The 257,940-nt window shown below is 32.6% G+C and overlaps 18 protein-coding genes and 3 long non-coding RNA genes across 35 annotated transcripts; 11 read left to right on the top strand and 10 right to left on the bottom strand.

Annotated features, from left to right (window-relative positions):
- Positions 1-1,840: 1,840 nt before the first annotated feature.
- LOC149909615 (putative maleylacetoacetate isomerase 1) lies at positions 1,841-11,299 on the bottom strand. Its single transcript, XM_090117873.1, has 5 exons — positions 11,162-11,299; positions 9,841-10,027; positions 4,243-4,361; positions 3,541-3,758; positions 1,841-1,990 (listed from the first exon to the last, which is right to left on the bottom strand). The coding sequence occupies exons 1-5, from the start codon at positions 11,165-11,167 to the stop codon at positions 1,879-1,881; spliced, it is 642 nt and encodes a 213-aa protein (XP_089973999.1). The 5' UTR covers positions 11,168-11,299; the 3' UTR covers positions 1,841-1,878.
- A 738-nt stretch (positions 11,300-12,037) lies between these two features.
- Positions 12,038-40,916, bottom strand: LOC149909614 (uncharacterized). Its single transcript, XM_090117856.1, has 3 exons — positions 40,760-40,916; positions 12,854-13,559; positions 12,038-12,500 (listed from the first exon to the last, which is right to left on the bottom strand). The coding sequence occupies exons 1-3, from the start codon at positions 40,763-40,765 to the stop codon at positions 12,277-12,279; spliced, it is 936 nt and encodes a 311-aa protein (XP_089973982.1). The 5' UTR covers positions 40,766-40,916; the 3' UTR covers positions 12,038-12,276.
- A 6,566-nt stretch (positions 40,917-47,482) lies between these two features.
- On the bottom strand, positions 47,483-69,076 carry KFase (kynurenine formamidase). 9 transcript variants are annotated; one of them, XM_090119654.1, is made up of 6 exons: positions 64,582-64,705; positions 56,509-56,650; positions 55,821-55,962; positions 53,603-53,704; positions 48,607-48,820; positions 47,483-48,098 (listed from the first exon to the last, which is right to left on the bottom strand). In XM_090119654.1, exons 2-6 carry the CDS (start codon positions 56,602-56,604, stop codon positions 47,639-47,641), a joined length of 1,014 nt encoding a protein of 337 aa, XP_089975780.1. In that variant the 5' UTR covers positions 56,605-56,650; positions 64,582-64,705; the 3' UTR covers positions 47,483-47,638. The 9 variants fall into 9 exon arrangements, with proteins under 9 accessions (XP_089975780.1, XP_089975782.1, XP_089975785.1 ...); XM_090119656.1 differs by having other exon boundaries at positions 56,509-56,664; positions 64,582-64,679; XM_090119659.1 differs by having other exon boundaries at positions 56,509-56,639; positions 64,584-64,663.
- Positions 69,077-73,563: 4,487 nt separating this feature from the next.
- Positions 73,564-74,955, top strand: LOC149909612 (uncharacterized). The gene is made up of 3 exons (XR_016458626.1): positions 73,564-73,630; positions 74,423-74,526; positions 74,828-74,955. It is a non-coding gene; the product is annotated as an uncharacterized LOC149909612 (long non-coding RNA).
- A 3,715-nt stretch (positions 74,956-78,670) lies between these two features.
- Positions 78,671-80,041, bottom strand: LOC149909611 (uncharacterized). Of its 5 annotated transcripts, none has more exons than XR_016458588.1 (4): positions 79,229-80,041; positions 79,036-79,145; positions 78,889-78,958; positions 78,671-78,805 (listed from the first exon to the last, which is right to left on the bottom strand). It is a non-coding gene; the product is annotated as an uncharacterized LOC149909611 (long non-coding RNA). The 5 variants fall into 5 exon arrangements; XR_016458586.1 differs by having other exon boundaries at positions 79,036-79,298; positions 79,376-80,041; XR_016458587.1 differs by having other exon boundaries at positions 78,735-78,958; positions 79,229-79,298; positions 79,376-80,041.
- A 346-nt stretch (positions 80,042-80,387) lies between these two features.
- LOC149909609 (carbohydrate sulfotransferase 3-like) lies at positions 80,388-93,431 on the bottom strand. Its single transcript, XM_090119653.1, has 5 exons — positions 92,371-93,431; positions 91,813-91,992; positions 89,319-89,535; positions 85,075-85,252; positions 80,388-84,244 (listed from the first exon to the last, which is right to left on the bottom strand). Exons 1-4 carry the CDS (start codon positions 93,066-93,068, stop codon positions 85,142-85,144), a joined length of 1,206 nt encoding a protein of 401 aa, XP_089975779.1. The 5' UTR covers positions 93,069-93,431; the 3' UTR covers positions 80,388-84,244; positions 85,075-85,141.
- LOC149909610 (uncharacterized) lies at positions 86,169-87,209 on the top strand. Its single transcript, XR_016458347.1, has 3 exons — positions 86,169-86,264; positions 86,391-86,452; positions 86,527-87,209. It is a non-coding gene; the product is annotated as an uncharacterized LOC149909610 (long non-coding RNA).
- Positions 93,432-95,200: 1,769 nt separating the features above from the next.
- LOC149909608 (ATP synthase F(0) complex subunit g, mitochondrial-like) lies at positions 95,201-98,149 on the bottom strand. The gene is made up of 3 exons (XM_090119491.1): positions 98,104-98,149; positions 95,983-96,182; positions 95,201-95,371 (listed from the first exon to the last, which is right to left on the bottom strand). The coding sequence occupies exons 1-3, from the start codon at positions 98,147-98,149 to the stop codon at positions 95,201-95,203; spliced, it is 417 nt and encodes a 138-aa protein (XP_089975617.1).
- Positions 98,150-98,834: 685 nt separating this feature from the next.
- LOC149909607 (uncharacterized) lies at positions 98,835-110,462 on the bottom strand. The gene is made up of 2 exons (XM_090119651.1): positions 110,230-110,462; positions 98,835-99,472 (listed from the first exon to the last, which is right to left on the bottom strand). Exon 2 carries the CDS (start codon positions 99,411-99,413, stop codon positions 98,961-98,963), a length of 453 nt encoding a protein of 150 aa, XP_089975777.1. The 5' UTR covers positions 99,414-99,472; positions 110,230-110,462; the 3' UTR covers positions 98,835-98,960.
- Positions 108,643-149,142, top strand: LOC149909606 (beta-1,4-glucuronyltransferase 1). The gene is made up of 7 exons (XM_090119650.1): positions 108,643-108,886; positions 128,364-129,147; positions 144,038-144,197; positions 145,176-145,481; positions 145,727-145,859; positions 147,068-147,201; positions 147,292-149,142. The coding sequence occupies exons 2-7, from the start codon at positions 128,546-128,548 to the stop codon at positions 147,487-147,489; spliced, it is 1,533 nt and encodes a 510-aa protein (XP_089975776.1). The 5' UTR covers positions 108,643-108,886; positions 128,364-128,545; the 3' UTR covers positions 147,490-149,142.
- Positions 149,143-153,412: 4,270 nt separating this feature from the next.
- LOC149909605 (uncharacterized) lies at positions 153,413-158,974 on the top strand. Its single transcript, XM_090119648.1, has 6 exons — positions 153,413-153,538; positions 154,959-155,578; positions 156,264-156,384; positions 156,880-157,074; positions 157,336-157,411; positions 158,439-158,974. Exons 1-6 carry the CDS (start codon positions 153,499-153,501, stop codon positions 158,800-158,802), a joined length of 1,416 nt encoding a protein of 471 aa, XP_089975774.1. The 5' UTR covers positions 153,413-153,498; the 3' UTR covers positions 158,803-158,974.
- A 116-nt stretch (positions 158,975-159,090) lies between these two features.
- LOC149909604 (protein obstructor-E-like) lies at positions 159,091-160,656 on the top strand. The gene is made up of 6 exons (XM_090119649.1): positions 159,091-159,231; positions 159,305-159,420; positions 159,503-159,617; positions 159,706-159,906; positions 160,029-160,098; positions 160,439-160,656. The coding sequence occupies exons 1-6, from the start codon at positions 159,189-159,191 to the stop codon at positions 160,596-160,598; spliced, it is 705 nt and encodes a 234-aa protein (XP_089975775.1). The 5' UTR covers positions 159,091-159,188; the 3' UTR covers positions 160,599-160,656.
- A 12,800-nt stretch (positions 160,657-173,456) lies between these two features.
- On the top strand, positions 173,457-175,254 carry LOC149909603 (protein obstructor-E-like). Its single transcript, XM_090120185.1, has 6 exons — positions 173,457-173,499; positions 173,572-173,690; positions 173,836-173,956; positions 174,066-174,266; positions 174,394-174,463; positions 175,074-175,254. The coding sequence occupies exons 1-6, from the start codon at positions 173,457-173,459 to the stop codon at positions 175,252-175,254; spliced, it is 735 nt and encodes a 244-aa protein (XP_089976311.1).
- A 2,462-nt stretch (positions 175,255-177,716) lies between these two features.
- On the top strand, positions 177,717-179,360 carry LOC149909602 (protein obstructor-E-like). Its single transcript, XM_090117837.1, has 6 exons — positions 177,717-177,860; positions 177,937-178,046; positions 178,213-178,333; positions 178,631-178,831; positions 179,049-179,118; positions 179,204-179,360. Exons 1-6 carry the CDS (start codon positions 177,818-177,820, stop codon positions 179,358-179,360), a joined length of 702 nt encoding a protein of 233 aa, XP_089973963.1. The 5' UTR covers positions 177,717-177,817.
- A 4,680-nt stretch (positions 179,361-184,040) lies between these two features.
- LOC149909601 (uncharacterized) lies at positions 184,041-186,654 on the top strand. Its single transcript, XM_090117825.1, has 6 exons — positions 184,041-184,089; positions 184,167-185,575; positions 185,846-185,966; positions 186,048-186,239; positions 186,340-186,415; positions 186,519-186,654. The coding sequence occupies exons 1-6, from the start codon at positions 184,041-184,043 to the stop codon at positions 186,652-186,654; spliced, it is 1,983 nt and encodes a 660-aa protein (XP_089973951.1).
- A 3,342-nt stretch (positions 186,655-189,996) lies between these two features.
- LOC149909600 (uncharacterized) lies at positions 189,997-192,808 on the top strand. The gene is made up of 2 exons (XM_090119646.1): positions 189,997-190,552; positions 190,639-192,808. Exons 1-2 carry the CDS (start codon positions 190,400-190,402, stop codon positions 192,190-192,192), a joined length of 1,707 nt encoding a protein of 568 aa, XP_089975772.1. The 5' UTR covers positions 189,997-190,399; the 3' UTR covers positions 192,193-192,808.
- A 41-nt stretch (positions 192,809-192,849) lies between these two features.
- On the bottom strand, positions 192,850-193,867 carry LOC149909599 (peptidyl-prolyl cis-trans isomerase-like 3). Its single transcript, XM_090119647.1, has 4 exons — positions 193,650-193,867; positions 193,466-193,564; positions 193,262-193,380; positions 192,850-192,991 (listed from the first exon to the last, which is right to left on the bottom strand). Exons 1-4 carry the CDS (start codon positions 193,788-193,790, stop codon positions 192,865-192,867), a joined length of 486 nt encoding a protein of 161 aa, XP_089975773.1. The 5' UTR covers positions 193,791-193,867; the 3' UTR covers positions 192,850-192,864.
- A 1,627-nt stretch (positions 193,868-195,494) lies between these two features.
- Positions 195,495-201,327, bottom strand: Sardh (Sarcosine dehydrogenase). The gene is made up of 16 exons (XM_090119645.1): positions 201,111-201,327; positions 200,688-200,798; positions 200,403-200,545; positions 200,057-200,269; positions 199,801-199,924; positions 199,424-199,632; positions 198,948-199,131; positions 198,745-198,835; positions 198,297-198,549; positions 197,771-197,890; positions 197,494-197,636; positions 197,234-197,339; positions 196,863-197,011; positions 196,441-196,715; positions 196,141-196,307; positions 195,495-195,922 (listed from the first exon to the last, which is right to left on the bottom strand). The coding sequence occupies exons 1-16, from the start codon at positions 201,232-201,234 to the stop codon at positions 195,596-195,598; spliced, it is 2,739 nt and encodes a 912-aa protein (XP_089975771.1). The 5' UTR covers positions 201,235-201,327; the 3' UTR covers positions 195,495-195,595.
- Positions 201,328-202,258: 931 nt separating this feature from the next.
- mtm (phosphatidylinositol-3-phosphate phosphatase) lies at positions 202,259-211,921 on the bottom strand. The gene is made up of 13 exons (XM_090119643.1): positions 211,671-211,921; positions 211,187-211,375; positions 210,849-210,923; positions 210,312-210,497; positions 209,395-209,610; positions 208,118-208,254; positions 207,463-207,588; positions 207,067-207,148; positions 206,230-206,400; positions 205,489-205,696; positions 204,682-204,899; positions 204,000-204,151; positions 202,259-203,626 (listed from the first exon to the last, which is right to left on the bottom strand). The coding sequence occupies exons 1-12, from the start codon at positions 211,794-211,796 to the stop codon at positions 204,005-204,007; spliced, it is 1,881 nt and encodes a 626-aa protein (XP_089975769.1). The 5' UTR covers positions 211,797-211,921; the 3' UTR covers positions 202,259-203,626; positions 204,000-204,004.
- Positions 211,922-212,448: 527 nt separating this feature from the next.
- On the top strand, positions 212,449-215,966 carry LOC149909596 (uncharacterized). The gene is made up of 11 exons (XM_090117813.1): positions 212,449-212,628; positions 212,704-212,954; positions 213,027-213,204; positions 213,481-213,658; positions 213,760-213,947; positions 214,100-214,247; positions 214,316-214,493; positions 214,613-214,826; positions 215,281-215,414; positions 215,498-215,590; positions 215,831-215,966. Exons 1-11 carry the CDS (start codon positions 212,463-212,465, stop codon positions 215,942-215,944), a joined length of 1,842 nt encoding a protein of 613 aa, XP_089973939.1. The 5' UTR covers positions 212,449-212,462; the 3' UTR covers positions 215,945-215,966.
- Positions 215,967-216,231: 265 nt separating this feature from the next.
- Positions 216,232-257,615, top strand: Cip4 (formin-binding protein 1-like Cip4). 3 transcript variants are annotated; one of them, XM_090119641.1, is made up of 15 exons: positions 216,232-216,479; positions 237,417-237,532; positions 238,325-238,375; positions 238,549-238,693; positions 240,304-240,455; positions 242,457-242,613; positions 242,978-243,115; positions 244,887-245,090; positions 246,820-246,849; positions 247,559-247,657; positions 248,065-248,158; positions 248,336-248,489; positions 250,523-250,818; positions 251,159-251,340; positions 256,860-257,615. In XM_090119641.1, the coding sequence occupies exons 1-14, from the start codon at positions 216,456-216,458 to the stop codon at positions 251,335-251,337; spliced, it is 1,839 nt and encodes a 612-aa protein (XP_089975767.1). In that variant the 5' UTR covers positions 216,232-216,455; the 3' UTR covers positions 251,338-251,340; positions 256,860-257,615. The 3 variants fall into 3 exon arrangements, with proteins under 3 accessions (XP_089975767.1, XP_089975766.1, XP_089975768.1); XM_090119640.1 differs by having other exon boundaries at positions 256,856-257,615; XM_090119642.1 differs by lacking the exon at positions 246,820-246,849 and having other exon boundaries at positions 216,234-216,479; positions 256,856-257,615.
- The last annotated feature ends 325 nt before the right edge of the window (positions 257,616-257,940 follow it).

Genomic DNA, 257,940 nt, shown 5'->3' with positions numbered 1-257,940 from the left:
CATTAGTATCGTGAAATTCTCAGGTGAAATTTATTCTTGTCGTTTCCTTATTGTTTGACTTCAAATAGGTACGCTACGAATGTTGGTATACCTACTGGTTCATAATAATTTAACGAAAGTGGTTTTTAATTTCGCAATAATCTCTAACACATAATTTTGATGGGAATGGTTGGTTCATGGTTGGTTAGTTTTTTAAATATTATTGAGAGTTTATATGCTACGTCTCAGTAATTTGTCAGTAGATAATCCGTAATAGGTATATTACGTAGGTATATAACGAAATGAATACTTATTGGTAATTATTTTTTAATAAAATGATTGCATTATAAATAAATTCTAAGAATAAATTAACAAAATGAAGGTCTAACAGATTGTTCTTAATGGCTCGAGCAGATATTTAAGCGATGTGAACTACTCTAGTTTGCGATCAATTGAACAATAACCAATTAGCAATAGCTTTCGGATCACTCTATCTTTGAATTGGATTGGCATTTAAATGTCATTACAGTGAAATAGTACCATTTCCATTTTTTTGTAATTTACCCACTGTGGAATTTATTTTTGTGATTTATTTACGGGTGCAAATAATGTTGGTATAGTTAACCACAATAGTGAACAATATTATTAGATTTTCTGTGTAAAAATACCTATTAATAAAAAAATAGCGGAGCCAATAAGACAAGGCTTTTACCTTATTTGTAAAAAAAAATAACTATACTTCTACTCTACTTCTTATGGTCATAGTTATGTTTATTGTATGTATAGCCTTTAATATCGATGAAAATCCTCTGTTCAAAAATTCCCTTACTCTATGTCGATTGTCGCATTCAATTAAATTCAGCTTTATAAGTTAAGTACATAAGTAAAGGAACTTTTATAATATTAGTGTATATCATAAACCATTTAGCGGGGGCAGATAACCAAGCTTTCGTCGTTGAGTATAAAATATTATAGTTTTAGTTTGCGATAAGATATAATGTTTTGTGAATGTGCAAACTTAAGACATTTATGCCTATCGCGTTCAGATTTAATTGCGACTTCCCAGATTTTGACGTGAATGGAGTAGAGTAAATGTAGGTCAGCTGTAAGTCTAGGGTTGCAAACACTTTTCAAATACATAATTTTGTAGCATTTATTGAGCTATACCTACAAGTAAGAAAAAGCCTTTACTGTATTTACTTAAAAACGTTGTTCTTAAAGTATTTAGTATTCTATAATCGTTTGTCATCTAAGTATGTTTTGGGCGGCATGATAAAACTTTGACTAATAACGTGGTAACCCTTACCTGAACTTGCAAGTTCTGATAGGTACCGCCGTATTCTATTTGAATAAGCAGTATAATTAATTAGGTTGCTGTGAATTGTTTACTATCAAAGTTTCCGTCGTTAAAATACGTCGTATAACTTTAGTTGTGAAGTTATAGGGATTATTGTTTGTTTACCTTATCTATATATGTTATACAGGGTGTCCCACTGTTGGTATACTAAGCTCAAAGGAGGTTATAGTTTTGCATACGCTGAGTACGTAAAAAATACTTATAAAGTGGGGCACCCTGTATAGGTATGTAGGTAGATTATCATTAACATTAAACGAGGTATATCTACTACATCCACTAAAACTATATAAATAAAGAAGAATGAAGTGATATTGATGTCATTTTTTGAACTCTTGCAACCTTCTTCCTAGTGTTAGGACTTAATTCGAATTATCAAAGATTTTAGATTTATATTATTGCTTACTCGATATAGGTATTATCATAATTTATTGATGATTATTGTCACACATAATTTTAGTAAGAGCCACAATACTTAGTAAAATATGACATGCGAAATAAAAGACGTTATCCAATCAAAAAGTTTATTAAAGCCAAGTAAGTATTTATTTTCGGCCCCTAACATTGTTAGGGTGCGTTTCCTCGAAAGTTTCTTCTTTTAATAGTTTTTCATATAATTTAGAAAGTATCGGATATTCGCCGAGTTCCAACTCGTGTCTGGAAGAAAAGTTGTTAACTATATTTCTCTCATTTCTACTATTAAACATAATTCTATAGTCTACTCTTTATTGTTTTATGTCAAAAATATATTTTTTATGTTTTTCTATTATAATGTTCCAAAGATTCCAATATTTTTTCACTCAAGGAATAACATTATGTTTTAATAATTTATCCTTGTTTTATTATTTTGTATAACTCGTAACCAATTCTCGTTAGAAATGCCAAATGTCTTCAACCACTTAACATACCTACATATACAATTGGTCATACAATTGGGCGAAGTATTTTTTATCGTCATGAAGATGGTTTGGAAAAATTGAATATAACACAGTTTCATTAAATGATATATTATATAAACATAGTTACATCCAAAGGAAATCTATCAATATTAGCATTTTCATATTATATTTATATTTTGCCATGACTTGAGCTAGAAATAATAGAAAGAGTTAAAAATTCACATTCAGACTATCAGCACACAGAATTATTTAAATATACTTAGCCAAAGTAAAGAGAGCAGTGGTGGCTCAGTGGTGAGACCTCGGACTTCGAATCGATAAGTCCGGGGTTCGAGACCAGGCGAGCGCGCAGGAAATAAATTGATTTTTCAATTTATCTGCGCATGTTGTAACATCACCACTGCTCGAACGGTGAAGGAAAACATCGTGAGGAAACCGACATGTCGAAGAATTAATAAGTTCGACAACATGTGTCATCCGCCAATACGCACTTGGCCAGCGTGGTGGATTATGGCCTGTACCCTCATAGGAGGCCGGTGTCCCAGCAGTGGGAACGTATATGGGCTGATGAAGATGAGAGAAGATGAGAGAGCCAAAGTAAATCGTTTCTAATAAGCAATAATGATATATCTTCAAAATTTCCCCAGAGGGAACACGAAACAATCCTATTAATATTTATTAAATATCAATTTCTTTAGCGTATTGTGAAAATTGATTCGCAGTAATCTAGGTGCCATTGTGACTCACAAGATATTTCAATAACTAATATAAAACCAGTTTTATGATTTATCATTAACGGTCTTAATGGGTTTTATTTTACCACTAGCTAAATAAGGATTCTTACGAGTTACTTTTGCCAACCAGGCAAAGAGGGTACCTATATTGCATATACCTTTATACAATAATATATTTATTAACCTACATGACACGTCATTTCTAAACGAATTAATTCGATTTTGACAGGTTTCAGTGCATTTACATCAAACGAGCTAATGCTCATTCTAACCCCATTATGTCCAATTATTTTAGTGTGAACAGGCATTCTGTCGTTGTTCATTACTGCGTAGGTATATGTTCATACGGAACAACACTGAATACAAGTTTTCGTTTGTACACTAAAAGATCGCGAAAGAATCGCTCCTGCTCTAGCTCTAGCTCTCTGTTCGTTTGATATAAACGCACCGTTAGGTAATGTTATTCATATTCAACGAGAATAAGACAGGATTTTTATCCACTAAACCCAAAAATATCAAGAGTTGCTTGTGTTTAACTTTTCATTATCACTTTTAATCCAAAAATTAGTGATACCTGGTGACTGCATTAAAGACTTGAGGTACCAGGCACAAATCAGCTTTCGTCAGTTGGTCGCCAATGCAAAAGCTTCCTGCAGAATTTTGGAGAAGTTTTTCGAGGCTCTGAAGTCCGCGTTTCGTCCAGTGTTTAGTAAACGCTTTGTATTTATCTTCCGAATCAAAATAACTCTTTAAGCCAATATTTTGCAGCGGTTGAATGCCGGAAACCACGGTCTGTATAAATTGTAAAACTTTAACTATATTTTTGTTAGGCTTAAAATGTATTTCCTATGCCACTTAGCTCTGTGCAAACAATATGTAACGGAGATTGATTTAATACTTTTCTGATTCTCATTATCAAAAATTAAAAAAATGTTTACCTCGCAATAACTGAAAATAAACTGAACGAAATTTTAGACAAAAGCAATAGAAATTTGAAGAAGCTTGTCAAGTGGGATTCGAACTTTCGAGACTTTGTTCCATTGATGTTTTTTATATAATAATTTTTATTTGAATTAATCCGAATTTTATTACTAACTTTATTGCGTAAAAGGTAAACAAATGGAACTCGCAATCCTGACAGATTAATATATTACATAAAAAGTCAGTGCAAAGTAGGAAACTTCGTGAAGGGACATGTCAAATTTCTATTAACTTCTGAACGAGCTCGCTTGAGTTCTTACAAATTTATGCATAGAATTGTTCAGAATTTACTTACCTCGCAAATTTCTTGCATGCGGGCCTTCAATAACGGAGTAGGCGGTGTCAAAGTTGGTGTAGGTCGAGTATCTTCCAGATAATTAATTATAGCCATTGACTCCACGATAGTATCATCATCTGGTAAATTATAGATATTCTCTCTTAGTGAACCTAATTTACTACAGGTTTTCTGCGTATTAATGCTACGTATAAAATAATTTGGAAAATCCAAAAGTGCACGCCTCATAATTTTTTCTTAATAAATATTTATTAATTATTATTTTTGTTTATTTAATAACAATTAAACCACATCGAATCAGACCCTGAAAAATGAAAGGGTTCTATTCCTGAGCATACTCAAGCGTAAGAGAAAAAAAAAGACTCGATTAGTAAAGTATTTCGGTCGCTATCGTGTTAACAAGAAAAAGGATCCGCACATACAGACACACGGACGTCCAAGACAGAACTTTTTTAAACTGTTTTTTAACTAGTTTAAATAACAAAAATGACATCAAAAATATCATGAACGTTAAAAATAGTGTTTTTTCTTAATATGTGTGTGTATGTATTATCTTACAAGTGCAATGTATGATACATAAAGACATTTTAAGTTTGAAAAATCAGATGTTTTGCGCGAAGTGACAGTAGTACCCACCTCAACGCTTCGCTTATGAGGCGTGCAATAACTGGCTGAAGGGCTATTACAGATAGGTACATATATATAGGTGACGATCCTATAATTAATAGGTTGAGGAGTGACTACAAAATTATTCATATATATACTATCTTAAAATATATTGTTTAAAGTTGAAATTGGATGATCTGATATATGTTTATGTCGTATTTAATACTCCTTAATAAGAACTTATATAAAAGTACAATTAAAGAAAATAAATAAGCTTTTTTCCATCAGTTACTTATATTAATCAAAATTAAATAAGCTTTAAGTATTTAATCCTGTTTGCTTCCATTATTTCAATGTACACAATATGTAAACATAGCATAAAAGTCATTCATAATCTGAATAAGAATCTCTTAAATTTATGTATTTATGGTGGATAATAAAGCAACAATGAACAACGAAGTCTGAAAGCATTTCATATGCATATGTTGTAATGTTTCCAGTCAATAGACTGACCCAAATAGGTGGTAATTTATTAAGAGGTTTTTGTATACGACGTATCTGAAGGAGTTATTGACCTGTCTGTTACGATGTTAACGCAGATATATGTTCATCACCCTCATTTATTTGAATAAGATTTATTTAACTATTTTATTTATAATAAAGATTAGGTAGGTATCTTATGAAAAATAGCCGAATCTATGTAAGCACAGCACTGAAATACCTAAATTTGCTAAAATAAGTATGACATAAAAATTAAAAATTAAAACGGTACTTAGTCATTTTTCTCGGTGTATCTCATGATTCCTTGAAACTCACTCAATTCACCATGCCTATACGATAATACGACTACATAAGTAGGTGTCGGATAAGCTAGCTGTTATTATATTTGGTAGGTCTAGAAAAGAAATCTGTATAAAAATAAATCGTAAAGTAATAAAACTATTTCAAATACATACTTACAAAAATTCTGACTAGTGACTTGAATAATATATGTACTTAAAGGGAACATTCTGATGATTTCGAATTATTAATTAATTACGATTTACTTATTATATCTAAAACTATATTAAAAACTAGCTGTGCCCGCGACTTCGTCCGCGTGGAATAGTGACTGCATAGTAGTTACTACTTAACACACAATTATTGAGTAAACACGTCTTGAAACACGTACTATCATATACAACTAAATTATAAGTACTTACACATTATTATAAAGTTAAGAAATAAAATAAATAATAACACAAAAGAACTGTTAGTAAAATTTATTACTAAACTGAGCTAGGTATAAAACTTAGGTACAGAAGAGTTCAAAATTTCCAGGATGTGGTTATTCTCCCGCTCCCATATTCCTTCTACTTTCACAGACTTTCAACTTTTCCCTTTCACCCCTAGTAAATGGCAGAACCGATTTTGATCTAAACCATGTCTATTGTCTAATCATACCTATATATTATGTACATGTCATATCCTTTCGTTTGGTACTCCATTTGGATTATTTATCCCCACTATCACCCCTAAGGTGCCCTATATGTAATAAACAGATTAACCAATTTTGATAAAACATGACTAATTGTAATTCACACGTCATTTGATATGCCGCTTGATTATATTATTTGACCACATTCGATTATTCATTCCCACTTTTACCGCTATAAATCAATAAATGGATGAACCGATTTTGATTAAATATGCCTCATTATACTTCTCACGTCAAGTCATGCCCTTTCATTTGATATGCCACTTGGGTATATTCGACAACTTTTATTCCCACTTTTATACCTACATATTATATCCAATAAATGGATGAACCAATTTTGATAAAATATTATGTCTTATTGTACTTTACACGTCATATCTTTCATTAGATACGTCACTTGAGTATATTTGATAAAATTTATTTATTTATTCCCACTTTAACCCCTATATCAAATAAATTGATGAACCGATTTTGATATAATTTGACTTGTTGTTACTGACAGGTCGTCTTTTTTCATTTGATATATCACTTGGGTATAACAGACAACATTCGTTTTTTTCATTCCCACTTTTACCCCTCTACTATACAGGGTGTCCCACTTTCGGTATACTAAGCGCAAAGGGACTTGTAGTTTTGCATACGCTGAGTACGTAAAAAATACTTATAAAATTCCAGACGCATTTTTTATTTCAAATAGAGGAGTTCTTAAAATTCCATGTGTACACCTCTAAAAAGCAACCCGCCCAACATGGCCACCCGCACGTGAGCTATCGTTTAAGATTATGTTTTCATAGACAAAATGCTCACATTAGCAAAGCGATATATGCCGGCTGCGCGAAGCTAGAGAAGAATACATGGATTTTAAGGAAAAATTTAGCAAAAAATTTTTCACGTAATTTTGTTATTTGAGTATTTTTTACGTGATCAGTGTATGCAAAACTACAAGTCCCTTCGCGCTTAGTATACCGAAAGTGTGACACCCTGTATAATAAATGGATGAACCGATTTTGATTAAATACCTATGCCTCATTATACTTCTCACGTCAGGTCATGCCCTTTCATTTGATATGCCACTTAGGTATATTTGACAACTTTTATTGCCACTTTTATCTAATAAATGGATGAACCAATTTTGATAAAATATGTCTTATTGTACTTTACACGTCATGTCTTTTATTAGATACGTCACTTGAGTATATTTGATAAAATTCATTTATTTATTCCCACTTTTACCCCTATATCAAATAAATGGATGAACCGATTTTGATAAAATTTGACTAATTGTTTCTGACATGTCGTCTATTTTCATTTGATATATCACTTGGGTATAACCTACAACCTACATTAACAACTAACATTCGTTTTTTTCATTCCCACTTACCCCTAAATAATATAATAAACAACTAATGTAACAAAAAAACGCATTTAATTCGTATTACCCGTTAGCGAGCTACGGTGGCACAGACAGACACGCAATACACACATAGCGGACATAACACCCCTCTTTTTGCGTCGGGGGTTAAAAATATAATACCTACGACATAATTTCAAAGACCTTTTATATAGAAAATTTACCTAGAAGTAACCATAATGCTATTCGTGCAGGTTTTAGACTTATGAGCAAAAATCTAAATAAAGTTCCTTTGACCCCCCCTACTACCCCCTCAGCATAACCACCCCCCCCCCCACGCTTGGGGACTTTCGATATGATCATCTGGACATGTCAAGGAATAACTTTAGCGTATAATTTACGTAATAAAGTAATTAATGTATAGAATGCCTTAGCAAATGCTCGCTGTGATTACTTAAATGGTCATAACTTTTTTATTTATGAACCGATTGACATGAAATAAACACTAAATGTTAAATGAAGCTTACCACAATATATTAGTGAAAACCGCATTTAAATCGGATAAGCCGTTTCTGAGATTAGCGTGTTCAAACATACAGACAAACAGACAAACCGACAAACAGACAAACAGACAAACAGACAAAAATTTTTTTAACGACAGTTTTGGGTTTGGGATCGATTTAGTAATAACCCCTGCTAATTTTTTTTTACATATTTTCATTGTACAGACACCACTTTTCTAGAATTTTATTATATGTATTGATGATAAGAATACAGTGCAGTGGGATGATCTCAAAGAAAAATTTCAGGTTCTTGCACTATAGCTATACTTTGTAGTTGTCCTTTGGAAAGATGCACCCATTGGAGACATACCTACACTTGTTAATTCAGTGCGCAATACAGTCACCACTATGGTAATTAGAATCGTGTGAAGTACATATGTGAAGTGTCAGTACTCGGGGGTATAGAGCGTTCGGAGCTAGCACTACAGCGCGGTGACATCAGCAGTTATTGAACTGTGCTCCAGTTAATAACCTCAATCATCACACTATTGTTTATTTTTATTGAACCGCGCTGGTTTTGGGGACACGGTTTTATTTGCTACACGGACGGTGCAAATTAGAAATCTGTTCGAGCTACGTCGAGTGTATGGTCGTTGAGTTGAAATCGTGAGGCTGAATAAGATGAGGAAATGTGTTTTCTTTTAACGTTTCAAATCGAGATGGTATAAATAATAAAATATTTGGAATTAAATATTGTGTGGGCAATATTTTAAATTTTAATTGCAGATTATTGCCGCTATAATGATTTATGTTAAATCTATTTAATTAGTAATAATAGAATATAAACAATTATACCACCTATGTCCAACCCATGTTCCCAACTAAACAAATTAATATTTAAGTTTTAAAAATCTGTACTCTCAAGACAAAATTTTAAGTGGCTCTTTATACGAGATTGACGAATAAAATGAGATCATGGTGAGAATCTGAAATCAAAGCTTTTCGTTTAGGTGGAATCGTGCGGATATTGAAAAGTATTAGAACCTTTTATCGTCGTGTGAACATATAGATGTGTTATAACAACCAATATCATACCGTTTGCTGGCAATTTGTATGTGAAAATTTGAAAGGAATATCTGAAATTCCTTTTCGCGTGCTGCCAACATATAATCAGGTTTCGTCACAAAATATTTTCTGCAAGAAGGAAGTTATTATTCGTAATGCCTGAGGGAATTGCCTTTTGGCCGTACCCGTTTTGTGACGTGCCTATATATTCGTGACAAAAGTTGTACCCACGTCTTTCATGTAAGGACACTTCAGGGGTTGCGTTGAGTAATAATTTATAATGATGTTTGATGAATAGGGTTCTGCAGCGCTTTGAATTTTTTTCATTTTGTTCTAAAATTTGTTTGAACACGACGTGTCTGTTGTCTATAGCTTTGTAATTATTTTTTATTTTATTTTATAAAATTAATGTTAGTATAAAATTGTAAAGTAAGCATCCGAAGAAGTAAAGATATTCACATGGTCATTAAAGCGTAATACAGGTAAATTCTTTCTTAGTAATGAGATGCATCTAGATCTACCTATAAACATACGAGGATATAGGACTTCACTTCATTCTTGCATACCATATTAGTTATTTTTATTCAAATTCTTACCAATAATCAACGCAGGGACCTTTTGAGACGGGTGGATGGCTCGAAATTGTTCCGATAAGTGTGCTTGTTTCTGCACAATGTCTACAGAGCGCTCCTCATAAGGAATTTTCTTTAAATGTAGGGCAGCACGGACTCGCCAAGTGCATGAAGATAGCCAAAATCCATATAAAATTGTTGGTGTTTTACCCTTTAAAAACGATAACTTTAGTACTTTCTTATGTTTGATTTTACGTGAGTATTATACATTTCGAAATTAAAGACTTTTACGTGTCTCCCGTTGTTCATGCTCGCTGCAAAAGTGTGCGAAATTTCGCGGTCGGGATAATAGATAATACATATAATGAACAAATCTACTAATTAACTACGTTATCTACGTTTTCATTCAGCTGTAGAAAATGTAGATAACGTTTTCAACATGAGTTCATAATTATTGCCAATAAGGAAATCAACGGAGTCAGCAGTGGTTCATTTACCAAGAAACGGATAAGGCCACAAGTCAATAACTGCGTTAAAAACAACCGACTTCAAACTTGCACTTGCAACATTTACAAATACAGACAAAAATGGTCATAAAATAAAAACTACTGGGCCTATCCGAATAAAATTTTTATGGGACCAATTCGACACCATCCCGCATCGAACAAAAAAAGAATCACGTAAATCGGTTCAGAAACCACGGAGAAATCGGTGTACATACATAAAAAAAAAAAAAAAAAACATACCGGCCGAATTGATAACCTCCTCCTTTTTTTTGAAGTCGGTTAAAAATCTTCTATAATCAGTATACAATATTCAAATCTGGCGCGATATCTTGAGCAATGATTGCTTAAGGAACCTTACGAACCTTACGGATATTTTCGGAACTAATTTTGACATACAGCCTTACAGGTACCTAATACAATTTTGAGTCTTGTGGTGTTCTTTCGTTTTATAGACTTTAGATATATAAGTATTATATTAATTGTAATCTTTCTAAAACATTAATGTAATAATTTTGTTTGTAAATTGTTTTGATAAGATACAGACTTATATTAAAGAAAAAAATGTTAGACATTCGAAAATATATTTATTTTATTAAATGTAGCAACATCATTGTAGCTGCCAAAAGTAAATTCTATTATTTTCAAAATAAACAAAAACATCTTTCGCTTATCGCGCAAGTAGTAGATTTCACGTTTACTTAAGATAGTTTCTAAAAACAAATTATTCTGTTTACATAGAATTCTCTTGAATTGTTGATGGGAACAATTATATTTCGTAAGATAAAATAGTACATATTTATACTATTATGATGATCAAGTAGATATGATGATCTACTTACCGCCATCCTGCATCAATTTTTTATTCACAAATTAAGTTAATTGTATTTATTCTAATTAATATTAAACCATATAAGTTTTATAACGATATCAGGTGATATGAATATGTACCTTATCTAAAAGGTTATGTTTCTGACATATCACTATTGAGCTGTGTGATGTGTCCATTTTGTATTGATCCGTAGATCATCAATAGATGGCGTTATAACTAATCAAAAGGATAAATTTCAATAAAACTCAAGAAGAGTATGCTTTGTTTTATTTACACATATTATAGAATCATAGTTGACAGTATAGATATATTTATCGATATTATTATAAGATGATTATTTGTGTTTATCTAGATATGAGTAAGTATAATTATTTAATAGGAAACCTTTATAATATAGGTATAGAATATCAGAATATCTTCTAATATAAATCTGTTAAAACTTAATCAATTTTCATGGAAGCTATTAACATTTACAACTTATTTGAGCCAACTTATAAAATAAGGAAATTAACTAATTGATGTGTAATTATAAGACAATAAAAACATATTCAAGTCTATTATAATAGTTCGGATTTACTTCCTGTAAAATATTTACAATTAGGTAATAAACTTAACAGTTAACTAAATATAAAAGTTATTAACTTATATGGAAAAACATACGAAATATTTATTTCGTCATTTAAATTGCTTGGAACATTGGTCTTAATATTTATCTTATACTAGCGGTCCGCCCCGGCTTCGCCCGTGGTACATATTTACGTTTTCTCTACGTAAGAACCATCCTCGTACTTCAAGGAATATAATAAAAAAAGAATTAACGAAATCGGTTCAGCCGTTCTCAAGTTATGCGCTTACCAACACATTTTGGGATTCATTTTTATATTATAGATTAAGCGATACATAAAAATATACAAGGGCCTTATAATCTACATTTGAAAATGTTCATACAAAATTCAAAACCTTGAGGAATAATATAACAGTTGGTACATACTGTCAATATTCGGGGTAAAACCTTCTTCAAATTATTGTACTATTCAGCTTGTTACGCCTACTCCGTGTACCGTCCAATATATGGATACTTATGTTAAAATATAATGAGGTTCTATTGGTCTGGGAACTCATTAATTAACCCCATCTTAAGGGTGAACCGGGTGGTCGCAGGAAGGTCGCTCGTGTCTCGGCTGTGAGGGCGCCACCGTCGCCGCCGCCGCCGCCGTCGTCGGGAAGGCCGTAGAATGCGTGTAAATGCCTGCGATGGTGCAACTCGTGTCCCCTGTGGAGACCTTGTAATCTGCTCCAGAGCGAAAATATCCTCTTCTTTATTTTTTTGTTCTTGTCCGTATCCGTTTCTGGAATTAAGTAATTTGTTTCATTAATAATTTGATAAAAATACAGTGTGAAGTGATTCAGTTTTATTTTATTTTATATTAAAATGAAATAACACTTCACAAAATACAAGTCGTAAGACACAACAAATTAAATGGCGTAAGTATATATTTTTTATTAAACAATAAAAAAATATGTACTTAACTAATTTTTAGGTACTTACTTTTGTTTTTTGTTTATTTATATAAGTAATTTAGATGTGGCTTTTAATCTATCTGATCAATAATATTATCAAGAACGATAATGATTCTTAAATCTATGAAATATTCTATAATAGAGTTACATAATGTCACATCTTTAATTTAAATTAACTTACCCGCTTCATTGGTGTTATCAGCTTCTTCCCTTTTAACTTTTACAGCTGAGTCGAGGTCATTTTGCAGTATTTTATCGTATGCCCCGTCTTCTTTATTTTTATCTTCTGAATGAAGCGGTACTAGTTGCGTATATGTATAATCTTTTGGAAGCTTAGGCTTAATATCATTGGCTAAATATGATAAACGTATTTTTAAGATCAATAATGGGCTAGCTGGTGCAAATTTTTGTTCATCCTCAAAAAAATTTAAACGATTATCAAGAATTTTCTCAAAATCTCTCTCCTCATGTTGTTTATCTAATTCATTTTGATTAGATGTTCTACTCGTCTCCGGATTTCTATCAAATTGCGCAGGTATACTATTTGTCTGCTTCGGATATTCTCTCCGTAGTTCTTGAGTTAAATAATCGTCCAAATTGTATTCTTTATTATTGCGATCGTGTAAAATGTGGCTGTCTCCATTATCTTCCTCGTATTCAAAAATCAGATTTGTAATTTCAGGTTTTAATAGTGGAAGCCGGTTGAGTAATTGCTTAAAAAATATTTTTTTAGTATCTCTATTTTGTAATCTGTTATTTAATGTATTGTCGTTGTCTTGATTTCCAAAGAAATTTTCTAACTCGAGACGATTCATCATTGGAATTTCATTTGTTGAACAAACTGTTACTATGGCGAGTAATAATAATGGAAGCAAGGAGTGTTGCATCTGTAAAGAAAATCACCTTAGTTAATATTTGTACCACTTCAATTTCATCGAAGTATTACTTTAAAAATATATCTATTCTTCAACACAAGAGGGTTTGCATTACGATATCATATCTATGGTAGTTATAAGCCAGGGTATTTAAAACTACTAATAATGACCTAATTCAGAAAACTCTTATTCTTAAAAGAAGTACTCTTTGTACTTCTTGTAAATTTTTTTTTTATCAATTTATTTTCCATGATATAAGCAATCCTTCTTAAATTCGGTAGACTATGTATATTGGGTCCTTCTATGACAAAATAATAGGTAAGTGGGCTTTTTCAAACGGATTCTTTACAAAAAACGTTTTTCGTTTCGTTTCATTAGGTATGCTTGTTGTAATATTGTAACGCCCTTCTATAAAAATGTTCTTGGTTTTGAATTTATGAAATATTCCAAAATACTTCAAAGGCCTATTGTTGATGTCAAGTTTAGATAATGTAAATATTTTTTGAATTTTTGGCAAAATGAACTTGGCTCTGAATAAAAGGACGCCAAATGAAGCATTCCTCTGACACGTTACGAGAGTAATTTGTGAAAACATTTTCATCTCGACGAGGAACGTAATGTGAATTAAGGTTTTAAATTATTTGAATGTTTACACTGTGAGGGCGGATTCTTCAGAAAAAATACGGGCGTGACCTTCATTCGGGCGACGATGTTTTGAATAGAGGAGATATAAAACGGTTTCACCACGTTTTCATTATAACTTATGAAAGTCAATATCTGTAGACACGTGGATATTTTCCCAGAGGCGGTACCTAAGAAGTTAAGTATCTCTTTACCTATCTCTATATTACCAAGATATGAGGTGTTGATTGCATTTTATCATATGTTAATATACATATTACAAAAATATGAGCAAAATTATTTTTAAGATCTTGGCCAGATGATTTAAATATATGGGGATATACTCGCATCAGAGAGTAAGTTCAAATACATAGAGCAGGCATATTATCTACAGTATAATGGCAAAATTTGTTCAGTGAGTGTACAAATTTTGTACCTATATTGAGTGTCGTATCCACAGGTCGTATCAGATGACCAAAAGTCTGTGTTTCTAAACAGACTTTTTTCTAAATTAGATTTTCCCGCACAATTTAAAGATGCGAGATGTTTATGATTGGCTTTGGGTGATATTTTTTTTCTAGATTAATAAAAAAAACATGTATTTAAATGCAGATGTATCAATTATTCTTGGATTTTTTGAATAAAATCTTTCCAAATGATAAAGCAATTATGTAATGTTTAGAACGTATCATCGCATTACTTCACTCCCACAGTGCATTGAGAACGTTTTCATTACTAATAGTAGGTATATAATACTTCACATATAATACTACTACATATAATACTTCTCACATCTACAATCTAATAAATCTAATAGATTGTAAGACACAAAGCTCTGAAAACGTCCAATAGAAGATAGCATTAAGGTACTATCGGTTACGTATGAATCTGTCCATACGGGACGCTAAATCCTTAACAAGCATTAGTTAGTGTCTAGACAAATGCAATAAAATTATCTCTTAGAATCACAGTCAGCAACATGGCTCCTATGCTTTTAAGATAAAAGGACGAAGCGACTCCGCTCTAAATTTCCTTTAACGATGGAGACTATGTAGCGCATATGTAGTATTTCGTCACAAATTTAATTATCTTTAGACTTTTTTGTATAAGATAAGATAGAAGACTTAGATATATTATTTTATGATAATTGAAACTTCACTCTTTGTTCACTATATCGATTCTTGGAATGTTATTAGGTCAAATAACTTGAAACTGAATCAGTCATTGTGTAGGAAGTAAGGGTCTAATAAATTATTTATTATTGTTTTGTTGATACCTATAGCACCTAGGTATAGGAAACTATGTTTATACCAAGCATATAAAAGAGGAAAATTCCTTATATTTTTGTTACCGAATAATTTCACTTAACACATTATTTATAGGTAAACGATTTTACTGCCTATAAAATATATATATACATAATATAAGTATTAGTCGTAGTATCCAAATAAATAATTTATATTGGGGATTGTGTTTCATTAAGTAGTTCAATAATGTAAAAATAATGAACTCTTGAAAATCACGTAAATTACGTAAATATTTGATAAACAATAGTTTCTGATTATCGCTCCTGCTCATAAAGAAGAGGGTAGATCTTACTCGAAATCCTTGAATCTAAAGGCTATAAATACCCAGCAATGGTTTATAACTATGAGCATTATATTTTGGTCTTGTATCCCCGTTTGATGAAGAACAACTTTTTATAATTTCATACCGACATATTTTAGTGTAAACTGAATTAGAGTTACTTACTCTTAGTAACTCTAGATTTATCTACTTACTATCTGATACATTTTTATAGCTTTAACCTATAAAAGTTTCAAAGATGTCGTTAAAGAAACTAAATTGCATTTGAAAACAGCTTCTGATTAACGACCACTGACAACAGAACCTAATTGCTTTTCACTGCTTATATTTACAAGGTTTCTTCGTAACAGCTAGGAAAAATAATTGTTTAAAATGATAAATGGGTTATTCACTCTTTTAGTTTTGTACTTGTTAGGCGGTTGCTTAACAACCTTCCAATTATATACATTTCAACAGTATTATTAATGTAATGTTTGATATATCTATCGGTACTTACTCAAGGAAGTTTAAGTAGCTATACGAGTATACTGCCCAGTTATATCATACAATATATTATACGCGACGTTATATTATACGACACCGTGGTATCACACATGTGGACCCATAAAAGTATAGTTCTGACGCTCGATAACATTGAACATTTACTGAAGGAAACTTGAGATACGAGTCGTTTAAGCCAGCGGGCTGAAAGCGTGGAACTGTGTCACATACTTTTACTGTGGAATGTGGATAGTCATATAGGGGTACTTTCAGGCTACTAAATGGAAACAACTGTAAAAGTTGAACGTTTATTATACAGGGTGACTGGTAAGACGTCAGACGCATTTTGACAGGAGCTTCTTCTCAAGAAACTGAACAACTTTTGTTCTACAACTTTGCTGAATTCGTAGAAAAAAATTTGGACTTTGTATGGAAATCGGTCAGCTGATTAGCGAAGTTTCCTTACTATTTACAGACGTAGCGATTATAATCACAGTTAATATTATTTATGAAGTAGGTACCTTGAATTTTGTAATTTTATAACGCATACAGTTAACGTGAAATCAATAAATGTCTTATGACTTATTTTTTGGACTTGAACAGTACCGTTTTCCAAACGCTATGAAATTATTATGTAGGTATCTACCTATCTGCTGTATTTTAATCAATACTCGACAAACACTGAAGGCTGCTTCAGTAGGTAGTAATTAATTAAATACATAGTTGAGTACCATTATATTTTAGCCATCAAGTAGAACTCTTGGTATAATCGAAATTGTCGCCGTTACAAGAGTACCTACTGTTAAAATTTGTCGACATCGATAAGCCTAGAGATAAATTGATTTGACTTTAATTAATGGCTATTCATCTGACGAACTTAAGTTAAATTGATTACTTAATACGTAATCTCGGTTTCATCGTATATTGAAAGCCTAAAAGATATTCTTATTATATTCTTTAAAAATCTCTATACAAAATTTATTTCACTCTATTATAATATCCTTTATTGGCTACGTTAGATACCTACCTATACAACGTATTTAATATGTTGATAATATTTTTCAAATTAATTTATGTCGGATTTAAAAATATTCTTGTTAAATTTAAGCTCAAGGATCACTAATTTTGCTATACTTACGATAAATTAACTGAATGTCAAGCCCGAAATCTCTAGTAAAAATTAAACTACAAAAATAATTTGAGAGAGTGAAATCCGTGGAAAATTCAATACCAACGTCTTTCTTTTTGCCTTGACCGACTTGTAGTTTACGGCCGGAAAATATGAAGGTAGCCGGGTCATCCGTACATGAAATATGTGGTAGCAATATAACAATGGAACGCGATCAAAATTGACACATTAATAGCACCATAAAGCTCGCCGACTCATAGATCCTAGAAATACTTTAATATACGATTTTTAAGTTTAGGTATATATAAGTGCATTTTGTACGAAATTAACAATAGCTTAGTTTTTCAACTTCCAGGAATAAACGTAGAATGGGCAGGGGCAACGGACACCGAAGCTTAGGTCAAAATTCTATAGGAATATTGGTGACATTCATTTGTAGTTTCAATTTTGATACATCGGTAATAAAAAATTTATTATGTTCTGCAATAAGAATATGCTAACTGGAATAACACATTCCAGATAAACATAAAGTGAATAATAAAAAGAAAGACGACTCCAAATCTTATATGACAAACCGTACGGCGTCACATGTGTACCTACAAGGGTTCGTTGTAAATTATTACTATGGAACGGTCAGGCAGTTATTGTGGTTATGAAAATCTTCTGAATTTTTAAATTTAAATTTTTACTAGCCTATAAGAAATAGACTGGTATATATACAATTAAATTATATTTTCATAAAGTATTTTTTTTAAAATAAAGTCTCGTGTTTCATCAAAAAATAATACAACATCCAGGATAAAAAAAATGTTTTCATTGCTGTTAAATGACAGATTTGCTGAAGCTTGATAAGAAGATGCGTGTTAGCTAGCTTGTGTTAGCATAAGAATTATATATCAAGCTTACCTACTTATACCTAAGTATTATTAATAATAGACCGGGAGATACTGACACAAAATTTCGAGTCATTTGTAACAGGATGGCGGTTCTACAGGGTTCTTAGTACGCAATGACAAAAAGAAAAATGATGGTGTGAACGCTGGTACCGGCGGCTTAGTCGCGTGGGCGTTAGTCGAACTCGTCGGAAAATAGCGAAAGTCAAACGATTTCGCTATTTTCCGACGACGAACGATTTTTCTTTTTGTCATTGCGTACTAAGACCCCTGTAGAACCGCCATCCTGTTACAAATGACTCGAAATTTTGTGTCAGTATCTCCCGGTCTATAACTATAAGGAGCTCCGTACGCGGTGTTAATCATGAAACAATTAGGACGAAATCAGTTTGATGTAGTTCTAATGAACGTTACAAAGTTTGTGCTCACACCTAGCAAGTTTTATCTAATTACTGTTATCCAGATCTGTATAGTTCGGTTTCCTGTTTATTTAAGAGTACTTTGATGCTGAACGAAACTCACATTAAATTAGATTATGGTAAGTAATATACAAACCACATTAACATTGGTTTCCTACTAGTTAGAGATGTCAACTTAAATGAAACAGTAGGTCGAGACAAACGGCACTAACGATAGTAGAATATCTTAAACTTCATGAATCGAAACCGTAGCCAAATGGTGCAAATGGCAGGTTATGACAAAGGAATTAGATGGTAAGTGTACGAAACTAAACAAATATCAAGGCACTCGATAATAAAAATTTGAACGACATTTCTCTGTAAATTTCATGTTTTAAGTAAGTATTATATTTCTTTCATTTTTTAAAATATGGGCGGCGCATAATGAGGAAGTGTGGCTTAGGCAGAAGCGCAGAAATTTTTTTAGGCAGAATTTAGAAAGCATTTTTTAAATTCCAGATACAATATTTACAAAAAGATACCGCTTAGATAAACTTATTTTTATAAAGCTATGCGATGATTTGCGCACACAATCCGCATTTTACGAGGGGGTAAAATGATGGCACCACCACTATGAAAACATCACAAGAAAAATCATGAATACGACAAGAGTAAGTAACATTAATTAAGATGCATTATATAGGTATATAGACTTACAAATCTTACTTTTCTCCCCTTAATTTTTCTAGATTTCAAAGAAAATTTAATTTTCCTGATGACTTGACTGCATGCATGTAGCCAATCAAGGCAGATATCAACGAACATCATTATTTTAATAGGAAAGGAATACCACTCCTTGAATGTTTAAATGGTATGCCTTGCAACGGCTGAATTATACTTTATTCTGATATGAGAAAATTAATTGACAACAGAAGTAAAATATTAGATCTTAGTAAATAAATTGAGTAAGTTAGGTAGGTATATAAAACTAGATGGTTAAATAATTTTCAGATCTGTGACCATAATTTCAAAATTTTGAATGTAAATTCAAAATATTGTGGAGCTTCACACGATGCTTTCATATTCTCGTCCAGTAAAGTAGAAAACTACATGCGTGCACTTAATCAGCATGGGGAACAGTCTTGGTTATTAGGTAAATAACTAATATAATAATTAAAAAAAATTGGCACAGACAGCTTGCGTTACGAATTAATTAAATTTTAGGTGATTCTGGATAGCCCAAAAGGCGCTGGCTAAAATGACGCCAGTATTGAATGCTGCACCTGGGTCGAGAGACGAAGACTCACTACTCGTCATGTGCAAGCACGGAACTGCATCGAGCGTTGCTTCGGTTTACTGAAACACGTTGGAAGTGTTTGCCCAAACATAGAACCCTCCATTATCAACCTCACATTGCCAGCAAGTTTTTTCGTGTTTTTGTGTATTGGAATATTATAAAAGTAGTTTTCCGCTTTTATACATGTTCAACTACGTTACATATTTTAAATATGCCTAATTGTGAAAGAAGTGGATTTTTAAACTTCTTTGCTGTTAATCCACACAAAATAAAAAGGTAAAGCAAATTTTGACATCTCTAAAAATCTTTTCCCTTTTTTTCAATGCTATCGTGTGACGTGTCAACGACTAAGTGTATCTACAGACGCTCCGATTTGGTTGGTGCCAACCATATTGGAACCGACATGGCAACCATTCCAACATTGCTACAGATTGTCCGACGGTTGGCCTTCCAACTGTCAGTTGACCATAGAGTAATATGTCAGTTGACCATAGTACGAAGAGAATGGGCTAAATTCTACTATAGAAATAGAGAAAATTACAGTCATATGCGGCTCTTATAACTTATTTTTTAAGGTTTTTAATGTAGCCGCACTGTCAATTTTTTTTAATACTTCTAACATAATAAAATACGCTTGATTTCTGGCATCTCTATTTGCGTAATCTTTGTTACTTAAGTCCCACAAACAGGGAAAGTCTTTATATAGTTCCAGTAATTTTATTAATATGTCACGTTCGGTGACCGTAACTCCCTCGGCGTTCATGTTGACGTCCTACACCGGCGACGTTGCGAATGTGAATGAGCCAATTACCTATATTACTCTATGGAATGAGCCGATTTGGTCGGAACAAAGCTTACAAACGTTCCAATTTGGTTGGATCGGATAGGAAGTTGGTTTGGTCGGTATTGCTGGCGCATCCGACCACGTCAAACCAATATTAATAATAATTATGTCGGACCGACCGCTCTCTACACTTTCCGATTTGGTCGTGGTCGGATGGTTGGCACCAACCAAATCGGAGCGTCTGTAGATGCTATAAGCGATCTTTATCAAAAACCATTCAATCAATTAGACATTGCAAATAAAGTAATACAATCTAGTCTGAAAATAGTCAAGAGTAAGCTGCCTAAACTCTTATTACGTTTCAAACCGTTGTGATAGTAATCTCCAAATTTGTAGGGATGGAACAAGCTTAGTCGGTAGGAAAAGTTTCGTCTTATTGCCGTTGATTTCAAATTGCTTTTATTCACCAACGAAGGTTTTGTAACTATTTATTTACCTTGCGTATACGATTGTTTATTCACGACTCGTGATTTATTTTCATAGTACTTAGGTATAGGTGTAGGTGTAAGTTCGGAGCCAACTCTCCTATTCCAAGACTGTGCAAGATGGTAAATATATATGGTGATATCATCGATATTAATAATAATACATCTCTCCGAACTGTTCGTAAATTGTTTGTATGTAAGCTTAATGGATAGCATGTAGTCCTAGTTATTAAAAATTATTATTTTTATTTTGTGTAATTTATATTTGCATGTCGTGAATACCTATAATAATTGTTTGTTACATTTAGAAGAATATAAGTCTGTAATTAATAATTAATGAAACAATGTAAACAAACGTTGGTATTTCTACTAAATAAATAAATAAATATATAGGGTAGTAATGTAATATTGCTGTAATAAATTATGTCCGGCCGAAAAAGTTGTTTTTATTCTTCCGCACCCTTTCTCCTGATCCCTGAACTACCGACAGAGGAGTCTGTGACGTCTGAGACAGTAACATACCTATTTATCAATACCTACATACATGTAACTTTTTTAAACTCTTCAATATATACTCCAAATAGAGCCTTAAAAGCGACATGCAATATTGTATGAATTTTTCACTCCATTACCTTTCTGACATTTCTCGCTTAGACATAAAACATAATTTAAAGGTTGAGGTTCGGCGTGTAAAATATGATACTATATTTAGAAGGAGGAGTATTTCTTGTGATTTTCATATGCTTGGAAATGATTGACATCAATCATAGCAAATTCGACCACACGGATAAATGTGAGGCATTATATTATAGAGTGGACGCTATTTTATTTTCTTTGCTATTATTATAGATACTTTTTAAATACTGACTAACTTTTATTAAATGTAGTTGTTTATTTGTTGTTTATAATATAAAATTGAATGTCAAAAATCATTAATACTTATTAGTATAAATGAGCAAAGAATTGCTCGATCCACTTTGAAGCAATCAAACAACATTTCCGGAAATCTATTCAAAAGACCTTTGCTCAAAAACGGTATGCAAAGAATCGACTAGAACAATATGACAAACAATTTATCAAGTATTTGTGATGCAGATTTAGGTATTTAGATTTGAATAACAGTCGCGATGAAGCGATAGTAATGCAAATTATCTTAACTAGAAGGTCAAAGATGTAAGGTGATTTGAATCCATATAATGTAACCTCTTCTCTATAATTCTTTGCTTCTTTTGTCATTCATCGATTCGGGTCTCAAATGTGTTCCCTCAATCTCGAGTCAGATAAAAATCGCATTTCGAGATGAAATTCACGAAGATTGGGTGCCAAAATTGGGATATCTATGGGTAACGAGTAACTTACAAAAGTAGGTAAGTGTAGTATTATAGGTACACTATTTAATATTATACTCGTGTACTAGCTGCTCCGCGCAGTTTCACCCTCATGGCTCCACTCCTGTTGGTCGTAGCGTGATGATATATAGCCTTCCTCGATAAATGGGCTATCTAACACCGAAAGAATTTTTCAAATCGGACCAGTAATTCCCGAGATTATCGCGTTCAAACAAACAAACAAACTCTTCAGCTTTATAATATTAGTATAGATAATAATATACGAGTATAATAATTAAAATTATTGTAATGGAATTTTGTGGAAGTTAGGATTCAATTTGAACACTAAAACATAAGAAATCATAAGAGATTTCTTTAAAAAAGAAAAAATGTGTTTATAATTCCATTTGACTACACCCCAAAACAAAGATATATTATTAAATGCCTTTATGGATATTGATATTGAAGATTCCTATGAATTATCACCACATTATGATTACGACGGTCGCTTCAGTTGACCTGCCGCTTAAAAGCTCGGGTCCTTAGGGTAACTCAGTATAGGTAAATTTGATTTAACCCAACATTACTCAATAAAGCGTACACTTCGGTGATAATATAAGTCTTTTGATTCCATTTAAGGTCAATTTCGATACGATATTCACGCCAGTTTCCGAGTTTGATAAATAAACGTTTTCAACCATTCCATGCGATCATCATGTTAAAATTGATGGAATACAATAAATAAATAAGAATAAAATAATAATAATAAATATTTCAGGACAATTTTTCACGTACGGCACGATCTGATCCCATACTAAGCTTTCGCTTGTGTTATGGAAACTAGATAGCTGATAAACATACTTATATAATTTTAAATAAATACTTATATACATAATTAATTAACACCCAGACACAGAGCAAACATCTATGTTCATCACACAAATATTTGCCCCGGGTGGGAATCGAACCCACGACCTCTGGCTTGGAAGGCAGGGCCACTACCAACCAAGTCAACCGGTCTGTCAAAATAAATTATTATTTTAATTGTGATAGATGAGTTTATATATTTTTTTGCATAGACGAAAATAGATTCAACAAGAAATAAACTTAACGATATGATGAGGATGAGATGGTTACGATATAAAGCTATTCAGAAACTATTCTGAATCTCAGACCAATCACTCAAAAACACGCATAAACTCTGGCACTCCAGTAGGTTAAAATACTAGATTTATACATTGCAATGTTTTTACATTATTTACTTCATATACATTGGTTTACGATTACAATAAGAAAAGCTTTGAAAATGTGCTTTAAACTATTCGCCTAATTTCCATACATATATTTCTACACATTTCCACGTAGCAGTAATAGTCGACGTAGGCTAAATACGCATGTTCGAATCAAAATACCATTAGGTAAAGTACTGTATTTACCAAATAATCAAGTTGTAATGATTCACTCATTATGGTAACAATTTTATGTACTATCAGTTTGTTACTCAAGACGGAAAAGGGACTTCTTATGCCGTGATCTACCTTCAGTACTGATGTTGTTTTGTAGTAATATACGTGTCAGATAATGTCATTCTAAAATTTATAGAATTTAACAAACGGCGACATTGGTATGACGTAGTTAAAAAAAATATAGACGGCGTTTTTCGATTTTTTGGCAAAAACGAGATATAATTATTCGATGATAAGGCACGTCTTCACTCTATGTCTTCATTGAAGTATTCAGATAAGCGGCTCTCTAAACATGGAGATGTATATCATAAAATATAGGTACATATAGAGCTAGCTGCTTTGAAGGGGTTTGACGCATTTGGTGCACTTCTCAACTTGTACACTATGCTCAAATGGTGAACTTAGCAACTGGTGCACTTCTCAATTGGTGCACTTCGCAAAATGTGCACTTTTTATGATGAGTGGAAATTTGGAAAAATTGTTTAAAAATGAAAGAATCTTTTGTTTTGCGTAGGTTATTTTCTTCAAAATTATTATCAACCTTTTAAGTAGGTACACTCTTACTTAAATAATTTTCAATGATCATATAAAAGTCACCCGAAAGTTATAAATGAAATTGTGAGAAAGATTTACCTACTGCAAAATTGTTATAATAAAATATAAATAATTTTAATTAAACTGCATATAAACACTACAAAATTTTTATTTTTTACAAATATAAAAAAACCGGCCAAGTGCGAGTCGGACTCGCGCACCGAGGGTTCCGTACAATTTAAGGTTTTCGGAATTTTTCCTTTATGTGTGCTATAAAACGTTGCTTCATGCCAAATTTCAAGATTCTAGGTCGACTGGCCCTTTAGGTTTTGATTCCCTTGCGAGTACTTGCGAGTTTCAAAATATGCAGCTTAAATTGCTGTTTCTTTTGATTGCGTTGACATAGAAGTTTGATTTTGTTACAGCTTAAAGGTATTATAGACTTGAGTATTTGGTATGAATTTCAATTTAATACCTCTACGCGTTTATGAGGAAATGGGTAGTAAGTTTAAAATTATTAAAAATAAATATATTGTCTGATGTAACTAAAAATTTATGGTTTTCGTAATTTTTCCTTTATCTATGCTATAAGACGTTGTTTCGTACCAAATTTCAAGATTCTGAGTTCACGGGAAGCACCCTGTAGGTTTTGATTCCCTTGCAAGTGTCGAAAATTTGCGGCATAAACGGCTGTATCTTTTGATTGCGTTGGCTTAGAAGTTTGATTTTTTCACAGTTTCAAGGGACAGTAGACCTGAGTAATTGATATAAATTTCAGCTTCATACCTCCACGCGTTCCTGAGAAAAAGGGTCTTGACAGACGGACGGACGGACGGACAGACGGACAACAAAGTGATCCTATAAGGGTTCTGTTTTTTCCTTTTGAGGTACGGAACCCTAAAAAGTCCCTAGAAATCATATTCATTATCATTAAATAAGAAAAAAAGACGGGTTGCACTCCGGGAGTGTCGGCAGAAGTGAAAACTTGATTATTAACGTTGAGCATGTTTGATATTTTGGAATGGTATCCGTATTACGCTTTTTCGATCAGGTCACGTGTCCTGACGCGAGTTTAAGATTTTATACCCATTACAGAAAAAGTGCTCAACGCCGCTAAAGAAGTTTTCACTTAAAAAAAAAAATTTTTAGCAAAAAGTTCATAATAAAGATATGATTTGTTTCTTTATATTGTAATCTTTCTTACAATTTTTTTTTAACTTTCGTGTGAATTTTTATAAGATCATCGAAAATTGTTTAAGTAATAGTGTACCTACTTAAAAGGTTGATTGTATTTTTTAAGAAAATAACCTACACAAAACAAAAGATTATTTCATTTTTAAACAATTTTTCCAAATTTGCACTCATCATAAAAAGTGCACATTTTGCGAAGTGCACCAATTGAGAAGTGCACCAGTTGCGAAGTGTAGGTACCATTTGAGAAGTGCACCAGTTGCTAAGTTCACCATTTGAGCATGGTGTACAAATTGAGAAGTGCACCAAATGCGTCAAACCCCTTTGAAGATATAGACAGATATGTTATATTGTCTTTTTTGATTTCTTTCTTGATTCAAAGTCCAACGACTAGATAAACTTGAGGGCTGTCGAAATCTCTCTATTCGTATTGTATTTGTTCTTCGTAAATACGTCCACATTGTTTCTGTTTTTCATACGAAGCTCAAGTGTGTGTCGATGTATATTGTTTTACTCGTATAATTTATTGCTTTTCTATTTGCAGTTTACACAGACAATATTATAATAATATTAGAAGGATTTGTTAGTCTTTGTAGCTATTTTAATTCTCGTTTAAAATGATTACTTTTTCGGTTTTCCTTGTTGAGGAGCATTATTGAATGGATATGATTTGTACCTATGACCTGTGTACTGTCTGATGTATCAATATATCAACATACAGCATAGGGATTGAAGATTCAAAACGTATTCGCTTCATATTCCATTTAATTCAATCAATTTTTTTCCTATAACACATGGGTAAATATGTCGAATATATCGAAAAGACCTCTCGAAATGAGCACTTATGTCCTATATAATAAGGTTATTCTACTTGTTTAGGAGAATTGAATACTTACATAACAAAATATGTGCTTGTAAAAAATAAGAACATTTCATTACACGAGATTTATTTGACTGAGTAAGTAATCGCGCTAGATAGTCATTTTTCAGTGTCTACTTTCAGATAGCAAATCTTGTACGTCATGTAGGTACTTTCATAATAATACGGTAAATATTATGCTCATAAGCTCTGACGAAATAAACAATAGTAACATTCAGCTACGTCCTGAGAGTATTTATTATTTGTGCAAGATTTTTATGATACGCTTTCTTAATCTCGTTTTATGAAAACTCCTTCATTGTGTGAATAAAAATGTCACTATATAGTCGTTGGATGCGAAATTCTATGATTTTTTAAAGAATGAAACAGTTTTCTTTTTACCCAAGTATTTTTGTTAACAGATGACCCAATTTCTTGTAAAGACAAGGGGTAAGTTCTTGTAGGGACAAAAATCTAGCGGCACAGTAAACTAGTTTACTGTGCCGCTAGATTTTTTGTATGACTCTGAGATGTGGATAAAAGATTCACATTAAGATATTAAAGGTAATACACTTGTCATACATATTACGATGAACATGTGATATTTTTCTGTTAAAGTATTCTCTCAAAATCAACCACTAAATATAACCTATTTGCATGTCTGCTCTCTGATTGGATGGAAATGTAATAAAATATAATTATTACACCTAACGCGTGAATGTCATATTCAGATCAGGTACACAATATATGTTTCATCAATAATATGTAATGAACTAATGATCCAATATTTGATATCAAACACTGGCGTTGTTTAATTATTATTATTAATCTCTCTCAAATTACTAATGATACAGTTTCTGTAGTGTTTATTATTGGCAAACGGGTTCAGAGACAAAACGAGTTCATGAAATCATGAATAACCTACCCACTGAAGAGGTCATTGATTCCAACAATAAATGAAGTAGGTATCTACATATCCTTCTTATTTGTTAGGTGTTATTTTATAATGTACTAGCGGTCCGCCCCGGCTTCGCCCGTGGTACATATTTACGTTTTCTCTACATAAAAACCATCATCGTACTTCAAGGAATATAATAAAAAAAGAATTATCGAAATCGGTTCAGCCGTTCTCGAGTTATGCGCTTACCAACACATTTTGGGATTCATTTTTATATATAAGATTTAGTAAACTATAGTTGATTCTAAAAATGTTAAACTAATTTTGGCGAAAAATATCACACTTTAAAGTCTGAAATAACATCTAAAAATATTTTCACCAATGTAAAATCTAATATCTACACGTAACTGACATGGTACTTACCACAAGCTGACATTTTTCGGAGATAGGGTAGATTCTATGTAACCACACATTATCTGTATTTTATACGTATGAACACCTTACGATAATAATTGAAGCCAAATTTAAAGAATACGATTACATACCATGCTTATTACTATAACAAGAAATTTCTATAGACATTTATTACTCAGTGAGCAAAGAAAAGATTCATAAATTAAACGTAATAAAACAAGTCCTCAGAAAATAGATGAAGTAATAAATTTCTATAAAGATACTTTAAAATCCATTTAGTCAGCTTGTGCACCAAGTGGCAGGCCAAATTACAAGCTATAAATTCGTTTCCGGGTATAATTGAAGAGATGTTACTCGGACGTTTCTGGTATTCAACTTTTTTTAATAGCTTTTGCTAACTCATATAATTCATCTTAATTTTCTGGCCAGGGTACAAAATGCAATGCACGCATAATCTTATATATATAAAATTCTCGTGTCACAATGTTAGTCTGCATACTCCTCCGAAACGGGTGGACAGATTCTCATGAAATTTTCTGTGCATATCGGGTAAGTCTGAGAATCGGCCAACATCTATTTTTCATATGTACCACGGGCGAAGCCGGGGCGGACCGCTAGTTAAATTATAATATTATGTAGGTATGTATTTCAATGTATGGTTATTGAAAAACGAGGTTTTATGTATGGCTAAGAAAAATTTTTATATACCTACCTGATGGAAATTCTCTTTCCAATTCCATTATCATGTAAAGTTTTTGTGGTAGGTGGGTAATTAGTAATTACTTTTAATCATATATTAATTAATATATCTACTGTTATGTTCAGATTTTGCTAATCATTTATCTCGAAGAATGTATGAACTCTACACTCTACATTCCACAGTCATGAGGTATTTTGATTAAAATTATAATTCTGAGTGAAATGAGACCGAGAGCTTATAATAAAGTAAATTATCTATTAAGTTTCTAATATGTACATGTCCATTGTCCATGTTATTTTAAATTCTGATTTCGTTGTTTTACCTTTTTTGTAAACTTTTATTGCACTTTTATTGTAAGTATGATGGATAATTATAGAAATTCCAAGAGCTGTATCATAACGCCTGGCCTACAGTCTTTGATGTTATATATTTTACTTAACGAAGTGTTAACGAGACCATCGAGCTTAAAATATTTCAATGGTTCGCGACTGTGAACTGTCCCTTCCTTTGCTTAATGAAATACGCTTTTTAAAAAACAATTAACGTGGATAAATGTTTTATTGTTCATGAAGTATACGCAATTAGAAATGTTATCTAAAGTTAATGTACAACAGCTAGTAGACATTCCAGTAACTAATTATCCAATATTTTTCTATTTAGATGCACTTATAATAGGATTCCCTTGTAAAATTGAAACGTTTTAAAAGACATTCAAAGCCAATTCGTTACGTATGTTCAATTTAGTTGGGTGATACTAGTAGAGGGTTAGCCGTTCAATAAATACAATAAGAAAGTAAATATTTGAGGAAAATCATTAAATGTCGAATCAATATGACGTAGTCGAAGTGGCTGACCATTCAATGGACTGTAAAAATTTAATGCGCTGCTACACTATCGATTTATATCGCCCTCATGGGTATTTTACTCTGTCAAAGAAACGTCCACGTGTAGGTACAAATTGCTAACCTTTAGTCAAAATGTTAGAAAAGAATGTTGTACTTACCTACTAAAATTTTGATTTGATAATTCTTGGTGCCTCTTGTCCTAACTCATATATTGTCAGTGTTAAAAGCAATTTTGAAAAGAATAGAGTTTTTTTGACTGATTTAATGAAATTAAAAAAAGTAGGTTGTGAGGTACACAAATGACCTAAACTACAACTCTTGCCATGTTATCAAAGAAAAACATAATCGCACATCTATCGATCAAACACAGAGCTACCAGCCTATAAGAAATAAGATTTATAAAAATAGGTAGATAATGATCACATTTTTATGTGTAAATTGGTGTGTTAATTGGTATGGACAAATTCCATTAAATTATTAGGTCTATTTAAACAGGCATAGCAAACATATATGGTGAAGTACCATAGACCCGTCGTAATTATAACTGAAAAGCCCTTACGAGTCACTTTCACGTTGGTGATACGTCGAAGCATAATTAAAAAGATTTGTGTGTATTTTTATTTTTTATATAAGAATTTCTCATTATTTTCTTGTTGATGTTTAAATTAATAGAGATCGATAACGAACAATAATTTTGCGCATTTTTTGATGAATGAAACATATTATTTAAATGTTTATATACGGAAATACAAGCACAAAATGTTTTTCATGTCATGATATTTCACATTTAATCAGTAATTCAGTACATAACATAATAATTATTATTGGCCTTTATTTGTAAGTATGCTGAATGTGTAAATGTCTCAAGTTTCTAATTCGCGTTGGGTCGTGGTGGAATGTATCTAAGTGTTTAATCAAGCACAAAATTGCTCTACGTTTGAAGTTTCTCTATAAAGTGTATGTGTTTGCGTTCCTAATTCACACAAAAGCAGGTTGTGTTTGATTAGATGCGTTTAACATTTAAACAATGTGACAAGATAAAAGGAAAACATAACAAACAGGTGTTGTGGATTTTGATAATTCGAGTTATGTGCTCAAATAAATGTAGTAAGCGGTATAATTTACCGCTTACTTTATTGTAAAATTTTATAATTTCGCTAGACCGCTTAAGTTTTTAACAAATATCTACCTTTAGATATAGATTTAAAACGTAGGCGTTAAACTGATTTAGTGCAAATTGAATAATGTAATATTTAAATCGTGTTTCTTTATAATAGAAAGTCCCTCGATTGTATTATACCGTTTGTCTTATACACATAAAACTTGTTTAAGCTAGTTTATATCGAGTGAGAAACAGCACTTATCCCGACCCTCGGCAATTTCTGCAAAGTGCACAAGGGTCGACGGAAGTACTAACCAAGAACATCAAAAAATCTTTACCCTTTTTATAAACCTTGTAATCGGGACAGAGCCATAAAGAGACACGCGACATAACCACCGCTTAACCCAGTAAATAAATAGGGGTTTCGGCTTTTATATGTATTGAGAATGGCGTAAACAAATTTTGGAATTATAGTAGTGGCGTAGTGGAGACCCGTGATATTATAGGCATAAAATAGCTTGTTTACATAGTTTGTACTTTCTATCCATTTTTATGTGGGTAAGGTCGGATATTTTTTTGACGCATAAACAATTTTACGAGATTTTCTTCAGTTTTTGTTTAGAAAATAAAATTGAAATGAGATTGTATTTTATTAGGACACTTAAGTTTTGTTATGACAAACTTTGTGCAAGCGGCCTATCTTAGTTTCTGTAAAAAACGCTTTGTTTCAAAATTTTCCACTCGAATACTAAATAAAGTGAGCAAGAAATTTTTAAATGAACATGGCATAGCAAACAGACGGTCGGGTGGCTCATTTCTAGCTCAAATGCACTTAAGTGCAATCTCTACTAAATCAGTCGTCGGCAAATCTCATCGGACAATCTAGCTTATTTGTGTACCCGCAGCTTGACGTCCACTGGAGGCTTTTAAGGCAAATATTTAACTTTGTTAAAGGTACACTATTGGATTCCGATCAGAATGAGTTTTGTAAGAAATAAAATCAGCTGATTGGTTTTCAGATCAATAGTCAATTGTTGGCTGCACATTTTATGTAGAATTTGGTTGAGTGGTTTCTTGATATTACTTCGGCATGTATATTGAATGATCTATAAATGATAGGAACTTCTTATAATACCTACTAACTTGTTTGTACGCATAGAGATAGATCTAGAGAGATGCCAATCGCTTGCGCTGAGTACGAAACCGTGTCTCATTACAAATTTACGCACACAACTGCAGTAAACAAAATCAAAACAATACTTCGCGTTGTGTGCGTGTCATCACACAAAAATATGAGAGCGACTATTCGTTCGCACACTAGATTGTAAGTGACGTACGTATACAGCGCCAATACAGCTTGTTCTTTTTTTGGGCATATTGCTGCGACACCGGCCCCGCCACCATATCTCCCTTTAGTTTCTGTGATCTGTGTTTGTACGCATAATAGCGAAAAAAAAAACAGAAATTTAGGATTTTTTTGAACTCGAGAGAGCATATCCAAAGTATCATGGAAAGTTATAGTGTTTGGAAAATATATATTTATAGTTAATCATACAATAATTTGCAGATTGCAACTAAACCGGACCATTAAAAATTATCTCCTAGCTGTGAAGAGAAGTCTTAACTCTTAAATACTTACGGAGCAAAGTGCACGAGGTGTAAACGATAAGGAAAAGTGAACGGTTAATGAATATTATAAGGTTAATGAAATGAATAGCACGGACTTTCATGAAGTTAATTTTGCTCACGAATAATAAGTTTTATAAATGAAATATTGTGTTCCACTAAAAGCATTGGTAGCTTTTAAATTGAGATGATCTAATTAATTCAACAAATTATGATTTATTTCAGTTGAATATGGGAATTTGGTTAAAATGCTAAGATTTATGCTATTTACTCTATGATTCTATGTAGGTTTTGGCAGGTGAGTATATTTTTCAAACATTTTGTTGTGTACATAAATTAATACAAAACTTTTCTTTTAAGAAAAATAATACCAATGTGGACTGATGATAGATTAGAATGTACATTTAATTAGCTGAAATAATAATAGACTACAGGCCCATGTTGAAAAAATTATGGGTCATTTGACCCACCACCTGACCTATCTAGAATGATATAAGAGCATAAAATAATAAGATTCAGCACTATATGACGTCACTCGTAAGCTGTCCACCTGAGTGCAGATGAGAATTCGAAAGTTCAGGTAGAGATTTTCTCCCCTTGTCTCCATGATTTTTGTACGGCGTTGCGGATTAATGACTTAAAAGCAGTATAGAAATAGTATGACACAGATGCCGCACAAAAATGGTGGTCCACAAAGTCGGAATTTATTTTTATTTTTCGACAGTTGCCGGGGTAAATTTGGTCATTTGATTTTGTACGGCACCTGTGTCATACTATTTCTATACTACTTTTAATCAATTATTCTGCAACGCCGTACAAAAATCATGGAGACAAGGGGAGAAAATTTCTACCTGAACCTTCGAATTCTCATCTGCACTCAGGTGGACAGCTTACAAGTGACGTCATAGTGCTGAATCTTATTATTTTATGCTCTTATATCGTTCTAGATAGGTCACCTGGTGGGTCAAATGACCCATAATTTTTTCAACACGGGCCTGTAGTCTATAAGTCAATTTTCGATTATTATTATTTACTTTCATATAAATTTTTAAGTTTTGTGAACACGGAAAGTTCAAGTTTGTTTGTTATTTTCAATTGCCTGAGTATTTTCGTACTACTAGGACTTGAGTATTTCAAAAGTATTAGGTATATTTACGTTAAAAAGGGGTCATTCAAGCATGTTGTTACATAATATTTAGGGATGTAACGATACCGATACCGATACCGATATATCGGCCGATATATCGGCAAGCCGATATATCGGTATCGCCGATAATAAATCAACCAATACCGATATTTTTTTATTAAATTCTTTCTTTTCTTTTATGTTTTTGCATTGTATTCATTCATATTGTTTTATTTCTGTTTCTGTAATAGTGTTAAGGAAGAGCGGAACCTCCTGAAACAAGCATTTTATTTGCTTACTAGGAGTGTTCCAATCACAAATTTGTTTATGTAAAGGAAAGAAATAAATAATTTTGATTTTTTTTAATTTTTAACGTGATAACGTTTTTAAAATCGTTTTAGTCGGGTGACATGTTCATAAACTTGTGTCACACCAAAACCTCACGAGCGCGATCGCAGGTATAACGAGAGAGAGACGGACCGATCTCCCGTTTCATCTCGAGCGCTGCCACTGCATTATGTTATCACGTAAACATCTCGATCGTAAACCTACTTTACAAACAACCAATTTTTTTGATATCAAATAATTCAAAAACCCGCGCCCAATGAACGATGCGGGAGGCCGCCCGCGCGTGCGCACTTTGTTTTCTGAAAAAACTCTACCAATAGTAAACTTTTATTAGGTACTGATTGTATGTGTATTACTTAAAGTTTAACTGACTTCGTAAAATAATAATACTAAAATAAATGGTTTTGTTGTTTTTTGATTTGGCATTTTTATTTAAAAGAATACGATTAACAGTTGTCTCTATTAAAATGTTGGTAACTTTTTATGCATAATTCACTATTTATTTTTCTACCAAGCCATCGATATCGGTATCGGTATCGGTATCGCCGATACATTACTACAAATATCGGTATCGGTATCGTATCGGCAAAATCATGTATCGTTACATCCCTAATAATATTATATCGGCAACGTACTGACGCGTAAATATGGCGCTACGTATCCGCTATGGATTATTACGGAAGTTATTTTTTACTAGCTGCTCCGCGCGGTTTCACCCCCGTGGCTCCCCTCCTGTTGGCCGTAGCGTGATGATATATAGCCTATAACCTTCCTCGATACCACCAACCAACCACCACTAAACACCTAAAGAATTTTTCAAATCGGACCAGTACCGTAGTTGCCGAGATTTGCGCGTTCAAACAAACAAACAAACAAACTCTTCAGCTTTATAATATTAGTATAGATAAGTCTTTTTCTCGTCTGGAGATATAGGTATACGTTTAGGTTGAAATTCGTTAATCAGGGAAATTATGTACCTACATAGGGGTGATTGGTTACAACTCCCAATAAACTTTTTTCGTGATTGCAAAACGTTTTTAAAAATACTTTTTGATCTAATCGGTTATAAAAAATATTGGCAGTTGGAAATAAGAGTTATTTACATTATTAAAAGTTTATTGAGAGTTGCTTCCAATCATCCCTGTTTACAATTATTTTGATTGACTAAGGAACTTTGGGAGTATAAAAATAACGTTTTTTTATATAAGTATTTTTATTTATACATCTTGAAGTCTATTTGTACTAACTATAGATATGTGTAAGGCCACTTCAGAAATAAGCCGAGTTACATATTTCAAAATCAAAATCGTTTAATATTTTTACTTTATGCGTAGTCACGACTACATAATTCGAATGCATGAATTAAATTTGTCTCAAATTCTACGTAGGTGCCTATATTCCACATCAAAAAGCTCTTGCAATTAGTATATTGGTCTTGAAGTTTTGTTATTAATTACCTAATGATATTTTTTGAAGAATTACAAAGTAAAATTGTAAGTAACACTGAAGTCAATTTATCTATTGAAAGATTTTAGAGGTATACCTACACGTAATAATAGGGAATTATCATTCCGTGAAACATGATTATGATGGAAATCACGACGCTGAGTAATATACTTAACACGCCAATCATGTCCTAATTAATTCAAATTTACATAATCTCTCCATCTAGCTGTCCAACTAAAGTTCTTTGATTTCATTTTTCAAAATTATGCATTTTATAAAAATAACCAATTGTAAAACATTGTGTACATTCACAAGCTACAAATCTTATGGTGTTAAATTGTCGTATTCGCAGCCATAACCAAGCCATAACAAATGTATCCTGAACAATGTTACAAAAATATAATGCTCAAAAGAAATAAAAGCTTTGACAATAATGTCAGTTAATGGTTTCATAAAGACCGACACCATTTGGCTTGCGGAAAATGGATGTATTGTCTTTTATGGGCTTAGCTTGCAGTGCTTTATTTGTTCCGACAATACCTTGAGGTTTTGTTATAAAGTGATTACAGCAGGCGACATAACCCGTAAAATTTGATGGGTGAGCTGGGAATTGTTCAATACGCAACACTTAAAGTTTATGTCTCAAATGCTGGGGATTGTGGATTGTATTGCCACTTAACGTTTTTAATGTTTTACGGAATGTGGAACCGATAAAACATTTTCAGCTCAGTTTTCATGTTGAATGAACGAATACCGCTACGCTTTTGCTACGGTTATTCTCTCGTAATCACGGAAAGTAAAGTTTTAGGTTTAAGTAGGATATGTTTGATAGTATTTATGTTCTTAATGCAATTAGGATACCCCATTTTAATCCTATTAATTTTTGTAACACATCCACATATTTTGATGAATTTATATTATCGATACTTTATAATTTGGTTTTCAGTGAAACTATACATTTGCAAACATGCAATATTAATACAATTGAGGATATAGATTTGATAGTGTTTAGTTTTCAAATAGTACGATGCTAAACAAGAGATCAAAATGATAAACTAGTTCCCCACTCTTCATCTAATCTGTGACTCTACTGTGGATAGTTATATTATTTTATTATTTTGTAGGTATCTAGCTGAAAATCGATATGTGTATGTAATGCGTTTTAATTTAATGGCACAATAAAAAGGACTAATAACAGTGATCCATAATTAAAACTATGCATGCTTTCATTTGATAAAATTGCACTGAATCGATAATATCATACTTTGAATGGAATATTTTGTTAGTATGATTCATTAGTTATTCTAATTTTGTTTTTATTTTGTTCTTGGTTCTTAGTTCTTACCCGTAAATCATAGTAGGGATTATATTGTGTTTATGAAAATTTCTATTCAACTAATTTAATTTAAATTATTTTTGAATGAATGTAAGCCGACTGCATTCGAAATAGAGCTTTTATTTGTGGTAAAAATTGCGAGCATTTCATTGTTAGTAGGTACCTAATTGAATAAAGTGCACATGTATGTAAACAATACGTAAACAATATGCACTATAGGCATACTTCATTGCACTATAGGTACCTAATACCTATATTTAGTACCACTAGGTACCTAATAATTAAACCATGTTTCGACTAGATTATTACAACTGAACTGTAACCACTATTAAATAATTCTGGATAGGATCGAAAATGTTATACACGATGTCTGAGTTTCTTTTTCAGTGGCTATGCCTATAAATAATTGCCAAAGTGTTAATTAATCAAATTTCAGACATTCCTTTTAATAATTTATAGCAGCCATTAAAGCGTACTAATTGCTGATCGTAAAATGAATAGCGAACAGACAAAATAGCTGGCTTTTTAAGAATTCTTCATAGCACCCCATTGATACCCGCGCGAATTAGCTACGCTTAGATGCAATATAAATATAATTGACAATTCTTTATAAATATTTTAATATTATAAGATCATTATACAAATCAGGATTTAAATACACATTTATTATAAGTGACTACAAAATAAATATTAATTACGAATTGGCCGTGTTCTCTGGGTACTTTATCATCAAGAGAATAAATCTCGATATTTGTGTTTTTAAGTAATTTACGAATCTACAATATTATTTCTATTAAAATCTCGTTTCGTAGGCGGGACTGCAATATCCTTTTTAACTTGAGTTAAATAGGTATCTGCAACGTCTAATCGAGCAGAATTGAATGTGGGAAGATTAGTTCGTTATCATGTTAGTAAAGTACGGTATGGATGTAAAGACAGCAATTCTAGTTTATTAGATGATTATGAAGAGAATGGTAGCGTGTATTAATGTTTCTCAGCACCTATACCTACTACAACTCTTATAAATGACTGATAGGAATTGAAAGAATCTTTATTATTTTAAGTATTGAAAGTATCTAGTAGACGAAATTCGAAGGTATAAGACTAGGATTTGTAAATGGTAGGTAGGTACATGTGTGGAATTTTAAGAACCAAGGAGTAATTATATCTACTAAATAAAACACAACTCTACATAATAAGACTACGAATTCGAAGTATTATTAAGAAGATACTATTATTGTATGTTTATTAATTATACCCCTTGAATATATATTATAAACTCAAGAAGGACTTGACCGCATAAAATTCTAATGAAATTTGAAATTATTCAGTTAATTTAGTTGTATTCAAAATTAACCACAAATTCAACTTCGTATATTAAAACACAATCGTGTTATAATTAAGCATTGAATGGTATTAACTAGTGCGAAAATGAAACAATCAAAATTGAAGACAGTAATACCAGGCGCGATTTCCAGAAAAACCGCACGTATTAGAAAGTTAAATTGCAGTGCTTCTGAACGATTAATTACTTAACCTGTATCACAGATAATATAATACTATAGCCTGTAGGCTGTATCAATGTATATTATGACACACAAATAATAATTTTAAAGTATCCGAAAACTCATAATTGCTAATAGTAGAAATAAGATACTATCGATCTAATATTGATTTTTTAATTTATATTTTTTTAGTTATAGGTACTTATTAATTAAACTTAACAGAAGATACATATTTTTAAATATTTTCTGTTAAGTTACCTACCAATATAACTAATTTTTTTTATATATCTATACTTTTTGAGTCATGATATATATAGGTAGATATACTCATTAAAAATTAAAATACTTACTAATAGTTTTACATACAGTAAAGCTGATAGCTGCTTATAGTAATATTTTACGTACCTAATAATTTCTAATATGAGAAGTACCTATATTTATAACGAAGAAGGTACATAATTATTTAGTATTATAAAATGTCAGAAACTAAAATAGATATCGATCGATTTACTTTATTTACTTTATTTTGGTATTTGGTATAAGTAATTTATTATTTGACGAAATAATTATCTTGATAGATTTTACTGAAGTATTGGTAAAAACAAATATTTGAAAGTTAAACATAAAACTAACTAAAGGCACTAACATTTTATTAGAATACTGTATTTACTTTCAAAATTATTTGAAATTATTTTCAAAGCAGCATTTCTTCATTTCTGTTTTTGAATTCGATATCTTTGACTTCGAACAACTTCTTCTTCTTTCTTGACAAATTGTATATGTAATTAAAATGTAATGCTGTAGTTTTCTATAAGTAGGTAATTAAAGGTAGAGCGTGTGTTTTACTTCGGTATAAATGTTTTCTATATTATTTTCCAGAGTTTTTTTTTAATAAATGAGTAAATATTACAATATATAAAAGGAGAACATATTTTTTATCAGAAAGGTTTTTAAATAGGGCGTAGTATTAAAATTTACAGAACGAGCTTTTTGGCGTTACCATTGTTTTTATGTAAACTTAACTATCATAAGCTGGAACATAAGTTCTTCATAAGTCAGAACTGAACTATACTAGTATAAAAAAATAAAACAGGATATAAAAATTGAATAACCTACACTGATTGTATTATACACTTTTTTGCATCAATCGACGCGTATACATAACAGCCAGCTATTTCCCACCTTTCATACAAATTCTATGTAGGTAAATCATATTCCAATACACATAGGGGAATATGTCATCTCATATTTCACTCCCTTCATTCTATTTATAAATTATTAAAATACATATAAATCCGATCAGCGTATCAAGCGTGATATCACAATTCACAACGTAGACATAGATTAGACAATTTCCTATTTTTATAAGTTAAATATACTTCATATAAAGCATTGGAATATCTCTGATATAGGGAAACTATTTAATTACTTGAGTATTCATCTAATAAATAATTAATCCAGTTAGGCAAGTCATTGACCAAAAAAAATTATTATTTTCTTCCTATTGTTCATCGTCAAGCAAGAAAATAATTATTTTTGTAATATTTTAACGAACATACCTACATACCGTAGAGAACTAGAACGTGTTACGTGTCGAATAATATAAACCTTAGGATAAAAACTATATTAAATTGATACCACGACCGGAATTAAATCAGTAATTATTAAAAAAAATTGTGATGAACAGAATTTATCTGCCTTTGATAAATTCTATGCTATATAATGATATCTAATGAGAAGTTTGAATGAGCGTTTTATTTTATTTTGCGAGCGAAACGGAAACTATTGAATGTAAAGATTTTAATGTACTTAATTACCTTAAGTTTATTATTACTACTTAATTACCTTTACTTTATTATTACAGTCACCGTGGCTGTGAAAAGAAAAAGCCTATTCAAAAGTTAATATTAAAGTTAGGAAAGCTCTCTCTTTATTTGTTCAGTGTACGTTATGACGTGGCAAATGCTAAACAGAAAATGTTAGTATATTCTCGTTAAAAGCTTGGTAAATCTGTAGGTTAAATCTGCATTGAGATTTGAGAAGGGTTTAGGAAGTTTATCAACCCCTCACTCAACTTTTGGAAAGGCCAAATCAGTAGGTAAATAACCCTCTGGACGTTTGAACTTGAAGTGATTAAAAAAATAAATCGTCAAAAATAATAGTGATAAACCTTAGATTGATAAACTAATCAAAGATCGTTAAAATTTAAAATAAATTAAATTTCATGATCACCTTAACCAATTGTACCGTCCTTAAATAAATATAAACAGTCTGTATAGTGTATATATTTTTATTTTCTTCAAAATTTCTAACAATATATTCAGAAAGTTAAACAAAATGTCATGTCCGCATAACTTATATGAATAATAAAAAAAAAATACTTTCTGTACAACATTCACACACGATTAAAATGCCTTTTTCTATATTTGACAATTTTGTTTTCTGCGTAACGTATCGATTCTAATGCGTCGTAATTTATTAACATCAAAATATTGTTATTTTTCCTTCATACTAGCGTTCAAAGTTATAGACTATACGAATAACGTCATATTAAATTTTCCTCGTTATCATTTATATTTAGTTACTAGATAAACTTTACAAATTAGTAATTATCACTTTAATCATTTAATGACTATTATTTCAAATAATTAATTATCAAGGTTTTGACTTTTGACGTATTGTCTATTTTTTTAAAGACAAATTCTTTATACCACTGATACCTACTTTACCTAATTTACGAAGAAAAAAAATAATTAAAAATTTATATAGGTATAACAATGACGCACTTAAAAATACAAATAAAAAAGTTCTTACCTTCATATTTTCCTAAAACACAGGAACTACTTGAAACTATTTGGAGAACTAACACTAGGGTTATATTGCTTTAGAGCCTCTAATGTCGAGGTAAAAGTTGAAAGTTACGTAGCGTGTCGGAAAGCCTCACATGGTGGATAGGTGCTACCGAGGCGACAGCGCGATACGCTATGCGCCTCCGTGAGCCCGCCCGCCCTAACTTGCAACCAACTTTTTCAGCTTAAGAGTTTTCTGTATACGCTTTTGGTCTATTAATTACATGCCAGCGAAAGTGGTTCTGTCAATTTATCGTGTTGAATTATGATAAATTTTGTGCAATGGCAAATTAATGTTTTATTTCATCAAACGGGATTTTTATTGAATGGATCGTAATCAACAAATTGAGATTAGTACAAATTTCAATCTAAGTAATAATATTAGTCAATCTTTCTTGTAAAAATGATCATGTTTGTTTGCGTGCCATATAGCTTATAGCTTTTTGAAATTTCATTACTATTTGTATGATGATGTGATGATAAAGATTTTTAGCGGCGATCTCTAGTTCCAGTTGAGTGAATTAGATATGCAAGCACTAGGTAGTGCGGTACTGCTTCTTTTTTGTAATAAAATTTGCCTGCTTGTTTTAAAATATGTGTACTCAAAAATTTTAATATTAACATAGCTATAAGGTCCTTTCATGCATATATAATCTGAATTAAAATAAATAAATATACGAGCTTATTTGCGAATAGAGTTGTTAGATATAACGCAAAATAAGAGTAAATTTTGAATGGAACGCATCAATGTCGACAACTATCAGCTTAATAATTATTTATCAACTTAAAAGGTGACAGACCCGAAAGCTCTCGTTGAAATGTAAATAATGTCCTTATTTAAATAATGCTTCTTAATCTCGATAAGAATTTATTAATTAAAAGAAACAAACAAACATTAAAGCAATTTGAATCAAAAAACAATAGGCTTTCGAAGAGATTTTTGAATAAGACTTCAATTGTTTGATCTATATCTTGGCAAAGTGTTAAGAGACATTTAAGATTATTTCACCTCTGTCCTCTACATTGTTGTAGGTATTATAATTATCTGGGATCGTGGAGATCGTGATTATAAGATATAGACTACAAGCCCGCATAGGACAAAAATATGGGTCAAATGAACCACCAGGGGACATATCTAGAACGATAGCCGAGCAAAAAATTATAAGATTCATAACTATGCCGTCACTTGTAAGCTGTCCAACTGAGTGCAGATGAGAATTGAAAAGTACAGGTAGACTCGGTAAATTTTGGTCATATATTTTTGTACGGCATTCTTAACCATCGATAGATCCATTAAAAATAATAAGAAACCGCTCAGTGCCGTACAAAAATGTTGGTCCACCAAGTCGGAATTTTTATTTAATTTCCGAGAGTTACCGGGGGTAAATTTGGTCATTTGACCATGTACGGCATCTGTGTCATACTATTGCTATACTGCTTTTAATCCATTATTCCGCAACGCCGTACAAAAATCATGGGGACAAGGGGAAAAAATCGAGAGTTGCAATCCCCTCTCTTTCCCCACTCCAGGGGGTCATTTGACTAAGTACGGCTTCGGTTCCAAAACATTATCTAGCACTCAAAAGTACTATTAAAAGCAATGCCGTCAAAAAATAATTGTTCTTTTAAATGTATACCAATAATCATCTTAATTTCATCGAATTCTTGATATAAAGAGCTGTAAGGTCATTTGACCCTGTACGGGAACTTTTTTTTAACATGATATTGTAAAATTCAATTGTTGTATAGTATTGCCGTTCAAAAGAAACCGTTCTAAAAAAAGTTATAGAGAAATGCAAAACCAGAAATTTTGTTAAAGTTTAAACATCGTAGATTAATGAAATATAATAGTTTTCTACACTTTATTCGTTGTTTTAAATAGTATTAACATAGATAAATTAGGAAAAAACGATGCCGTACATTTTTGTGCAGACCACATCTTTTAGGCTGATGAAAGCGACGAAAGCTACAATTTTAAGGGTGCTTTATGGCCATTTGATACAGTACGGCATTAACATATTTTTACCCAACTACGGCAAAGCAAAAGGAGGGTTATGGTTGTTTACAGGTCATGTATGTATGTTCATCTATTCCCTCGTAACTTCTAAACTACTTATCAGAATTCGACAAATGACATATCATTAGAAGCGTCTGAATTGTTCACTGGATAACCAGCGACCAGCTAGCTAAAGGCTATATGGGGTTTCACAAAATCTAATGTGGCGCCCTCTAGCGGACAAAACATACAGAGTAAAAAAATAAAGTTAAGATAAATATGCAGTGTTTGGTATCATTTGAAAGCGCTTTACTTGTATATTTTGAATATGTATATATTACTAGCATTTGCTTGTGACTTTACCTGTATTCATGGACTGATTGCATATAATTCACATCTTTTCGTTCATAGCTTTTTTATTAGTTCATCAATTTAACGGAGTCCATTCCACCTGACTCCGACTTTCCAAGGTGATAATTAACCACCTCGAGCTTCTTAATATTAATGTATATTTATATTTTATTATAAAAATATAAAGCAAACATTTCGTTATATGGATTTTTTTCTTTTTCAGATTTTTCCCCTTTGAACCAACGAATATGTACGGCACATGAAAAAATATTATCTATGCATAAAATACTTTAAAAATAAATTTATTTCGTGTTGTGTCAAATGACCCCCTGGAGTGGGGAAAGAGAGGGGATTACAACTCTCGATTTTTTCCCCTTGTCCCCATGATTTTTGTACGGCGTTGCGGAATAATGGATTAAAAGCAGTATAGCAATAGTATGACACAGATGCCGTACATGGTCAAATGACCAAATTTACCCCCGGTAACTCTCGGAAATTAAATAAAAATTCCGACTTGGTGGACCACCATTTTTGTACGGCACTGAGCGGTTTCTTATTATTTTTAATGGATCTATCGATGGTTAAGAATGCCGTACAAAAATATATGACCAAAATTTACCGAGTCTACCTGTACTTTTCAATTCTCATCTACACTCAGTTGGACAGCTTACAAGTGACGGCATAGTTATGAATCTTATTATTTTTTGCTCTGCTATCGTTCTAGATATGTCCCCTGGTGGTTCATTTGACCCATATTTTTGTCCTATGCGGGCTTGTAGTCTAATATCCATTTTTATTTATAACTAGCTTCAGCCCACGACTTTTACGTGCATCCCCGTTTTTCCCCGTTCCCACAAGAATTTCGGGAAATCCTTTCTTAGCGGATGCCTACGTCCTAACATCTACCTGCATGCCAAATTTCAGCCCGATACGTCCAGTGGTTTGGGCTGTGCATTGATAGATCACTATATCAGTCACCTTTGAGTTTTATATATATAGATATACATCTACACTAATATTATAAAGAGGAAAACTTTGTTTGTTTGTTTGTTTGATTGATTGTAATGAATAGGCTCATAAACTACTGGACCGATTTTAAAAATTCTTTCACCATTCGAAAGCTACATTATCCACGAGTAACATAGGCTAGGTTTTATCCCGGAAATCCCACGGGAACGGGAACTATGCTGGTTTTTCTTTGAAAACGCGGGCGAAGCCGCAGGCGGAAAGCTAGTATTCTATATATATAGATTATTGTAGGTATCATTGCTAAAGCATACAGTAAGTGAATTCCATCAGTTTGTTAGAGATAGAGCTAGAATTTCATATTTATTATGTACATAAATAATGAACAATGTTACAGACATTGATAAAGGTTTCGATTGCATGAAAATAATATATCTATATAGGAATCGAAATAAGAGTAGGTGCAATATCTAGTGTATAATTTACCACTTACCTATTGAAACAATTAATTGTAACTTAATTTACTCTATTTATACAAAATTTTCGTGTCACAATGTTAGTTACCATACTACTCCGAAACGGCTTGATCAATTCTCATGACATTTTGTGTATCTATTAAGTAGATCTGAGAATCAGTCAACATCTATTTTTCATACCCCTAAGTGATAAGAGTAAAGGTAGAACAACGTTTGCCGAGACAGGTACTATCTATATTTATCAATTGGATGTACACACGGACAATGGGTGTAAATTTATTTCTGTTCATACCCATTCAATATAAGTAATATTGACAGCGGTGTCCGTGTCCAAGCATAAATTCATACAGGAATCATTTCAAGTTCCATTAAAAGAAGTTGTTTTTATTTCAAACACCGGCTAGTTACTTCATTGTATTTCAATTGAAATGGTGGAAAATAAACACTAAAATATAGAGATAGGAAAAAAATATCCATTAAACGAATTTCCTATATCTTCTAGGTGATAATTCGATAGAAAGAGACTTTTTATTAAATTTAGATTATTTATGTAATGTAGGTATATGCTTTTTATTGTATTCTTATCAGATCCTATTTTTTAAGTATGAATGTTTTTCTGTGTACATATAGTTTATAGTAATAAATATAGTATAAAATACACGTATATAATAGTAGTATATGTCTGTCTTACCGCGTAGGTTATTAATTTGATTGATAAATAAAATTATATAAATAAAAAATTACTTAGTTACCTATCCTACATTTTATAGAATCTGAACATGAAAATGATAACTTTTTAAATTAAATTATATTGGATTAATATTAAAATAAAGTAAAAGAAAATGTATTACAAAATAATTGATTAAGGTGCATAAACAAGCTTTAGAAATATAGAATATTTAAATTACTTTTCTTGAGCATTGTGAAGTAATAAGAACTAGTCATTGAGCTTATATTTCTCGTGGGTTTTGCATCATTTGCAGCACAAATTATTACCTGTGGTACGATGTGTTAATTAAATAATTAAATTAATTAAATCCATTGCATACTAAAAATAAACACATAAGTATTTATTTTTATAATTTTATGAAGTTTTACTTATTTTTAAAGGAGTAATAGGTGTGGGCGACCAATCTTTTTCACGACACAGCTTCTTTTATCAAAAAGTTACATACAGACTTACTTAAATTAAAAGCAAATGCAATCATATTAAAAGATAATTACATTAGCTGTACGTTCCAATATTCACATTCACCGCCTTTCAAATAGACAAAATATTCTGCTTGAATGACTATCAAAATCCTTTCAGCACAAAAACTTTGATGGTTCACTCGTCCGGATATTAAATGCAAAAACTTTGTGATGTCCCTTTTGATCGAGGGTCGAAATCTTGAAAGGTAATTAAGTAAAAAACCATCCCCAGACTGGCCAGACAATGCGGCTTTTGTTGTTTGAAAGCGAGTAAGCGGAGGAGTGTGAAGATTCTGGTCTCATTAGCCTTAATGCTTCAATTACGTAGGTATCTATAACAGCGCTATGTTTGCCCTTATTTGTGGAAAATATTTGTGTGTAGGTATAGATACTCTCTCTTCTATTTATAACCTAATATTTTTTTAGAAATTACAGAGGTTTTTGCCGATTTTAAACAGGCGTTATTGTTATGTATTAACTGACGCAACGTTTGGAATATGTAGGTAATTTAACAACGAATACGGCCACGCTCGCTGTTACATGTAAAATCAAACAAGAAAATACTATAATATGTCTAATTTATCTATAAGTAGGTAACTACCTACCTAGTAACGTGTATTTTTACGTCTGAATTATTTATATTAACAGATAGGATACAGAATCATAGAGCATTTATGAGGAAAGACTTATGCGTGATTGTGTTCGAAACCTCGTGGGAGATTAAAGAAAAAATCTTATAGCTATATTTTTCGGTTTTGAATTAGATTAACACCTACTTATGATTTTATGAAAAAAAAAAAAAAAAAAAACTCTTACGTTCCTATACAAATATGTGGGAAGACAAAGTGGGAGACAAGTTGGCAAATCTTTGTATTGTGTTAGTTTTTTGCCTGTTGTAGCTTTCAGACGTCAATACCTTCAATGTCTGAAAAATACCTTTACGTAAAAATATAGGTACTTTGTCACTAAAAATACATCTACATATTATATTCGGTAACATTTTGTTTATGCTATGTCACTATGAACATTATTTGTAAAATGTAACCATATAGGTATAGTAATGTGGACTTAAAAACTATGAAATAGTTTTTAATTTTTTTTGGTACATAAAGCATAGACATTTTTTTGGATACCTAACTGTTTTTTTGTTGATTTTGTTTTTATTTTGAGTCTGTGTAAAAATATTGATGATATAAAGGAAGGTCTGTTGGTATAAACTGCTTCAGTAGGGTAAATAAAAACATGCTTACAGTTATAGAATATTATTTTATTCTTAATGTTTATCAATAAAATATAATATTTATTCTATAGGTAATAGTTATTGTCTATCATAAACATATTAGGTATTCATAAACTAAATATTAAAATACCTACACATGTATTCATCATATAAACATTTACATATACCTACGTAAAATATATAATATCTACATAATGATTGACTTTACAATATGAATACTAATTAGGAACAATAACAATATTAACATTTAAATATCAAAGTTCAAAAATATGATGACAATATGACGTATATAAATATAAATTTATAACAATATAATTGTATAGTTTTAGGAAAGTACTTTACTGTACTTACGAAACTCTTAACGTCTTATAATATTATTCCACTTATATTTACTTTTAGATATAATATGTAGATATCATACATTTTATAATATTAAATACAACTGAACCACTCCTAGTAATTTTGTACCATTCGAGCTTTATTCGAATTTCACGGCAGTAAGATGTATCAGTATAAAATGAATAACTCGATTGTAGCATAACTTCAGCTCTTGTATAAAAACAGACTATAAAATAAAGCACTTAGAATAAATGTACAACGAAGTAATAACAAGCGACAAACACTTTATAAATGTTTACGAACGTCGTGCACCATCAGATTCTTGAGATAATTGTCGTCGTTAGCGAAACACTCGACAATGTCGAAATGGTCCAAGTCATCTTTTATCTCTAAATACATATTTTGCATCAGACAACTGTTGTGTAGCAGTTCGAAGAACTCTCTCGATTGTTTTTTGAACGTGGGACTGTCGTTCTGGCCCGCTAATATGTATACTCTAGTTTTTCGGACTTGCAAGTGTGTGTAACAGTCAAATTGAGGGGATAGTGGTGCTGCCCATTCCCTGGGCAGTTGAACAGCCTCGTTGACAGAAGTGTGAACTAGCTCTCTTAAATCGTATACGCCGGAAACGAGGAAAGCTGCTTGCAAGCGCTGCGTTCCTGGTGTGTTGTCCAAGAAGTCAGCATTTGATAACAACTTGGCGACGAGGTGAGCACCGGCAGAATGACCAGCGAAGTATATTCCCCTGGAATGGAAATTATATCACTATTATAATGCTTGCTAATAGGCGTTCAAAAGAAACTGGTTAACATAATCAGATACATTTTTTATTTATTTCACTACTTTATTTTACTACCATCATCATTGGGTACACCATAAAATCGTATGCTTTTATAGATTATTCATTTATTGGGAAAAGATCGAATTAATCTCATTTATTATATTGGAGATATAATTTTGCATGATTTTATAATCATCTACCTACCGACCTTGTAGGTAGATGATTATATCTTAAAAATATACTTAATGCTAATGGGATTTCAAATACCCAAGATTATACTGGTGGAAACGTCGTACGGACGTGTCGACCATAATATGAGGAGAATATCACATTTGTCAGGAGATTTGCTACTTAATAACAAAAAATATATAATAGAACCACTGTTTATGACGGGACTCATATGGGACAGTATGTATACGTAGTCTTAAGCTGAAGGTGATGAAAGCTAGTGTAATGAGTATGTAAGAATTACCTGGAACCCATTTTCTCAGCGTATTCAAATACAAATTTGGCCGCCTTTTCTATTTGATTAACGATTTCTGGCAGAGTGGCTGCAGGACAGAGATCATAGCCGACCACGATTGTCTTGATTCTGGAGCGATACAGTGGCAGGGCTGGGTACCGGGACACTTCCCGGGAGAGTTCTTGCCAATAACCACCGTGGACAAATACCAAGATTGGAGCATCTGAAAGGAAACAAAGTTTTGTTTACCTGGGGTATGTTATTCGATTGTAGGTACTTAGGCATGTGTAGCTGATTAAATTTACGCCCAAAAATTGCCTCATACATAAAAGGAAATAGCTCTAATAAATGAGGAAGACATGACTTAAATGAATAAAGCATTTAATTTGGTTAAAATAAAATGAAATCATTTAAATTGGTGTAGTCTGGACAGACTACACCAATTTAAATGATTTCATATTCAGAAAGAGATATACATACTAGATACTCTCCATTGGTCAGTCTATATTATTTGTTTACGTTTTTACGATACAATTGAATTCTGAGCAATCCTACTATCCTATCCTATGCTACTATAATATTATAAATGCGAAACTTTGTGAGGATGGATGTGTATGTGTGTGTTTGTTACTCTTTCAAGCAAATACTACTGAACCTATTACAATGAAATTCAGCACACATATAGAGGGACACACATAATTTGGATTAACACATTGGATAGATTTTATCCCAGAAATCCCACGGGAACGGGAACTATGCAGGTTTTTCTTTGAAAACGCGGGCGAAGCCGCGGGCGGAAAGCTAGTAAATATATTTTATAGATACGCTACTTTAGATGGCTTCGAACTTTTACAGAATTTCGCCACCTTACATCTCGTGGGAGGTGCGTCTATCATCGTTTACAATTCCAATCTTCGGGTTGCGAAGACAATCCCGAGGCGTATACCCAGGACACATGACGTACAACTACTTTGAAACAGTTGCTGTTTCAAGCTGACTTTAATATAATTTATTTGTTTTATTTTAAAAACTTTATTGTGCTGCCAACATAACAGAAGTAGGTACAATAAAAACTAGGGCATACAACACAGAAGACGGCTTTATTTCTAACAAGTAATCTCTTCCAGGCAAGCAACAGATTGTGTGAAAACAATATTACTAAAAAGGAGCAGGTAACATAGATAATGTAACATAGCCGTAGTTTTTGTATAGTTACTGAACTGTTTATAATTTTAGCGCTGTGAATTTACCAATGTTATTAACATATTGATGAATTTCATAATTTATATGTCGAAAGTAAATAAATTTTATCATTTTGTGGTCATCTTTCACGTTCCAATTACTGGCTTTGTTTGTTTTTCTCCATAATATTGTTTTGACGTTTGAACAGACTGATTAAAATATGATTAGCAGTATGTTTTATTTAAAACAATACAGTAGTATTGTAATGAAGCCAAACAATATGCACAACGCACATAATACGATAGATTCAATGATTAATTAATTTTCCTGATTTTGATTAAGATTAAAAAAACAAAACAATAAGAACAAAAGATTATAAAAGCGTACTATAACTCGTAGTACTATAACTGAAACGCAACAATACTATATTCTCATATATTATACCGATCTGTTCAATTGTATGAAATGTCTCATAAATAATGCCTCATGCTTAGGTCTCATGTATTTTATGTGCTGTGTTTTACGTCAAACAAACTTCAGTATTTAGATATATTAATAAACACAAATATATTTCAAGTTTTATTTCTATCATATTTTATTGTGTTTTAAGAAAGAGATGACATTTTTTTATCAAGCAGTCGCAGACTATATATATATGAATGGTAGGTATGCATATTGCACATGCTTCGTTTTAAGTAACATTTGTGTGTTTAAGTTATTTAAATTAATACCTGATAAATAATTCCGTTTATCCATATACTGAAACTCGTTCAACAACTTTAAATAATTAGATACTTATGCGGTGTACAGTAGGTATCTATGTAATTGATCAAGTGATTTATGTAACTATGTATGTCCAATTATTGATACATAGTTACTTTTTAGGCGTAAATTACGCAAAATCGGTTATAATCGCCACTTGTATTTAAGTCCAATGCATTGATTATTCATAAATTCTATCTATATTCATATGTTTTCGTAATGTTAAATGTTTTTAATATATTGTGCTCATTTAAGGTGGTCTGCGAGTCACGAACGATCTAAAAATACCCAACAACTTATGCGTATACCTACTCTTCTTTTTAAATGTAGGTAAGCAATGACATTTAAAATGCATAAAAAAAATAAGAACAATTTCGACAACTGAAGTATAAATTATATTGGGTATGGCGAAACGAAGCGTCTAAAAATTCGAGGAAAACATTTCTTCACAAATAGACATGTGCATATTAATATTATATGTATATTATTATGTAATATAAAAACTTTGTTTATTTATTGTAAAAGCAGAGATCATGTTAGTTAAATTCAATTTTAAAGGCTAGAAAGCAATATCCAACCTACCGTTTATTATAACTTTAAGTACCTATCATCATCACTATCACTATCACTACATAGTATAAAACAAAGTCGCTTTCTCTGTCCCTATGTCCCTTTGTACGCTTAAATCTTTGAAACTACGCAACGGATTTTGATGCAGTTTTTTTCAGTAGATAGAGTGATTCAAGAGGAAGGTTTATATGTATAATAACATCCATTAAATAGTGGAGAAGTACTGTTATTTTTGAGGTTTCTAATGTGATGTCGTAAAAAATTACATCTTTTCCGCTTACATTGCAAACGCAGGCTGAACCCTACGAGTTTTATCAAAATAATGTAAGTTAAGTACACATTGAAAAGGTCTACAGAAAAGTCCGCGATGGTATATGTCTATTGTCTATCTCTTATGGATAACCCACAATAACTTATTTTTGTCATTTACTTTTTACGACAAATAATGGCTAATTTTCGAAGCGATTTTAACCAATACAGCATTAATCCTTAACCAATTAAATACCTTGAATACATTGTTCATTTAATATAGATCTATATGGTCCTTTACACCGTATGATTTAAGTGAATATTTTCGAAGATATTACAGATTTAAAAATTGCGGGACGTAGCGTTTGCGGCGGTACCGGCCGGCCGCCCGGCTATATATATTTTATACCCGTGCGAAGCCGGAGCGGGCCGCTATGTTTTTATATTGTACAACGTTCACAGTTTTTCTGTAGTGTATTTAGTATCAGCATTGCACCCGTGCGAAGCCGGGGCGGGTCGCTAGTTATTAATAAGTTAATATAATAATTTCAACACAGAAACTTAAGAATATACAAAACAGAGTAAGTAATATAAAATTAAAATACGGCACTTTGTAAGTACATATATTCCTGCTGTTGCATGTTTGCACAAACGCACACAACGGTTTACTTTTCTAATTAAAGCGATCTCGTTGACTCCACCCTGTATATCTTACTGTATTTCAACTCGTCCTTGCTCCGCATTCTAGCTGTGTTGTCTACCTTTGTATAAATTCAGCTTTTGAAATACATATTGAATTATATTCTACAAATTTATGTCCACTGAACTAGCGAAGCGGAGAGCTAGGATTCTATTTGAATATATTGACGATTTTATTGTAGAGATTTGAAATGAAAATGCAATTGTGGGATAAGTGGAACGTTAACTATAAAATGAGTCCTCGGCTTACTTATACTTTTAAATGCGTTTATTATGCTACTTCTAGTGACGTTATAAGCATAACTAATTCGCAAAGAATATATTTTAATATGTAAAGGGGGCACTGAAAAACAGCGATACCAATGTACCTACTTGACATTGCGGCACAAACAAAACTGTCTCCTTTTTCTTAGGGTTAATTTATTTTTGTCTTGTTTTTACCCGACTACGGCAAAGCAAAAGGAGGGATATGTATGTATGTATGTATGTATATATGTATGTATGTATGTATGTATGTATGTATGTATGTTCATCTGTTCCCTCGTAACTTCTAAACTACTTATCAGAATTCGACAAATGACATATCATTAGAAGCGTCTTAATTGTCCGCTGGTTATAGGCTATACGGGGTTTCACAAAATCTAATGTGGCGCCCTCTAGCGGACAAAATATACAGAGTAAAAAAATAAAGTTAAGATAAATATGCCGTGTTTGGTATCATTTGAAAGCTTTTTACTTGCACATTTTGAATATATATATATTACTAGCATTTGCTTGTGACTTTACCTGTATTCATGGGCTGAATGCATATAATTCAGCGTCGTTTTTTGTCGTAGTTGGGTTTTAGTTGTTTTACTTTTTATCTTGTTCATCTTATGCTTATTTTTTAATTCATATGCTTTGTCTGTGTTTTGTGCTGTCCCTGATGAATAAATATTTGTGTCTTTCTTCAAGTATATTTAAGGTAATCGTGAATTATGATTAAGAATAAATGATAGGCATTTTCCTAAAAGATTTTCCTCTTATTTGATGGACAGACAGCCTTATGCGGTAGGAGTGTACATGAACTCGTGTATGAGTAGTTATACTTAATACTTTAAGAATGTATAGGTACTCTATATAGAGCTTGGACTACATACGCATTCTTCCCCTTGTTATATGTGCTTTCATTCACTACAAACGCATATATAATATGTGGGTATTATTTGAAGTGAAGAGGTTGGTAGGAATTAAGAAGAATTGACTTACTACGTTAGGAGGGTAAGATTTAGACGTATCAACATGCGGCATTTTAGTCTATACAACATACATATAACAAGTAATAAATTAAAGAAAGCATTAAAATTATATGACACTAAATATATTTTCTGAATAACTGTCGAAATAAGTGAATTTGATGACGCGTCTTTCCCTTGATTCTCTCGATTTTATATATTTACTGTTCTGTACTCTGCTTTCTGCTACATTTTTTGTTAGCCACCAAGAACCGAAACCTTCCTTAACTAAAAAATCTGTGTAAATAAAGCATAACTCTGAAACATACCGTCTGGAAGGTCCGTTCCCAAAATATCCAATTTTTGTCCGGGAGTGGAACCGTATTCAATTTCTAATTTATGTGGTATACTGTTGACAGCAGCCTCGCTCGCTGAAAATTAAACATAACGGTTATTTATTTGTCGTAATTACGAACAAGATTTCGTATGATTGAGAGCAAGGAATCACGCTTTGAAGTCACCTTGATTATAAAAATGCGTGCTAGAATAATATTTAACAAAGAGTGAAACAAATTGGATTCATATTTATAAATAAATACGAGAAATTTGCCTTTTCCTTATTAAATATTTAATGAATATTTTTATATTACATTTAAAAATGTTCAAAAGTATGTACGTAGATATATTTTATACAGGTAAAAACTTCCAAAATGATTTATAATAACAAAGAGTAGGAAGTTGCAAAAAACCGACCGACCAACCGACAACACAAGCACACATGTCCTTAAATCGGACTATAATATTCCCGGCTGGATACATGATACGTTGAGTACATATATGTATTGAAAAATAAACCGTAAGAAGGGAATGATTAAGCTTACTTATAATTAATATGATGATAATAAAATGTCCATGTTTATATGTTTACATTAATAAAATAAAAAAAGGGGACGTTACACGCAACTGGTAACTTGCTTTAAGGTCATAACAACAATCACACGTGTTTTCTACCCAGTTACACCTTTGAAGCTTTGTACATGTTTTATAAAACACAAATAAATGTGTGGGTTTGGAGATGGACCCGCCTATATAATATGATATTACAAAATTACCAATTATACAATATTTGTATCTTAAAATATTTTTTAAATTGTAAAGGGGAAAACATGATGTACCTCTCTTATACACAATAGTTAAATAATTTATTTTAATCGATACCGATACTTAATTATAAAATAACAGCTGTAAGTATTTTTTTAACACTTTATCTACTCAAAATAATTACTTACCTAACATTAAAATTTAAAGATTCTTTCCCAAAATGTCTTTGCAAGTGATTCAATATTTGTATAAATATAATACTGTATATTTATCAATTGAAAGCAATGTTCATTATTTTCCATCAGTAGATAGCAATCATGTAGCAAACCTTATTCGTTTAAATTTACCAGAATAAGAGGGATTTTCTTTGAGTTTTAGTTCTTTAGATAATAAAGTAATATTGTAATTTATAATAAAAGAAGAAGGATATAAATTAAGAAAATAAATATTGATCACAAATGTATTTACGACATGTTGTTTTTCTTCTTACATTGTATACCTTTACCTACCTAGAGATTAAAATTTAATTGAAAGCATTAAATTTTTTTTTCATTTTCGCTTTAAACGATATAATGAAAGAAATAATAATAAAATGTTGATAAGGATATATCGGCGTTTTTTGTCTTGTGTAGTGACGGTTTAAAATATGTATTTAATTTAGACGCGAAGTAGCATGACAAATGGGCCATAAATGGATATTGTTTTTAATTTCTTTGAAACGGTTCAAATGTGATGATTAGACTCAGACTTTTTTATGATTTTATGTTACTTATGTTTCTTTGTATATTTTTCACATTGTCATTTCTTAGTATAAACCGAATTGAATTGGAAATTCGACTACTACGGCCCAATTATGCGAAATTTCTCGTTTCCAATGGACTATATCGTTCAGTACATCTAAGAAGGATGTAACGAGTTAAAACTCAAGTTTTAACTAGGTACTTCCCATTTTCTTGATTCGACTATTGCTCAATATTCCTTTGATAATTTCGATCGATAAGAGCGATTCGTATAAGAATATGTGTATATTCGTAAATATTAAATTATCGAAGTTTTATCATTGTTTTAAGTCGATGGAATCCGGAATAAATTGTAAGCTATATGTATACTTTAAGACTTTTTAATATAAGTGACTACAGAAATATACCTACTTAAGTATATATGTATAAAAAGTAGAAAAAAACATTTGGACATTTATTTTTATGTTATTGCAGTTGTCTAGAACAAGACCATGTTTAAACATATTGTTATCAAAGGTCCTATAGGTTATTAAAATCTGGTGACAATTGTTTTTATTATTATATATTTAATGTGATAACATTATTATCATTTAAAACTGTTCTTGTTACGTATTCGTAATTTCTGCAATTATGCGAATATTAGTGTATTGTTATTTGGCTATTTTCTGGTTAAAATTATATTGATTTAAAAATAAAACACGTCTACCTGCTGTTACAAAGGCTACGTGGTGCTGCAGCACCTCTTGTGCTGTATTAAATCTTGTTGACCATCTGCTTGGAGAATACTGCTTCTCGAGATCCATATCTTCGATAATAAGAGCCATTTTATCAGACTTTACACGTGGTACCTAGAAATAATCATGAGTAAATAAATAGATGATAGTGTACGGAAAACTATATCAAAATATACTATGTTAATAATGTACTGATTAGCTCTAATTTAATCCCCATTAATCAGATAGTGTAGGTACAGACTATTTTATTTATTAAAACCGATACTTCGTTACAAGATTAGGTATCTCTAATTTGAATTGAAATGTGAACAAACTCATTAAAGGTTCAATATTGCTACTGGTTTTTCTATAATATTTACGCAAAAAGTGTGTATTCGTTCATGAGAGATTGAGAGATTGTAAATATCTAGGGCAACGTCTAGACTATACATTTAGCTAGCTACATTCGACAGGTATTAGAAACGTTATTTGTTTATCCCATAGCTTAGGTAAGTTATAGGTAACATTGTTTCCGTTTTGCGATTGAACGTGATATAGTGCTGTAGTGACGACACAAACCGAGGATCACAAAAAAAAATAAGTTAAAAAGATAACGGTTCTAAATCTTAATATAAAATAAGGCTTTTTCAATTGAATTAGAATTTCGAATATATTCCAGACCTTTTTATTTTTTTGTATCGGCGCTATTTTCTGTCTCGATGTAATCCACTTGAATACGCTTTTAATTATTGAAAACCATTTATTTTGTCTCTTCATTTTGCACTCAAAATTCCTTAACGTTATAAACTTGGCTAAAACACGACTGAAGTTATAACACTATAATATTATGAAGATAATATATCTATAGATAATGTTATATCATTTGCAAAATACATACATAACTCTTACTACATTTGTTTAGACTTTACGGGATTATCTTATGAGCGATAACCGTTGTTATATGGCACGCACACAGCTAAACAAAAGATGGAACTTTGATATTTTTATATGTCGCGTATATGCGAAAACTTGTTGCGTAAAAAGGTACACAATGCAAGTGCTTCGTAGGCCATTATCGAAATATGACACGCACATTTCATACCGCAGAACACTCCAACCAGATTTGTTGAAATGTTTTTTTTTATTATTGGCCGGTGGGAACGATGAAGATGTTTATTAATATTTCACGTAATATGATAGCAATACTGTTATAACCTCAGCTCGTGTTATATGTTATAAGGTGATAGCATACCATAGCGTGATGTAAAATATATTACATCAGTAAATTAAATTTAATGGTTTAATGCTTATTATAAAACAATCAGAATGTAAGACGAAAGGCTATCGTTCAATTTATAGTGGTCATGTTAAAGTCACTTCTGTAACTATGACAATCGCTTAATAATTTACAGTGTGTTATCAGGTTGTTGACCTACATTGATATTCTATTTATACTTCATGTAAACATCGTAGATCGACGAAATATTTCAGCACTTTTACCCAAATACAATTTCAGCACCTAACACAAAGCTTTTATGCTTGATTATGTATGTGTAATCTGTAATCTGTTAAAATGACGTGTTTTATTGAGTTGAGATATCTTAAAATAATTATGACCTATTCAAACAAAGAGAAGTAAATGTAATTTACGACAATGATTACGGAAATATCTTATTCACATTCTACTCCAGTCAGTCTAGACATTCAATTCACAATAATTCCAAAAGTTATCAAACTTCGGTCAAGTGAATGGTACATTGGGACGACAATAAATCCCATTTTGCAACCTTGTCCGCAGTCCGGAACTGCAATTAAATTATTTTTTGCTTTATGGTCCTGAAAAAAATTCCAAAAGTTCTGCAAACTTGGGGAAGTTTTCGATGTAATATTTCATATCACGTATTAAATTTGCAACCAATCTCAGTGTACGGAACATCTTTTAATATTGAATATTAATGTTTTTTTTTATTAAACTGAATGAGGTTGCAAATTTGTAAATGCACCAGAATAGATGTTTTCGAAGTTTGCAACCAAGTTCCAAAACTTTTGTAATTATTCCGAGACCACCTTACTCGAAAAAATGACCACGAATTAAAAATAATTATAAATAAACATGTTCCGGTCAACGAAAAAGGTTGCAAATTTATACAACCGTTCGGTATATATTTCCGATATCTGTGTTAAGTTTGCAGAACTTTTGGAAATTTTTTCACGACCATACAGCAAAAAATAAATTAATTGCAATTTTAACAATGTTCCGTACACTTAGATTGATTGCAAATTTAATACGTGATATTATGAAATATTATATCGAAAACTTCCCCTAGTTTGCAGAACTTTTGGAATTTTTTTCACGACCATACAGCAAAAAATAATTTAATTGCAATTTTAACAATGTTCCGGACTGCGGACAAGGTTGCAAAATGAGATTTATTGTCGTCCCAATGTACCATTTACTTGACCGAAGTTTGAAAACTTTTGGAATTATTGTTAAATTCTCGATTTTCAATGTCGATTCTGACTGATCTATTCATTTTGTTTTAAATTCAAAAGACGATATTCTTATGTATGTTTTTTTATTGTTGTTTAGGTGGAAGAGGCAGACATTAAGTAATCGTAAATTAAATAATTTTACCATCAAACAAGATAACTATATAATATTGTAATCCTTGTCCGTGATATAAATACAAGTTACAACAATGGACAACTAGTGATATAGTATGCATATAATATAATATTATGATATTTTTAATTGATGTATCCCTATATGACATTAATGATCTTATACAAGTTGTATTGTATTCTGCAATTAATTTCATATCAATACAAATATTGTAAAGCTGTATTATATTAGTACTTATATTATAATAGTGTATAGTATTGTGTGATATTTTAATTATATTCGATGTTCTGAAGTGCGAAATCATGAAATAAACTAAGAAAATTGTGGCCAATAAACTAAAATAATTATTGTTGATGTTAAGGATTACACAGAACATTTAATAGACAAAAGACAAGGCAGGATTCAAATTCGTTTATATTAATTAAACTTTAAGGTACTACACAGGGATTGAATCCCACGGGGATTACCATTACGTTACATTGATCGAATTTACAATTTCATCTCAAAAGCCTCTTTAATTGTCGATGAAATCTTTGGAAATACCGTTTACCGGGTATCGAGGGATTCGCGCTATTGACCTATTTCCACAAAAAAGCTTCAGAGCGTTAGCAGATTACACCGATTTTCGCGACCTATTCAAATTGGCGCGAGAATTTTGCCGAATCATACATCTCTATTTTACGGAAGATAACAACGGAAATTATTAAAGACTAGCGGTCCGCCCCGGCTTCGCCCGGTACATATTTCGCAATTAAAGGTAGCCTATGTTCTTTCCCAGGGTCTAAAGATTATCTGTGCCAAATTTCATCAAAATCGGTCCAGTAGTTTATGCGTGAAAACCATACATACAAACCTTTCCTCTTTATAATATTAGTATAGATTTAAATCGTCTTTGCTTATACTATTTAAAGGTATTATATGAATTACAAATATTTAACCAATCTTTCTTATTTGGTTTTGTGCTTTAGGTTCATAGAATATTATATTAAAACATATATTGCGAGCTTATTAAGAAGGAATTACCAGGTCAATGTTGACTAGTCTCTAGAGTTTGTTTATACAAAATTAATTATTATTTTAAAATGTTGTTGAACATTAAACTGGTCTATCCGTAAATGCAAGCACAACAATGTAACAGAGGTAATTTTGCAGGAAACTCAATACCAGGCAGCTCTATACGACTTTACTTTTTCTTTTTGTATATAAATCTTTTATATCTCAGTATTAACTTCATATATGCAATTGTATTCTTAATCATCTTATTTGATTAACAATATCAAACACGAGAAAATACAATATCAAACAATTTATAATATGTGCGTCTGAAATAAGTCATTGTTCTTGCTTGTAGTAGGTACAAATTATTTATTGCCATATGAATAGGATTAAATCTGTGCTTACCTTTGCAATAAAATTTATATAGGTAAAATATGTATGATGATCGCAACAGTGTATATTGTAACATATTAACATAGTACTAACATAGATATGGTAAAACGTGACGAGCACCTTATACAGTAAATATTTTCTTAGATCGAGAATTTATAAGATGCATCCCACTAATGATATCAATTCATGTTAATCTTAAATATCATAAGGGCACCTCGTTAGCCGATAACCATTTGTTATGAAATCATTAGTCAGTATCCACTATATTTTTAGATCATATTTAGCGTTATATTAGAAATCTACTATTTAGATAATGTTATAAATCTTGTAGTCACGAGTGGGCCATAATTGTTTACTGGAATATGAGACTGTCATGGACCAGGCTTGTATACTAAAACAAATTGCTTACTAAAAATTCGAATAAGACGGCAGTAAATATGCAGAAAGTTTATATAGGTATTGTATAAAAATATGATACTTAATAATAAAAGATAAATAATAATACATACTTTTTTATCTGGGCATGTGCTGCAGATGTTACATAAAATTATTAAATTATCATTAAGAAATACGTGATGCCCATGCCAGATTTCAATATGATAACCTACAGTCAATCATTATTAACAGCAAAAGCTGGTTCGAGCAGTGACAACACGCTAATAAGTCATTTATTATCAAACTAATTTAATGTGTCCATTTGATGTTTACTTAATTATCAGTAATTATGCAAAACAGTTTAATTTATTATCGTTTAAGCACATAAATAATAGGCAAATATATCTGATCTTTGATGCAGTTATTTTTTGTAAGATTGATAGTTTACTGGCAACATAACTCTTATCTATGCCATAAACTTTGGTATAACAATATGTTAAATTCTTTAGTTCTCTAATCTCTTAAATAATTCGTTATCTCCACACATATAAAGGATGTAAAACTTAAAAGATGTCATGTTTTATTTTCTGAATAGGTACACGATGATAAAGGTATAGAAAATTCTGCCTCTGCATTTGTTTATTTATATTTACATTTTACGCTACTTAACCTTCTATCAATTTAAATGCTCTCTTATTATCTCAAGACTGGAGAGCTAATTAATAAAACTTTAACCGTATTAAGCCTTATTTTGGTTTTCTCAACAATTTCATCATTTATTTTACGGAAAGCCAGTAAGACATTTACTAACAGAGAGGCTTTAAAGCTCTGTCTACGCAGGTGTGGCTAGATAACAGATGAGCTTTCACAGAACACATCTGCAGATAACTTGTAGGTAAATTTGTTTAACCATACTAACTAAATTAATTATTTGGACAACTAATTTTTATGGAGGATTAGTTTAAGAATTCGATTATCTTGAACAGATAAACGAATTTTATGTTGTGTATAATATGTTGATGTCACTGTAAGATTAAAGATAAGCTTCGTTATAACAGTGCGTTGAATTGTAAATAGTTTGGTTCAGTTAATAATCTTTCGACAGTTTACGATCTCTTGTGAAAGATTATTATAATCGAATGGTATTTACAATCTTATGTGACATAGGTACTCGTATAGAAAACTTAATTTACGTAAGAGTAAAAGCTTGGTGAAATATACTATCCATGTAATATAATGTCTTCCTTATTCAAAGGGGAAATTCGATTTAAACTTATAAAAACGTTGTCTTCGTTTAAAGTACCTACTGAATGAAGTTCATATCGTGTCTTGATAATTCGCATCAGTTTTATAAAGACAATTTAACTTTTAACAATTATAAGTGTTGTATTTTTCATTTTAAACAATTTCCATTTTGTACGACATATCTAGCCTTTCTTTCACTTTCATAGTCTGATGGAAATTGGAACTGAAATCTGACACATCAGAAGGAATATTAAGCTCTCAACATGAACCTAATTTACGAGGGAATAGAGTAAAATGATACGATTGTTTTATTCATTTATATACCCGCATTTTTAAATGTAGGTTAATAACTAGAAATGATTCCCATTAGGAAATATTATCACCTATAATAGAAATGACCTTCACGCATTCTACAGCTGAATCAACTAGCAATATTCTATTTAGATAATTTAAGTTAATTGTCAGTTTTCGGTAATAGTATTGATTATCACTTTCTATGTTATCGACTTTACGAACATGAATTTTTATCGCTAAATAAGTGTGAATTTTATGAAAACAGCAAGCGATATTTTTTGTCGTGTTTTTGGCTTGACATTTGGCTGCTCCAAATACTTCATAAATTCTTCAGGACTTGTGTTATTTTGGATGAAATTATTTTATAAACTAGATAATACCACAGATAATGTAATAGGTACTAGACATACTAGATAATACTATGATACTCAGCAGAATGAGCAGTGGTGTTACAAACAACAAGCACACTGCACAATCATAGTCGTGTAGGTACTACCGTAAAATTCTTATCATAAATATTCATATAGGTATGACTTAGTTACCTTTAACTATGCATTATTTCTTCTAAAGAAAAACTGTACTTTAATTAAAACTTTAAATGTTTCACACAAATAACGTAACGACGTAGCTTAGTACGTACGTAGAACTCTACGTACGTAGGACGTAAATTCTGATATAAAATTTATGTGCAAAAACTGGGTACAAATTACTTGTTGTAACTCAATAAGTAAGTGGATTATTGGATCCGCTTCACTACACAAAAAAAAACGATACTTATATAAAATTACGCGTTATTACAGGTAGAGTCAGCCTTGACGTGTTAAAAGGCGGAAATTCATGAACTAATATTAGGTTTTTTCAGGGATCATTTGAACATTTGAGCGGAAACAATTAATGATATCAATGGTTAATTTCAGATCTTAATGAAAACATTAAATTAATACTTATAACCTCCTCCTTTTTTTGAAGTCGGTTAAAAATATACCTACTCGCATGAAGATTAACTTACCTATAGCACTAATATTGTAATACTGTGGTCTGATAGAAATAATTCTATACGAGTAGGTATTATCGCATTCTACGAGTAGGTGTTATAAACTATAAAGTTTGTAATCATGCCTAAATTTCATTTTTCTTTGAAATGTTCATGTATCCATTTACGAACTACACACATATTGCTAGCTGTAGTAGCTATTAAGTTTCCATTCATAGCTTTTGGCACGGAAACCTTAAAATACCTCATTAAAAATCTTTAACTTTAAACTATACGACCTACTTCATTATACAACTATTTAAAATATTATACACACACCGGCACAATTAGCGGAACACAAACCGATGTGCGAGAACATCGTCTGGGATTTGAACGTATGGCAGCAGGTTCTCTTTACTGATGAGTGCAGAGTTCTTTTAAAACAGATCGATGGGAGACAGCGAATATGGAGACGCAAAGGAGAACGCCACATACAGTCTAATTTTGAACACACAGTGGCTTATGGTGGCGGCTCGATTATGGTTTGGGGAGGGATATGTTTGGGAGCTCGCACGGAGTTAGTGATAGTCACAGGAGGGACCATGACAGCAGATCGATACATCAGAGACATTTTAGAAGAACATGTTGTACCATTTGCCCCATTTATTGGTGACGACTTTATTCTAATGCAAGATAATGCTCGTACTTATAGAGCACAATCGGTACAGGCATATATCTGAGCCACGTAGGTATACCGGTGATGCAGTGGCCAGCAAATTCCCCCAATATGAATCCAATAGAGCATGTCTGGGACTTGCTAAAAAGAAGGGTTAAATCCAGAATGCCAGCCCCCAACAATCTGAATGAACTTGAAAACGCATTACTTGAGAAGTGGGAGCGGTTGCCTCAAGAAATCATCGATAACATAATCTGTAGCATGCCCAGACGAATGAAAACCGTAATCAGAGCAAGAGGGGGAAACACTCGATATTAATTTTGCTTTAATTTTATTGTTAAATCATTTAATGCATACTTTTTTTATTTTTTGTGATGGTTCATAATTATCCAAAAATTTCACTTATTTCAAATTTCTTTATTTTTTCAATAAAAAATAACGAAGACTTTTCAAAGTCGTTGTTAAAAGATGTTAATCAATTTGTTAGTTTGTGTCTAATTACATTTTCGTCAAAAATATGCGTTATTATCTCATAGTCTCACTTTTTTTTCTGTTCCGCTAATTGTGCCGGTGTGTATATTTAAATTCTCAGTTTGGCAATCGAGGTTAGCGTTCTTTATATAGAACTTGTCAAGCAAGAACTGCATTTTACTAGAAATAAGTTCAATATGAGTATTTATTTCATCTTATTGACTGCGTGCGATAATATAATACGTTATATGCTAATGCTTGTACCTATCTGTTTAAAAAAAAATGAAAATTGAACTAAATTGTATATTTATTTTTGTTGGTGGTTGGTTTTATTTTTTCTTTAATCTCTAGGAGAGACACACCTATAATATAATAACCACAATAATAATACATATAAAACTCTATTGATTACATTATCAAATAAATAATAAGTTCTAAAGATATGAATGTATTTTGCATACGATATAACATTCCTATAAATAAAGTCTAATAATTAAACCGATTTCAATTGTGGTTTGGACCGCATTTATAGACTTGACGTTTGAAGAACTTTCTGTGGTTATTGATAAAACGACGATTTATACGTTGTGGTTTAAATTATAATAACTGTACTTTATGTTAAAACGTCTTTCCACATTGAAATGTTCAAAATTATTATAGTATTTAACGTAGGAAATCTATCATTGGTAAAATATCTTAAAATAATACACTTGATAGTTTAACACGCGTATTACGGCATACTGACACACACAATATAATATAAAATAAAATACGATCGCGCGTCAACGCATCATACGCGTAACTAATGCGTCAAGATAGTCCCCCAATAAACATATGAAGGGGGGGTCAATCAAATATTTAAATCACTTTATATCTTGTTAACAGAGTATACAATCAATCAAATTGTTACGTTACAATGTATGTTACTAATAAAAAAGCCATATCTTATTATTTTTTTATTGGTCAATAGAGAGAACTATAGATAACTAGCTTTCCACCCGCGGCTTCGCCCGCATTTTCAAAGATAAACCCGCATAGTTCCCGTTCCCGTGGGATTTCCGGGATTAAACCTATCCTATGTGTTAATCCAAGTTACCCTCTATATGTGTGCTAAAATTCATTGTAATCGGTTCAGTAGTTTTTGCGTGAAAGAGTAACAAACATCCATACAAACTTTCACATTTATAATATTAATAGGATTTCTAGTCAATTTAATAATTTTGAAGACGTATTTTTACCGTTTGTTTGCTCGAAAGGTACCACTTTATTATCAATTACTACTCCATTACTGTAATTGAGTTTAAATTACACGAATTTAATTTAAGTTCATTATATTTAATTTACTTTGCGCGGTCAGTTACCAATTAAAGATTCGATTAATGAATCGTCTATATCGATCCTGCGATCATTTATCCTGGGTCCTGACCTCTTATCTCTAATCTAATTTACGGTCACATCCAATGAACGAATTTCTGTGGGCGTGTATGTTGCATACCATATGGTGACACATATTATGGCGAATACCTATATCTCGTTGTATATATGTTTTCAATAAGAAGCGATAACTTTATAATTTTACGAGATAGTAAGTAAGGCCTTTTTAATACCTACCTTTTTAATATTTTTTCTTTAACAGAAGTAAATAAGTACGATAATCATCATATTTATTTTATCATAGTTATTGTAAAATGAGATGAAATTCTATCTATGATAGTTTTACGTATCTGATATTATATCATACTAGCGACCCACCCCGGCTTCGCACGGGTGCAATGCTGATACTAAATACACTACAGAAAAACTGTGAACGTTGTATATAAAAACATAGCGGCCCGCTCCGACTTCGTATAGATAGCCTGGCGGCCGGCCGGTACCGCCGCAAACGCTACGTCCCGCAATTTTTAAATCTGTAATTTATCTTCGAAAATATTCACTTAAATCATACGGTGTAAAGGGCCATATAGATCTATATTAAACGAACAATGTATTCAAGGTATTTAATTGGTTAAGGATTAATGCTGTATTGGTTAAAATCGCATCGAAAATTAGCCATTATTTTTCGTAAAAAGTAAATGACAAAAAAATGTTATTGTGGGTTATCCATAAGAGATAGACATATACCATCGCGGACTTTTCTATAGACCTTTTCAATGTGTATAATACTTAGTACATTATTTTGATAAAACTCGTAGGGTTCAGCCTGCGTTTGCAATGTAAGCGGAAAAAATGTAATTTTTTACGACATCACTTTAGAAACCTCAAAAATAACAGTACTTCTCCACTATTTAATGGATGTTATTATACATATAAACCTTCCTCTTGAATCACTCTATCTATTAAAAAAAACCGCATCAAAATCCGTTGCGTAGTTTCAAAGATTTAAGCGTACAAAGGGACATAGGGACATAAGGACATAGGGACATAGGGACAGGGAAATCGACTTAGTTTTATACTATGTAGTGATGATACCAATCGGCTGATATAAATATAACTAGGCCAAAATAAAAATAAAACAGACTCTACCATATTACATTTTTAATAATTCATTTTTATACTTTCTCTTGCACATAAAATTAATTTTATTTCAATTAATTATGTATTGCCTTATTATTCTATAATTATAGTTTTCTGAAAAACATCGAAACACCAATTATATACCAGATTTTGCAAACAAGGTGAAGGGCCTCAATCTTAAAATAAACGAAAATACCGGTTCAATTCCATATCGAATTTATAAATACAATAAAATAGTTTTAAATTTACAACATGACTAGGTACTCTACTTTTAGGTACATTCAAGGTTCTTGGTTCCATTACGATATAAAAGGAACTTGTTTTGTCAGTTTGCATGTGTGTACTCTGTGGTTAATAACCACATAGCTATAGTAGAATGTAAGATCATTGTAGTGTTTGTTTTAATTTGCTAGAAGGAGCTTTTACGCACTGACAATAAGTGCCGAAAGTTCAATGTAATAAATCTTTACAAGTAATTTGAAAATTTAATCACCAAGAAGGGGAAATTAATTCAAATCCTATTAAAACGTTTAAAATGCTAACATAAAACAGCTTGAAGATGATAAGTATTTTGTTATACTTGTAGATTTAATAGAAATGTTATTTATAATTTAAAACATTTTGGCTACTGTGAAATATTATGTGTATCTTTGTCAAGAAACGTATACATATACGTAGATTACGTAATAATATAACGAATAAGTAAGAAAGTATCGTATTCTGATACTTTCTTGAAACACTGACTTAAATTTTAAAATAAACTAGCGGTCCGCCCCGGCTTCGCCCGTGGTACCTACATGTTTAAACTATCCTATCTCTCAAGTTGGATCGAACTGCACATGGTGTGCGAATTTTATTATATTCGGTTAAGTGGTTTAGGAGTCCATTGAGGACAAACATTGTGACACGAGATTTATATATATTAAAAGGTAACAAACCTATAGATATTTGCTTTCTGTTGATTTACAAATATTCAATTCGTTTTAACAATAGATTTCTAGGATAATCGTTTGCCAGTGATAATTATTACTATATTTGACATTGGTTTACCATTCCGTGATCCTAAGAAAGGTAATACTTATGATAATTGCTTGAATTTTGTAATTAAAATTAAAAGCATAATTCCAATACAAACAATTATTTCAACGGGTAAAGAGTTTTAAAATGGATCAACATACAGTAGCACCTGTATATCCACGAGGTGAACTCACGGCTTCTGTGAGAATTGAGATGTGCTAATGGGTCATTGACCGATCTTATAATACGATTACTACACGTATCGAACACAGTAACAATATTACATTGTTCTTAAATAGTATCTACTGCTATTTTTATTTTAATTATAAATTATTATGAGAAGTAAATGATTAAACATATGCCTACCTTAGTGGTTGGATGCACTCTGCAATATTACACGGCCTAAAAAGTATAAATTCTATCTAGTAGGCGATATTTTAAACAATAACATAATAACGACTAGCTAATGATATTTTGAACGGGGTTTGTTTTCTGTAGGCGATGCAGATGTAGCAATACGTATTAAAGAGGTTGCGCAGTTTAAAACTAGACGTTGAAATACAAAAATACTTAGTACTCTAGTGAGATTAACTTCTCCGATTAAAAGTTATTATCGAAAAAGGTAACCTCAAGTCTCTTATTACCTAGGTCCTAATTCCATCTTCTACGAAAATGTGCAGTTTCTGTTGATACTTGCGATTTATTATTGAGAAATTATTGTAATTGCTTAATGCATATTTATAGTCCAATCGATATCAGATAATTTTTCTTCGATTGATACCTAGATTGATATTTTCATTGTTTTGACCTAATTTCCGACCGCACTTTAAAATGCTAGTAAAGCAAAGAACTCACTGTAAATATAATATATTTATATTTTATGTTTCTTTTATTCTATCTTTTTATAGAACTAATATTTATTAATTATATCAAAAGAGACCTTCAAGATTTACAAACATTTAAATACCTTTACGATTTATAATAATTAATGTTTAAATGTCACTTGATCATCGTTCACCACCAAAATTATATCTCAACTCATTTATGCAGGTACACATAACACATTATTATTACATACAATAGTAAATCATAATTATATACATTCAGTTATACCACAGAATTCATAACTGACCCAGCCAATGTCAGTTATTTTTATAGTTAAATTTTGCGTGAAAATATTGATTAATATTTTGTTAAGATTTAATGCTACGAATAATATTGACTTATTTATTGAAATTTATAAATGATAGGTTTATTGTGAAAGTTTACAAATAAAGATTGTGATAACGGTGTGCAAAGTGGAATAACGCAATGATATCAACCTACATAATTTAAAGATAAAATATCTTTGAGAATCGAAAAGCAATTATACTATTTCTATATAATTTAACAATCGTTTATAAATAGCAACTTATTTTCAGGATACCTAAATGTGTCAATTTAAAAATAGACAACTAATTTTGCAATTCGCATTCTGTAATAAAAAAATTGAAAAAGTACTCACTTTTTAAGGGATCGGTATCAAATGTAAACAATTAAAGTTGAGTTAGGAATGTTTGTAAACAAGCGGTTTGACTAGATGCGTGGACGCATGCACGTTGACCGGTTGCACTCGAGATTATGAATAAACGAGGAATGTGAACCAACTACACGCATATACTGACAGTTGCTGTGAGATAACTGTTGCTTTATTCCACCACAAGTTTCATAAAACAATTGCGCCTACGATAATGTGTAAGCTATTCTTACTTATAAGTATATGTGCTCCTACAACTATGGAACTTATTATTATACTCTAACGCAACTACCAACAGACAATATCTATGATTTTAATGAATGATATTATGAACACGTTTTTGGAATTTCCATTCATAAATTGCGATATTATTTAATGAGGACCGAACCAAAGTAAGCTGCGCATAAATTACTAAGTGAATTTATATTTTATTGATGTAAATCTGCTTCAATGAATATAAAACATTTGCATATTTTGTTCTTCAAAGGTCATTTAAGAAATGCGGGTTACTGAAAAAATAGTCTTATCTCTTTTTATTTGTTATATAAGTGTCTGAACACTGCAAATTACATAAACAAAAAGCTGTGAAATTACCCGGTAAAATTTAAAATTGATTGTAACTTTTTACAATGATTAAAATACAATAGTTCTAATACAATAGACATTCAAGTTGAAATTATTGTAGAATCTAGGTTCAGTTCTCACAATAATTATACATTGTTGCCTCGTAGAGTACATACTTACTTTCCATCTCATACATTGCATTAGTAAATAAATACCTATTAGGTACTTCTAGTATACCTAGTATTATATTATATACTAGCTTTTTACCCGCGGATTCGCCCGCTAACCTAACCTAACCTATCAAATGGTATACCTGCTAAATTTTTTCCTCCTTTTATTATTCCTTTTGAATCACTCTATCTATTTAAAAAAACTTATTAAAATCCGTTGTGTTGTTTTAAAGATTTAAGAATACATAGGGACAGCGAAAGCGACTTTTATACGCGATATTAATTTGGCACGTTCTACTTCAGCCCAAAACACTGGATGATTTTGACTTATGAGGTGTCATCATTAGAATATTGGTGGTAGTGACTGGGCTATGTCGGGTTTTTTGTTTTCATCATAAACATGATTCTTGTTACTATATTTACGTATACCTACCCACTCATCGTACCTAAGTAGTAGATATTCGTACTAATTTATGGCACGGACATACTTGGGTCCATTTCATGCTTTAATTAATTAGCTATTGTCTCCATATCCTGAATGTATATTCTATATACGTGTTTGTTTTAACAACTTTGAGTACTTGTCAATCAGTATTCAGTATATTATGCAAAATGTATAATCTTAACATACCTACTTTTGATAGAGGCACATCGCACACGACATGATTACTATATTTTATTATCCAATTCGTTATTCTGCAGTGAATTCTACGAATAAAACTTACGAATAGAATACGTTTTAACAATCAGTCTGAACGAGCGTCACGTAGAGAAATGTTTTCAGCATCGATTGGCTTTTTTATGTTTCACGCAATAAGTATTTAAACATGTATTAGGGCTTATGTTAGTGCTGAATAATAATTGTGCATCGTCGACTTCAATTCTTTATAGAACACATCAGACATAATATGTACTTTGTAATTATTTCATGGGTGATTTTTGTGGGCATAAGGAGCTGTAAAATCAATACAACACTCGATTGAAAATATTTAATGTATTAATCTAAAAATTCAGATGTAACTATGCGTTTATTATTTTTAAATATAAATCACATTGCATATAAGGCTTTACCACGGCATTACCTACTGGCGGTAAAATATACCTAAATTCATATGCTTGCTAGCAAATCTATTTTATTTACACGTGCAAATAATATATGGATATATATGGATTCTTTATTTATACGCCTCATTAGATACGGAAAATGCATTTCCAATATGAAACAACCGGTAACTTTGAAATTTATCTGACCTAGAAAGCATTTTGCTATTTAAAAGCTAAATTTACAACAACGTGCGAAATAAAATTTCTAGGAACATTATATGCTGTGAATATATAACACGACCTACCAGTATGAACTTGACAAGGATATTTAATAATGTTGACAAGGGTCATAACTTCTACAAAGACTGATTACGATTACGAAATATTTAGCGAGACAATTAAATGGCGAGACAGAATAATATTGCACATTATTAATACAGCATACTTGTGTGTATTTTTTAAAATAAATAAATTAAGTACTATTTTCGATAACCAACCGTTTTATTTTATTTACCTATGCCTGCATAAGAAGATACATAATATACATTAAGATATTATGTTTATTACCAAAGTTCACCAAACTGAAGCTTTCGCTCAAAGCTCTTTTTGGAAAAATATATTATTTGAATTTACTTTTAAAATATCAACAAGGTGATTGAAATGAGTTCTTGAGGAAAAGCAATTTTATTTCGAAATTAACGCTGAGGGATTCCGTAATTTTGATTACAGTCATCAGTGATCTAGGTATTATTCAGTTATTGGTTATTTCGTCTTAGAAAATTGTATCGTATAATCTTTATATTATTAAGGCATATTTTTTGCAAATAATTTATCGAAAATTGTGGTAGTGTTTGTTACCTATGACTCTATATTTGATCGTCACGAATTTTAGCATGATAGATAGGGTATCATTTCCTATGCATAATATCATCGTCGGTATGAAAAGGGAAATATTATAAGCAGGCAGTATCGAACCATATAAGAAATTAGGGAAAATTAAACGCTGACTTATGCCTAGATATATGAATATTGTGTTTCCATATGTTAAAATATTTTTTACCGTCATATCCTCCAACATTGCCCGCTTTTCACAGTGTTTTGATCATATACAAGAAAAAACAAAATATGGACAGAATTGATGCTGTTATTTGAGTAGGGAATTGAATTTAGGATGAATATATATACTTGAAATAATCATATTCTTAATAGTTTCTCTAAAAATAAGGAAGAAAGAGGTGGGCGAAGTAAGGTGGAAAAGTATACAACTTTGCCCACCTTTAATATTTCAGCCATTTTAAGACTTACGTAGCTGTTTTTAAGAGACAAAGTACAAGACAAGGCAGAGATGCCGAATCTCTTACAAAAAATGATCCAAAATAAGTAGATCTTCATTAAATTGTATGGGCAAAGTTAGGTGTAATTTTCTCACAATCTTCATACAAAAATTTTTAGGGTCTAGGGTTGTCACAAAAAAATCAACTAGGTAAAGGATGAAAAAATTAAGTTTAATAAAATATGTAGGTGGGTAACAAGTAATAGGTAGGTACACATGCAATAATATTGCGTTCGTACTGTTTCTAGGTATATCTTTAAAATGAAACTGAAATTATGAATATTTATGTACCTATACGTAAATTCTACTACACATTTAAAAAGTACTTAGGTAGGCATACATACTCGTACAATCCTACCTAGGTACCTAAAAGAAAAAACATGCTGTGTACTTAATTTATACCTAAAAAAAATTACCTTGCTACCTATTTGTGAAAATGTGTCAGCCCTAGCACCTCAAAACGGTTGGGCAATGTTGGGATAGGTCACACTACATTTATTAACCTTACATTGCCCAGCGACAAAACTCCTATAATACTACGTATTTTTGCTTGTAAATAACAAATAACCTCCTTTTTTATATTCTAGTTTAATAAATAATAAGAAATATTCACGTATTCTAATTGATTCCCAGTGATCAGAGACAAGTTTTTTTAGAAAAATTTGGCACCACCAAAACACCTCCTTCTTTGTCGACATGTAGCAGCAGACTGATTGACGTTATACATGTGCTATCTAATCAGTGTTACGAGAAAAGACTTTAATTTTCTACCAAAAAACAAAACAAGTCTTAAATGTCATGCTACTCCACATAAACACTCAGGAAAGTTAAAATTTCAATTTGGGCAAAGATAGGCTGGAAAGGCAATGTTGGAGGATATGACGGTACATTGCAGAATGTAGATTAGGTATTACAAACAATTTAACAAAAAATACTGACGATAAAACTTTACCTACCTATAACCTAACTATATAGTAAGTACCTAGGCACATGCCTACTGATTAGGTATATAGTCAGCGGTTTGGTTTTTTCAGGATTGATAGGTAGATAAGTATCTTCTCATTTTGCTTTCAGTTTATGTTTACGTAATAATAATTTATAATCGCTTACTTTGCTTGCATAATATTTTTGTTTACTTTCCACATTATATAGGTATCCAACATGTCCTTGTACATTTTTTATTTTTAATCTTTTTTTAATAATCAATATTTGTTTAGTTATGTATGTTTTTCATACAGTAAAAAAAAACAGTTACTTTTTGCACCAACAATCAATGACGTTACAAGTATCTACCTACCTCTACTAATCATTATTTTAAAAATAATTTATTTTTAACGCCACGTGACGTCGTGTCGATGACGTCGATGCCAAAAATAAAAAGATGTTTGTTTATTTGTTTCAAAGAAAGTTATTTTTAATTTTGGTCGAATAAAAAGTCTCATTTTCACTCACACTCAACTCATTTTCAAGCTTTTTTCTATGGATTCCATGTGACAACAACCTAAACCTTCTATGAAATTTTCGAGGACATCCAGAAATTAAAGAAATACTATTTATTACATATTATTAACTCAAGATGGAGCATGCTTTTGTTTCAAGGTATTAGATAACTTTCAAGTAAGTAGCTTATATTACCTATATTAGATGATGGAATTTTTCTGGCAAATATGATAGGTAAGTACAATTAAATTTCTTGAGAACACAGCATAAGAATCATTTTTTAAAATCTGTCATTTTACGGTGGACAGGTAACTTTTCGAAACGTTAAATTATAGAAGTATGTAGTCTATACTAAGGTCTATACATCCTTTTTATCTAAAGTCTACTACCTTCTTCATGTGTTTTACTCTACAAACGGCCACAAATAGAATTAAATTCTGATCATGAAAAAAATGTGGAGTCTTCTTATTTTCGCCAAACCTTTTATTACTTTGATCGTAATCGTATTGTTAAACACACGTGGAATGGGTATTTATTCATAAGTAATAATTAGAATAATAGAATTATGGTTCAGGCTCATTTGATACATTTTTCAATTTTCTTTATGAACAAATAGGTAATATCAGCCTTCTATAGACACAGAGTAATAATTTTTATTTATTACGTACAACACCTACTTACCTCCACCATTAGTCCACCACCGTCAGTGATCAAGTTAATTGTAATTAATAAGTGCTGATTTTATAGAATAGCTTCTCACACATTATTAGTTTTTTTAAGTGAACTATCTTACATATTTTATTTTTACCTTTTATGGGTAGGTACCTACACTTAAGTATTTTATTGGTATGTAGACACAAGTTTCTGGGAAACCTTTATAGGTAGGTACTAAAGAAGTATTTATAATATATTTTCAGTAAGTATTAAATAATAATAGTTACTTATATATAGCGATGGGGAGCCAGACAGGCACACTAAACTTCTGCTGACACTCAATATTTTCGGAGTCATTACTTGCTGCTTCCTCGTAGTGTTCATGAGTTTATGGGCCCTAAGTGAGTATATTAAATAGCGATCTTTATATTCAAGTGAGAATTCTCAGAAACAATAATGTATTTTCTATAAGAAACCTACACATGGTTAAACCTACTTTACTTGTATAAACGCAAATTGCCTTTCGCATTTTCAGCAAATTTTTCAATACAGCATACTTCACTCCGCCTACAACAGCTAAATTTATTTCATACCGTTTTTCGATGTTAGCGCTGTGGGAGGGTTCTTAAATTGTTATTTACTGCTTAGGATAATATTGTTCTCATTCCCTCGACACACTATAATTCTTATTGCTTGTTTCAGACATAATTTTTCCAGAACCGAACACGGCATATCTAATGAGAAATTATTTAGAAAATTTATCAAAACCTTATAAGAATGAAACTATTAGAATTAAAAGTCGTTATGATGTATTTAGTAATTTGTTATAAAATCTAATGTGCCCGCTGAAATATGAATAAGTGTAATAAATACCTAATGTGAAAAAGAAAATATTTATTATTACCTAACATTTTGTAATCTAAGTACCTAGTTACCTAACTATTCTGAAGGGGCAATAATTATTATTGTTAGGTATATTGTTTTATCTATTGAAAAATATTTGAGTATGCTATATTATGTTATTAAATGATGGCATTTGGTTTTAAATATTCATATCGTCGCGTCGTCCATATTTTAACTACTTATCGAAAAGAATATAATTCAAAACATGGTTTGTCCATTTTATAGGGGTATATTATAGGGTTTTATATACTATACTGTAAATTAAAACAAAATTTCAGTCTGATCCTATAACTTTATTTAAATAAAAACATTACATTGTATGCGACAACGCTGGCCGTGCTAATCCAGTACTACAGAATAAAATTTTAACATCTTGTATGATTCATTCGTATTTCTTACTTCTAATAAGGCTACCCTTATAACCTACGAGTTCACACTTCCTCGGATTAATATCCTTAACTTTAATTTTATTATTGCTTTCGATTTCGCTAACAAAATTGACATAATATATTAATTGAACCATATAAAATATCATTTTAACTATAATGCAAATTCTGTGTAATAACTAATAATTTTTGGAATATAATTTCAATTCGAGTACAGATAATTTCAACATAAAAAAATTAACGACAAAAATAATATTAAATTACGAGCATTTTAATATGAAACCCTTTTCGATTGGTAAGCTCAAGCAAACGTGCATATTATAGTCAACATAAAATTATAATATTTAGAATTTTCTTAAAACATAGGTATTTAAACCTTACAACAATATGCTAATGATATGATATAAAATTTACACTGGTTCCAGCCAGTCACAGTGGCTCCGTTCATAAAAACAACAAAAACATGAATGGAAATTTTAAATGTAAAATGTTAAAGTTGAATGTTTATAATCGTTTGATAATAATATATGAATCAATATTTATTTAGCTGTTTACGATGCCATGATAGAGAGATGAGATATTAAGTACATTGATTATGTTAATGAAAAAGTAATGCACCAATTACTACAGCTGGGCCTCAAGTCTGCTATTACAATAGTGTCAGAATGGTCTATCATTGATTTCAAAATTGTTGATTTTGACAAGTTTGGTAATCTACTATTATAATGGTGTCATTATGACTTTCCAATGGTCAACCACTGACATTCCATTGAAAGAAATGGCTTAGAATGGTAATCTCGTACATAATGACAAATGAATGACTGACGTATGGGGTAATCTGCTAAAATTTTGACAGTTCCTTTGATCATTGACCTACCATTGGATCGTCATTGTGCAGTCATTGCTTATAATAGCTCGGTTGTCGAAAAGAGTTTGTTATCTATCGTGTTTGTATTGTACTTTGTGAAATATTGAGTGGAGAAATGTATTCACTACGAGCAAATATTCTCGAGCTAGCCGCAGTGGATGCTAGAGAAAGAAGACGGGCGGAATGCAAAAGACGTCGTCGAGCCCGTCGCTTGACGAGAATTAGTACAAACCCCTTTATTGATATTTCCGAGGCGGAATTTGTAAAAACGTTTCGCCTTGGAAAGGACTCAGTAAGGGGGTTAATTGAAGAACTCATTCCCCTTATGGCCAGACCGCGTCGAAACGATAGCATATCGGCAGAAATGAAGGTTAGTAATCTGAATTTGATTTTCATTGATTTATTGTTCTGTAGCTATAAACACGAAATAGTTGATTTGTTATATTTTTTATTGCAGATTCTAATAGCACTTGCATTTTATGCATCACGGTCCTATCAAACTTTGATTGGACAGAGTGCCCTCCATAATGTTGCACAAATTACTGTGTCAAGATCAATTAATGAAGTGACAAAGGCACTCAATAAAATATACCACAAATATATTAAATGGCCTACACAATGTGATGAAAGGAATATTATAAAGGCCAAGTGAGAAATTAAATATACCCTGATGTTTTGTTTGTATTGCCTGTTGTACCTTATCAGAATTACTTAGTTATAAAGTTTTCAGGTTCTATCAGAAATTTAAATTTCCTGGCGTCCTGGGTTGTATTGACGGCACACATGTAGCAATATTAAGACCACACATACATGAGGAGCGATATTATAACAGAAAGGGCTTCCATTCTCTTAATGTTATGATTGTAAGTATTGGTTAGAAAGTAGAAATTTCTACCTACTGCCCAAACTTTTACTAATTGAGGAGGTGAAGAACAAAACCTCACTTTTCCACTTTTTCTGATTTTGGAGAAAACAGTAAAATGTAAATAACTAACTGACTACAACATCTGCATTTTGTTTTAGTTGTGTCATCTAAAGTAGTGTTTCAGTCAATCTGATGTACCAAATTACTGATAAAAATGATGAGAATCTTAGCTAAGATTTTGAAATTAAATTTGGAAATGTGAGGTTTTGATTAAACATTTACTGAGTGAAACATTACTTGTCTTTAAATATATTATACACAGTACCTATAATACAAAATTTAAATATCACTAATTTCTCTTTCAGTTTTGAACGCCTTCGATATAGAAAGCGATTTTTTTAACAGAAGCAATAATGAAAATAGAAGATTGAAATTATTTAATGAAAAAAAATCATTTCGAAATTTGCAAAACGTGTTTTTAAAAGATACAATACAAAATAAGATACCTAAATAATGTGTTTTAATTTCATTGAATATGTTCATATACCTACCTACTTGAATAAAAATGGTTACCTCTTGTCTTGTTTATACACTAACAAAAAACTGAATTATATAAATAAGTCCCCCTGTCGAGTGTAGCTGATATTAAAATGTAAAAGCTCGAAATTAACAAATAGTTAATTGTTATCGTCATTTTTCCTTATCTAGTTACATTAAATTGAATTTTGTTGATTTTTTATTGAAGTTGTTTTCTCAATGTTTCTAATCCCTTAGGTATTTTAGTGATTTAGCTGTAAGCCAACAATTTAAATAGGACTATTAATTAGTTAAAATCTTTAGCTTAGTTTTCTTTATCCATTCATCAGTGCTATTTTTTTGATTCTATCATTTTAAAATTTCTATATGATAAGGTAGTATAGGTACCTACCTACGGAATTAGGTGTTACGAAGCCTACCTACCTTTATTTATTAATACCTACGTTATCAATACATATAATAAAATTGTAGAAAAGTAGTGTCTGTACAATTGAAATATGTAAAAAAAAATTAGCAGGTGTTATTATTTAATAAAAAATATGGTTAAAACTTATAAATAATAAATATATAGGTAATTCTACATCGCCATCATTTCATCTTACACTTACATGGTAGAATTTATTAATTTAAGTTCTTCATACACTGTTTTTGAATCGAACATATGAAAAATGATTCATGATCATTAATTAAATGGCATAAGAAAAAGCTAATTTTAAGTAGGTAAGTAGGTACTAAACATTATCTTGTGTAGTAGATGGTAGGCAATTATCTAATCAAATCTACATAGATTAATTATATTAAGTTTCATAATATTAATAATTATTTTTGAATTTGAATTGCGAATAAAACAACAATAATTGAAACTAAAATTATTTTATTAACATGATTATATTATTCAACTAATGGTGACAGTAAGTAATACATTTTTTCATTTTTAAAGAAAATCTATAGGTATAAAATATAAATTTATACAAAATCAAAATAACAAAAAACGAATAACATACAACTTAAATAAAATCTATACATAAAAAAACGTAGGCAATACTGATTAACACTTGGGGCGTGATCTACAAAATAATAATCGAAGAAAATACGCTACCCCGAGTACTGCATTAACTTACCTTAAATGCAAATTATACAATATTATTACTATATGCTTTCCACTATAATTCAGCAAGGCTGCCAGAAGAAAAGAATTGCTTACCTGTTGCACTTATTTCACTCTTCTGTGATTTAATTTTCTTTAAGGTTTTGCTTTTGTATTCATTGTAGAACTAAAAAAGTGCAAAAATTATATTAATGATACATTTTGCATACCTATTATTAAATAATACTGTATATAGGTACTTACTGTGCGCCATTCTGCGGGAGTTTTATTGGGGCAGTCCACCGATATGGAATTTAAAATTTGGGCGCATTCCATCCAATATCTTTTGCTTAAACTTCGCCCTTTACCTTAACCTTAAATGCAAATTATACAATATTATTACTATATGCTTTCCACTATAATTCAGCAAGGCTGCCAGAAGAAAAGAATTGCTTACCTGTTGCACTTATTTCACTCTTCTGTGATTTAATTTTCTTTAAGGTTTTGCTTTTGTATTCATGGTAGAACTAAAAAAGTGCAAAAATTATATTAATGATACATTTTGCATACCTATTATTAAATAATACTGTATATAGGTACTTACTGTGCGCCATTCTGCGGGAGTTTTATTGGGGCAGTCCACCGATATGGAATTTAAAATTTGGGCGCATTCCATCCAATATCTTTTGCTTAAACTTCGCCCTTCATTGGTGCGGCTGCAGTAGCCAAGCGCCAGGTCTTGGTGGTTTTCCAAAAAATCAATTAGAGCCGAAATTTGCTCTATTAGCACCATTTTTCAATATTATAAATAAATAAAACACAATGAAAATAAATAGCTAAACACCGGCCGCTAGAATTGTAAACAAGTAGTAATGTCACATTTGACTTTGACAGCTAAACAGATAAAACATTATTGAGTTTCACTTTTATCCGCGTTACACATTTTAATGTTTTTGCTATTTACGAACTTCTTACTACTTCAGATTGCTTATAACATTATTAAATAATATGTAAAAATGTTTAAAAATGAAATCTGGCATGAGTAAATGTTAAAATTTAGTAGTAGTTTTTCGAAAATCATTTCTACTACCGGGTTTTATAATAATGGCAATACGACAATGTCATTCTGCCACGATTCCATTACGAGACCACTGACCGACCACTGATCGACCATTATGAATTTAGCAGATTACAAACTTTTATCAAAATGACAATGGGATCGTGTTGGAATGACGAATTTATAAAAAATAGCAGACTTGGGGCCCAGATATACTGAGCCATGTACTTGATATCAATTGCTCTCAATAGAACCGTATTTGTGACAACTAAAAGCAGAACAAAGCGTATCTATTATCACATTAACCCCTCCGACTACTCTCTAACACTAAGATAACGCCAACAATCCCCTACTTCCCCTTACAATGTAAATTGTGCGTATGTATGCCACGTGGCATTTTGTAATTTTTATGATACAGAGCCAACAATGAGTATCTTACCGCTACCATGCAATACATTACCCTATATCACTACAATATGTAAAGGCATAACCGAATATATTGTCAAATCTATCAGGAAGCATGTCACCTTAAATAGTATAATAGTATAATAGTATTGATGATTTTCATTGACTCGTATAAAGTTTTATTACATAAGCATCAGTGGTTTAATTTAATAACTGCAGTATTAAGTATACACAGCTCGGCTAAAACCGTGTCTTAACAATGAGATAACTTTCAGAGCCTTACATTTTCTCGAGAACACACTAGCGACGACGTTCCATGCTTGTATGGTATTATTATATCTTATTACATCTAGCGGTTATGATAGGAACCAAAACTGAGAAAATCAATTTCGAATATCATTAAGTCTCAGCTTTTATTAATTACATTACAATTTTAAACTTAATCAATTATTTATTTTCATATCTTATTTAAATTAGCGAGCGTGCGTAGAAAAGAGAAATTGAAACGTCGTCGCTAGTATATTCATTAACATCACATTATAGGAATGAATTCAATGTGAAATCTATTTTAAAATGAAATGTATATTTACCATAATATAACATATACTTATTTACGCAGGCAAGATACCGATGTATATTACACACAATCGTGCATTCTTATGTTATGCAGTCTGTGTAAAGATGCCGAATGGTTCGATTACAATAAATAATAGTTTATATAGTTTATTCGATTTGATATAATATCCATTATTCACAACGATCATAGTAAAATGAAGTCTGTTTAAACTAGAGTAAACGTAAACATAAAATAATTGGAAGAAGTAAATTAAACAAATTAACAATAAAAGATAGCACATCATTATTGCCTTGTTACTTAAACTAAAACAGCTAATTCTTAAAATATAAACAAAACCTAGTGAAAATAAAACAATACGTGTAGTTATTGGTCATTACATTTTTATATGGGCGTACATCGCCAGCACAAACGATAAAAGATCGTATGTACTACGAAATAAGACTAAAATCCTTTGATAAATATATCAAACCTACAACTAATATAATTAATGACTACAAAATAAAATATTTTACTCAAACAAAATAATAATTTAAAAGATTACGTATTCGTTTAAAAACTAATATATATTTTCGTTTATAAAATAACTAACGTTTTACATGATATTTTTCCATATCCTACAATATTTTAGAATATAATTTGACAAAATACATAAAAGCTTTTGATGCGTTGCATGTTAACTAGTGCACTCGATCGACTTCCTTGTATAGAGAAATGTAATCAAATTGACTCTAAGCTTATAAATATTAAACTAAACTAATTTTTATTACACTAAAGATAATATCATACATTTGTTATAGATATTAAATATGTACTTTTATGATATTTTTAATAATTTGGTGTTGCCGTACTTTAGGAACTGATTTATGTCATCTGGAATTTTATATGCATTTATAATAATCGTCACATAATATCGAGTTATCAACGCTGTATAGTAGTATATTTGCAAATACATGAATACCTATCTAACGTAATATTCGATGACACATTAGTCCATGAAATTTTGCCTTACTTCACGATTTGCCTAAAATTATTTGATCCAAACGATTTAATGATAATTGCCTTAAAATCAAGTGCACTTAATAAATCTCACTACAGGTATGACGTCGTTTCGTTACAATGTCTATACCGCTTAAGTCTAGCAAAATTGTGACCTAAGTGGTCTATTCGTATCGAATAGCTACACACACTAAAAGGTAAACGTATACGCTTGTAGGCGTTTAATATTTTACCGATATGATATCTGAGCACACTTTTAAAAATTACAATGACTAATAATTTTCTCGACTGTACTTCACTCATTTATTCGCAATTCTTTTTATACCAAACCGCCTCCATTGTTAATAATTTTTTTATTGATAAATCAATGTTACATTGGACGATCATTGAATTACAACAGTGCTTAATATTTATCTTAAGGACACCTACAATCTTCATACAATAATTCCATCACTGTTACAACAGATCGATTGATAATAAGGCATAATATAGCCGTAATAATTCATTACTTTGCATTAAAGAATACCAAAAATGAAATCAATTACTTAAAATAATGAATGGTGAGTAAATCGTTAGCTATATTGTCAATTCTGTACGGATAAGAGCAATTCTATATCCTATAAAAGCTAAAATGTATATGTTTGGCATTATGCATTTGCATTCATACATTTCACAGCAGGAACTGTCATATAATTATAACACAATTGATTTATCTGGACGGAGATCACATTTTCTCATAAACGTTCCCCTTCCAATACGCATCAAAATATGTTTTAACAAGCATACTATAATGCAGTTGTTCGTGTCCCTACTTGCAATGTGTTTGTATAGCATTATTAAAATTTAAGCTTATTCACGATATGCAATAACAATTCAGATCTTTGTGCTTTGCAAGCGTATTGACGCACAAAATCCATGATCAAAAGTCGTGTATAATCGTGCAAAAATACCACACTTTTATAATATAACGCCAGGATTGTCCGTTTGAATACGATTTTCAATATTTTATTTTATTCGAACAGTACTAAAATATGTACAATAAACACACCGATGTAGCGCCTAACCGAGTTTCAATCGTGACATTATAATATCTCAGTCCACATTGTAAGATGTCGATATCTATCTAAACTACAATAAGACAACTATAATGGAAGCATACAATTCAATTCCGTGAGTGCTAAAATTATTGATAGTCGACTAAGCCTTAATTTAACAATGTGAAAGTGTAAGAGGTAAAAATTGTTTGTTTTTAAAATCTCACTAATTTATCGTATCTACACTTTATTGATCAAGCAATTTTAACCTCTAATGCATGGTCCATCTTTTACGTTTTGATATTCAACACCTACGGCGTTTCACACAACCAGGACTTTTGTTTTTTAAAACAATTTGTTCGATAAATTCTAAGTACCTATGTTTGAAAAAACAACTTTATCCTACCGTTCTATAAACAATTGTTTGCCGCATGTCTAAATAATCAAACTACCCCCCTTGTGTATGTTCGAAGTCGATTGCATTGTTCTTTTTGCATTAATGTGTGCAAATATGTAAAACTGTTTAAAAGCAAAGTCGCGAATTTATTATTGTGGGTAAAGGCACTAATACTTTTAACACGTTTCAGTTATTAAATATCAATGGATCTTCTATAAATTTAATTTGTTCAAAGAGTGCATATTGTTTTAAGTTTGATGATCGCTAGCAGAACCAACGCTTGTTCATTTTACATTATAAAAATTTATACAAGACCCACACAGTCATAGTATACCACAGCAACAATCCTTAGTTAAGATATAGTATAATGTAGTCAATAGGTACAAACAATTATTAGTGTTGAACCTAACATATATAAGTGTCCTAATGCATTCATTTACATTCTTAAAAATTGCTTAGAATATTCCCTTATTCCCTATGATTTGAAGTATCGTCGATTTATATTACAAACTAAATATAAGAACTATTATAAATCCTTGAACAATAACATGATAAATAGGTAAAAGAGAATCACTGTTACATTCAAACTTTCTTGAAGAAAATAATTGTTAAGAAAATCACATTTTCAATAGTACAATACGTTACAATTATATCTAAATAAAATATATCACTGTAACAGATAAAGAAATAATTTAAAATGCAGACACACCTTATGGTTGTTCAGACCAACATACCAAATAATTTACACTAAAAATTAACTACAAATACAATAAGAGTCATTTTGCAATGTGTTTATAATAAAAATAAATAATTTAACTACTTTTTTAATGTCGAAATGTTAACACAGAAATCAATTTAATACTGATATGATTAGCCATATTCAGAAATAAATAAATATAGTAAATGCTTTTAATGTGTACCTTTAGTCTCATGAAATAAAGTTGAATTTAAAATTCCTTGATTATTATCCTTATAAATTTGCATGACAGATAAATAATGAAGTTGATCTGTAACAAACAAAATAAATATTATATTAGCCATAAAATTAAAAATATGTGTATGTTAGTCCTTTCATTGGCCAATAGGAGTGAAGCATCAACAAACACATTCCATTTGAGAGAACAATTTGAAAAATTATTTCGGTGTTATATAGAGTATTAATTATCCTATTACAGGCCATTAGCGGGTAAAATCGCGGGGCACAGCTAGTGTTAAAAATTAAAATATATCGTATTTCGACAGTATTATATCGATAATATTTTCGATAATACTTAAACAAATTTAATTTACAAAGAACATGCTACACACTTAGGCTTATCTTTCATAGAGGAATGTTACCTACTATATTATAAATGCGAAAGTTTGTGAGGATGTGTGTGTGTTTGTTACTCTTTCACGCAAATATTACTGAACCGATTACAATAAATCCAAGTTACCCTCTATATGTGTATAGAGGGTAACTTGGATTAACACATCGGATAGGTTTGGAAATCTGGTAAAAGATATAATGAAGTACTAGATGATTGCTAATAATAGGAATTGGGAATACGTTAAACGTATTAATCAAATCAAGTTCCTTATATATTAGTAATAAGTTGAGTAGATTAAAACAGTTCTTATTAGAAATCACTATTTTGACACAAAGTATACATAACATGGTAAAGGCTTAATCAAACTAGAGCAGTAACCACTCTTGTTTGAATAGGCCTTTATTCCTAGACCAAAATTATCGTATCCTTTAACCTTTAATTCAATTTACATCGTCACAAATTATTATTAGACTACTTTTATTTGATAACAGGAACATATTTAAGAATACAAAGAAGAGGAAGCTTACCTTATACAAAACGTATTACAATCTTCACATACAATATTGTACTTATTCCTTTCTTAGTTAATATAAGTCACTGAGTGAGGGTGTAATTGTCCAGAGGATAAAAATCCTTGCTGGTCATATGTGTTGCATTCTGGACAAGTTTATATCCCCACAAGTTTAATGCTTCCTTGCAAGCCATCTGAAATGAAAATCACAATTAAAATAATTACAAATTCAGGTCATTCCCTATCTATACTAATATTATAAAGCTGAAGAGTTTGTTTGTTTGAACGCACTAATCTCGGGAACTACTGGTCCGATTTGAAAAATTCTTTCGGTGTTAGATAGCCCATTTATCGAGGAAGGTTATAGGCTATATTTCATCACGCTACGGGCAACAGGAGTGGAGCCACGGGGGTGAAACCGCGCGGAGCAGCTAGTAATCAAATACACAGATCACCATATTTTATGACGATTTCTTTTTGATTTGATATAGAAGATAGACGTAATTAATCATAATAGTCATTATTAAAGATATACATACAATTATAGAATCGTTGTGGAAAATTTCTTACTCAATGATTCATATAAATTACAAACGATTGACGATCTTAGAAATGCAATCCTTTCGTATATGCATGATTTAAGGTGATGAATTAATTTTTCTAACATTTACGGCCCTTTTTAAACCTTCGTAATTTTTATATTATTAAAGTTGTCGTGATGAAAATTCTTGACAAGAAAGTTCAATAGTAACACAATACGTCTACCGTTTTAGAAACATGATTCCATGATATTTTCTCGATAGAAAAAAAATACAAAGTTCTCATTGTTATTTTTTTTTAATCTCTGGCATCTTCAAAATAACAAACGTAAAGTTACGACTTTTTGGATATTAACTATAAAATATACAACCTATACGTCTACCGTGTTAGAATTTTGAAATATGCGATGGTTTTGAAATAAACAAGAAATACTTGAAATTAGCGCCTGACCAGCCAATATAGCGAGAGCCGCCCTGTACCTTCCTACCCCGATCGCTGCACGAGTCATTCCCGCTACGGCCGTCACACGGGGAACTTGTGTCGCTTGCGCAATCGTAAAAAAGGGTGACAACACGATAAGACAAATGGGGACAATAAAGAAAATAACAAGAAGAAACATAAAGGTTTGAGGAAAAAGAATGCTTACAATTGGAACAAATTAATGAAGTAAGTTGGTTTTATTTTAAATTTGATGATAATTGTATTATAGACGATGTTTGATATGTACCCCTGTTTTAAGTACATAACGAATGTGTAAGATTTTTTCATTTATAGCATAAATAATCTTTTCAGAAATCCGGAATCCAGAAGGAAAATAAACCCACTGATTGTTCACAATGTGAACCCACTCCTTCGTAAGTACCTTTATTCAGTCAAAAATGTATGTTATCAACGCTCTACTGGTTTTATCGCATGATTCCATTTTTAGCAAAAAGCAACAAAGTGCAAAGAAATAAAAAATCATGGTGAACTTAGTGGAAGTATGGTGGACGTAATATGGAATTATGGAACAGGAGCTCGTTGGAGTAGTATTATATTTTAAAAAAATACGAAAAAATTTCAAGAATTTCTTAGTAGGTGGTAGATAAGTATGTTGTATAAAGAATTTGATGTTGATATTTATTTCATTTATACTTACTACACCTGTGCGGGAAATTGCTTAGTACTAAAACCGGTTTATATTCATATTTACATAGTAATGTGAGTTTTCATTTCGAAAAATTTTGTGTAAGTATATTAAATTGAGTTCCTGGGTGATCTGGAAACACAATTGGACCCGGAGGATGGCGCTGCAGTCACTCCTCCTAATCACATGAACCGATTTGGATGAATATTTGTGTGCACATTTCATTGTTGTGGGATGATTGGTTGATTCGTTTTCACATTAGCTAATATTATGTATTTTTGTTGTTAGAAAGTAAACTTAATTTAATGTTTATAATACATTATTAATTATTATTGGTATAAATAAGCCAGTGTTCGTCTCACATTGCTGTACCTGCCTACCTATCCTACCAGGGCCTAACTTTGTTCTGGCTATTTTATTTTGATTATTTGTAATGAATAATTACAATTATAATAGAGTGCAAAAAATAAATACATGCGTCAATATATTTTGTGTTTTTTTAAACAATTTTTTCATTTAAAAAAATATCATTCCGACCGCGGCTTTGCCCGCGTGGAATTAGGTTATATCGTGAATCCTGTTTTATCCCACAGAAGTGTTCAGTTCGGATAAAAAGTATCCTATGTGTAAATCCAGGCAATTAGCTATATTTTATCAAAATTGGTAATGTAGTCTCGACGTGATTAAGTAACAACTAACAAAAAAATAAACAAATTAACATCCAAAGTTTCGCATCAGTTTTACTGTATTAGCGATATCTTCCACTCTTGACTTTGACTGAGAAGAATTAGGGTTTATAACTTCTTTCAGAAATAGTACCTTTCATTTCTGGGCATGATGTAATATCTACGTCAGCATCAAATTCTATCTAAATCAATTCAGTAGTCCGCGTAATTAGGTACCATTTCATTTTTTCAGAGTAACAATATATTTTGTTATTTTAAAGATTATTTATAACCTGTATTATTTTGTAATAAAGTAAACATTACGAAATAATAATAATTAATAATTATTAATAATGTCTAAGTAGTTGTTAAAAAGAAGATAATTTTGTGTTTATAAGCAAGAAAATAAAACCAATAAATTAAATATATGTATAACAATATTATAACTGTATGACGACTCCATACAAGTTTGTCCCGAGTCGGCCAGCGGCAGCGCGGCGAGTATGCAAGAATGACTTCGCGCACACCCGCGTTCGCGATAGCGAGCTATTAGACTCCGCCCGCCAAGCAGTGGATTTTTTTTTGTGTATCGTCTTAATATTTTATTGATCTATACTAATATTATGAACAGGAAACATTTGTATTTTTGTATGTTTGTATTGAAAAGGCTTAAAAAATACTACGTTTAAATTATAGAGAACTAGCAATGCCCTGCGGTTTTACCCGCATTGTAAAAAGTATTTTGCTGGTATTGAAACAGTCTATAATAAAACATCATTTAATGGGATAAGGATTAATATATGTGTATGGATAACATGGTTTGATTACTGTCGGCACTTCTATTTATTTTGAAAACGTAAAAAAGTTGATGTAGTAACATAACTACTGAAGATGGACATATGGTATCGCGGACTTTCTTGTAGATATTGATCCATTCTATAATACCGTAGAACATTTTTTTGTTCTATCTTTAATAGATTCCGCAGCGCACGCGATGACAGCATTTTTATTAAGGATTTTTTTACACCTTGGGTTACATTATTGCATTTTTGGTAAGGATCTCTAATTTTTTTGAAAATGCAATATAGCCTATGTTGCTCAGTGAAGATGCAGCTTTCTAATGGTGAAAGAATTTTTGAAATCGGTCCAGTAGTTTATGCGTGAAAACCATACATACATACATACATACATACTTACATAATTACAAACTTTTCCTCTTTATAATATTAGTATAGATATCGTAAATCGTAAAGTACAGATAATTAATGACGTAGGTATATATTAGGGTTCCTATGTTTACTACGCAATCCTATTGATAGTGATATGCGTACAATGCACAAGCAATTGACATAAAAGTACTTGACATTAATTGTATAGATGTAAACTAAATCAGGGAATTTGTATGATAAGTATTTGATTGTTGTCATAGATAAATGTTAAATTAACATAAGTGATAAGAGATAAGAAGCACAATAAATACATGTTTATGATAATTAATAATAATAGAATCTTATCTTTTCTTGTTTGTAAATAGCTTGTCTAGATATGGAGATGAAACATTTCACCGAAAATATGACGTATATTAAAAAACCCCTTAGGTATACATTTTTGTACCTACATAATTTTACCTTAGAGATATTTTATTATGCACCAGGAAATTACTACACGTTACACTTGCTAAGAATTCTTTGAATGTATAGGCATAATATATATGAATAATTATAAGGTGGCAGTGAATAAGAAGTAGGTACATTATCCCCTTGCGTGGTATGCAGCAAATACATTGACATCTGTTGTATTGATAAAGTTTATTTGTGAAATTTATACTAGTACCAGACTTAAAAAAAATGACATAAAGATACTTATGACGATCAAAAGGTCGGATGAATGCATTAGAATCGAATGCCAAAAAACGCTCTTAAAACCAACCTGTATTTCTTCTACATAATTGTAATCTAGCACATTCCTCCATTTGAAAGGCACTTCGCGGGAGACCCTGAATGTGGAACTGACGCCGGACACTTCGACATTCGTGTGAGAGACGAGGAACTCCTCGACAGACGTCGTTGGGTTGATTCCTAGGAACTTTAGAAGCCGGGGCGTTGTGTTGTTCGGATCTAATGCTAATTCTTCGTAACGCTGCACTCTGAAAAACAATGCATATAAAACATATCACTACATAGTATGAAGCAAAGTCGCTTTCCGCTGTCTGTGTGTTTGTTTGCTCCGATCTTTAAAATTTCGCAACAGATTTTGATGTTTACTTTAATATATGTAATATGATTCAAGGGAACGTTTTTAGCATATAATTGACTAGGTTTTAGACAAAGTGGGTGGAAAGCTAGTACCTATCTAATTAAATAAAACCGTTAGCATTCCCATCTCCCCGATACAGTGTGATGTGCGTGCCTCTTGGCTTTGCCAAAGATCTGGCAGGTACAAATAGACTGTTAAATACATAAACAATCGTGATACGAATAGCATTGGCTGAAACTTCTAGCGGAACATTTACCGCTCCATTATAATCCGGAATAAATTGAGATTTTAGCTTCAACAAAAAATGAACTTCAAACTAATAATATAAGCTAAGGTAATACCTAAAAATGCTTCTAGATCAACATTAGCACAGGATTGTTAGGGTTATCTTGTATATACAGCATAAGCATATTTTTTGTCAACTGTGAACTAAAATAAGCTGTACAAAAAAAATTCGACGCAAAACAAGTTATAATTCCTTTAACAGTAAACATGGCGCGATATTTAATAATTAATACATCTAGCAAGCCATCGCTGTAATTGTAGCATTCGTGGCAAGGCCAAATGCACAATGGTTATAAATACACTCTTGTGCATTAAATGTTTGCACTACTTTCTCGGTTGATACTTGGTAGGTATATCTGTGCATTGCACTTCTGCACACTGAGGCGGCCGAGAAATTCACCATTCAATGTGAACTGGCAAAAAGCCAAATTCAATACCTCTTATATTCAGAAACTTTAATCATGAATAGAGATTTCTTTAGGGCTTTGGTAAAACACTTTTGGTCTGACAAAATTAAAACTGTATCTTGGTGAATATAAGATAAACGAGGGTATGCCATATTTTTTGCATAACTCCCTTTGAGAACAACAACGTAATGAAAACTATAATTGAAATGCAAATATTAAATTCCCTATTTAACAGTGCAAAGAGAGATTAAGTAGGTATGTCCCTAAACTTAATTTTTATTTAATACCTTGAAAATTTAACTATGTACTTAAATAACTATGTACTAACTAAATATTATATTAGAATAATAGTTTACGTAAAATTAGTATTCCCATAAACCTCGCGTAATTTTAATGCATGAGCACCCAAGTATAAAATAAAATGGTAAAAATATGGTACACAGGTACAAAAAGTAGGTATCATAATTCATTAAGGATGTTTGATTCAAGACAAGAGACATATCAAGTGTTCCTTGTTTTCCTTGTGCATATATTAATTGTAATAAAAAAGATATACAAATATCACAGATATAAAAAACAAGCAGATAAACAGAAGTAGTAGTACAATCTATCAAGATTTCCCTTTTCTCCCTCAATTTATATAAATTAGAAGCCTAATAAAAAGTTACCGCATCTATATAATTTCAAATTTGTTTCTTATTTAACCTTGTAACAAATAAAAGCTAGGTATATCTGATGTTTAACAACACATGCAAGTTCATGATGATGTATACAAATTTTTATTAAGAAGGTTAAATGACTTTTGTCAGTTTAACCAAAGGTTAAGCTAGTCTTTATAGCATGCAGTGGTTATGGCCCTGGCCCAAAAACATCTTTAGTAAATAGTTTTACCCATCTTATAGATATTACAATACACAGGAAAAATCTCAATGTAAGAGAAATTAAAAAATATTCTATTATTATTTCAATGATTTCAAAGACAATCAATGGTATTAAATTTTGTATTTTTAGAAAAAGACCTTTTTAAAAGTGATCAAAGCACTGAGCTTTTTAACTTATATTAAAACAGTGCATAGCAATTAAAACACAGGAAATGTAATATGTATATTGATTATTGGATAAAAGCCAAAGTAACATTAAAAATATTTTTCCCATCTATTTTTTCTACCTGAGAAATGTGATAACTATATTAAAATCATGTTAGGCCTATTAAAACTAATAAATGAGTTCATCTGCTTCTTGATGTATTAATCAATAATATAAACAAAATATTACATCATTATAAGTTTTCACATGACAGAATTTTGTAAAATTAAAATTAAAATTATAAATAACAATAAAATAACAATAATCTTTATCTTATTCAGACCACATTTTGTATTACTTAATATAAAAAAAAGAATAAGATCCACATAAAATTATAAAATAGGATAGTATTGTGCCCAACAACTAAAAGTTTAAAATAAAGTGCTTACATGAGTCGATCAGGGTAGGTCTGCAGCAGTCGGCCAGCAGCAACATAATCGCTGATCATATCAGCACACAGTAGTTCTGGCTTCCAACAGTCTGGTGAAGGCTGGCAGAAGTTGCGATGTTGTCTCGACTGCATTACTCCACGAGGATCTCGTATCAATAATACCACTTTTATATTAAGCCTAAAACATATACATTTGATAAATAAACTGATGTTTCAATAAAAAAATGTTTTCTTTCATGTATTGCAATGTTTTCAAGTATGATATAAATTTCAAAGCAGATATGAGATATCTGTCACATGACTTTCCATTCTGTTGGAATATAAATTATTGAATAAATTTGAATTCCATTGTTATTACAGAGTATCTCAGATTTATATAATAATGCAGACAAAAATATAACATGAATATTTAGGTCCAAACCCCAATTTTAAGTTTAAGGTTGATATAATTGATGGTGCTCAGTTGATATGAGTTTACATTCAAATAATTAATTTCAAAGTAGGACACTGGTCAGTCAACCTTAGTTTTAGATACATTAAACACAGAAATACTTACTCTTTATTCTCCAATAACTGTTTAATAAGACGTAATCTGACTCGTACCACTTTCATACTTTGAAAGGGAAAGAGTCTACAAAACTTTGATGTGAAGTCTGCATCAAAACACAGCTCTTTCTTATATTTACAATGGTCCCACAATCTTGTATTGTGACTGAATTGATGTAGATGCCCTTTCCCATATTCAAAATAGTCTTCCATTCCCTCATAATCACATTTTAGCATTTTTGTTATCATTTTTAATGCTCTTTCAGCATGTGGGGCACCTCGTATTTGAATTATTTCATAATTTAGGAGAGGTTCATAGTGATAGTAATTTCCAGGTACTGAATTAAGGACTTCACCAAGAAAAGTGGTACCTGATCTCCAAGTAGATATTATAATGCTTCTAATTGGTTGCCCACCTGATTCTATAATCAAGTCTTCTAACTTTTCCACACCAGAACCAGTGAAATTATAGTTTTGTAACTCAAGTTTAATTTTTAATCGTGTTTTCTCCAATATATTGTCGATATTCGGTAAACCATCATATGGATTAGTAGGAATTTGTTGCGGTATATTTATTTCAATAATTCGACGACTTTCAGGGGACGGACGATAGTAAGTATTATCTGTATATCGACTTCCAGCAAGAATTAACAGTACGCTGAGACCGAACGCTATACATATTGAATAAAAGTTAACTCGACGCAACATTACTATTTAAAAATAGTATAAACCAATTCCTATTACACTCCAAATAGAATAATTAGTTTTATCGATCACTACAAACTCACAGTTGTAATCATTTTTTTAAAGTTTTTTTGTACATTTTAATCATGATTCTCGTCTTTGCGTTTCCGTAGAAACACCGCATTGCACCTCTAACGCCATTTGAGAGTTAGAGCGACTGACAACAAATGACACAATTTTTTAAATTAATGACAAATGGCAGCTGACAGAGTTAGTCAATATTGCCAGTTTCAACTTTTTTTCTATAATTATTTTAAATGCAGGCACTAGACACACATATTTTCACCATATTTTAGGCACAACAAGTTACACGTCTGCAGCTTTGCACTGTCGGCGATTTGTGATTTGGATTTTGTACTGTAATTAACGGTAGGTAACTGGCAAGCACTTGTTGTTAACGCGTTTATATGTTGCAACTTGCAGTTGGATTGTATAATCCGCCGTATTACAAACGGTCGGCATTTTGTAATATGCCAGAAATTCGTAATCAGAAATTTTTGGTTTGGATAAGGGGGTGGGTCAGGTTAGGTTCGTGTTTTTTAAAACTCCACAGAAATAGGAGCCCCACGTAGTGGGGCTCTGTCGGCTCGCGACCGTCTTTTTGTAGAATTTTGGAAGAAGACGAATTTTCGGCATATATTAAAATGCCGACCGTTTGTAATACGGCGGATTATACAATCCGACTGCGACATATATATGAAAACGTACCTAAATAATGTGTTTGATATTCTTTTAAATTTTTTATGTTTATTCATTGATATTCCTTGAATAGGTATTTGTTTCTATGTACTTATGTAGGTACTTAATAATTTTAATATATTAATTATATCACAATAAAAATAATGTTGGGCACCAAGAACAGTCTAATATTGAAACGTCCCCACCGTAAATAAAAATCTTTCAGAATTACAGGCGAAATAATTTCATTTTGTTTAAGATGAAAGAATTAAGATTGAAAACAACATTATGAATTTATACAGGGTGGAAAGTTTGAATGCAAACAGGAACAGGAGGAAAAGTACTTAAAATACTAGAGACAGAAAATTGTAGGTCTACTGAAAGGAGACATTTCTCTATTTATCAAAAGAAATAGAATCTTGTAGATCAAGAGCCCACGACGGCCAGTCTTTCCTTATTTTAGTATAAGTAATAAAGTTATTACTTATCTTTTACGGGGACTTATGTTAATGGAATTCCACGTATCTCGATGAGTTTTTAGTTATTGTGTCATCGAGATACGTGAAATTCCATCAACATAAGTCCGCGTAAAAGATAAGTAATAACTTTATTACTTATATATTATTATACTACTTATTATTTTTTTAATAATTATAGTTAACTAATGTTTTTAGTGGGTTATTTCATATTTGTTACACTTTTAGGTAGTTATGTGAATTTGATGATATGATAGTTATTTTTAAATGTGTCTGGCAAGATGTAAGAACCATGAAAACTGTCCGGCTCCTTAGGTCATCTTTTTATAGGTCCCCAAGTAACATATATAAAATTTAGCTTTTAAACTATAATGAAAGTTAGGTACTATTTTATACACCTTTACTACCTGTTTCCTGCCAAAGTAACCACAACCCAAACTTGATAGTCGCTGGTCGTTCTTATCTGTATAGGAGACATATACAGAGAAACTTTCAACTTTCCTAAAATAAGGAAAGTCTGGCCGTCGTGGGCTCTTAACCTATTACATATTTTAAAGATTTTTGGAAACTAACTCGCCATGCCCGAAGCTTAAAAAAAAGCTTGCTGTTCCAAGAAGTATCTAAACAGGTTTATGATGAGCTATTACAGTATCACCTCATTATACCTTTTTCATTATAATGATGCTGACTGACATCATAATAAGACTGAGAGTGCCTACCAGTACCTGAACCCCAATTTTCAGTTCCTGAAATTCAGTAAGTTTTTCGAATTTATCTTAATAAAAAGTTTTTGGTAGTCAGATAAGTAGGTCAGATAAAAATACAGGTTTCGAAATAAGTATATCTTTAATTCATAATTTTTTTTCGTTAATATCAAACAAAATCGTGTTTCAATGGAATTTGTGTTACCTATTTTATGCTCCAAATATCACAACAGTTTTATTACACTTTATATCCAACAATATGCATCTTGCCTATTGTTTCTCCCAAGAAAAACCATAAACCGACTTCAGTAGAGACTAAGAATAGTAGCCAAGCTTGCTTTACAGTTAGATGCTTATAAGATCCAGTTTTAAAGAAATCTTGTAGGAGTTTGAGGTCGTCTTTCATTTGCTATAAAAAAAATTCAACGTAAATTAAGCAAAAAAAAAAATTACCAATGTAAATAATAAATATGATTCAAATGCATTACGAGCTCCTATGTAATCGTTTTCTTCAAGAAAAGGGGTAGAATAATTATTTTTAACATAATTTCTTATTCATTTTTGTTTTATCAGTATACACTAAGAGCTAGCGCGCACGAGCAACTTTGTCTCCGCAACTATTTTGTCTCTCCCATCAATTTGTATGGGGAGTTGCGTCGCTACGTGCGCGCACTTTCATACTAGCCCATAGGTGGGAGAGACAAAATAGTTGCGAAGACAAAATAGTTGCGGAGACAAAGTTGCTCGTGCGCGCACCTTCTTAACTATGTACAGTTGAACATAAAATTTTATAGGACAAGCAAACAGTGCATTTTCCCAGCTTAGCTTTATGCATCTCACACCAGAATGAAAGTGAACTAACCCCTGAAATCGTAAGAACTAAGAAGCTCTTTATTTATACTTTTTAGTCGAAAGTCACAAGGTTCATGCCATAAGACAAAAAAAAACGTGCAGATGTAGGTACTTATTTGTGACTCCAATATATTTTCATTGCAATATTTTAAATTAATATCAACCTACCGCAATTTCATCACTTTTAGGCGGTGACATTTCCAAAGTATAATATCCCTTCGCAATTCTCATTTTGCGTGCTAGTTCTGATTTTGATATGCGATTAGATAAATCATTTATGTTTTTAAGAATGTCTTCCTTTCTTCTGCCAAAGTATGGTATATGTAGTTCCGGTATGCTATCAATTACAGTAAAATGTGTCCGTATACCTAACGTAAAAATGCAAAAGAAAAATATGATCAAAGTAAGAAACTATTTTAGGATTATAGCACTTATCATAGGGCAAGTGACCCGGTTGTGGCCACCGACCCCTTTGTGGCCATTTAGAACTTCAAATCGTTATAACTAAGGCAAAGACAAATATATTACTATAAGGTTTACGGGAATAAAAATATCTATTATTAGCAGCACTGATAGCGTTGACAGCTCTGATGTGTCAAACTTCACTTCAATCCAACAAGTCGTTAGTTTTTGAAGAGCGTCAATTGTTCTAAGTCTTAGCAAAACGGGTAAGGCGAGCGGGTGAGTAATCAATAATTATTTTTTAAATCCTTCTTATTTTTTTAATGTTTAAATATTAATTCTTCATAAAGAATACACTGTCTAATAACACACTAATGTTATTTTAACGCTATTTGTTTATTAAGTGAGGTTATGAGAGGTGGCCACTAATGGTGCCAAAATGAATGAATTTTCCCATCTTTGGCCACACGACTGGCCAAAAGTGGTGCACGTAGAACCCCCCTTTTGGCCATTTAGTTTTTATCGTGATTTTTCAACTTAATTAATAAGCTATTTTGATATAAGTAATCTATTCATTTTCAGAGTTACAATAATTATAATGCCTCCATCGAAACCAAATACTAAAAAAATAGGTGTCGTGAAAAGAAAATAAAGAATGGGATGCCCGTTGCCACTGTTAGTAGAGATTTTAATGTACCTCGAACGACATTGCGTCACAAAATTTCTGGAAAAGCACCTGAAACTTCTGAACATGTAGGGACCCAGTCAGTTCTTGGAAGACAAATAGAAAACGAACTTGTCATATGGATCAAAGATTGCGCTCGCGCTGGATTTCCTATTAAGTAACAAGGAAGGTTTACTGGATTCTGTTAAGAAAATTGTTGTGAAGGGCAAAATTGCTACTTACACCTTTTATAAATGATAGACCTTCAAGATCCTGGTTCTATGGATTTATGGCGAGACATCCTGATTTGAGCCAAAAACATGCCGAGTATATTAAAAAAGCTCGTGCCATAATAACTGAAGAGAAAATTCGGAACTGGTTCAAAGAAATTTCTTCATTGCTCGGTGATGAAAATTTAAAGATTATAGAAAACCCTGCGAGAGTTTGGAACTGTGATGAAACAGCTTTTTTCTAGCTCCAAAAGGATCTCTTGTGTTAGCTAAAAAGGGACAACATGTTTACGATACATCAAAAAACAGCGATAAAGAATATTATGTTAGCTATTTTCTCTAAATAAATATTGTTGGTCGTAAAATATGCGATTTTCGAATAAATTTTTCATTACTTTGAATTATCTGCTTTTTATTTTTGATGAATTTGATGATGGCCAGAACTGGCACATGACATGGCCAGAAATAGGGTAAATCTGGCCAGAAATGGCACAAACTCCCATTTATTTTTCTTTCCTACAGGATTATTTTTCCATTGAATCCTTATGAAAAAAAATATATCTTTAGGCTAGATTTATATATATTTAATCACTTTTTACAAGAAATATGTCCGTCATAACAAAAACTGTAAAATGATATAGCCTCAAAGTCTACAAAATTCTTAAAATGGCCAAAACCGGGTCACCTGCCCTATTTATCATTCAACTTGATTAATTATTTATACATGCAATTAAATTTAAATTTCTATTTCAACCCTTTTTCAAAAGCTTAGTTCAAAAGCTTCATCCCACTCCTACAAAACGCACTTTCGTATATTTATATGTTTATAATTATTTATAAATAGTAGGTAGGTAAATAATGAATATTAAAAATTTTCATTCCAATATAGATAATAATATAATAGCTATGGAATAAAATAAGAAAAAATTCTCACAGAAAAACGTAGAAACGATGTTCAGTTAATTAATTAGTGGTAAAAAGAAGCATACTTACGTAATAAATTTATAGCTAATTTTAACACATTCGTTCCAGCAACCATTATCAATCCTAGTTTAAGTATTTCTTTTTGTTGAAATTATTTATTATTAATTAAAATCAAGTTAAAATCTTTGTGTTTCCTGTTACAATCAGCAAATAACCTAAAATATATCTATAATGCTTCTATAATGTGTCAAAATTGTCACACATAATGTTTTGTCCAAGTTTTGTCTCTTTTCCAAGGTTTTATTAAAAACATAAAAGAAAGCTATCCTCTGTATATTAATGGTAGATAACTGAATGAGACAAATCTTTGTTTATATTTTAAAGGGGGTGAGTTTGTATATTTTAACCATGGGCCCGATTTGAAAAATTATGCATGGAACGGAATGCTAAAGGACATGCTATATTATTATACCTAGGGCTTCGGAGCAATGCTGGTAGAGCCGCGGGGCAAAGCTAGTACATTATAAGTACATGTACTTATGTACCTTATTCTATTCATATGATTGTATATTATAGATGAATAATCCCAAAGGTGCACAATAATTTTCAAAATAATATTAATTGCATTGCATGCAAAATGAGATTAAATAATTTTTTCTTAGAGTTTTCATTGAATGTTGAAAATGTTTAAGTACCTACCATAAAATCCTGACTTGCATCATTTTATAAAAAAAAGGAGAGATCCAACAATTTTTTCTTAAATGATTTATTGGCCAATAGAATCATAATAACAATCATTTTACTAACTCATACTATACAAAAACTGAATAAATACATTCATCTTGTAACTGTTCATACATTTTCTGTATAGATATAATGTTTTACTCGTTAAAACATTTGAACAGCATCAACATCATCAATAGGTATTACTTTTTAGGTTTAGGTGCAGAACCCTTTTTAACCTCGCGTCTTGTCTTCTTTTTAACCTTTTTTGTCTTTGCTTCCACTCTGTTTGTTTTCTTTTTGGATTCTGTTTTAGTCTGAGTTGCAGCCATTACTTCAACTTTTTCTTTAGGTGCCTCAGTTTTAACATTTTTCTGATCCACTTGTTTTTTAGCCTTCTTTGCTGCTGCTGCTGCTTTGTCTGCCTCAAGACGCTTATTTTCCTCAGATTTCTCGATAGCTGCTGCCTTAGCTTTTTCGGCAGCAGCTTTAATGGCAGCTTCTTTTTCTCTAATTATGCGGGCCTTTTCTTCTTCAATATCTTTTATTTTTTGACTGACATTTGCAATGAAATTATCAGCCACACTAGAAGCAGCGTTTTCAAGACGTTTTCCGAATGGCCCTTGAAAAATTTGTGACGTCATTGGAGGAATCATCTCAACTTTTGCATATTGCCAAGCAGTTCCAATAGCCGGTTTTAAAGCTTTACTTGTTGCTAAAATATAAAAAAAAGCTGTGTATAACTAACACGACAAAAACCAATTATAATAATTTATTTAAAATAATGTAGTTTCTCTTTTATTTTGTTTTGTCCTCTAATTCTTTTTTTACTCTCTCTATTTCTTTTTCTAAATATTCAATTTCTTTAGGAAGTAAACGAACGCGTGCTTCTTCAAATTTTGAAATGACTTTTTCATTTATTTTATCCAGTATGTTTTCAGTTTTCCTCACAATCGGGTTACAAACTATAGGCTTAGCTTTCGTTTTTGCGATGTAATTTCTTGTGCTAGACCAAACTTTTGTTACCACAGGCCCAACTTTTCTCAGAGAAACTGCAAAACAACATGTAAATTAAATCATTTTTTATTTAGTTTATTAATGATTATCATAATATAAAAAATTGCCTTTATTAAATAATCTGTTTTGCTAAAGTTTCTTTGAGATTTGGACTGTTTCTATAATGTTATGTTGAACTTACAAAGCGCTACATCCAAAGCCATCCTGGTAACGCGCGCCATAAAAGATTATTATTTATTTTGCAATGTGATTTTGCAATAATTTATTGTAAGGTTAATTTATGGTAAGGATATTGTGACATAAGTCACATACATCATTTTATTTTTGATTAATGAAATCACGATGCATACTTTTCCTTAGCAGATCTCTTTTAACAATATATTTTATTTAATGTACATCCTTTTTTATGTATTATATGTAATTAATCTGGGGGCACGGCAGTGCCCCCGCCAAGTCGAGCAAAAAAAAAGTGGCACGGCCGTACCATCCTTTTCTCGAAGCAATTCGGGCCTTTTTCGACCCCCTATAATTCGGTTGTGGATAAAGCAAGAAACCTGAATCTTCAGTAACTAATCCGGCATTGTATAAACACGGAATATTTAAAATTTCAGTCAATTTGAACCAGTAGTTTAAGAATGACAACTTGTTAAAGTTTCTAAATTTTGTCACTCACTGACTCACCGATCATCAAAAGTCCAAGGCACTTCTAGCAGACTTAGAAGCTTCATATTTGGAATACATATAGAGTTTAGCGTCTTAATCATGGGAAAACTTAAATATTTTGTAATTTCGGTCCAGTTTTCCAAATACACCAACTGCATCAATAACTTTGTAATCCCATATAAATATATGGGATTACAAAGTTATTTATGCAGTTGGTGGTTGGTGGTGGTTATAAAGGTTGATCCTGAAAATTCAAAAATAATTAAGAGAATATATATCACATTTAATAATGAACCTAATGCATACGAGCTTGGTCCGGTCAAAACTAAATTTGAAATTATTAATAGAGCTTATGTTCATCGCGAACAATTTCCCATATGTATAGCCTATGCTATAACTATACATAAAAGTCAGGGCCTAAGCCTAAGTAATGCGCTGATGGATATAGGTTCTGCAGTGTTCACATCCGGTCAAGCTTACGTGGCACTTTCGAGAGTTACAAGTCTGGGCGGTTTACATCTCATTAATGTCGACTTTGGAAGTATTAAAGCGCAGGAATCATCAATTTGTGAATACAACAGATTAAGAAGTATTTACCGTCCAGACTTGTCAAAAATTGAGACATCAAAGCCTCCGAGAAAAGCCCATAGAGACAGGGAGTGGGCTTTGAGAAAAACTGTGGCTGAAGCTCAAGAAGTAGTACCGGAAAAGAAAAAGAGGAAGACTACATATAAAAATAAGAAAATATCATAAGACCTTTAACAAAATTCGTTAGAAGTAGATGGTATCAAAAAGAAAGGCTCTACAAAAAGAAGTGAGATCCCATCAAAAACATCCTGTAAAAAACCCAAGTCTCGCAGCTCAGTCTTTCTACCGTCAAAAGTTGTGAGATCCATGTAATACCAAGTCGGTTAATCTATTTAGTGTCTACTTGAAGGACCTTCTGTCTTAAGTTATTACATAAGTTATTATCATGCCAATATTAAAAATATTTAACGTTTTAAACAAATAGATCGACTTGGACATCGCATGAAAACAAAATGAATATTACAATATTATATTAGATTCTTTAGTCTCTCGCGCCTCACGCGATTGAAACTCTCGTTCCTGTTGGTCGCTGGCCCGTCGTGCTGTGTAGTGTGATACATACTAATAATCAAATCAAGCGATGTCCAAGTCGATCTATTTGTTTAAAACGTTAAATATTTTTAATATTGGCATGATAATAACTTATGTAATAACTTAAGACAGAAGGTCCTTCAAGTAGACACTAAATAGATTAACCGACTTGGTATTACATGGATCTCACAACTTTTGATGGTAGAAAGACTGAGCTGCGAGACTTGGGTTTTTTACAGGATGGTTTTGATGGGATAATTATTTTATTTTGAGCCTCTATTGATATTGATTTAAAAACTAGATTAGTATTATTAGCATCAAAGTGTGTTTTGCAACCATACATTGACTAACTATCCCAAACACAAAAATAAATTGCAATCAAAATTATGAAATAGGTATAGCAAGTTCTTGTGTGATAAAATAAATATTCATATTTGAGTATAAAACGTACCGGTTCTTGAACCGTTGTCGTCTTAATAGATATGCAAATAGGCCTAGACAACGCAAATAGATCTAGAATTATGTCTTGACCTCGGTGCACAAACTTCAGTTATAATAACACCCATACAAATGTATCTACCTACTTATGAATGCGTTTATTTAATTGTAACAAGCAGTATAGGGCCCATCAACAATGAAGAACTGATTAAATCCAAAAGTTCAAATTAGATTCACTTCGTAAGAAAATGTTCTCGACTAGAGTGATATTTGCGTTATAAACAAAGCAATCATTTGCATTGCATTGAATCGCTGACCTAAATCGAATATTATTGTTATGTACATATTTGACAATAAATTTAAGTTTATGAAGTGATTATGACGTAATATTCTTCAGCGGAATTTGTGATGATCAAAATTAAACTTAACGGAGGTATTTTTGGACTGTCTTGTTAGACCGTGGAGTGTGGACGTTCTTCTATAAATACTTCTATATAAACCAAAGACGGACACTAGCCTTTTTCATTGAAGCGATGCTGTGTGTGTGTTTTTATAATACTTCGTTTACTATTTTCTTTTCGTCTTCTCAACGACTTAAATACCTATTATGAATCAGTAAGTACCTACGTATCAACTAATACCTAGTTAACTGATTGATGAGTAGATTTCGGTTTTAAATTTTCTTTGCTCTCTTTTCGTATATTTTTGTATCCAACTTCTAAGTATTACATACTGGTAATACTTTACTGTGGTATATCTAAATTTTCACGTCACAATGTTTTCTTCGCTTTCGTTCGTTCGCTAATGTTTGTTGTCCTCACCCGCGTTACGACTTACGACATACTGCTTAAATTTTTAACTATGGTTAGCAAGTTTTACGTCATGTGTCCTAACTGAGTGTTAGCGCGCAAGTGCGAATGAAACAATACATGCACATAATAAACAATAGAGTATATAGGCACCTGAAGGTCTCTCTGAACTGTAGTAAAAGACAATCCATACTTCTTAATATTGGATCGAAGATTGAAGCGATAGGAATAAAAGAAAATTTCAAGAATAAAAACTGAAAATATTTTAGAAATTACGACATTAATGTGAACTTAATTAAGTACCTACTCTATAAAAGTGAACAAATTTGAAAACCTACTACGCAATCTACATCTAGTAGATAGATATTGTTTTTACATGTATTTTGTGAAATATGTGAGATAGGTACAGATTAACTAAGAAACTATATACCTAATAGAGGAAAAGGAATTACGGTAGGAATTAGTGCGGAAAAATAACAAACATGGGTACCTAATAAGAGCGTGTAATGTCATTATAATAAACTAATGATTGGCTCTACCTGCATGCTACTATTATTTCTGGCTTCCAAATAAATAGGTATACCTACTGCAATGGCGTCAATAAAAGAAAATAAAAAGCGCATAGTTCTAATTTGTTGATATCTAATTACATATGTTTAATCCCATTTTTATTTCAATCATTGAGTAAAAAAAATCGATTAATAATTTCTAATTGAACTCTATCAAATACAAAACAATATCTAGATCAGTGAGCTTGCGTTTTTTGAACGCGAAAGCGTAGTTTGAGATAATTGTTTAAAAGAACTCCACGTACAAATTCAATTACACGTGCGTGAGCCAATAATTAAACTTTTGAAGTAACCTAGATGCGTTCGACATCATTTACCACTCCCGAATGTTTTTGTGCCTTGTCCCAGATTACAGGTTCGTTGCCTTCGTCGTCTAACTGGACAGTTTTTTGCCCACGATCTCTTTAATAATATGACATAGCGGCTACGGCGCTGTCATTTTTTTATGCACTAATTTATGTACACAAGTGTGGGTGATGATGGTACGTTTGCCGGCTCTCATCATAGTTTTTGTACAAATGTGTGGGTATAGAAGAAATACATTCTCATTTGCGGACGAGGAGACGAGCGTTGCATACAAATTATTGTACTATATATTATATGAGAAGAATATTGGTGCAATTTAATTTGATACAATTCTGACCGCGGAATTTCAGCCGCGTTTTAATGACATAACGGGTTTCATGTTACTGTACTTCTTTGCTTTAAGTCTAGAGTTTAAAATTTTCTGTATACTTACGCGTAGGTATTTTATAACAGGCGTATTAAGTTAGTTTATGTCGATATTAAGTGCGAGGTAGGTATAATTATTACATTTTTTTACACTTTTTAGCGTGATATTAGTCACTTATTTAATACAAGAGCTTTCCGCCTGCGGCTTTGCGTGGACTAAAAACCACACTAAAAACTTCGCACTTCGCGCATTTTCCAAAAAGAGTAGTATTGCACTATGATAATTTTACGACCTTAGTTGTGTATCACGTCAAACTTTTTTTTCCTGGTGGTTTTAACTCACAATTCATTTTAAGTGTAGGTTTTATTAAAGGCTAGATATGTACAGATTTTTCTCTTCTTAGAGACTCAAAAGAATGTATTTTATATATCATGATAGGTAGATGTCAATAATAAGAAGATATGAATATTTATCTTTTTTAAATTTCAAGTAAATCAGACATTTCTGAAAAAATAAAACAATGCCATAATGCGTAGGTACCCACAAAAATAATTAAATTGTAAGATATAGTTTTATCACTACAGTACTTATATTTTAATTGTTTGTTTTGTATGTTTAAATACAATATCGTGTTAGAAGAAAAACAAAACTACAGTCATGTTTGTTAAAAAGAAACAGAAATCGTGCTACTAACGACCTATCCAGTCACGCATCACATAATATGATAATATGATTCTATATTAAAAATGAGTATTCTTTAGAATCTTCAGATGATCTCACATCATGCAAGGGTATAAAATTCTTAAGCGATTACGCATTTATTAAAAAAAATAATCACGCGCGATTCTGCTAATTAGGCTCATGGATCTTGTAGTAAAATCAACCGCATAGGTAGGTAGGTACGTGTTGGTTATGAATGGGCTAATCGTGTTAATTTGTAAAGAACACATTACATTACACACAATGTAGTATAAATGCTTAATATAATCTTTTATTATTCATTTTACAGAAGATCAAATATTATGCCAAACTTAATTTTGTCAGATGTCTTTTTTCGTGGATACAATGCATGTAGAAAAATCCATGCTGTGTATAATGAAACTTTTGTAAGACTGATTGAGAAGTTCAATGGAATACCCTTAGAGGAATACCTATAGCGCTAGGGAGATAAAATGAATCACTAGAAATGGTCTTCTTTCGTTTATTTAGCCTCATAACCCAGTGCACAATAAGATTTGAATACAAATATTTTTGCATATTATACTAATGGGCACTTTATAAAGATACACTAGCTCCCACACTAGGATCCTTCATCCTCTGAGTTGTGGGAAAATAGTCTCTTCCGATGTTACAGTAATAATTTACCTACTTTTAATATACTATAAGTTCCTATACATTGCAGTGTAAGAAATATAAAAGACATATATAATGTGTATATGATGCGTATGTTAGTTAATACTAACATACCTACGCATTAATATGTGGTCTTCAAATTCTTGAAATGCCAAATAAACACGTTACATGCGTATCACTACTACCACAGATAACATAATAGTATTACCTTCGTATTACCACATTACATACAAAATGTATCTATGACGTATCAAATGCCTATCTATTGATATGTCAATTCTGCGATAGCAAAAATCTTTGGATATCCATGAAAGTAGATTTTCACATATAATGTGATGAGTAAAAAAATTGACATATTCAGTGTCTCATTTTATAATACTTTGAGTTTAATATTGAAAGGAGAATCACTCCTATTCTATTTTCATAAATAAAAAAAATAATGAATCGCCTAAAGTTAAAAAAAAAAAAAGTTCTGTTGTTGGCGTTATACTCGAGAAGGGTTCTCACTTCTCAGGCTCAGGCTCTACCAATTCAGCAATGTTTATTTTTTTTTTAATTTAGTTTCTACACAAGGAAGGTGTTTATTGAGACAATATACGAGGGAAATAGGCAGTAAAAACAACCTTTCCTTTTCCAAACTCTTGTTCCAAACAAACGACTATTCCGTCCTGTCAAAAAATTTACGTCATCCTAATCAAAACAAAGGCGTTCGATTAAAAAAAGTTAAAAAGTATTATCATCGATGAGGATATTTTCTGGTAAAAATTGTTAAATCGACCAAGTCCATCGAGCAGGTCGAGCTACTTTAATTAATGTAATGAACAAAAATCTGACTGATTTTACTGATTGTTTTATTAAACAAGTGTGCACTATATAGGATTAAATTATTTATCAGAATGTTTTGGTCAAATAAACGCTTCATAATGCGGAACTTTTATCTTGTTTACAACGATGAATGACAATGTCAGGACGAATGTTTAAATACTTTTATGCGACTTTCACTACGTCTCTATCTAATTCAAACAATAAACATGCGTCGTCTGAATTAAACAAATAACACAAAGCAATATGATGAACAATATGGAAAACCGTTACAATACCAGATGAGGAGATTGTGCAATTCGTCTTATATTACATTGGGTTGCTTCCTTGTAGTAATAATCTACTCCAGGAAGTCGGGCAGTCGACCTATGTGCGCGATCCGTAATGCAAAGATAACTAAAATTTACGCGTGCTATTTCAAACAAATTGATGGTGTATACTTTGAAGAAAGCTAGTTGGAAAATGTCGACATCAAGTATCATTTCTCAGGCTTATTCTTAATATTCTATCTAAAGCGATCAGTGGTCGCAATGACGATGCTAAGGGTCACAAAGAGTACTTATTATACCTAGCTGTCTGCTTGGCTGCATGCTTCGCTTTCCCAATATTTATTTGATATTAAAACAAAGAGACACCAACAGGAATAGGTACATATTTTGGTATATTAAAGGGCGTGTAGCAAAATATAAGAATTGGTTTAAGGTAGAAAATTCTTATTTTCAGCACCAGTATTCAGCTCGAATAGACCACCGAAAAATGGCAAGCACCCCGATATCGAATGGGTACATGATTTGTTCACGGCCCACGACTCACGAGAGCATAAATGTAAATAATTTGGAAAATCCAAAAGTGCACGCCTCATAATTTTTTTTAATAAATATTTATTAATTATTATTTTTGTTTATTTAATAACAATTAAACCACATCGAATCAGACCCTGAAAAATGAAAGGGTTCTATTCCTGAGCATACTCAAGCGTAAGAGAAAAAAAAGACTCGATTAGTAAAGTATTTCGGTCGCTATCGTGTTAACAAGAAAAAGGATCCGCACATACACTATACAGACACACGGACGTCCAAGACAGAACTTTTTTAAACTGTTTTTTAACTAGTAGGTATAACAAAAATGACATCAAAAATATCATGAACGTTAAAAATAGTGTTTTTTCTTAATATGTGTGTGTATGTATTATCTTACAAGTGCAATGTATGATACATAAAGACATTCTAAGTTTGAAAAATCAGATGTTTTGCGCGAAGTGACAGTAGTACCCACCTCAACGCTTCGCTTATGAGGCGTGCAATTATATCATCATGCGTCAATTTAAAGTTTTAGACAAATATTTAATTATTATTGATTGTGAATAAAAAGTTAATTGAGTTGACAAAAAAAGTAAAATTTATGATTTATAGCAAAGATAAAATAAAAACTATAATTTATTTTTTAAATAAAACGGGATTAGATAATTTAATACCTACCTATTTGATAAAAAAAATGTAGGTACTTTATTAATATAAGAAGTTGTAAAAGATACATAGGCACAGTAGGTCTACTCTTTCTCATATAGAGATTACAAAAATAATTTGGAAAATCCAAAAGTGCACGCCTCATAATTTTTTTTTAATAAATATTTATTAATTATTATTTTTGTTTATTTAATAACAATTAAACCACATCGAATCAGACCCTGAAAAATGAAAGGGTTCTATTCCTGAGCATACTCAAGCGTAAGAGAAAAAAAAAGACTCGATTAGTAAAGTATTTCGGTCGCTATCGTGTTAACAAGAAAAAGGATCCGCACATACAGACACACGGACGTCCAAGACAGAACTTTTTTAAACTGTTTTTTAACTAGTTTAAATAACAAAAATGACATCAAAAATATCATGAACGTTAAAAATAGTGTTTTTTCTTAATATGTGTGTGTATGTATTATCTTACAAGTGCAATGTATGATACATAAAGACATTTTAAGTTTGAAAAATCAGATGTTTTGCGCGAAGTGACAGTAGTACCCACCTCAACGCTTCGCTTATGAGGCGTGCAAAAGAAAAACAATTAATTATTAACTTCCAAAAGCTTTGATATTCAATAACTTTTACAGGCCTCAGAAACTATTGAGTGCTTGTCAAAATACTCTTAATCCATAGTAGGTAGTTTAAACTCAAACCCAGTTTTACTTTCATTCACTATCACCATTCACCGCCAATGTGCCTTCTCCCGAGTCTCAGAATAATCTCGATCCGATAGACAACAAAGTGCAATTCAATCCCTTCGGAGAACCAGACGGGTGTTTGTTGCTAATATTAGATGGGACAAAAAACATTGCCGGCGGCGGGCTTGTGGCCCTTCTTTCAAAGTCCCTCGTCGGACTCCGGAGCGCGACGCGTTGCTTCCGACCTATACATTTGTATCTATATTATAGAGACGGCAGTACACCGCGCGCCACCAACCGGTGCGCCTGTGTTGAACACACGATACGATTGTGTCACAATCGCCGTGACATTGTATTTCGCACAAAAGTGACCAACATCACTATTACGTGTATATTACATGCAGTGCCACTATAAATAAAGCGTCCTGGAACAAAAGCGCTTATCCAAACGAATCATTTTTTCATGCGTGTTTGAACCATCCTTAGAAAGAAAAATAAACATAACACTCCGGTAAGTTATCCGTTCGACGTCTAATGTCATTATTATTCTTGATTTTATCTTGAGTATAAAAGAAGTCAGTCGAGTGTATTTTGCAGTAACATAGAAGGACGTGAAAATTTCTAAAGCATACCAATAATTTATGTTAACGATGTTTAATGTCTGAGCGTTCGGAGAAAAAAGCAGGTGAAAGCGAAATTACGGATGATATTTACGATCGAAGTCTATTTAGTGCTGAGTGTTCGTACCTACTTCATGTCTACTATGTCCATGTGCATTTTATTTTCTTAAAAAGTTATCATATCCTAGTTCAAATCATGCCCAAGTTCCTATTAGGCAGTTTTGGCTGAAATTTTGGGACATACCTATTAGACTTCAATAAATGCAAATTACCAACAACTTTTCTCTAAATTCTAAAATCCAATGAATAGGCTACGATTAAGAACATTCTGTCCTATGTATGAAACCACTTTATTTATTTAAATCTAGAAATTAATTTTTACATACTTATTTGTTCCTGATTAAGTAATCCCGCCAAGTCGAGAACTTAGCTTTAACTGAGTACCTAGTTGTTTAGAAATTAGAATTAAAATGAAAATAATTATTTATTATCAGAGATCTTTGTCGTCTTTACAGCGAAACAAGACTAATCTACTTCAAAATTTAACTTTAATTTATCAGGGCAATGTAAGCCTTATGCTATCCCATTTGCATTTTGAGGGTACACTTAGCAGAGAAACTATAACACTTAGAGGTTTCGGCTGTCATTAAATTTTCTATTCATGTCTAGATGTGTTAGCAATCATAAAAATATAATTTTGTCCACATTAACAAAATAGGTAGATGACTTCGCGAGTCGCGAGCGATCGTAAGGCACCACTTTTTGGTGGTTTTTTAAATATGCATTAATATAAAACTTCTGTAGCAGTTATCAAAATTATCCTTGGCCATCTACATAAGAATGTAATTTACCCTGATAATCTCGGAATTTTATATTGAAGACATAATGCAATAATCTTTGTAAGACATCTATAATTCTTGACCCAACACGTTTGCTCCACAATGCTTTCAACATAACATTTGCATCATAGATATCGAGTAACTTTTGTGATACAAAGAATAGCGACAATATAAAGGTACTAAATGGGTACTAACCTTTATAACATATAAATTGGTGTCCTAAATTGAATATTTAAATTTTAAACAGGGACATTATGTCATACCTGCCTACCTAACACATTCAATTCTCAGTTTAATTTTGGTTAAAACTTACTTTTACCATCTGTATAGTTAACTAGTGTCCTTTATTCTTAGTTTTTATGGAACTAATCTCAAATGGAAACATTACAACATACCCTAATGTCCGTTCACGAAAGACTGTCACTGCCGGTATTGTAGGTACTCCAAATAGTATCAACTACAGCTGTTTGCAGTTTTACATCATATATGGTATGTGTATATGTTTCTGTTTTACCACCTTTTATATTTCTCATACAATACCATATTATGGTTTTCTTCTATCACCAAGCTCCAGCCACTTTTTTACCATCAGACATAGTAGGTATTTAATTATTACGCACGCTTGAGTACTTATTACTTATAAGCAATAACACAAATTTTTAAATTAATAATAATTACAACAGGCTAAATATTAAATAACTTATAAGCAGATCGGTAACATTCCAAAAATTAACTGATACTACATAATGTTCAGGCACACATACTAATTGTAATAGCAAGCAGACGATACTCGTAAAGCAGGTTACAATTTAGCAAAAAATGTTTCAACATACCTCGCACAACAATAACTAGTAGGTATACCTATCGTTACGGTCGAATCACGCCCCCTCTGTCGCAGTTTCAAATCAATAGTCCAGTACTGGTGTAGGTACTCGGAACAGACGGACTAAATGTATACTTATTATTAGGGAAACTAATGAACCAATTTTTTTTCGGTAACTCTTAGGTATATTAAGCAAAAAATCCAATACGTTTATCAATAAATGCTTGTAATAAATGGCACTTAACTATTTCAGAAGTAATATAAAATATTTATATCTTCGGTGATCTTTTATATGTAATTTAAAATTCCACTCTATAGAGTACGCCTGAGGGATTTTAAAGTATGGAACGGCCACTCAAAAGTTTCCTCGCTAAAAGGCCAGTTTAGCATGAGCCACAGTATGTAATCTAATTCACGTCAATAAATTGCAATTTAAATAAATTTAAGATCACGTTACCCTGGTCGCTGAACCCTTTCCCCTTGACAACAACGTCATTCGACAAGTTGTAAGCACCAGGCATACATCAAACCTTTAAAATATATAATACCATTTATGAGTTACTCAAGGTTTTAGAACGGTAAACTCAATTGTAGAATAAGAGAACTGGATATGTAATGACGGTTTTTAAGTGTTTAATTAGAGTTGATTGTCTTATTTTATGGCCAATAAATATTGGTATTACACTTTTTCTAAACATCGTCACAGGCTTTTTAAGCCACGTTTAAGTGTCGAGGGGTTTAAGCTTAGTTGAATTTATAACCAATATGCCAGTAATAAAACAAATACATATCTAAGGAAAAGTTAATCCGTAATAATGACCACCCGAAATTTATTATTACATATTACAAAGATCTATGCTTCAATTAGTTCATGTATACATATTACAATTATACATATTAAATACGAGAACAATAACTTTTAGGGCTGATTTTTCAATCCTTGGTTAAAACTTATTCGTCGAATAATGTATAAAACTACCATTTTAAAAACGTATTCTAATTGCCCGTATTTGACAGTTTACGTGACATTTTAATATTATCGTGTAATACTTTATTGGACGGATAAGTTTTATCCAAGCATTGAAAAATCGGCCCTTAAATAACAAACAAATGAATTGATAAAGTTAAGTCACACGCATTAATCAGATAGAACTTTTATTTTATGAGCAGTCTTATACAATGATATTAACCTTTAAATGGTTGTATAATTGATGAATAAATTGCAAGGTTGCATTCCCCATATAAATAAATGCTCATTGCTCATTGGAAATGAATATCCATAATTGAAACGCTCATTCTGGTACTGGTTAGTCGACTGACTTGCATAGATTGAGAAAGATTTCTAGAGTCAATACTCGATAGTATTTACTATTTAGTACTGGTTTTGTTGTGTTTAGATAACTGAACAATGCGCCTGCAACGACTGCATTCCACGATACCCCCCGTATCTCTGAGAAATATCCATATTTTATTTTAAAACCTCGGATTCCACAAAACATAGCGTATCTTACCTACACCATACAAAGTGCTGAGATACTATACAATTTATTTTTAAAGGCTCTTTTTATGTTAAAAGGGTTTTATAAATACCTGTTAGCTCATTGAACTTTAAGGAAAAATTTTAATTGCTTTTTTATACCAATCTTATATAATAGAAATTTTAAAATGTTGTATAGGTACTCTACAATTTGACTTTTCAAGCTGATATTCCCAAAAAATTTGGAGTACCTCAATTCACATTACATTTTTATTCAAAATTCAAACTCCTTAAGAGTTTTAATGATATCATGTACACGAAGATAGCCATAAATATTAATCTAGATGCAGGTAAAATCTTACGAGCACGTTTTGTTTTGATGACAAATATATGTTCTGTAACTAAATCGTATAATGTTTTAGGTACTCAATGTTCAACCTCGAGAAAATTAGCTATTAACGTTTCGGCCTTGGCTGTTCCTTTGTATGATTGTACTAAAAATTTGCAACTGATTTTACTGTCAATTACCTGTCATAAGACGACTCTTCTAGCACTTTTATTATTAGCAAGAATATGGTAATTCATACATACGCTCGAAAACATGGCAGTTACATTTTTAACTCGAATTCATATTTGTTTTGTAAAGGGGCTTAAAACTCCAGAACTTCCCCTTGTTACTAAGTGAAATCCTTGACCCCACACCTCAATGGGTATCATGATTCATGATTATACGTACGCATAATGTATGTATCCAGATCTGATGTACATATAAATTTAAGAATTAGAATGCCATAAAATATCAAATTCAGATCTGATGTTTTTAATAGCTAATGGGCATTCTTCAGCTTTACCTTTTTTATCAATTTATCTTTTTTTTAATTAAACGGTGACTAATTAGCTAATAAGCATAATTATTGTCGTTTTCTGACAAAATTATTGTAACTAATTTATTATTCAGGCATATACCTACCTAATGTATAACATATTTTTATATTAGTTTTCAAAGGCCACGATTTGATCTATTACGCAAATCTTAATATTTAATGCAAATAGATTCAATCGTAGACGTGAAATAGATTTGAAAAATCTTAAATGAGAGGCTCATTAGGTCAAGGATGAAATTATTATGAAAATATAATGATTACACACTTTCCATAATAAACAGTATGATGAGGCATACATTAAAAATAAATTAAGGTGTACCTACGGTGCGGTATTACGGCTTGAACATGAGAATTGAGACACACATACCTATGTCGTGTGTACAAAATAAAGGATAACAATGATAGATCGAAATGTTTGCGTTTAATGACGTCATCTATCTATAATAATGTATCCACTTGTATAAAATTTAAAAATATCCTGGCAAGTACTTACAATTCCAGTAGCTAACATGCTGTATTCAGTTTTGTTAGCTGCATGGTCTTATTGTAAAATATACTGAAGAGCAAAATAATGTTTTGAGTCCCAAGAAAGTAGAAAATTTTAATTTACAATAGTGCAATAGTTAATTTGAAAGTGAATGAGCTTTGCTAAGTCTCCAATTACACTACGTGGCGTAAGTGGCCACTCCGCGCTAATTACTTAATGTTTTTACGTGTTTCCCGTTCGTTTTTAATGTCTAATACTTGGCTTGTTTAAGAGGATGTGAATGAACTGTGAATTGTCTTCCACAAAGCATTACAAGGAACGAAGTTCAAGTGATGAATTCGTAAACGCTTAGTTGTTTGTTTAATCTTGAAAAGCGCAAAATTTACTGTTGGAAATTGACTTTTCGAGAGAAATCCTTCACGCACAAGTACACCATCTCTATATACGTATTTTAATTTATTCACCTTTAACGGTAGCCAAAATAACATCGCACTATTTGGAATATGACTGTTTTAAATTGACGTTATATTATAAAACGAGTACCAGATGAAATAGAGTCTGACTTCCAAATCAAGTATAAAATATAGCCATTAAATAACTCATCAGATACCATCAAAGAATTTTCGAAGCACATCGTAGTAGAGTTCTAAATTTATACTTTTAAACAAGCACCATTTTAAAACAAGAGACGATAGATGGATATTTCTGTTAAATATTACTGAGGATCCTAACTGAGCAAATGTTGGCCCGGCGCCAGACGACCATCGAATTTTACAGCAGTCCCGTTCGTTTCCTTAAGGTTCAACGGCACTTTACTGCAACTGCGCTTCTTTCGGCAAATTAATTCACATAAAACGCATTCATAAATTGAGTACGGATTATTGTAGACCGTTATACATTTGGATAGCTCACTTTACGAGAAATATAAAGTTTCGTTTCAGTGCTCAAAAACAGGCATTTGCCAGAGTAAATAATATTAATTATCAGATAGAATATTATATGCGTGCGGCACTTGAAATCAAAAAGAGTACTATTTTACATGATTTCTATTTTAAAATCAAACTTAAAAGCGTATCAAGCATGTCAAAAATAGAAGACACGAATAGATTGAATTGGTAGATTGAAATCTTTCTAAAAAACTTTATAAAAATAACTAATAATGGATCGTCTTCTTTTACAATAACATATTTCCTAACCTGTATTTTCCCTTCAGGTGGCGTTGCAAAATTCCACCCTGTATATATCCACTACCGCAAAGTAGGCAGAGATAGTTTTGCTAGTTTTTATTTTGAATCATCGTCATAACTATGGTCATAACCTATGGTAACTCAGATTACCCACAGACCCGTGGGCCGTGACCACGGTCGCTTTATAAATGTTTGAATAGTTTTATTAAATTATTAGTAACGTTGTTTGATAAATAAAATATATATTGTTTATTAATAAATATTTTAATTCAAATACCTAAAACGATTTTTCAATGTTTTTATAGCAATAGTGTAAATTAAAAATAGGTTTTAACATATTGTGTTATTGGAATTAATCGCAAACACCAAAGCTGGTGACAAAATTTTAATTTTAGCCATATGTGCGGCATATGCGTGCTTTACACAATGCTTTATCAGCTAACTCCGCCACAGATAACTCAGAGGGCCGTCGCTACATTTCCTGTGTCTGCTCTATACTTACTATTTAATATTATTTGACGCATATTCAGAACAAAATATGACCTCCGCAAACATTTTATTGAACCCGCAGCCGTGGGAATTCCCAGAGTATTGAAAAAGGGAAAAAGCATGAATCATATGTAATCCTTTATTCTTAATGCATTGCTTAGGCCGTGCGTCATGCAGCTAGAGGCTTGTACAGGTAAAATTATCCGCCATTACTTCCCAAGCTGCTATGGTTCATAAACTAACAGCTATAAGAATGAAATTTGCATCTTGTTTCACACATTATTGGTTTAGATGAGAATGTGTACGTAATCTTTAGAAATGAAGGTGTCGTATAAGGTAAAGTTTAACGGCTTTTATGCAAGGATGCCAGTCTTTTAATTTAGGTAGGTTCTAGCAGTAAAGTTTGATTTCCATAAAATGCAGTACTACTAGTGTAAATTGCAATCAACAAAATTGGCTGGATGATATTAGATACTTACCTTGTAAAACCAAACCAAACTAAAAATACAATTAATGTAAAACTATCCATTACATAACGATTGAAACGTAAGCGACAAATTAAATTACTTATAATGAAGTTGCAAGCGCTTATTCAATTAATATCCAATTGCATGACGAGGAACTCGGCCGTATAACTATTCCAATTGTGATATAAATTGATACTGTAACTCTAGGCAATGACATTCAATGTGTCTACTGAAGCGTCCCTGCAAGGGCGTTGAGTTACTAGATCATTTTAAAGGCTAATCTTGAGTAAAGAACCTATTATTGTGTTGTTTGCACTTGTAATTCAAGATGTGATAATGTAATATTTGTTGAAAATGTTGTTGTATTTTACATACATAGAGATGTTTGAATATCATGTTATTGGTCGATCAAAAATATAAAAACGTGTTTATAAAATTAAGGCATAGGTATGCCGGTAATTGTAGGCCAACCTTCCATAAATTCAATAAAATAAATATAAAACACTTCTTTAGTTTTTAATCGCATATTTTTAGATAATTTCCGTGAAAAGTGTATATTATATTGCAAATATCCCCGTTTACATCTCATTCATCTCAAGCAAGCTATAAATGCGTCCTCGATTCCACTCCAAGAAACGCCATAGCGTTATATTTCCCGAGCAATGCCATAAAACGTGGAATGGGTTTGTAATCCACAAAGGTTAAATCGTTAGGCTATTGAGACATATTCTGCACTTAGCATTACGAGTATAGGTATGCAGAATGCCACACGTAAAGAACATGAATACAGGTAAGGCATACTTGGATTCGATCCAAGCGTGAATGTTTACAAAACTGTACTCTACGGAAACGAAATTGCTTTAAAACAATTTTCAACGATGAGAAATAATGGCTGAAGTACGCAACGCCCGCCGTGCATACTGAAGAGGCCGGTTAATCATGCATTAATATTTCAATGAAACAGGGGTTTTCCAAATTTCCTTTACGTCTTAACAATTTATCGTCCAGTATTATAAAACAAAAGAAGCAGAAATAGAATGCAGAAATATTTACAATTGTCCTTTTGATGCACTTACATCGTTTCGAAATTAGATATTTGATTTTATTTATATAAAAGAACTTCGTAGTAGTATCAACAAAAATTGTTGTTTAAAATCCGTTGGCCATATTAATGAGACTGTTAATGTAAATAAAAACATGCTTAAAATGGCGACGGAAGCGTCCGAGATACCAGTGAAAAATTCCAATCCCTTAACTTACATCATTAAATTTTAACGGTAAGTATAAGGACACCGTATTAAAGCCCTTCTTACAATAAGCGTCCAACTCCGTCCGTTATAATTGTCTTGGAGGTTCACATTGAACCTGAAGTAGGCGCTCACATACAGGGTTAAGATTTGAGGTAGGCCCGTAATTTCATAGTCGTCATCTTGTTAAGCGACTCGTCAGCTCTTATCCACCAGCATTTATGATATCTTTGTACATCCTTACCCGTATAGGGGGCGGCTACGTTTATATTAATGACGCCCGGCTCTCCACTTGAGAAGTTACTGCATATTCACTCTTCCTTTAAAACATTGTAATTGTGGCATTTAGATGCCTAACACATATGACCGTGTGTCCGTTTACTCTGAGAAAAATGTCCTTGGCAACATTAGCATGGATTTCGTTGTAAATGTGTTTCAATTGACACAATTGCCCTCACATTATTTTATATCATGCACATTGTGCATTCGACGCATGTGTTACAATAAATATTTGCAACGATATATTAAGTTTCAGTGTTGTCATGTATCGAACGAGCCTTGTATGCGGAATTAATACAATTTTACGATGCTATTATTTATTGAGCATCCATTTTCAATCGACATAACTGGGACATTTGGTACTACAAGATAGAAACGAAATTTAACACAATGAATGCGAAAATACGTTTCATATAGTTTGAGTCATGGCATTATTTGTTTGGCTTTGTTAGCTGATTTCATTTAATTGGTGACATATAAATGTATTGTACAAGTGCTATATCAATTACAGACTCAATGAGTCTGATATTGAACGAGATCCAGTAGGCAAGGCAACAAGCATCGTATCAAATTACAATAAGCTACCGTTCACTTGATTTCATGGAACCGTCATTTATAATTTGCTTAATATTTCACTAAGGTCGTTTACTTTCAGCTTCAACAAAACAACAACACTTGTATCCTATGACAGATACATCGTTGATTTTAATTTTAGGTACGATCTAGTTTATATGTTCATAGTATATTATCTGTGTTGTATGCGTTTTACTACGCTCGAAAATAATTCTATGTTTGAGGTAACGCGGTTTCGAAAATTTAGGTTCATGTTGAAAATTAATTAAACATTAATTAGTTGTAAAGTATCCACTACACGGGGGTATTAATTCAACCGTTAAGAAAATGGCCAGCCGCTCTCCTATTATCTTTTGGTTGGATTCTGAGAATTTTGAATGATCGTAAAAATGACTCAGTCTTGAAGGTCGTCGGCCCCAGTTCGTTTGAAGCGATATCACGGCAAATTGATGCTTCTTACAGGAAGTGCCAGACCCACTGCGAGTTACGAAAAAACCCGCGCCAACAACACGAATCCAATCATAATTTACACTGTTTTAACGTAATAACCGTCAGAAAAAACACATCCGAAGCTGTTGAAAGATCTCAGTAATAACACAGATGTAATAGCTAGCAAAATTATTCCGGTATCGTAATGCCAACAATATCAACGCTAACAAAAGTTTTATAATTATTAAGTAAATTAAATAAATCATAAATGTATTGCGCATAAACGGTTTAGCACTAGTTACCTACTTTTAATCATTTCAATATCGATTGATTAGGCACACGTTTTCTTATTAATTTACGAGTATTAAACTCTATCATCACTGTTTATTTGGAAAGTAACAATCTTGTATCAAATCGGTAATATGTGTAATTTGACGATGTTTAAACTTACACTTAATTTATTTACTTATCATATACATAAACAATTTCAATATTCTTCAAACAATATTATATTTACTCAAATATAATGATTGTGTATAAACCCAGTTGCACTAACAGACGACCAGATTGCAGTGTGGAGATAAATTGCGCCTGCGACCTTTATTAACTGGCACACGCTTTCTGTTTAAAAAAAAACTTTTGTTCCGTTCACTAGTCTATGTTTTTGACATTGCCTAAGGTTACGGACCCACATCGAAAGTATGCATTTCATGGTTTTTAAGTGGAAATGCTCCAAAATTTACTTAGGCATTAACCTGGCCATTACTTTTATTACGCCGACACGCAAGAATAGTGATTATGGCGGTGATAATCTAAATCGTCTTTAAACTGTTTCAAGCGCACTTTCAAGGTTATTTTTTGTCTCTGGTCTGACATTGTTCTCTGAACCTTAAAGTCTATCTATGAATAGGCACTTCTCCCGTATCTTATATCCATTCCTCGAAATGTATTTGGGTCAAATACGTGTTAGATACAATAAAATTTCAGTTGTTTGGTCAGTAGGTAGGAGGCAGGTCTCAATATTAATTTAACAGAGTTATACATATTTTGTTGTAGGTAGACATTACGTTTTTAATTTGCATTAATAGTACAAATTACAAATATTTATGAACACAATCCGAAATCGAAGGCACAATTTAATGAAAATACTAACAAACTTACTTTGTGACAAATCATGATAGAAAACCATAAAAATATTGCAAACATGAAACAAATTTAACTAACCATATATTTGTATGGAATATGCTATGCAAATTATAATTATTTTAATTGTTCATCCTCTGTTCATCCATCTCGAAACCATCTGGTTATCACGAGGTTCAAAATAAACATAACTATTGTATTATATTGTACCAACATGGGTGACCGGACGAGGCGGACAAGCCTTTATAAAAGACTGAATGTTTTATTGTTTTAATATAAAGCTATGTGCGTTTTTGCGTCAGTCAAATTTTGTAATTATATGTCCTCTAAGTATTTCATTACCACAAATAACTTTTAATTTTTCAAATAATGTTTTGAATTCGCACAAATCCCAGTGGTCCTAGGAAAGTACGTTGTACCTTTCTGTCGTGGTTCAAGGAATTTATTTTAAACTAGCGGTCCGCCCGGCTTCGCCCGTGGTACATATTTACGTTTTCTCACATAAAAACCATCCTCGTACTTCAAGGAATATAATAAAAAAAGAATTATCGAAATCGGTTCAGCCGTTCTCGAGTTATGCGCTTACCAACACATTTTGCGATTAATTTTTATATTATAGACTAGTGGTCCGCCCCGGCTTCGCCCGTGGTACATATTTACGTTTTCTCTACATAAGAACTATCCTCGTACTTCAAGGAATATAATAAAAAAAGAATTATCGAAATCGGTTCAGCCGTTCTCGAGTTATGCGCTTACCAACACATTTTGCGATTCATTTTTAGGGTTCCGTAGCCAAAATGGCAAAAACGGAACCCTTATAGTTTCGTCATGTCCGTCTGTCCGTCTGTCCGTCTGTCCGTCTGTCACAGCCGATTTACTCGGAAACTATAAGTACTACAGTGATGAAATTTGATGGGAATATGTGTTGTATGAACCGCTACAAAAATATGACACTAAATAGTAAAAAAAAGAATTGGGGGTGGGGCCCCCCATACATGTAACTGAGGGATGAAATTTTTTTTTTCGATGTACATACCCGTGTGGGGTATCAATGGAAAGGTCTTTTAAAATGATATAAAGTTTTCTAAAAAACATTTTTCTTAAAGTGAACGGTTTTTGAGATATCAGCTCTCAAAGTCGTAAAAAGTATGTCCCCCCCCCTCTATTTTTATAACTACGAGGTATAAAATTCTAAAAAAAATAGAGGTGATGCATGCTAATTAACTCTTTCAACGATTTTTGGTTTGATCAAAGTATCTCTTATAGTTTTTGAGATAGGTTGATTTAACTGTAATTTATTATATTTGCTGCTACGGAACCCTTTGTGCGCGAGCCCGACTCGCACTTGGCCGGTTTTATATATAAGAAGATTACAGTTAATATAACGTTTCGTTAATAGCCAAGCGTGAATTATTTAAATAAAAAGGTTGAATTTTATAAGTACCTAAGTATATCATTTTTATACTTTATGGTAAATTATAATTGTAAGTTATAAATAACTACAGCTACATAAACTGTCGGCGTTACAGTTTGGTGTAATTACATATAAATAATATGCCGGTAAATATTTCACTTTTTGAATAAGATACAATGTGTAATTGTGTAATGACGATTAATTTTCAATTTAAAAATACTTAAAATTACTCCTATTTCCCTTTCCAATTAAAGTAATCATGATAATTTCAAAATGCCTTCCAATGCCTTCCAGTTTCCAAACCAAAATGGCTTATCCTGCCGTGTTTAATGGCATACCTCTACATTTACACAGATATTTTATTGGATTTAGTGGTGGGATTGTGGGAATGAAAAGTTAAAATTTTATTAATTAGATACAATAATGTTTGCATTTCATTCATTCTTATATTTACTTCTCATGTACAAAGCCCAACGTAATTTTATATACTTTAATATATAAATAATTATACTCACTATAACATTCTTCATATTCATCTTATATATTCATAATGTTATTTATCAGTTATCTACAACTCGATAAAATGCAACTCTAATGCTCTATGGTCAATTAGAACAACAGACATGTGGAAAGGACCGAAATTTAAAATTTTTGTATAAATTATAAATTATACTATTTAAAAATTAAATAATTTCATCAACTCCTATTAAGCGTGCTATACCTTCAAGGGTCATTCATATTTTTTTTTACTAAATTATTAAAAATTTATCGATGTTGCATTGATTTATGTACCGTCTATTTATATAAAAATTGATAAAAAGCAGTTCGCGTTAGATATTATGATTATAATATACACATAATATATGAAAACAGTTCATCTCAACTTGTAATAAAGACTTCATTATATTGTGTGCAAATGACAATTAATGTTTGACATGTTGTTATGACATACTTATGAAGTTATGACTATTGTACTATATTGCATGATTTTAATTTAATTTTAAAAACAAGTTTTCCTACTATATTGTGAGTAAATTTGTATTTATTTAATTTTTAAATTTTGTTGGTTTATGAATTTCCGCATTATTACTCAATCTTTACGTGCGTAGTAGATATATTATGTAGTATATAAGGTAGAATAGTATATATGTAGTGCGTAGTAGGTATATGGTAGGTATAAGTGTAATGATGCGTGTTTAAATTTACGTTGTTGGTAAGCATGTTTTATAGGAAAATGATTATAATTATTCATTTAAAAAAATTAACCATGCTGAGAACCGCAACTACATTCAGCATTTATTTTTTACATTTGTGTTCATTTTGGCATAAAAATCTTTACTATTAATATTACGATAGATATTATTTATTAGAACAACACAGTTTCTATGACGCCATGTCGAAAGACGAATGCTAAATATCAAAGCTGAATTGTCGGAAGTCGTAACGCTTCTGTAATGGAACCTTTCCTAGTGATTGATGGCTCACGACTACATGATTGATTTTAATACCATATCTCTAGACCCACTTTTATAAGCACTAGATGAGGATGACAGGTCTTTGAACTTATGACGTAAAGTCTACATCTTGTATTTCGCATTAATCGTTTTATTAAAATAAATCAACAAAGCGCATCCTTCGCGAGACAATGGAGTTCCTCGCGAACGTGACTTGTATTCCTTTTCGTGCAACTATTGTAATTATTCGATTTAGCTCCTGCATCACTGTACGTACGAGTATTATAATAGCTCTCCTGCCTACAGAGTACAGCTATTTAAATTCATCTCAGTGAGAAACAACGCAGGTGATAGTGATTATATTATTTACTAGCTGTTGCCCGCAGCTTCGCTTGCGTGGAAAAGATAAATTTTCATGGTACTTATAATTTTTCATCCCCTATTTTACCCCTTTAGAATGAATTTTCTAAAATCCTTTCTTATAGACCGGGAGATACTGACACAAAATTTCGAGTCATTTGTAACAGAATGGCGGTTCTACAGGGTTCTTAGTACGCAATGACAAAAAGAAAAATATAAAACCGGCCAAGTGCGAGTCGGGCTCGCGCACAAAGGGTTCCGTAGCAGCAAATATAATAAATTACAGTTAAATCAACCTATCTCAAAAACTATAAGAGATACTTTGATCAAACCAAAAATCGTTGAAAGAGTTAATTAGCATGCATCACCTCTATTTTTTTTAGAATTTTATACCCCGTAGTTATAAAAATAGAGGGGGGGGGACATACTTTTTACGACTTTGAGAGCTGATATCTCAAAAACCGTTCACTTTAAGAAAAATGTTTTTTAGAAAACTTTATATCATTTTAAAAGACCTTTCCATTGATACCCCACACGGGTATGTACATCGAAAAAAAAAATTTCATCCCTCAGTTACATGTATGGGGGGCCCCACCCCCAATTCTTTTTTTTACTATTTAGTGTCATATTTTTGTAGCGGTTCATACAACACATATTCCCATCAAATTTCATCACTGTAGTACTTATAGTTTCCGAGTAAATCGGCTGTGACAGACGGACAGACGGACAGACGGACAGACGGACATGACGAAACTATAAGGGTTCCGTTTTTGCCATTTTGGCTACGGAACCCTAAAAAATGATGGTGTAAACGCTGGTACCGGCGGCTTAGTCGCGTGGGCGTTAGTCGAACTCGTCGGAAAATAGCGAAAGTCAAACGATTTGTAACAGTATGGCACTTATTTTTCCTGTAAGTTTGAGGATCAACGAATATAAATACAAAATTTCAAAGATAGGTGTTGCAAATCTTCACTTATATAAATTAATAATAAATTTATTTTTCAAGTATGACAGCACTTTTTCCCCCTACTAGAAGTATGGCAAATATAATAATGGTCACATTTTATCAAATACTCTCCAAAAAGCCAAATGCAATACTGGTACAAAAAGATAGGCGAAATAAAAAAATTTTGCCGATTTTCGGCGGTATGGCGACCACTTGGAATCGTCCGAAAAGTATGGCATGGCGATTTTCGTAAATGGCTGCACGACGATGGTTACCTGTGCAAAAGTTAGCTTGGTACAAATGGTTGAATAATTGTTTTTTTTAAATCAACACATTCGCGTCGGTATGGCGGGCTGTAAGTCATACCGGAAAAGTATGGCATGACACTACCGCCTACTTCTTTTTTATGGGCTATCGGTAAATTCTAAAATTTTTGTGTTACAAATCGTTTGACTTTCGCTATTTTTCCGACGAGTTCGACTAACGCCCACGCGACTAACCCACCGGTACCAGCGTTCACACCATCATTTTTCTTTTTGTCATTGCGTACTAAGACCCCTGTAGAACCGCCATCCTGTTACAAATGACTCGAAATTTTGTGTCAGTATCTCCCGGTCTATTATGGGGTACATCTACCTGCATGCCAAATTTCAGTCCGATACGTAAAGTGGTTTGGGCTGTGCGTTGATAGATCACTATATCAGTCACCTTTGAGTTTTATATATACATTTTATACTTATTTCATTTCTATCTTAATTAAATTTAAGTTTTAATTATTTTCTTCGTTTCAAATGTCCAATTTATCTTTATTACTTTCAATACATTTCTAGAATGGTTTATGGTGATTATGCGTTGCTATAAAGATGTTCGCATACGGCACATCACCTTTACCTTTTACCTTCAAGCGAAGTCCGAAGCTAGGCCGTCGTGAGTCGTGACTCGTGGCTTCCACATGGCTAGTTACGTGATTGCGTATGCGCCTCGCGTCGTATGCTTCCTGTTAATGGACGACTTGTCTGTCTAGTTTATTACGCCCTATACCTAAATGAATTACGTTCATTCTTCCTACAAACAGTTAAGTGATTTTCCTTTCGAAAATACGTTACTTTGTTATTGTGAATCGTAATTTCGGCTGTAAGAGCTCTTAAAATTTCTGTTCTGTTTTTCCAATCTTGATAAAATAAAATATGCACTTCGACGAATAAGATAAACAAAATATTTTATCGGTTTTCTTCCTTAATTGTGTTTTCGGAAATCATTAAAAGATAAAGGAAATTAGATTTTATCAAGTTACAACTAAATTATAATTACCTACTATTCGCTATATTTTGTATAGGTAGTAGGTATTAGCAGTATATTATTATTAGTCAGTGGTATTAGGTACTAATTAAGTTATCGCGGTACCGATTAATGAAAGTTTCACATAGGCATTATATTTAGATAATATTATTACATTTCTAAATTCCATAGCAAACACGTGTAATAAGATGAATCATGTAACAATAACATTACTTACAATTTTTATAGATTTTAAAATCAAATAAAAGACTACGCAGAAAATCTAAATGTAACAACAACAAATCCAAAGCAACAAGAAGTTAATTATGAGTTACTTTACCTTAAATAAGTTCCTGATTAAACGACTTTCAATAGCATTGAATGGACATAATACGTAAGCAAAACATCTTGTAGGAAATATCCACTTAATTACCTTAAAAATGCATAATTAAATTCACTTTCTAGTCTAACAGAATTACATATGCGACGATAGTTGCATAATTAGAATGATTTTGAACATTCCGCTGGTTGTTAAACTTGCATATTTAACAGTATTCTCTACCGGTCAAGTCAAATGATGATTATTTTATAACTACAAAATATCTACCTGAAAATAAAAGTCTTTTATTATTTGTCTAATTACATTGTCACTCATCAATAATTATTTTCTATCGGGCGACAATTTTAGTTATACCTACGCGTTTAGTATCGATTTATTTTGTAAAAACGTTTACCTCAATTATGTTTACTTTAATTGATTACATAATAGGTACAAATACTCTGAGATAATAATAAATAACAGTATGTACAATACTTGATTTAAAAATTGCATAACATCACACTAATTCGCTGTCTATGGTAAAAATATCCACATGTTTTGGTATATCGAATGTGTGTCAAAAATAGCGTAATGTGATTAAAGTGAAACACTTTCCCTAGTGGAGGTCGGCACCGTGCCTTGAATATTGTCAGCGCGTGTTCACTAACTGCTAAGCGGTTACGATCAACATGAGGCAATTCCGTCATAATGAGATGAACACGGTGACATAAATCACGTATTCCATACGTACACACAGTGAACAAGCACATCGTTAATACAAATCGATCGTCAAAACGTAATAACTTGCAGATTGCGTTGTTTGAATGAGTCGTTTCTAGCATTATCCATAATAGAAGTTACTATTTCTTTGAATTACTATCGAGATGCCGTTCGTTCGTTATGCGAAGGAAATTTGAAACAGTCACGTAGGTAGAAATTCCGATCGTTCCACAGTTTCCAATACAGCTACTTCAATTGTCGAGCCGTCAACCGCAAACGTTCACATATATTTGCGTTGCTGAGAAAACTAAATACTTAAATTCACTGTAGGGGCATTCTTGGTCGACGACTTACGACCCATTGTCCTGACCACTGTGACAAAGTAAGTACGGAAGGTCCATAGACGCCTATGATTTGATGGGGTACTACTACAATACAACAACCTATGAATTATTTCAATACAAGAAATTATTTACACGTGAAGTCTGTTATTTTAATAGAATTGTTTCAATAATTTCTGGGCTTAGGTATATCAAAAACTCTACAATCTACATGTGAAGTATCTCTTATAAATAATCCAAAAAGCACCAGTTTGTAAAAAGAAATTATTCCATCAGCTCTAATACTTTTATCTGTATTTTCGTGCAGTTTTTGTTGCACTTATGCAGCCGCTGCCCGCTAGCCATCCGTGTCCATTTTGTGCGAATTACTTAGTATGTACTAAGTAATATAGTATCGTAACTTAACCGGTCTGCCGTCACCCTATCTAAGAGCTATTACATCGTCAACGGTAGCTAGGCTAGCTCCACGCTTAGTTGCGTTTACCCTCAGGGTCATAGTTTATTTTATTTACCATGTATCATTTATCCTTCTTAGGGCCGATTTTTCAATGCTTGGATAAAACTTATCCGTCCAATAAAGTATTACACGATAATATTAAAATGTCACGTAAACTGTCAAATACGGGCAATTTGAATACGTTTTTAAAGTGGTAGTTTTATACATTATTTGACGAATAAGTTTTAACCAAGGATTGAAAAATCAGCCCTTAAAGCATCGATGCGTCTTCTTGATTCTCGTACTTTGACTTTATTCTTGTTTTAGCACGAATGCGTTATGCGACGTGCGCAAATTAAATATTGGTGTAAAAACTTGAATTTATCTTAAGATTGAATCTATATCCTTGATAACTTAATTGCAATGATAATAACCATGTACCAATCAACGATTACAACCTTTACACAGTTTTGTGATGATTTTATTTAAAGATAGCAATTAGTTAAGTAAAATATCATGTTCTATGATAAAATACTAATTTGATTAGTATATTCCGGAAACATTCAAGAGAGCTCGTGATTTGAAGAAGGTTATCGAATTACATTTTTTTTAATAGTAATGTCTCGTGGATTATAAAGTTGTTGATTATCCTCGTGTATATTTCAATGGCAAGGAAAACGAAATAGGAAGGAAAATAGTGCATTTATTGCAATATTAATCGCTATTGGTTCCACATTGCTATTATTACATTATCAGTAGTAAATACATTTGAAGCTGGTAAGTAATAAATATGTTATTCAATTACTTAAGTATAAAATAATTTGTCCAAATTGATTTAAATAATACGTCTTATACAATTTTGTACTCCTTTTTGGATATTTTAATAGTATTTCAATAAGGTTTCGAGATTTCACAAAACTACTGTTCAGTTTTTTTATTTTCAGAGACACCTCATATCAATAAACATGTAAACACATGTCTTAACGATATACGGCCGTATAACGTCTCTTCGTCCTCACATAACATTCCCTTGTTGAGAATCTAAGATAGTGTGTTAAGGCAGCTAAGGTACCTTCGTGTCGTGTCGTATATAAGAAAACAGTTATATAAAAACGTTCGATTGTAAATGTACTCCGGTAACAACCATGTACGGATGACATACGTTCTAGTCAATACCTACGCTATAGATCGCAACGGGATAAACGCGAAGTTTATCGCGAGCCAAGGGACACATTTTTATGGCGATAACAGTATGATTTAATACTCCTGCGGAGCATTAATCCGCGCGTCTTATACATTATCTCATAAGATTGAGCAGAGTACATAGTTTCAAGAGTTACGCATTTAATATTAATCGCTAGTCGCATCAACTACTCAAGTCTTCGTATGAGATTAATTATTCCATCCTCGCCTTTCCAGCGAGATAATATCGGAATAGCAACGATCTTGCACTGATAAGCGTGGATCAGAACAAGACTTGCTAATTAAGGAGTGACAAGAAATACTAATCGCGGAGCTGTGCAGGAATGTTGGATAAGCCTGTGTGATGAAAATATCTGCGACTGGGTTAATTACGTCTTCTAATATGCGCGCATGAAAGTCTCTAGAAAACATTTTAGATAACTATCTAACACGCTCCTGCGTGACATGTCTAAATATTTTTAGTAATATTCAGCAGTAAAAATGTGAATACGGGTTTATTATTAAAATTTTTATCCACGTATCGATATCGTTGAGTACTGATATGTTAATTAACTATGTTATTGCTTATTGCAGGAGCTGGAATAGTGCGAGGCGCCACCGTGGCGCCTACCTCCACACGCCTGCTGATGACACAATAAATTGTGATGCTGACACGCACAGGACCTTATAGAAGACTACGTCCTAGAGGACGACGGAGGACGTTCTAACAAATCAAACACTAGTATTGTAAGAGCAAGTGCCTAAATTGCTACAAAATGGTGGCTAACCGTCGTAATTTTATCTTTAGAGTGAGTATTGTGATAAACATAGCTGTGCTCCTTTACGCGGCTATGCAGCTATCAGGGAACACGGCACCGGGTGTCGTCTGGGTTCCCATGACCGTCGACGGTTCGGAGAGGAGTGCTGAATATAGATACATTAACCAAGATATTCGAAATGAAACTGAAACGAGATCGTTGGATTCTAGTGCTAGTGCAAGAAACTTTGAAGAATCTACGTCTCAAAAGACGCCATCCACGATGGCGACAACGAATAAAACTGCATCGAGTACGGCCACTATACCAGAAGCAGAAAGAAAAGTGATGAGCGCAGTACCAGATGCTGAAGCGTCTAACGCATCAAGCCTTGATATCGATGATGAAGACAACCTGTCGCCGACGACGCAAGCGTATCTGAGGACGCTTTTAGGTTGCAATGATAGAGATATGCTGCCACGTACTGAACAACGAGGAGAATTTTGGGTGCTAAAGAATTTTATTCGAGCAGATCATGGTACTATATTGTGTCACGAATCTGTCACATATACAACTCACGCGGGCTACGAGTTCCTCGATAACGTGCAACCTTTAGTAGAACGGTAAGTCATTACTTATTTGATATCCAATACAATATTGTAGGCGCATAAAGTAATGTGCCAACACTAACTTTTAGTTTCGTTAATCTCATGTGTCGTCATATCACTTCTCTTATTCTTTATCATTAGTGACTGGCTTACCTTCATTGTAACAATGGTTTTCACAACGTACGACTTACTTTTATTGTTGTAAAAGTGTATGCAAAGTGCTGTTATTATTAGGTGTTTCATACATGCAATAAATTGGTATATTATTAAGTCGTACCTGTCTGTTTATGATCAGCGCGAAGCTTTATAAGTTTTTAAAGAAAATTGATTGATAGTGAAGATTAAATATTACGTAATTGTTATAAACATAACAGTGCAATAACCAAAAATATAATCATATAAAATATTTACCGATCTCAAAACATACATATTATGTGAAAAGACAAACAACTTTCTTCGATCATCTTGTCAAGAAAGTTTAAAGTAAAATCGCTCCACATATCAAAAATTTTCACTTCAACATACCTAGTTTAAGCAACTACATTTCTTTGGAATCAATGTTTTAATTGCAGTATTCTTGATCTTTCAAACGCTATTTAAAATAGAAGCATCATCTTAACCTTGGCTTTAAATTATTTTGGCACATTTCTGATTTAAATTTATATCTAATTGTCCGAAATGTAACAAAAAATACAAAGAGGCCTCTAGTTTTTTTCTGCTATGTTTCTCACATTTATTTTGTTATGATTTATAATATGCCAACTGGGTTAGAATAGAATTCCATTTTTTAATATAAAAAAAAACAATAGCAATGCATCAAACCGTGTGATATATTCTTGCTTTTACTTATGCAAATGTATCCAAAAAGATTTCTTTTCTATTATTTATACCGAAGATCTCGGAAATAGTAAGTAAACATAATAAATAGAAAGTCCGGTTCCCTACTCATGTAAATGTTGAGTGGATATCGGACGATTGCATATCAAATAAACATTACTCGCTGGTAATGATAAGTTAGATGCATCTCGGATACGATTAATGGGTACCAGCTAGCACAAGATCTATGGTTTATATTAATATCAATGATACACGCGGAACTCCGGCTGTCCGACTTACACACGTTCTGTAAAAGAAAATTGCATCCAACGTGACTATGATTGACCTCTTATAAACTAGTTTTGTCATCATTTCTGTATTAAGGTGGAGTCGGTACGAAATCATATAAGCCAGTGGGTCAGTCAACATAATATTATCACAAGGCCTCAAGGGATTCTTGTTTTTAAATTCCTTATAAGATGTTTAAATATATAATTAGAATTCTCTTATATTTTCTCTGTTACCATTCCATTATTTCAGTCATTTTATACTGCAATCTAAAATTCTGATTAAATTCTTACGTCGTTACTGAAATCTAATGTAGGTTATGATGATAAATCACAGGACGTGGTTCCAAGTGTGCAATGACATCATACGCTATATGTACTGAAGATAGTGTGATAAATAACTAGAAATTAGCTGCGAACGGCGGTCATATTTTAACGAGAGCTATCATCACCTATCACTAGAATACAATGAGCTGACAAAACTCTTTCTAGAACACTAAAGTATATGCGTGTTGACATTCAAAGTGCTATGAGGGACAATAAATTGCTAGACAAACAGTCTAATTAACATAAATCGATACAAGTACTACAATTAACTAGCTTTTCTGCTTGAGTTATGCGGGGAATATTTTCTTTCTGAATTTCACGTGTGGCATATTTTCTTGCTGAACTAAACGAGGATTTCAATTAGAAAGGCATCTTCGGGCCCTGGAATCCCCTTAACCCGAGATGCTGCTGTATTGTATCCAACTTATTAATATTATTTATAGAATTAAATTTACTATTCACAAATAAGGCCTATAATGATTGTACCTAAATATTATTAAATAATGTTTTCAATACTTACGTTACATACGTACGTACTCACCAACGAGTTATTCAAACAAAAAACAATAAGTGATAATTACGGTAATTGCATACACGTCCATATGTTGACAGTGAAATTGTGTAACAATCGGTCTCAAATTACACACCGAGTGAGGATATCAGACGTCAGTGAAGAACAACCACAATAGGTGGTTAACCGTTTAATATGAGTATCGAGAATGTATTGTCACTGATCTTTCGCAAGACGTAAGAGAAGAAGAGTATCATCAGACCCAAATAAAGAATGAATTACGATACTAGATTTTCTATACTGTGATATAGTCAATGATATTAAGATTTTCCGGAGCATTCTTCTTGATGTGTCCAAATTTATTGGTACATAGCATTAATTTGTTTCCGTATTATAATTAGGTATACCGACGTTAATAAAAATAGTTTTTAAATTAAATTAATCATGATAAACCTGATTGAATGCTGCTTCTTAAATATTTAAAAGCACAACTGTTTATATTAAAATTAATAAATGAATTAGTAGCGGAAGTCAACATTTATTATTTCAATGTTTAACATTACATTTATCATCAAACTTGTATAATTAAATCACATTTTTCGTTTTAAAGGTTATGGATGCCGTTAATTAGAAAACTGGTTTACTAATTTAAAGCTTAATATTGATATAAATTATGAATCTTTAGATTGAATGCCCTTGTTGTACGATCAAATTTTGGTTTAAAAGATCTTATTATTTATTCTAGAAAATCTATGTGCATTTTAGGTTAGTCCTTATCAACTTTAACACATCTATTGCCTTTCACGATTCCTTTAATATCCGAGTCATCATTATTTTTCTATTTATTACCTTGACCTATATTTATATTTTATACCCTGGATTTTCACAAATTTAAAATTTGTGAACCCAATCAAGCTACGAAAGATATAACTATGCAATAATTTTCGCTATGTCTATGTTTCTTGTGTATCCATCGAATCAAATAATCTTGATGCACTTAATAACACCTTTGAAATCATAGCCATCTGATTGTAAATTGCCGGCCTTTGTTTCCATTGCAACACTCGCCTGCAACCGCAAACCTTCTAATTAGGTGTTGTCTTGCTTCTAACGCTGAATAGAACTTCTTTAAAAATTTATGCAATTATTTGGCGTCTTCATCGTATTGGTTCATCAGTTGTAGATGGAATAACTAGCATCCTGCCAGTTTTGTTGATAATTTTTTTTACTCTGTTTTTAATTGGTGTAATTAAACTATGAAGATAATGAAAAATAAGGAAAAGTGTAAAACACGTTATGCAAATGTATGTACCTAAAAATATCTCGCCTACAACATTCAATGGACAAGGATCGTTACTATAATGTTATCAGGACATGGCCCATAAAGAGTCATGAAGCATGTGTGCGATAGTAGATATCTAAATAAATGTAATATTTCGTAATTTATTAGAATACAATTGCTAACAGTCATGCGTAGGCGCGTACGTACTACATGTATGAAGTAGTAACATAGTAAGTACTGTTTGTTACAATTCATTTATATCCAGGCCATAAAGGTTTGATCTTAAATTAGTTTCTAATTTTTGGTCCAAATAAACTCTTCTAAGCCATGCCAAGCTTCTCTAGGAGGATTAGGTATTTGATTTTATCAAAAACTTTCATATTATGTTTAATGAATTCTTAATTAGGTACGTATATGAAAATGTGAAAGATGTGAAATGTTCGTCTAATAATTAAGATGCATTTGTAGGAGCTAAAAGACATTTAACTCGTTCAAATCCAATTAATTTTTAGAACAAAATAATTTGATATGTTTAAACACATCCAATTCACTACCAAGCTTAACCAAATAATATACTTCCACAGTTTTTAAAATTGTGATGTTATAAAATTGACCGGGATATTTCGCAATTTTATTGAAAACATCTATCATCGAGCGAGTTGTTGGTAAACAACCGTCCAGCGTAGTAGACAAATACGTATATATATTGTAGACAAATACGTATATATATGTATAATTTTTTGCTGTCATTATGATTCTGTTACATGCCCAATGTCATGCTTAATTATCGTCGCATTGAAAATAAATTGCCGTGATCGGTTGTCCTCTCACATCATGTTACCAACTTGTACCTTTTATTAATAGGATGAAAAATGCCGAGTTAATTTACCATTTATTTTCAATGTTATTCTTGGATGCACCTATTTTAGTTCATAGTTGTAGCGATGCCCTTGTGACAACTGACAACTTAATCTGTTCACTGGTTCTGTAAACGGCGCAATATTTTTTTATGGAACCTTCATTTAAAAAAATATAGTTTTGTAAGCAGAAAAGTCAAATTTTGTCGCAACTTACTGCTCAATAAAGAGACATGAATATAATACATTTAATCATAATATTCAAAAATGTTATTTCCAATCCATTTCGAAAATAAAGTTAGGGACAGCAGATTATTGTTTTCAATGACCCACTAGGGTCACTAATTACGAATTAAAAATCTAACCAAGTATAAACAAAGTCATACAAAAGGTCGAACATTAGAACGTGGCACGTGCTAATGGTCATAGAATAGCTATCTAATTATTTCATTGTAGAGGCGATAGACGGCCAGTGGAGTGGTCGTTGATTGATATCACCAATCCGGCGGACGTTGCGTTGTACACCAATTTAACTCCACACATTACTGTAATATATCACACTGTCTGAACTTAAGTGAAGCAGAAGTGATTTATGAACAATGTCATATTGCAGGTTATTGATTTTGCGTCAGGCGTACGAGAGTGTTAACTATTTTGTTGCTCCTCTACTTTGTAACTTTTAGATGCTCTCGCTAATGGTTATTTCTTGTAAGCATCTATATAACAGGTTGATAACCGTTATATTTAAAAATAACATTGTAAGCACTGAGTAATGACCATTAATGTTTTATCGATGTAAAAATGAAGTGAATGTTGATGTGACTAATTTTCAGAACGACTCGAGTTGATAGCTTATAGTTATTAATTATATCCTTACATGAATAATTGAATAGGTACTTAATAGATATTTACAATATTGAAAATATGTATTAAGGAAATTGAATGTGATTAGGTATCGCTTTTGAGAATCAATACTTGTTATTTTATTTAAGTAGTAATTGATATAAAAGTAGTAAATAACAAAATGCTTTTAAATACGTACCTAAAAAAAAAACATTACGAGGAATCATATTTCAATGAAAAATATGTTAACCCGGTATAGATTGATTTCAATGTAGAATTTCGAATGATAATAATCAGTGGTCATATGACATGTCGTTGCTTCGGTGCAGAATCTCGGTTGATAAAATGGATCGTTTGAAAACGTATCAGCATGTATCAGCCTTGTATAATTTGCCACGAAGCCGAAACTCTCACCGGTTGTATTAATAATAATTATGCGCGTGCACAACTCCGGCCCCCTTTCAATGCTGCACTGAGCACGCAAGTATACAACGGATTTATGGTTGAATAAACTCCAATACAATATTAACTATTATTATTGTATTAAAACATTCTCATACTTTAAGGTTTCTGTTGTCATAATCATTATTTCACTTCTAAACGAGTATTATGTTGCACGCTATTTTTGCATACTAATTCTATTTTAATAATAATACATTGAAAAGTAATTTTATAAATTGAAAGAAAATATTCGTGATTTTTACTATTACTTTAGATTAATTAGCGATAGTATAACAGATACTAGCATAGTTCGTCACAATAATGTGAAGACACGAAGAAAAGCTAATGAAAGCGACGTACAACACCATTTAAGTAAATTAGTTTCGGCCCGAAGCCATTAATTTTCTGCACGGTCTCGTCAATGCGGTCGATTGCAGGCAAATTAATCGAATAACTATAGTTACCTATATTCGTCGAACCGGTCTCTATTATACGCATTCTTATAATTCCGCGACGAAAAGTGAAAATAGGCGTTGTGTGTGTGTATTTATCGATTACGATGACAAACCGTTATTTTCCCGATGATTCTAGGAGTATGTATGTAGTCTTTATATTGTACAGATGAATAAGTTATTGAGGTAGAATTATAGTATGTATATGGTATTTGAGAATGTGACCTTTGCCTCAGCGCAACAATTGCCACTCACTGAACAAAACTCAGTAACATTAATGGTGTCTTGACTGACCTATTGTGAGAGCCGTAGTTAGATCGGTACCTACTCTAGCATAGCATATGTGATACTTATAATAATCATTAGTTTAGTTGTAGGACTGAATAAAAATAACCGAATTAAAATGAATATAAACAGTGCGATAGATTTTAATGTTATAGGTATTTTATTAGGTACCTATACTATCAGATAATAATCAAATAGTGATTTTGCCAAAATATAAAATTCTTTTATCTATCGATATCTCTCTATTTTATAGCAATGTAAAACATAATTTTCTTTTCAAATTTATCTGCATAATTTATCTGATAAACTAGTTACAAGGAAATTGTTTAAATCAATATCAAACAATGAAAAGCCATTAAGCATAAATTTTAAAAGAATCCAAAAATAAATTATTAAGTGTTCATTGTTTAATTTATTATGTTTTCATATCGAACATGTAGGTATCTTAAATTATCGTTTCGGAAATGACAAGAGGTTCTTAATTACCCTAACTACACGAGGCTTATTAATAAGAAATTTATATTACCTACAGCAGTGATTTCGACTTGGCGTTATAAAATATTATCCATACTAATATTATAAATGCGAAAGTAACTCTGTCTGTCTGTCTGTTACTCAATCACGCCTAAACCAATGAAATTTGGTATGGAGATATTTTGATATCCGAGAAAGGACATGATAGGCTACCTTTTACTGCGAAATATGTACCACGGGCGAAGCCGGGGCGGACCTCTAGTAGTTTATATTTTGTTATTTTGAGCCTGTAGGTAGGAACTCCTGTTCGATTTGCATTTTGTATTTTTAAACGTCTGCCCTGTAACTAAAATAAATGTAACCTTATTAAATTTCCATAATTAGATAGTCCATTGTTTCCGTTTACATAACGATCAATTCAGCATTAAGAGTAACAGTATCTAAGAGTAGGAAGATACCAGCTAGCTTTCGATTTCATAATCCAAAGCTTTGTCGGATGCAACTTAAGTGATGTAATTTTGAAACGCTCAACGATGCAATCTGAATCAAATAATGCAATACTTTTGAGATAACCATCATTTATTCGTGATATAAGTAACTAACTTGTACACAACTGACAAAACGTTCTGCAATGTAATAATAAACTAAATATAATTATGTAAAAAGCTTTTACGTGGTTAAAACTATGTTACTCAAATAATATAATTACGAGTATGATGATATTTAATAAACATCAAACCCACTTTTTAATCTGTAAAACTTTTTAAAATCTTTGATATGTTGGGCATATATGTATATACAAATCGTAATGTTGGTTAATAAATGTCTGTACAATAATTTAGAATAATTAATGTACTTTATTATTATTTGAATATCAATTGATCAATATAGAAATATATAAATAAAAATAAATAGGAATTACTTCCAATTCATCCATTAATAAATGAATTTTTTCTAACCGTACTTAACGCTTATTAATTTTAGATTACTGCTCTTACGAGTAGGTACTATTGATTATTAAAATTCTTCGTACAAAGAGTGATTACATCAATAATATATAATCCCAGAAAGAATATCTTTATGAAACATGTACTGGCGTCTATTTTAATGAGTTACTCGTTATATTTGATGATTAGAATAGAAAAATAAGGGCCGATTTTTCAATGCTCGAATAAAACTTATCCATCCAATAAAGTATCACACGATAATATTAAAATGTCACGTAAACTGTCAAATACGGGCAATTGGAATACGTTTTTAAAATGGTAGTTTTATACATTATTCGACGAATAAGTTTTATCCAAGCATTGAAAAATCGGCCCTAAATTTATTTGGATTTGTGATAGGTATAAGCAATTGAAAAACGAATGAATAATTTAAATTCAAATTGACCTTGCAACTGATCAATAAATGTGCGTCCTCATTTCTCTTAAACTAGATTAGGAAGCATATGAACAGCATACATCAATCACATCATATATTTAGAGCGAAAATGATGTCCGATACAAAACCAGCTTCCAAAGAAAGATTTTAATCATGTTAGTTAAATGGCTACCACGTGGAGGTGGCAATAGAGGTTAAACCTGTTTCGAACACGGCATAGCCACGTGCTGCATTATTTGCTCTAATGCTCTATTCAGTCATTGTGCTGAGGCGAAGAATGAAGACCACATACGAGGGTTAACAAAGACCTATAGCTACTAAAGAGCTTGAGATTATCCATGCGGTATATTATACGCATCAAAATATATGGTTGACGAATAGTTCTATATTAAAACATACTCTGATTTATTACGATGTTCAACCAAATTATGTGTAGCGCTAGTTATAAGCCAAAAAGCTATAATCTTGCAGAAATAAGTACGAGATGATTCAATCGATTCAGATAAGAAACTAGTCCGAATAAATCTGATAAGGTGTAAATAAAAAGGTTGGAAAATTCATTGCGAAACCCGTGCATTATTATCATAGTGCCAGCATAATGGCCTCACAATTAATTCTTCAAAACCTTCAATGTAACAGTCGGCCATAAACTTAAATATAGAGATGCGATAACGAGGATTACGAAGTGAACAAAAACTAAAGAGTACGTTTGTTTACTTTTCGTTTGTGTATAATTGATAAAGAGTTTTTGCGCCATTTCATATTATGGCATTGACAGAAATGGATGAATAATCCAATAGTAACACCCAGGGAAAACTAAGGAGCGGTTCGCGTGAGCTCTGACATTGAGTAATGAGACGCCGTGAGATGCCACGAAATTGAAGTATGTTTTATTTTAATGAACCCATAGCACACGATGTGGGCCAACCGTTGGATATTCTATTACAAATGATGAAACCTTGCCTGAAACTTGATTGATTTTAGAATGCGGAAACCCATTACCTACACTCATGAAAACGTTTATTGCCTGTTCGCTAATCGAATGAGTTATTGGAAAGCAGACATGCACAATGCACATATTGCCTACAGAAAATTCTGCGTAGATATACATAGATCCTATAATTTAGATTGGCAGAGAGTTGATGGGTCGTAAAGTTAGACTTTTCTATACTTATTCCCAACTTGTTTTATTGCAAAATCCCAACCTTTATGTTACATCCTTGGATTGCTATAAAATTTTAATTAATTAAATATGCTGTGCAGTTTAAATTTATTGATCGTCTAGGGATAGGTAATTTCCGTTTGTCTGTTATGTTTTATATCCTGAAGTTATATTCATAATAATAGAGTATATGACTCAATTACATATATGATTTATATACCGCAGGATGGAATAACTGTTAACTACCAATCTATTAATAGCTAGATAATTACTTTTATACAATGGGATATGTTTTATATCGAATGTTCTTGCTGCGTTCCCTATTAAAATATATGTACATTGTACCTGTCGTATAGACCCAGTAAAGGTCCCGTGTACAATTAACAATAATTAAACATGGTATAGTATCAATTAACTAGCAATTAGTTTTATGCAATACATGTATAAAAATAGGTTGTATTAGGATATAAAGCAGACATATTCAAGAAATATAGGTATAGTCTCTAGTTCTCTACATAGTCATACTATGTCTGATTGAAACACGTTGAGTCAATTCTAATCACAGTTGCACGGCCTGACTGCGCAATAAGGCTCGACTTCTACCAATCGCAGGATAGTTCAGGTGAAGTGAGCAGTCAAGTTTCACGACAGGAAATACGTGATTGATAAATATTTAGCAGTCTCTTGAGACGCACGTAGCGTCGCAGGTGCAAGCGCGGGCAGGGGGTGGCCTTGCGGTCAACCCAGATGAGTCGCAGCCAAGTGTAGTCTCCCATTACGGAATCACCATCTCAGTATGCCTGTACAGTTATCCGCATAGCGACTGCGGTCATAGATGTGGGTCGAACACTTGTACGTAAAATTAAATCTATCGTTTGTGAGAACACGTTAACTGCGACCGTGGAGCAATTTTGATTTTCGTGTGCTTTGTTATTAGAGTGCTTGATGATGATGCTCGCCGTGATAGCGGAATGTTTATCGCATGCATCTTTCTCGAGTCACGTATATGGAACATAATTTGAGCATTAGCATTGAAAGCATTAATTCATTATTGTTCGGTGTGAAGTGGCTTAGTGACTAACAATTGCATGTACACAAATATTTGTGCTTTTTTATCTCTTTTATTTATAATTCCAAATGTTTTCACTATGCCCGCTCTTGCATAACGTAACGTTTATTTTTTTATACTTCATTAAAATATTGATCGTTACCGACTATTACATTAGATTGTTTAATGTCCACTTTCCTAACATAACTCATAAAATTTGAATAACATCCCTGCAAATTTTCCACGACAAAAACTATCCATTGTTGATAAATTTGCAGCCATGTTCATGAGGCAAACATAAATATTAAAAACACGCACTCTAGCCAATAAATGCTAAAATGCGCAATACTCGCAGACTTCGACAGGCTGCCGAAGGGGACGGTCCCCATCTATCATCTTGTCGCACTAATTCTTTTATGGATCGGTGTGATCAATAATTTTTCACATTTTTGCTCTATTCCAATAAGAAAGATATTAAAAATATTGGATGTATCAAGTTGTATTTAGTTTTAGCCTTTATCTTTCATATTACTAACTAGCGGTCCGCCCCGGCTTCGCCCGTGGTACATATTTACGTTTTCTCTACATAAAAACCATCCTCGTACTTCAAGGAATATAATAAAAAAAGAATTATCGAAATCGGTTCAGCCGTTCTCGAGTTATGCGCTTACCAACACATTTTGCGATTCATTTTTATATTTAAGAGAAGAAGATGTAACCCAATAAAAGTGTAACATTTCTTCATTATAAATGGAAATTTTGTATAATTTCGGTTTGATTTGTATTTCGAAATGAAACATTAATAAAAATATCAAAATACCTTTACAGACAATTTAAACGGACGAACATATTAGCAAAGATTGCATGATGATAAGGAAGACGATAAAACCACTCAAATTTTTATCTGTCTCTGATTGTAAATATGTACCTACCTATAGCGCCACAAAATTAAGTCAATGACAATATTTGAATCTCACTTGTGTAAAATGTTGATAACGAAATGCGGGCGATGTTTTAATATTGATTTAGCCTTTAGGTGAAATCTTCCACTGATAAAGATGTTGGAAAAAACGCATTTGGATGTAAATATCCGCTAATTTGCTAAGCGTAATGATGATAGCTTTGTTATTTACCTTTGAATATTTATGTTTCCTTCAAGATATAAATTATAAAGTACTTTCCAACCGTTTTTAAATGTGATTTAGATTGAGTTTAAAAATTTATCATTGTTTCTCGTGTTAAATGTCTTTAATTAAAGTATGATATACATGAATTTTAATAATAACAAGATATTAAGCCAAAATTGTACTTTAATCAATATTCATTATTCATATTCAATATCCACGCTACTATTCACGTAACAGAATTACTTAGTCAAGTCTAGTCAAGCCATGCATGCCCATATGCAATAATGCATACAAAGGATGCATTTCTCTATAACACTTAAGCAAACTAAACCCTTTGTGAGTGGCCTTGTGTTGACTTATATTAGCTCTCACGGCTCTTCAGCGCACTCGGTGTCGTGTGAACTTATTATGATCAACTCCATTCAGACAGACGTTTGGGTTCGGTGTGAAATAAGTTTACAAACAAGGCGAGCGTTATTGATCTAACAGCTTTGGCCAGACTAGGAACCCCCGTAACACAGGTACGTACATGCGCCGCGTCTACCCTCCATAATTTACCGCCAATGAAATTATGCGTTTAGTTACTGTTTCCGCGTACTAATTACCTCGACGGAGGAGACTGGCTATGGTTATATGGATTTACCCTACGCTACCAGTGAACTGTAAACTTCCGCTGTTTTTATTACACGTTGTAAGCGATTATGTTGAAGCCGATATGGCAATCATAAAAATCACGATTATCCAATACTTATATATTGTATTGGACAATCCAATGGATAATCCGATTTATATTGTGTTTGATAATGTTATCGCAAGTCTTTGTCTGATACCTAAATAAAATATGATATATAGTTCAATCTGATACAGTTTACACTTTATTTAAAGAAAATACTCTTATTTATCATAGATATGATATTATAAAAGCAAATTCATTGCGTAATTATGAATACCTTCATGAATATTACATATAGCAAAATATCGTGCCGACGGCAATTCTCACTTTTTCAAATACCATCATTTGATATTTGTTCACGCAATTTACTTCGTTACGCAAAATCAATATAATGTTATACGACACAAAGTAAATAGAAATGCTGTAGACTTTGTAGAACATAGAAGTGCGCAATCAAAAACTGCTCGTCAAAGTTTTTGATTGCGCTCTAGTTTTCAATTAAATTGAAAGCTCTTCAAATATTTCCGTAACGTCCTTTTAAATATACATATTTAATTAACTAAATATAATTATTATTTATGCGATATCACGCCTTGTTTATATTTTTGTATTAGATTAAACGTAGCGTAAGTATTGATAGAGTTTGAATCCTTTTTAACAATACTAAAAATGTAAAACGAGGCAGGAGGCTAGGCTTACATTGCATTTAATATCGCGTATTCCCTAAAATATTTTGTGGCAATTGAAAACGTTAAAGAATATTTAAAATAGGTCAATTCACTTCGTTGAGCTTCGATGAAGTCATAATTAGCAGGTGTCATCGGTTACACGCTCCAAAAACGTAAAGTCAAGGATAAAATTTCGAGCTGCACGACGCTCCGTGACCCAAAATAAGTCATTCCCTATTTGTACATATATGCCTTTGGCACCATAAATAACTCTGTCAGCTTTTTCTGAACCGACATTTCCAAATAATAGAGTTGATTATAATAGCCAATTTTCATTATTAAAATAAATGCAAAACGCTTGTTAATTAAGATGCTGATAACATTTTTACTATCACAATACGATACAAGTAGGTACGTTTCATGTTACTGATTGTAACCCAATATCTAAATCATTAAAAAATAATTAAAACTCCGATAATTTAAAATTTAATCGCAAAATATATATTTAGTGTACAAATAGTTGATAAATTTTTATTGTTACAAATATTATTACAAAATAGAGCAAGAGGTTCTAAGTTCTAACGACCGTTTTCAATTTTCCTTATATCCGTCGATTCTTATCAGTGTCTTTTAAACTCGACAGCATAATATCCACACTCCACAGCTATCCTGTTGACTTGCTTCCTAACTTTTAACTATACAAAGGTTTCCTAGGGCCTTTAAAGGCATAATATAAAAATTATCTATACTAATACATATTATAAAGAGGAAAGGTTTGTATGTATGTATGTATGGTTTTCACGCATAAACTACTGGACCGATTTTGATGAAATTTGGCACAGATAATCTTTAGACCCTGAGAAAGAACATAGGCTAACTTTTATTGCGAAATATGTACCACGGGCGAAGCCGGGGCGGACCGCTAGTATTTAATAATAACGACATTATAACTTCTTCTGTAATCGTTAAAATATTATATAAACGAACCATTATGCGGTGAGGCGTTCTTTGCCGCATAGAATGCGTGTTTAGTACATTTATTTTATTGGCCAAACTCCAATTTTCATTACGCCAACAGTCAATACAATTATCTATTTTTTCTAAAAAGCTTTATAGCGTAAATGCGGCTTAATTAGTAGGTTATTTTAGTACGTAACCTATTTTCCTAACGAACCTCTTTAGTTAAGCGATCAGTGTCGCACAGTGGAGCTTAGTTAGTCCTCTGATGTTCGATAGAGCTCCAGCAGGCGTAAATGTCTCCGGTCACGCGAGTGGTCCCACAGAGACTTGACAACATTATATTGATTAAAATAAAATTGTCTCTTGAAGTCACGGCATACTTTACAGTCTACGAAGGCTTGCAGTAATTTTTACGATGTATTTGCATTGGACATCATGATGCTGCGCTTTGCGGTTTCACCCGCGTGGCTCCGCTCCTGTTGGTCTTAGCGTAATGATTATAGCCTATAGCCTTCCTCGATAAATATCCTCTCTAACACTTAAAGAATTTTTCAAATCGTAGTTCCTGAGATTAGCGCGTTCAAAAAAACAAACAAACTCTTCAGCTTTATAATATTAGAATAGATATATACATTATACATAGTGACAGACTATAGGATCATAATACAGAGGATGCATCATTTCGATGCCAATGTTTGGGTTGGATTTGTAAATTGGTTTACGATAAGATATTATATTCGACAGTATTTATTATCTTATCTTTGGTTCCGCCAAAATGATAGCTGTTGATAGATTTCGCGAATATGTACCTCGATTTTTCGGAATATGTATTGGTAAAAAATAATCGTATCTTTACTTTCGAATATCTTTAGCAGTGTAATAATTATCTGGGTATTTCCTTCATTCCAAATAATATCTATACTAATATTATAAAGAGGAAAGGTTTGTAATTATGTATGTGTGTATGTATGGTTTTCACGCATAAACTACTGGACCGATTTCAAAAATTCTTTCACCATTAGAAAGCTGCATCTTCACTGAGCAACATAGGCTATATTGCATTTTCAAAAAAAATAGAGATCCTTACCAAAAATGCAATAATGTAACCCAAGGTGTAAAAAAATCAACTTGAGATATAGGATAGTTTAAACATGTAGGTACCACGGGCGAAGCCGGGGCGGACCGCTAGTTTTATATAAAAACAAATAATCACCTATGAATAAATCTTTCCAGAACTATATAAGTCTTAAAATGTAAAGCTTGTCCTGTCATTAAATATCTAATTAGTTATAATCTGAATTGCTTACAGATGGATGGCACCAGTGAGTCTGGCTATTCACGCGCCGGGCGCTGACCTGACTCCTACAGTGAACAGCATCAGATACTTACGAGATTGCCTTAGTAACGAGCTCGTTAAGCAGTTCGTCACCTTTCACATATTTTTTTCCCACAAACATATACCCAGTAAGGTTAGTAATTTAAAATGGCTATATGGTGTAATAAGGTAATAACATACGTTGCAGACTTATGTCTGTGTCTGTGTAATGTGACTTCATTCATTCAATGAGAAGGTCTCAAACTCTTAAGTGTAACATTAGCAGCATTCATTAAATTTTTATCAATGACTAGATGTTTATAAAGATGAAAATTTTATGCTTAAACCAGGAAAATAATAAGTACTTTTTGAAACATTGGTATTATCCTTTATTTTGTGCGGAAAAGATGAATGATTTATAATATTGAATTGGTGGTTATTCGTGATGTCACTTCAGTATGATATAAACCGCAATGTAACAGAGCTTTTGACTGAAATAAGACACGACCATAATACATTGTCACCTTTTTCTTTAAAGTCATTGGCGAACAAGGCCAAGGTTAGATCGGCCTCCGAAATCTTGGCAATGTTACTTGTAACATTTATTGTTAATAGTGTCACCTTCTTTCTATGGCTCTTTATTAAAATGATTACAATAGGCGTAGCCTATGCATCTGTGAAGAGGTTATATTGGTAAAAATAAATAACAAAGAAAATCTAGTAAATGAAAAACGTAGAACGTGAACCCGTCTATTACGAGTCGGTTCGTTGCTTTTTATTTATAGGAAAAAGTTATCTTAACCTAGTCTGTCATGACTAAAAATTAAATTATTTAAACATACAGAAGCTGAGTCATATAAAAAGAGGTCAGTCTGCTACAGTCTATTTCAAGCTCAGAAATGAAACTATAAATTTTAGGATGACGATATCCTGTTCTATTTATGATAATCTGTAGTAGTTGGATGCATCTGGTTTAATGCTATATTATCTTTACGGTTATAAGTAATGTACCCTGCCAGAACGGCGATCTTTAGCAGTTAAGATATAGAAATCAGGACTTATTGGTTTGGCAAGGAGCTAACCATAGAAGAAATGGTCAGAGATATAACTTAAAATTCCATTTTCTTTACAGATACCTGATCCAGATGTCCTTATACAGACACCTTATAATTGTACCGGAAAGCCTCCATATGCAAATGTGACTACAACATACATGAAGGAAAAGAATTTGTTATATCCAGTGAATGTTGCGAGAAATATAGCCAGGGACGCCGCTGTAACACACTTCATACTGCCATCTGATATAGAGCTATATCCTAGTCCGAATTTAATACCAAGATTTTTGAATATGATTGCGCGTAATGCTAAGCCACTGAGCACGTCCACTAAACCCAGAGTGTTTCCGATAAGCATATTTGAAGTGGATGCCAAAGTTCAAGTAAGTTTTATTCAAATTATTTATCAGATCTGTTTCTCTCTATCTTTCATAGGAGTTTGAAGACCCCGGCCAGAAAACGAGCATACTTGATACGTTTAATGAGCTGCTAAAGTCGGATACCTTAACACTGTGCCTTAACATATATGTATTAAATTTCGACATAAATGTTTTATATATTAATGGGTAACTTATTTACTCGTGAATCAAATGAATCAAATGAATCAATATAATTATTAAACTTTCAGGTGCCATCGACTAAAACGGAGCTGCGGGCGATGTTGGCCAACAAAACTGCCATTCCATTTCACAAATTCGTATGCCCTAACTGTCACAATATTCCCCAAGGCCAGCAGTGGATGAATGCAGTTGAAACCAATCGTACGTATCACTTACCGTTTCAATGTATATCCCTTAGTATTAAAATTCATTCACCATCAGCCAATTTCATTCCCACTGCAGGGACACGGGCCTTCCACCAGAGTCTGTGTCCATAATACATAATTAAACTGATACAAACAATTTTCTCTTGCTTGAGGTTTGGCGACGTCAGCCAATATTCAAAGAGACTGGGCAACTTGGCGTAATTAAAATTTAAGAGAACAAGTATTTAAGCTTATTCAAGTTCACCTTTACTTCATATTTCACGTAATTTGATAATTCGATGCAACCATGGCAAGATTATGTAGGGTGGGTACACTGCCTCTCAGAGTTAAAAATATCTGTAGTGTCTATAAACTGCATAATTCTATCATAATCATTTAAATAATGATAATAAATAGGATAAAACGGGTAAAGGATAAACGTCAAATATATTTTTAAACCTACATTAAAGTGTTTTTATCTTTTAATTACCGTAATAACATCATTAAAAGGAACTGCGCATGATTACGTTTAAACTTTAAAGCCTTTGGTTTGAATAATAAGCAAACATATACAACGGAAATACCTGTTTAGATTGTGTGTAATTAAATACACAGAGGACTTATTTTTAATAGATATCATAAATATTTAAATATAACTTTATTACAACAATCTTAAATAATTACTTACTCAACGACGCTCGTCGAGAGCTTAATTCTCATATTCACTCGGAGCATGCATTTGCGGTTATAAGGGGACATTATGAAAATTATGGAAAATAATGTCCCTAGGAACACAATTAGTACCGTTTCCCGTGTTATTGCAATACAAAAGCAATTAATCTCAGCACTGTCGGTATCGTGAGCTATTTATGCCGTAAATAGTATGGCGTGGACTGCGTATGGGGCATTCTAATTGTGTATTATGGTTCAACGACCGCAGTGCCCGTCGTTCCCAGACGGTTGGCTCCATTCTTACGCTAATTTGCAAAATCGCAAACTTCGCTACCGCAGCCTTGCGCAAGATTTTCTGACGCAACCGATCGATTTGCATGGGTTTTGATAATCTCGACGAGTCATTACTTTCACGCTTGTTCAATGTGAATATGTCTATGTTTGCACATTTAAATTTATTGAACGATTTGTAGTACCTGTTAATTCTAGTTGTAAATTTTGATTAAATCATTTTGATAAGGTAGTAAAGATTATTCTGATTGTTATTTTCAGAAATGGATGTATTTCACGTGGGAAAACGCAGAGGAAAATTTGTTCATTGGGAACCAATTTTCATAGGAACCCATCAAGATCCCTACTATGATGAGCGTCTCAGCTGGGAGGGGAAGAAAGACAAAATGACCCAGGTATTATTCTGTAGCTTTTGACATACCATACAAAATATAAATTACTTTTAATAGTATTAATCTTATTAATCATCATTATTTGGTTTACAGGGCTACGTGCTATGTGTGAAAGACTACGATTTTATGATATTAAACAACGCTTTCCTGATACACAAGCCCGGTATCAAACATTACGTGAAGAATGCGAAAAGAGACGCCATAGCGGGCCGGCAGTCCGCATTCGTAAAAAACGTTATAATGCCCGAGTTAAAGAAGCTTTTCGGAACTAGAAACGGTTGCGCACTGTGACGAAAATATTTGAAGGCGAAAAGTACCTCTAGAATTTGAATGCACAACGCTATGATGTGTTGATCCCCCAAAGCGTAATGACTAATCATAAAAAAACAATTTATAGCATTATCGGGCTTATACCGATCGTTAATGATTCTAAAACATTATACATGAATGTGCACTCTAAATTGAGCTCTATAAAACTAAATTGTTTCGCAGTGGAACGATGTAATTAATTTCAGTCGCCAATTTTTTGTTGCTAATTGGAATCGCTTCGAATACTTGACATACTAACTTGGCATCGGCATATTACCGTAACGACGATGCTACATTAAATCGATTTTAAATGATTATATAGAGTGTGAACGCTTTGGTGGAGCCACGTTAACTTTTTTTTAGATAATCTGTGACTACAGGGTGCGATTTTCCGCCTGCCTTTTATACACTTTTATACAATGCGGTGAGGAGTTGAAACGAAACATATCATATTGTTAATTCGATGATTTTAACGTAGACAATATCCAGTGAACAATCCGTGTCTTGACTCATATGATTAGTTTTTGAATTGACGTCTTACATTGCCTAATTTATAAATGCGCTGGTCTGAAAATTCAGATAGCCCTAAACCGAGTCCAGGGAATTGCTAAGCTATTCATATAATATATTAAAGGCCTTAAGTCATTTCTTTTGTCTAAGTAGAAAAAATATATATATCGCTATTGTAAATAAGTATTCTTGCGCTACTACATTTTGTTTAAGTATAAAGGAGCAACTTGACCGAGATATTTAAGTGCTTCTTTACTACAGAATAAGTTTTATTAATCTTAATAATAATTAATGATTATATTGCTTAATATTTTTAAGTTCTTGCTTTACATAGCATAATGTGATTCCAGTATATGTAACTCAGAAAAATCTAAATTATTTTGTAGATATTTTATAATGCGATGCACAAAGTCAATCGTAAATTTTCATGGTAAATTCCTGATACGCATTTTATACGGTATATTATTATATTATGAATATTAATAATTAATAGATACGCTATTGTAATCGTAGAATACAATACGAATAAGTCACTATTTTGCTTAGAAAACATAGTCATAAGTGCGAGTCCGTTTTCCATTAAAATGCCTATTTTATGTATAAATATTAAATATAGCATCGACTTTGGTATTCATGTTCAAAAATTATATTCTATTAGATAAGTTGTATATTTAAAATGGGCCTTATGGTACTGGTATAAGTGTTTAAACTCACCACGTTCGACTTAGGATTTAAGTTAGTTTAAGATCTTTTTTCTTCTTTGCTATCGGTTTCTTGAAATCATTTTGTAATGCTCTTATTGTGTATTGGAACATTAATTTAGAACAATACATATTAAGATTGAAGTATTAGTTACGATTTAGCGTTATGCCAATTTCTTATATAATTATTTATGCTTACTTTAGTTTTACGCTCTGGGTTTTGGTAACGGTATATGCATGTGGTGAGTTTTCACTTTAGGCGAAGTGCCTCTTTAGATTAAGCAACATATAAAGTCTTGCAATGTGATCATTAAAAATGTATTTATCAGTAATGTATAATTTTAATCATGTGATCATAATTTCGGACATTTCATTAAAATTTAACAGGTATCTTGTAATCTGAAATAAAGAAAATCAAAAGTTATTGGTTATTTTATTTTCTTCTTTTACATATTGTGCTGCTGCATGAAGGACTTAGGAATAAAATATATATATTGATTTGCATTAATTAAATCAACATAAAATTGCTTTTATGCTTGAAGTCAAGAAAGTAGCACGCAATGCACCAAATTATGATGCATCCTCTAATTTCCATGACTTTATCTATGAAATGCACTTCAAGTACGCTGGAAAAATTATAATAAAGTTAGTTGTTGTAAGATATATCCCATTTGATCGTCTATACGTTGGGCCTGGTGGATAATGGCTGTCTGGTGGACGGCTTGAGTTCCTAAATCTAGCAAATTCGTCGTAGGTCTCGATGCGGCTTCGAGTACGAGTTGAAAACTCGACAGGATTATCTTGTTCTGGTGATAATTCACTTTGGTCCTTATGTTCTTCTTGAGAAGGTACATCTGACGAATGATCAGATTCTAGGTGGTTCTTTTGAGACTTATTTCTGATAAGACTTATATTTAAAATGTTTAGGAAAAAATATTATATTAAGAAAGTAGATAAAAATGTGGAACAACACACCGTTTACTTGTCATGGTAAGTTGGCATTTTACTGCAGTTATAATAAACAATTTATATAATAACCAAGATAATAACGTTCTTGTTGCACAATGAAAGGATTCTAGATTTCTGTATCTATGAAAGTTTAAAGGTGAGAATCACAGGTGATAATCATTAAAAAAAATAGTACTTAGCATCATTAAATCTAAAAACAATTTTTTAAACTTTAAATAAATTGGAAAAAGATACACAGACAAATAATAATCCAAACCATCGCAAATGCCTCTTAAGCTCATAATACATAAACGATTTACACACAGATTTACATATCTTATGCTATTGCCACCAAATAAAATAAAATGAACTGCATACGGACAAAAAGCGGACAAACTATACCGAAAAAAATACTCGTCTACTCTTTTAAGTTTTGCTTTATTAATATACCTACTAGCTGCGCCCCGCGGTTTCACCCGCGTGCGTGAATGAGTTTTTCCTTTTAATCCTAACGTTCCTCTGGGAATATCGGTATAGAAAATAGCCTAAGTTACCTACTTCTTATAACAACACCAGCTATCTGTCAGTGAAACTCCCGTCAAAATCGGTCCAGCCGTTCTTGAAATTAGCTGGAACAAACAGACAGACAGACAAAAATTGTAATATGCATTGAGTAAAAATTTGTTATTTCAACATTAAAAACAGACATTCCAATCATTGTATTATTGGTATGATAATATGTCGTAGGCAAATTTAATGATTTCGTCGTTTTCCTGCGACATAATATGTCTGTAATACAGACTCTGTATGTCCACCATAAAACATTAAGGAAAAAACTTTTAGGTAAATTCAAAAACGCGCGCGCTGCGCGGTCATAAAACATATTAACATAAAATATACCTAAAAAAATAACAAAGAAACAATATGCTAAAATAATTCCAGTGCCTTCCTTTAACAAAATGAGAAATCAAATAACGCGAAATCCCAAATTACTTTGACATTCCAGACGCTTCGCTTGCAGAATACTGATGAGTTAGCGGCTCAACGAACAGATGAGATAAGGAAGTTGATCCTAAACTACGTGCATTACATTATACCCACCGAACGGTTTTTCCATCTACACTAAAATATAATATATTGGTATCAATCTTTTAACTGTAATACATATTCTATTGAGAACAGCATCTGTACTGAGTCACTATTCTAAAATATAGTTTATCAACATATTTTGTACGCAATATGACTAGCCTAAGCACGACTTGAAACAGGTTTATTGTTTAATATTATTAGTTTTTAAATCTTGCCAACATTTAAATATTCGTATCTATTTGAAATTCTATTCAGATAGGTATTTTATGAAAAAAAACACATCCAAACACCTTGGAAATGGATTGACCGATTTTTTTTACATAACTTATCTATCTGCAAAAGTTCGTTAAAATATAGGCCCAAACGTGCCCAAACTATGAAGATGTGAGGCGTGCGATGTCCTGGCATAGCAAAGTTTGCAGGATCAGTTTCTTCACTGAATTCATTCAGATACCTATTAAGTATTATCTAGGATACATAGGTCATAGAATATGAGTCATTAAGATTTATACCTTGGTACTCCTTTAGCCTTTAAGTACCAAATAGCAAATTATGTTTATATATATATGTCACCAAGCTGTATTTCATTGACAGTTGAAATTTTCAGAGACGGTAGGTATATTTCTATTGACCCTATTAAACAAATAATTAAATAAAAGGTTAAGCAAGGATTTGGGCTTTCATAAATTGGATAGGTGAATGTTTTTTTAACAGAACGAATATACGGAATACTATTGTTTCCTAATAGGTACTTATAGTCTGACTCGCGATTAACAGATTTTTAACGATGTATTATAGATGTTAAAAAAAAAGATAAATTACTATCGTATTTCGCTTTTAATTGCATTACCAATCGGTTCTTTGATATCCTGCAAATATTTAGTCATGATTTTTTCTGATTAATTTTTCATTTAGCAGCTCAATGAATTAACTAGGTGTATTAACTAAATAATGAATTGCGATACAAAGCCTCTTAATACTATCATTTATTGGGTCCATGATACTATGAAAAATCTGTATGTTGGTCGCGCCTGGATACCAAGGTGTCTTATCATTCCAATCTCCATTGTGAAGTATTTTATAAATTATCATGTTTGTTCATAAATACAATGGTTGAATCTATACATATAATAAATCTGTAGAAGGGTCAATTCTGTACATTGAAAATATTGAAAAAATGAATAGCAGGGGGTGTTACTGGATCGATACCAAACCCAAATATGTGATTAAAAAAATTTTTGTCTGTCTGTCTGTCTGTCTGTCTGTCTGTCTGTCTGTCTGTCTGTCTGTCTGTCTGTCTGTCTGTCTGTCTGTATGTTCAGGCATCACGTAAAAACTAACGGTTCGATTTCGATGAAACTTGGTATAATTATACCTTATTATCCTGGGCGTAAAATAGGATACTTTTTATCCTGGAAAAATACGTAAAAAAAAATTAATCTTAATTTTTCAGTTTTATCCATAGACGTTGTTCTGTAGAACCGCGAACACACGTTGCGTATTATTATAGGCCTAGCCGTATTTGGGTCCAATAGATATTTATAAGATGTCATTGTCAGAGTTACTCAAAATGGAGAAATAAACCATCCACGCGAAGACCGACATCCGCGCGGACGGAGTCGCGGGCGGAAGCTAGTGGAGAATAATGTTAAAGTACGTATTATGGAGTCATTGCTTTACATCAATATACCTATAGTATGAAGCAAAATCGCTTCCCAGTTCCCACATCTGTCTGTATGTATGCTTAAATCTTTAAAACTAAAACGCGTGTTATGCGCGAACGCTATTTTTCGTTCACAGGATTTATACTGTTACATAATTTACATAAAAAAGATACCTTCACAATAACACACTAATAAATAAAATACACTGACACAACCTATTAGAATGAGCAAGCTTTTACTTTTTATAGATAATATAACAATGCATTTTACACTACGCAACGCCATCTAGTACCAAACTTAGCAAGGCAATGGAAAGTACTAGGAAAAGTATAGAACAACAAGCAAACCGGGCGAACTCCGTTTCGCCACCAGAGATACCTTTTCTCACGGAGCCCGAGACCTTTCCAACGAATGCAAAACCGTGGAAATCGGTTCGTGCGTTCTGGAGTGCGTCAGGAAGGAAAACCCGACTTATTTTTATATAGTAGATTAACATTGAACGTATTGTTTTTGTTAAGTCCTATATAGTATGCACATTTTACTATATATACAAATATACATAATTATATGAACACCAAGACGCTTGATTTCCAACCTATGAACGAGTATCGAACTTATAGAGTATTCTGGAACAATAGAAGCGGCACATCAACCATTGCACACACACGTCGACAAAGTCTATAGTCTACACAATCATTTCATTGCATCGGTTTTGCTTGCACATTATATACTAAAATCGAAAACACGACAAAATCTCGAATTTGAGACGCTCACCGCGTCAAACAATGCACCATTGCGTTCCCAAAACATACATAACGAGTGAAATATGCAATGTATGTAAATCGTAAATATGTTTACTGCGATTGCCCAATACCAAATGTTGCATGGCTCCTTCGCATCTCACCTCGTGAGTCGCGCTTCTTGTTAGCGTATCCTGTTGTAAGACGAGGCGTGGTTGAGATGGGACCAGGTTTCGCAACGCGGTCTGTCCCCAAGGTCGCAAGATGCTCATCCTCTGACCGGTCATTCATTGGTCGTGCGAAGCTCGAACGAACGTGTGGTTTCAGGCAGTTCATACAATGAGGGTGTTTGTGTTTTTGGCGTGTATCTGCGCCGTGGGTGAGTTTCATCTATGACATCATCTATCATAACTCATCAAACATCTTTCAGATAGGGAAATAATTAATTTATATGATTTTTCTATTTATATAATTTATCTATAGTTACTAAAAATTTATGCCAAATTAATATTTTTCAACTTTCCTTTTAACTAATATTTGTATGGAATTTATTATAATTTAATTAATTATACATAATAATTGTATATTCGTAATTAAATTTTCTACTATAAAACAATTCAAAATAATTAAAATAAATATTTTACCTATGCGCAAATAAAATTTATATTGATTGTAATACCCATACATGGATAAGTACATAATTGCATTCATCATGTTGCAATAATTAATATCGTTCATAATTGCTCGATGACAAATATTACGTAATACATATAATAAACTTTTATTATAAACTTATGTCCTCATCAGATCATTACAACATCTCACGCATAACAATTACCTACCTAAAAGCCCTACATTTACTACTGACTAATTTAAATTTTAACTAAAGGACTTTATAGTATTAAAAAAATAGTAGCTACCTCTCTTTACAATAAGCATAAATTAATAATTATTGTTAAAATTCACTATAACCATTTGCATACTTCAAATTTTCTCGTGCCTTCCATCTAAATACATATTGTGTATTTTACAAGTCAATGCAGTAGTCGTATAAACTGACTTCGGAGGTCATTCAATTTAAAGGACAACAGCACGGAATCAGCATTAAATTGTCATCTTTGCTTTAAGATTACAAATTAATATTCAATGTGACCTATCCTCTTCGACAAATATCCGTATAACTAAATTCCACCTTAAAACTGGCGCATTTTTAAATAAGTAATTAATGCCTCAATGTCAGTTATCATAAATCAAGAAACTTAATTTATTTGATGGACCTTGATTTTGTTATTAAGAAGCCAATTTATTAAGCTTGTGCTGAGAATACACTAAACTTTGAGACAATTCTTAAAATGAACAAAACAAATTAAAATAAGTTTATGTTTTATAGTGACTAGGTATGTAGCGTTTAAAGTATTTTACAAAGGGTACAACTTAGACAGGTACCTAATGGCAACTTAAAAACGTGAAGTAATAAACAAAGTAAAGATCACAAATATTCATAAATATATTAAAGAACTTGATTTTTATTTGGAAAACTAAATTCGAGCTCTTTCATTCAAACCTTGTTTCTGCTATCGAGTATTCTAATTTCTCGTCTTGTTTTTATATTTTTACTGTATGATTGTAGGGCACATCAAAATATTGTAATACTAAAAAATAAGCACTCTATCGATTTATGTTTTATGCCCAAGCTAAAATGTGGTTATAGATAATTAACATAGGTACTAACATTTGATTACATAATAAACGTAAGTTATAAAAAATAAAAACATAAATTCCCATTTGTTTTTTAACAGCGTATGGCCAAATTCTCACTGATGATTCAATAAATGCGAATCAGGATGATGAGTTCAGTATTGAAGATATAGCCGATGCGATGGAAAACAATGATTTTAGTAGTGCAAAGCTTCAAGAAGCAGGTGATGTAGGCGCTGCAAACCAGGATAATGTCGCTGAACTACAAGAAAGCGCCGATATCGGTGACGCAAGTCAAGATACTGTGAATTTGAGAGAGTCCAGTGACATCGGCGATGCTAGTCAAGATTCTGCAAATTTGAGAGAGTCGAGTGACATCGGAGATGCTAGTCAAGATTCTGCAAACTTAAGAGAGTCAAGTGACATCGGAGATGCTAGTCAAGATTCTGCAAACTTAAGAGAGTCAAGTGACATCGGAGATGCTAGTCAAGATTCTGCAAACTTAAGAGAGTCAAGCGACGTCGGTGATGAAAATGGTTCCAATTCCGGTAATGTTGCTGAAGGAAGACAAATATCCGACGCAGGTGACGTGAATGGTGGTGCACCAGCTGACCAATACGAGGAGCAATCTGCGCCAATATCTTTAAGCAGCAAAACTTGTATTGAGAAAAATGAACGTTACTCCATCCCTGGAAGCTGTGATAGATATATTGAATGCTTGGTAAGTGTGCATTTTACTTTTTCGCGTCACATCTTAATAATATTATCTCGAATGATGATAATCTCTTCTTGAAATCTTGAACCTACAACAATCGGCAATTAAAAAGATTAGATAATTCAAACTATAAAGACCTAGCGCTAATTTTTACACTCATTAACATGTTATTGGTGATAAGATTATGTTTTGTTTTGAAACGATTATCTGTTAATTAAACTTTAGATAATCAAAATACATGATAGCCAAAATACATGATTATATTTTGATATGTACGTTATTTTCTATTAGAAGCTGCACGAATAGCAGTTCATCGTACATTTCACTTACAATAAATGTCTTTCGTATTTGACTTTATCTTATTTAACATTTAAACCTTTAGAAAGGTAAAGCTTCCGCAATGCATTGGGTATAGGCATTAAACCGCCTGCCCTACACATGCACTAGTAAACTTATGTAATACATCTATCTATTATGTATGTTCATATAATAAAAATTACCCAATTCTGTAACCAAAAGTCTCTGAAACGTTTGACCTTTTTGAAATTTAATTCATATTCGGTTGGTCTGCAAATATGCACCTAAGTTTATGAGAAGTGATTTGTCATAACAACCTTTGCCGGGTCAGCTATTAACATTAAAATGTAATATTCTTTACAAAAACATATTGCATAACAATTAATGTCTTCAGAATGGCACCGCAGAGGAAAAGACGTGTCCAGATGGTCTTCGTTACAACCCAAATGTGAAATTCAATGTTGACCCTTGTCAATACCCCATTGACGTGCCGTGTCTTGGTCGATCAGCCCTTCGTAAGTATTTAATTTTATCTCATGTAAACAGTATAAGTAGATAGTTTTAACCATATCGCCTTCTTATGATTCGAAATACCTCTAATTTTATTGTAGATTTAATCAAAAACGCACATTTTTTTGATTTTACTAAATATAATGTCCTCGCAAGGGGAATTTTTATTTTATTTGTAAAATTGGTAATCAAAAAGCCTTGACACCATAGTTTTTTTAGTTTTCTATTTTCAAAACTTATTTTGAAGGATTTGTATTGCTAATGTATCCAATAAATGTTCCTTGGAGGCTTACCACAATTTCAGACAATAGGCCTTCTAAAGCATCTTTTTTTCATCTATGGAATCTTCGCCTTCTAATATACCTGAAATATAGGATCCAAATACTCCTTCATCAGTTTTTAAAGACTTTAATTTATCGCGTACATGTAGCACCAAACAGTTTAAATGTCGTAGTCGTATGATACATTTGTTTACAATTTGTAAACACATATTATTTCAGAACCAGCACAACCCACAGATGAATGTCCACACCAATTTGGATACTTCAAAATTGGAGATAGGAGCAACTGTGGAAAATTTAAAAACTGCGTGAATGGAGTCGCCTACGAATTCAATTGCCCTGAGGGTCTTGCCTTCAGTTCTGATACTTACCGCTGTGAATGGCCTGATCTAGTTTCCGATTGTGATGCTGAAGGTAACCCTATTTTTTATTTACGATGACTCTATGTAAGTTTTAATATTGAAAATATTGTAGATATATAAAAAAAATCAAACTCTACAGCTCTATGTCTACTTATGTAAAGCAAAAATCTTCGACACTAGACTTCTTCTTCTAGACTTCGTAGATTACCACATTTCCTAATAATGGATGAAAAATGTAAATTGTTTAATGTATCTATTTACGGATAATATTTATGATGCCTTTTCATTAACATCATGTTAATTTTATTTCCAGCTTTCCTTGGATTCCGTTGTCCTGAGGTCCCCATTTCCAAGGAACTTGGACCACCTGCTGGATTCAGATTCTATCGGTATGATTTTTTGTATTATATGATTAGTACGAAAATGGTCAGAGTCAAGATGACTTTTATATATTTTGTAGATCATAATGTATGTTGTGATTATTGGCATTAGAAGACAAAAAACTTCGATCCCTAAGTCATCATCTCAAATGATAAACACATCGATATATTATAATTAATTAATGAAATTAATAAAACTTGAATTATTGACGTACAATGTCACTAACAGTATGAATTTTAATGTGCTTATTATGGTAATTACCATAATTATTCGAATCTAGCTTTGGATCCAATGGTACGTTTTTATGCAAATAAATACCTACCTACTAATCCCTAGCTTTATTTATTATTTAATACTTCAGTCTTTTTACTATTATTACTATAATATTAGTGTAAATTGTCTATCGTATAAGATACCTATGCCATATAGGATAACTTACCTTTTAGTATCGCCGGTCACTGGTCGTCTCTTATTTAAATGTCAACGATTAGCGCCGGCCTTGACGTTATGTAATTATAATTAGAAATACCAAAACTGTTAGCATAACAAGTTTTCGTGCTAATTCGAAAATTATGCGATGGATTTGTGTGAAAAGCTATCAATAATTATCGTGCATTAATTTATCCAAATACCTATAATAATTATTATAATCATTATTATTTTGTATATTATATTAATATGCTGAACTTTCGCATCCATCCATCGTTTTGAATTTTGTGTAAACTAGTGGTCATTTAAAACTATACTTAATTATCTAGTACCCAGATGTGATTACTGCATTAAAATAGTTTGCAAAAAAACAATTTCTATCCCACGATATTAACGGTCAAAGTGCAATAACAGTTTAATAACAGTTTAATTTAACAATAACAGTTTAATAGTCCAGTTTTTTTATTACTTATATGCACCGCTTCGCTTATCGATTTATTATTTAAATTAGAAAATTAATATTTATGACGGACTTAAATAATAATTGTATATGTACGTTAGGGATTTGTTTATTGTTGAACTTTATTATTTGATTTTTATTTACAGATCACAAGAAGATTGTCAAAAATACTTCATATGTATCGACGGTAGACCTCGTCGCCTCGCTTGCGGTGGATATACCGCTTTTGATGATCTCAGCGAATCTTGTGTTGCGGCCGACGAAGTTTCCTCGTGCCCTCTTGAATTAAGGAACCGCGCGGTAGCTTCCAGAAAAGCTGAAACACAACGACAATCCGCTCAAAACAAATTCGAAAAACTACGTCTTGGAGATTTTACTACAGTTAATCCGAACTATGACGATGACCGTAAAGAAGAGTTACAAGAACAAGAATATAATTATGAAAGCGAACCAAAACAAGACATTGAGAATGTAACGGAAGCAGAACAAGAGCAGGAAATACCTCAATAAAATATTTTTCTAACTCACCTCGTGTAGTTTCTTTGTAAATAAACTTCTTAAGTTACTGTACAGCACAGCTCTAAGTATTACAATATTGTTAAGTGTGTTACTATGTTACTAATGTCTGTACAGCAGTCAAACATAAACTAATGACTTTTATAATTATAACATTCCAACAAAATGTGTGTTTCAATTTTTACCAATATTAATAGTTACTCAATTATTACTAATTAACTACAAGACCTCTATATTTATGATAAAGATAAAATCAACAGTTTTAAATTTAAAGATATTGGAAGATAATTAGTACTTTATTATAAAAACAAAGCTGTCCATGCTATTGACATCATTCGCCTTCTGCAGTCTAATCAAAAGAAGGTGAAAGACAATTCAAAATGTTTTTATTCGTGGCTTTGACAAGCGTCTGGATTGCTTCTTGTAAGTATAAAAATGTATATTACTTTTGTAATCTAGTAAGAACAAATCCTTAACATACAAAGGTATATTTCAGGCAGTGGTGCTGACTCCATAGAGGACATCGTTGCCCCGGCAGGTCCAGGAACTTGTATTCATAGAAATGCCTACATTAAACAGGATGGCCAATGTGATACTTACATAGAATGCAAAGTAAGTTTATATATATAGCACGTGTAATAATGGTATAATATAGAAGTTAAATACTCATTTATAACTTCTTCCTCTTATCTAGAACTATATCGCTGTCCAAATGTCATGTCCCGACGGTCTTCACTACAACCCGGATATTAAATGGCCTAACTATCCTTGTCAATATCCAATGGACGAATCATGCACAGGCGTAACTCGTAAGTAAAAAAAGAGGATATTATAGAAGAAATAATCTGGTAGCTATGTATGCATTTGAAATACTAATAAATTCTTACAAATCAACAGAGGCTCCGAATCCAACACCTGACTGCCCACACCAGTATGGATATTTCCCGTCTCCTACGGCTTCATCCAATGATTGCGGAAAATTTCAGTTATGTATGGATGGAAAAGCCATCGCGATGAAATGTCCAACTGGCCTTGCTTTTAACCCAGCCACCAGCCGATGCGACTGGGCTGACCTAGTGCCTACTTGCAACGTTGAAGGTAATAAATTTGAGTCCCATAATAATTATATCAAAGAAAAATTGAGGAACCTTATTACCTTAATTCCACAATAAAAACATACCTGATTTCTGTCTTATTAATAAAAATCTAAACATTTCCAGCTTTCCTCGGATTCAAGTGCCCTCCTGTCACCTACGACGAGGACGGTAACGCAATCGTGACAAGTCACAAGTAAGACATTTCATATTAATTCAATCAAAACTTGGTTTTCGTCATTTAGATAGTGTGATAGTGATTAGAGCAGATACTTTTTTTAACCACAGTAGTTACGATTTAAGCATTCTATTGTTTATTTTTTATTACACTTGCAATATTGATTACCTACTAGTCTTAACTAGTTGTAAATAAATTGCTCACTATCTAAATTATTTCTCTTGGATTTACCAAAATCGATAAATTTCCAACCATAATATACTTCAAAATATGTACCAGAATACTACCCGCTGCGTATCAACATAAAGGTTTTGTTATTCTTATCAACAAATTATAATAAAATATTTTACTATTATAGGTTCCCCGGCAGCTGTGACTCCTTCTACTCGTGTCAAGCGGGTGATGATCTTCCTCGCCTGCTGTCTTGCGACCCTGGAACTGCTTTTAACGATTTCTCTGGTCGCTGTGAAGATGCTGACAAGGTTTCTTGCAATAACGATGCTCTTACTCCCCCATAATAGCATTCATATTATGTAGATGTAATAGCTATTTGTTAAGTAAAGAAATATACAAATACACTTTTTTTATTTTTACACGATTAACGTACCTTCTCCTTGATTTAAAAATAAGTAGGTTGCCTACTAACTATGAATTAATATTTTTAAATATATGTTTGAACAGCGTTCCCATAATATGGTAAATAATAAAAAGTTATACTCGAAGGTACAACAGAATCTAGAGATATTTTGTATCATCAAATATCTTATTTAGTTAGATATTATTTAAGTAATTTACTACATTTTTTTTTATTCTTCATAGATTTTTAGATATTAGATGAAATAAAAAAATCTTATATCCGTATGCATCAAATATTATTTCTATATTGCGTTGAAGTGTCTTCTCATAGACAACAAAAACAACAGTTCGACTCAGGTCTCAGAGATAATGGAATAACTATTAAGTAACTAAACTATTGGTAGTTATAACTTCTATACAAGGTACCACATTAAAATACTTGACTTAGGGCCGATTTTTCAATGCTTGGATAAAACTTATTCGTCCAATAAAGTATTACACGATAACATTAATATTATGTCACGTAAACTGTCAAATACGGGCAATTAGAATACGTTTTTAAAATGGTAGTTTTATACATTACTAGAGGTCCGCCCCGGCTTCGCCCGTGGTACATATTTCGCAATAAAAGGTAACCTAAGTCCTTTCTCGGGTATCAAAATATCTCCATACCAAATTTCATGCAAATTGGTTCAATAGTTTAGGCGTGATTGAGTAACAGACAGACCGACAGAGTTACTTTCGCATTTATAATATTAGTATGGATTCGACGAATAAATTTTAACCAAGGATTGAAAAATTAGCCCTAAATTAAAATAAGTAGGTAACTTATAAATAAATATCACAACGTTACCCACCAATCATTAAAAAGTTTGTCTGTCGGATTAATATTTTCTAATTGGTCCCCTCTTGGTTCCCTTATAATGGTTGGAATGACAATATTTTCCTCATAGAAAAGCAAAGCTTTTTAAGACCAACGATAGCTAAAAATACTAGGTTTAGTATTTTTTTAATATGATATGCTTATCCAAATTACGATCATTTGAATAATACCGGAAATGGAAAATGGATATCCCCTATACCTACCCTTTTGTTTTATTATTTATTGGGCACATGTTTTTCACGTCTATTTAGCCTGTTCTGTTCCTTGCCCTACAATCACAAATACTTATTTTTCAATTCTCGTTTTATCTGGAGTACGGCAGTGTCGAGCCAAGTCGAGCAAAACAGCAGCAAGGCCAACCATCCTTTTCTCGAAGCAATTCAGGCCCTTTTCGACCCCCTGTAACTTTGTTGTGAATAAAGTGAGAAGATTGAATTTTCAGTTACTAAGCAGGAATTGTATAAACACGGTATATTTATAATTTCATTCAATAAGAAGCAGTAGTTTCACAATTGTAACTTGTCAAACTTTCTTAATTTTGTCACTGACTGACTGACCGATCATCAAAAGTTTAAGGCACTTCTAGCTGCCATAGAATCTTCAAATTTAGAATATTGTTAGTGTTTAGTGTCTAAATCAAGGGAAAAATCGAACATTCCATATTTTCTGTCCATATTTCTAGATGTAGATACACCAACTGCGTGAATAACTTGTAATCCCATACCCTTATATGGGACTAGCTGCTCCGCGCCGTTTCACCCCCGTGGCTCCACTCCTGTTGGTCGTAGCGTGATGATATATAGCCTATAACCTTTCTCGATAAATGGGCTATCTAACACTGAAAGAATTTTTCAAATCGGACCAGTAGTTCCCGAGATTAGCGCGTTCAAACAAACAAACAAACTCTTCAGCTGTATAATATTAGTATAGATTAAATAATTTGGAAAATCCAAAAGTGCACGCCTCATAATTTTTTTTTAATAAATATTTATTAATTATTATTTTTGTTTATTTAATAACAATTAAACCACATCGAATCAGACCCTGAAAAATGAAAGGGTTCTATTCCTGAGCATACTCAAGCGTAAGAGAAAAAAAAAGACTCGATTAGTAAAGTATTTCGGTCGCTATCGTGTTAACAAGAAAAAGGATCCGCACATACAGACACACGGACGTCCAAGACAGAACTTTTTTAAACTGTTTTTTAACTAGTTTAAATAACAAAAATGACATCAAAAATATCATGAACGTTAAAAATAGTGTTTTTTCTTAATATGTGTGTGTATGTATTATCTTACAAGTGCAATGTATGATACATAAAGACATTTTAAGTTTGAAAAATCAGATGTTATGCGCAAAGTGACAGTAGTACCCACCTCAACGCTTCGCTTATGAGGCGTGCAAAATCTTTAACGTTTAAGAGCCCCTTGTACTGAAAGTTTAGGCATTTTAGGCACTGAGATGGCTCGCGCCCGCGTTGCGCAGGAGCCGGCGCGGCATGAACTCCGGTGACCTATGAAGGCGGGCGATTGTGCCACAGTATAAATAAATCAGTAGTTCGATTTTATTTGCTATCGTAGGAATGTTGTTGATAAATAAATTTACTACTTAGTTATATCGGGGCCACCCGCAGTACATGCGAGCGATGTCATATTTGTTAACGCAGCAAACTATGGCCACCCTGCATCGCCTTAATGCATACATATTGTATTTCTTCAAACGCTGCATTTTTGTTTAGAGATAAGTTTATTAGTTTAAGTTTTAGTTTAATTCATTCTGAATGTAGAAAGCACTAATTAAAGACGTGTAAATTAAATCTTGTGTTTTTAAAAATCGTCCTTCGGTCCGTCGAAATTTGAGTGGCGCAGCCGGTAGGATACTCGATAATATCTTGCTGCCGAGCTATCAGTAAAGCCATAATTAGGGACCTGTGATAGTGCGGTGCAGACGAGTATCCTCGAACAAAAAAATAACTCCCGCGACGCGTACGCGTAAAAAACTGAATCGCTGCAGTGAAGCGCGTACGGAGACCTCAAGGACGAGCATTCAGGATCATAAGTGAAGGACATGGGAGCGAGCAGACTGTGAGTAGACCTCTTCACTCCTGTTTTTCATAGTCCCTGTTTTTCACGAAATCCCCGACCCAAAATAGTCGGCCTAATCATTACGTTTATTTGATTTTGTTCATTACAATTATCGTGATAAGTCGTAATTTTTAGTGTTTAATTTTAATTGTTAGTTATTAGTTAGTGATTTTAAGTGTTAGGTACTTTCATTAATTTCGTGTTTTAATCGATAAAACTACGCAAAATGGAAGAGATTAAACTCATTCCTAGAGAAATACTATGTATCATTCCCAAATTTGATGGGGATGAAAAACTATTAAACCTTTTTATCAATAAAAGTGAATATATTATAAGATCATTCCAAGATGCGAACAATAACGCACAAAATTTATATGTATACCACGCGATAACGAGTAGGCTTATTGGTAAGGCAGCTTCACTGCTAAGTGATTATCAAAATATAACTTCATGGGCTGAATTGAAAGAAATACTTACCCAACATTTCGGAGACCCGCGATCGGAAGAGTGTATAGCATTAGAGTTAGAAGGGTTAAAAATAAAACAAGGTGAAAGTTACATACAGTTTTGCCACAGAATACAAAACGTAAAAAGTTCCCTATTTTCAAAGGTGAACCGCTTCACGGATGAAGGGGTCAAAGCCGCGAAAATGATCATATACAATAATACTGCGTTAAATGTTTTTCTGTACAACCTCCCGGAGGACATGATCCGGATTGTTAGATTAAGGGGTTGTAAAAACTTAGAAAATGCACTTAGCGTAGTTACGGAAGAAGTAAATTTTATACAACAATATAATGCAAAGACTAGTAAGCCAAAACCTATAACCCAAAACACTTTTCAAAATTCATTCAAACCTAATTTTATTACAATGCCTTTAAATCAAAACTTTAAATACGGTAGCCCTCAACAACCAATTGGTTATAGACCTAATTTCGCACAACAATCCCAACCAGATTTGATACAACAACCTCGACCAAATTTTATGCAACAGTTAAGGCAAACACCACAAGCCCAAGGCTATAAATTTGGCACACAATCTAATAATAACCACCAATTGCGACCTTTTCAAAATACCGGTTATCAATTAGGAATCCCAAATCAACAAACAGACCAACCTCGTTTTAAATTTGGCATACAGCATGCCCAGGTACCGAACCCCGGCTTAAATAGCGATGTATCAATGCGTACGGCACCTATGAGGCAAAACGTAACTCATAACATATATTACTGCGATGAACCAAATTATGAAAATTACGATAACTCACCCTTAGATTATAAAGAAGACGCAGTGAACGAGTTATACGAGTATACCGATCCGGAAGTAATTGAAAGCAATTTTAATGACAATAATGAATTTCCTGTTACCGGCCTCCGACGAGACAGCGAAATAATTAATTTAAATTATTGTGACAGCTTCTTAAAATTACCACATATTATAGTTCCCGAAATAAAAGCAAAGTTTCTCATAGATACAGGAAGCAGTCGTTCCTTTATAAGTCCGGCCAAAGCAGAAGAATATTTTAGAGATCATAAACAGTATGAACAATTTACAGTTGTTAGTACCCATGCGCAAAGCACTCATGATGAGGTTATAGAAATTCCATTATTAAAAACTTTTAGAAGCTCACTTTCCCACAAATTTTATGTATACAATGTAGACAGTAAGTTTGATGGATTAATCGGATCTGATTTACTTAAGAAACTAGATGCAAATATCGATATGAAGCACCAAGTTTTAGAAACATTTAACGCCAAAATACCGATTATATATAACCCTCCGTTAAGAATCACCTTAGAGCCTCGATCAGAAACTAGAGTATCAATTCCAACTAACCTTCAGAACGGTGACGCTATATTAGATTTTCAGACTTTTCGTGAAAGCGTTCGTATGCCAGCAGCAATAGTCAACGTGTCAATGAAAGTTAATGTAGATGAAAAGGAGCGAAATCTTCAAAAACACTTAACCGATGAAATAGTAAAAGTTAGTAACGATCAGGCGGGAAAATGTGACCGACCCTTGACGCCGATTAAAATTTCGTCTGATTCAGACAGAACAGTGTCTATCACTAAAAATAATCGCCCGAGGTCCCCATATTCGATTCCGTTACCTGATAGTAGTACAATAACCGCGGAAAGCAGCACCTTGACCGCGTCTAACAATAATAGCGAAAATACAGATACGGTTCATTCAGCTCGCGATCTTGATACGGAAGGCATACTGATTCTAGATCAAGCTGTAGATTTTAATAAACAATTAACTCAACAATTTGTAAAAAATCACCACAAACGCACAAAATTCTTATACAAATATCTTACAGACAAAATTATTCATAAGAAACAGGTTATTAAGGATAAGCATGGCGGTGAAAATGATTTTAACATAGACATAGGAGATTCAGTTTACATTAAAGGATTTAACACGAGACGTGCTAAAGATAAGCCTAGGTATCAGAAAGCGATAGTCACGGGACCGATCCATAGAAATGTTGTGCCAGTAACGACACACAATCGTGAGACTAAAGTTCCAATTAAATACATTAAGCGTCCTCCGCAGGTTACTGCTTCTGACGATCCATGTGATCCAAAACCAGGGCCTTCAGCTGCACCAGATTAAACGGAATCCCGATACCCCTCCGTGAAGGCTATGCAGTCGTCAGCAATGACACATGGAGAGTTATTAAGGTGTTAGATTTAAAGTTAATATATGACGATTTAGAATTTAATATAAATAGTTATCTATCATTTAGAAATCAGGTTCATAGTTGTATTGATGTAAAAGCGTTAGGTTCCGATTTTATTACAACAGAAATACAAACAGATTATCATATGAATTACACTATTGATAAATTTGAACAATTAATTCCGTCTTCTAGATCTAAACGTGGTTTATTAAATCCACTTGGTTCAGTTATAAAAATTATCACCGGTAACCTCGACAACGAAGATGCTATACAATTTGAAAACACTATTGAAAAATTAAAGACTAAACAAGACTCTATAATACATAAGATGACGATCGTTACTGAGATGGTGGGTTCGTTATTAAATGTTGCTGAAATATCTAATACCAATTTCATTGCAATCCAGAATAAGCTAAATGTAATTGATTCACTTTTAAATGACACAAATTTACATCAAAAGACTAATGAAATTATACATACATATTCCGCATTCTTACATAATTTTATGTCTATTTACGTTAGATTAAGTGAAATTGAAACTGCTGTAGCTTTTAGTAAAATTAAACTTTTACACCAATCCGTTGTAGATACGAAGGAATTATTACTTTTATTAAAAAATATTGAAACTAGCTCTAAGTTAACATTTCCAGTAAATTTAGATAATGTTCTTAAAATTGAACAATTAATAGAAGTACAAACTTATGTAAAACAAAGTCAAATAAAATTCGTAATGACTATTCCATTAATTACTGATGATATTTACTCATATTTTAAAATAATACCTATATTTAACACAGAAAAAGGTCAGACTTCCTTTATCCTTCCCAAATATCCTTACATCCTTGTGAAGGGGTTGAAAACGATGCCACTTTCACAACCATGCAAAGAAATTGACGAAGACCGGTTCCTATGCCCGGAAATACTGACATCAACACTATACAAAGACGATTGTTTAACCGATCTTCTGCGACTATCTACAAATGTTTCCAGTTGTCAGCCGATTCCCATTTCCATAGATGACGTGAAAATCGACAATGTTCTACCAAATAGATGGATACTTTACGTAAATGTGGAAACAGTACTTACTAAGGTCTGTGAAAATGAGGTAACCCAAGAATTTCTTCGTGGTACTTATTTATTGGCGTTAGACGAGATTGGCTGCTACGTGAAAATCGGAGATATAACACTAAAGAAATATGAAGCGAATGGAAATGATATTATATACCCAAGTTTACCAAAAATTATATTACCAAATTTGATGAACTCCCAGACCGACAGGAAGCCTGTTAACCTGAAGGGTGCAAATTTAACTGACATAAATATGCTTAGGCATTTAATTGAAAATAGTGAAAATAGTGAAAACCAGTTTAATAGTACAGTGAATAGTGCCGTCGGAGTGATTAACATTATAACTTTTGTATTAATCGTAATTATAATTGTAATCGTCATAGTTATTAAGTCTAAATTAAGAAAAATATGTATTCAAGAAAACCCTTCAGATTTTCTTGAAACTGAGGATGGAGGAGTTATATCGGGGCCACCCGCAGTACATGCGAGCGATGTCATATTTGTTAACGCAGCAAACTATGGCCACCCTGCATCGCCTTAATGCATACATATTGTATTTCTTCAAACGCTGCATTTTTGTTTAGAGATAAGTTTATTAGTTTAAGTTTTAGTTTAATTCATTCTGAATGTAGAAAGCACTAATTAAAGACGTGTAAATTAAATCTTGTGTTTTTAAAAATCGTCCTTCGGTCCGTCGAAATTTGAGTACTTATCCTATACCATTAAACGAGCAATATTTGCATATTTATATATTTGTTTGTATATATACAGTGTGGAAATTTTCGATGTGCCCTGAATGGAAAGTACTTGAAATACTAGGGATAGCAAATTTTTCTGAAAGGAAACATTCCTTTTTCAAATTTTATTTTATTATTCATCGATAGAAACAATATAAAAGATAATTTATTGTTAATTTCTCGTAAAAATTTTTTGGTCTATTTTATACATACATTTAAAGTTTAAAATGAAACTCTCGTTCTGGATACATTAATTTATTTTCTTCTGAAAATATTGGTAATAATAATTAAAAGTAAAACAAATAAAAAAGGCAAAATAATAATTGAATATAAGTATGTAATAAGTAAGTTAGTGTATTCAACCAACTTAAAAAAGTGTGACTATTTTACAACAATTTGAATAATAATCAATTAATGATTTGTATTATTGTATACAATATCGAAGCTTTTTAAGAAATGTATAAAATACTTTTTTATGAATTATTAATTATTATCATACATCATAATATTATGTTACCGGCAATATATTAAACCCTTCTTAGTAAATGTATGTTATTCCGAGAAACGGTCGGAATGAAATAAATTATATTCGTCACATTACCTATGATATCTTTAAATCTGAACTTTTCCTAAGTAGCAAATGTGGGTGGTTTTTGGGCTAGCGATTAACCAATATGAGGTCAAAACTAAAATCCAAGATGGCGCCGACGAAAATTTGAAATGTTTTCGTCATGGGTGTCATTTTCAAAGAGTTGGAGTAGCTATTAATCAATATGAGGTCAAATCTAAAATCCAAAATGGCGCCGACGAAAATTTGACAAAATTTCGTCACGGGTGTCATTTTCAAAGAGTTGGAGTAGCTATTAATCAATATGAGGTCAAATCTAAAATCCAAAATGGCGCCGACGAAAATTTGACAAAATTTCGTCACAGGTGTCATTTTCATGGTTTTTGGGGTAGCTATAATTAACCAATATGAGGTCAAAACTAAAATCCAAGATGGTGTCGACGAAAATTTTACATCTTTACGGCATGAGTTTCATTTTCAAGGTTTTTGAGACAGCTATGTACAAATCCCCAATGTTACCGTCGATAATTTGGTAAGTATATTTTTCTTACAACCGTTTACATATTTTTCGAGCAGAATTCAGAAACCTTGAAAATGACACCCGTGACGAAAAGATGTAAAGTTTTCGTCCGCGCCATCTTGAATTTTAGTTTTGACCTCATATTGGTTAATAGCTACCCCAATAACCATGAAAATGACACCCATGACGAAAAGATGTAAAATTTTCGTCGGCGCCATCTTGGATTTTAGTTTTGACCTCATATTGGTTAATAGCTACCCCAAAACCCATGAAAATGACACCCATGACGAAAAGATGTAAAATTTTCGACGGCGCCATCTTGGATTATAGTTTTGACCTCATATTCGTTAATAGCTACCCCAAAAACCATGAAAATGACACCCATGACGAAAAGATGTAAGATTTTCGTCGGCGCCATCTTGGATTTTAGTTTTGACCTCATATTCGTTAATAGCTACCCCAAAAACCATGAAAATGACACCCATGACGAAAAGATGTAAAATTTTCGTCGGCGCCATCTTGGATTTTAGTTTTGACCTCATATTGGTTAATAGCTACCCCAAAAACCATGAAAATGACACCCATGACGAAAAGATGTAAAATTTTCGTCGGCGCCATCTTGGATTATAGTTTTGACCTCATATTCGTTAATTGCTACCCCAAGAACCATGAAAATGACACCCATGACGAAAAGATGTAAAATTTTCGTCGGCGCCATCTTGGATTTTAGTTTTGACCTCATATTGGTTAATAGCTACCCCAAAAACCATGAAAATGACACCCATGACGAAAAGATGTAAAATTTTCGTCGGCGCCATCTTGGATTTTAGTTTTGACCTCATATTGGTTAATAGCTACCCCAAAAACCATGAAAATGACACCCATGACGAAAAGATGTAAAATTTTCGTCGGCGCCATCTTGGATTATAGTTTTGACCTCATATTCGTTAATTGCTACCCCAAAAACCATGAAAATGACACCCATCACGAAAAAAGTCAAATTTTCGTCGGCGCCATCTTGGATTGTTGTTTCATAAAAATAATATTTGTCATACTCATTGAATACAGATCAACCAACATCATAATAGTCTTTCTACTAGTACTTCAAAACTTTGCCGCTATTCCTATTCAATAACCCATAAAAAAGAGGATCTCAGGCAAGGTAATTTTTAAAACATAATTTTAAATCACTACATAGTATAAAACAAAGTCGCTTTCACTGTCCCTATGTCCCTTTGTACGCTTAAATCTTTGAAACTACGCAACGGATTTTGATGCGGTTTTAATAGTTCTTTCGATTCCCGGTCGAAGAAAATGAATTTTTGAAAATCTTTGAATGCAGTTCTATTTCTTTTTAAAAATAAAGGATATTTGCTATCTCCAGTATTTCTAGTACTTTCACCCAGGGCCCATCGAAAATTTCCACACTGTATTTACAAACAAATATATTAATATGCAAATATTGTTCGTTTAATAGTATAGAATAAGAAGTTAATTTATATTTACAACAATAATCCTAGGATAACTAACAAAATCAAACTACTGATTTATTTATACCGTGACATGCTCGCCGTTTTACTCGCCGCTCGGTTCTAATACGCGAGCGGCGACTGCAACGTGGTCGGGAGCAAAACTAGCACAGGTCCTCCTTCGATGACGTCCGGCTGGACTCTGGCGGCACTGACGTGGTGCGCGCGAGTCGCATTTTACGTATTATATTTTATATAGAAAAAAATAAGGGCTAAATTAAAAATCTATCCAAAAATTTCCCTGTAAAACCTGATTAGTAAATGAAATGTCAAATTTTCATAAACATAGCGTTCCCCTAATTCTCATAAAACTGATTATGCTTTTAAAATCGATGTTACTTCTGATTTTTTTTTGATCGAGTCAAATGTTTAATATTGTGTTTTTATCCAAAAAAGTCACTAGATCAAACGTTTATCTGTGCTATATATTTTTTTAGGATTTTAAATATGATGATTTCTATCCAAAAACCATGATTTAGAAACATACATTTCGGAGCAGGGCCCCTTAAATAGGTAGAACAACTTAGCCATCGCATGAAAACATTGCGCTCCAATCGATTGAAACTTATCTCCAAAACGAATGTAGTATGTATAACTTTTCCAAGCGATAGCTAAGTCGATTTTGTTAATTTAAAACGTTAAAGATTTTTAATATCTTAAGAGGGTTTACGCGGTCCGTGCGCTGTTTGGCTCAAATATGTGATTTTTCAAACCAGATTGTCCATCAACCACTTATCTTACAAACATATGAATTACTAATAATTTTAGGAAATTTTATTGTCTATGTAGTTAGTTAAGAGTTTTTTTCAATTAATACAGTATTTCTGAATACCATCAAGATAACTGAGCCGATGATTACTTGATTTCACTTTTAGTGTCAATTTCGAAGCTAAAAATATCTGAAATTGCTGACAGATCTAACACACAATTATTTTTAACTAACTGCAAAAATCCTTATTAAAATAGTTAGTTAAAAGATTTTTTTATTTTGGACTCCTAACTTACGAAATTAAAATCCGAACAATGTGAATTTTTTTAGAAATTATAGTCGACAAAATGATTATTTTCACCAAGATATTTGACTTTATTGAATATAATTTATACATATTGCAATAAAAGAATGTCTTACTTATAAGATAAAATTTAAAAAATCAACTAAGGTACCTCTATTACTTTTCTACAAATTTTTTTAAAGTACTATAAAACACTGCGCGCGACCCGATTAAAATCAGTCGGCAGCGAGCCTTTCCAGAGAGACGACATGTTGCTCGGCGCTCTCCTGCGGACCTATGCTGTTCATAGTAAAAGGATAGCGCAAGCCGCGATCTATCGTAATAGATCGCGGAGTTTTTGACTTGCGTTAAATAGAATATGCGCTCTTAATCTTAATACTGTTATAAAGGCGAAAGTTTGTATGGATGTTTGTTACTCTTTCACGTAAAAACTACTGAACCGATTACAATGAAATTTAGCACACATATAGAGGGTAACTTGGATTAACACATAGGATAGGTTTTATTCCGGAAATCCCACGGGAACCACTTTGAAAACGCGGGCGAAGCCGCGGGCAGAAATCTCGTATACTATATATAACTTAAGAGACAGATCACAGAAGGTCCCTTAAATAGGGACAAATGAGATCAACGACTTGGATTTGGATCTAACAACTTTTTCCTATAGAAAAACTTGCCTTTTTTACAGGATGTTTTGATGGCATACCTTCATCATCAGCCCATATACGTTCCCACTGCTGCGACACGGGCCTCCTATGAGGGTACAGGCCATAATCCACCACGCTGGCCAAGTGCGGGTTGGCGGATATATGTATTAATCATGAAAGCGCTCATGTATAATATGATTAAATACGATTCTATGTTTTTATTATTTTATATCTATATAAAATCTATCACTCTAAAGCGTTACCATTATTATAACTTTTAGAAAATTAAAAATGTAATTTCATACTATCTAATAAAATTGATATAATTACATCATTAAAAACTTTCATTCTCTTATCAGAAAACCGCACCTATATCTCCTCATTGATCATTAATGAGCCAAACACTGTTACATTTAAAATATAATAAAACCGGCCAAGTGCGAGTCGGGCTCGCGCACAAAGGGTTCCGTAGCAGCAAATATAATAAATTACAGTTAAATCAACCTATCTCAAAAACTATAAGAGATACTTTGATCAAACCAAAAATCGTTGAAAGAGTTAATTAGCATGCATCACCTCTATTTTTTTTAGAATTTTATACCCCGTAGTTATAAAAATAGAGGGGGGGGGACATACTTTTTACGACTTTGAGAGCTGATATCTCAAAAACCGTTCACTTTAAGAAAAATGTTTTTTAGAAAACTTTATATCATTTTAAAAGACCTTTCCATTGATACCCCACACGGGTATGTACATCGAAAAAAAAAATTTCATCCCTCAGTTACATGTATGGGGGGCCCCACCCCCAATTCTTTTTTTTACTATTTAGTGTCATATTTTTGTAGCGGTTCATACAACACATATTCCCATCAAATTTCATCACTGTAGTACTTATAGTTTCCGAGTAAATCGGCTGTGACAGACGGACAGACGGACAGACGGACAGACGGACATGACGAAACTATAAGGGTTCCGTTTTTGCCATTTTGGCTACGGAACCCTAAAAACGAAGCTGTAGTTATTACTTTCATCAGTTGTTCATCACAATCGAACACACAACGGCTAAGATGAATCTTATTACCATTGTCGCGACAGCATTCATAGGCATAAGTAAGTCAGAAAAAATGTGGAATAACGTATTTCGGAAGAAAATTACAAAATACTAACAGCTTTTTGTTTTAGGCTGTGCAGATGACGCTCCCATCGGACAACAAGCGGCCCCTGCAAACCAAAATACTTGCATTCGCAGAAATGAATACATCAAAATAAATGGACAGTGCGACGCATATATAGAATGTAAAGTAAGTAACTATAAAAGTAAACGTCTATTTCTATAAAAATTAAAGCTTACTATTTATTATAGCACTCAGCACAGCAGTCATTATTCAAATATAATACGAAGCAAACGACAAATAGCCCAAAATGGTAACGATTGTTTCTTTTAAGGATTATGTGCCTGTTCAAAAGCTGTGCCCCGAGGGCCTCCATTACGACCCATCAGCGGCTTGGCCAATCTATCCATGTGGATACCCCTCCGATGTTACTTGCGCTGATCACAGTGCTATTCGTACGTATTTATCCATAATAGTTTTTATATTAATAGATACTATCGAAGGAAGCTTTTTTTTTAGGAAAGCTCAAAATCTAGACTAATGTTTCTGTTTTTCTGTTAATAGAGCCTGTAAAGTCTACACCCGATTGCCCACATCAATACGGCTACTTCCCGTCTCCGGTAGCCGCACCGAACGACTGTGGACAATACCGCATGTGTATCCTGGGCAAACCCTACGATATGGTGTGCCCCGTCGGCCTTGCTTTCAACTTTGTATCTGACCGCTGTGATTGGCCCGATCTAGTACCTACTTGTAACGCAGAAAGTAAGGAATTTTACATCATATTTTCCGTGAAAATACTGTAACTGATTATTATTTTTTAATAAATTGTCGTATTCTTAAGTACCTATCGAGAAAATAATGCTGATTGATTTATTACTATTTTTTACAGAATACCTCGGATTCCAGTGCCCACCTGCCAGTTTTGATGAAAGTGGAAACGCAATTAAAACAAACCACAGGTAAAACAGCCATTTTACTTTCATCATACCAAAAAAAAAATAACCTACAAAAAATAACCATGTGTCTGAGGATAAAGATAATAAAGGCATGGACGTATAAAAAAGACGGACGGTATATCGCCTAAACATTGAGTGAAGCCTAGTAATGGCGGCGACACATCCATGTGTGTGTGCCATGTTGCCATGGCAACAGCTGTCCTGATGACAATGGCGGCTGTATTTTTTTTCTATAAATTTTGCCGTAATAATTTTGTCATTAAAACATTAATGAAATAACTTGCTTCCCTGTGGAATGTAATCCCTTGTGTTTTGTTATTTAAAATAGTACTGTTGCGACACCATTTAACCACGCAAGACAGCATTTTAAATATTTTTTGTGAAACAGTGACGCAGTTAATCGGTCGGTAGTTCACGACGTAATGGCGGCCGACTAGCTTACTATGGTGAGAGTGTGTGCGTGTTCATTGTCTTTACACGATCGCTAGCTTACTATTGTGGCTTCACGTTGTTTGTTCGTAATACGGCGTCCGTCTTTTTTTATACGTCCATGAATAAAGGATAATAATTTCTTCATATGAAGGGAATTACAACATGATTTTCTTTTTTTCAGTTACCAAGGCAACTGCTACGCCTTCTATTCTTGTTTGGGCGGGAATCCGCGCCTGTTGTCTTGTGATTCTGGGTTTGCCTTCGACCCCGCTTCTGGAGAATGCGTTGACGCCGACACCGTGTCTTGCGCCTCAAACGCACAACCACAAAGTGCTGCAAATCAACCTATTAATGCGTCATAGATTCATAATAGATATTTCTTTAATGTAATATACATACTTAGTAATATATAAATAAATAGTTCCTTTCCAATATATGTTTTATTCATATTTATTTCGTTATTATGAAAACACTAGTGGTCCGCCCCGGCTTCGCCCGTGGTACATATTTAGTATCCTATGTCCTTCTCCTGGCTCTAAACTAAAGCCGTTCTTGAGTTATAAGAACTAAACTATTGGTAGTTATAACTTCTATACAAGGTACCACATTAAAATACTTGACGGGCCTCGAACGGCTTCTAGGCTTTTACATAATACCTATGTAAGTACCTACATTATTATTCATATTATTATCTATTCTCTCCCGAATTCCAACTTAATAATTAATATTACACATTCATATTATTATCCATTGTCTCCGGAATACCACTTCTTAAAAACTAAGTACTTAATTCACCAATTTAATAATTGCTCATATTTCGCTTGTCTACATGAAAAAAAGTTATTATGTTAAACTATAATTAATCCTGCTGCTGTAAGTCCTGTACGTTCATAATAAGTTGGATGCGAGCCGAGGAAGCCACGCCACCGGCCACGCTAAGTGTGGTTCTTATTTCTGTGTAATTTTAATTATTAAATATTACGCGGAATCCAACCTTATTTCTGGCTCCGAATTCTGGGCATACAATATGCTGAACGTTTGAAGTTTGAACCACATTGAACTGACCACCCCGAAATTATAAAATTTGCCTAAAACTGTATCTACATAGTAGATTATTATTATAAATACGTTGGCATTTGTAATTGGTACACATTATTATTGTATCATTTATTATTAAAAATATTATGTGCTTTCTACCAAAAAGTAAGCGATATCAAAATATTAAACAACGTAGAAAATGGAAGACTAGTTACAATAATTGCAATGTATCGTTCAAGAAAGCCTCAATAGAAACAAATTGGAATTTTTATTTTAGAAAACCAATATAAAATTTTATATATAAAGTATTTGAATGCTGTACTAAACTAAAATATCAAATTCAACAAAAAGACCGCGTTCCATCGTAATTGTAAGCATTGAAATGATGCCCGGTTTTCATTATTCCAGTGCAGCGATTCAGTCCAGTACTTGATTGCTTACTGGAAAAATGTAAACCGGCACTGGAATGAACTGAATACAGTAAGCATTCCAGTCCAGTAACTGGATTTGTGGATTTACTAATAACTGGAATAATGTAGACGTTACAGATCCAGTCCAGCACTGGACTGGATTTGTGGATTTACTAATAACTGGAATAAGGTAGACGTTACAGATCCAGTCCAGCACTGGACTGGAATCTCGCTAGATCTCTGGACTGGAATAGTGTAAACCGGGCATAATGTTTCATATATTGGTTAACTAGATTTCCGCCCGCGGCTTCGCCCGCGTTTTCAAAGGAAAACCCGCACCCGTTCCCGTGGGATTTCCGGGATAAAACCTATCCTATGTGTTAATCCAAGTTACTTTAAGTTATATGTGTGCTAAATTTCATTGTAATCGGTTCAGTAGTTTTTACGTGAAAGAGTAACAAACATCCATACATCCATACATCCTTACAAACTTTCGCCTTTATAATAGTATCTATTAAGATATGGTTGTTTTCATCATCTTAATAGATGGTGTGGAGTCCCTTAGACACAAAATCGAAAGAGTAGAATAAATTGGATCGCGGGATTACGGATGGCCAAGAGGTAAGGCGTGCGTCGGTGCGTCACCCCGGAATGGCGAAAGACACGGTTTCGAATCCCGCATCGTTTTATTTTATAATACGTATAGGTTGTAGAAAAAATGGATGCAAAATCGATAACCTAATTTATGACAATATATTTTTGTATTACAGGAGAAATCAACAAGGAAGTTCAAAGAACATTTCATAAATTTAGTCACAATTAATATCATTTATTTTTCAAATGAAAGTATTACATAGTCCTATTAAATAAACATTAGGTACCATAATAATAATTACGTATTGAACATAGGTAGTACTTACATAATATATAGTCATACATATGAATTGACTATTATATGCATACCAAAGACAATCGATACTTACTCAAATTAACCTTGAGACCAAAACAATTAGATACTAAAATATTTCTCGCTAAGCTAAACAAATCTATTAACCGATTTTGAGAGAACTTTAACTCGGTATGTCGCGGATTTCAGTTTCGGCACATCAGCGTCATCAGGATAAGATACTATCAATTATTACATAAAGTCTAATGACCATGCGAATATGCATTACTAGTTACATAAAAACTGTATAAACATTGACATCTATTTCGAATGTTATATTATGTATTTGTTAATTTCAATGAAGACTGAAGTGATATAGATATAGATCTAATATTAACATCTTCATTGAAAATTTTCTCGTTAGAAAAAAACCACAACCACATTAATTACAATCGTCATTAAAAACCAGACGAATAACGTTATAGCCAATAAACAATTACGTCTTTTAAATATAAAAGAAAAATTTTCGACGACATATCTATCATTTATCAATCACAATTTACAGTGGGTAGAGCTAGGAAAACACCAAAAATGTATTTTTTCGCCGTTCTCGCGACAATTCTCGTAGCTTCAAGTAAGTATCGAAAATGACGAGTAATAAGAGTTCAAATTATTTAACGAATATGTAATTAAACAGTACTTTTGTATAGGCTTTGCTGCTGATGCTCCAGCTCCGCAAAATGCTCAAAGCAACGCTTGCGCTCGAAGAAATAGCTACTTACCTGTAGATGGACAGTGCGACGCTTACGTGGAATGTACCGTGAGTTATACACAATAAACACATAAATATAATCCTATGGTCGATCAAAATTTAATTTAGAATTTATTTTCTTGTGATATTCTTTGCTTTATACATTAGAGTGCGATTTTTTGTGTATGTTAATTGGCTCATGAAAATTCTCTTTGATGACCTATTTTCTTTTTAGGATTACGTGCCATCACAGAAATTATGTCCTGACGGGCTCCACTACGACCCGACAGTTGCATGGCCCAACTATCCCTGTGGATACCCCTCGGCTGTAACTTGCAAGAGTACCTACGCGATTCGTATGTATTATTAACTTTCATAGATAATATGGTTATTCCAGATAAACAAAAGCTTGAAAAAACGTTTAGGCATAATATATACGACAATGCTCTTTACCTCAAATAGTTGACTCCTAAAAGTTGCACCCAAACGTTGCCAGGTTTACGAAACACCTTACGTTGGTGATCCTTTCTATTTTTCCTCCAATATCATGATAATCTTCCATTCATTGTGCGCGCTATTCTGCGTAAGCGACATTAAGCTTGTCATTAAGTGGAGCGTCAGTTTAAAATGAGTTTTTAATTGTTTTTTTCCAGAACCTGCGCAAGCAACGAAAGATTGCCCTCATCAATTCGGCTACTTCCCCTCACCAATTGCTGCGCCCAATGATTGCGGACAATACCGCATGTGCATCTCTGGGAAACCTTATGAGATGACCTGCTCAACTGGCCTTGCTTTTGACTTCTCAAACAACCGCTGTAACTGGCCTGACCTAGTGGCTAGCTGCAACGCTGAGAGTAAGTTTTTTGTTACTTTATCTATATTATTAGATAAAATTATTATTTCGTAATGTAAAGCATAAAATAAAGAGTAGAATAAAAGAGTAAAAAAAATGACACAATAGGCTTCACAATATTGGGTGCAACCACAGGTGCAACTATGTAGAGCTACATTATCATCTTATCTCCTACAATTTGTTTAATTATAATAAATACTACAATAATTCTATTCCAGAGTACCTGGGCTACCAATGCCCCGCGGCCAGTTTCGACGAGAGTGGCAACCCAATTAAAACCAACCACAAGTAAGAATATGTCTACTTAAAATTTGGTTGACTGAACATACGTTCGTATCTTTTAACATTTCATAATAATGTATTTGTGTCACAGGTTTGCGAACAACTGCTACGCTTTCTATTCCTGCCTGAGCGGTAAGCCTCGCCTGTTGTCCTGTGACAGTGGGTTTGCCTTCGACCCCGCTTCTGGCGAGTGCATAGACGCTGACAAGGTTGCCTGCAATGACAATGCTCAAGCTGTACCGCAATAAGTCAATTAAGAATTTATTATAATATTATACAAGTTTCTTTTACTAAATAAAATATTTTGCATGAAACGGTCTTTTTATTGACATTTTTAACGGCTTATAATCGATTAAATAAAATTTAATAGAAAGCAATTAATAGGTATGTTTCTCTACCTTGGATTAAAGAGTTGTGTCAACCTTCCCAAAACAGACGAGAAAACATTACGAGATTATTTTGTAAGATATCGGTTGCCTAATATTTAAACATTCAATTAGGTATAAATTAAAAACAAATAATTATTGTACTGCACCTTGCATATTCGTAAAAATAATTCCATTTCCCAACTCCATCTCCTGTTTTAATCACTTTAAATCGTGAAAAGGAGATGTCCAAAAAATGACCCCGAATCGACAGGAATGAAATGTGTACCAATGGATTGATAATTAAATATAATATAATGTAGCAAAAGCAGTAATCCTGAAATCGTTATAGTATAGGAGCTAGGATCAAAATAAAATAAGTAAGAAATTCGTTTAAAAAATCAAAAAATAAGTTTACGTCATGTTGTAGCTTAATATGACGTTATAATAATGTTGTATCACTTGTGTTATACATGATAATTATCATCAACATATTTTAAAAGCAACATCAACATAATAACATCATGTTCAATCACAACATAACTGACTAAAGATTCCGTTATTAATAATTTTTATTTTGGTTCAAGATACTACAATTGCTATAGTACTGTGTGTATTATTGGTGCCTAATTATTATTAATTATAAAATAATAGGTATAGTATAGGAGTTAAAAGACAATAGAACTGAATAAAAAATCGTTTGAAAATTATTATGATGTAGATGAGATTATCGTTGTTATTATAATTTTAATTTTTAATTGATTAATTGGTTTTGCTTGTACATTCATGTACGTAACACAATTTGTTGTAGATTCGAATGTAGTTGTTATTATAGATAGGTAGATTATAATATCATTAAAACTTAATAAAATTAGACCTAATTATAAAAATAAATGAATAACAACGATATTCTAATACACAACATAACGAGTTTTTATTATTTTCAAACGATTTTTCACTTTGTTTTTTGGCTCTTAGCTCCTATACTATACAGTATACAGATTTTTTTTTTCAATCTTTAGCCATAGAATTACCAATAATACATAATATAGTACTATAACAATCGTAGTATCTATAAACTAAAAGAACAAAACTACAAAATCGAGAGTTTTTGTTATGTTGGGCTTTAATGTTTTTGTTTCGTTTCTTGTAAAATATGATATTTATTATGTGTAACACAAGTGATAAAACATTATAACATCGTCATATTAAGCCACAACATAACGGAAACTTATGTATATTATGTTTTTAAGGAATTTCTTAGTTATTTTATTTTGCTTCTAGCTCCTATACTATAACGATTTCAGAGTTGCCCCCTTGGTAATATTATATTATACTTCAATGCCAATCCATTGGTACATGTTTCATTCCTGTCGATTCTGGGTTTTTGGTTCATACATTTTTGGACATGTCCTTTATTATCTTTTAAATATGAGCATTGAGCGGTGAGCCCAAACCAATAGTACTATTATTAATGTATCATATATTTTGTATGCGTTGTTTGCTTAGATCATTAAGTAAGTTGTTTGTATGTCTCAACATTTACTTATAATGACATTGAATTTTTCACTTCATGAAATTTATTGCACGCCTCTTAAGCGAAGCGTTGAGGTGGGTACTACTGTCGCTTCGCGCAAAACATCTGATTTTTCAAACTTAAAATGTCTTTATGTATCATACATTGCACTTGTAAGATAATACATACACACACATATTAAGAAAAAACACTATTTTTAACGTTCATGATATTTTTGATGTCATTTTTGTTATTTAAACTAGTTAAAAAACAGTTTAAAAAAGTTCTGTCTTGGACGTCCGTGTGTCTGTATGTGCGGATCCTTTTTCTTGTTAACACGATAGCGAACGAAATACTTTACTAATCGAGTCTTTTTTTTTTCTCTTACGCTTGAGTATGCTCAGGAATAGAACCCTTTCATTTTTCAGGGTCTGATTCGATGTGGTTTAATTGTTATTAAATAAACAAAAATAATAATTAAAAATATTTATTAAAAAAAAAATATGAGGCGTGCACTTTTGGATTTTCCAAATTATTTTTTGTATACGGGTTATGGAAGTACGTAGGTACGTAGTAAGTCGAATTTAAATATGAACTAGATAATATATTATACAATTAGGAATTACTCAGCCTGTATATGTTAAGACGTAATATTTAAAATATACGTATTATTAGGTCACAGGAATGCTCAAATTACGAATACACTTTGCTAACATTTGGGAAGCAATCTTGCAATCTTCTGATTTTCACGATAAAAAGAATCCTGGTATATAATGAATAAGTATATTATGAATTATGATATAGGTACTCTAACACCACAGTAACTGGGTATTGCTTACCATGTATGACTTTATTGAGCTACTAGCATTCCGCCTACGGCTATGCACAAAATATTGTGCTTAGTGAATAAGAAGAGGTAAAAGTATTACATTTTTTTACTATTTTTACTGCGTATAGTAATATATTGTCGTCAACTGTTTATTTTAGCAAAAAACCTATTTTGTAATTACTCTATTCAATTTTTAAAAAAAGACATTAGAAATCTCCGTTGCAACTTTTTCAATAACAGCTCAGCCTTAGAGCTCAGCTAATTAAATATTTGCAAATTTATTTTTCACCACCTTCCAAAATTACTTTAAAAAAGGTTCACTAGTATTGTTATCACTAGTAGTTAATATTTTATTAAAGATATGTACATAGATTTCAAATTTTCTTCTGAATCCTATTTACCTAGGAAATAGAGGCCGCATTAGCCAAAAATCTAGCCAATAACCACATCAACAAAATCTATGAAAATAAAAACATTTAACCATATTCAGTATTCTTTTATTCTAATTAAACATGTTCTCCCCGAGGTGGAATCTTGGATTATAAGGATATTCATTTCTTGTTAGAAAACTATAAATATTGACTAAAATTAGGAACAGTTTTTTCAAAAATATTGTTATTATTAACAATAATCAGAGTTTCAGCATTTACATTAGTTGTCATTTATAATCATGTTATTGTAACTTTTTACATACCTAGACCTATTCTTATTTCGTCATGATAGTAAAAAGTAAAAACTGTGGTAAAAACCGTAAGATTTATTATCTAATTTGCGAGATTGTAATCTGTCGACAATTTATGATCCGGAATACAGTACAATCCCGATTATCCGAACTTCGAAAGACAGGACTAATCGAATTCCATACAGTTGTTACAACTGAAGCGCATCAGGGACTTGGCTGCGGGAAAAAGATGTGATCCATTACCTCAAAAATCTATAATAAGTTATTTCGAACCAAAATTTTAAATTACATACGTATTATGTAATTCATTATCTATCGTTATAGCTCGTTTTTTATATACTTACTTATCGTATTATCTAAGTAAAACCCATTACATAATAAAAAATTATTAAAACTTAAATATTATTTGAATTGTTTTGAAATCGGTTATCCGGATTTTCGATTATACGGAATACCCCTGGTTTTAATTGATCCGGATAATCGGGATTCTACTGTACTTGCAATTTAACAGAATATCCTTTTTTCACTACAGAAATGCGAATACCGAATTCCTAGAATTTACTTTCCCGAACCTATATTCCCAAGACGCGTGATGAAAAATTTTTCTTTACCCGTTTTGACGCTTTCGTCCACAAATGGCAGCATTTTTTGCCTTGGGGTAAAATATAAAATTGAATTAAATCATTTAAAAATATTTTTTTAAAAGAATCGCTCCCTAAGTATTTATCGTTTACCTACTTTTAAAAAAGAAAATTCACTTCAGATTTCCAAATATCATTATTATATTATATTGTCATTCTCTAAGAACCCGGGTCAATCATTTGCGTGCAAAGATTCATTCAATTTATGAATGTACAAAAGTTAGTAAGTAGCTGTTTGATTGAATCGCTAAATATCATTCAGGCAGTTTTTTCTATTCTTTATAAATTTATAAATTAATAAAGAATAGAAAAAAATATAAATTTATTAAGGCATATTGAATGCCATAAAACCAAAATATCAATTTCAACAATTCAGGCAGTTAATTAAACGGGGTCGTTTAATAAATAGCATTGGCTGATTAAGCTAATCGGCTACGACATAGACTAAGTATATGCATAATTCAATGCCTTCATACGTAAACCAATTAAAAATGGCTTTCACTTTTTGCAAGAAATATTATTTTAAGATGATGATTTAAAATGAATATGCCTTACGTTTTAAACAACTTATTTGATATACTTTAAAAAATGCTCACCGAGGTATTCACATAGATAATCACTACTATTTGCTCATTAATTAATATTTCCTCCGGGGAGCTTAAGTAATCGCTCATCGTATGTATTATACCGTATGGTGAGTGTGCGGTTTATTAATGGCCTATTTCAGTGATACTCTGTATTATCGGTCATTTGCTGATGACTGTAATTATTAATAAATAATCTTATGGTGGTTAAGTTTGATAATAAATGGAATATAAAAATAGTATTTCGTAAAGCAATGTCAATCAGTTGAGAATCTTTGCGCCTTGCATAGGTTCAATTATAATTTATTATCATGATAGGAACTAAATTATTGCTAGCACTGCTACCACTGCTTGCATTCGGTAAGTTTTATACGTGAGTTTTAAACTGATATAAACATCATATATTTTTGTTATTTACCACCGGGTCTTTTTTACAGGGAATGCTCAAAATACTGGTTGGAGTTATTCAAGCCCCTTTGCAAGATTCCCTCCTCGATATATTCCTAGACCTGTCTACCACCCACCTACAATAGTGCAAACAACATTACCTCCAACAGTAACACAACCTGCTACACCTAGAATTGAAATAACAAAGCAACCACAACCCAGGGATTTATATCCTTCGACGCGTAGCCCACTGATCCCATCTTCGTTTGAACCAGCCGAAAGATTACCAACATTCTTTAGGCCAAGACCATATACACAAAGTCCACCTGAATTTTCTACGGCATCACCAGCTCAAAAACCTACCATCATAGTTCTTCCCGGTGATCACTCTTTACCAAATACGCCAAAACCTAGTTTTACAATTGTATATCCCTCAAATTATAAAAATCCTGGAGATGAACTCGCAAAGGAATCTTCAATTGAACAACCATCTCCAAGTTCAGAACCTCAGCCCCAGCCAGGGTACCAGCCTCAAGAATCTGAACCAGCGACTCCATCACAACCAGCACTAATACTTGACCAAAATCAACCAGAACCAGAGCCAGCGCAACCTTCGCCTCAGCCAGAGCCAGAATTACTGCCACGTAAAATTCAACCATCAGCTGCACCACAGCAAATAGATATGGAGCCAGCGCAATCTTCGGTTCAACCAAAGCCAGATGTTGTTGAACCTCCTCAAATTCAAGCATCATCTCAACCCTCGTTTGAAGAACAGCCAGAAGCTGTACCACAGCAAGCTTCACTATCTTCTCAACCAGAGCCTGAAGCTGTAGCACCGCAAGTTCCATCATCTCCTGAACCTGTGCAAGAAGATGTTGCACCACAAGTTCCATCATCTCCTAAACCTGAGCCAGAAATTGTAGCTCCGCAAGTCCCATTGTCATCTCAACCAGAGCCCGCAGCTGCTTCACCACAATATCCACCACCACCTCAACCAGAACCCGAAGCTGTGGCACCACAATTTCTACTATCTCCTCAATTAGAACCAAAAGATGAAGCACCGCAAGTTGAACCATCCCCTCAACCGGTGTCAAAAGCTGTTTTACCTCAAATCCAACAAGCACAACCTGTACATTTATCCAATCCGACTGATGTACAACCTAGGTATCTACCCGGATCATCTTGGTCTAAGCCAAGTTGGCCTCAATACACAAAACCATCTACGATTCCCAATCATCCATATCCCTGGATGCCAACAACCGCTAAGCCTATTCCATTACCCTCTAGAACAATCGCTACACCAAAACCGTCAGGAATCATTGTAATTCCTACGTTGGCACCCGTTCCAAAACGTCCTGTTAATTCTGGACAATTAACGGGGTTAATGGACTATCAATGCGCAAAACCAAATGGCTATTTCTCTGTACCTAATCAATGCGATGCCTTCATAGAATGCAAGGTAATTATTCACCACTAAATTTAATACTACATAAAAAAAATGTTGTGTGGTTTTATGAAACCACGGTAAAAGTGAAACTGTTCGAACGGTTCCGAACACTGCTTTGTGTAGCGCATGTCGCGTGCCGAGTAGGTATACCTACTCGGCAGCCGCGATACACGCGACATGCGCTACACAGACCAAAAAGTTTGAGACGATGTAATAAAAGTTTCACTTTAAAAATAATTTATAATACAACTCTCTCTATAATGCAATCTCTCTTTTCTACAGGGTAATACAGCTATGCAAGTTGAATGCCCTGATGGCCTGCATTTCAATCCTAATGCAGTGTGGCCTGAATATCCGTGTGATTATCCTTCACGAGTAAATTGTGGCGCCAACCTCGCTAAACGTAAGTATAAATTAAGAGTTACATACAATTGACATCAAGTAACAAAGTTTACAATTTTTTATGTTTATATTTGTTCTTCAGAGGTACCTGAGCCTACAGCTGATTGCCCTAGACAATATGGTTACTTCCCATCGCCTTCTGGTGATTGCGGAAAGTATATCATGTGTCAAGTAGGCAAAGCTACAGAAATGACTTGTCCAGCTGGCCTCGCATTTAACTCCGTAACTGCTATATGTGATTGGCCAGCTAATGTTCCTTCCTGCAATCCAGATGGTATTTATTATTTATACTACTTATTAATAAAAAGTAATTCATACTTTTTACGGCTACTAATTAAATAAGTATAAACTAATACGTAATATTCTTATTACAGTATTCCAAGGATTTACATGTCCTGCACCAGACGTGGATGAAAACGGAAAACCTTCAGACTTAATTTCCAAATTCAGGTAGTTTTTTAAATTAATTAATTTATATTTATAATGAATTCATATTGTTACGCCACAACATTAAGGTATGTAAAAGTAATAATTTCATTAAACCTTTTTCTAGACAAGGCAAAAGCTGCAAACGTTACATCGCGTGTCAACAAGGAAAACCACGTCTGCTTAGTTGTGATGATGGATTCTCTTACGATGATGCTACCCAGAGTTGCATTGATTCAGATTTGGTCACAGATTGTACATAAATGAATACCAATATTATGTTAACACTCTTATTAAAATACATGAAAAACAATTAACTTCTTTTTTTCCGTGCCTCGTCGATGTCCTAAGAAGTATACCTAATTGTCGTGGCCATATCGTAGATTTGCTCTTTCATGAAATGATTGATCATTTCACGAAATGGTCGCATTTCATGAAATTGCCAACATAGTTTGATCAGATCGTTAAATCGTCAATGTTTCACGATTTGGTCATCCACATTTAATGTGGATGACCAAAGTTTGGCCAGATCGTATTTAAAATATAGAGAGTCCATAAAATATTTAAAAAATTCAGAATATTTTAAGAACTTGTTTATTGTCATTTAAGTTAGTGCCTCGGCAGCGGCCGGCGAGTGCCAGAAGCGAATCGCTTTTTAAAAAAGAAACAATTATAATAATATAGTAGGATACCTATGTAAATATACTTAGTTATAGGATTTTAGACGCATTTTTCTTCAATATAAGATATCCGCAGTATTCGAACCTCTTCGTCATAAATTATGAAGTTTTTAACTGCGAATAATTATCTAAATGTTCGCCAGCGTCCGCCATCTTATCATATAAACACAGCGCTTCCATCGCCTCTACCAATAATATTAATGTAACTATTTTACGATATGATCAAATAATTTTGATCATTTCATGAAAAAACCACGCGTTTAGTTGGCCACATCGAGAAACAAATTATTATCATTGATCTGCTCAAACCACATCATGATGTGGCATGTGGCCAATAGGCATTCAACCATTTCATGAAATGCGAACATTTCGTGAAATGATCAATCATTTTATGAAATGAGCAAATCTACGATATGGCCACGACATACCTAATAATCACTACATAGTTACACACTACATAGAATAAAACAAAGTCGCTTTCTCTGTCCCTATGTCCCTTTGTATGCTTAAATCTTTAAAACTACGCAACGGATTTTGATGCGGTTTTTTTATTTGTTATCATTCGATTTAATGACGACATTCAATCGAATGACTAGGCCGAACGTTGATTTAACAAGCGTCACTCGACAGTCCGTCGTCCAAATACATTGTTAGCGGATTGTAACACAGCTCTGGGATCGGGAGTTACCATTTGAAAAAAGAAGAAGAAGAAGAAGAAGTAACACAGCTCTTTGAACAGAGCGGATTTATCGCTCTAGAGTCTAGCCTCTACAAGATACACATTAATATTATTGAATGACTAGCGCTTTCATTTAATAATTTTATGAGTAAATGTAATAAATAAATCAATTAGATTATGAGATATATGATTTAATTCAACATCGTTTTACATATTGTTAAATTATCATGACATCGTTAATTCAAAAGCAAGATATTTGTATCAAGTTTGTATCCTACGAGGAAGTCAAATAGTTCCTAGAATCCTATTTATTCTAAGAGATAGGTCGTCTAATCTGTGATTTATATTTCAGTTCTTACCCAACCCCCAACAAAAACTACATACCTAATTATTATTTCCCACAGACATACTTACTTACAACTTCCTCTTATAATATGTATTATGTTTGTGATATCTCTTAAAATATTTGACTATTAATAGAAGTTTTTAATTATTATTGTTATAGGCGCATTACTCGCTAAATGTGATTACACTATCCTAAATTGAATGAAGACCAAATTAACAATACATAAAATGTGTTTGTTTATTAGTGAGTATGCACCCTTAGTCGATGACGATAAATACGACTTAGAGCGTTTTCACATTATCCGATCCGATATCGGATATCGGAAGCCGATAGCCGATATCCGATATCGGAGGGAAGTAAAATGTATGAAATATGTACCTGTCTTTCACATTGTCCGATCCGATATCGGATATCGGAGCCGACACCGATATGCCCGTGAGCTATCGGACGATAATGTTCAGTGTTGCCAACTCAATTTTCGAAAAGGCAGTATACCAACAGCAAAAAAGCACTAGTTTGTGTATTTTCAGTCTTATAGGGCGCTAAATCTTTAAAAAAATTCTTTGCTTTAACCTAAAATCCTTTCTATTAAAAGAAACCTTTTTTTATTAAGAAAACACACATTTAAGTATTTATAGGCATTAAAAATACGATTTATACGGCAGCTATTTTAATTACCATATTAAAATATACGGCAATTGGCTGAACTGAAGTAAACAAAAATATATTGATATCTATCTTCGAAAATATTAGTGTCTATCATCTTTATTTTAACTCATTCTGCCTCGCTCCTCCTCCTACTCGGATGTTGGTTGTGCTCTGTGGTTGTGCTGTTTATTGTATTGTTGTCATTGAGTGCTTTGTTTTTAACCGACTTCAAAAAAAGGAGGAGATTTCACACCGATTTTATTTTTATTTTGAATTAACAACAAAGAATATTTGAAAACTCTTAATTCTAGAATAATTGCTTATGACAATAAAATAATTTATGTATCTTTACTTACAGGAAATTACAACAATCATACCATTATAAAATATATATTTGAACGGGTGACAATATTATTAATTTACAGTGTAATAAGAAAAAGAATAGAAAATGTGAACAAAGATTGTATCACTTAATAAATTTATCATAGGTACTACATGAACTTTTCTAAATGTATATAGTGAAAAAATGACTAAATGACTAGGTACGTCTTGTTAAAAATACATTTAATAGATTTTGAAAGGTATTTACTGATACATAATATGTATTACTAAAACTATTAACTAACTAGCGGTCCGCCCCGGCTTCGCCCGTGGTACATGTTTACGTTTTCTCTACATAAAAACCATCCTCGTACTTCAAGGAATATAATAAAAAAAGAATTATCGAAATCGGTTCAGCCGTTCTCGAGTTATGCGCTTACCAACACATTTTGCGATTCATTTTTATATATAAGATACTAGGTTGTAGTATGTAGGTATTGATATAAATTTATTTAATTTATAATTAATGTGTTAACATAAACTATACAAATGACCGATATCAAAATTCAAAACTATCTAGTAAATAGCACATCTAAATAATATGCAGTAATTAAATATCAAATCTTTTTTACATTTTAACTTTTCTTTTTTTGAAGTTGTTTTTTTTTACGTAGTTATTTTTAATGTATGTACAACTAATAATGATCTATCATTTGAATTTTTTTTAATTATACCTTTTTTTTATCAACTGGCAATTTAGTTTAGTTTTCTCTAAAAATTTCTGGCAACACTCATGATGATATCGGAAGGATTTTATCGGACAATGTGAAAGGGAAAATTGTATCCGATATCGGATATCGGCTATCGGCGTCCGATATCCGATATCGGATCGGATAATGTGAAAACGCTCTTACGAGCGCGATTTTCATTATTTTTAAAATTTCAAATTCAAAACCTGATGTTTCTTTGCGTCTTTACCTTTGCGATAATGATATTAATTTGAGTCGATTTGCTCTGTTATTTTTATGATAATTTCATTTAACTTTGTAACATTATGTGTAATGTTTTATGAGACAGATAGGGGCGGCGCGACGATCATTTAGCGCAGCCCTGCCTAGTCCGCCGTAGACCGTAGTAATGTTGATGGAATGAAGAAATGGTGTGAATATAAAATTATAATTTAATTCAAACAAATTTTTTTGTAAATGAGTGTGGTAGAACCGTTTTCATTCCTAATCATGAAATAACAGGATTAATAGTGTCAAATATAAAATAATTCTAAAACAATTTGATCGCTGTCTATTGTACTGTTTTGATGTCATATCACAACAAAAATGGATGATTCGTATATTATTGCGAATTTCCATACGTTGTGTCGTTTGTGTTTATGTAAGAGTGGTCTAACTATTTCAATTTTTTGTAATGTTCCTGATGATGAAGAAAATGGATCACTAACCTCAAAAATCGCTGAATGCTTTGAATTGCAGGTCAGTAAATATTTTCATGTTACTCAGTTTATATGCATTATTATGAAGAAAGAAAAAAATATTTACATTTAAATTGTTAATTGCAGGTGGATCCAAACGATGGCCTCCCTAATAGGATTTGCTATAAGTGCTTATTTAAAGTAAACAAATGCTCCAAATTTAGATCACTATGTATTCAAAGTGAAGCTAGATTAAGACAAATCACCAATCGCGTCAATGAACTTGATAATTCCAATTCTTCAGAATTTAATTATAATAACATAGAGCAGAAACCTAAAACAGACAATTACATAGTAGAAGACAGTGTTGTGATGGTAGTTGACCCAAGCCTTGACTATGATTCATCGGAAGATTCTGAAAATGTTGAACAGGCTGAAGTTGAGAATGCAGAGCAGGACAATATTCCAGATACAGAACCAGTCTCAGAATCATACTTAAAAAATGTATTTATGTGTCAGTATTGTGATCAAGCATTTATATCTCATGAAAAATGTAATGAACATGAACAAAATGTTCATGATCCCAATTTACCATACAAATGTGTTGAATGTAGTATAGTATTTGCAGAAAGAAATTTATTCATTGGCCATACTAAAGCCGTACATGGTAATGATAAGCCATACCAATGTCCAGAATGTGATAAATGCTTTGGTCGTCGCTCAGATTTAAGAAAACATTCTATAGTTCATACAGGTATAAGACCTTATCAGTGTCATTTTTGTTTAAAAAGCTTCTCTCGTAATACCAATTTAAGTAAACATTTAAGAATACATGCTGGCCACAAGCCTCATGTGTGCCCAATGTGCCCTCGCAGCTTTGTTGCTAAAGGCGACCTTCAACGTCATGTTTTAATACACTCTGGAATGAAGCCATATGTGTGTCGTAAATGTCCATTATCATTTGGTAGAAAAGATAAATTGGTCAAGCATGAACTGAAACATGGAATAACTTCACCTAACAAAGATTTTGAGCATGATCAAGAATCACATGATATGGTTGTTAATGTCAATCCTTTTAGCAGTTTGATGTCCCCACCGACGGACAATATGAACCCCAATGAATATGATCTCCCGAGAGTACCTGATCACATTTCTGGTGAAGGTAGTTTTATGAATCACTTACAAAAAGCACCATCTACATCCAGTAAGCAAACACTTAATTCACCTCCTAAACAAAAATCTCCACTTATAAACAAAAACAAACCAAAAAATATAAAATGTCATCAATGTCCTAAAAGATTTTCCTCACTTGATGCATACAAGACACATGTGTCAATAGCACACATGGGATCCAGGGTATTCCAGTGCAAAGTATGCTTTAAGAAATTTGCGCGCAAGAGAGAACTGGATCGGCATGCCACCGTACACGCTGCATCAAAATCATTTGACTGTAGTCAGTGTGATAAGAAATTCATGAGAAAAGACAAACTTGATAAGCACGAACAAACTCATGAATGTCTTGTGGTTAATATGCCATGCATCGAGTGTGGTGCAACATTTGAGAAAAAACCTGATTTAGTTGCCCATATTAAGTCTCATTTCACTGACAACTTTGATGATAAAATGACTGAACCAAAAATAAAAAAGGAGCAAGAACCAGATTTTCCTATTGATGACAATTACTATGACCTAGAAACCTAAGATGTATTATATCAATACATAATTATCACAATATGTATTTATTAAAATAGAATTTCGTATGTACACAATATTTATGTTATGCAACTTGAGTACCTATTGTTAACTTTAATACGGATATATTATTATTGCTTAGTTTAAAACTTTTATTAATGTCCATTTTGATGAATGTATGTACTTAACTCATGCAGTGTTTAAAAATAGGAAAATGTAATATTTGCAATAATAAATAGTACAATATAATATTTTGAGGATATAGAATTAATGTTTGTCAAGAACAACTGTTGAATTTCAATTATTATTTTAGAATCATAGTTATATAACTGTTTGTAATGGCACCAATTTTAACAATGCTATAATGACGCTTGAAAATAATTTTATGTAAATAGATGAAATCCTGTTTGCTCTAAAATTTTAATATATCTCACAACTGCCCATAATTAAATTACACATTGACTTGAATAGATAATTCAAAATATTTTATCTTTATTATCAAGATTTTAACATGTAAACATTGAAACTTACAGAAATCTATAATCATGTAATTTATAATTGTATAATAAATTATATTTTAAAATATACTGAACCAAAGTAAAAGTGCGCAATAAATAAATTTAATGTTATGTAAAGTGACCTGCAAGGAATAAAACACAGAAACATATAATTGTCTCTTTATTAACCTGCTAATGGATTTGCATGTATAGTTACTGATGTTATTCTTGCTTCAGTTATTGGTTTAAATGTCTTTGGATTGACGGCCATCCTTTCTAGATCATCAAGTGCTTCAAAGCCGTCAATGATTCTGAAATAATATAGTTTTTTTTTTAATTTCTTTAAGTAAGTAGTTATTAAAATATTAAGATCTCTAGGAAAAAAAAAATTAAAGTTATGAAACAAAATTTTTCAACAGTTTGCATTTGAGAAAATCTAAGTCTTTAGAATCTGGGGACCTATTCATTGAGATTTTATTATGAAAGAAATATGTAGGTACTGTATATAAACTACTTGATTATTAGCTTCAATAAATACTAAGAATGTTTTATTACAAAGTTGAGTAATATCCTTTAATTACCTTCCAAAAATTGTATATTTTAAATCTAAATGTGGTTGTTCTCCATATGTAAAGAAGAACTGGCTTCCATTTGTGTTTGGTCCATTATTAGCCATACTCAATATTCCTCTAGCATTATGCTGCAAAATTAATGAAACATTTTAAATCAAATTCTTCACTTTAAATATTTAAATGTTATATGTATAGAATTAAAAAAAAACTTGCCTTTAATTCTTCTTTGAATTCATCTTCAAATTTCCTGCCCCATATTGATGTCCCACCTTTACCTGTACCAGTAGGATCTCCAGTTTGTACTATAAAGCCCTTCAATGAAAAATAATTAATATTTAATAGTAGTTACAAATTGCAAACATATTAATTATTATGTTTGGAGTTTTGTTGTTTTTACCTTTATATTTCTGTGGAAAAGACAACCATTATAGTAATCACTAGCACACAGGGCTAGAAAATTTTCACATGCTTTTGGACACTGCTCACAAAATAATTCAATTTTGATGTCGCCTACATCCGTGTGTAAAGTAACAGACATTTTCTTCAGTATTTTAATTTAAAAACATTAAATATTAAGCTCGCTGTAGGTACACGATTTTCAAACTTAATAATATGTCAATGTCATGTGTCAAAATATGTCTGCTATCAGATTCATTTTCTTTTTTTATTGATATGGTGTGCGTCTTTTTGCCAACATCAGTTTAAAGTTTAAACCTGTGGTTTAAACGAATTTATATCAGTATCTCGTCTTGCTTTCCTTACATATTAATACTTATGTGGTTACATATTTTTTGTTCTACAGATTGTTTACTTTGCATTATTTTGTATTATTATTTATTATTCATATACAATAGCTAGTTTTTTTATTCAATAAGGATTGCTATATAAAATTAAAACTCGCAAACGCCATTAGAGTCTATATTGCAAAATTATCGCCATTATTGCATATTATTACTTAATGTAAAACATCACCTATTTCCATTACAGTTATTACGACGGCGATAGTTAGTTTAGTTAGTTACTATGTGACAATATTTTTTCCATGCACGTTATACCGAGGAAATTTTGAACTTTTATAATGTGATAAAGAATTCAAAAACAAGTTTATGGTATTTATAAGAAGTCTCTACTTGTAGAATTATCTTTATCTATACACACCGGCACAATTAGCGGAACAGAAAAAAAAGTGAGACTATGAGATAATAACGCATATATTTGACGAAAATGTAATTAGACACAAAATAACAAATTAATTAACATCTTTTAACAACGACTTTGAAAAGTCTTTCGTTATTTTTTATTGAAAAATAAAGAAATTTGAAATAAGTGAAATTTTTAGATGATTATGAACCATCACAAAAAATAAAAAAAGTAAGCATTAAATGATTTAACAATAAAATTAAAGCAAAATTAATAACGAGTGTATCCCCCTCTTGCTCTGATTACGGTTTCCATTCGTCTGGGCATGCTAAATATTATGTTATCGATGATTTCTTGAGGCAACTGCTCCCACTCCTCAAGTAATGCGTTTCCAAGTTCATTCAGATTGTTGGGGGGTGGCATTCTGGATTTAACCCTTCTTTTTAGCAAGTCCCAGACATGCTCTATCGGATTCATATCGGGGGAATTTGCTGGCCACTGCATCACCGGTATACCTACGTAGCACAGATATGCATGTACCGATTGTGCACTATGAGCACGAGCATTATCTTGCATTAGAATAAAGTTGTCACCAATAAATGGGGCAAATGGTAGAACATGTTTTTCTTAAATGTCTCTGATGTATCGATCTGCTGTCATCGTCCCTCCTGTGACTATCACTAACTCCGTGCGAGCTCCCAAACATATCCCTCCCCAAACCATAATCGAGCCGCCACCATAAGCCACTGTGTGTTCAAAATTAGACTGTATGTGGCGTTCTCTTTTGAGTCTCCATATTCTTTGTCTCCCATCGATATGTTTTAAAAGAACTCTGCACTCATCAGTAAAGAGAACCTGCTGCCATTCGTTCAAATCCCAGACGATCTTCTCGCGCATCGGTTTCTGTTCCGCTAATTGTGCCGGTGTGTGTATTAATTACATAGTCTATGAGCTCAAATCAGCCAGTGTTTTTTGGAACTCGATTCAAGTCTGGCCGATAAGAAGCGAGCAGTTAGTTACAAATAAATTCATAATTCTAATCGTACAAATATAGAGTAGTGGAGTAATAGAGTCCAAAATAAAACAATTATTACACATTAAATACTTTATTTTAATACATAACCAAAACTACATGTTGGATAACAGGTATTTTCTTAATAACTCAATTCTCCAAGCAACCAAATACTTTACTTCAACTTCTTTTTATTCAACACCACCCGCTCTTTCATTCTGACCAGCATGTGGTTCATGAGTATTTTCGTCCATGCCTATTTCTCCATAATTACCCAATAATCTTTGACCGGTTGGGTCAAATGGTGATTTGAAGTGGAAATTCGCATTGTACCGTTTTCCCATAACTTCTATTTCATATTTACCGTCTTTCAAATAATCTTTCGTAACCTGATCCCCCTTGTTCGTGATGTAGCCAACACCAACTGGTTTATCTAAGTAGAATGCATAGTCCCCTCGTCTTAAGTAGCCAACAACCTCACCATTTCTATATATCGCTTCCATGCCAAACAAAGCAACCTGAAAATTACAACGTAGGTACTTTTTAAAGGTGTTCATTCAAATACTAACTAGGAATCACAAAACTTCTAGGAACTCCTGTTGGCATGTTTTTAATTTGAATCTATTGTTTATTTCTAGTTATCATCGATAGGGTAATTGATAATAATCTAATTATTATAGAAATTGTTGGCTTACGAATACTTGATAAGATCCTATCTACAAATCTCAAAATTTACCTTTTCATCAAGGGTAAAGTAAGCATATTTCTTAGTGACTCCTCGGTCCTTCACTTTTGCGACAACATCGTTTCCGATGTAATCACCACCTTTACGACACGTGAAGCCCAGGTTCGCTTCTATTGGGTTGTCGTCATTGCGCAAATCCGCATTCCATAAATGATAACCTAGGAGAGAAATAAAATTGTTTTACTTACACATTCTTTTTTCAAAAAACCTTGTCTAGTCTTAAGTTTTTGCAATAAGCCTTGAATCAACTAATCTATAATAGTTTATCCATAATGTTGTTGATGCACTAACCCTTTTCAAGACTCAAAGAAGTCAAGGCTCTCCAACCAGCATTAGTCAATCCAGAAGCAGATTGCAAAGCCTTATATACTTCAATAGCGGAAGATGAAGGTACATGTAACTCCCAACCAAGTTCCCCAGACCAGGCTACGCGCAACGCTCTGCAAGTATAGGCCTTATTCTGTGCGGAATAAGGTGCTTTTGATACGTGCATGCTGCGGTGTGTGTTCATTGGGAAAGCGTCGTTGGAGAGCCCTGCGTCAGTGTAACGTTGTAGGATACGCTGGCTGAAAGGTAAATATTAAAATCATATTAATTTAAAAGTAATTTTATAAGAAGTTTGTGGTAGGAAATAAAGGGATTGTTATTAGTTTAAATCAAAGGAAATATTTAAACTAGCTGCAATTATATTAATTTATGTATAATTAAATTACCTATCAGGACCCTGTATACCCAGGACACACAGTTGCTTAGTTACATCCGTGATAGTTGCACGTAACTTGTGCTTTTGAATAATGCGTCGTAGATGCGCCAGAGTGTGGTTAGCACTGAATCCACTCGTCACCACATAGTAACCACGACCCTATGAAGTATGACATAAAAAAAATGAAAATGACATTACAATTGACTGAAAAGTGAACATACATAAAAAATAAATAAACGCTGGATTAATCAGAACTTCATCATTTTTTGAAGTAAATAAATAATAAATAAATATTATAGGACATTATTACACAAATCGACCTAGTCCCACAGTAAGCTCAAAGTAGGAATATAAAGCTTTAGTTTCGATTATAATACTCACTTTAAAGATGGGTTCGTGCAATTGACCACTCCCACCATCAAGAACACTAACGGTCAAGTCAGCTTCTACTCCTCCTTTTTCATTTAATAGCAAAGAATACACGACACTAGAAATCAAAATAAACACTCATTTGCATTTATACATATACTTAATATGAACTTTATGCATATTAAGAGAAAGAGAATCAATCCCAGATCCGACACTTTAAAATTTAAATACGATTATGTGCCCAGTGCCTTAATATATTTAATTATGTATACCTATTTTCCTTTTTCGTTAGATCAGCAGTGAATGCCAAGTCAGCAGTACGTTGTGCATCCGGTCCAGTCAGGTAGAACTTGCCATAGTAGGACATGTTAAATAAAGCCGCGGCATTTCTGCATGCTAGTGCCTCTTTAGCAATCTAGAATTAAAAAATGGCTATAATAATACATATTGTATTATATATCGATACGGAATATATATCATATAGTTTATTAGGAATAAAAAATATGTTAATCGATTGAACTCATTAGTAAAATAAAATAAATATCTTACAAGGTCGTGATATTTAGAGAATCCGAAAGTGTATTCTCCCTTAAGAATTTCTTCGTAACGGGTGTCAGTGTTCTTTGGGTAGTCATGGGCACCACCCCAGTCGTATTGTTGAACTCTTATCTGAAAATAAAAGACTAAATAAAAAAAAGTTCTTATAAAATGGCAAATGTATAAACTAAGAAAATCAATATTTGATAAATCTTGCTATTCGTATGAATATAATTTTAGTAAATTGTGTGAACATTGATGATTCTACAGATAAAAAATGCTATTCATCTCTACATTTATTCCTAACTTATAAACAACTAGCGGTCCGCCCCGGCTTCGCCCGTGGTACATATTTCGCAATAAAAGGTAGCCTATGTTCTTTCTCAGGGTCTAAAGATTGTCTGTGCCAAATTTCATCAAAATCGGTCAAGAGGTTTATGCGTTAAAACAATACATACATACATAATTACATAATTACAAACTTTTCCTCTTTATAGAAGTATAGACAACAGCTTTAAATATACCATAAGACTTTAACCTTTTCTCCTGGCATGAAAAACGCGGGTCGCTCCCATCCAGCCCTAGCCTGCATAATAGCTCCATCCTCCACCAGCTCTTGATGTAACGCATCGTGACTTGAATCACGACCCGCCAGATGCTCATCATTGGGGAAAACTACGCAATAGTTCTTCACATATGCCTCGAAACTACTCTCACGGGCCCAATGCGCTCGGGACATTTGGGATGGCGTGAAACGACGAATGTCGAAAGAGAACATGTTGTAGTTTGGTCTGAAAAGAAGTTATTGAATATACTGCTAACTGCTAACTTTTGCTGTAAGATTACTCGTAACTATTAAGAAAATATCTTGTTTAGCCAAGTTAATAACAGAAATTGGCATTAAAACTTAAGGACTCATAATTTGTAAGGTTGTGTATTATGATTATAAATTATCACGAGAAAGCGTTTCAATGAACTTTACTGACCTTCCCTTTATTATCCATTCAGCCATTTGTATTCCACATCCAGCAGAAAACATCATACCAGCTGAGTTATAGCCGCAATTATGGTATAAACCTATCGGGAAAATATACAGCATTAAAAAACATTGCCAAATTCTGGGGAGATTCTAAAAAATCCTTACACTGAAATTGCTTCTTCTATAGTATAATGAAGTAAAAAGCCTTACCAAAAAGATTGGGATCTTCTCCAAGTAAAGGTTTATGGTCTGGTGTAAAAGACTCAGGCCCACATACTGTGCTCTTTATACCGATATTAGCGAGCTTAGGACAAAGGGAAGCAGCGCTTTCCATGTGCACATTAAATATATCCCAATTCAAGTCGTATAGATGGAATTGAAGATTGTCAGGGAGCTAAAAGCGGGAAGAAAATCATTTTAAACTAAGGTAAGAAAAAAGTATTGGCCGAATAGTAATCTCGACAATCGTTAGTATTATTAAGTAGTTAGTAGTTTCAATTAAGTATTTACAATACTTAATTGAAACAACTTCAACTTTAAGATACGAATCACAACTTGAGTGCATCTCTGTTTGTTTAAAAGAAACGATAAATATATCGCGATTTATCTTTTCCTTGACCTTTCAAATAATAATCACAATATTTAACACTAGCAACAGTACATTGTTTAAATTTTTTAGAACTTACTTGATCTAATATTAATGGATTGTGCTCATATCCACCGATTTGGCAGGACTCGCCCTGTATTCTTATATAGAGGTTCGCATCATGGTCTCTTATATTGGGACAATTCCGAATTTCAGGTATACTTTCAGATACGACGTAGGCATGTTTAAATGGTACTATGGGTAATGCTGGAATGCCTGCAAAACGAGCTATACGAGGGCCCCAGGCACCTGAAAAAAATTACGACATATTTATTTATTATCCTAAGATCTTTCCACTCGTAAGATAGTTATGAATATAACAACAAAAAGAAGAAGGAGTTATAAATCCTGCGTAGCAGAAGTTTTGAAGATATAAGATATTGTTATTATGAACTTATTTTTAAAACTCATAATTACCTCCGCAATTAACAACACACTTGGTTTTGATAAATCCCTTTTCAGTATGAACGCCTGTTACTTCTTTGTTTCCCAACAAGTTGTGTTTGTAATGCACATCAAGGATAGGGCAATCATCGTATACCTATAAAGAAACTAAGATTAATATAGGTAGATATATACCACAAGATTTTGTAAAATATAGTATGATATTAGCAGACCAAGCACAATTTTGATTAGTAAAATAAAACATTTAGGTAATGTGATTATCTCTTACTTTCCCGCCATTCATAGTTGCAGCTTTAAGAAGAGCATTGCAAGCCATTGTTGGATCAACGACGCCATCTTGCGGAGAATACAGAGCTGATTGAAACACAGAAGGATTCAGAAGAGGAAATATTTTCTGAGCCTCTTTTGGGTCAAGGATTTCACTATTAATTCCCATAGCTTTTCCCAGGGTTTGTAGACGATAATATTCTTGAGTGCGGATCTGAAAGAAGACAATTAGTAATATTAAGGTAACCCACTTGCTCCGAAGAACTTTTGAGTCGTGTCAATTTAAGGCATAGGTATTTATTCCAACTTAGTTTTTCTTTGCATTTATAATATTTTTTATGTTTTACCTCACTCCGCGAAATTAGCATGCCACCATTATTAATCCATCCAGCATATTCGCCTGTTTCCTTCTCGAGGCCTCTGTACACACTCTTTGAATCTTGCAACAGTTTTATCTCCAAATCGCAAGGCCTTAGAGACCATACCAGACCTGTATTTACATCAAATTACCTACATAAATAATGACTTAACTAGCATAAAGCACAAGTAAAAGTGTTTTTAAACCGTAAACGCATATCATTCAATAATTGATATTCAATTAAGTTCCATTATATATTTTAACGTCTTTTTACCTGCAGAGTGCCATGTTGTGCCACTGGTAACTTTAGCTCTTTCCAAGAGTACAGCATTGACTCCTCTTTTAGATAGCTGATATAGTGTGTTACATCCTGCTATTCCACCACCTATTTAACATCAGGAAAAGACAATTAAATTTGGTATTTAGAGTGACTCATTAAGGTCATTCAAAGTTAAACATAAATATAAACTTATTATTTAAATTTTAACTAACAGGATAAAACAATTCTACATTTAAATATCCCATTTCTCTATACTACACCACATTTAAAAATATAATAAACTTGAAGTAAAGCAAACTTCCTCCATTAACACAGATCTGAGGTCAACAGATTTAGATGCGATAAATCATAGATACTGCACAAATTTTAAATATTATGATAATAAACATAGGTATGTGTTTTGTATCACGTACTCACCAATCACTACAACATCAGCCGACGTCACTACTTCCCCTTTCGTCGTATAGTTCTTTCGGAGGTTCACCGATTTTAAATATCTACTTTTTGGATTTAAATAACCATGTTTTACCACTTTAAACATATTTCTATATTAATTACCAAATTAATGGAATTCCCGGTTAAGCTCAAAAACTTTTATTATATGTACCTATACGCGTCTTTCTATACGTAAAATTAGATAATAAATAATATAATTACGTTAATTAGACATTTTCGTATGGAGATGACCGTACAGATTGACACTCAGTTTATCTATTGAATATTTATTAATAACGAGCTCTCCTATCATTCTCAAGTTGATAAATACTGTTTATATGCAGATATTAAGATGAAAACATTATGTATCTTTTCGAGCATTTCAAAGCTACGAAACACGAAGTTAGTATAAAAATATATAACAATTTTGTGTGCATTCGATAGGTTGGAAGATACGTTACAAAACTATTTTATATCCCTATGCAATATAAGAGTTCCCGGGCACAACAACATTTGCCGGGTCATCTAGTAATATTATATTACTTGCTCTGTGCTAGTAATGTTATTGAAATGAAATGATATGACTATCTATTTGCGATATGTTTTGAAAATGTTCAATTCATCATTCGTCTCTAAGGTCTTATTTTGATCCATTGAATTATGAAATTAAATCTCCAATTTCTCTACAGCTTAAAGTTAAACAACCTTACGTTATCACAATGATTTTTAATTGCTCGTTTTACGTATTGTTGACGTGTGAGCTAACTTGAACCGATAGTAACAAGAAGTAAACAACATAATAATAGCGGCCCACATTTATCAGATGTTAGCTTACGAGTCAAAGTTCGACTAAGTCGTCATGCATATTTTGTAGAGGAAAATATATAAAGATACATTTTGATTACATTAAACCTATTGGCAAGGTTTTAAATCGAAAGTGACAGAGAAATGTAGGTATTTAAATATGTACTATGAATTATAGTAAAAACAGATTGAAAATAATGAAGACCACCAGATTTTCATTCATAGTTGCAAGAATTAGTATAAAGAAACCATAAATCATTGTTCATTCATCCCAATTACGAGTAATTTGAGCATGTAAACAAAATACATAAAAAAACACACTTAGATAACCGCCAATCTTTTATTATTTTATTTACAATAATTATAACGTTTTGCGTACAAAATAAATGATGACGTATAATACATTTCTTATAAAGCTACATATAGTCGACTCTAAATTATATTTCATTCTTAAACAATAAGTCGCGTTTAAAATAATAATTTTACAATAATAACATGCCAAATCTTTTTAAACAATTCTCAAACTATATTTTCTTTCATATGCGAACTTAAAACTATGTAATAAAAATACATTAATAAATAAGGTAAAGTAAAGCACCTTATTTAAATTTCAAACACCCACTGAAATAAAGTTTTAAACACAATAATGAAGAAATACAATAATGTCTCCTTTCTGACGCTCAAGCGTTATTGTTTCTTTGGAATTATCATTTATCAATACAATAAAAATCTAAGAACTGATTATGTTTGTTCCAGGAATGACGTATAAAAAAGTTAAAATCTAATACAATTCTACGTTCTAATAACAAATGAAAAGAAAATAGTTTTACGAGGTCTAACTCAAGAAAACAAGAGTCGATAGTCACCATAATAAGTAAAAAATCTTACTCATTCAAATTGCAATGCGCTAAAATTTATTTCTACTATTGTCATACTTGAGAAAACAAATCTAGTTTGGATATTTGTAGCCGACATACAACTATCTAATTGTATTGATTCTGTAGTGAGGACAATTTAATACAAAGGACTATAATAAAACTAAAAAGCGCTCTATGATATACCTTAAAACTTATCACCTCGTGAATTAAATTAAAAAGTCCTTAACCTATTCTATCTAAAGGCAATTTTTTTCTCTTTATCCTAGTTTCTAACTAGAGGCAATGGAATAAAGCCGCCATTTCTGTATCTGATACATAAAATTAAAGTTAGTTGGTTTTCAAAAAAACTATATTTCTCAAATTATTTATATTATACCAAGACATAAATACTCTCTTGGAATTTTTTGGTTATCTAGTCCTGTCCCCTTAAGCTTTGGAAAAAAAGAACCGATTTTAATAGATACCTTTTCAATAGATGACAGACGTGCGTAATACAAAATGACATTTTCCCCAAGTCAATTAAGAAACTACAACATAAATTACAACGATAAAATAATTTTGACGAAGTTTTTGAAGAAAGTTGGATTACTTAAAAAACACAATATAAATATCTTATGGTAAACATATAAAATAATACTTAATCAATGGCAGTTTTTATTAAAGAATTTTCTTACCACTTTTCTATCATATTTTTTTTGTACTAAATCATTAAAAAAATCCTTACTGATTACTTTTAAATACATAATTAAATTTTTATGTGTGCTGCTTACATTTAGTGTTACTCCCATTTCGTTTCTGTTTTATATTCATAATAATCTGAAACAATATAAAAAATGTAGGTATATGATGAAAAAAATAATTATAAGAAGAAAGGCGTAAATGTGGCTAATTAGAGCGAGGCGGTGTTGTCGCGTCGCGTGATCACCTACGGTTGCGGGCGCAAATTCAAATTTTTACAATTTAGAACTTCGTTAAGACATGATGCGGACTGGCAACGCGTCGCTATAAGCGTGAGATTCGGTGTTGACGCACCGCTCAGATGCCACCGTAAATTCGTTACTAAAAAAAATTGCATGTCTAATTCAAACGTGGTGCGGACTGGCACCGTGCGGCAGTGTTACCGCCCCGAATGATAGCCGGCTGCGGCTGCCGCAAGAACAACATCAGAAAGAATTGAAATACGTGATACCTCGTTCAGACATGGTGCGGACTGGCAACGCGTGGCGGTGTGAGCGCGAGGCGGTGTTGCCGCGCCGCGTGGTCCCCCGCCGCAGCGGCCGCGGCTGCTTCCAACTGCGCACGGAGCGCTACCAACTCACGTGTACGTTGGAATATGGGATCCTGGCGAATATATTACATATTATAATTATTTATCAAAATCGGATACTACAGGTCGTGTCAAGTAAAAAGAACGCTGACGGAAGCTGCGCATTGGCGATTTATCGGTCTATTTGGTGTTATGAGGTGGTATAAGAATAACAAATAGGTAGTTGCGAAGCCACGATTCACGAGCCTAGTTCAAAAATAAAATAATTGGCACATAGCTTTTGTGCAAAACTCGATCCTTGCGCAAACACACCCCATCACTTTCATCCAGCGTTCTTTTTACGTGACGCGTACCTTACTCAAAAGTAAAAAGTGAAAATGCAGCTGACAAAATATTATGTATTATTGATGTTATACTAATTTAATAAATGCGTATGACTTATTTGACAAATATTTCATATATTATAAGTTAATAATAATGGATTTTGTATTTATTTTATTAGAACAATATGTGATTAATGTTTTTAATTTTCTTTCTTTTTAGAAGTTATAATATCTGCATCAAGTTCTTCACTTCAGGAAATCATTATTAAGCAAAATCTTACTTGTTGCCTCATTGTTGGATTCCACCTACAATATAGCGCTTTCCACAACTTGATGATTCTCAAAGAAGCTACAGGTACCAAAACAGTTTGTGGCCTAGAATATGGCGATAGCGGCGTATTCGGTCCAAAGGAAGATGGACCCCAATACAAGGGATTAAGGTACAAATCTTGACGGCTGTTTATATAAGACCACAGTGATACTGTCTTGGTTTTGACTTCTGTAAAAACAGATAAGGGTTGAGATATATTATGGTACTAAGAGAAATACAAACTAGCAATGTAACACGGACTGTCATCACCATTGTTTTTAACCCCTTTAGCTCCGAACGACCCGATCGGGCCACGACACGATAGATTTTCTATTGTGTCTGTGATTCCGGGGCCTGAGTTATTACATTATTATTATTAAGGATAAGAAGGAAATTATTCATTTCAGGGTCTTATTTTGCAAGTAAATAATCATCTAAAACTATCTGGAATAAAATAGTTTATGGTCTTTAAAGACTGAAAATTTATATCGATAGAAACTCATTAAAATACTCAATACAATTCTGAATTGATTGATTGTTTCAATTATCTCTTTTTATAAAGGACTAGCGGTCCGCCCCGGCTTCGCCCGTGGTACATATTTCGCAATAAAAGGTAGCCTATGTTCTAGGTCTAAAGATTGTCTGTGCCAAATTTCATCAAAATCGGTTGAGAGGTTTATGCGTGAAAACAATACATACATACATAATTACAAACTTTTCCTTTTTATATTAGTATAGATATATAACAATATCTAACCAAGAATACTTAAACTCCTACCTTCCTTCGCCCTCTCTCTTTCAGTATTGAACAGGAACGTCCCAAATCTACAGGAATACAGATGATCTACTATTGTTATAAGAAGTCTCTCAGTAAATTCAAACGCCGTGGGAAACTGTTGTTGCAATTGCCACACACAATCCACCCATTGAACGAATACGGGTGATCTGTCTGCGTCGGAGTGACGTTCGTCACCGTGGCCTATACGCTGGAATTAAATTTATTTATTTTTCTCATCACAAATGCACAATATTGTTATCTATATACATTGTTAATCTATATAATATCTTAACACTAACATTTGTGAGAGACTGGTGCCCGCGATAAGTATAATTATATATAAATATAAAAATAAAATATAAGTACAATCCTGATCAGCTAAAAAGCTATACAATAATAAATATTCTGTATAATACATCTTGAATTTTGAATACGAAGCTTACAATGACAAAAAATGACTTATGGAATGCTTAACAGTGACCAAAACCTTATTGCGGAACTCTTTTCATTGCATGTTACGTTTCACCAGTCTGGACCCGGCATTACATTACTGTTTATCCTTCCCTACATACTTCGGCTCATGTGTAGGAGAATAAAATATCTTAAAAATTACACAATAATAATAGCTATTTTGATGATATAGCCTGATTACAAATTTATATAATACATATATTTTCATACACTTGTCTTTTTAGGACGTAAGATAAACAGAATGGAACCAAAAAATGTATAATATCTTACCAACTGGAATTTGTGACCAAACGATAGCCACTCCTTTTCAATAAGAACTTGGAATCCTCTAAGCGTGCGGTAGTATGGATCAAGCATCAGCATTGCCAATGCCGTGAGTTGTGCAGTTCTGTCCCAACCGTCAGAACAATGCACTAATACTGATGTTTTGTGATTCTCCACCTAAAATTATATTTGCATTATCAGGAGTGCTAAATATAAATAACTAGCTTTCCGCCTGCGGCTTCGCCCGCTTTGTCTAAAACATAATAAATTATATACTAAAACCTTCCTCTTGAATCACTCTATCTATTAAAAAAAAACCGCATCAAAATCCGTTGCGTAGTTTTAAAGATTTAAGCATACATAGGGACAGAGAAAGCGACTTCGTTTTATACTATGTAGTGATTATGAAGTAATCATACGGAACAATTGCAATCTTATTGTTAAGCTTTGGAGCCATTATACCTTTCCTTGACTATTCACTATTTAAATAATTACATAGAAGCGAAAATGCTTTTACCAGTTCACAAAAATACCTATTCTTATTACGTCGTGAACATGTTGATTTTGAAAATATTTCGAGCTCGTTTCGCTCTTCCAAATTGAAAAAGAAAAGAATTATTTGATTGTAAAAAACAGTTGAATTTTGAAATAATATCCAATGGCATAATACAAACATTCACTATCAAAACAAATATTTTTACTGCACAAATATTATGTTAAGTACAGAAATACATATATAATATTGGAAATATCTGTTCTATATTTATATAAATATCAATATATTTATTTATTTTAACTAGGCACCTTCAACGAAAAACTAGATAAAAAAGACAATGAACTAACCTTATCAACGATACGAACGGCGCCGGCCAATATGCACTTTATATGCTTTAGCCAACAGGTTGCCTCGATTCCACTAAACCACCTGTTTAAAAATATAAATAATGTATCGATAACATTTCTTTTTTTCAAACATATAAATTAGGAACTCAAAACACTATTAACTGTGAGCTTTATAACACTCACATTGACTCAGAAAATTATGTGATCTATGTGATACTATTTAGTATAATTGTCATTATGTGATACTATTTACTTATTTAGTATAATTGTTTTTTCATATGTACATAATTCTGAGTATAGATCACAAATCACAATAGGTACGAGTTATTTGTCATCACCATATCATATAAGTTGCTTTTATTTTAAAGTTACTATACACGTATTTCCTTCACTTACCTAGTTTGATCAATTTGCGGGAAGCACAGTTCTTTCAGCTTACGTAAACTCTCCCTCATGACATGGATATTGTGTATATCGAGAAACACTAGTTCTGCATTCTGGTACGCGTCTTCTGATTCATAACTGTTGTATAAAATATTATATCATATCAATTTATTTTTATTTTTAAAATATTCAAATAATTTATTTATTTATTTATTTATAATACTTCATTGTACAAACATGAATGGACAAAACAGAAAAAAAAAAGAACAAAATTACAAAGGCATCATTTGTACAAAAGGCGGCCTTATTGCTGAACAGCAATCTCTACCAGGCAACCTGGTAGGAAAGGAAATGTAAGAAGGTCGTAGGATAGCGCAAAATAAATGACTATAATTACAATTTATAAATATAATTAAAAAAAATATATTGTTATATTATATTTCATCTCAGCCAATTATGTACGCTGTAGAAATAAGTGTGAAATTATTTGAAATAATATATAAGTAACAAAAAAGTATAGCTTTATAATTAACTCGTTGTTTATATAATACTGGAGCAGATTAATTGATGTTCATTAACATTTTTGATCATATAACTTTTCTTTAAATGAAACTTAGGTGTAGACTTAACCTTCAAGATACATTCACAATAAGTTTAAACAACTTACCCGCCCCCTTTCGCCTTATTGGCGATAGCGTTAGCACTGGGCCTGGCGTCCATGATGAACAGTTTATGAGCTTGTGCATTGGCATCCATTATTAACTGTATGTAGCGTTCGTCTTCTCTGCTACGCTTGCCACTCACCTAAAATGTAGATTCTCAAGTTACCCACAAGATAATTGAAATAGTGCATTTAAAAATGCCTGCGAATAGTGAGGTGAATAACGAACACACATATTTAAACAGTGCACGTGCTATAAATCGCCTTGATCCTATAAATCGCCTTAGTCGAATATTTCGAAAATTATAATTTCCGAATCGGTGGTTAATGTTAAAAATACATATAATGTAATAATGATTCAAAAGTGCTTCTAGAAGAAGTCTTATGTACTTTATCAATCTGTTTATTGTAAATATTTTTAACTTTGTGTGGTACATTAAATTGTCAAATAAATAAATTTTGGTTCATAAATTTGTTGTTTTTGATACATCCATAGAAATCTAAATAACAAGACACATAGAAGTGCTATAATGTCATAATTCGTATGAAAACCGCTGTCGCCAAAATCAACACATTCAAACCGAAAGCTAAACAGTACACACAAGTAAACTATGCCTTTTATTGGACAGCTTGATTTTAGTGAAAACTAACTTAACTATTAAATTAAGCTTTTGAATATGTATCCTAACGCACGAATTTACGGTTTATTTTAGAATAAGATCCCTAAGTATATGAGACTTTTTGCTCCAATACGAACAAACGTGATAATAAGAATGGTCGACTGTGTCATTCATTGTTATTTCGATTACTATGGTGACACTCGTAGTACTTGTAAATATTCTATAATTTTAAGGAAAAACGGCATTATTTCTAAAAAAAAATATTTTCCGATGAAATATTATTCCTTTATAAGTATAATTACAACTTGTGAAAGAATTTCCGCAATGGGAATTGCTGAAACACACCATGTATACACTCATACGTCTCCAGAGCAACTGAACAGTGACGAATGCACTGGTGATGTGAAAATCACCTGAGTGGCGACAAGGTCACGCACGCTTACGACTTCTAGTGTCTTGTTATTTAGATTTCTATGGATACATTAAACAAAAATAAATTGTAACTAAATTACTAAATCCATAACCACCAATTTAAAAGAGCAGTAAAATTATAGAAAACAAACTACCCTCCCTTTTCTAACCACCAATTTAAAAGAGCTGTAAAATTAAAGAAAACAAACTACCCTCCCTTTTCTTATTCCTACTCAGTTTATGTTTACATACCCCAACGAGCGGCTGACTGCATCTCGTAATAGTAGCTTGCGAGCTGGGATGTATCCACGCCAACACGGGTATACGTCCGCGCGACCGAAACGCGGCGACAGACCGCAACAACTCGTCGTTCGCCGCCGCGGGCACCGCCCACACGGACGGGTAGCTGTCGCATATCTCGTACTTGTCGTTTATGCGTGTTATGCGCCACATGTCGTTGTTTACCCCCTGAAAATTAGCTTGATTGCAAAATCTAGGGCCGATTTTTCAATGCTTGGATAAAACTTATCCGTCCAGTAAAGTATTACACGATAATATTAAAATGTCACGTAAACTGTCAAATACAGGCAATTAGAATACGTTTTTAAAATGGTAGTTTTATACATTATTCGACGAATAAGTTTTATCCAAGCATTGAAAAATCGGCCCTAATACGACAAAATTGTAGGAAAATAAAAAAAATTGGGACTGTAATTGTAACGCGCGGGGCACAGTACTTGTATAAAAAGGTGATATAAAATTAATGTAGAAGCTTAAGACAATCATACTATTATAATATTTTGTATTTAAATATAATAAATGAATTATTTGATGGATACTGATGAATAGAAATACAGCAAGGAATATTCTTATAAGAAACTGTGCTCTGCGGTTTTACCCACGGGCTCCACTCATGTTGGTCTTAGCGTAATTATATTTAGCCTATAAGCCTTCCTCGATAAATGGGTTATCTAACACCAAAAGAATTTTTCAAATAGTTTGGAAAATCCAAAAGTGCACGCCTCATAATTTTTTTAAAATAATTATTTATTAATTATTATTTTTGTTTATTTAATAACAATTAAACCACATGGAATCAGACCCTGAAAAATGAAAGGGTTCTATTCCTGAGCATACTACATACTACATACATCACTACTTATGCTTACCATTCTTCTCAACTCTGCAACTGGTTCATAAACATGCCATCCATCTTCAGGAAAACTCTCTGAGTAGCTAAATGCAAACATTGGCAGTCTGTGCGACAAAGGGAATGCAAGTTGTTGTAATTTCTCGAAAATTCCGCGTCGAGAATGATTTTCTTGTTTGTGGGCAAAGCGCAAATTACGCATGTCCTAAAAATTAATTAAATAATATGAAACATTAAAATAAGTTTATAAGCATATAAATTGCTGCTCCACACAAGACAATGAATATGTATGGATTCATGTAAATTATTCTAAGTTGTAATATTACAATTTAATTCCTAAAACAAGCTATATGTTATGTTTTATACACCTAATACATAATAGAATAGAAACCAAATTAATTATAATAATTGATCATAAATAACAACAGAACACCTTAACAAATATTTCCTGTCTATACAGGGGTTTCTACCGCCTTCTGGAGCTGATTAATATCATGCATATGTATGTGTATTGCAATAATAATAAAATGCTGAAACATTATCATTATTCTATTACCTTACAAAATACTTCAATGCCATATGAGTTTTCACCCTTAGATGATGCCCCACCAACCTTCTCAATCCGAGATACCTGCACAGACAATATTATGATTATGATTGCATCACACATTTTGTACCCATTAAAAATTAATGAGTCCCTTTTTTGTAAAGCTGAAAGGCAGACTGTAACCACTATGATGGAAAAACTGTGTTTTGAATATTACATATGAAAAAATATATATTTACTGCTTTTATGTTTTGTAAAGAGAAAACCTTAATCCTATTATTATAACACACAAATTAATATTAAATTATATTATATAATACAAATATATGACTTTTACTTATACTGACCACACCAAGGGGTACACTTAATGTGCTCTGCAAGGATGTAGCATCAGTGGGTCGGAAATGCAGTTGATAGTTTGTTACTTTGAGAACTCCTCTAGACGGACCACTATATGGACAAAGATATGTTACATCGCGAGCAACTCCCATTACTTTCTCTCCATCCAAAAGCTGAATATCTCCCAGGACATGAGCCTGTAAAGAAAAAAACAGTTGAATATACACACATATTATATAAAGAAGAAGATTAATTTCTATCAGAAGTGCTGGCAGATTACAAGCCTTAGAAAATTCCTTGTGCTGCCTTTGACTGCGTATACGATTTATAAACAAACAAACATGCATAGATTTACTCATTGTTGCAGAATGAAAGACTATAAGGATACTGGCAATGTTTCCACTTTGGACCTTAATTTTAATGAATCCAGGAAGTGGAAGCACAGCATAAATAACAGTCTTAAGAATAAATTAGGCCTATTAGGAAACTTACGGATTCCTGTCCGTGTTTGGAATTCAATGAACTAGATTTGGAGTCCGAATCCAATGAATCGGAACTAGCATTTTTGGACAGCGAAAAATCAGAATTTAATAATTCTGAACTATTATGTTTATCCATTGTAAGAACGCGTTTAATTCAAGTTACAAAATGATTTAAAATGTTCTTCTATATGATAATGTTATCAACATTTGATAAATATTTTATTTAAACAAGAAAATGGAATTTGGAAATCTGCAACTGACATTGACAAATGACACAAATATTTTTGACAATCTTTATGTAATTTGGTACGTCAAAATTTTTATTGCATTCATATTAATTATTTCTTTATTAAAATATATTTATAGTATTTAATGTATCCATCGTTTTCTAATAATTTTTAAATCTATGAAATGTATTACTTCTATTCCTTGTAAATAAACACAAAACACCAATGCTTCTTATTAAATTAATTTCAGAAGTCATGCTATAGATTATAGAGTATAGACAATCATTATAATGTTGCCACGATGTTGATATACATTTCCTAATTTCCCATTTTATTAAGCTGTATAACTTTTTTCATATTTAATGACAAATATGGTAGATTTTCAGAATTAAAATATGACATTAAAATATTTTGACGAAATTATAAGTGCACATAAAAATGAAATTAAGAGCAGAACGCACTTTTGCGTTCAAATTGTTATCAATTAAACTCGATCAATTAAACGATAGACGTTGTTATAGTAACAATGTAAACGGCAATTATTGATAAAATACTTACCTACTTAATTGGTAACTATGAAATTACCGGAAAGTATTAATAAAAAAATTTATTCAACGTATAAAAATACTGCAAGACTAGAAAAGGAACGTGTATTAAAAGCCGAGGATTTTGATTGGGATATTAAACATCCAAAATCCCTTGTTACAATATGTATTGAAAGATTAAATACTAATTGGTCTGGTGAGTAGATTCATATAAAAGTTTATATAATATATTTATAATATTTTTAACGAAAAATATTATTTTTTTCTGCAGGCACCCCAAAATTAGAAACATTCATTCCGAAGGATCGTGAATATTTTTTGGAAATATTAGACACTAATATTCCACTGCAAATATTAGTAGACAATATAAAAAATGATATTTTTTGGAAACGATGCTATTATTCAAAATGGTCCGATTATATTGAAAGTATGGAGAATAAGCCTTGGATAAATATATTTATGGAGCGATATTATGCTGATATTCTTGAAAATATGAATCCACGTCAATACGACCCAGAAAAGGTTACGCATGTTAACAAACTTACCAAATAATCGTAGAATGTAAATTAAAAGTCTATTAATATTTTATTGCAGATTCAACACTTGGTAAAATTGTGCGGGCCATATATACATTCGTTGTCGATACGGAGCTTAGTACCAGCTGATATAATTACACAAAGGATAACTTCCCCAGAGATGGCTGACTTAATAACATCATACAAACCAAATGAAAGCAAGCTATCTTCCAAGCGTGGAGAAATTATTACTAGAGGTTGTAATTAAAATCACATATTAAATTCAGTGCATACTTATTTGTACCTCGTTATTTTCATTTTAAAGACATGAATATGAAAATGCTTCATGCTTCAGGCTTCGAAAACTTCTAACACTTTTTCTATTATTTTAATAACTTTATATTTCTACTTAACCATGTTAGAAAATAGTAGCCTTTACAAAAAATCTTAATTTCTCTTCACATTTTCTATAACATGTGTGTGTGTATGTACGCAGTACGAGCAATAGATATATTATTATGTATATATTTCAGATCACATATCGCTACATGCAGCATTAAGCAGTTTACATAATTTAGTAGAATTACATGTTACTTACCAATTGCGTTATACTGGTGTTGACTATCGTAGAGATCAATTTCAGTTTACTCTTAATGATGCAAAAAATTTAGCTAGAGGTCTTGAAAAATGTATACAGCTAAAAATCTTAAGGTATTTTACAATTTATAAACAATAGATGTTGCTTTAATTTAACAAGTGTTTATATATAAGTTTTGTTAATACATTTTTGTATTCTTGAAATGTTCCTGTAGAATAACACGAACCGATATGAATTGTCAAAAAGTAAAATATATTCTTCGTGGAATATCAGATAGCCAGAAATTGGAGACGTTAGACTTCAGTCACTGTAAGATTGGTAACGATGGTACTAGTTACATAGCTAAATTTATAACGAAGCATGATAAGTTACGGAATGTTATTCTAGCCGATAATATTTTTGGTAAGTGTGAAATCTATTTCCATAAAAAAAATGATTTGTGTCTAATAAATGTTTATACGGATAAGGATACAATATTTATAAACTAATAAATTGTTAAGAAAATATCGAATACAAACGTCATCTGACTGAACGAAATATTGTTTTATCGTTAGGTCCAACTGGCATTGAGGCAATATCACAAGTATTGAATTATACAAGCTGTAAAATACGTACATTAGATTTAAGATTGAATAATAAATTAGGATCTGAAGGTATTGCTCATATTGCCGTCTCTTTGGCAAGAGGATGTAACCTGACCTCGTAAGTATTGATGCTTCATAAATCAAAATTTATAACGGATTTTCTTCTAAATATTTTTTTTATTTAAGCTTGAATATTTCTGGATGTGGGATAACACCAGATCCACTGGAGAAGCCACCAGCTGGTGTATGGTCAGCTATTAATGCTGCATATCCACCTACATGTGGTGATCTGTTAGCAAGAGCTATTGGATTAGTGAAAACACCGTTACGGTCTATTGATATAAGTGTTAATAATTTGGGATCGGTAATAACTTTTTTTTATACGTGTTGTCGTCTTTAAACGACTTTACGTTTAATTACCCACCACATTAAAAAAAAATCTATTGTTTAAATTTAGAAGTTGGTTGTGCTTTTGTTTTTAAGACGAGTGATATGGTATTGTCCAACGCTATATGCCTCAGTTATCTTATTGATATAAATCTTAAGAGATCTGGCATGGGATCTATTGCAATGGCCATTGCTGAATCTGCAGCAGCGGCGCAACGGCTGAGAAGAGAATCCGAAAAGGGTATCCGATTCAGACGAAGTGCTGGAAGAGTAGTTCAAGCTCACAGAGTAGTTAAAGGAATGAATATAGGCAAGTAATACTTATTTTTTGCATGTTACGTCCTAAAATTTTAAAGAACGGTCGGGGAAAATGGTATGTAAAAATTATTTTTCTTGATTTTGTTTAATATTTTTATCTTTTTTAAAGTAGCGACATCTCGTCTTAAATAGTTCTCCCTTTCACAGGAATAAACACAGAAGCAGAGGGTGGCCAAATATTTATTCAGCATATACACGAGAGCTTTTCAGCTATTATTTTCTTTAGAATTTTTGTGTGGGTTGTTAGTTGTTACTCTTTCCCGAAAAAAAAAACTAGTTTTAGTTACATTTGCAATATCACTAATGGTCTTAAGTCTTAACGTATTACTATTGACTGGAACCTGGTATATAGAGTACAGAAACACAAAAGAGCAGGACAGAATCTCACAAAAGTTATAAGTGAAAATTAAATAGTAACCCGTTAAATTTGTTTATATTTTTTTTAGATGCGGACCCAATTTTATTCGCCCAACAGCTCTCAGCACGGCCATCGATTGTATCGGTGGCTTCAGAAGATGGTATTTACAATATACAAACACAGCCATTACCTAGGCATTTTGGATTTGTTCCTGCTATTAAGGTACATTATCCAACTAATTATTTATTATTTATATAGTGAGTTTTGGTCATTAATATATTAAATTATTCAATTTTATTAAACAGAGTCCACTGCCTTCATCTTACGATGCATCGTTTTCTGGCCCTTCAACATCAAGAAGATCGAGTCACCATATTTTGATTTTAGAACCTGAACAGGTTAAGAATAATAAAATAGTTGTATTTTAATTAACATTACGTCATTATAATGAAATGTTATATCTTAATATGTAATAGAAAATAAAGTAGTGATTAATGGTGAGGAACAAGGTTCTTGTGTCGTTATAGTGATAGAGCAAAAAATATTTAAGTTAATTTTTTTTAATAATTTTGATACAGTCAAATTCACAATTAAATTCTTTTAGTATGTGTCATAATATTTACACCCTATATTTACAGGAACTGCAGTATGCTAAATTAAAACGCCGAAAATCAGATGGCTCTCTTCAAACATTAGCTAGTGACGTATCTCAACACATCAAAATATTTGTATCACATGAACATAACAATTAACAGAACAAAAATATACTTGAATTGAATCAATTGTTTGTTTTATTTGGATTATAGAAAGAATATAGTTATGAACGAAATATTTTTTGAAATATTCAATGTAAGAATACATTCTTTGGTTATTCATCTGATTATTGTTCTCCAGATCCAGATCATTAGACATATTTCTGTTCTTCTTCTACCATAATTCTTAATTTCCTCAAATACTAGCAAAATATTATAACTGGCAATACAAACCATAAACAAACAAATTATTTCACTTTCTCAAAGTTTCTCTTTCTTGACAGTTGTCGATACTACCGATTGTCAATTGTCAAAATCTAGTCTCAAGTAATCTGTGGTTTGGTTCAGACTTCAGTCAGCCATGTTTTGTGTATAAAGTGGTGTTATTTGTACAATTATTATTGTGATGAAATTAATGTATCTAAGGAAATAATCTTAATTATATACTGTTAAACAAGTGCTAGTGAGTTTTCAATGTTTTTTGTGAAAGTTGTGTGATATTGCTGTAAAAATGAATTGGGGAACTGAGCTTTGGGTACGTATTTGTAATTAACGTAACCGATTCTCCATAATCTTAAGATTTGAATGAGTCCAGAAATTATACTTAATAATATTTGTACTCGATCATTGATGACGAATATTGAGGATACTGAGTCAAGATTTTTAATTGAAAATAAAGTTTGTTGAAACAGTATTTTTTGCCTTGGGAATTTAGGATAAGCTCTAGATGTACTCACATTAATAATTTAATCTTTAAAATATGTTAAAAATATAATATATATTGTATGAAGCAATGTGGTACTTTCATATCATACGTAATACAAAATATATTTATGAGTGTTATTATTGTAAATACACAATTAATAAATTGAGTATGTTAATATATGAATTATGCCTTTCACAATTGTATCAATAAGTACAAGTTTTTACATGACGCTAAACAAATAAAGTATATGACCCAAATTTTGAATAGGATGTGGATTATTATCTCTAACTTGTAACATCAAAGCTAAAAATGATGATAACTTAAGCAAATAAAAGATAATATTTGATATTCATGCAGATAGATGAATATATAAACAATAAAAAGACGTTGAGATATTGAGAAAGTTAAAATGTATAGAAACATGTTTAGATACCATTTTTTACTTAAAGATTTATTTAGAACTAGCGGTCCGCCCCGGCTTCGCCCGTGGTACATGTTTACGTTTCCTCTACATAAGAACCATCCTCGGACTTCAAGGAATATAATAAAAAAAGAATTATCGAAATCGGTTCAGCCGTTCTCGAGCTATGCGCTTACCAACACATTTTGCGATTCATTTTTATATATAAGAAGATAGATATTAAAAATGTAAGTGGAGTATTTCCAATTACTCGGATTGACCCTATGGTAGGAAAAATAACATAATTAAAATTATATTATCTAGAGAATTGAGGCCTCAAAATTTGAACTTCAAATTCTTCAATTGAATAGGTTATCTAATGTTAAGTAATGTTAAGTTATTTCCAATGGGAAAGCTTGAAGTCAAACACATGTTTCAAAATTTTTAAATTATCTCTAACTAACTGCGCTCCGCTGTTTTACTTGCGTGGCTCTGCTTGTGTTGGTCTTAGCGTGATGATAGCCTTCCTCGATAAATGGTTTATCCAACACTGAAAGAATTTTTCAAATCGGACCAGAGTTCTTGAGAACAGCATGTTCAAACAAACAAATTCTTCAGCTTTATAATATTAGTAGTTATAGATGATTACAATACTTAGTACCTATTTCCTGATAATTTTCAATATTTTGGTGGAGATTTATCAAATTAGGCTTTGTTTTTTGTATACCTTGCTGTACTCAAATCACCAAATGCTTTTGTTGGAAATTAATTTGAGCTGTGGGATATGTACTACATATTACAAAAAAATATATAGAGAAATAATCAATAAATAACTCTTAACTGATTTCAGAAATATTACTTGGTGCACAATTTACTAAAGATCTTATTAAATTATGAATATCTAGTAAATGATTTCTCATTAACTAATTATTATACATGTCCACTAAAGTAAAATGAATGATAATTACAATTAAAATTTATAGGTTAATGATAGTTTAATTAATACAACAAATTATAAAACTCTTTATATAATTATTGTATGCCATGTTTTGATAGTGTTTAATCAGCCTAATATAAAAATCTGCCACATGTTAGATGGTTCTATTTTAGGGTTCAATTCAGGACACACTAAGAACATTTTTTAGCTAAATGGCTCATTTAGTTATAAGGTCTTTAACCTCTGCTGTGTTGAATGTACAAATATTTTGCTGCTATCATACTAATCGCGTACGATAGTGTTGCGTTCATTTTAAATCTAGGAGTGTGAGTGGTCAGTTGGTAAGATGCAAGGCCGATAGCTGCGGCCGGTTTACATTCCGTAGTCTATGTAGGTACTTGTTGTGAAATGAGTTTATTACTTATGTGCAATTACCATGCCGTAACTCGGTTTTTAACTGTTTCTAACATACACGCGTGATGCGTTGAAGCGCTTTTTAATTTCGAAACGGAAAAGGGAAAACGAAGGGTTTAAACACTCATCGGATATGAAGTGGTCGCGGGAGGTTGTTTTGAGCAGTCGCGTAAATGTTGTGGGGATAAACCTAACGCGCAGAAATATCGCATATCGCGTAATATAAATAAGAACGGAAATTGCATGAACATGAGGAAAATCGTAGATTATTATTATTGTTTTATACGTTGTTATCGTTATGTGTAGATACAGCTAATTGACTGTTGCAAAAAGCAGGTATCAGATATTAAAAAGGCAGGTAGCAAACAATTGAATTATCTTCAGCTGTCCGTGAACTAGTTCGCTAAGCGTTTTGTAATCGCGACCTGGATACCCGCCATACTTCAATAGATACAGAGATCATTAAACTAAAGATTGTCTAAGTGCCATTGAAGCAGTTGGTACATAATTGTATATCAAGCAAAAACGAATCCAAGCCTTACTTCCTAATTCTATAGACAAAATTTATAAATATAGGTAGGTAGATAGGTAGACACATAGTACCTATGGTTTACATGCGGTAAAAATAAGCCAATACAATGATAAAACAGGTCAATATTGCATTTTCCTGTTAATAAATAATCATTTTTTTATACATGAGGTAAATTGTATAATTCAGTCTTAATATTAAGAGCTAGCGCGCACGAGCAACTTTGTCTCCGCAACTATTTTGTCTCTCCCATCAATTGTATGGGGAGTTGCGTCGCTACGTGCGTGCACTTTCATACTAGCCCATGGGTGGAGAGACAAAATAGTTGCGGAGACAAAGTTGCTCGTGCGCGCTAGCTCTTATTCTACAACGAACGTAAACTGAAATGTAATTACTAATTAGGTATTAACGTGAGAAAAATTGGATTCTATGTTATAATATCGAATCAATCATTAGTTTCTGTGATCTGTGGAATCAATAAATCTTATACCTACCTACCTAATTTTACATTTGCATCTATGACTATGAGTAAGCTAAACATTATTGTTTAACTAGAACTCTGAACTACCTAGGTTAGTACTCTGAATTATGAATAATTTGATGATTCTCATTTCTCTTTCGAAAATTGACGTATAATTGAGTGACGAAATATATGCATGTTTGCTGGATCTTGGCGCTTAGCCAGTACGAGTTGTCATTATTTGCAATGCAGGCGTGCGCCTCATATGGCGATTGGCAGCAGGTCCATTCGCGGACTCCAGCGTGTAACCGGTTTGACCAGAATACGCGGAGCTACACCAAATAAAATGGCGTCGACACTTCAACTGTGTAAAGCAAACTCGACCTTTCCCTCATGAAATTAAGGTTGCAAATTCTCGGAAATGTACGCAATTCATAAGCGTTATTAAAGTATCTCTTTGGGCTATTTTTGAGTATCCCTAAATGCGTGTTTAATGGAACTCTGCTTTGCAGTCCTGCCGCCACCGTCGCACGCCTACGTAACTCTTAACATGCAGGATTTATCCTGCTTTAATTTCCATAAAGAATTTCAACTTTTAAATACCCTTGTCGTCAAAGATAAAACCGAGGCGCACATTACAGCAAATTACACAAAAAATATGTAACAACAAGTCTATAATATGCCATCACTGCCCACATATAATATTATAATAATATGTTATTGCTTACTACTTAGTTAATCCAAAATTCCATGCTCCATAAATGGATGCCATAGCCAAGTCAACTTTATTTACCGCCAACGCTATCTTGGTTAAAAAATATAGGTACTCGGAATAAACATGTGTGATAAAGTTTTAAATACTCGTACTGTACCAATTTTGATTGCTCATTTTTTTTATAAAGTATTAAACATGTTTGACTATTCGTATTAAATAATAAATATTCCCTATCCTGGCCGACTTCAGACTATGTTGTGTGGAAAAGCATTATTAATAGTACTTACTTGTGCTTTATAGGCTAATAACATGATGCTAAAACAGGAAATCGTCAATAGGCATTAGGCACGTGAGTTAACAAGATAGGTTAATCATGTTAGCATTATAAATACGTATAGATTTATTTTACCCTCTCGAAACGCCGATCGACGTCTTGCAACACCGCTCAAATTACACCTACATTCGTGGCTAGCGTCTTTGTGGTTTCATTTTACCGTATATTTCTATGCCTCATTTGTAATATCTTTATTTATATTTTTAATCAAATCTAGACGTATTCGTCGTGTGTAGAAAGTTCCTATCTATAGATCTGAATATTTTTATAAGATATTTATAAGAGCACACAAAAAAAAATCAAGCATCTACCGCATAAGTCACGTCACCATAAATAAAAATCTCATCGTACTCGGCAATATGTGAAAATTTAAAAAAAAACGTCATAACTCTGAAAATACGAAAAATCGCATAACATACATGTGGGTGATTCGGATAGCCCTCTAGGTCCTCTACCTCCTGGCTTCAGTATATCCATACTTCTTGGGACACCCTGTATAAGTATTTGATCTGGAATTTGTTACCGTTTTATGAGAAACTAGCGGTCCGCCCCGGCTTCGCCCGTGGTACATATTTTACGTTTTCTCTACATAAAAACCATCCTCGTACTTCAAGGAATATAATAAAAAAAGAATTATCAAAATCGGTTCAGCCGTTCTCGAGTTATGCGCTTACCAACACATTTTGCGATTCATTTTTATATATAAGAAGAAGATAATGTTCATCAAATAAAGATATTAAATATTGAATATGATATGTAAATATCGTTAAGTTGCATGTATGAACTTATAATGTGTACATTCAGATTTTCTCCGCCCGCCTGTTGGTCATCGACGTAGTGAGGCGGAAGCGTAAGATTCATTAGAAATTTCATTTGCCAGATCGCATCTGTTTACATACAATCGTTAATGCTTCTTCAAGTTCGAGGTCATTCACATGTACAGATACCAGTACAGAATCAATTTTAGTATACTTACTATGTCGTTTTAACTTTTACGGTCATACTCAGACTAGTTACATTAGGCCTAATGATATTTAGTGCTAAAGATATTTTATACCGTAATAGAAATTAATTAATTTCTCAGTTATACGTCCATAATACGTTGTTTAACATGGGAGTATTTACTAACTAATAAGATAATAGATTAAATCTTTGATAACCCTTGTGAGGATTTCAAACTTGTGAGGGTTTCACCTTAACAAAAAAAAAGTTTAACTATGTATTTAAAAACGTTGCAAAAAAAATTACCATGACCTTTATTAACTGACGCCCTTGCTTTCCATACATTTCGTAGATATAATTTTATCGGTCAAAAACGAAAGTTAAATTTGTTATAACTAAAATTATTTTAGATTAATTGATAACTTAATGTTAAGTATCACAGTCATATCATTTTGAATCGTGAGAATCCTTAGCTACGTTTGATTAGCTCTGCATAGATAAGATAAAACTTCAATAATAACTGATAACATACGTTTGTTTATCTTAACTGTCTTGAAATAATTCAGTGTCGATTATGTTATGCATTAGTTACATGCATTTATTATCATATTATCTTTCATATACCTATGTACTTAGTTTTTCAACTTATTTTATTATTTGCTAACTGTGCCCCGTGGTTTTACCCGCAGTGCTCCGCTCCTATGTCTTAGTGTGATGATAAAATAATTTTTTAAATCGGACCAGTAGTTCCTGAGATTAGCGCGTTCAAACAAACTCTTCAGCTTTATAATATTAGTATATACATTTATGAAAGGGAATTAAGATAGGTCCAAAAGAGTACACAGTAATCATGTTTTTATTTTTAATAACTGCAAATGTTGCTTGATTCAAATTTTATACGTCAAAAGGTACTGGTGACCTGTCTACCTAGAAACCAAATAAGGATACTGTAATATGAATCACGTCATATACTTTTTGGCGTTCAGAAGCCATGAGCAATAGTAATCATGATGACTCTTTGTGCTAATTTTTCCGTTCAATCAGACTTCTAATGAGCAGAACATTCCGAAAGATCTAAATGTCTAAAAGTCCTTGAAGTTGACTAGCTAGTTGTGTAGCTACACATCTGGTTGTTTTGATGGCTGATTTCATTGGTATTCGCGCAAGCATGGGCTATAAAGATAACATCATTACAAGTGCTTTTGTAATTCATATCAGTAGGTATGTATTAAGTACACTGAATTAAAAAAATGCAGGTATATCTGACGATGACGTGCTTAGATCCAATTTAAAATACAATTTTAATAAACTATTCCTGGTAAAAGTAAATGCAATTTAAATATTTTGATTGTGTATGGCCGCCCATATTAATGTTTATAATTAATTGTTAATATTTACCACCTGCTAACACTCCAAAATTCACGTAATAATAACATAAAAAATATTGAAATATGTTTCTACAAAAAATACTGCACTTTAAATTCATGCTGAGTGTATCTGATAACTTGAATTTTCGAAGCGCTGTATTTCGTTTTGTGCACCTCCAACATGAACGTTGATTTATTTTTAAAGTATGAAACAAGTTACTGACTTAATATTATACGTATTTTATTATCATATTATTCTTCTTGATGTCTTTTTGCCAATGTGTTCAGGCTTTCGTTTTTATCTTGTAGACGTTTATATTATGAAAGAAACTTACATCCTCACCGTAAGCGTACCTCAAAAGTTTTACCCGAACGTAATGATTATTGTATGGTTTCACACATTGTGCAGCGAAAGTGTCGTTGCGTTTTGCTCGACAGAGTCGACGGACCGGACCTTCGCGGGTCCATAGCAAGTGGGTAATATGTCGCGCTCCACTCGCTTTTTCTCGGATATGACCACTTTCTTAGAATAAAGAGTAGTCATTTGCGGCCTTGCCAAGTTTCTACCATCGTAAATTCTTTTGCGACAAATTGACATGTTTCCAAAGTCACAATTAAGTACTCTTTCTCTGTACGACTTTTGAAATATACAGAATCCTTAAATAACAAGTTCTTCAGTGGAAGTATTTTCGTGAGAATAATTTGGTATTGCGCAACTGTTTGCTAAATATTTATATTATGCTGTTATTAAACGATATTATCGAGTCAAGGTTTCCTCGCGAAAGGATTTAAGAACTTTAGGTATTCTGAATATCGTACGCTTGCATTAGTGCATTTTATTTTTCATCATATTGAAAATTGTGTAAAATAAACAACTCTTTTTGATAATTATACGTGTTCTGTATGTATATGTTTTCCGTATTTTTCTGAAACATGAAATATGCAGTAGTAGTAGCGGAGCTACATTAGACATAGCCAATTCGTCCCCTTAAAGTAAACCTGCAAATAAGAAACGAGCGGCCGCGGCGCTCCCCTCGCGCAACTCGCAAGTTGTACTCCTATTGAATGCGTCACCTGTTAACTGCACAAGTGCATGTGTTTCGTTTTATGATTCAGACGCGAATATGAATTATTTCGTGGTATATTTTGACGACACCCTGCTTTATTCATCTTTAGACGCGTCTAAAAGGAAGCCCTTTGTGTCGTTAATAACATTATTTAGGTTTCACTCACACAGATGAGCCTAAATAATATGGGTGGAGCTGGTACGCAATTATAACATTTTATAATATGCATGTATATGGGCATACCTACCTCAAATTCACAGTTCAAGTGGTTGTCTTTTGCTAGGTGCCTAGGTAAGCAATGTAATAATTAATAACGTATTGAAGTGGAAGTATGACTTAATCGTTTGTTTAAAGTGTGCATAACTTCACGTAGAGGCATTCCAGGTTCGTGATCGAACTTTTCGAATGATGATTGATTGAGTTTTGTTTTAACTTTTAACTCATTAATTGAACCATGATTATAAGCAGTATATTAATACGCATTTGTATGCACACATAATTAATAATTTGCGTTTTTAATGAAAATGCTACATGTTGAAATTTTATTCAATTTATTCGATTTGTTGAATAAATTTTTAAATTGGTTTGTTTACTCATGCATCTGTCAAGAGTCTGGTCGTCCGGGAACTCGCGTGGTACGCATTTAGTCTCAGGTACTGTGAGTAACGAGCTCGACTCGAGGTTGGGTTAATGCACTCTTGTTCACTAAATTGCCTTATGTTCTTCAGATTTCATTGTAAGTGGTAAACAGATTATATAAATCTCTTTATGTCCATTGACGTATAGCTTCTAAGTAGATTACCTAGCTCAACGTCGCGCTTAAGCGTGTAACATATTAAACATTTGACAATAATGTTTGGTAAATATTGAGAAAACTTTAAACATTTCCACGGGTTGCTACGGAATTGTGGCCGTAATCTCAAGTCGTGGCCTATATATTGAAATCGTTTTATACGATTTTTGTTGTTCAAAGTTCTATTCTCAGATTCCACTCGAATACCGAGCGATTTTGCTAGTTCAGTCATCGTATAGTGAGCGATGTAGGAAACTAAAATAGCTGAATGAGCTTAGCGAAGTTTACGTCATGCATTTCTACTAATGAACACACTTTCTCTAATATAATTGTTTGCTTCTTTCTATTTATAATGATACAAAACTTCAATCAATTTACTAAATTAATAAAATCTTTATACGCTTTTACTTATTTTGATGATATTCACCGGAATAGTTTGTACAAATATTTTATATTTGTACATCGTAATGTGTTTTCTTATATTACTCAGAAGCAGAACCATTGATATAGAAAATGTTATACGATATCTCCCGGTAGCAAGCCATTCAATACGTACTCGCACATACGAGGTATTATTTCTTACACATATACCTATACGTACATAAGTTAAACCACTATAACCACTGGAGAACTCATAAACACAATGGTGTTATGATTTTATATTATGGTTTATAGTGTGTTCAAACGAAAAGTGCCTAAATAAATAATTTTACCCAATGTTCAAAGTTTACATCTAACTGACCTGGTTAATTTGGCAATTTAATTACTATTACCACAGACTAATAATAATATACTACGTCTATTACCTTATCATTACATTATGTTGCTTATTTGATCAAACGCCGAGGGAGTATTGAGCAACAATAAAAATATTCTATCAGTAAAAAATAAAAATAAAAATTATAGAGGTACACATAATATAAGTAATATTACCTATTCATGTGCTAAATTTAGTTCAAGTTCAGCCAGGTGTTTTGATGTGAAGAAGTTACAAATGTAAAAACACAAATAGTTTTATGTGTGTGTGTTGTTATTTATAAAGATTCAGCACTATGATGTTGTTGCAAAACTATTTATTTAAAAATTAAAATAGCTTTGATTACGTTTTTTTCTATTAAAAATATTCTGAATGCAACTTAGGTAGGAAGGAAACTACCTCTACATCCCGTATCTGACAGCCGCCCACATCTGGTTATGTCATTTTTTATTTACCTTTCTCTTACGGTTTGCACGTAATTCTGCTTATTAAAATGCAGGATATACTTTATTTTGCAATCGGAAATTTGAACTAAATCTGTACATGGGTAAAGTCCATGTAGAGACAATCACTTTACATTTCAATCTCATAATTATTAATGTACAACCATGCCATCCGGTTCTAGGACGTTCTATAAGTTGTAAATGAAAGCCGGTAGCGAAAGATGGCTGATAAGTACCGTCGGGGCCCGTCAAACTCGCCACGCTTCACCTGTTGCGGTCGGCCCTCTGACCGGCGACTGCTGAATCCACTCAACGGTGAAATTATACACATCTGTTCACCCATTGTCTCAATAGTCGATTCCGAGTCTTCGTTATTGATACAATAATTCCTACGATAAAGATTCTCATTATCGAATACCGTCAAACCTGTTCTGGTTTCGTGGAAGAAGCCGTAACGTGAGGTATTTTTGCATGATTTTTTAAAGTCGCTTGAATTTTAGTAGTAGTGAATCGGACGCAGTTTGTTATATTTTATTGTGTGTAGTTAATGTTCGGTCTATAGGTACTAGGGAACTTATTGTTTATATCGAGAAGTCAGAAGAACAGTGAGCTCTTGTGTTCTGTATGGCGCCAGTCTGACGCCTTAGCTGTCGTTGCCAAATGCCCAATCATAATAAGGAACATATTTTTTGTAATCTGTGTTTGTGCTTTATGATTTTTTATTAAAATTATACTATCACTAGCTTTCCGCCTGCGGCTTCGCCCGCGTTTTCAAAGAAAAACCCGCATAGTTCCCGTTCCCGTGGGATTTCCGGGATAAAACCTAGCCTATGTTACTCGTGGATAATGTAGCTTTCGAATGGTGAAAGAATTTTTAAAATCGGTCCAGTAGTTTATGAGCCTTTTCATTACAATCAAACAAACAAACAAACAAAGTTTTCCTCTTTATAATATTAGTGTAGATTAACATATTGTATCATACTATTACAGTTACACTTAGTGTATGCATATTGCATAGTTTAGATTAGTTATCTAATTTCTCCAAATCGGTTGATGTATTTTCTTGAATAGATTAAATTACATAATTGGAAAATAACTTGGTAGGCTGTATGATATGCAATATGCATGCTTTCAAAATGTCAGCATAGCACGCACGAAACTCACCATTGATTCCAAATGCGTTGCCTTGAAATCGTGATTAAATTGTGGTCGTGCTTCGCCTTTGCTAATGTATTCACTCGTTGTTATTTTAGTTGTCATTTATTGGTATGACACGCCGCCTACGATGCACACCAAGATGAATCAAAACCGTAGGATTTCCCCATTGACGACGTTTGAAATGTAGTAGGTAATATTTTAACGATGACAAAGCGAATAAGTTACAAATTAAGCGAACGAGAGCAGTTTAAAATAAGCGTGTAATTATAATGTGTGATATTCTCGAAATCGTTTTATGCGTTTACTTTCCAACAACGCGCTTGCATTTTTCCACGAGAAAGCGGAAACGCGCGTGTCTCAACAATGGCTGGAGGCCCGAGCTGAGCCACATTCTACGTTGCTATTGTATATTATTCTCAGAATCACCGATAAGTGCCGGCATGCAGGTGGAGTGTTATTACTATTCCAGTATTCCCAATCTGACGTCGATGGGCAATTTAGCAAAACTGCATCCGTTTTCTGCGTGTAAATCTTCTAGACAAATCCCATAGGGCGTGTGTTTCATGGGGAAGCTTGGGAAAAATAATCCAATCGTAGGTAGGTATCCCTCACACGAGGGTGATCGTATCGATTTCTTGAATTCCAATGGCTGTTAAGAATATTAAAAGGTATTTACAACTCAGAACAAACATAAAATATAAACCTTTATTGTTTTATAAAGTAGGTATTTTCGTGATATAGAAAATGAAACTTTTGTACATTTAAAAATTGTAGTGCGGATGAAACGATGACAGGATACAAGCCCCTCTCCGAGCTTACAATGGGCAGTAAATGACAAAAAAGTTTTTATTCATGATCCAGGTTCAACACAATACGCCCGCGCCTTCGCTAACTTCCCACGTACCTATACTAGCTATTAAATGAACAGCTTAATGTGCATCTAAATAACAATTCTGACTGCTATTTATATAAAATAACTACAATTAATGAGTCTGAACCTGTACTTCAAATAATTTCAATAAAGTCCCTGAGAATATCTTCACCTAGTTGCTAAACAAAAACCTGTCTGGGTTATAATTGAACACAAAAGCTGCATAAGCTAACTGTATAAGTAAAAACTGTCATTATTTTACTTATAACTAAACTTGTATTTCGTGAATCACAAACTTCTCCAAGGAAATTTCCAAAGTGGTTACTTTGGAAATTGTGAGAACTGAATGTGTTAGTCGTTGCTAATAAACAATTTTAAACACCTAATGAAGTAATGACTTCTTGCGTTTCATTTGTTAAGTTATTATGTAAACAGAAGACAATAATAATCCTTTTTTTTTTCAACCGAATTCTACAATAATTTGGAAAATCCAAAAGTGCACGCCTCATAATTTTTTTTAATAAATATTTATTAATTATTATTTTTGTTTATTTAATAACAATTAAACCACATCGAATCAGACCCTGAAAAATGAAAGGGTTCTATTCCTGAGCATACTCAAGCGTAAGAGAAAAAAAAAGACTCGATTAGTAAAGTATTTCGGTCGCTATCGTGTTAACAAGAATAAAACCGGCCAAGTGCGAGTCGGGCTCGCGCACAAAGGGTTCCGTAGCAGCAAATATAATAAATTACAGTTAAATCAACCTATCTCAAAAACTATAAGAGATACTTTGATCAAACCAAAAATCGTTGAAAGAGTTAATTAGCATGCATCACCTCTATTTTTTTTAGAATTTTATACCCCGTAGTTATAAAAATAGAGGGGGGGGGACATACTTTTTACGACTTTGAGAGCTGATATCTCAAAAACCGTTCACTTTAAGAAAAATGTTTTTTAGAAAACTTTATATCATTTTAAAAGACCTTTCCATTGATACCCCACACGGGTATGTACATCGAAAAAAAAAATTTCATCCCTCAGTTACATGTATGGGGGGCCCCACCCCCAATTCTTTTTTTTACTATTTAGTGTCATATTTTTGTAGCGGTTCATACAACACATATTCCCATCAAATTTCATCACTGTAGTACTTATAGTTTCCGAGTAAATCGGCTGTGACAGACGGACAGACGGACAGACGGACAGACGGACATGACGAAACTATAAGGGTTCCGTTTTTGCCATTTTGGCTACGGAACCCTAAAAAGGATCCGCACATACAGACACACGGACGTCCAAGACAGAACTTTTTTAAACTGTTTTTTAACTAGTTTAAATAACAAAAATGACATCAAAAATATCATGAACGTTAAAAATAGTGTTTTTTCTTAATATGTGTGTGTATGTATTATCTTACAAGTGCAATGTATGATACATAAAGACATTTTAAGTTTGAAAAATCAGATGTTTTGCGCGAAGTGACAGTAGTACCCACCTCAACGCTTCGCTTATGAGGCGTGCAAAAGGAGGAAGTTCTCAAATCGACTGTTCGGGTTTGATACCTCAGAACTTTAGACAAGGTGAAACGATTTTGATGATTCTTTATTTTATTTGACAGCCTTTAGCTTGATCCTATTTAAAATTTGTCTATAATAGTACTAACAATAATTTGAAGGCGCTTTTAATTTATTTTAAAACAAAATTATTCTTAAATAATTTTGCCTTTCAATTCAATTTTGTTTTAATCATAGGGAATTAAAATAATACCAATAGTAAGTTTGCTCGTCATTAATTTATTTATTTACGATCATGTAGTAGTTCTTACTCATACATATAACGTATTCTCAAAGTTTTCATAACATTCTGTATAACACTACTATTTTAGAAGTAGTTTCAGATATATATTCAGGTTGAAGTATAAATAAATTGGAACATGTAATATTGACGCTTAGTTTATTCTTCGATTGACTCGGCCCCATTCATGCGTTTGCTACGATAAGCTACACAGTTACACACAAACTCCTATTAACGAATAACAAGAATAATGAATTGGCAAAAATAGTAGTACAAAAAGCAAATTTACGATAGAGATATCTTCTAATACTTTAATGGCAAATTATATACAATCGAAACGTAATAACATACACAGTTACATCGTTTAACATTGCTTTCACTTTCATACTTTCGAGCATGACAGACATTTAAAGGAGCACGTGCATTTTACTTTATATCGGTTTACGTGAATTTTAAGATGTCGCTGCTGTATATGCCCATATGGGCTACATAGGAGAGTATGAAATAACGACTCAACGTTTTCTCCAGCTGGCCTAGAATAGAAATGAGCGTGAGTTCATTCTTGCGTGTTATTATAATAAATGTCTGCGCGAGACCGAACATGAGAGGAGTAACTATATGACGTGAACAAGAATAGTAAATGGTCTAAGCCTTCATTGATAGATGTAATCGAAGCAATGAAGCTGGGTCGTTCAATTCTTAAATTATTAAGTAATTGAGCAACCAATCGATCATACCTTATGTAACATTTCACTGTAACACAGTTTTAGTATGGATATCTCGTGGTGCGCCACTTTCACAACACTACCTGTCTGCAGAATTTAAATTGTAATTATCCATATCCATGCAACGCGCAGAAACCACTGTTTGTTTATATACAATGAACGATTTTGAATTTTTATATTGCGTTATTTAATATTCCTGTAACATTTAAAAAGAAAGGTGTATTGTGTAATGTATCAGAGTATTGAGTATACATATAAATAAGTCGTCAAATATATTTAAATATATTCTGTTGCTATAATTGTAAGCCAGCGTTTTGAATGAGATTATCATACTAAAAGCGCAATGAAATAAAACGCCTTTGTATCTCATCAAATTATAATACTGTTGCTTATGTGTCTCGTCAAATGAAATACTTGCTATAATATGGCCATTTGGATATTGAACATGAAGAAGTTAATGTCGAATATCAGACTAAACTATCGTGATGATATGCATGTATCATCACGATAATATTATCATCAAATAATATTTATATCACATGTTATGTGAATGAAAATCGAATTTATTGGAGTGACGCTACTTTAGATTATTAAATAGATTAAGATCATGATTTCTCCTTAATCTCTTCACGGGTATATCGTTTAATCAAGCTGCAGGTATTTGCGTCATTAAGTGAAAACTATGATGTATTACAAATAATGACAAAACAGTATAATTTGCCTTGGACTGAATGTCACCATTTAATATTGATTGCTTTTATTCATCGATTCGTATTGTGCTTTTAAATTATCTCCAATGGACATTAACACGTCCAAGCCATTTGCACGCAACATTTATCTACAAAACGTGTCGGTATCTCATTTTGTCACTCTTAATTTAAGTGTACTAGTACCTCGTGTTAAAAATTAATACAATATGTTTTATAAAATTAAAATACAGATTAAAAATAATCATAATTACAGAATGATCAATGCCGAATAAATAAAAAAGAAGATGAAATAACAAATTTTGATTATTATTCATTTACATAAACCCCAAACATAGGTATTGCATAAAATATTGATACCTATATCAATCTAATAGTTCATCATTTACATGTTCTTGCCGGTAAAAACTAACACCTCCATCAAAGTAGGTCTATCACTGCCATTAAAGTGTATTTGAAATCAATCAATTGTTTATAACTATAGTTTGATCGAAAACAGCTAGGTAAGGCATTGAGTCACGAAGGGTGACCGGGGTGCGTTCCACCCCGCCGCTCGACTCCGACGCCCTGTGACGTCACCGTGACTCACGTCTGTCTGTGCCAGAATAGACGACAGCTAATGTTTACAGTTTACACGATCTCACCTTATTTTGTACTTAAAAGACGTGACAATGGCAATATTTGGTATGCTATCATACAATGTCGCATTGTAGTTTACACAAAGAATTAGTCTGTTTACCTGCTGCATTTTGCAAAGTGATATTAAATATGAAACTGTTTATACTTTATAGTTTATAGTAATTTTTAGGAAGTCTTAAATTTTGTATTTTTCAATTGTTATTGTTTTGGAATAACGTTTTGTAAAAAGATTATTTCCATAAGAGTTTATCTTAAAAAGAGTAAAAGTATGTATGTACTTATGTCTTATTATGAAAAGTTTTCTGTAATCTTACTCAATTAAGCGTGACGATATTTACACTAATGTAACAGTTAACAACCTCTATTATGTACTTCCATAAAGGATTCCATTAATTATATAAAACGTGAAGTTATGTTATACAGTACAAACGTAATTAATAATTGTATAACTGGCATAAACGATCGTTTAATACACAGTTTAAATACATCCATAGAATAAACCTTTGTAGAGCACGAGTGCTGTTCGAATTGGTATCAATATTGTAACGTAAGAGCAGAGAATAAATACGTACCTAGTCAGGGGCCAGCTAAGGGCGTTTGTCCACTACAAGGAATTTTACGGTCCGGCATTCCGATTTTTTACGGTCCGGTATGGCACGCCATTAATCTATATACTATGCTTGTGCACTATACGTAATTTTACTGTCCGACATTTTACTTTTCCCTATTCCGGATGGTTTTTTGAGTTTACGAGTCGCTGTAGGTATAATTTTTTTAAAGTAAGTAAAATCAAAGCAAGTGGGCACTCGGCTCACTTGCTTGGATTTTACTCTTTTTATTGCATATGCCAATTGAAAGCAAGCTCTTGTTTTACTTTCTTTTAGCTGGCAATGAGATTTGAGAAGTCGGTACTGTTATTTTATATACATTGACCAAGCATTGACCTATAATTATTATCTAAGTAAGTGTTGGTAAGTTAAAGTTCCAGTGGGAATAGATTTAGCTCCTCGTCACCGATAAAAATAAATAAGTGAAACACGCATTTTAAATCTCTTACGGAACTTTACTTTTTATTATAACGAAGTAATATAATATTTCACCTTCTATATTTTTACTCGTTTCTTGTAAAATGCGAAAACAATCATTTATGATAGCATTATACCGCCATACTTCCTTGAACTGTACCGCACTGATCCGAGTAAAGACGGACAGGTGCACAAGCAATTCATCGGTTTTTTCATGCCAAACCGGACCGTAAAAAATCGGAATGCCGGACAGTAAAATTCCTTGTAGTGCACAAGCGCCCTAATGGTTCCAAGCTCATTTACGGAACAGTGATATGTTGACGTTAAATTATTTTTCCTATTACGAAGTATGATAAAGGGTACGCCGTACGCACGAGTCCTACATAATAATTACGCGTGTAACAAATACACAATACCTAGATATAAAAAGGAAAAGTTATTTGTTGCTACTGAGTAATATAGTATTTGTTCCTCATAAACGTAGCAGAACATATACATTTACATTATAACATAAAAGTAATAATTATTATCAGTTGAACTGAATAATAATAATGAGCGGCGCTGCGCTGATTCATTATTGATGAATAATCGCCACCAGAAAAGTATCTCATATCTCAATTTACTGGTTAATAAATATTATATTGCAAAACATTCGGTGCGGTTTTAGATACAATTATGTCACCTGTAGCTGGGTCGAGTGCGTGTCGTAGTGAAACAAGAGTGCTCGTCGCCTTGTACACTTACTTGTAGGGCTTTAGAGAGCCCATTTGACACAGAACGGATCATTGTTTGAGGACATTGTTTCTTTCATCTCGAGAAGTCGGAATTGTACTTTTAAGTAATAATCTATCAAAGTTCTACATTTATCTCTGATCTCATAGTATCCAAAAATACAACTTTATTTACAGTACAATTTCAAATGCGAATACATTCAATCTTTGTATCGATTATTTTTAATAAATATGTTTGAAATTTAATGACGCATAAAATTATCATAATATTTTAAAATAAGATATATCTATATTTGCGTCTTGTCCATATTTTTCCATACCGAGTCTATATCATATAAATTATGTTAATTAATACGTGCATATTTAAAAGTATTATACAGTTTGACCGGTTGATCAAATTGGGCTAAAACATGGACCTTTGCGTAGGAATTGTATCGTGGTATTCTTGCATTGTTGGCATCTTAAGCCTTAAATCATCTTAACCAATGTTTCATGTTGCGTACATGATTACATCACCATTTAGCGTATATAATGTTAAAAAAATAATTTTGTCTTTGAATCATATAAGTTTAATATTAAAAAGTCCTGTCCCATTCAAGAAACTCATTCATATTTGTCGTACAATAAAAGTATTATCATAAAACACCGTATCACAAAGTCGTTACAGGCTATTATTGATTCCGTGAACACAGGACAATCTTATCAGGCCGATTGTATTGTTCTGCGATAAAGTATGGATGAGTAATGAGATTTAATTTTCTAAGGCCGGGGCTAGGGCGTTCCTCTTGCGTGACTCATTATTATAAAAGCGATTGGTCGCACCAGGTTCCGGTGTGACTCCGCATCGATGTCGGCGCATTCAAGATGAAACGGAAATAAACGTATGAACAGCGTGTGAAAGGTTGCCGATTGCAGACAAAGAAACTTTAATGCTATGTAATTTCTGTTTTGTTCTTGTGTGCATAACATGAGAGAGGTTATGCTAAGCGAATCGCTGGCGCATGAACTCTGCGCTACCATTTACGTAAGTTTAATATCAATGCAAATAAGTGGAAACATTCTATAATAAGTAGGAAATCGGAGCCGGAAGGAGAACATATCTTGCTGAATTCAGCGCTTGAAACGATTGTGTTACGGAGTATCTTAATCTTTAGTAGGTTAAAAATAATTTAGCCGTCCATGTTAATATCGCAATATTTAGATATGGCATTGACATTCAACTGAGGCGTGAACATAGGTACTAATGCATATACATATTATTAAACATAGATAGCAAGGCCATTGCTCGAGAGCCGCGATGTAATCATAGTCAACAGTATCGTTAACAACACCATTATCTTAGACACTAAACAATAGACACGCCACATCAATGTCTAGGTATGTGTTTGTGCGTTTTGGTTTAACAACATCGGACAACCTGCGGCGTTTCTATGTAAACATTTGGAACAGGTTATTTAATTACTGTCAGTTTGTTAAGCCTGTGTGATGTGTCCCACATTACAGCCGTTCGTTAAACTGACTTGCGGAAAGTGAGATAAAAACTACAATCCGTCACGTATTAGCGGTCAATATATTTGGTATTCCAATAATTAGCCAAGGTAGCCGGGAGGCAGTACACGTGTCGGTAACCGCCTGTGATGTGTCCAGCATACTGATGATATTCTAACGTACTGTGAACGCATTCCGAGGTTGTGGCGCTATAGCTAATTTTGTAACTAATGGAGGTATTCAAATATGTTAAAACATAGTTTTGATGTCTCAAAAACGGGTCGTGATGTGAATTATAAAACGGGTGTAGTGGAATCGTAAGATCGCAACGAATTGATTAGAAATGTAAAAAATGGTACCGATCATCTTTCAATAATTTTAAAACTTTATATTCGAACATAAACACATCGTCAGAAGTTTGAATCGAATACAACTTTATAGCGTATGGTGGTTATGTTCCTCTAAGGAATTGTTCCATTTGAACGGACTAAATCATTGAAGTCTCGAATGGTGTTTTAAATATTATCTGCTAAGTATTCGCACTCGGATCATGTTGCGCTGCCGTATCTCGGAAAATGATCATAGTTGTCGTTCCAGTTCTCCCACGTCCAGCCGAGAAACTCCCACAGAGTCGATATTGCCACAACATGGCCAATGAACCGTGTCATGTCTATATTAAAGAATTTAACAAATGAGTAAACGAACCTTTCACTCTTCATGACATCAATACGCAAATTCACACAAGAATCACAATTGTAAATGGATAATAGTTAGTTACCTATTTGGCTATGGTCGTAAGTCAATTTTAAATAAAAATATAATGAGAAGCAATTTATTTTTTTATGGTATGCCGTTGATGATGCGTACAAGCTGACTCGCAATTATTATGACAGAACGAAACCTCGTTAGACGGGATTCTAGAGGCGAGTGAGCCAACGGTACATCCAGTATAGATAATGAACGCTTCTCGCAGCCTATATCTAAAGACAGATGGCTATAATAATTATTAATTGCAGAAAATTAAATAACTGTTATATGTTCTAGGTGACCAACTTAAAATGGCATAAATAAATATAATTACCTACATGCTATTAGATTAGATATTATATTCATTACATAACTTCACTTGATCTTAACCTGTAATTTTGTCATGTCAAAATTATAGAGAATTTATAACATTAGAAATAATAATTTTAGCAATATGATGATGGTTATCGACATGAATACATGCATGCATTAAAATTGTGTGCAGTATCCTTAACAGGGCGCTATTACACGAAATGTCACTACATTACAGTCAGGACGCATAAAGGACTCTGTATAGTAATCACTTAACAATACTGGCATTGTGTTTGCTGACAGCCATATTTTACTATCGACCAATCAACACGCGATGCACGCATGGATAAAAATTTTACAAATCCCAATTTTAAGTCACCGTAAATTATTAATTAGGTTTCTGCTTCTACGGAATTATTATAAGGTTTTAAGGTATTTTTTTATTATTTTTTGTTTTGACAAATTTATTTCTAGTAACTGATGGTATAAGGCGCAGGGTGAAGCATTGTTTGGCCCACGATTAATTAACACTATTAGTTACAAACACTTCGTCGTCCGCCGTTCGCGCTGGGAAGAGAAGTGCTTTGCTTATAATTCTAGCGCACGTTTCCGTGCTATTTGTGGCCACTTGTTTAGTCGACTAGCCCTTGATATTGATCGAATGCAGGCGTTTTGTAAACTATGAAAGGCGTCTGCTTAATATTTGTTATTAAACCGTAATTATACTAAAATTACACTTCGTTTTTAGAAGTAAGGCTAATCGGAGCACTTATGAGGTGTTCCTAAAGGTTCTACTGATAATATTGTCAAGCAAGGATAGCGGTCTCATAGGTGTCGTTGCACCCGTTGAATCGCGCGAGAGTCAAGGGCGGCCGCGTCGTGTCGATGCGTTGACGGAGACGTCAAAGTCGCGTGCGCATCTTTGCACGCAATCTTTTACGTCTTGTGGGAATGATTTTTTTTTAATATGATACGTGAAAGTAATACTTTGAAGACACATTTTATATTGGAATTCCTTTAATTTGTAGTGATTAAATGTTGCATATTCGTGACAAATATGATGTTTTTATAGAATTTAATAGGTTAAAGATAACAAATTAATTAAGGCAATACATTAAAGGGAAACAAATGTGATTAATTATTTCTGCGTAAATTTTTAGTTTAAGCTTAAATGTTACCAAGTTTATTAATGGTTCAATCGAGTTATTCTATTCAAAGATAGTGTATTGGGTCCATTATTTATAATTAAGCAACATGATAAATACAAGTCTGCAAACGCATATTGTGATCGTTTCGTTTATCGCCAGTTTTGCGTCAGTTTCCGTCGACGTTAACTATCGCGATCAACTTCCTCCTGTTGTGTGATGACCGAGAGCTCGCTGTAATGTGTATTATTTGCCTTGTCCACAGGATCAATATGATAACTTAGCCGCCCACACACACAAAGGGATAGAGTTCCTAGATAAATATGGTAATTTTGTTAAGGAGAGATGCGCGATAGAATTAGAATACGCTGGCAAACTCAGGTAAGATATTTTACTTTATTTTTAATTATATCAACTTGTAACACTGCTTTTAATTTATTGTTAATTAATGTTAAATCTATGTACATATTTCAATTTTCAATACATCAAACACCGTCAGATTTGTATTTGTCTTAAAAAGAAAGTATTTATTAGTGGTTTCTCACGATAAATGATTCCGTGTCGATATTGAAACGTGAAAAATACATAGTGACTGTTGACTTGTTTACAAAATATATATTTTTATGTTTTCCAAATCAGTAGAAAGCATGCAAAGCCTTTCACCCAAGCACACGGTGAGAGAGTGATGTGTGTTAAACATAAAATTAAATGTTAAACAGTCTTATATAAGAATCGGTAAGGATAAGTTGAAGTCACAAGAACCTGTATGGCTAAGTTTGTATATTAACTAATGTCTGGAATGTCCACTTTCACTAAATATATTATCGCTTACCGAATCTATATCATATCTCTATACATGTTCGTTTTATTAATGTGCTTTTCCCAAATGAGATGTTCGATGTTCATATATCAATAATAACGATGTTTTATGATGCGCTATCAATTTTACTGCGTGGCGTTTAGCACAGAACGGATGATCAAGAAGCTATGACATTAACATTTTATAAGCCCATATTTTTTTTATTTACAAGCTGTTTAAGGATGCGTATTATTTGCTTATGTTAGTAAAATTAGCAACAATAATAATGTGACGATTTCTAATCAGATTTTTTTAAATGGAAATTTTAGTATGACTATTTCTGTTTTTATAAACGTGTCCTTGTTTACCTACAGGAGGCTGGTCAAAAACTATCAACCTAAAAGAAAAGAAGAGGATGAGTATCAGTAAGTTTTGCAAACAAATTCTCTATACAGACTCATTTAATAATTAACTAGGCAAGTACCAACAGACAAACACACTTATTTCCGAAATCAAAATATATGTAAAGAAGACGACACTTCTGAGTTTTGACTATCAATAACAATAAATTATGTACAATCATACGTTTATTTTATAGATACACACCATGTAAGGCATTCAAAAAGCTGCTCCAAGAGTTAGGTGACTTCGCGGGTCAGCGCGAAGTTGTGGCGGAAAACTTGCAGTCAAACGTGGTGCGGGAGTTGCACTTGCTCGCCAAAGAGTTGCGCGAGGAACGAAAGGTTTGTTGCTTGTTATAAACTAGCTACAAGCAGTGGTTCTTTTTATCGCGATATAAATAGGCTAAACTGCTGGAGATCGCAATCTGTATCTGTGTCAAGTAAAGTTTCGAAGAATAGATAAGGCAGCAGTAGGATAGAATAGGACTGCTTGATCGGGCGTGTTTCTTACCGTTTACTATATGAGCTGTTTATATATTGGAAAATTGTATAAGCAGAATGCGTAATTTATTTAGGTATTGGACAAGTCGTTCTTAAATGAATGGTGCAACTAAACCGAGTTTTTATGTACAATTTATCACAATACTTTAAAGTTTCACGCTACAGCTCCACGGGTCGACCTTCCACGAGGCACGGGCACAACATTTAGTTGCATTACTCATTCGTGCATACTGCAAATAATTAATCATTCCTCGTATAATTAAGACGTCTGATTGATGAATACGTTACTTTTTTTTTTGGTATAAACTCTGTCTTACTCTGAGTTCAAGTTTAATCTTTAAATCTGATCAACGTTGAATTCATAATTATCCCTTTAATTATATTAGCTGATGCTTCTTTAATCTAAGTATTTTATGTAATATACCTACTTTGTACAGAATAAAAAGATAAAAAATAAGAGTCAAATATAATGCTTACGCCTGTTTTTCTGGATACGATGACTAAGTTCAGGATTGGAAATCTGCGGTTGGTTTTCTTACGTCAATATTGTGAAAAGGAAACCGTTCGAACAAAGCAGAAACGATTGTTATTCAACCTTGGCATTCATTGCAACGTTTATTAGGAATTCGCTAATAGCAACATTTATAGCTTCATTAATTAATGTAACCTAAAATTTTGTGAGTCAATGGGATTTGAAGGTAAACGCAGCATTACGTAAAAAAATTGAAAACATTATTTTAGGTTATGTTGTAGTCAATTTTAAAAATTGTTTACATTTAATTTTATTTAAAAATTTTGTTTACAGTTTATAATAACGCATACAGACTCTTTATGAAACTGCCCAGGTTCTGTAGTGCATCTGGCATGTTTTTGGAGACGAGGGTCCCGGATTTCATGGCCATAATGAGATCTCGAATCGCAAATTTTTGGGAGAGAATGAGACGCTCCAGTAATAGTATTCTGGTGGCTGTCTCTAACTTTTATGACAATCCTTTACATCTGTACTGGTGCAAAGTTCATTCATCATATTATGCTAGGGATAAACCTATAAAGCCAGGAAAAAACTATAAATGATGCTCTAATTATCTTTAATTTTTTGTATTTTATTTTGATTGTAATTTGTAACTTGCATATGGGAAGGGACATTTCCTGAAATAAAACAATTTTATTATTTATTTTATTATTTATTATTTTTTTATTTATTTAATCCTTTTAGCACTGGAAGGTCACCCAAACGCGAAATATCAACGTTATACGTTGTTGTATTTCATGAGGAAGGCCCTTTTGTTTTGATTGATTCCATACGTGCGAATGGGCAGTAGTTATATGTATAAACAAATAACGTAGGTCGAGATTATCCTAACATAACACATCTATCAACGCATTACAGTATTAATGTACCCCACAGTTAATCGTATAAAAGTGTAAACCTATGTACTGGTGCGTTCCAGCAACACTTGAACGAAGGTGCGAAACAAATGGCGGTGTTGAACACGGCGGCGGGCGCGCTGGAGCGCGCGCGGCGGGCGTACGAGCGCGCCGCGAGGGAGTCGGAGCGGGCGCTCGATGCGTTCCAGAAGGCAGACGCTGACTTCAACCTCAGGTAATGTGCTGTAGCGGTGGTTTCACTAATTAACCTGTCAATATACTATGTTGTCGACTAGGTACCTTTGTTTGTTGGTCTATGGTGGTGTGTTTTATTTCTAGGTAGTGAGTATGAGTAGAATACGCAATGAAGCAATTCATTTATCGATTGATGCTGTTTATATGCACAACTTAAAATATACACCACAGGTATTATAATAATTAAAATATTAAAACTTTAAATATTAAAATTTTCACGTCGCATAAAATTATCGACATCTCGCCACTTTATTTTCTATAGCGCCAAACGAATATTCGAAAATATAATTTAACGATAGCGGCGATGTTATATTTGCTTTATCGATGATCGACAAAAAATTACCGAGTGCGAAAAATCGAGTCCTTTTTAGGGTTCCGTAGCCAAAATGGCAAAAACGGAACCCTTATAGTTTCGTCATGTCCGTCTGTCCGTCTGTCCGTCTGTCCGTCTGTCACAGCCGATTTACTCGGAAACTATAAGTACTACAGTGATGAAATTTGATGGGAATATGTGTTGTATGAACCGCTACAAAAATATGACACTAAATAGTAAAAAAAAGAATTGGGGGTGGGGCCCCCCATACATGTAACTGAGGGATGAAATTTTTTTTTTCGATGTACATACCCGTGTGGGGTATCAATGGAAAGGTCTTTTAAAATGATATAAAGTTTTCTAAAAAACATTTTTCTTAAAGTGAACGGTTTTTGAGATATCAGCTCTCAAAGTCGTAAAAAGTATGTCCCCCCCCCTCTATTTTTATAACTACGGGGTATAAAATTCTAAAAAAAATAGAGGTGATGCATGCTAATTAACTCTTTCAACGATTTTTGGTTTGATCAAAGTATCTCTTATAGTTTTTGAGATAGGTTGATTTAACTGTAATTTATTATATTTGCTGCTACGGAACCCTTTGTGCGCGAGCCCGACTCGCACTTGGCCGGTTTTATTTATTTATATCGCGCTGGCACTTGACGAGTAAACATTGTGAACAGAGTAAACTCGCGGATTCCCAGAGGGCGGGCGATGACTCCAACCCCAGGTGAATTAAAGCTGTTTTTTTATTCGTTTCATGTCTGCACTCCAACAGCGTGTAGTAACGACGTAGCAACAGTTATTTTGATGTGTTATATGCCGACATGTTTTCATACATTTATGTTTCCCATTTAAAAACCAGCATTTTAACTACTGTTCTCCATTACTCGTCAGTACTACCTAAAAGCTTTAGAGCTATTTTTATGTTCTGATATTATGGTTCAAACCAAATACGGCATCCTGATAGCGTTAGTTGATTTGATTACAATACAAGCACAAAAAATATAGGTACTAGTCGGTATTACTAGTCTAGTGGTATATGTATACCATGATCAGAGCTCTGAGAACAATAGCCATAATTTTTTTCCAATACGGTTATGTGGGTGGATATTGATTATTATTATATACGTCAATTAGTATCAAATATTGGCCGCAATGGACATGAAATATCATCTCGAAAACGGTTATTTCCATAACAGCATGACATCACGGCCGAAATGTTTACGAATTCGAGACATTCAATTAAGTATTTAGTATGCCCGTCTTCGGTTCGTTTAGCTACCATTAAAGAAAATCTAGGCCGTCTGACACGTTACACGATACAATATTACAATGGCTTAGCGCTGCGTTGGTTTATTCACCCACAAGTCACTATCTCATTGTTGGATTGTTAACAAATGCACCGGAACGTGCAGTTTTGAATTTTGAAAAGCTCGTAACAGGAGTTGCGTAAAAAGAGAGCGTTTTTTTGTTGGCTATGTAACATCACGGCATTTTTGTGAACGCCACTAAATGTGCAGCGTTTTGTAGGCCGGCGTTTTATATTTATTGTGCCGTTATATTCACATTTTTTGCGATAATGTTTCTACCACATGTAAACAAGACTTCTTAACCATGTTAATTGAGAATTATGTAATAATTAGTAATGTTTCTGTTTTTAAATTACAGTCGGGCAGAGGTTGAAAAACAGAAGACAAATATGAAATTAAGAAGCCAAGCGTGCGAAGATGCGAAACAAGAATATATGGACCAATTACGAAAGACAAATGAAGCACAGAGACAACACTACGAACAGAGGCTGCCTCATGTATTTAAACAGTTACAGGTAACTAACATTTGTACTTGAAATGTTTAAGTCCCCTGAGATATAATAGTTTGTAATAATAACCTTTTAGTTGTAGAATGTAAAGCACGTAACTTACTTCTTAACAAGAACAAACAAAGTAACTGATATGATTTGTTATTACTTACACGTTTAATTATTCAATTAACCATTGCTATTAGCAGTTGAAGTATGCAAATAATTACAACTTGTTCCTTATTAAAATAACGTTCAAGTGTAGGCGCCATGCACTTCGGCACGTCGCCAACTAGGTCGCGTGGAAAGCCACAAATTGTAAAACAACTCTATTTTTGTACACAAATAAACTAGCCGACAACGCGAGATTTAAAACAACCTTTTGTTACAGGACCTAGACGAGAAGAGAATAAAAAATATTAAAAATTTCATGTTAAGTTCAGTCGACGTCGAGAGAAAAGTATTTCCAATTATAATGCAATGTTTAGACGGTATGGAACATGCTGCCAACAGTATTAACGAGAAGGAGGTTAGTATGGAAATACAATGTGTATTCACAACAATAATGTGTTTAGCATACGTCTATCCAATATACCTTTTTATCCGTAACAAATGATATTATGTAATGCAATGTTCGTTTTAAACAGAACAAAAAATAAACAAGCGTTCTAGTTTTTAAATTGGTTTTATCTTATAAGTAATTTAATTTCACTTTTTATGTATAAAAAAGCAACTATTTCTGACCTACACGTATGACCTTTTGTCGTTTCACTTTTTTGTGTTTGTATGACCTTAAAATTTAAATACGCCAAGATAGTGCCTTCTTTTAGTATCGCGTTTGTTTAGAAGCTTAACTGATTAAGGATAATCGGATAACCGACATTCATCAAGCCATACGAGTTTTTCAAGGTCACCTAAATGCCGCAAATCTTCCTTTAAGCCATTGTAAGCAAGCATTAGTGTTGTAATTTTTGCAATATATTAATCTCCATATTAATAGTTAGATAACTTTTTGACAGAGACTTATATCAGATATATACGACGAGACGAGATTCTCGTATATTATAACTTAAAAAATACATATTAATATTAGATGACGCCATGAACTCATAACCGTTTAAAATATGTAAATAGAGTTTTTAGACTTATCATAAATATTTAGGATAGTTAATTAAACATGAGTGTAGTTTTGTTTCAAACATTTACTTAACCTTGTTTTAACGCCTATGTTTTGCCAATTAATACAATTGTTAAATGGCCATTTAATTAAAGCATATTGTAGCATATTTTGTACAATGCATTTGTTGACGCGAAGTAACTATATACATGACAATAGCGCATAAACAATCGCTGACCCAATGCGAATGGCGCTTATTGTCACCTAAAATGAATCAATAGATGTCTTCAACTAAGTTAAGAGTGATAACCAGATATTGATTTTGAAGTGAAACTTTTTTAGGAGCGCTGAGAATAAAATTTCAAGGTCGCGTCATGGCAATGCCGTCACGTCATGGAGTAAGGCGACGATTTTGGAACCTTTGAATCTTGCCTGAGAAGTTTCACTTCTGACACGCGTGCTCGGCACAAATACTCTTTTTTTATATAGCATATTGAACTGAGTATTTTATGATACCAGTATGGATATGTAGGAAGGTTTTCCTCCTTTCCATTTTGTATCACATGCTTATGAATATCTATTAATTTAAAAATTAACGTGACTTATAATATAATTCCTTATGCATCCAAATTTGCAATTTCATTATCATAAATGACCGTGAATGTTTACAATGGTTTACATAGTATGTTTGTTCGGTGCTCACATAGAATATTATTATTGCACTCCTTTTACTTTTAGAATTACTTTTCCGAATCGAGGGTATTTAAAAAAAAATATGCTCTCGTTAAAATTTAAACTAAATAGTTAAATACATACATTCTTGGTGCTGATGTTCATGTTTATTTAATTTTGTATTACGGTTATTACAATATATTACATAATTATTCCAATTGCGTGTCTTATCTCTTCCAAATTAAATGAGAAATGAGTACGTGCGCATAAATAAAAAAGGTGATAAATCCAGTTGTTGCAATTATCATTATTTATTTCTTCCAAATTTTATTGCCACGTAATTTTTTACGTCTCCTAACACAAGTGAACTGAATTTATTCCAAATTAAATGTTATTGCCACGTAAAAGAAGCGCCTACTACCACAAATGAAAATTACTCACAGAAATTATGAGATTGTTTTAAAATCCAATAAGCAAAAGAGAATTTTAATAATTTATTTTATGATTCCAGGACACACAGCTAGTAATAGAGAGGTATAAATCCGGCTTTATGCCGCCCGACGACTACCGTTTCGAAGCGGCCACCGGTGCGGACGCTACAGACTCTGCGATACCGCATCCAACTCATAACCACCTCACAGCAGCAAGGGGGACGGTGTCAGGGAACAGGATCAAGAAGAGGGGCGGGCTACTGTCCATATTCAGTTCCAATAAGGTGAGGTTTTAATAGGGAGGAGTTTAAGAATGGAGGGTAGTTGGTTAATTTCACAGAACATATAAAAGAGGTTAGAAAGGCATTGTAGGCGGGACAGACGCGCCAAGGATATGAGCACTGCTCACATCATCATCATGCGTATGATTCGTTCCATTTTAAATCGCGTGATCGCGCGGCGCTATGATTGGCTAGATTTGAAATTGCAAATATGTGCGTAAGCGGACTTGCGTGGACTTGGCCACACCCACAGGCGACACCAGTTCTTATAGGAACGGCGAATTATTGCCATTCTAACCTCTTTTATATGTTCTGTGGTTAATTTAGGTGTCTGAGACGTTGATAAGGGGTATTTTAAGCATGTAGCTGTTAGAGGGGGGACTGATGTTAGTAATGGTTGGCAGTGTTGTGGAATGCGACAGTGCTGACGAATATTTTTTAAAGTATTAGTGGAACTCAATGATTATTATTATTACAATTTTCTTGATCAATGAAAATATTAATAATTTTCTTTTTTACAATGAATTGGACTGTGAATATAACATATTTTTGCCTGTTGTGGGTTACTAAAAATGCTTTATATTATTAAGTGGGTATTGGTGCAATGTTTATTCTTCTTAATTATATTTATAACAGTTATTTTGGGCTAAGCAAAGTATTATACAATATCTGGCTTAAGCTAAAAGTTCGCCAGGAAATCCGCTTGCCAATTGGGTCGCGTTCTGCTCTTATAGTTTTGATTTATGATTGACCTGAATGTTTACTTCAGCTGCAAAATTTATAGCCAATTTATTTTATAGAGAATTTTATACTTTCAGAAACTTAATATTTTATTTATAGATAGTTAGATAGATGCTATGTTTGTCTATTTAGATTGCATGTTTTACACATTATGATTGTATTACATCTCCCGTTTCTTTAATGTTCATTGTTCAATACTTTTGTTGTTTATTATTTGTGTATGGTATAAGTTGGAGGTACTAATATGATTTTATCTGTTATTCCCTATGATCCCTACCTAACACGGGTATATATACAACCAATTGATATAATTGGCTGACGGCGGCCGGTGTTTTCATGGAAAAAGTAAGTCGACCCGCGGTGGTGGGACGTAAGTTGTAAGCATGAGGCTTCGTCGTTTCCTAACCTTTGAACCTTTCCTATCGTCATTGTCACAAATTTGCTGGAGACATTAAGAAATAGTAAGAAAGGAGAAACCATGACTACAACTACTTCTACATGAATTTAATACTAATAGTCTTTTTCTGTTTCTAAGAAAAAGTTAATCTTAAGTCAATGCCAATTAAAGCGACTGAAGAATGTCGCTAGAATTTACGCTTCAAATAAGGTTTTTTTTGATAATTTTAAAGGCAGCCCTAATACACGAAGCAAAACTATTGACTCTAGTTTTTATTGTTTCTGATTGATCATAAGTTTAATTATATTATTTTCCTATTATAGATGTACTATAAGATATGGTACAAATGAGTTAATTAAATAATTTAAACTCGTTTCAAGTCTCCAGCTCACTAATCCTAATCACTAAAACTGTCCTGTCACCAGCGAGTCGAAATTACTAAGACAATTCATCACCTCACTTTAATGTTTTATTTGTGCTTACATCTGGACTCTAAATATGGCGATCAGTCCACATTTTCATTTCTCTTTATTTGAATTTTTGTTTAATATTATTTGTTTGCTTTTGTTTCGCTCCCGTACGTTTCGGCTACAGAAGATTATTGAGGCGTGCAACTCGATCAAGGTCAGTCGGCGTGGCAGTACAAATGTTTGATAACATTCACTTTTCACTTGATTATATTGTTATTGTTCGTAGGTATTGCACATGAGGTCACGTAGCCAATAACAAATACTTGATTTTTAATTGAAGAAGAAACTAAATTATAAATAAATATTGTTAATTACTGAAATCACTAAAATTAACTAGGTTATATTTCAAAATGTATTTCTTTTTGTGCAGTTTTTTTACGTAACTAAAATTATTTTTATTTTTCATCTTCCGGAATCCCGAATATGAAGATTGGAAAATTTTTAGTAAGCAATGTTGAAGCATATTGCTATCGTTCATTGTAATACGTAATGACATCAGTAAATATGGCTTGGTTACCATGAAACATGTAAAATTCTTCTGTAGCCATTTATGTAGCATCTATTTACTTTCATTCTGTATTTGTGTCGCTAAACCTTGCCGATTTATTTAGTTTTAAGTACTTACTTAGCCTTATTTGCTACTTATGCTACTAATGCTATTACTAATTTGGTTTCTTTAATTTTATCCATTCACAGTATCACCGCTAATAAACGAAATCTTGTCAAGTTTGATCCACAAAAAATAATTTAGATGTATGAGTTAATTTTATATATTTTATCGTGTAATTAATAAGATTTTTTGTAAGTAATAATATAATGTCATGTTTTAAATTATCTAATTGTATTTTATCAATATTTAACAGAATAACATGTCGATGGATGGAAAGGAGGATTATTCAGATTTGCCGCCGAATCAGAAGAAAAAGAAGCTTCAAGCAAAAGTATCAGAATTAACTAAACAAGTTAGTATGTTACACATAATATGATCGAAATATTTTTGAACATGTAATTTACAAGATTCAGACGATCATTTTTATTATTTTTACTGAAACAATAGCTGGTAAACTAACTTAGTCTTGAAATATAATATACTAGCTTTCCGCCGGCGGCTCCGCCCGCGGTTTCAAAGAAAAACTCGCATAGTTCCCGTTCCCGTGGAATTTCCGGGATAAAACCTATCCTATATTACTCGTGGATAATGTAGCTTTCGAATGGTGAAAGAACTTTTAAAATCGGTCCAGTAGTTTATGAGCCTATTCATTACAATCAAACAAACAAACAAACAAAGTTTTCCTCTTTATAATATTAGTGTAGATTGTGATATAAATATAAAATAACATAATAATATTTTTTTTTTTTACTTAACTAGGTTGCACAAGAACAAGCCGCTATGGAAGGTCTAATGAAAATGAAAGGAGTATATGAAACAAACCCAAGTTTAGGAAATGCTATGACAGTAGAAGGTATTGTAATATTATTTACTGGACAATAATAAAAAGAGAACTGAATTGCATATAATTTTGACTTTTCTACAAAGTTTTCCATATCTATTAAGAAATATTCTCTGAAAGGTGTTCTATAAATCTCAACGAAAATGATTGATATATTATCATATAATATGATGTATATTTGTATTTTAGTTCAACTCAATGAGTGCTGCGATAAATTAAAGAAGTTAAAAGCACAACTGAGCAAATACGAAGAGTTGCTCGCAGAAGCGAACAACCAAGTGTGCGCGCCGCCCCTACACCCCACCGCTAGAACTAACGGATCGGCGCCTAATCAGGCGACTAGGTACGGTTTTTATTTAGCATTATCAATAATGTGAAGAAAAATAAAAGAAAAGTCTGGGTGATAACATAATAGATGAGTTGCTTTCTAATGTAATACTTTCTGTTTAAATTGATATGAACGTTACTTTTGTAGCAATTTTCCTAATACATACTCAAAAATTTATATTTATAAAGCATTTTGATTGCTATAAAACTAAAATATCTACAGGTAAATTAGTTTGGAGAAATTTTTGCATATGTAGTGGTGTGTATATTACTCAGATCTTAGAGCGCGTTTCCACTATATCGTTCTGGCCTATACAAAAATGTTTCGATATCCTAACATTACTATTTAATTTTATACTTATTCCTAGCAACACTTTTGTTTTCAATAAAAACAAGTTTTTATTTGAAAGAAAATGGTTTTGACTTTATAAAAAAAAATATATCATTCAATTTTACGTCCTTGAGCAAACGACAAGGCGACTACCGTGAAACAATAAAATATCGTGTCCATAATAATTTGTTTCATAATTAATATTTGACCATAATAATTACGAAACAAAACAAATAAATAAATCGTCACTTGATAGTGGAAAGTGGAAACACGCACAAAACCAGAATAAACCAGTTTACGCTGTCCGCAGGTGCCACGTGCAGTCGTTTGGTACCGTTAGAACATAAAGCACATTTCATTCAAAAATTATAATTATTATGTACGTAGTTTAATTGATAAATTTTGTATTTGTTGATTGTTGTTATTATTTTTTATTATTGTTATAATATTTGTTGAAGTGAATTACATGTCCCGCAGCCGGAGGCCCCAAATGAAAACTCAGATGTACTTAAAAACTACATTTAATAGCTAAAATGAGACTTTTACACCCATGTCTGCACGATGCAGACCGGAGTTAAAGAATGAATTTATACAGTTTAATAATTATAAAGACGTAAGCTTGGATGCTAACTAAGGGAAATCGCATCCACATTCTATTCCCGTGCGAACGGCGTATTCAGCAGTTTTGTATGAAGGCAGGGCCATAACTAGTGTTTAATTTGTGTGTAAGTGTTGTAACTTTATATTGTTAATTCAATATGGCTCCAGTGTTAAAACATGGTCGAGGCAAGCCTTTGACTTCTCAAACTAAAGAATTAAACTTTAAATGTCGTTTCTTTTTCAGGTTAGTAAATTTTTCATTTTAGTAACATTGTTAATGTAAAAGTTATATGTATGTTAAATGTGCAAATATTAAAATAAAGTCTCATCTTTTTCAGAGGAGAAACACATATAGTTTAATTTAAAATCCCTTATATATACAGGGTTACTTGTAAAACACCGGCAACCTCGCAGGACAAGATAGCTAACATCATAAGTAACAACATTTCGACTTTTGATAATTTGTTAGATTTTATTTTCATACAAAAATAAATATTCATTTAATTTTCCGTCTGAATATTATAAACTCTACGCCTCCCAAAAATTACGTAAACAAAAAGCGAACGAGAGGGGGAAGGGGGCGTCGCGTCGTCCATCCGATAATTAATAGAACATAGACTTACAAATGTAAGGAGAGTACAATAAAAGTTTAAAAAATCATTTAAAAATAATTTATTGCGTTATGCCAAAAGTCGTAGAACAAATGTTGTTACTTATGATGTTAGCTATCTTGTCCTGCGAGGTTGCTGGTGTTTTACAAGTAACCCTGTATAAAATAAAATGTTGTTTTATTTTATTTGCTGACCATACACTACTACAAACGCAAAAATTTCTCCAAGCTAATTTACCTGTATCACATTTAAATTGTTTATAAACAATTCATTAAAGTAGTCAGCAGATTTTAAGTGTTGCGTCTTTAATCTTCATATCCTTTTTATCGGGTATTATAATTGCTACATAATACATGTGCTACATTTGTTGCTATTGTGTGCCCTGTAAATTTATCAAATGTATGTTTCATCTCAATATCTGAAATAGAACGCAGATGAAGGTCAAATTTTGTGGTATTAACGTGTTTAATCTATCGATTTATACTAAAATATCATATTTCTACACAGTATCGGTTCAAACAGCGAGTCCCTATCGCGGTCCGCGTCCGAGTCGTCCGTCAGCACGGGCGGGTGCGCGGGCACCGCGGGCACGGCCACGGTCGGCCGAGCGGCAGGTGGCTCGCCGGAGTCCGGTCTCGGCGGGGAACTCGCCGCCGCCCACCAGGACCACCACGCGGACGACCACCACGACGACCACGACCACGACCACGATCACGATCACGATCACGAGTCGGACTTTGATTACTACTACGAGCCGGATCTGCAGCCCCTCGGGTACTGCAAAGCGTTGTATGCGTTTGAAGGTTTGTACCAATTATTGATTTTATGTCCATTTATGCTCTAATTATTGATTTTTAGTTAAATTATAATGCTTTCACTGGCTGTAACATAAATATTGAATGAAACTGAGGCAACAAATGTTACCCCTCTAAGTTGGTATACATAATATATAATATAGACATTATCCTAATTGTTATAATAACCTGCATATTTCAACTTTAATGTGATAATCACGGACTATATAATTTTCATCGTAAACGTTTACAACTTTCTTTTTTTTTATATGTCTATACATTTTGCCCAATTAAATTTGACCAAACTAAAGACCAAAAGTGTCATCTACTAATCGTATACCACTCGCAGCGAACGGCACGGGCTCCACGATGCGCATGGAGTGCGGCGAGCGGCTGCTGGTGCTGGAGACGGACGCGGGCGACGGCTGGACGCGCGTGCGCCGCCACCACACGCGCGAGGAGGGCTTCGTGCCCACCACATACATCGCCACCACGCTGTACGCCGACGCGCACGCGCATGCGCACTAGCCGGTAACTACCCACCTCACACATGTACTCATGCACATACGTGACAAACTACAATACACTGTAATGTACACGCACATTAGCCGGTAACTAGCCACCTCCACATACACACATAGACACGCACACACGTAAGAAACTACAATGCATGCACCACGCTGTACCCGAACGCGCACGTGCATGCGCACTAGCCGGTAACTACCCACCTATACACGTAGACACGTAGACACGCACCCACACACGCATTCACACACACAATGACGCATCAAGGCACTCACACATGACAAGCTACAATACAATAATGCACACACACATTCGCGTACCTGCACGTGCCTATAATGAGTATACGAGCACGCCCTCACTCACGTACTCTCACGTATTTTGTTATGTGTTGACACACATAACAAAATACAGTAAAATAACACATACGAATACGAGCGCGCACGCATGTAACAACAAACGGACGTATAATATAAAAGAGCGTGTGTGAAGAGCACACGTGTCAGAAGTGGAACTTCTTTGGCAAGATTCAAAGATACCAAAATCGTCACCCTACTCCATGACGTGACGGTATTGCCATAACGCGAACTTGAAATTTTACTCTCAACGCCCTTAAAGAAGTTTCTCTACAATAACGGACATGCACACTCGCGCACTAATACTCTAGCCGCTAACTGTGCAAAAAGAAACGCACGTAATCACCTACACACTTACACAAAACACAATAACGCTAACGCTCAGTCCGGTGCTAAACTCACACACAGACATAGGCACACGCTCTTACAACCGAACGCTAAAGTGCGTCACACACGGTGAAGATACTATAATATTTTATCTTAAGATACTGTAATATTTTATATCACAGTATCTTAAGGTATCCGGTATCAGCGTTCTGACCATCATTTTTCTTATTGTCATTGCGTACTAAGACCCCTGTAGAACCGCCATCCTGTTACAAATGACCCGAAATTTTGTGGGTCATTTGTACACACATGCAAGCACGAACGCGCTGCACTATTATCACACACAAACTACCAGTGCCGTCACATACTATAACAAAGTTTCTTTACCGTGTAAGTTAAGGATAACTACATAAACCTTGACCCATAAACTAGACTAGGGTAGAAGCCTTTAAAAATAATAAAAAGATAAAAAAAATCGCAGTCTGATGAAACCTATTAGAAAAGGAGGGGAATATGATGAAAATAAAAGGAAAAATAAATTACGGTCAATCCGAGTTCGGGAAGTGGGAGGGGGGAGCTTTTAAGAGAAAAAAATGGTTTCTCTCGATTTCCGACAAAACTACAAGTCCTACGGAAAAAAGTTCAATGGCAAAGTTGTAGGTAATTAAAAGTTCTACAACTTTTGTATTCACAATTTTTTCACATAACCTCAAAATTTAGGTGAAAAATTCAAAAAAAAACAAGTTTTTGGTCTTTTATTTTTATCTACTTCAAAATTTATTTATTTTCTACGAAATTTGGTGGAAACTTACTTTATTATGTCCTAAATACACTGTAATTTATTTGATTGAAAATATTTATTTTTTCGCCTTATTTTGAATTAATACCAAAAAAACAACCTAATTTTCAATCGAAAAGTCACCCGTCAAAATATCAGCTTTTTTCAAAAACTTGTGGAGCTTTTTGTTCATTGAAATCTCTACTTTCATATGGTGTAAAAAAAAATAAACATTACCATAGTAAACGTTCTCAGGAAACGCATACAAACAGTGTGATAATGAGCTTTTACTAAATCAGGCAAATTTCTCAAACGACCTGAAATGTTTTTATCGACATCATTTTGCTTTTGAATATGCTGTAAAATATCAGTTGTATCGTAACTTACAACAGATGATTTTTTTCTTTTGAAATATTACCGAAAAGCCGATACAAGAGAAAATATAGAATTCGAGGAGTGTGCCTGATTTAGTAAAAGCTCATTATCACACTGTTTGTATGCGTTTCCTGAGAACATTTACTATGGTAATGTTTATTTTTTTTACACCATATGAAAGTAGAGATTTCAATGAACAAAAAGCTCCCCAAGTTTTTGAAAAAAGCTGATATTTTGACGGGTGACTTTTCGATTGAAAATTATGTTGTTTTTTTGGTATTAATTCAAAATAAGGCCAAAAAATAAATATTTTCAATCAAATAAATTACAGTGTATTTGGGACATAATAAAGTAAGTTTCCACCAAATTTCGTAGAAAATAAATAAATTTTGAAGTAGATAAAAATAAAAGACCAAAAACTTGGTTTTTTGAATTTTTCACCTAAATTTTGAGGTTATGTGAAAAAATTGTGAATACAAAAGTTGTAGAACTTTTTATTACCTACAACTTTGCCATTGAGTTTTTTTCCGTAGGACTTGTAGTTTTGTCGGAAATCGAGAGAAACCATTTTTTTCTCTAAAAAGCTCCCCCCTCCCACTTCCCGAACTCGGATTGACCGTAATTTATTTTTCCTTTTATTTTCATCATATTCCCCTCCTTTTCTAATGGGTTTCATCCGACTGCGATTTTTTTTTGTTTCAAAAATTATCTACTCTAGTCTAAACCCCATTGAAAAATAAATACATAAAACCTATTTTTTATTTTTACGTATATTACGTATATTTTTTTATTGTGATTTCTACGTAAAATAATGTTTAAAATCAATCAACATCATTTGAGCTAAATCGTAGCAAGCAAACAAACCTAGATAGTAACATTACTTTCTCTTACTCGTACGTGTTGTTTTGATTAACACCTTATTATCATAGCCTCTTGTGAATATTTGGAGGCGTACTACACAAACATGTCTTTGTGTAATGAGGTTTTTAGAATACTTCTAATATTCAACTAAGAATGAGCATTGTAATTTTATGCTCAAGTAATATTACAAAATAGAAATTTGATGAGTTTTTATTATCCATTAAATGCAATTTGATCTTATCTATCTATGAATAAATTAATGATTACACAATACGGATAATATAATAATTTCCCTAAAAGAATTACTCCAAATATGACGTTTATTTAAGGTCAAGTTGAGTCAACTTAATTACAAATTGTCCCATATACACTCACCGGCACGGAATCTTGGCCACTGCAAATTTTAGGGTAAAATAGCACTACTTCTTTTCTACTACAAAATTCAATAAAAATTTAATCAAAACTAGTTACTTTAATGTTTTTACTAACTTTTAGTAATAATTGGAAGTTTATAAGAAGTACTACTGCGTAGATATGAATTAAACAAGAATTTACGCTTTTCCTGTGAAATTTAAATGATTTCTTAAAAAATGCACAAAAATTAGAAAGAACGTTTCCATAAAAAAAATTGAACCTTTTAAGATAGGGTGATTCCTTCTCTTTCCTTAAACACTGTTTGCATCCAGTCTGGCATACTCTAGAAGACATTTTTGATGTCCACTTGAGCTATAGTATACCAAACGGCCCCAGCTGTATTTCTAAGCTTATCTAACATTGATGCTGGGTTGGAATCGAACTTAATGTTTCTTTTAAGCATGTCCCAGATGTGTTCTATTGGATTAAGATCCGGGCTACGAGCTGGCCACTCCAATTTTTCAATAATAACCTCTTGAAGGTACTCTTATACGCATCGTACGACACGCGGACGTGCGTTATAGTGTATTAGTAGCAAATTTTCTTCACTGATAAACCTGTAATAGGGCTGAACATGTTCCTGGAGAATTTCCTCAATGTACCTGATCAAATTTAAGGCATTATCTACGATAACTAACTCCGTGCGAGCATCGGAACTTATACCTCCCCATACCATTATTGACCCTCCATGAAAAATCGCAGTTTGAGTGTGGTGATGGATGAAAAACTCTCTTCTCGTCTCGTTTATACTGACTCTTGGCTATCAGAAGCTCGTAAAGTGCCTTAGCAGTCATCTGTAAACACCTCACGAGCGCACTGGCTGTGGGTCCAGTTTTCATGTTCTCGTGCAAAACGAAGACGTGCTTCTCTGTGATGTCTGAGGAGTTCTGGACGGTGTGCTGGTCTGCAAACCTTCAAATTAACTTCCTTCATTAGTCTTCTCACCGATTGCTCACTCACATTTATTATCCTGGTGTTTTAGAGCCGGTGGTGTATCTCAAAAACTGTCAGAAAGCCATTTCTGAGTATCTCTTGAACAATAAACGGGTCTTCTCGAGCTGATGTGCACCTCACGCCTTCATTTCCTGGTCTGCACGTGTAGCTGCCAGTCTCCTGGTATCTTCTCCATGCATAGTGCATCGCTGAACGTGGTATGTACTGTACATTAGGTACTTTACATTGCAGCAGTCATTGGTCTAACATTGTGATGGCCTGAGCAGGTTGTTCAGATGTTAACGGCATTTTTTATTGTTTGTTATGATCATTGACTACAGTACAACAATAACAATATCTTAAAACGTCATAAACGATATCGAAAAAAGTTTTAAACGAACAATTCGTAACTTCGGCTTAACCGCACAAATCACAAATTTCGAGTAAATCTAAAAAAGTGGTAAAAGATTATTCTCAAACTTAATGATTTCTTACCATAAAATTAAACAAATAATATGTTAACATATCTGCATACAAAAAAATCGTGAAAAACACTTCAAACTTTTTTTATCGGCAAATTTGTAAGTGGCCAAGATTCCGTGCCGGTGAGTGTAATTTCATTCACATTCATTATTCAATTTGTGGATAAAAAATGTTATTGCGTTGGTCATGGACACTTTCAGAATCTGATTATATTTTAATGTCAACTGACATTGACCTTACTCTATAATTTAATTCAATTTTGATGTCATCATCATCATCATTTTGGACTAAATATATTCTTCATTATGGATTCCATTTTTACGGGGGATTGGTTGGTTTGATTTTTTTAGTACTTACACTCTTATTTAAATACTACCTTTCCGCCCGCGGCTTCGCCCGCGTTTTCAAAGAAAAACCCGCATAGTTCCCGTTCCCGTGGGATTTCATTCATTAATCCAAGTTACCCTCCCACTTATATATGTGTACTAAATTTCATTGTAATCGGTTAAGTAGTATTTGCGTGAAAGAGTAACAAACATACATACAAATACATCCATCCTCACAATCTTTCGCATTTATAATATTAGGAGTAGGATTACGAAGTACAGATACATAAATATCGTCCATTTCGTAATTGTTAAACTAGAATAAAATATGTATGTACTTCCTATTACATAATTTTACTTCTTGAAATTCATTAGTAATCTAATTAATTCGTTTTGAATTAATTATCAAGTGAAATATAAAAAGCGGAACGACTATTCTATATGAACTTACTACACTATTTTTTATGACGCTTCAAAATTCAATTTCTCATTCTTTTTTGTCTTGAATGCCATATTCCCGATTTCAATAGAGACGGGTTCTGCCAATGTCCACACGTACGTTTCAATAAAACAATTTAACAATGTTATACAAAATATATTGTCAGTATTAGGTTACAGTTGTAAACTTACTGTAAATTGATTTTTTTATTAAGATATTTTTAATGTTCCAGACAGCCAACGCCCGATCTCCGTCGCTAGAGCAGGCGGCAGGTCGCTCGCGGTGACGCCGCTCCGGAACCCCAAGTGCCGCGCTTTGCGTAAACGTTCTTTGTGGCCTACATAATATAATGATATTTTTGCTATAATTTGTCGTTTTCGAGCATGCCTTATATCGCCTTAGGTCGCCGAGAAGAATGGGGAAATCATAATAACATTCCATGATCTTATTTATTGTGTATATTATTTTTTTTTATTATTTTTTGTTATGTGGCGTACATATTTTTCATGTATGTTCGTGTAACGTTAGGGTGTAATTTAAAATGTAATATTTTTGTAACGCGTCATCTTCGTTGTGCCAGATGTTTATGTGTTAAGGTCTTTTTCGTACTTATGGTATAGAAATAACTTTGCTTTTATGTGATTCCGCCATTGTCTATTCGAAATTATAGCAAAAATAAGGTTAATTTAATTAATTTTTCACGTGTAATATATGTAAACTTTAATGTATTTCTATTAAGAGAGTACTCATTTCACTGACGTATATGCATTAATGAGTAAATGTAACGCTGTATCCGTTATCAAATGTATTATAAATGCTAATGTTAAATGAATCTTACTTAGTTATAATGCTAGCTAAATTTCGTAACTAGCCAATGCTACTTTATGAATATTTGCCGTATGCAAGAAATATCAATGTATTTATATATAGTGAGATGATGGATGAATGAGTGCATTTGATTTTTATATAAAATAAAATATATGATGACAGAACCTCATGCGTTTCTTTTTGACCCCGATTAATGATTTCCTTGAGTATAGCTATGTTTGATTAGATTGCAGCAGATTCATAGCAGTAGAAAAATGTATGCTTGGGAATAAAATATTATGAAAATATTGTTATAATAGCAGAAAATATATGCATTATTATTGTAGGAAATTATTGTATATTTAAAACGAATTATATAATTTCGTTTAAAATGTATTGTATGACATTATTGGAAATATTGGCATATAATATCCGGCTTATGAAGGCAATACATAGGTCAAGAAAATTTAAAATTGATTTATTCATGACCTTTCTACCATAGTTTCTTAA

This window comes from Colias eurytheme, chromosome 3 (assembly GCF_061535395.1).
Source record: "Colias eurytheme isolate Ceu_HAF_F1 chromosome 3, ilColEury1 Martin Lab GWU primary, whole genome shotgun sequence".
Lineage (NCBI taxonomy): Eukaryota > Metazoa > Arthropoda > Insecta > Lepidoptera > Pieridae > Colias > Colias eurytheme.
This window is presented reverse-complemented; position numbering and strand designations above follow the sequence as displayed.

Excerpts from the sequence above, each read along its gene's own strand:
- KFase (XM_090119654.1), bottom strand. The coding sequence starts at position 56,604 with ATGAAGAGACAAAATAAATGGTTTTCAATAATTAAAAGCGTATTCAAG. Across the intron at positions 53,705-55,820 it reads CGTAGCCTTTGTAACAGCAG|CGAGCGAGGCTGCTGTCAAC; the intron begins GTAGACGTGTTT and ends TTTAATTTTCAG. Across the intron at positions 48,099-48,606 it reads GCTGAGAAAATGGGTTCCAG|GGGAATATACTTCGCTGGTC; the intron begins GTAATTCTTACA and ends TTTCCATTCCAG.
- LOC149909600 (XM_090119646.1), top strand. The coding sequence starts at position 190,400 with ATGGATGATTCGTATATTATTGCGAATTTCCATACGTTGTGTCGTTTG. Across the intron at positions 190,553-190,638 it reads CTGAATGCTTTGAATTGCAG|GTGGATCCAAACGATGGCCT; the intron begins GTCAGTAAATAT and ends TGTTAATTGCAG.
- LOC149909599 (XM_090119647.1), bottom strand. The coding sequence starts at position 193,790 with ATGTCTGTTACTTTACACACGGATGTAGGCGACATCAAAATTGAATTA. Across the intron at positions 193,381-193,465 it reads AATTCAAAGAAGAATTAAAG|CATAATGCTAGAGGAATATT; the intron begins GCAAGTTTTTTT and ends TTAATTTTGCAG. Across the intron at positions 192,992-193,261 it reads AAATATACAATTTTTGGAAG|AATCATTGACGGCTTTGAAG; the intron begins GTAATTAAAGGA and ends ATATTATTTCAG.
- LOC149909602 (XM_090117837.1), top strand. The coding sequence starts at position 177,818 with ATGTATTTTTTCGCCGTTCTCGCGACAATTCTCGTAGCTTCAA. Across the intron at positions 178,334-178,630 it reads CAAGAGTACCTACGCGATTC|AACCTGCGCAAGCAACGAAA; the intron begins GTATGTATTATT and ends GTTTTTTTCCAG. Across the intron at positions 179,119-179,203 it reads CCAATTAAAACCAACCACAA|GTTTGCGAACAACTGCTACG; the intron begins GTAAGAATATGT and ends TTTGTGTCACAG.
- LOC149909603 (XM_090120185.1), top strand. The coding sequence starts at position 173,457 with ATGAATCTTATTACCATTGTCGCGACAGCATTCATAGGCATAA. Across the intron at positions 173,500-173,571 it reads GACAGCATTCATAGGCATAA|GCTGTGCAGATGACGCTCCC; the intron begins GTAAGTCAGAAA and ends TTTTTGTTTTAG. Across the intron at positions 174,267-174,393 it reads ACCTACTTGTAACGCAGAAA|AATACCTCGGATTCCAGTGC; the intron begins GTAAGGAATTTT and ends TATTTTTTACAG.
- LOC149909604 (XM_090119649.1), top strand. The coding sequence starts at position 159,189 with ATGTTTTTATTCGTGGCTTTGACAAGCGTCTGGATTGCTTCTT. Across the intron at positions 159,232-159,304 it reads AAGCGTCTGGATTGCTTCTT|GCAGTGGTGCTGACTCCATA; the intron begins GTAAGTATAAAA and ends GGTATATTTCAG. Across the intron at positions 160,099-160,438 it reads GCAATCGTGACAAGTCACAA|GTTCCCCGGCAGCTGTGACT; the intron begins GTAAGACATTTC and ends TTACTATTATAG.
- LOC149909596 (XM_090117813.1), top strand. The coding sequence starts at position 212,463 with ATGAAATTACCGGAAAGTATTAATAAAAAAATTTATTCAACGTATAAA. Across the intron at positions 212,955-213,026 it reads GTCAATACGACCCAGAAAAG|ATTCAACACTTGGTAAAATT; the intron begins GTTACGCATGTT and ends ATTTTATTGCAG. Across the intron at positions 213,205-213,480 it reads TGGAGAAATTATTACTAGAG|ATCACATATCGCTACATGCA; the intron begins GTTGTAATTAAA and ends TATATATTTCAG.
- Sardh (XM_090119645.1), bottom strand. The coding sequence starts at position 201,234 with ATGTTTAAAGTGGTAAAACATGGTTATTTAAATCCAAAAAGTAGATAT. Across the intron at positions 198,550-198,744 it reads GAATGGATAATAAAGGGAAG|ACCAAACTACAACATGTTCT; the intron begins GTCAGTAAAGTT and ends ACTTCTTTTCAG. Across the intron at positions 197,012-197,233 it reads TGCACGAACCCATCTTTAAA|GGTCGTGGTTACTATGTGGT; the intron begins GTGAGTATTATA and ends CATACTTCATAG.
- mtm (XM_090119643.1), bottom strand. The coding sequence starts at position 211,796 with ATGGATAAACATAATAGTTCAGAATTATTAAATTCTGATTTTTCGCTG. Across the intron at positions 211,376-211,670 it reads CCAAACACGGACAGGAATCC|GCTCATGTCCTGGGAGATAT; the intron begins GTAAGTTTCCTA and ends TTTTCTTTACAG. Across the intron at positions 210,498-210,848 it reads GCATTGAAGTATTTTGTAAG|GACATGCGTAATTTGCGCTT; the intron begins GTAATAGAATAA and ends ATTAATTTTTAG.
- LOC149909601 (XM_090117825.1), top strand. The coding sequence starts at position 184,041 with ATGATAGGAACTAAATTATTGCTAGCACTGCTACCACTGCTTGCATTC. Across the intron at positions 184,090-184,166 it reads GCTACCACTGCTTGCATTCG|GGAATGCTCAAAATACTGGT; the intron begins GTAAGTTTTATA and ends TCTTTTTTACAG. Across the intron at positions 186,240-186,339 it reads TCCTTCCTGCAATCCAGATG|TATTCCAAGGATTTACATGT; the intron begins GTATTTATTATT and ends TTCTTATTACAG.
- LOC149909608 (XM_090119491.1), bottom strand. The coding sequence starts at position 98,149 with ATGGTTGCTGGAACGAATGTGTTAAAATTAGCTATAAATTTATTAC. Across the intron at positions 96,183-98,103 it reads ATTAGCTATAAATTTATTAC|GTATACGGACACATTTTACT; the intron begins GTAAGTATGCTT and ends TTTTTACGTTAG. Across the intron at positions 95,372-95,982 it reads CTAAAAGTGATGAAATTGCG|CAAATGAAAGACGACCTCAA; the intron begins GTAGGTTGATAT and ends TTTTTTTTATAG.
- Cip4 (XM_090119641.1), top strand. The coding sequence starts at position 216,456 with ATGAATTGGGGAACTGAGCTTTGG. Across the intron at positions 242,614-242,977 it reads ATGTATTTAAACAGTTACAG|GACCTAGACGAGAAGAGAAT; the intron begins GTAACTAACATT and ends CTTTTGTTACAG. Across the intron at positions 243,116-244,886 it reads ACAGTATTAACGAGAAGGAG|GACACACAGCTAGTAATAGA; the intron begins GTTAGTATGGAA and ends TTATGATTCCAG.
- LOC149909614 (XM_090117856.1), bottom strand. Across the intron at positions 12,501-12,853 it reads TGATAACACCAATGAAGCGG|AAACGGATACGGACAAGAAC; the intron begins GTAAGTTAATTT and ends ACTTAATTCCAG.
- LOC149909607 (XM_090119651.1), bottom strand. The coding sequence starts at position 99,413 with ATGATTCCTCCAATGACGTCACAAATTTTTCAAGGGCCATTCGGAAAA.
- LOC149909615 (XM_090117873.1), bottom strand. Across the intron at positions 4,362-9,840 it reads GGTCCCTGCGTTGATTATTG|ATGATGATACTATCGTGGAG; the intron begins GTAAGAATTTGA and ends ATAATTTACCAG. Across the intron at positions 1,991-3,540 it reads GTCTTTAATGCAGTCACCAG|ACACGAGTTGGAACTCGGCG; the intron begins GTATCACTAATT and ends CTTTTCTTCCAG.
- LOC149909606 (XM_090119650.1), top strand. The coding sequence starts at position 128,546 with ATGGTGGCTAACCGTCGTAATTTTATCTTTAGAGTGAGTATTGTGATA. Across the intron at positions 129,148-144,037 it reads GTGCAACCTTTAGTAGAACG|ATGGATGGCACCAGTGAGTC; the intron begins GTAAGTCATTAC and ends AATTGCTTACAG. Across the intron at positions 145,482-145,726 it reads AAGTGGATGCCAAAGTTCAA|GTGCCATCGACTAAAACGGA; the intron begins GTAAGTTTTATT and ends TTAAACTTTCAG.
- LOC149909609 (XM_090119653.1), bottom strand. The coding sequence starts at position 93,068 with ATGTTGCGTCGAGTTAACTTTTATTCAATATGTATAGCGTTCGGTCTC. Across the intron at positions 91,993-92,370 it reads CAGTTATTGGAGAATAAAGA|GCTTAATATAAAAGTGGTAT; the intron begins GTAAGTATTTCT and ends TATATGTTTTAG. Across the intron at positions 89,536-91,812 it reads ACCTACCCTGATCGACTCAT|AGTGCAGCGTTACGAAGAAT; the intron begins GTAAGCACTTTA and ends ATTGTTTTTCAG.
- LOC149909605 (XM_090119648.1), top strand. The coding sequence starts at position 153,499 with ATGAGGGTGTTTGTGTTTTTGGCGTGTATCTGCGCCGTGG. Across the intron at positions 153,539-154,958 it reads GGCGTGTATCTGCGCCGTGG|CGTATGGCCAAATTCTCACT; the intron begins GTGAGTTTCATC and ends GTTTTTTAACAG. Across the intron at positions 155,579-156,263 it reads ATAGATATATTGAATGCTTG|AATGGCACCGCAGAGGAAAA; the intron begins GTAAGTGTGCAT and ends TAATGTCTTCAG.